General features: G+C 41.9%; 3 protein-coding genes, 1 long non-coding RNA gene and 1 other non-coding gene across 5 annotated transcripts in view; 3 read left to right on the forward strand and 2 right to left on the reverse strand.

Annotated features, from left to right (window-relative positions):
• LOC125963111 (ferritin heavy chain-like) overlaps window positions 1-252 on the forward strand; it is a 686-nt gene extending 434 nt beyond the window's left edge. The window contains exon 1 of the mRNA XM_049704955.1: window positions 1-252. This exon is cut by the window's left edge and continues 434 nt beyond it. Coding sequence (XP_049560912.1) covers window positions 1-252 — 252 coding nt within the window.
• A 59,198-nt stretch (window positions 253-59,450) lies between these two features.
• LANCL3 (LanC like family member 3) lies at window positions 59,451-170,451 on the forward strand. The gene is made up of 5 exons (XM_004281329.3): window positions 59,451-60,333; window positions 143,732-143,855; window positions 144,781-144,978; window positions 152,817-153,024; window positions 159,786-170,451. Exons 1-5 carry the CDS (start codon window positions 59,761-59,763, stop codon window positions 159,943-159,945), a joined length of 1,263 nt encoding a protein of 420 aa, XP_004281377.1. The 5' UTR covers window positions 59,451-59,760; the 3' UTR covers window positions 159,946-170,451.
• On the reverse strand, window positions 74,222-74,294 carry TRNAA-UGC (transfer RNA alanine (anticodon UGC)). Its single transcript has one exon. It is a non-coding gene; the product is annotated as a tRNA-Ala (tRNA).
• On the reverse strand, window positions 111,435-115,699 carry LOC125963069 (uncharacterized). The gene is made up of 3 exons (XR_007474830.1): window positions 115,496-115,699; window positions 114,877-115,088; window positions 111,435-111,545 (listed from the first exon to the last, which is right to left on the reverse strand). It is a non-coding gene; the product is annotated as an uncharacterized LOC125963069 (long non-coding RNA).
• Window positions 170,452-171,607: 1,156 nt separating the features above from the next.
• XK (X-linked Kx blood group antigen, Kell and VPS13A binding protein) lies at window positions 171,608-224,793 on the forward strand. Its single transcript, XM_004281330.3, has 3 exons — window positions 171,608-172,559; window positions 179,560-179,822; window positions 220,745-224,793. The coding sequence occupies exons 1-3, from the start codon at window positions 172,315-172,317 to the stop codon at window positions 221,569-221,571; spliced, it is 1,335 nt and encodes a 444-aa protein (XP_004281378.1). The 5' UTR covers window positions 171,608-172,314; the 3' UTR covers window positions 221,572-224,793.
• The last annotated feature ends 32,575 nt before the right edge of the window (window positions 224,794-257,368 follow it).

Consider the following 257,368-nt stretch of genomic DNA (forward strand, 5'->3'; position numbering starts at 1 on the left):
GCCATGAAGTGCACCTTGTTCCTGGAAAAGTTCATGAACCACAGCCTGCTCCACCTGCACCAGCTGGCCATCGACAAGAGCGACCCCTACCTGCACCACTTCCTGGCAACTCACTACCCCAGCCAGCAGGTGGCGTTCATCAGGGAGCTGGAGGGTCATGTCACCAGCCTGAGCATGATGGGGGCCCCGGACGTCGACCTGGCAGGGTCCCTCTTTGACAAGCTCACCCTGGGCAACAGCGATAAGAACTGAGCGTGGACTGGACTTCCCCAGAGCCAAGGGGTGACCAGAGCGCTGGTCACCGTGCCTGCCATGCACACGGCAATAGTGCCCTGGCAGAAGAAGTTCACTTAAGTTTTTTTCTTCCAGCTTTGCCACTTCTTCCAATAAACTTATTTGGTTCCTAAAGAAATAAAGGTCTCTCCTTGGTTCCTGTGTGCAAATCGCTCACTTTTTAAAACAGGTATCCAGGAGGCTCTCCACCCACCCATGCCCCACCCACATGCCACTCAGGATCTCCACAGAGGGAGGGAGAAGGCATTCCATGGGGCCCTGGAAAGTGCAAAATCCATCTTCCCCTTATAAACAATGTGGGTATATAGGGGTGGTGAGGTGAGGCGCTGCTGAATGCGGGTGCCTGCAAATAGCAGGAGTATAAAAACGCGGTATAAAAATCACAGTAGTGTGGCTTCTGGAGGAAGAATGAAGGGAATGGGGTGGGACAGGGATTAAAATAAAGGGTCCTTAAAACTTTACCTGAAAGCTTCGAGTTTACTAAAATATGTAAATGTTAGTGTCTGTTGATTCTGGGAAGCAAGATGGAGACCCCAGAAGCCAGCTTGGCAGGGTCCCTCTTTGACAAGCTCACCCTGAGCAACAGTGATAATGGTAACTGAGCCTCAGGCTGGCCTGCACACAAACACAGGGGTGACTCCCTCGTCACCATGCTGGACATGCATATTGCCCTTACAACACATGCAAATGTAGGCTTTTTACTGTACTCTTTCTTCCATTGAGGTAACATGTTACCACAAACCCCAAATTACTCAACAGAAGGACTGAAAAATATAAGGTCTCGGCTGAAGGTCACTTTGTGATATTGAATATCATGTAGAATAAAGCTCTGTGAATGTTAAGCCACGTTACTCTGACTCTGGCTGCTGTGAAGAATGTAGAGGATGAGGAGAGTTGAAGCTGAAAGGCCAGTTAAGAGATCACTGTAGCAGGCCCAGAGAGACAATGGTGGCTTGAACTGCGTGTTGGTAGAGGAAATGAAGAGATGCAGACAAATTGCAGATGAACTGGATGAGTCTACAGGATCTGCTTTATGGACCAGAGGTGAGGAATGGGAAAGGACAAAAATAATCTAGGCTCAAGTTTGGATCTGAACACCCTGGCTGCTGGTCGTGCTATTTATTAAGCTGGGCGTATTTGCAGGGGGACTCGAGGAGCTGGGAAGGCATGTCATGTAAAATCTGAGGTGCCTATTAGATACCCAAGTGGAACTGTCATGCAGGTAGCCAGAAAAATGAAACTGGAGCTCAGGGGGGGGTGTCAGGTTTGGAAAAATACATATGGGACATATTAGCCTATATATACATAGATGGGTTGAGGTCACGGAGTAGATAGAAGCTCACCAGAAAGGAAGTAGAGAGATGATGGCACAGGCGGCCCCAAACCCAGAGCAGCCAGCACTCAGAGGATGGGATGAGACACTGGAACACCTAGAGAGCCGCTGGTCCCGCTTGGACCATTGCCTCATTCCAGACTGTGGCCACCTGTGTCTGCTCAGAGTTTATCTCAAAATCAGCCTGTTCTTAATCTCAGTGTGGTTTCTGGTTTCTCCTTTCTAGATGTGGAGAGGTGTTAGCCTATTACCTTGTCTTCTTGACTATAGGTAGAAAGACAATTATTTCCCAGTAAAAGGATTTCCCAAGGAAACGACAGACCTGCTTTTCTATGTTTGGCTTTTGGGTTTTTTTCCGTTCCCCTTTTACAACTCTTCCCCTCTCTCAGTCCATTCTCTATTTGAGCAGATGAAATCTGTTCCCATGTAAACCCTAAGGTTGTCTAGGTCTCAGAAAAAAATACTCAAAACATATAATTTCTTCTGTGTCGTGTATAGTTTACAAGGGTCAGAGTTAGAAATTTTCAGACTTCGTACCCTATATTCAAAGACACATGAGTAGCTTGAGTCATTTCAGAGTTAACTAGATTCCTGTTAACATTTACTGAAATATGAACAAGTGTAGCTAAGGAGTAATTTCTTTCTACATTTCCCTATAACTCTGCTTCAATACTTTCTTAAAAATGAGGATTATGGTCCTTTGAGTTTAGTTTCCAGAAAATGGTGTTGAATGGTATTTCCCCCTTTACTCTTTTTAGTCAAACTTGTTTTTTTCACTCTTTCTCTGTCTGCTTTGAGGTCCCTGCTCTCTCTCTGATACAGTCTCAATACATACCTACATATACGTATACATATATATATATGTGTATATATATATATACATATATATGTGTATATATACATATAAACTGTTCTCCTCCAGATATGAGGAAGCACAGGCTGAGCAGCTGTTCATCAGTGTTTACAGCTATAAATTGACTGAAGATCCTTCTTACTCTCCTGTTTTGGAGAAGCAGTTCGGTGTCTTGGATCCTTCACCACAGGGTGACTCGATTCAAATCCCAGTTTAGCCACTTACGAAATTGGGGGAACTTGGGCATGTTATTTCACTTCTCTGCGCCTCAGTTTCCTCAGATGTAAAACAGGGATAATAAAAGTGTCAACCCCATTGGAGAAAATATTTGCGAATGATGCCACTGACAAGGGCTGAATATTCAAAATATACAAACAGCTCATACAAGTCAGTAACAAAAACAACAAACAACCCTATCAAAAAATGGGCAGAAGACATTTCTCCAAAGAAGACATACAGATGGCCAAGAAGCACATGAAAAGATGCTCAACATCACTAATTCTTAGAGAAATGCAAATCAAAAGGACAATGAGGTCTCACCTCCCACCAGTTAGAATGGGCATCATCAGACAATCTACAAAGAACAAAGGCTGAAGAGGGTGTGGAGAAAAGGGAACACTCCTACACTGTTGGTGGGAATGTACATTGATGCAGCCACTGTGGAGAACAGTCTGGAGGTTTCTTAAACAACGAAAAATAGAGCTACAGCATGATCCAGCAATCCCACTCCTGGGCATATATCTGTACAAAACTATAATTCATAAAGAGACATGCACCTCAGTGTTCATAGCAGCACTATTTAAACAGCCAAGACATGGAAGCAACCTAAGTGGCCATCGACAGATGAGTCGATAAAGAAGATGTGGTATATATATATATACTATGGACTATTACTCAGCCGTAAAAAAGAATGAAATAATGCCAAGTGCAGCAACACGGATGGACCTAGAGATTATCATACTAAGTGAAGTTAAGTCAGACAGAGAAAGACAAATGTCATATGATACCACTTATATATGGAACCTAAAGTATGATACAAATGAACTTATTTACAAAACAAAAACAGACTCACAGACATAGAAAACAAACTTATGGTTACCAAAGGTGAAGGGGGGAGGCAGTATACAATAGGAGTTTGGGATTAGCAGATTCAAGCTACTCTATACAATACAGATAAACAACAACGTCCTCCTGTATAGCACAGGGAACTATATCCCATATCTTGGAATAAACAATAAGAAAAACGGATATATATGTATAACTGAATCACTCTGCTGTACACCAGAAACATATTGTAAATCAACTAAAATTTTTAAAAAGCATCAACCCCATTGGGTGGCTGAGATTAAATGAGTTAATATTTTCTAAATACTTACAACAGTGCCTGGCACATATAGTACATATATTTGTAAGCCACCATTTATCATCATTACCATCATTATCATTCACTTACTTCTAAGTTCATTTGTGGTGTTTATGATTTGTTGATGAAAGGATTTCACATTTATACTTTGCCACTAGGGGGCTCTCTTGCATCTCGACCAACTGTGTCACTCTGCATATCAAGAAGGAGAAATCCTTCCTAGCTGCTTGGCTGCCAGTTGCTGCCAGGCGTCAGGGAGGGCAGATTGCTGTTTTCAGTGCCCCAAACTCAGGCCCAAGCCTGGAGGTGAGTTTTGCTGTGACAACCCTCTGTGGTAATTCCCCATTTGTCTCAATCAGCCTCCCCTTTAAGTCGGCCCCTAGAACAATTGTTTTGCTTATTCTTCCCCGACCCAGGTTGCCTGAGCCTCCCTCCTCTTTCCATCCTGAACTACAGTCCACTCCTCAGAGGTGGGAAAGACTGAAAGGATGAAAAGCTAATCCTGATCCCACCCATCTTCTGGATGTTTGGACCTGAAAAGGAGAGGAATGGGTGGATTGGAAGGGGAGAACGGGCAACAGGGCTACTGATAACATAATAACGGAAATTTATGTCACCACGCACTTGATTTAGCAAAGACGTTCTAAGTTTTGCTGCACCTTAGAGCCACCTGGGAGTTTTTAGAGCTCTCAATGCCCAGGCCACCTCCAGGACCAATTACATCAGTCTCAGGGGCAGGACCACGACATCCCAGGTATTGAGTAGCACACCTTGCTACTCAAAATGTGGTCCCTGGACCGGCAGGTCAGTGTCATCTGACAGCTTGTTAGAAATGCACGATCCCAAGCTCTACCACAGACCTCCCGAATCAGAATCTGCATTTTAACAAGACCCCAGGTGACGAATAATATGCACATTGAATTTTGCGCAGCATTCTTCAGCATCCTATTTGTTACACGTGGCTGCACCTTGGAATCGCCTGGGACGCTGGAAAATAACACTGATGCCTCGATTTAACCAACTCACTCAGCCATACCCTCATGTAAGTACGGGACCAAGCACAACAAAAACATACCAAGCACAATAAAAACCCGAACAACAATGATTGAACCAACAACTATCGATCACACACACATATTTGCATACCGGCTTTTGCGCAATGTGCTGTTTTGTCACAAACTGGTGTTTTTAGAGTACGGCTTGGCAAACTACAGACTGCAAGCCACATCTGGCCCCCAAGGGTTTTGATAAACAAAGTTTTACTGGAACACTGCCGCACCCAATCAATTACCCATTGTCTGTGGCTACATACGCACTAGCACTACAACTGCAGAGTCAGCCATTGCAACAAAGACCGTGTGGCCTGCAAAGCCTAACACGTTACAGGAAATCTTTGCCAAGCCATGTTTTACAGTAATTTGCCGCAAGCCCTGAAGTCATCTCAAGCCATCAAATATTTTGAACTTTTCACCTGTCTTTATGCAGCTCTTTGTCTTTTCCCGTTTCCTTCCATTTCTGGGTCGCTTTCAATGAATATTCTAGAATGGCTTGGATGTTTATAATATTTTATACACATCCCTAACCCTCACACTCCCCAGAATTGTAGTTGTCACCTTCCAGACTGACATCTTTGCGAATTTCAGCAAGTCAACCTGTCAACTTTCTTTGTGTCTTCAGTTTCCTGGGCTCCACATGTGGCTTTGTTAATTAAGGGCCAGCAGTCATCTCTCTTCTGGGAGCATCAGAGTGGGACTAGCCATTTTGATTCTCCATAATCACATATTCCTCACAGAAGCTGTTTAAAGTGTACTCATTTTTAAGTTACTGCAATCCATTCCAATCATTTTTCTTACTGTGAGGCATTTAAGTTTCATTAATATGCAAAGCGACTGCCTTGCCTGAGGAGGAATAGACTCCTTCCCTTTCATCCGTATTTTAACGTTTATTTTTTGGTAACATTTCTTTTGGTTTACAACATGTTATATCTGATATTAACTATGCCACATGCAACGAGGAGATTTATTCTCTTTTTTTTTTCTGTGCGCTAATTCCCTGGGCATGATTGTTTTTTCTCCCCAAAGTTTAATTCTTCTATAAAGTTGATGGAGAAGTAAAAGTTCCACCTTAAAATATGTTTTAGAACCGTAATTCAAGAAACAAACCTAAAAGAAAACATTCTAGGAGGGAGCATTCATGCAGCTTTTGACATTTTTAGCCAAATGGCCCAATTAAAATAGCCAAGAATTTTTAGCCAAATTCTTTCAACAAATTATCCTGGATTCTTGGAAGTTTTCTGCGCTATGCTTGGCACTAGGAATATAATATGACTAGGGCACAGTTCCTGCTCACAAGCGTGGTGGAAAAGAAGCACACACAGAGAGATACCACCCATCTATCTGAGTAAGAGCTAAAAGAGGAGGCTTACAAGGTGCCGTGTGAGTGCAGGAGAGGAAAGGGTAGAGTCTGGATCTTACCTGGGTCGAAGGCAACATCCGCTGTGGAGGTAACACGGAGTCTTCAGAGAGGAACTGGGGTTCTACAAGTGGAGAAGAGTGGAAAGGGTATTTTAGCTATGTTCATTTACTGCAGAGGAGCCAACAGAGTAGGAAAGGTTACAAATTCAGGAGTGGACTGGGATACAGTTAATGAGAGAAGACCCAGAGGAGACAGGGGAGAGGCAGTGGATTTACGTGACACAGGAGGAGGGAGAGATTTTTCCCCTTTAAGGAACTCTCCCAAAACTCCTCTCTCAAAAGTAATCACTGGCTTACTAATTCACATCACAAAAGTCCTTTTCAGCACTTGCTCTGCTTGATCATTCCGCAGTTCTTAACAGTGTCCTTCTTTTCTTACCTTCCTTGTCCTTTCGTGGTTTACCTAAGGTTTATCTATAGAGAACTATATAAAGCGAACCATCCTCCTGCATTCTGCTGTTGGCCTCTTCAACCCTTGTTCAATATATATTTCCCCTCCAATTCAGCCACATTCATGGGCCAATCTTTCTCTCTCTCTCTCTCTCTCTCTCTCTCTCTCTCTCTGCCCCCACTCCCAGACGCTTCCCTTTACTATGACACTTGCACAGCCATCTGTGAAACATCTCCTTCTGGATGTCGCCAGAAAACTCAGATTCCCCAAGTCCCAGATGAACTCACTGCCCCTTCACTAAACTCCCCCTAGATTTGACACACCTTCTGGGAGTGTCACAAGTAAAACATTTCAGAGTCGACCCTAGACTTCTGGTCTTACTCAGTCTGAACATCTCTTTCCTCTCCATTAGCTCTTCTCTTACCTGACACCCCCATCTTTTGCAGGCTCTAATCATCTATGATCTAACAATTTCCATAATCTCTGTACTTGTCAGGGTTCTTGGTGGCAAACTACAAAATGGGACCCTGGCTCATCAAAACAGAAAAGGCATTTTAGAAGGATGTCTGGTAGCCGATGGGGAAGCCCTAGAACTTTGCTCAGAAAATGGGAAGCATCATATGGAGCAGAGCCTTGTTTTCTTTTTTCTTTTTTTTAACATCTGTATTGGACTATAATTGCTTTACGTTGTTGTGTTAATTGCCGCTGCATAACAAAGTGAACCAGCTATACGTATACATATATCCCCATATCCCCTCCCTCTTTTTTTCTTTTTTAACATCTTTATTGGAGTATAATTGCTTTACACAGTGTGTTAGTGTCTGCTTTATAACAAAGTGAATCAGTTATACGTATACATATATCCCCATATCTCTTCCCTCTTGCGTCTCCTTCACTCCCACCCTCTCTATCCCACCCCCATAGGTGGACACAAAGCACGAAGGTGATCTCTCTGTGCTATGCGGCTGCTTCCCACTAGCTACCTATTTTACATTTGGTAGTGTATATATGTCCATGCCACTCTCTCACTTCGTCCCAGCTTGCCCTTCCCCCTCCCCGTGTCCTCAAGTCCATTCTCTACATCTGCGTCTTTATTGCTGTCCTGCCCCTAGGTTCTTCAGAACCATTTTTCTTTTTAAGATTCCATATATATGTGTTAGCATACAGTATTTGTTTTTCTCTTTCTGACTTAGTTCACTCTGTATGACAGACTCTAGGTCCAACCACCTCACTACAAATAACTCAATTTCGTTTCTTTTTATGGCTGAGTAATATTCCATTGTATATATGTGCCACATCTTCTTTATCCATTCATCTGTCGATGGACATTTAGGTTGCTTCCATGTCCTGGCTATTGTAAATAGAGCTGCAATGAATATTGTGGTACATGACTCTTTTTTTTGTTTTTTTTTTTTTGCGGTACATAGGCCTCTCACTGTTGTGGCCTCTCCCGTTGCGGAGCACAGGCTCCGGACGCACAGCCCCAGCTGCCATGGCTCACGGGCCCAGCCGATCTGCGGCATGTGGGATCCTCTGGAACGGGACACGAACCCGTGTCCCCTGCATTGGCAGGCAGACTCTCAACCACTGCGCCACCAGGGAAGCCCGTGACTCTTTCTGAATTATGGTTTTCTCAGGGTATATGCCCAGTAGTGGGATTGCCGGTCATATGGTAGTTCTATTTTTAGTTTTTTAAGGAACCTCCATACTGTTCTCCATAGTGGCTGTACCAATTCACATTCCCACCAACAGAGTAGGAGGGTTCCCTTTTCTCCACACCCTCTCCAGCATTTATTATTGTTGACTTTTGATGATGGCCATTCTGACCCATGTGAGGTGATACCTCGTTGTAGTTCTGATTTGCATTTCTCTAATGATTAGTGATGTTGAGCATCCTTTCATGTGTTTGTTGCCAATCTGGATATCTTCCTTGGAGAAATGTCTAGTTAGGTCTTCTGCCCAGTTTTGGATTGGGTTGTTTTTTTGATATTGAGCTGCATGAGCTGCTTGTATACTTTAGAGATTAACCCATTGTCAGTTGCTTCGTTTGCAAATATTTTCTCCCATTATGAGGGTTGTCTTTTCGTCTTGTTTATGGTTTCCTTTGCTGTGCAAAAGCTTTGAAGTTTCATTAGGTCCCATTTGTTTAGTTTTGCTTTTATTTCCATTTCTCTAGGAGGTGGGTCAAAAAGGATCCTGCTGTGATTTATATCATACAGGGTTCTGCCTATGTTTTCCTCTAGGAGTTTTAGAGTGTCTGGCCTTACATCTAGGTCTTTAATCCATTTGGACTTTATTTTTGTGTATGGTGTTAGGGAGTGTTCTGATTTCATTCTTTTACATGTAGCTGTCCAGTTTTCCCAGCACCACTTATTGAAGAGGCTGTCTTTCCTCCATTTTATATTCTTGCCTTCTTTGTCACAGATTAGTTGACCATAGGTGCATGGGTTTATCTCTGGGCTTTCTATCCTGTTCCACTGATCTATATTTCTGTTTCTGTGCCAGTACCATATTGTCTTGATTACTGTAGCTTTGTAGTATAGTCTGAAGTCAGGGAGTCTGATTCCTCCAGCTCCGTTTTTTTCCCTGAAGACTGCTTTGGCTCTTCGGGGTCTTTTGTGTCTCCATACAGATTTTAAGATTATTTGGTCTAGTTCTGTAAAAAAATGCCACTGGTAATTGGATAGGGATGGCACTGAATCTGTAGATTGCTTTGGGTAATATAGTCATTTTCACAATATTGATTCTTCCGATCCAAGAACATGGTATATCTCTCCATCTGTTTGTGTCATCTTTGATTTCTTTCATCAGTGTCTTATAGTTTGCTGAGTACAGGTCTTTTACCTCCTCTAGGTAGGTTCATTCCTAGGTTTATTCTTTTTGTTGCAATGGTAAATGGGAGTGTTTCCAGCCTTGACATTTTTCACCAAACAGGAAGGGTGCTCAGATGTTGAGCTGTCCAAAGGGATAAACATATCATCTAGTTTTTTCTAACCCTCCTTTTGTAGACGCTATTGGTGCTCTGCCCAGATCAATTTGACCAGCCAGGACAGCCAAACCCCCAGCTGCTTGTGCGTGCTGCAGCTGACAGCTTACGTCTGTGATGTTCTCAGGAGTGCCCCTGGCTAACTGGGACGGCCAATGATAGAGGCAAAAGAACCTGAACACTTGGCCCTGTCTCTGCAGTGAGATTTGTGCTCCAGAATCTTGTGTCTTGTGTCAAGCCAAGGTTAGATTTTGCCTAAGATCACATCCTTGCTTGATTCCTTCTCCTGCCCTATTCGGCTTCCCTTACTTGTGTACAGTTTTCCCCTGAGTATACTCCTTCAATAAACCCCTGTCTCGGGCTCTGTTTCCAGAAAACTCAACCTAAAATCCACCCTTAAACACAGGCAATACAACTCCTACTTCATTTCTTTCAATCACACTTACCACTCTGTATGACAATTTTTTTATACACATGCACATTATACACATTCCTTAATAGGCTATAGAATCCTTGACGGCAGGGAGTATGTGGGGTCTTTTCCCCTCTCCTTAAGCACTAGCATACATGTAATAGGAACTTTAAAAAAAATGGTAAGCTGAACCTAACTGAACATAAAGGCCAGATCACAGTGGTTTAAAAAATGCATAGAAGTGAGAGAGACGAGACAATAAATGTAGTGCTAGGCTATTCTTTCCAATGTCGTTTCTAAATGTCTTTCTAAAGGTCGTGATTGGCGTACCTATTTTATCCCCCTACTAGATTGTGGATGATAGAGCAAAAACAAGTTTTTAGTAATTAGTCTCTGGCCAAAAGGATCTCATAACAAGACATAAAGTTTATGCAATCTGGTTAATTTCCCAAAGGGGTCAGAGATTTATTCTTTCTTTTCTAGTTTCATTATTACCTACTCAGGAAGGGCTCAGGTTTAAAATTTTGTGACTTAGCAATTTGTTCCATTCGAATGTCTGAACATAAGCCTGGATGGCCAGGACGAAGGATTTCACCCACTGTGTTCGCATATTTCCAACCTATATTCCTTATCGCTCACCCGTTATGCACAATTACTTCATATTTGGCATATGATTCCAGTTTTATTACCATGTTGGCTCAAGGGTAGGACTCTGTGTGTGATGGACATGAGACACAGTTTACTGAGCATTTATTATATATAGAATACTGTTTGATCAATTGTTGGGGGTTAGACGGTTGACAAGAAAGAACAGAAAGTGTCTCTATGCAGAAGGAGCTCAAGCTAGCTAGAATCAGGGCATCCACAGCGTAGGATCACATACAGAGGACCTCCATTAACCAGTTTCAAATTGGTTAATAATTAATGCTGAGCCTCTAAGATCCAAGAGGGTATAGCACAATGGGATGATAAGTAAGCACCATGTCAATCAAGAAAGAACGTTTTTTGGAGAGAAATTTTCAAGTGTGCGGATGAACCACATTTGAAAAGACACTTTCTGTATTTGCAAATGAAGCAACTGACAAAAGATTAATCTCCAAAATACACAAGCAGCTCAATATCAAAAACACAAACAACCCAATCCAAAAATGGGTGGAAAACCTAAACAGACATTTCTCCAAAGAAGGCATAGAGATTGTCAGCAAACACATGAAAAGATGCTCAACATCACTAATCATTAGAGAAATGCAAATCAAAATCACAATGAGGTATCACCTCACACCCGTCAGAATGGCCATCACCAAAAAATCTACGAAACAATAAATGCTGGAGAGGGTGTGGAGAAAGGGGAACCCTCCTGCACTGTTGGTGGGAATGAAAATTGATACAGCCACTATGGAGAACAGTATGGAGGTTCCTTAAAAAACTAAAAATAGAACTACCGTATGACCCAGCAATGCCACTACTGGGCATATACCCTGAGAAAACCATAATTCAAAAAGAGATATGGACCACAATGTTCACTGCAGCACTATTTACAATGGCCAGGACATGGAAGCAACCTAAATGTCCATCGACAGATGAATGGATAAAGAAGATGTGGCACATGTATACAATGGAATATTACTCAGCCATAAAAAGAAACGAAATTGAGTTAATTTGTAGTGAGGTGGACGGATCTAGAGTCTGTCATACAGAGTGAAGTAAGTCCGAAAGAGAAAAACAAATACCATATGCTAAAGCATATATATGGAATCTAAAACAACGGTACTGATGAATGTAGTGGCAGGGCAGGAATAAAGATGCAGCCGTAGAGAATGGACTTGAGGACACAGCAGAGGAAGGGGAAGCTGGGACGAAGTGAGAGAATAGCATGGACATATATACACTACCAAATGTAAAATGGATGGCTCGTGGGAAGCTGCTGCATAGCACAGGGAGATCAGCTCGGTGCTTTGTGACCACCTAGAGGGGTGGGATAGGGAGGGTGGGAGGGAGGCTCAAGAAGGAGGGGATATGGGGATATATGTATACATATAGCTGATTCACCCTGTTGTACAGCAGAAACTAACACAACATTGTAAAGCAATTATACTCCAATAAAGATGTGAAAAAATACATAACATAAAAATGGTTTTATCTATGTCTAAAAAAAAAAGTAAAATCAAATCAAAGACACTTTCTCAATATTCCTTTCTAGCCCATGCCCTCCTGCTCATTTTTACTCCAGAATTCTCAAGACATGATTCTGGACATGCTATAACCAAACACTGGGACAAACTGAGAGGGTGGTGATCAGTCTGGATTTCAGGCTGAGCTGCTGCCATTTGGTGAGAAGCCACTGGTCCAAGTTCTGACCCTCGTCTTTACAAATACATGGCTTGCTTTTTCTCAGTGAACCCAAATGTGAACAGTTCTACATGAGGGATCAGCAGGCTTTTTCTCTAAGGCGTAAATATTTTAGAATTTACAGACCTATGGTCTTAGTCACAGCTATCCAACTCTGTTACTGTAGTGTGAACGCCACAAAGAATATGTAAATGAATGGGTGTCGCTGCAGTCCCAATAAAACTTTACTTATAAAACTAGCTGGCTGGTCAGATTTGACACACAGGTTGTAGTTTGCCAATCCCTGTTCTAGAAGATTGACTTACACCAACAGTATTTCCAAGAGTCACTCATCAGCCAGATAAGACTCACATATGACCAGGACAGATTACCTCCCAAGAACGTCCTACCAGGAATTAGCCATTAATGTAACTCTACTACACATCAAAAGGCTGCTTAGTAAGCAGTGGGTCAGGCAAATTTTCTTGGTTTTTGTTCTTCCAGAAGTGACGCTGAGAAAACGGTTTAAATGCCAAGTATTTACTTGGCAGAAAATCCCTGGAAATACCAGTAACAAGTAGAAAAGTAAAAAGCAGGGAAGGGAAGGAAGCCAGTAAAATTTGCATCGATGACAAGGATCACTAAGGGCAACTTCCTGATAGAACAGGCCTCAGATTTATTCTACTCCTGAGGCAAGGGAGTGGGGATATTTATCCAGTAACTCCAGCAGCCATTGGGTGAGGGTTGCTTCTGGGAGGGCAGAGGGCAGACAGGGCTCCAGTGTCCAGAGAGAGGATTCAGGCAAAGAGTGGCAGGTGCTGGCAGCTGGAAGTTGGGCAGCATGGATGGACATGGGAGATGTCAAGGCGATATGAGTGGGGCATCAACAGCATCTGCTACACCTTTTTTCTCCCAAGTGATAGTCACAATAAGGTAATATGAATTAATGAGTAAATTTTCTACTATAGGAATTTTTCTGAATAAGTGGACTGGTCCTGTAGAAACCAACCAACCTTCCTCTCCATGGTGTTGGATGGGTACTAATACATATTTTAAACAGCTAACCTCTTTTCTGAAGTATGCCTCATGAGGCAACCATACTTTATGGAATCCTAACATGGAACATGTTAGAATTGTCATGATGATAGCTTACTTTTCTTGGCTTATATTTTGTTCAATGGGTTCCTTTTTGAGAATTAAGGAAACATGGAGCTTCATACAACTCAACAACAACAAAACAAACAACCCAATCCAAAAATGGGCAGAAGACCTAAGTAGACATTTCTCCAAAGAAGACATACAGATGGCCGAGAGCCTCATGAAAAGCTGCTCAACATCACTAATTGTTAGAGAAATGCAAATCAAAACTACAGTGAGGTACCACCTCACACCAGTCAGAATGGCCATCATTAAAAAGTCTACAAATAACAAATGCTGAAGAGGGTGTGGAGAAAAGGGCACCCTCCTACACTGTTGGTGGGAATGTAAGTTGGTGCAGCCACTATGGAGAACAGTATGGAGGTTCCTCAGAAAACCAAAAATAGAATTACCACATGATCCAGCAATCCCACTCCTGGGCATATATAATCAAAACTATAATGAAAAAAGATACATGCACCCCTATGTTCATAGCAACACTATTTACAATAGCCAAGACATGGAAACAACCTAAATTTCCATCGGCAGACGAATGGATAAAGAAGAGGTGGTCCATATATACAATAGAATACTACTCAGCCATAAAAAAGAATGAAATAATGCCATTTGCAGCGTCATGGATGCAACTAGAGATTATCATACTAAGTGAAGTAAGTCAGGAAGAGAAAGACAAATACCATATGATATCACTTATATGTGGAATCTAAAATATGACACAAAGGAACCTATGTATGAAACAGAAACAGAATCTCGGATGTAGAAAACAGACTCGTGGTTGCCAAGGGGGAGGGGGTGGGGAAGGGATGGAGTGGGAGGCTGGGATTAGCAGATGTAAGCTTTTATATATAGGATGGATAAACAACGAGGTCCTACTGCATAGCACAGAGAACTATATTCAATATCCTATAATAAACCATAATGGAAAAGAATGTAAAGAAAAAGAATATATATGTATATATATATGTGTGTGTATATATGTATATATATATATATATATATATAAAATGTATAGCTGAATCACTTGGCTATACTGCAGAAATTAACACAACACTGTAAATCAACTATACTGCAATTTTAAAATATATATATATGTATATATATAAAATAAAAAGGAAACATGGGGCTTGCTCACCAGAGGTGAGGTCAATATTGTCCCGTTCTTGTTTGGCCTCTGTCTGTGGCAGTTCAGTACACTACGTGCTCTGTGCTGCCATGTTTATTGTAAGAGGAGACCAAAGGCTGGCCTATGGAAGAGGAGAAAGTGGACTAGCGGCGGAAGAAGAAAAGTGGGCAATGAGGCCAGGGGATGAGGACCGGAGAGAATCAGAAGCAGCGGAGTTTGGACAGAAGCAGGGCGAGCAATACTCACTGCAGCCTAGGGGAAAAGGAAGAGATAGAAACAGACCTTTTCTGACTCCTCCAACTGATCTGTTATTAGTCATAACAATAATGGCGGTGAAGGGAGGATTGGAGGGTATTCATTTTCTATATCCAGGATCTGTGCTTTTAGCTTCTCTCCGTTGCTCTTCACCAGAGACTGCATCTTCTTTCCTTTGCTTTGGCTGTTTGGCCTTGTAGTTCCACCCAGAGGGACTGTTTCTGATCACCTGTAACCTGTTCCAGGGGGGACCCAGGAGAAACTCCACGGTAACGGCTGAATGCAACGATAGGAAGGATCACGGCTATCTTCTTTGGCAAGTCACGTCAACCCTTGGGGGTTGACTAACCAGGCAGAGTTACTCTGGAGCAACTATGGAAAACGAAGAGTGTGTCTCTACTCTCTGGGTCCACACCCCGGGTTTTGGAACACAAGCCCATTAGAGAAGGAACTCCACAATTCTGGCATATTCAGGGCAAAAGAATGTTTAAGCTGTTCCGCTGACTTTGTGAACCACTGCCACCCTCCTTGGAAGCCAACCAACAGCAGTATAAGCTGAGCAGTTGAGAGCATAGGTTTGGGCATCACGCAGACCTAAGGTAGACTGTGTCTCAGCTACTCAGTTCTGTTGCGTGGTCTATTCCTCCAGGCATACATGTCAATACCTCATCGAGGATCCTGTGAAGAATCCACTCTCACAAGGGCAGCTGAGGGCAATGTAGCCTTTCTTAAGATTCCACAGTGGAGATCAAGAAGGAATTGATATCATGCTACCCAAAGTAATCAACTTGAATATCTCTGACATTTATCTTCTCCCAAATCCCTTCTTAGCCTTCTTTGATACAATGGTTTTCTCTCTGTCCTTCCTCCATACAGTGCCCAGCGTCATTGGCTCCATTCTTGTCATCCTCACCCCTACTTATTTTCTCTTCCCTCTTGCTACGCAGAGTCCCCTCCAGATCTCTAGCTCGGCAACATAACAAGTTCTCCAGTTAACAGGACCTTTTGAGAAGGCAAATGGGATGACATGGTATTGGTTGCAAGAAGCAGAGGGAATTATTTCTTATGTCTCACGTTTGTGTAAAGGACCTTTCCTTAACTGGTATTTCTTTATGTGTTTCCACTTCATCCCTTGAGAAAGAAACACATGGGAGCAACACAGCTAGCTTCTCTCTGCTCCCTTGTCCATTCCTCTTCAGGGATGAAAGAGTAACTTTTCTAATCAGAGACAGTAGGAAAAGGAACACAGTAGGTCTGTGTGGCAGCCCTGGAGGGGTGCCACTCAGATCCCCCTTCAAGAAAGAACTTGACAGTGAGTTGCAACGAGTGAAGTTAGTTGACAGCCTCCAGATTTTGAAAGCCATGTTCTTCTTGGGCAGCCCCAACCAATGACTGAACGTAGCAGGAGTGCCAAGGCCTGGCATTTCAGCCCAAGGTGGTACCCCTTTAATAGACAGTGCTTGCTGTGGAGCTCCCCAATGGGTTGGCAGACGTCCTGTCAAATGTGCATTGAGATTCCAGGCTCTCCTGCCCAATTGTGCTTTCTCCTTCCTTTATCTTTCAAAACTTTACCTCTCAATAAAATGTTTGCACTCCTGTGTCTCAGAGTGGGCCTCTCAGGAGACCCAACAAACACAGTGTGGCTCTGTAGCTTTACCCCTTCTCTGTCCGTCTGTCTGTCTGTCTGTCTCTCTCTCTCTCCTCTGCCACCCTAAAGATTCACCCTCTCTCACAAACTCCCTGTGGTAAGTTCCCCAGGAATGATTTCCCCTGCAAGTGGGAGGCTGCATTCTCAGACATGCTGTCAGGAAGGGAGGCTCTGGGGGACTCATTATGGCCATATGTTCCGTTTCATTGTACAATTCAATCTTAGAGTGACAAAGCTGATATTTTTCCCGCTTATCTGTTTGATTCTTGTGTCTTATGTCTCAACTGGTTTTTGGCTCAAGAGGGAAACAAACAGCGGATTTATTTATTCCCTCGACTCCAGCATGAATAGAAAAAACAATTCTTACCTGTAATTTGGAATACTTGAATGATTTCCTGGAGGCCGTATGGGGCATTTCTTCTACTCTTTTGTAATGAATTCATTAAAAAAAAAACCTCATCAAAGGCATGGTCTTAAAAGGTGATGAATATTTAGCAGGGTAACAGACGGAACTGAAGACATCCCCAGTTTCCTCACTCTCTTGGAGGGACGATTCTGCAGCATGATCCTCCGTCTCAGAGGGTCCCGCGGAGAACTGAGCTCCATGGCAATAACTCACTTATTAACTCCTCTTTTATTGAATTTCCTCCCTTTCCACTGCTCTTCCCTCTCTCTGCCTCCTGTTTTCACTCCAAAAGTAGACTACTTGCATCCAACACTTTTCTTAGCATATTCTTTGGGTAGAACTCAAACTAAGACACCACCCCGATCCTACCAGACTTTCTTCAGGAAATTAGAAGAATGAGCAAGTTGATGAGAAAACAGGAAGAAGCAGACATGCGGAGTGCAGCCAAATCACAGAAATTGTGGCGCTTCCAGGGAAGGGCCAGAAACTCCTATAGTGACTGTTTCCAGAAAGGCCTTGACGACAGAACCCCTCTCTAGTTCCAGCTCCCATGAGGCTCATTGCCCTGTCTGTGAGTTCGCCTGCTGCTAATTTAAGTATGTTTCTGTTCCTTGCAGGTTAAATAGCTTTGACTCAACTGCAAGGCCACATAAATTCAAGCTTGCTCCAAATATGTCTCTTCAGATCAGGTTATTCTCATGTGCAGTGCAGAAACTGAGGTTGCTAGCAGGTCCCTCATAAATGACAGTCCTTTTTAACCATCACATTCTAAAATGTTGGAGAAGCTCCAGTCTCAACAGCAACTCATTATTAAATCATTTTGAAGTTGGGAAGGTAGGCCTGGAAACATGTCTGCAGAGAGCTGCTTGGTTATTTTGTTTTGATTACTGTTAGTTTCTTTTCTTTCTTTTTTTTTGTGGTACGCGGGCCTCTAACTGTTGCGGCCTCTCCCGTTGCGGAGCACAGGCCCCGGACGCGCAGGCTCAGCGGCCATGGCTCACGGGCCCAGCCGCTCCGCGGCATGTGGGATCCTCCCGGATCGGGGCACGAACCCACGTCCCCTGCATCGGCAGGCGGACTCCCAACCACTGCACCACCAGGGAAGCCCTACTGTTACTTTCTGATCAGCCCCTCAAGAAGGGAGAGTATCCGATTTGAAGGTCCACAGTCCCATATAACATCACCTTTCTTAGACAGCCCAGTGATCACTGACCAAGAATGAATATTTCTTGATAAAATATTCACGTCAAAACCTCTTAAACGTTATTCCAGCTTAGTAAGAGGAAGGGCAGGGCATAGGCGTGGCTAGCAGGTAGGGCCTACATCACAGAGAGGATGCTCCTCTGCGGAAGAGAAATCACAACCGTGTTTGTGAAGATCCCTTTTCTTCAGCTAATTACCTCAGCAGAGGAGAGTGCGAAGGGATTGAGTGGGGAAAGGAGGTCCCTGCAACCACAGGCACAGCTTTGGGAAACACATTCCTTTTGGTCGTTATCATTGCCCATTTCATAAATAAGCCCAAGGAGATAAAGTCAGCCTTGGTAACCAAACATCTCTACAACCAATCAATAAAGGGCTCAGGTGATGCAGACCATATGGTTTCACCCAGCTCGTGTAGTTTTGGATTTTGACCTCATGCTGTGTGAGTTCCCTTCCGCTAAAGAGATATCTATGTAGTGTGGCTTCCTAGGAAAGAGACTCAGCAGGCCCCATCAGGGGTTGCCATGTTAGTGCTGCAGACTGTAGGGTTTGGCAGAAGGAGGCCTGGAGAAACTATACAAGTTGAGACCTTTGGTGAGGTCCCTCGGCTGCAGGGCTAAATCACACCGGCCAGCACTACAAGGAACCATACTTAACCCCAGCTCTTGCCAAGTTTTTATCGAGTCCAGGTCACAGAGGGATTTTAGGGACCTCCTGCTGTGCAAACTTTCTTGATCCTCATGCTGTGCTGAAAATATCCTGCTAAGAAAACTGGAAGACCCCACTTAACCAAGCATCAAAGATGTTATCACCAGCAGCAGATAAACCAACATCGTGTGCCTCCTGATGTGACGCTCGAAGGACACAAAGCTACTTATGTAGCGTTTCTGCCAGAAGAGTACATAAACCAAATCTAATCACGCGGAAACATCAGACAAACCCAAACTGAGAGACTCCTCCACAACAGCCCGCCTATATTCTCTAAGCATATCTGTGTCATGACAGACAGAGGCCAAGAGCCAGTCCACATTAAAGGAGATGAGAGAGACAGGACAGTTAAATGCAATATACATAAACCTGGATTAGATCTAGGGGGAAAAAAGAGAATTGCCAGGAGGGCATCGTCGGGACAACTGGTGAAAATTGAACGTGGACTCTATATGAAAAATAGCATTGTATCAAAGTTAGATTTCCTGAATTTGATACTTATACTATGGTTTTGCAAGAGAACTGCTTGTTCTTAGGTGATATTAGCTATACCCAAGTGCCTCTTCAACTTGAAATAATGAAGTATGTGTGTACACACACACGTACGATGTGGAAAAATGTTAACAACCGACATATCTAGATAAAAGGTAAAGTTAGGGAGTTATGTGTATGATACATGCGATTCTTCTGTAAGTTTTAAGTTATTTCTCAATACAAAATTTTAAAGGCCAACTTTATGAATATTCTTTTATTAAAAATAAATAACATAGAGAAAGGTTTTTTAAATACCTTGATGCCACAGTAAAGTGGAAAGAGAATGGGCCTGAGAAGCCGGAGAATTCATTACTCTGAGCTCCACCGACAAATAACCGAGCATTTTGGTAGAAAGTCACTAAATCGTTCTGAGACTCAGTTTTCTAGAAAATGAAAGAGCTGGTCTAGATATTCTCTAGGATGAGTTCTTGCCCTCACACTTTGCAGGACTCCTCTTTCCACATCTTCCCTCTAACAACACCACGTCAGGAACTCTTTTGCGAGTATATTTATTCTTTATTGATTCCTTTAAGTATAGCAGCCTTCTTCCTGAAAGCAAAGCCACAAACCGGCAACACTGATCGGTTTCAATATAAATGGTCTGCAAATGCAATTTCAGGCATATTTAAATAGAATGCACTCACAGGCAGTATGATTAATTCAGAGGCATTCTTCCCCAGGATTTTGGTATAGGTTCCTTTCATCCATAGACTCAAGAGAACATAACTGAGGTATATAGAGCGTCAGCACATCTGACACATTTTAAGAGGGAAGATACAGTTGGTATCCTAAGTAAATAAAGAAATGACAAAAGAAATGAATAGTCTCATCAACAGATTATGACATTATCTGCTGGCAGTATTAGTCTGACTCCTACTGATGCAATAGAAGCCTGACGGCCAGCTCTAAGAGTAATGAATCGGAGCAAAAACTGATGGCGAAATGTTCTTGGCTTAAACCTGGAGTAACCATCCTGCTGACCTAAGAGAAATCCATGCAGTAAATCGCTTCAGGAGGCATAAGGATCCAGAAAACTCTGCCTGTAAAGGGTAAAGCAGCATTTTCATTTTGAGACCTACTTTTAGGTACTAAATTCAATTTTAGATGGCCTCAGCTTTTTTTTTCCTGTCTCCAAAAGACCCAACTCACAAATTTGTCATGCTTTCAGTTTCGGAAAGCTGGCGATGGTAGTCTTTTCTCAGATGAACTTCAAGGCTTGTTCAGCTTGGTTAGTTAATTACAGTCCATTATGAAAAATACTAGGTCACCTTACTTCCATTTTTTGCAGAAGAGAGCAACGTGTGAATGTTTAGCCCGGTCATTTAGTATTCAGCAACTAACGCTTGCTTGGCGGTGACATTGGTAGAGGTCAACTGCAAAGCACTGAGCAGGCAGGACAGAGTAACATGTCAGGAATGTGACAACTGCATAGTGTTACAGCAGTGTCTTTTCCCTCAACACAAATGCACTGAGCCACTGCCTCACCCCCAATGCTGTCATCTTGGAAAAATGACCTGACTTCTCTGTCCCCAAAATGTTCTATCTGTAAAATGGGGATATGATTCTATTTCTTGAAGATCAAGGACTGCACTCTCTCCTTAGGAGAACAAAGAGGTCCTACTTCAGAAGGAACTTTGAAGCTGGTAATCTAGGACCTTCCTTTGTTCCTTCCCAAAGCTCCACTGAAACAACAGGAAATGGAATTTTTTAAAGATGGAAACCTGAAAGGATAAGTACAATAGAAGATAAGACAACAGTTCCCGAACAAAATTCGGAAACTGGAAAGCAGTAAATGATTTAGAAAACCTGGGAAATCTGAATCCTAAACTGGCAGCAGGGAAAGCTGAGAACCGATCTGATATACCCAGCCAGCACCTTGAAAAGCTTGAGACTGGGGGTGAGGGTGGGCCTAAAAGCAGGAGGATCTGGTGAAATTCTTTCTAGGAAGACTTTAGATTCCAGATCCCCTACTTCACCAGGTGCAGCATCTGATTGCACTGTCTGTACTCTGGCAGTGACTGGGGTTGGTCTTTGGAGAGGATAGGAGACTTCTGGCCTGGAGAACACCAGCTACAGGTGAACTCAGGAGTACCGTATGAAACATAGGGGATTAAGTCAAAAAGTATACACTGAATTTGATACGCTACTTCTCTTAGCCGCCTTCTTCCACTCAGACCCTGTAGCGATGGCAGCCAGACTTGTGCCTCCCAGGCAGGTTACTGGATAATACTTCTTTGTGGATGTAGACATCAGAGGTCCCCCAAGGGAATATGCCAGTCGTGTCACCACGTTACCATGTCACCCACGTTCAACAAGACCCACCTACTCCCATAGAGCTTCCAGTCAGCTTCTAAGTACTTCATTCTCAAGTATGAACTGAAGAGAGCAATCTTCTAAGGAGAGCCTCTAACCTGAAAGACTGAAGCCAAACAGAACAAAATGAAACCTACAAACAGAAAAAGGAGTGTGGTGGGGGAACTGAAATTGCAGGGAGAAGAAAACTTTAAAGAAGAGAATTCCGTTAATATCCCTAAAGAGAAAAGAGAATACTGCATCCGTGAAATAAGAAGAGGGTGCTAGTAAAGGAACATTCAGAGAACAACAACAACAAAAAACAGGTATTATAGAGACGAAAATCATGATAGAGAAATAAAATGTTTGGCGTATAAAGTTGAAGGAATCTTCCATAAAGTAAAGCAAGAAGACAAAGAGATAGTATGGAAAAGATAAGAAAATTAAAGGACCAGTCCAGATGGTCCAACAGCCAATGAATAAGAATCACAGAAAAACAGAACACAGAAAATGGAGAGAAAGAAATTATTAAAGAACTAGTAATAAAATGCCCCACAAGTGAAGGACCAAAGGTTTTAAAGGGCCTATTAAGCACTCAGCAAAATTTATAGAAATAGACCTACACCAACACATATCCTCACGAATGTTCAGAACCTAGGGAAAAGAGAGACGACCCTACTTGCTGCCACAGAGAGGAATAAACTGTTTCTATTCAAAAGGCCAAAGATTAGAATGACTTCAGTCCTCTCAACAACAGCACAGGAGCCAAGAAAGCAATGGGGCGATGTCTTCAAGATTCTGAAGGAAGATGACTCTCAAGCTAGACTTCTATGTAATTACCAATGAAGTTTCAGAGGGCAATGAAAATATTTTTGAACAAGTAAAGTCCCCCCAGATTGGCTTCTTTAAAGCCCCTTCCCAGGAACCTACTAGAGATGAGCTTCATCAAAATGAGGGACTAAATAAAGGAAAAGGGAGGTAAGGAAGCCAGGCAACTGTGGATGCAACTAAAGAAGCCACAGAAATTCACAGGCTGAAGGGTGAGGGGAGATCACAGCATGGCAGCTGTGCCCAGGAGTAGAGACCCAGCAGTCCAGGTTGGAGGTGGTCAGAAGACTTTAGCTTTACTCTTCAAGATGTTGAAATGGAGAGAATACCTGATGTATCAAAATTGTTAAGAGGAGATTTAGACAACTAATGGAGAGTTGGGGGGTTGAATTGGTAATACGAATGTAGAAAATTCAACAAGCAAATAAACATTGGTGATCATCAACTCCAGGTAAAAGAAAAAGTTGTGCAAAAATAGAAAAATAACCATAGTATTGTACGGGGCTCAGCTGTGAATAGAATTTACATAGTCAATGAAAATACAATACTGAACAACTCATACAGCATATAATTATGCTATAACTAGATACAATACTGAACTCATATAGCATATAATTATGCTATAACTAGATACAATACTGAACTCATATAGCATATAATTATGCTATAACTAGATACAATACTGAACTCATATAGCATATAATTATGCTATAACTAGATACAATACTGAACTCATATAGCATATAATTATGCTATAACTAGATGAAGATCTCTATTAGCAATGGGAAGTCTCTTCTCTCTGAAGATCTTCTGTTAGCAATGGGAAGTCAATAGATAAGGCTGAAAACTGAAAACAAGAAAGGGGGAAGCAAGTTATTTAAAGATATCAAACTAATAAGCTAAAATAATTGAAAACTGTTGCCATTGGAAGGGGAAATGCGGAAGTGATTTGACTTTTTATACTCTGTGCAAACAGAGCTTTGCTATAAATAAAAACTCAATTATAAGAAAGACGATATCAATAAGGAAAGCAACAATAATTAAAGCACATCAAATATGTTTAAAATTATGTAAGGAAAACAATTTTTTTTTTTTTTACTTTTATATATGTTGGAAATTTTCTATAGTAAAAGAAAGCTGGTAAGTTTTGAAAGCCGGAAAATAGCCTTTCCTATACACACTGTATGGCAAAGTAACCAAACGGTTGACGGAAGACATTTTCTGTTTCAGAAGTATCCCAGCAAGAAATGAAGAAATGATAGAGTTAGAATATTACCATTTTGTGACTCTAGTGAAATAATGCATCTGCAATGTGATCATCTGTGTCTTCTAACTACACAAAAAGCAAGAAAATATTATGAGCCTCATGATGGAAGTACACAACTCACATATGATGTATTGCCAAAAATTCAAATTAAACAAAACAAACCTTTAGAGAAATTGGAACACTGACTGATGATATGAAAGAATTGTTATTTAATCACGTCAATGATATTGAGATTACTTTTCCTAAGTGTTCTTATGTTTTAGTAGAGGGGTTCTCAAACTTGAATGTACATCAGCAGGATTAATTAAAAAGCAGGAGGTGAATTAAAAAACAGACGGCTGAGGCCCCATCCCCAGAGTTTTTGATTCGGTGGATCTTTGGGAGAGCCTCAGAATTTGCATTTATGACTAGTGCCCAGATGATGCTGAAGCTGCTGATATGGGGACCACAAATTGAGAACCACTGTTTCACAGATACATGGTAAAGTATTTACAGATGTAATTATATAGTGTTTGAGATTTGTTTCAAATAATCTGGGAAGGAGAGAAAGGAGTAGGTAGGGGGTAGTGCACTGTAAATATTAACCATGAGTTGGCAATTGTGGATACTGGAAGATTAAAACATGAAGGTTCATTATACTTTTCTGTTCAGTTTCATTTATGTTGGAAATTTTTAGAGTAAAAGTGTTTTTTTTTTTAAAGGAAGGAAGAAAGAAAGGTAAGAAGACAACCAAAATGAAATAAACTAAATAAGGCAAAATGTTTACAAGGATTTCCTTCGGGTGCTTTCAGATTTTTTAAAGAATGACCATGTACTACATTTAGTATTCAGAAAAATTATTAAAATTTATTCACACCTAAAAAATGTTATTGATCTGACATATTATTAGAATGAATAAAAGAGAGTTCAGCAAGGTTTCTGGATGTATAGGCAATACACAAAAATCAATTGCATTCTTACCCACCAGCAATAAAGAGTTAGAAAAGGTAATTTCCAAGAAGGACGATCAATATTACTATTAAAATATAAAGTTCCTTGGGAGGGATAAATCTACCGGAAGTTGAGTAAAACTTCTATGCCAAAAATTTAAAAACTATTCAAAGATGATAAAGGTCTAAGTAAATGTAGAGATAAATCATATCAATGGATAAGAACACTCAATATTTTAAAGATATCCAGTCCAATATTAATCAATAAATTCTATGCAATTCCAATGAGAATTTCAACCACATTCTCTTGGGACTTTAGAAGCTGATTTTAAAATTAACATGGAAGAACAAAGGACCAAGAATAGCCAGGCTTATTTTGAAAAGAACTAGAGAGAAGACCTTGCTTTGTCAGATATCAAGGCTTATTAGAAAGCTATAGTATCTAATACACAGTGGCATTGGTTCAGAGATAGATAGACAAATGAAACCGAGAAGAAAGAGTTCAGAAACAGACCTGTGTGTCTATAGAAACCTTAGATATGATAGAAGTAGTATTGCAATTCAGTAGGGATAGGATAAATGGCTTAATAAATGGTATGGGGCAATAGGTTAACAACAGATAAAAAATGGAATCTATACCCCATGGCATACACCAAAAACAATTTTGGGAGATTGTGGTATTTAAATGTAAAAAGTAAAACTTTAAAATTTTTAGAAGGAAACTAGAAGATAATAATGTTTTATGATTTGAGGGAAGGGGTTCTTAAACAGACATTAAAAGTATCAACCATCATGGAAAAGATTGATAAGTTGGAAAAGTTTAACTATATTAAAATTAAAAATGCCTATGCATTGAAAGATACCACTAAACAATGACCAGACAAGACACAGATTGTGAGAAGATTTTTATAATTACATATAACTGACAGGATTAGTTATCAGAAGATATAAAAAGCTACTATAAATAAATATGAGAAAGACAGCTCAATCAAAAGTGGGCAAAAGATGTGAACAAGCAATTCATAGACTAGGAAAACTCATTGACCAATGAATAGAGTAATGATGCAATAATGTGGGAGATCATGAGATACCATTTTATACCCATCATACTGACAAAAATTAAAAAGTCTGATAATACCATGGGTTGCTGAGGATGTAAACCACTGCAACCTCTGTTATTGCTTATAAAGATTATAAGTTGCCTCAACCATTTTGTTTAACATTAGGCATTATCTAGTAAAATATATGACTTGCGTATCTTATGACCCAGCAATTCCAATCCTACGTATAGTCCCTAAAGAAACTCTCACACATAGAAATGATTAGACATTTATAGCATTCTTTTAGTAGGAAAAAGAGTGAAACATCTCTAATATTCATCAGTGTAAAATGGATAACTATATTATGGTATAGCATGGTCATACAATGAAATATCAATAGCATACAGCAATGAAAATCAATGGACTAGAACTACATGTATCAACATAGATCTCAAAAACCTATGTTGATCAAAAAAGTAAGGTACAGGGCTTCCCTGGTGGCGCAGTGGTTGAGAGTCCGCCTACCGATACAGGGGACACGGCTTTGTGCCCCGGTCCGGGAGGGTCCGACATGCCGTGGAGCGGCTGGGCCCGTGGGCCATGGCCGCTGGGCTCCGCAATGGGAGAGGCCACAACAGTGAGAGGCCCACGTACCGCAAAAAAAAAAAAAAAAAAAAAAAAAAAAAAAAAAAAGTAAGGTACAGAGGGTATGTACAAAATGATACCATCTGTGTACAGTTTATCAACATGTATATATACATATATAAATTATATATAGGGCATAAAGTATACAAAGATATGAATAAAAAAAAGCAAATTTAGGATTGTGGTAACCTCTAGAGTGGGAGGATACATAGTGTCCAATAAGGATATAGTTTTAATATCATCCAACTAAAAATAATAGTAACAGAATGATTATAATACCATTTTCAAAATCTCACCACTGATTACTTTATGTACATGAAGTATTCAGGGAATTTTAATTAAGTGATAAAGTCACCAAGTTCTAGCCTGAGTAAAATTGTAAAAAGCCATCCCTAGCGCCCTATGAAACTAAACAATGAGAATTACTGTTCAATCATTGCTACAATAAGAAAGATGACGATTCCTCCTTCAGACAACTCAGAGCAAAGCTGATTGCACCTTCTCTGCCAAGGCTATTTCCATCGGTTGGCTTGACCTATTTTAAGTATCTGTCCAGTCTTGAGCAATTTCTGCGTATCTCTTTGGCAGCAATCCCAACATCCAAATTAGCAACTAGATGTGTGCATAACCAAGCAAGATAAGAAATTGCTGTGTGCTAAGCCCCATTTGTCCAAAGGGAAAGTAAAATCCAACCCATTAACAATAACAAAAAGTATCCCTGTATCATAACTTAGTTGTGCTGCCATTTAGAGAGTTATATCATTTTCACATTGAGACTTCACTATAGGTCTGTGCTTTTAGAAATGAGTGTGAAAAACTAAATAAAATAGAAATGAGAGAGTATAACAGGCTAGTAAAACATTTAACTTAGTTATTTAAGTTCTGCTGTGATCTATACTATGATGAACCACTCTGCCAAATAAGGGGAAAGGATATTATGTCCCATACTGACTTACAAAAAGTCATTAAACACTAGAGAAACAATAGTCTATGAATGTAGCCATTAAAATTATATTTTAAGGTACTTTTAATAGAAAATACAGCACTTTCACACTTTAAAACAATCAAGACACCTGTGTAAATGCATAAAATTTATGAAAGGAATATATGAAAATGTTATAGTTCCCTAGGTGTTGGGTTATGGGTTATATTTTTCAAATTTCCTGCCATGAGCACATATTGCTTTTCTAAATGGAAAAATATTTTTACTGAGAATTCAGTATTATAATGTATGTAAGTATTTAAAGGACATACTTTCAATCCTAATTGCTGAGTTATTAATAGAAAGCCTGAATGATTGACTATTGCAATATGAAACTTCATTTGCATGTGCTGGTAATTTTTGTTCTATTATGTTAAGTGTTCTATTCCGACCAGAAGCAATGGTTCTTCCGTTTTCCAAAATCATCTCTTAACAAATGTTTTTCTCCTCTGAATGGTACTTTCTCTACATGCCAGAAGTTCCCCTTAGTCATTTGCCTGTGCATTTATAACTAACTGTGGTGGCTCTCAATTTGTGCTGCTTATTGGAACCGCCTTGGGAATTCTAAAACAATTCTAATGCTCAGGCCACACCCCTGACACATTCAATCAGAATTTATGTGCGTGGAATCCAGGCAGTAGTAGTTTGAAGAGCTTCCCAAGTAATTCCAAGGTACAGCCACTGCTGAGAATTAGTGAACTGGCCTTATTACTCAAAGTATGGTCCATGGACCAGAAGCATTGGCATTACCTAAGAACTTTTTTTTTTTTTTTTTTTTAATTTTTGGCCGCCTTGGGTCTTCGTTGCTGTGCGTGGGCTTTCTCTAGTTGCATCGAGCAGGGGCTACTCTTTGTTGTGGTGCGCAGGCTTCTCACTGCGGTGGCTTCTCTTGTTGAGGAGCACGGGCTTCAGCAGTTGTGGCTACTGGGCTATAGAGCACGGGCTTAGTTGCTCTGCGGCATGTGGGATCTTCCCGGACCAGGGCTCGAGCCCGTGTCCCCTGCATTGGCAGGTGGATTCTTAACCACTGCGCCACCAGGGAAGCCCTAAGAACTTACTAGAATTACAGAATATTTGACCCCAACCCAAACCTACTAAATCAGAATCTGCATTTTAAGAAGAGCCTTAGATTATTTACATGCGTGTTAAAGGTTGAAAGAGGTGTTCTAGAGTCCTCAAATTAGTGACTGAGATTAATAAGAGCAAGGTCATGAGTGTAACCCATGTTCTACTCAGTAGTCTGGCTGTGTTTGAGATAGGTAATCCCTGGCATTTATGTTTAATATTTTCTGATTTTAGGGTCATGTGAGTGGATAGGCTTTTGTGTCCATGGGTAGATGCATGATTGTAATGACTTCCCAAAGGAAAGGATTTTCTGTTCCTTGTCAGGAGAGCCTTATTAAGCCAGTGAAACCGAGCAGGACCATGTGGGGCCCTCCTGGGTCCTAACCCTTTCTGTGTCCCCCATTTCTTGTTTATAGGGAAAAGGCTTCAGCCTCCTAGGCCTTCTCTGAGTTCCAAAGGGCAGATTCAAACAGTTGCTAATCAGGGAAGTAGAGGAATGCAGAAACAAAGGAGGAGCCATCAAGCAGCTATACTGCAGCGATTAAAGCAGGATCCTGGCTCCTGCTCAAGGAATATATCAATACATAATATCTTTGAGTTCTTCTGCTGGAACTAAGCCTCCCACCTAGGAGGAGGATGGCAACTTCAAGGTGGGCGCAAGATTCCTGGAGCACCGCCCCGTTACCTCACTATCAGAAGAAAGTCACACGCCCCGCAGCCCTCACCCCAAATTTTGCCTATAAAAATTTCTACGTCCAAACCATCAGGGAGTTCAGAGGTTTTTCAGCATGAGCCACCCCTTTCCTTGCGTGGCCCTGCCATAAACCTTTCTGTGCTCCAAACTCCAGTGTTTCGGTTTGTTTGGCCTCACTGTGCGTCGGGCACATGGACTTGCGTTCACTGACAACAGGAAATCAATGATTTAATTACTCTGACAACATTTATGAACCTCATCACACAAGACGTTTCACAATCAGATTCTACCTCCTCAGTTACATTCCTGCTGGACCCCAAACTCTTTCACCATGTTGATTTACAGTGCTAGGCACAGAGGAAGCCCTCAATAAACGTGAGCTAGATATTATTGTTATTCCTGCCTTCACGTGGCCAACATCCCTGACTAGAATGTCCACTTCCCTCCTTCCTCTCCTGGTATATGCAAACTTAGCATACAAATACCAACACAGACATCCTGTGTAGCATCCCCCTAACACCTCTAGTAAAGAGACGCTCCTGTGTGTGTGGCCTTCTGCGATTATAATTCATCTGCAGTGAGGCTGTAGCTCCTCGTACCCCCTGTGCTCCTTCAGGGGCGGGACCAGATGTCCTTGAACTCCTAGGGTTCCTAGGCCTGTAACCAAGCAGGACCCCATGCAGGCCTTCCTGGGACAGGCCTTCCCCCATATCCTCTGCTTTAGCTCCTCTCTGAAGTACCTAGATAATAGTATTTCATGCACATTTCCTGAGTTGTTTTGCAGATGTAAAAAAAAAAAAAACAAGCCCTTCTCTCCAACAAATGGAAGATGTTAACTACTTGACAACCAAGAGCACATAGCCCCAGGCCTCCTGGAGCCTAAGGACTGATAATGTTAACCACTGTGACACCACCCTGCTGCCTCACCATCAGCCCGTCAGAGAACTGTGTACAAGCTGATCCCATACCCTGCGACCCTCCCCTCCCTCACCTGGCTTTTAAAAGTGCTCTGCAGAAACCCTTAGGGGATTTCGGGGCTTTCAGGGCAGGAGCCGCCCGGCTCCTGGCATGGCCCTGCAGTAAACCCTTCTCAGATCCAAACTCCGATGTTTCAGTTTGTATGGCTTCACTGTGAGTCGGGCACACGAACTTGTGTTAACAGGCCCTCCACAAATACGTACATAATGAATCAATAATTAAAAGGTAAGAACCATCTTCCCTCACAGAGATTTGCCAAGTGCATGGCAGAGGTTCTATGCAGGCAGAATAGAAAAGCAGTAGAAAGCATCTGGTTTTGAAAATGATAGGCTTATGAGATGTATTTTTTATGAGGTATTTATTGCTTAAAGGAAAAATTTTACACATTGCATTCTTTAAGTCTTGAACAATCAATAGTCTCTTATTTCATGTACAGGGCTTCAAAGGAAGCCTGCAAGTTTTCCAAGGAAAATTTTATGTTATGAGAATTGGAGTTTTACCTGCTCCTTGTCCATTGATTCATTCACTCATTCATTCAACAGTAAGTCATTTTAAATATCTACTCTAAAGCATTATATGTTTTAATTGTCTACAGAAGGGCATCACAATATGAACGTATCACCCCTTAGCAGGATTAAGTATAGTATCATCATATCATAATGTCTTACAATAGCAGATGATGTCTATTTCACAGCTAGGCAAAACATCCCACACTTCCTGTATTAAGGCACAAGGATCCCTTTTTATGGATTTCTGTGTGGCCCTGACTCAACTTTGGTGTGCTTTCAACAGCCAGGCCAATACCTGCAGCTCTTCTTCTGGAAGGAGACTCCCCTCAGGCTACTGGAACTGCTTTGCAATGATTGTGGATGTGGAAGTATGAAAACAATCAAGTTGGCATGATTCTGAAGTGTAACTTACACTCCAGAGTTCCTTCATGAAAACAGGTTGAAGCTACCCTCTATGAAATTTGGCCTAAAATGGAACCCTTACTTGGCTTTCTCGCTTTTCCCTTTCTACTTCTCCCACTCCCATTATTGGAGCCTTCCCCCAGCTCCCCTACTTCATCCCCCACTCCGCCATGGGAACAGGTCCTTAATAAATCACTTGCACGCAAATCCTCTTCTCAGGGTCTGCTTCTGTGAATCATGACCTAAGGCAGTTTTCTTACGCTGTATTCCTATATAAACACACACACACAGAGCTTAATACACTCAGCACTCTTTAGCCTATATTTTATTCTGCCTTTATCAATTAGTCATTTCTATTATTTATGTATCTGTACTTCTCTCTGAGTCCTTGAGAATGTGAAATGCTTTATTCCCTGTGTCCCTTTATCTCTTCCCTCCCTACCCCGACAATACATCACAGACCACCCATACAGAATACGTGCTCACTAATGCTGTTTGTGTTTTTTCAAACCAGACGGGATACACATACATTTCCTAGACATGTACGTGAAGAATAGTCCAAAAAACCTTAAACCATATGTTATTAAAGGATTCTTTTTCTAGGCAGGCAGAACATATATTTTTAAAAGTCTTACGACTTAAAAATAACCAAGTGAATTTTTCTTTAAAATGAATTCATCATCAAAAGGGATTTAAAGTCAGAAATGGTGAAAATAATTACACCACTACAGAATCTGTCTTTTGGACCATTTTATGATTAATTCCTGCTAAAATTACTCAAATATAATCTGACACAAATTTTTCAAAAAGCCATAATTAGAAACGAAAGAGGGGATAAAAGGTTTCGTCTAGTCTCTTTTGCCATCCAATCCAGTCCTACCCAATGCCTTTTCCCTAACACCCTTCAGCTAAGCCCATTTGGGACACTCACATGCAAAATCCTCCCAGCAGGCAAATGAGCTCAGCAACCTGGCTGCCCTGCAAAACACCCCTTCTTGTCATCTCCCAGAAATGACAGTCCCCAGGACGAGGGAAGCGGCCCTTCCTAAGTCTGTTTGCTTTAACTCAGTTACCTATAATGCCTTGGAATGGTCCTTCCATCAAGCAGTTGTACATTAAATTTCAGAAGTTTTCTTATTAGAGAGAAAATTGATCTCCACCTTCAACCAATTTCCATGCAAATTAGGCTTGGCTAAACATGTAGCCTGGAAAAAAAAGCTGTTGCAGAAATTCCGAAAACCTGAAGTATTTTTCATCACTTTGGCACGTGTAATAAAGAAAAGTCATTTTTCCAAGGGCTTCCCCATGGCTGAGTTGCTGCCTCATGCCAGCTCTTTACAAAAGTGCACAATTATTTCAACGGGGCTGTTGTTATTTTAATTCTGTAGTTCTTCATTCATTGTCATGGTTGGCCCTTATTGCCAAAGTACCAGAAAGTGTTGCTGGAGGAGAACATATTTCCTAGCATTAGGGCATGTGGATAGAGGTATGAAATTCTAAGCCAAGGCCAAAAATGACGGTGCCTCTGTGCCAACAAAAGTGTTTCTCAATTTCTTTCAAGGATATCCCATGCTCTTGGAATGGCAGAATTAATATTGTTAAAATGGCCATACTACCCAAAGCAATCTACAGATTTAACGTGATCCCTATCAAGTTACCCATGACCTTTTTCACAGAACTAGAACAGATAATCCTAAAATTCATATGGAACCAGAAAAGACCAAGAATTGCCAAAGCAATCCTGAGGAAACAGAACAAAGCAGGAGGCATAATCCCTTCAGACTTCACACAATACTACAAAGCTACAGTAATCGAAGCAGTGTGGTATTGGCACAAAAACAGACATATGGATCAACGGAACAGAATAGAGCGCCCAGAAGTAAACCCACACACCTATGGTCAATGAATCTTCAACAAAGGAGGCAAGAATATAAAACAGGAAAAAGACAGTCTCTTCAGCAAGTGGTGTTGGGAAAGCGGGACAGCTGTCTGTAAATCCGTGAAGTTAGAACACACTCACACCATGCACAAAAAAAATCTCAAAATGACTTCAAGACTTAAATATAAGACAAGACACCATAAAACTCCTAGAAGAGAACATAGGCAAAACATTCTCTGACATAAATCGTACCAATGTTTTCTTAGGTCAGTCTCCCAAGGCAACGGAAATAAAAACAAAAATAAACAAATGGGACCTAATAAAACCTACAAGCTTTTGCACAGCAAAGGAAACCATAAAAAATACGAAAAGACAACCTGTGGAATGGAAGAAAATGTTGGCAAATGATGCGACCGACAAGGACTTAACTTCCAAAATATACAAACAGCTCATAAAACTCAACATCAACAAAAAAACAAACAACCCAATTGAAAAATGGGCAGCAGACCTAAATAGGCATTTCTCTAAAGAAGACATACAGATGGCCAATAGGCACATGAAAAGATGCTCAACATTGCCAATTATTAGAGAAATGCAAATCAAAACTACAGTGAGGTACCACCTTACACTGATCGGAATGGCCATTATTAAAAAGTCTACAAATAACAAAGGCTGGAGAGGGTGTGGAGAAAAGCAAACCCTCCTACACTGTTCATGGACATGTAAGTTAGTGCATCCACTGCAGAGAACAGTATGGAGGTTCCTCAGAAAACTAAAACTAGAGCTACCATATGATCCAGCAATCCCACTCCTGGGCATATATCTAGACAAAATTATAATTCAAAAAGATACATGCACCCCTATGTTCACAACAGCACTATTCACAATAGCCAAGACATGGAACAACCTAAATGTCCATCGACAGACGAATGGATAAAGAAGATGTGGTATATATATACAATGGAATACTACACAGCCATAAAAAGAATGAAATCATGCCATTTGCAGTAATATGGATGCAACTAGAGATTATCATACTAAGTGAAGTCAGTCAGACAGAGAAAGACAAATACCATACGGTATCACTTATATGGGGAATGTAAAAAAAATGATAAAAATCAACTTATTTACAAAACATAAACAGAGTCACAGACATAGAGAACAGACTTGTGGTTACCAAGGGGGAGGGTGGTAGGGAAAGGATGGACTAGGAGTTTGGAGTGAGTAGATGCAAACTATTACATATAGAGTGGATAAACAACAAGGTCCTACTGTATAGCCTAGGGGACTATATTCGATATCCTGGGATAAACCATAATGGAAAAGAATATTTTAAAAGATTGTATGTATTGGGATATCTGAGTCACTTTGCTGTGCGTCAGAAATTAACACAACACTGTAAATCAGCTATACTTCAATAAAAAATAAATTTTAAAAAAGAACCACCTAAATCAGAATCAGTTGGTAAGGCATATTGAAAATGCAAATTTCCAGGATCCACCTTTTGAATCCTAACTTCTAGAGATAGGGCCCTCCCTTTTATCAAGCTCCACCTGACCAACACTGATTGGCCCAGGAGTGAGCCCATCACTCAGAGCCAATCAGAGCTCTTCCTCAGAATGTTAAATTTATGGCCCCTGGACTAGAAGTTCCATGAGGAGCAGAAGCTGTTTTGTTCTCTGATGTATACCGAGCATTTCAAATACTGTTGCTTACATAGTAGGAGCTTATTAAGAGTCTCAGTTTCCCTTTGATGGTGAACATTGTGAGCTGTGAGGTTGCCATATTCCCCTAAGTTTGGAAGAAGTGTAGAGACAGAATGAGATTGTCCTAGAAATACTCAAGTCCCTAATTCCAGTTGTCCCTGAAGTCTAACTGTCTCCCTGTCCTTCCCCTGGTTTTGTGAGCCAATACATTGCCTGAATTTATCGTCCAAATTTGCTTGATTTGGGTTTCTGTCACTTGCAACCAAAAGTATTCTAAGAAGTACAACCAGGATCTTAGAGTCTATTAATTTCACTTTAATTATTTTTATTATCGGTGGAGTTGGGTCTTCGTTGCTGTGCGCGGGCTTTCTCTAGTTGTGGCCAGCAGGGCCTACTCTTCGTTGCGGTGCGCGGGCTTCTCCTTGCAGTGGCTTCTCTTGTTGCAGAGCACAGGCTCTAGGCGTGCGGGCTTCAGTAGTTATGGTGCATGGGCTCAGTAGTTGTGGCTCACGGGCTCTGAAGCTCAGGCTCAGTAGTTGTGGCACACGGGGTTAGTTGCTCCGCGGCATGTGGGATCTTCCCGGACCAGGGATCAAACCCGTGTCCCCTGCATCGGCAGGCGGATTCATATCCACTGTGCCACCAGGGAAGTCCCTAGAGTCCCTTATTTGTAAATTATTTTATGATATTTTACCACACTTTAGTCTAAAGCAACCTCTGAAATACATTTTAAAAACTGAGATACAAAGAGGTTGAGAAGACTCACCTAAGGTTATATGCTAGTGTGTGGCAAAACCAGGACTAAGATTTGTATTGAAGCTTCCTTCCTGGTGGAAAAGAAGAGATAAAACTTGGGAGAGATTGAGAGCCTTGAATTGTTTTTACCTCTAATGCTTTCCAATTAACTTAATATTATAGCATAACTGGTTCAGTGAAGAGAGAGGGTTTCAGCCACCAGGTACTTTCAGAAATCTCATTCTGCGACACATGAAATGTTGGATAAATTCTTATTTAGCCCCAGTGGAAGTTTCATCTGTCAATGGAGAGTGAGGGTAACAAGGGAACTGTTACTTTTAATTCTAATCACAAGGAAGAATTGGCTGGTGATGGTGGTGCTATAGAAGTGTTAGGAATCTGAAGAATATTGCCTTGTTGTTTTAGAAATTGTCTGACTTAGATGACCCTGGATATATCTGTCTAGATATTTGGTGAGCAGAGATTTCAAAATTTTAACAGAAGAAAAACAGGAATAAACTCTTTTGACAGTTGTGTTCTATGTGTGGGGGTGAAAGACTAAGAGATTGGGATGGATTTTTTGGCCTGGCATCCCTCTTCCTTTGCTGTGGCATCAACAAACACCCTATCATATATATATATACACACACATAAATACATATTATTTGGTCATACATATGACCAAAGTGTGGACAATCAGATTTGTTCTGGAATGTGACCCAAATCAGGCCAAAACCTTGAGAGAAGCACTTCTTTTTTTGGCTGAGCCACACGGCTTGTGGGATCTTAGTTCCCTGACCAGGGATTGAACCTGGGCCCCCTGCAGTGGAAGCATGGAGTCCTAACCACTGGACTGCCAGGGAAGTCCCCAGGAAGCACGTTTATTAGGGCGTTAATTTGGAGCACTTAAGCCTGTCTCCACCATCTGATGGTGGCTATTTTGTCAGTATAAGAAAAGAGCCTGCTTAAGAAGGGATCCAACATGGGGAGTGGAGAGGGTGAGAGAGGGTGAGAGAGGGGGAGAGAGGGGGAGAGAGGGGGAGAGAGGGGGAGGGAGGGGGAGGGAGGGGGAGGGAGGGGGAGGGAGGGGGAGGGAGGGGCAGAGAGAGAGGAGATATCTTAACATCATTATTTTAGCACTTGGTTACAGCCATGCCAGGATATTTTGGTTCTGAGCCTTTTGGCAAGGCCCAGGTAGAAAGGTTGAGCTGAGTTCTGCCTAATTCAGAGGCATCTAAAGAATCCAATGGAGTTGCACAGTGCATTTGCTGAGCAACAAATATTTTAGAAAGACAAAGACACGATGGAGCAACTAACCAAACATGAATACGGAGGAGTAGCATGAAGGTCTAAGGGAGGCATCAGGAAGACACAGAGAGAGTTTAGGTCATTAAGTAACTGTGCAAAAATAAGATACAATCCTTTTTTAAAAATTCTTTTCTCAGCAAGAAGATATAGGAAACTATAGGAGTATGTGTTGGGTCATAACAGATGATAGAAGGAAAGTTAAAACTATTCCACTTCTGTTTCTATTGTTTTTCCATTGAGGACAATTATTCTCAAATTGAAAATGTCAGAACAACAAAGATCAGGAGAAAGTGGAAACCAGGAACACTTACAGAGACTGGAGGTTATTTCAGTCGAAAACAACTTTGGCTGATTTGAACAGAAAAGTGATTTATTAACAGGAAATTGGGTAGCTCATAGAAACTCTGGAAGGGGTGGAAAGCTAGGCTCAGAGACTAAAGACAGGGACACTCACCTAAATGACCCGACAGAACAGCCTACTGAGGACTCAGCTGTCACAATCTCTGGGCAGTGGATACTACAGTTTGTGCCACAGCTACCACAGTATCGGACATTACATGCTGCCACTAGGATCCTGTCTCTGCTGCCCCGAGAACGCTATCTTGACACAACCATACTTTCCACCCAAGATGAATCTCCACAGCTATGGATTTTGTGCATGGCTGACTTCAATCCAAAGTCTGAATGGACTGACAAATGTATCTGAGTAACAGAATGTAGTTATGTACTTACATCCTAGCTGCAAGGGATGCTGGGAAAAATCTGAGTGTGGTATTGTTTTATTCTTATAAGAGGAGGTAGATTCTGCCTCTCACTAAAGCTCACAAAATGTGAATTCCTCAAGCTTTTCATATATAGCTGTTAATGTGTTGAGGTAAATTCCTTGTATACTTACCTTGTTCAGAGTTTTTAATCACGAAAGGGTGTTGTATTCGGTAAAATGCTTTTTCGGCATATGTTGAGGTAACCATGTGATTTCTATCCTTAAGTCTGTTAATGCTGTATCACATTTACGGATTTGGGTATGTTGAACCATCCTTACATCCCAGGGGTAAATACCACCTGATCAGAGTGTGTGATCCTTTTAATGTGCTGTTGAATTCAGTTTGCTAGTATTTTGTTGAGAATTTTTGAATCTATGTTCATCACGGATATTGACCTGTAGTTTTCTTGAACTGTCTTTTTCCGGTTTTGTTAGCAGGGTAATGCTGGTCTCATAAAAAGAGTTTGGAAGTCTCCCCTCCTCTTCAATTTTCTGGAGGCGTTGGAGAAGGATTGGCATTATTTGTTCTTTAAATTGTTTGGCAGAATTCACTCATGAAGCCGTCTGATCCTGGGCTTTTCTTTATTAGGAAGTTTTTGATTACTCATTTAATCTTCTTATAGATGTAGGTTTATTCAGATTTTTTATTTCTTCGTAATTCAGTTTTTTGTAAGTTATATGTTTCTAGGAATTTATCCATTTCTTCCAGGTTATCCAATTTCTTGGTGTATACTTGTTCTCAGTAGTCTCATAACCCATTTTATTTCTGTGGCATTGGTTCTAAGGTCTTCTCTTGAATTTCTGATTTTGAGTCCTCTCTGTTTCTTAGTTTAGCTAAAGGTTTGTCAATTTTGTTGTTCTTTTCAAAAGACCAAACCTTATTTTGTTTTTTCTATTCGTTTTCTATTCTCTGTTTGATTTATTTTTGCTCTAACCTTTATAATTTCCTTCCTTCTGGTATTTTTGGGCTTAGTTTCATAACTAAGCAGGACTCCATGGGGCATTCCTGGGAAAGAACTCCCCATGTCCTCTGCCTGCCTCTTGTTTGTAGAAAAACTTTACCCCCTAGGCCTTCCCCGAATTCCAACAGATAAATTTAATCAGCGGAATAAGAAAGTACAGAAACAAAGGAAAACAAACAAGACAAAATAATAATTTAGCCATTAGACTAAGTCAAGGACCTTTAGTTCCTCCTCAAGGGCTATAGATAATATTCTGAGCCAAATCCTTTGAGCTGTTTTGTTTTTTGTTTTGGGGTTTTTTTTTTTTTGAGGATACGTGGGCCTCTCACTGTTGTGGCCTCTCACTGTGGCACAGACTCCGGACACGCAGGCTCAGCGGCCATGGCTCACGGGCCCAGCCGCTCCGCGGCATGTGGGATCCTCCCGGACCGGGGCACAAACCCGCGTCCCCTGCATCGGCAGGCGGACTCTCAACAACTGTGCCACCACGGAAGCCCTGAGCTGTTTTGAAGATACTGAAACCCCCACCAGGTGGAAGAAGTTTACTATGTGCTGACCACAAGCACATAGACTTTAGACAAGTTGGAACCAGAAGGTTGATGATGTTGACTCCTGATTACCTCACCAACAACCAATCAGAAAAATGTCCACAAACTGATTATACACCCTGAAACTCTCCCCCTTCCTCTTTTTTTAAAACATTATTTCTTTTCGGCTGCATTGGGTCTTCCTTGCTGCACGTGGGCTTTCTGTAGTTGCCGCGAGCAGGGGCTACTCTTTGTTGCGGTGTACGGGCTACTCATTGCAGTGGCTTCTCTTGTTGCAGAGCATGGGCTCTAGGTGTGTGGGCTTCAGTAGTTGTGGCACGTGGGTTCAGTAGTTGTGGCTGGCTGGCTCTAGAGCGCAGGCTCAGTAGTTGTGGCACACAGGCTTAGCTGCTCCGTGGCATGTGGGATCTTCCCCGACCAGGGTTCGAACCCATGTCCCCTACAATTGGCAAGTGGATTCTTAAGCACTGCGCCACCAGGGAAGCCCCTCCACCGTCTTTTAAAACCCCTCCCTGAAGGACTTCAGGGAGTTCAGGCCTTTAAGCATTAGTCACCTTTACTCCTTGCTTGGTGCCCCATAGTAAATGTTGCACTTTCCTTCACCACAACCCGGTGTTAGTAAATTGACTTTACTGCATGTAGGCAAACTGACATTTGTTATTTGTAGACCTTTTGGATGATAGCCATTCTGACAGGTATGAGGTGATACCTCATTGTAGTTTTGATTTGCATTTCTCTAATAATTAGTGATGTTGGGCATCTTTTCAAGTGCCTGTTAGCTGTCTGTATGTCTATTTTGGAAAAATGTTTTTTCTCGTCTTCTGCCCATTTTTTGATTGGGTTGTTTGTTTTTTGATATTGATTTGTATGAGCTATTTATATATTTTGGATATTAACTCCTTGTCAGTTATATCATTTGCAAATATTTTCTCCCATTCCGTGGGTTGTCTTTTCGTTCTGTCAATAGTTCACTGTACAAAAGCTTTGAAGTTTAATTAGGTCCCATTTGTTTATTTTTGCTTTTATTTCTTTTGCCTTAGGAGACAGATCCAAAAAAAAAACTGCTGTGATTTATGTCAAAGAGTGTTCTGCCTATCTTCTCTTCTAGGAGTTTTACAGTTTCAAGTCTTACATTTAGAACTTTAATCCATTTTGAGTTTATTTTTGTATATGATGTGTGGAAATATTCTAATCTCATTATTTTACAGGTAGCTGTCGTTTTTCCCAGCACCACTTGTTGAAAAGACTGTCTTTTCTACATTGTATACTCCTGCCTCCTTTGTCATAGATTAATTGACCATAATGCGCATTTCTGGGCTCTGAATTCTGTTCCATTGATCTATGTGTCTGTTTTTGTGCTAGTACCATAATGTCTTAATTACTGTAGTTTTGTAGTATAGTCTGAAGTCTGGGAGGGACAAATCTAGCTTTGTCCTTTTCTCTCAAGACCGCTTTGGAAATTTGGGGATTTTTGTGGTTCCATATAAATTTGGATTATTTGTTCCAGTTCTGTGAAAAATGTCATCGGTATTTTGATAGGAATTGGATTAAATTCCTATCAAAATAGATTAGATTGCTTTGGGTGGTAATGCCAGTTTAATAATATTAATTCCTCCAATTCAAGAGCTAGAGGTATCTTTCCATTTCTTTTTATCATTGTTAATTTCCTTCAGTAATTTTTTTTTTTTTTTTTTTTTGCCATATGCGGGCCTCTCACTGTTGTGGCCTCTCCCGTTGTGGAGCACAGGCTCCAGACGCGCAGGCTCAGCGGCCATGGGTCAAGGGCCCAGCCGCTCCGTGGCATGTGGGATCTTCCCGGACCGGGGCACGAACCCGTGTCCCCTGCATCGGCAGGCAGACTCTCAACCACTGTGCCACCAGGGAAGCCCCTCCTTCAGTAATGTTTTATAGTTTTCAGAGTATAGGTCTTTCACCACTTTGGTTAAGTTTATTCCTAGGGGTTTTTTTTTGTTTTTTTAGGGGGGGGCCATGCCACATGGCTTGGGGGATCTTAGTTCCCCAACCAGGGATTGAACCCATGCCCCCTACAGTGGTAGTGCGAGTCCTATCCACTGAACTGCCAGGAAATTCCCCCTAGGTATTTTTCCCCCCTGGGTATTTTAGTTTTACTTTTTGATGTGATTTCAAACAGAATTTTTTTTTTTACTTTCTAATAGTTCATTGTTAGTATACAGAAAAATAACATATTTCTGCATATTAATCTTGTATCCTGCAGCTTTGCTGAATTCATTTATTGATTCTAATAGTTTTTGTGTAAAGACTTTAGGGTTTTCTATGTAATGTATCATGTCATTTGCAAATACTGACAGTTTTACCTCTTCCTTTCCAATTTGGATGCCTTTCATTTCTTTTTCTTGTCTGACTATACAGGGAAGTATAACCATCATTTCTTTAAATTAGCTTTCTGCCTCTTTCTCTCTCCTCCTTCTGGGACTCTCATAATGCATATATTGGTCCTCTTTTTGATGTCCCATAATTTCCTTGGGCTTTTGTCACTATTTTTCCATCTTTTGTCTTTTTGTTCCTTTGAGTAGATAAACTCAAATGGCCTTTTCTTCAACTTTGCTGATTCTTTCTTATGCTTGTTCATGTCTGGTTCCTCTAAGGAATTTTTGAATTCAGTTACTGCATTCTCCAGCACCAAAATTTGTTTTTTTCTTTTTTATATTTTCTCTTTGTTGAAATTCTCATTTTGTTCATGAATATTTTTCCTGAGATCCTTGAGCATCTTTATGATAGTTATCTTGAATTCTTTGCCAGGTAATTCATATACCCCTGCTTCTTCAAGGTTGATTTCTGGAGATTTATTTGTTCCTATGACTGGGCCATTTTCCCTTGTTTGTGTTCTTTGCAATGTTGTGTTGGTATCTGCACAACTGAAAAAACAGTCAACTCTCCCAGGCTTTACGGACCGACATCATACAGGGAAAAACTTTCACCAATCAGCCCAGTTAGAGATTCTGGGGGCCTCTCAAACCTTTTCTGTGGATGTCTCTTCTCTAAACTTGGGCATGTAAACCGCTAATTAGAGGGATTTGCTGGTTTCTTTTTTCAGTAGTTTGTAATCTCTTGCTCCCTCTGTTGTCTGTCTGCTGTACTGCGGGCTCTTTGAAGCAGCAGCATGCTGGCCAGCTCTTTTTTTGTTCTCAGCGGGCCCCCAAGCAGTACAGAATGCCAGTTCCTGTTTATGCTCTGAGACAGGTGAGACAGAAGCTAGTCCTTGCATAGCCCCCTGAAAAGCCAGAATGCTGGATGCACACTCCACTCCTGTCCCCTGAGGGAGAGGCCACCAAGCTGTATCAGTCTTTGTCTACTGTGGTTCCCCTGGAGCTCTAGCATGCCATCCAGCTCAGCAACGCCAGGCATCTAGAGTGTGCTAGTTCACATAAGTGTTCCAAGACAGGTGAAACAGAAACCAGTACTTTGGGCAGCCCCCTAAAAGTCAGAACATCGAAAGTAAGGTCTAGTCTTCTCGTTCACTCCCCAGGGAAAAGCCAGGAGCTAGAAGTTTGATCCAAGATTGCATAGCACCATAGCAGGGAAAGAGACTACAGCAAGAGATTGCCACAAATTTTTCTATGGACTTCAGTGTGACCAGCTGCATGCTTGAATCAGTATTTCCTTGGGAGGAAGGAAGCTCTGGGCCTTCTATTCTGCCATATTGCTGACATTACTGTCTATACCTTTGACTTTTTTTTTTCAACAGGAGAGAGAAATAAACTTCTACTATACTTAGAATTTTCTCAAATATATTTTTTCTTTATAAGCAGCTAAATATTATTTGAATGGATGCAGATAGATGCCTGCTTTGGATGGTAGATAAAACTAGATGAAGTCTTAAAACTTTACAAATCTAGGATGATCCAAATGTAAGATTCAAATTATTCTTCTTCTCCCAAATATTTTATGAAAAAGAGGAAATTTTAAGAAATGATGAAAATGAGAACAAACAAAACCTAAAGTCAACAGAAGGAAGGAAATAGCAAAGATCAGCGAGGAAATCAATAAAAAAAGAGATTAAAAAACAATAGAAAATGTTAATAAAACTAAGATCTGGTTCTTTGAAAAAATAAATAAGATTGACAAGCCTCTGGCCAGGCTCACCAAGAAGAAAAGAGAGAGAACCCAAATAAACAAAATAAGAAATGAAAAAGGAGACATAACAACCGATACTACAGAAATACAAAAAACCATAAGGGAATACTATGAACAATTATATGCCAACAAATTTGACAACCTAGAAGAAATGGACAAGTTTCTAGAAACATACCGCCCACCAAAATTGAATCAAAAAGAAACAGAAAGTTTGAACAGACCAATCGCTAGAACTGAAATAGAATTTGTAATTTAAAAACTCCCTACAAAAAAAAGTCCTGGACCAGATGGCTTCACGGGTGAATTCTACTACACATAACTTATACCAATTCTTCTCAAACTCATCCAAACAACTGAAGAGGAGGGAACACTCTCATGGACATTCTATGAAGCCACCATCACCCTGATACCAAAACCAGACAGACACCACCAAAAAAGAAAATTACAGGCCAATATATTTGATGAATATAGATGTGAAAATTCTCAACAAAATATTAGCAAACTGGATCCAACAACCCATAAGAAAGATCACACACCAAGACCAATGGGATTCATCCCAAGTTCACAAGGATGGTTCAACATATGCAAATCGATCAATGTGATACACCACATAAACAAAAGAAAGGACAAAAACCACATGATCATCTCAATAGACCCAGAAAAAGCATTTGAAAAAATTCAATATCCATTCATGATAAACTCTTACCAGAGTGGGTATAGAGGGAACATATATCAAAATAGTAAAAGCTATTTATGACAAATCCACAGCCAATATAATACTCAATGGTGAAAAGTTGAAAGCCTTCCTGCTAAAATCTGGAACAAGACAAGGATTCCCACTCTCACAACTTCTCTTCAACATGGAATTGGAAGTCCTAGCCACAGCAATCAGACAAGGAAAAGAAATAAAAGGTAACCAAATTGGAAGGGAAGAGGTAAAACTGTCATTATATGCAGATGATAAGATACTATACATAGAAAACCCTAAAGACTCCACACAAAAACTACTAGAACTGATAAACAAATTCTGCATGGCAGAAGGATACAAGGTTTACAGAAATTGGCTGCATTTCTTTACACCAACAATGAAATATCAGAAAGGGAATGTAAAAAAACAATACCTTTTAAAATCGCCATCCCAAAAATAAAATACTTAAGAATAAACCTCACCAAGGAGGTGAAAGACTTATATGCTGAGAACTATAAGATATTAATAAAGGAAACTGAAGGTGATTCAAAGAAATGGAAAGATACCCCATGCTCTTGGATTGGGAAAATTAATATTGTTAAAATGGACATACTATCCAAAGCAATCTACAGATTTAATGTGATCCCTATCGAATTACCCATGACCTTTTTCACAGAACTAGAACAAATAATCCTCAAATTTATATGGAACCAGAAAAGACCCAGAATTGCCAAAGCAATCCTGAAGGAAAAGAACAAAGGGGGAGGCATAACCATCCCAGACTTCAGACAATACTACAAAGCTACAGTAATCAAAGCAGCATGATATTGGCACAAAAACAGACATATGGATCAATGGAACAGAATAGAGAGCCCACAAATAAACCCACACACCCATGGTCAATTAATCTTCAACAAAGGAGACAAGAATATACAATGGGTAAAAGACAGTCTCTTCAGCAAGCGGTGTTGGGAAAATTGGACAGCTGCATGTAAATCAATGAAGTTAGAACACGACCTCTTACCATATAGAAAAATAAACTCAAAATGGCTTAAAGACTTAAACTAAGACATGGCACCATAAAACTCCTAGAAGAGAACATAGGCAAAACATTCTCTGACATAAATCATACCAATATTTTCTTTGGTCAGTCTCCCAAGGCAATAGAAATAAAAACAAAAATAAACAAATTAGACTTAACCAAACTTACAAGATTTGCACAGCAAAGCAAACCATAAAAAACACCAAAAGACTACCTATGAAACGGGAGAAAATATTTGCAAACGATGTGACCGACAAGGGCTTAACTTCCAAAATGCACAAACAGCTCACACAACTCAACAACAACAAAACAAACAACCCAATCAAAAAATGGGCAGAATACCTAAATAGACATTTCTCCAAAGAAGAAATACAGATGGCTAATAGGCACATGAAAAGATGCTCAACATCACTAATTATTAGAGAAATGCAAATCAAAACTACAATGAGGTACCACCTCACACCAGTCAGAATGGCCATCATTTAAAAATCTACAAACAACAAATGCTAGAGAGGGAGTGGAGAAAAGGGAACCCTCCTACACTGTTGGTGGGAATGTAAGTTAGTGCAGCCACTGTGGAAAACAGTATGGAGGTTCCTCGGAAAACTGAAAAATAGAATTACTATATGTTCCAGCAATCCCATTCTTGGACATATATCCAGAGAAAACTATAAGTCAAAAAGATACATGCACCCCTATGTTCACAGCAGCACTATTCACAATAGCCAAGACATGGAAACAACCTAAATGTCCATCAACAGATGAATGGATAAAGAAGAGGTGGTACATATATACAGTGGAATACTACTCAGCCATAAAAAAGAAGGAAATCATGCCATTTGCAGCACCATGATGCAACTAGAGATTGCACCAATGCAACTAGAGATTATCATACTAAGTGAAGTAAGTCTGGAAGAGAAAGACAAATACCACATGATATCACTAATATATGTAATCTAAAATATGACACAGATGAACCTATCTATGAAACAGAAACAGGGACATACAGAATAGACTGGTGGTTGCCAAGGGCAAGGGGGGCGAGAGAGGGTTAGATTGGGAGTTTGGGATTAGCAGATGCAAACTGGTATATATAGAATTGATAAACAACAAGGTCCTACTGTATAGCACAGGGAACTATACTCAATATCCTGTGATAAACCATAAGGGAAAAGAATATGAAAAAGAAGTATGACTGAATCACTTTGCTACACAGCAGTAATTAACACAACATTGTAATTCAACTATACTTCAATAAAAAATTTAAACAAAGAAACGATGTAAACGCATAAAAGTGTAGTTCCCAGGGAAGCAATTCCTCCTCTTTGATTTTTTTGTTGTTTTTACCCATAGGAAAATAATGGCTTTCATGCTGTTTTGGTTAATTAGGAAGAACAGGACAGACATCCAGATGTTAATCCCTCCTACTCCACATCTTTCTTTGGTCTGGAAACTAAGTCCGCATCAGAAACCCAAGTCAGCTTGTATTAAAAAAACGGTCTGATTTTATTTATACTTAACCACTTGGTAAATGAAATAAAGCCATTAGAAGAGATAATAGACCTCAGATTTAAAAATAAATGTTGAGACGAGATAAATATCTCTGCTTTTCCATGACATTTATCTGGCAGCAGGAACCTATTAGACTGTCATGATATTCTATTCCACTGACTTATTGCCAGGCTCCCTTTTACAGAAGGCCAATCTTTCAGGTGCCTTTACACTCCTCATTTATATATACTTACCTATTTATCTCTTTTGCATTTGCTAGTACTCGATATCTGAATTCCAATTTTGTACATCTCATGCGAAACTTAAAGTCCAAATGTACGGTGTTCTTGACAGAAAAAAGGCTAACTGTCCCCATCTGAATAAACACCCATTTTACTGAGTAGTGGTGGCCTGAAGGTTCAGTTACGTGGAGGTTCTAATTGTGAATTTCAAGTGACCATGTAGGAGCCACTCTCACCCACACGTTCAATAGAAAGAGAATATTGACGGTCTTCTAGAACATTTAATTGAAAGAGAAAATATAATTAAAGACTGAAAAGACTGATTTCTTTTCTTAACTAAGTTTGTCTTGTACAACTTCCAGCCAATAATAAAAGCAAATTTCTCTATCAATCTTTCCAGAAGCAGCTCAAATAACCCAAAAAACCAAAGATATCTTGCAGGTTTTCTTTTAAAAGTTGTGAGACAGTGATAAAGTAAGGAGAAATGGTGGAAATCTTCCATTGTATTGAAAAGATCGAAAACCACTGAGTCAAATATCCCCCTCATGTAGTGCCCGCCTACCCCTCTTTGCAGACATGCTCACCAGCATGGCTTTATGTCACATGTTTTTACTTTCCTGCCCACTCGTACCACTGTAGAACCAGAAAACCTCGAAAAAGATTTGTATTCTGTCTTATGCATTAGCAACAAAATTTGTCAACTTGAATCTTTATTACCGGCGATCACATCAAAGCTGAAAAACACGGCATAATCTCTCTTTTCACCTTAGAAGTTGAATTTGTCACACTAAAAAAAAACACATTCTTTAAGCTTGTAAATGGAACATGTTTGATTTAGGAATCATTGAGAAAGAGTAAGCAAACCAACCCCCGACCCCTGCCCCATAACTCTCTTCTAAGGAGAACCAATTTAGAACAAGACAAAGATACAAGAGGTTAGGTGGAAAGCAGGCAGTGGGAATTCACTTTTTGAAGCAACCACATGCAGAATAATGATGACTGTGGACAAATGCTAACATGTATTCAGTGTTCGACAACAAGTTATACCCTTTATAAGCTTTATCCTAACCGTTTTGTGAGGCAGATTCTATTATCACTACCAATTTCTAGATGAGAAAACTGAGGTTTAGGAAGGTTAAATAACTTTCCCAAGGTCACACAGTTAGATTTGGCGGAGCAGGAATTTGACATCAGGTCTGAATGCAACACCTCCACTAATTCATTTCTCAAGAGCTGTTCTCAAAAAGCTCTTATTCTCAATCATCTCCTCCAACATGACTTCTACAACTGTTCCAAACATTTTCCCTTGCTCCTCTCCCTACCTCCCCAGCTTCTCTAAACAAATCACGGCAAACTACTTTAAATGATCAAAAACCCGAATCAGTCCAGACCTCTTTCTTTTGCAAATGACAGTCACCCACTTGAGCAAAAGAAAAAAATGTACTGGGCCTTATAACTGAATAGTCCTTCAGATAAGGCCAGGTACAGGCATGCCAACAATGTCATCAGGTCACACTTTTTGTCCTTTACTCAGTTCTGCTTCCCACTGTGTGGCTTTATCCTCGGCTTGGTAGGATGGCCACCAGAAGCAGCAAGTTTAATCCTTTTACTTTAGCAATCCCAGCTTTCCCAATGTTTCTAGCGGAGAAAGCTCAGAATTACTTCTCCTAGAGCAGGCCTGGGATATATGCTTCCCCTTGGGGACATGGAAATCGTTTAGCTCCATTCAAATCACACGTTATGGTAATGGGGGATGGTTGTCTTTCAAAGGAAACTCAAGATATTATTCATAGAATGTAATGGAAGCTGGGTTGGCGAGCACAACAGACCTCGTTCTGACGTCTAGCTGCACGCCTTTTCCCATATTGTCACTATATTATCCCATTTCCAAAGCTTACCTCCATCAGCCTCCTTTAGTCAGGCTTACTGAATTTTGAGTGCATCTTCAGGACTTAAGTGCTGACATTTTATATCTATATATGTCCCATAATAAGACTATAAAGTCATACTCAACAGTTTCAAAACTGTATTCGCCATTGTCCTTCCCCTCCTGCCCCATACCTATTCTACTACCTGTACCCTTTGGCTTGGTGTAGAGCACCTCCATTGGCCCAATTGTCCAGAGCAGAAAACAGCCATAATCTTTGACTCTTATCCTACATTACGCCCACATCTAGTTGGTCATCAAACCCTGTAAATCCTATCTGCATAATATCTCTTGACTCCTTCTAAGTCCCTCCATATTTCCTGCTACACACCTAGCTCAGATTTCCTCATTTCTTGACTCTTCTACTTACCATCCCAATACATCTTACTCCTTTCAAATATATTGTCCAATTTTCCAGAAAAATAATCTTTCTAAATCACAGATATGATCCCATCACTCTCCTCTTTACAACCATTCAGTGACTCCCTGTTGTACGACTGCCAGGGATCTCAGTTTCCTTATTGTTAAAGGAAAGGATTCAATTAATGATCTCTTGGATCCTTCCAGCTCCATAATTCTTTTCATCTTTGCCAACCTAAAGCAGTTATTTTTCTTTGGCCATCTGGCAATGGCTTTTTCTGCCTTTTGGATTATGGGCTAAGACTCAGGTTCTTTCTGGGTATCACTCCTTACTGTACCTCATAGGAACGCTGGGTCAAGCTATCTTGAGAAGTCATCTCACATTGAGAACAGCTGGAAAAGTGTAAGCATGGGTAGTGCAGAGTCAAAATCAATATAAATTATTTGAGACATATCTGATTCTTAACGACCACCACTTACATTCATGAAACTGTCTACAGATTGACTGTCTAAGAGAATAAACTATGTTATATTTCTGACATTGGAACTTCTTCCAACAATGAGAACTATATCGATGCAGAAGTAGAAATATTGGTTTATCATAAGATGAAGAGCAGAAATGTTAATGCATTATTCATTACTACGTTATTATTTGACATCTGTTGAACTATACCACCATAGAGATCTTTAATCACTCCTTTCCTCCTAATATCCTGAATATTGGAGAAAACCTTGGAAATGACTACATGTAGGAAACTGTTATAACTTTCAAGTTAAAAGAATTTATTCTAACCAAATGAACACCTCCATCTCCACTTGCCGATTTAAGGTAACAACACAGATTCATCAATTTAAAATAGAGGCATACAGGGCCTTCCCTCGTGGTCCAATGGTTAAGATTTTGCCTTCCAATGCAGGGGGGGTGGGTTTGATCCCTGGTCGGGGAGCTAAGATCCCACATGCCTCGTGGCCAGAAAACCAAAACATACAATAAAAGCAATATTGCAACAAATTCAATAAAGACTTAAAAAAATAATAGAGGCATAAATTTGCTGTACACCTGAAACCAACAAAACACTGTAAATCAACTATACTCTAACATAAAATAGAAATTAAAAATAAAATAGAGGCATACCTGTTTCAGCACTGCCCCATACAGCAATGATTTACTATAGTACATTCAAATCTTATATACATACACACACATTATAGTACCCATAGAAAAATAGTGAACATATTTTTCTCACGTCCAGTACAGTAGGGTGTGCATTATTACTTGCTCTTGGCCAGTGTGACTGATCAAACTGGGCTGCCCCTCCTTCAGATGGAGCAATGAGCGCCAGTCCACGTACTTATTGCACCTGGTTTCTGATTCTGCCATTACAGTGTGTGATTATGTTTGACTTATAACGGCTAAAAACAGCTTCAAATTGATAATACTGGAGCTACAGAAAAAGAGACAAGAATCAAATCCTATGTTAAAAATGCACGTTTTTATGGCCGCCTGTGCAGAGGAGCACAATCAGGAAACTGGTCAAGAAAGCAGGCAACAAAGCTCAGCCATCAGTCAGGGATCGGTGGAAGTTTGTGATATTATCAAGGGTACCACAGACATCAATAAATATCTACTGAGCAAATACTCTGTGCCAGGCATTAATCTAGATGCTGGGGATAAAGCAGGGAACAAGACAGATGAAAACTCCTGCCCTCATGGGGATGACATTCTAGTGCCGGGAGACAGAGAAGAAAAAACATAAATCAGTAAAAATGTTTGGACACTAAGTAAATACCTTTTAGACACTAATGGTTGGGGGAAGGGTTGTAATTTAAAATAAGAAGTCCGGGGACTTCCCTGGTGGCACAGTGGATAGGAATCTGCCTGCCAATGCAGGGGACACGGGTTTGATCCCTGGTCCGGGAATATTCCACATGTCACAGAGCAACTAAGCCCATGTGCCACAACTACTGAGCCTGCACTCTACAGCCCGTGAACCACAACTACTGAGGCCCACGCACCTAGAACCCGTGCTCCGCAACAAGAGAAGCCACTGCAAGGAGAAGCCCATGCACCGCAAGAAAGATTAGCTCCCACTCACCACAACTAGAGAAAGCCTGTGCACAGCAATGAAGACCCAATACAGACAAAAATAAAAGTTTTTAAAAATGATAATTATCCATTCTGTGTAACAAGTTTTTTTTAAAGAAATAAAATAAGATAAAATAGGAAGTCGGGGAATACTTCATTGAGAGAGATTTGAAGGGGCAAGACATGAGTACATCTTTTGAAGAGTATATCAGGAAGAGAAAACTGCAAAGGAAACTCTCTAACTTAAGGCTATGACTAATACGTTTGAGGAACATCAAGGCAGCCAGTGTGGCTAGAACTGAAAGAGCGAGGGGAAGAGGAAAAAGAGGAGAAGTTGGGGAAGTGATGAGGCCATCCTATGGACTCTGAATTGAGGCCAACCTATGGACTCTGAATTTTACTTTGAGGGACATGTGAAACGTTGATATCATCAGTTACAAGATGATATGGCTTATATCATTCTGGCTGCTACTTTGAAAAGAGCCTATAGAGGATGAAAGAGCAGAAGCAGGAGAAATCTCCAATTAGGTTGCTGAGCTAAAAGATCAGAGATGTGGCACCCGGTTTGGGCTGGGAGGCAGCCCCAAGGCCCCAGCTGGGCTGTCCCAGGCGGCAGCTGTCGGTGTGCCATGGGAGAACTGAGAATGGTAAGGTGGCTGCACCACGCTCCATGGCTCTTAGACGCCAGAAGACGCAGATCTGAACAAACCACTCGACCGGAGGGTGGAGACAAGATGTGGAGTGAGCTCATCCCCCATCATGAAAACACCAATATCACTACTAACTGCTGAACAAGCATTGATTAAAAAAAAAGGCTGAAACCTATCGAAAAAGATATCCTACATCCAAAGACAAAGAATGAGACAGTAGGAGGGGTGCAACCTGATAAAATCAAATCTCATACCTGCTGGGTGGGCAACTCACAAACTGGAAAATAATTATATTGCAGAGTTTCTCCCACAGGAGTAAAAGTTGTGAGCCCCACGTCAGGCTCCCCAGCCTGGGGGTCTGGCATTGGGAGGAGGAGGCCACAGAGCATCTGTCTTTGAAGATAAGTGGGGTTTGATCACAGGAATTCCACAGGACTGGGGGAAACAGAAACTCCACTCTTGGAGGGCACATACAAGGTCTCGTGCGCACCAGGACACAGGGGAAAAAACAGCTGCCTCCTAAGAGCCTGGGCCGGACCTACCTGTTGGTATTGAAAGGTCTCCCGCAGAGGCGGGGGTGGCTGTGGCTCACTGCAGGGGCAAGTAAACTGGCAGCAGCACTTCTGGTGAGTACTCATGAGAGTGAGCCCTCTTAGAGGCCGCCATTTTCTCCCCAAGACCTGGCCCTACCAGACAGCCTGTAGGCTCCAGTGCTGGGACACCTCAGGCCAAACAACCAACAGCTCCACCCATCAGCAGACAGGCTGTTTAAAGTCTTCTGAACAAACAGCTGCCCGATAAACACATCCCCTGACATGGCCCTGCCCATCAGAGGGACAAGACCCAGTTCCACCCACCAGTGGGCAGGAACAGGTCCCTCCCACCAGGAAGCCTACACAAGTCTCTTAGACCAGCCTCACCCACCAGGCGGCAGACAGCAAAAGCAAGATGATTACAATCACAGAAAGTTAGACAAGACGGCAGAAGAATACGTACTAGATGAAGGAACAAGATAAAACCCCAGAAGAACAGCTAAGTGAAGTGGAGAGAGGCAATCTACCTCAAAAAGAACTCAGGGGCTTCCCTGGTGGCGCAGTGGTTGAGAGTCCGCCTGCCGATGCAGGGGACACGGGTTCGTGCCCCGGTCCGGGAAGATCCCACGTGCCACGGAGCGGCTGGGCCCATGAGCCATGGCTGCAGGGCCTGCACGTCTGGAGCCTGTGCTCCACAGCGGGAGAGGCCGCAACAGTGGGAGGCCTGCGTACCGCAAAACAAACAAACAAACAAACAAACAAAAAAAGAACTCAGAGTAATGATAATAAAGATGATCCAAGATCTCGGAAAAAGAATGGAGACACAGACCAAGAAGATACAAGAAATGCTTAAGAAAGAGCTAGAAGATCTAAAGAACAGAGATGAACAATACAATAACTGAAATGAAAAATACACTAGAGGGAATCAATCGCAGAAAAAAATGACGCAGAAGAACGGATAAGTGAGCTGGAAGACAGAATGGTGGAAATCACTGCCACAGAACAGAAGAAAGAAAAAAGAATGAAAAGAAATGAGGACAGTCACAGAGAACTCTGGGACAATATTAAACACACCAACGTTTGCATTATATGGGTCCCAGAAGGAGAAGAGAGAGAGAAAGGACCTGAGAAAATATTTGAAGAGACAATAGCTGAAAAATGCCCTAACCTGGGAAAGGAAACAGTCACTCAAGTCCAGGAAGCCCAGAGACTCCCATACATGGTAACACCAAGCAGGAACATGCTGAGACACATATTAATCAAACTGACAAAAAGTAAATACAAAGAAAAAATATTAAAAGCAACAAGGGGAAAGCAACAAATAACATACAAGGGAATCGCCATAAAGTTATCAGCTGATTTTTCAGCAGAAATTCTGCAGGCCAGTAGGGTGTGGTATGATATATTTAAAGTGATGAAAGGGAAGAACTTACAAGAATACTCTACCCAGCAATGCTCTCATTCAGATATGATGGAGAAATCAAAAGCTTTACAGACAAGCAAAAGCTAACAGAATTCCGCACCACCAGACCAGCTTGCCAACAAATGCTAAAGGAACTTCTCTAGATGGAAAAGAAAAGACCACAGCTAGAAACAAGAAAATTATGAATTGAAAAGCTCAGCAATAAAGGCAAACATAAAGTAAAGGTAGGAAATCATCCACACACAAATATGATATCAAAACCAGGAATCGTGAGAAGAGGAGAGTACAAATGCAGGATACTGGAAATGCATTTGAAATGAAAAGACCAGCAACTTAAAACAATCTTGTTTATTTATAGATTACTATGTCAAAACCTCATGGTAACCACAAACCAAAAATCTACAATAGATACACACACAAAAAAGAAAAAGGAATCCAAACACAACAGTAAAGTTAGTCGTCAAATCACAAGAGAACAAAGATGAAGGGAAGAAAACAAGACCTTGAAAAACAAATCCAAAACAATTAACAAAATGGCGGGAATTCCCTGGTAGTCCAGTGGTTAGGACTCTGCACTTTCACTGCTGAGGGCATAGGTTCGATCCCTGGGCCTTTGCACAGCAAAGGAAACCATAAACAAAATGAAAAGACAGCCCACAGAATAGGAGAAAATATGTGCACCCGATGTGACCAACAAGGGATTCATCTCCAAAATATACAAACAGCTCAGGCAGCTCAATATCAAAAAAATAAACAACCCAATCAAAAAATGGGCAGAAGACCTAAATAGACATTTCTCTAAAGAAGACACACAGATGGCCAAAAAGCACATGAAAAGATGCTCAACATCACAAATTATCAGAGAAATGCAAATCAAAACTACAGTGAGCTATCACCTCACACCAGTCAGAATGTCCATCAACAAAATGTCTACAAACAATAAATGCTAGAGAGGGTGTGGAGGAAAGAGGACCCTCCTACACTGTTGGTGGGAATGTAAACTGGTGCAGTCACCATGGAGAACAGTACAGAGGTTCCTTAAAAAACTAAAAACAGAACTACAATATGATAAAGCAATCCCACTCTTGGGCATATATCCAGAGAAAACCATGGTTCGAAAGGATACATGCACCCCCAATGTTCACTGCAGTGCTGTTTACAATAGCCAAGACGTGGAAGCAACCTAAATGTCCATCGCCAGATGAATGGAAAAAGCAGATGTGGTACAAATATACCATGGAATAGTACTCAGCCATAAAAATGAATGAAATAATGCCATTTGCAGCAACATGGTTTGACCTGGTGATTATCATACTAAGTGAAGTAAGTCAGACAAATATCATATGATATCCCTTATAAGCGGAATCTAAAAAAATGATACAAATGGACTTATTTATAAAATAGAAACAGACTCACAGACCTAAAACACAAACTTACGGTTACCAAAGGGGAAAGGTGGGGGGAGGGATAAATTGGCAGTTTGAGATTGACATATACACACTCCTATATTTAAAATAAATAACCAACAAAGATCTACTGTATAGCACAGTGAATTCTGCTTGATATTCTGTAATAACCTAAATGGGAAAAGAATTTGAAAAAGAATATATATATATATATATATATATATATATATATATGTAACTGAGTCACTTTGCTGTAAACCTGAAACTAATACAATATTGTAAATCAATTATACTCTAATATAAAGTAAACATTTTTTAAAAGTCAGAGATGCATCTCCAAAGAGAATGTGCTATAAGGACTGGACATAGCACTGATTCAGCTATCTAAACCATTCTGAAAATGCACGCTTTGAGCAAAACTTTGGAAAACTTTCTGAAGGTAATTTTAAGATGGTTTATCCCATAAAATGTACTAAACCTTACATGTTGATGTTTGACAGTTATACAACGACTTTTTTTTTCATATTCACCCTTAGATAGCAATGATTTTCGTAAGAGAAGCCCTTTAATTTTAATATGTTTTTCCTGGATAGTTCTGCATAATTTTTACATGATTTCCTTGATGAACCCACTAAAACTATTTTCCACCCATAGTTTTGCAAAATCCGTATACTAAGGAAATACTGAGGAAGAGCTAGGAACTGGGCAATTCAGCAGGATCACAGAAACCACGTGCTGGGAGCTGCCTGTCAGCAAATGCTGCTAGAGATTCTGTAAATATCAGGAAAAATCCTGCAGGTAAGGGCAAAATAAATGGCTTTGGCAAGTTTTGTATAGGCTGCATATTTCTTGTGGGGTCAGTGCTACTTCTAAAGAGTCCAAGTAGACTATTTTGGAACACAACTTTCTGTGTGCCTGCATACTTGCTGTCTCCCTGCCTAGATTCCTCCATAAAAAGCCTCTTGAGTGCACTGTTGATTACAGGGATTTTATGGCATTGGATGATGGGAAGCTAGCAGGATGTTCTAGTTACCACTGCTGAAAAACAAATTATCTTAAAACTTAGTAGCTCAAAACAACTATTTTATTTTGTTCATGATATTGTGGGTCAGGAATTCTGGAAGGGTTTGGGATGGGGTTCTCATGCAGCTGTAGTCATCTGAAGGCTCAACTGGGCTGTATATCCAAGGTGGCTCACTCACATAACTGTCAGTTGATTCTTTCAGCTGGGCTGTTGATCCAAGCACCTACAAATGGCCTCCTCACGTTGTCTGCTCTTCCTCACAAAATGGCAGCCTCTCTTAGATTCTTACAAGGTGGCTCAGTGCTCCAAATATGAGTGTTGCAGCATGTAACCCGGAAGCTGTATCTTTTTTTATGACCTAGCCTTGCATGACATGCAGTGTCATTTTGATCACATTCCATCGGTTACAAGTAAGTCATAAGCCCACTCAGATTCTGGAGTCATAAGCCCACTCAGATTCCCACTCAGATTCTCAGCCCACTCAGGGGGCACATACCTTACCTCCTGATGAGAGGAGTGTCAAGGTCACATTGTAGAGGACCATGTGGCAGAGCAGATATTGTTGGGGCTGTAGTTGGAAAATATAATCTCCCACACAGGGTTAGTTATTAAAAATAGAATGTGTGAAGTCACTGAATTCAAGGTAGAGTATAGAGGTCACCAGACTTCGTGGAGAAACAAAGTAAGGAGGCAGAAACTGCAGAATATTTACATCCTCACATTCAAAAGAGCAAAAGGATCCAAGAAAACAGTGGGAGTTTAATCAAGTCAGGCTAAAGTTTCAATAAAGGCTTCACTGCATGCTACACCCCAGGTGACCTTGCTAACGGTTCTCTTACGGCAATTCATTCATCATTTCACAGACTTTTAGTGAGTGCCTACTCCATGTGCCAGGGACTATTCCAGGCTCTTGGTACACATCAGTAAATTTACGTGGCAAAAAGCCCTACCTTCACGGAGAGTATATTCCAGTGGAGTCATGATATTAAAATCAACAACACTGCTTGCAAATTAAGTAAATGACGATTAGAGGCGAGGCTTCACGTGGTCTGACTAGCTAACTTTGCCCTGAAGAATGTTCTGCGCCGAGAATTTGCCAGGTAACTGTGCAACAAAGTGGCAAGGTCTTTGGGAAAGAAGTTTACAGGTAAAAGGGTTAATTTCTCCTGTGAGTTTAAGAGGGCTTCTAGATACCACTAATTTCTTGCTTCTCCCACCCCAGGCTGTTTCTCATCCATCTTGTGACCTTTGTTCTACTTGTGGGCATCACTGCAGAAAAGAAACCCCTAGGAACCCTAATACTTCACCCCACCCTGTATACACACCCTTTGCCGTGTAGCTTTGGAGTTACATAAAGACACCTTGTATTTCCTGAGGTAATTTGCCAATAGAATAAGGCAGACAAGAGCGTGTCAGCTCTGAGACCAGACCTAAAGAAGTCTTGCATGTTTCCTCTTGTGCTCTGGCCCCTCTGCCATTGCCATGCAGTCATGCCAGCGTTGAACTGCTGCAGGATGAGACATGTGGACCACAGCCCAGTCAACCCAGTCTCCCCAAGCAACAGCCAGCCCACCCCCAGAGCGCAGCCAAGATCCCAGACGCGTGAGCAATAAACTTATTATGATACGCTACAAGATGTTGTGATTGCTTCTTATGCAGCACTTTTTGGCGGGAGGTGGGAGGGGAACACAACTTGGAAAAAAGCAGAGCTCCTTCTCTCGGACACCTGCTTCCATTTTATTTTGAAGGCAATCAGCCCAAGTCCCTTTCATTGCTGCTGCTGCTGCTACCTTGGTGCTGGGCTGTGTGGAAGGATAATCAGAGCCAGAATGAACAGAGTTGCCTCTAGATTCATGACGAGGGTGAGGTGGGGAGGAATAAAGTAGAATAAGGCTTCATTTCTGCTTATGCAGGTTTGCAGTTGATGACTCCTTGCCCAAAGGGGCAAAAATCACTCCTAATGCCTACTACGACTGAGGGATGAGCAAGAAGCCCCAAGGAGAAACAGAACATTCCAGATGCTCCTTTGATACCGTTAGCCCATCACACTCCCTGCCTAAAAGTGGACTTAGCTTTTTATTATTATAATGAAAAATGAACCTGTTTCGGCACGTTACAGGAGAACGGAGGCCATGCCATCCGCTCTATGGATGTGGCAGTCCTGGCGGTCACCTTGGCAAACTGAACTTCTCCAGAATACATCAAGCAAGGACAGAGGGGCAGCCTATTTAATCTCTGCTTCCAAATCATTGCGACAATTAACACTTTTCAGGAAAACAATTACCTCCAAGCAAAACTGGCCTTTCAAGTAAGTGGAGTTGCTGCTCTCCCAACAAAGTGTCAGAAACTTTTCCAGGAGTCACTCATTCTTTTGGGTCTTGCACCGTCCCTATCAAAATGCAAACACCCCTGCGAAAGGTGAGCTCTTTGGCCTTCACTAGTCAACACTTTGGGAAAGGAAGAATTCTTTCAAAACAGCTGACCAAAAGAAAGGCAATTCATGCGTTTAATTGTTCATTTTCTGTCTTTCCCACTGGACTGTAAGCTCCAAGAGGTCTAGGACCATGTCTATTTTGTTTATCCATCTATTTTCAGGGTCCAGGACCCATACAAGACACTCAATACGCCTGCGGCGGGTGCAGACGGGAAGAAACATGGGAAGGAAGGAAAGGAGGGAAGGAAGTAACTAAGGACACACAGAAAAGGGTCAAAACGCCTAATTGAAATTCTCAGCAGCGTTTACCCTTATATTCACTAGTTAATGGCCTCAAGACATTCATGGGGCGCTCACTACGCATGAATGGGGGTCGGGGGCGGTCTCTAGAGTAGGAGAAAGACCCCCATCCCTTACCTTATCCTGGTGTGGGTCTTTGAACTTTTACTCCTGGATAGTCCAAGAAAAACAACACGACGGCCAAGGCCGAGAACAAATTACCCTATGGGGCATTTCACCGTTTTACTGCACGAAACGTGCGTGATGCATTCAAATCCCTCAGCCTTCGGGATGAAACACTCAGAATGAGAAAGCCAAGTTGACCAAGACGAAAAACAAGTTTCAGGAGGGCGCTCAGTTTTTTCCCAGTAGCCTCTACTAGTTGCGTGGCTTCTCGACCTTTACTGTGCATGAGAATCACCTGGGGATCTTGCTAAACATGCTGATTTTGATTCACTAATCAAAGACTGCTGGGGTGAAGTCTGAGCTGCTGCAGTTTTAACATGCTCCCAGGTGATGCTGATCTGCTGACTCGAGGCGGGCCACCCTGGAGTACACGAGGGATTCGAGGTCTTCACCTCCGCCGCCAGGTGTGCGTATACCCAGCCTCAGCGTTCCGGATCGGTGTCCCGCGCGTTCCTGGCCTTCCGCCGAGAGGGGAGGAGCCGGGGGCGGAGCAAGAGGAGTGGCGCGGCCCCCGCGTGGGTCCTGCCGGAGAGCACCTCGGCCCCTAGGAGAGGCGGTCGAGCTGCGGCGGCGCAGGAGGGGGCGGGTTCGGCAAGGGCGCGGCCTCTGTGAGGGGAGCGCGAGACGCGCATACCCCGCGCTCGCCGGGGCCACTCGGGAGCCTCGCGGCGATCCGGTGCCCCACTTGGCAATCCGCTCCGCGCTCCTTCCTCGCGCCCGCCTCCTCTTGTCACCTCCCGTCTCAGCCTCCTCGCTCCATTCCGGCCGCATCCACCGCCATCCGAGTGCCTCAAAGAGCGAGAGGTGGTGCGCGGGACCGCAGGGCGCGCCCTCCGGCAGACCCCAGCCCGGCCTTGGCGGGCACGGGCGGCAGCATGGACACCAAGCGCTGCTTCGCCAACCGCTTCGATGACTACCAGGGCAGCCTGCTGGCGGGCCAGTGCGAGGAGGCGGTGGCGCCCTTGGTCACCGCCACCATCGAGCGCATCCTCCAGGAGCTGCCCCCGCTGGGGGGCGGCGCTGAGGGCCGGGGGGCGGCGGCCGCGGCCAGCAGTTGCCAGGGAGGGCTGTACGGCGGCGTGGCCGGGGTGGCCTACATGCTCTACCACGTCTCTCAGAGCCCGCTCTTCGCCGCGGCCCGGGAGCGCTACTTGCGCTCGGCCAAGCGCCTCATCGACGCGTGCGCCCGCGCCGAGGAGTGGGGCGAGCCGGACGCCGACACCCGCGCCGCCTTCCTTCTCGGGGGCGCGGGTGTGTACGCCGTGGCCACGCTTGTGTACCACGCCCTGGGCCGGTCCGACTACGTGCAGCCGCTGGGCAAGTTCCGGTCTCTGTGCGCCGTCTGCGCGCCGGTTTCCTTCCTCGAGTGCGGCTCCGACGAGCTGTTCGTGGGCCGCGCGGGCTACCTGTGCGCCGCGCTCGTGCTCAAGCAGAAACTCGCCCAGGAGGTAAGAGGCAGCCCCGGCCGCGAGGCGGCGCTCGCCGCCTGCCCGGCCCTGCCCCGCCTCCCTGCCCCGGACTCGCGGCTCCGGGAACAGCGTCCCTGGCTGTTCTCCACCTCTCTTTGTTACTCTTTGTCTGACATTGTCGTTTCTTGAGTCCCTTCAGGTTTATCTCCTGGCCTTTTCCCTCTCCCTCTTCTCCCCCCACCCACGCTCAGTCTCTCGGTTGGGATTCTGAGCCTTCGCGCTTTGCTCGTGTTTTACGGCGGACGCGGCACCTCCCCAAAAGCCTCTTTGCCCAGTCGTTTTCTGGAGGCCCTTTCAAGTGAGATATTTTTTAATCCCAAATGAAAGAGATTTCCTTTCCTTTGACCCTCCTGTCAAAAGCTGAAGCACCCTCGAATGTTAGAGTAGTAGAAAATAATAGAAGTTTGGGGGGCTGATTATGCTATTATTGTTTCCATCATTAAGGTGAAGGTAAGTGGCTTCTGCGACCCCCAGGTCTGTAACCCAGAATAACTGCCCAGCTATAGGTCTGATGTGCTTCCTGTGTTGCTTTCTATTCAGTTCATTTTATGGCTCTCATAAAATGCATATCTGATGGGGTGTCCTCTTTTAAATAAATGTAGACAGAATTTTACCCCATTGGAATCGAATGTGTTTTTGTTTTTTTCATTTTCAAATGCGTCTTTAGGATTGTCAAGACGACAGCATACTTGACAGGGCAGGTTTTCTTAATGAATAGCTTTCCAGTGGCTCCTTGAAGTGAATTGGATTTCACAACTGCATATGGGGTGTGTTTTTTGTTTGTTTCGGATTCACTTTGAATACAGCCTGTGGATATTAGAAGAGAATTTGCCAGTTCCTATAGAGTAGGAAAAAAAATCCTCCAAAGGATCATAGTAACTAGAGCTGAAAGAGAGGTACTTTCATTCATAACCCACTGGAGCCAAATATTGTTCTAGGGAGGAAGTGACACATTTAACTTGGCTCTGTTTGGACGAGAGCGGCGTTTGAAGAAAAATTAAAGGCACACAGTGTTTTTAAAGTGTAATTAACTTAGATAACTTCTACAGAGGCAGGCTTGATTTTTGTTTTAATTTATAGCAGGTTAATTCAAGTGAGAAAAAAGATTACTAAAGACTGCACTGTGCTAGCAGGGAAGCAAAGGGCTGTGTGACAAAGTTGTCTTGAAATAGTTCACTCTGCTTCTGAGTCATTGTTATCTGCTGGCGGTTTCCCAAGGGCCCTTCCAGTTGTATAAAACCTTTGAGAAGGCCACAGGGCGATTTACATATCATTTACATTATATTTGCATCTGCTTCTCAGACCTTGCTGTCTGGCGGCAGGCAATTTTCAAATTGTGCGGGTTCCCCCCCCCCCAGTTGTTTTCCTTAAACTTGCTGCTTTCCCTTTCTTTGCTTTTCTCTGGAATGGAATGGCAGAGTGGGAGACCCATCAGGCTACGCAGGTGGCAACAGATCAGAAGGACTCCTTGCCCCAAGACTGGTGGCCCAGGGCCAGTCTGCAGTGCTGATCCACAAAGACATTTATTAAGACCTCTCTTTTGCCCTGCTGCCAAACCAGATCTCTCTTCTTATACTAATCAAGTTGAGGTGCTCTGGCCTCTGCTCCCAGGACATAGAACAAGCGCTGAGAGTAAAACAAAAAACAAAACAAAACCCATCTCTTAGCCTGAGCAAATCAGCTAGTCTCAGTGCCAGCCTCAGCTGTGGTAACCCCAAAAGTTCAGGCTTGAAAGGCGCAGGGCAGAGGCTAAGCACGCCAGGCTGGAAGCCCTTTGAGGGGAAAATACAAGTTTTCTGCACCATCCCCACCCCCACGTCCTAGCCTGCATATGGCTTTGCCCTCAGTAGATGACCCATAAGCCTTGAGTAAATTGAATTGTGAACTTCTCTCATTTCTCTATAATGTGTCATTCTGTCCTGGGTTTCTTTTCCTCCAATGTCATTTATATTGACTTTCCTCTGGCTCGGTTACCACCCTAGTCTAGCTCGGCCCTACCCTACTAGGCACATCTTTGCCACCTCATAAGTAGCTGAATGAATGAATCACCCTATCCTGGGATTAGTGCAATATATGTACTCTGAGCTGGCTTCTCTCACTCAAGCCGTTCCACGTATCTCTGAGACCCTAGGTTTCTTTAAAACACTTTTCATTATGTCACTACCCTGCTCAACATCCTGCAGTGGCTCCCTATTACCTTTTCTCTAGTGGCTGCTCATCTCACTCGCCGTTAGACCTAAGATCCTTAAAATGGCTGACGAAGCCCCATGTGACCCGGCCCCTGCTTACCTATTCTACTTTTTGCTCACTCGGCTTCAAGCAGACCAGGCTTCTTGCTGTTTCAGGTATTTATTGTCTCAGAGTGTTTGTACTCTCTGTTCCCTCTGCTTGGAATACTCTTCCCCTAGCTATTTTTATGGTTAGCTCCCTGACCTTGTCCAAGTTAGCTCCTCAATGAGGCCTTCCCTATCCACCCTATTTGAAACTGCCACCTGTCCCCTGACTTATGCCCCTTTCTTACTGCATTTTACTTATTTTGTTTATGTCGTTTTTTAAAATAACAGAACATACTTTATTGTTTAAATTTATTTTTGGCTGTGTTGGGTCTTCGTTGTGGTGCGCGGGCTTCTCACTGCGGTGGCTTCTCTTGTTGCAGAGCACAGGCTCTAGGCGCCCAGGCTGCAGTAGTTGTGGCACGTGGACTCAGTAGTTGTGGCTCGCAGACTCTAGAGTGCAGGCTCAGTAGATGTGGCGCACGGGCTTAATTGCTCTGTGGCATGTAGGATCTTCAGGACCGGGGCTCAAACCCGTGTCCCCTGCATTGGCAGGTGGATTTTTAAGCACTGCACCACCAGGGAAGTCCCTGTTTATGTCTTCTTAATTAGAATGTAAGTTCCATAAGAGTAGAGAGTTTTTGTTTGATTTCTGTACTTAAGCATTAAGACAGTGCCTGGTATATATCTGGGTACTCAACTTGCCTTGTTTTGGTGGTGCAAATATTATCTACTCTGTGGCTTGCTACATCACTCAGTTTTAATGGCGTCCCATTTATCAATATCTTCCTTTATGGTGGTGCTTTTGGTGTTAATGTTTAAACAAATCCTTTCCTATTTCAATAAAAACTTTAAAAAAATCCTTTCCTACTGCCAAGATAACAGTAAATATTGGTTGAATGCGTGAATAAATGAATACTAGTTTCGTACAAACTTGACCTCAAATCAAACTTAACCACTAGACCAGTGTTTGTTCAACTTTAACATTATAGGCCTCACCTGCAGATCTTGTTAATAAAATACAGATTCTGATTGAGCAGGGCTGGGATCGGGCCTGAGATGCCGCATTTCTGACAAGTTCCCGGGTGATGCTGATGCTGCTGGTCCAGGGACCACACTTTGACCAGCAAGGCAATACAGTGCTGCATAGATTTCGGCATTATACCAGCCACGTCTATTAAGACACCGTTTTGTGAAGCTTGATATATTTATTTATAAGGTTTTAGTTTAGACTACTGATCACTATATCCTACCATGCTTTCATTATAAGGATCCGCAAGAGGAATTTCTGTCAGGGCTTCGAAACAGGAAGAGTTGAGCTCCTCCTGGAAATGGATTGAATTTTTTAAATCTCCAGGATAAACTGTGTAACTGATTGTGTTTCTCACTTTATGGTGGCTACTAGGAAGCATATGGCAGAATCGTGGTCCAGGTAGCTTATGTACAATACCTTATCACGTGTATTTTTGCATACTAGACTTTGCCCTGGGTTTATCTCATTTTTTTTCGTCTTTCATTTACAGTTTTCTGAATTTTCTTCCTTACATTTGATTTTATTATTTTTGTTTATAAGATTCATACATTAAAGAAAGTGTGTGTATGTAGAGAGAGAGACAGACAGACAGAACGAACCACTCTCTCCAGGTAATATACTTTTGGTTAATTTGGCCCTCCTGGAAATACTCAAGGGAAATAGCTTAGAGGGTTTGTTGGGCAGATAGCCTTGAGCAACACAGCACTAAAGTCTTAAGAAATCACACCATAAATACTTGCATTGGGTCTATTCTGCTTTCCAGATTGGTGGAAATGTTGCAGGGAAAAGGAAGTTAGAAAGTATGCTGGAGGGATTAAGGCGGAGGCCTAGGGACCACAGTTAAAATAATAACTTTTGCCCCCTGGTGACCTTGGACAAATAATTTAACATCTTGGAGCCTTAATTTCCTCGCTTGTAAAATGGATTAATAATAGCTTCCTCCTTCGCTTAGTCTGTCATTCATTCATTCAGTGAATGTCAGGTTTCCACGTGTGCCAGGCACCTTGCTAGATGCCAGGATTGAGCAGTGAACAAAAATCAATATATAGTTATGTTGTCAGAAGGGCTTGGAAGGAGGTAAACAGGAAATAAGTGCAGGTGGGGCGGGAGAGGGGAGGGGTGCCGCCTGGCATACATTAGCGGGGAAGCGTTCTCTGCGGAGGTGATGTCCTAGCTCACCACTGAAGCATGAGAATGAAGTGGCTGCCTTAAGGGCAGGCATTCCAGGCCTTGCTGTTCCTAGGGGACAGCAAGGACAAAGCCCCTGAGGTGGGAAAGTGCTTAGAGAGTTCGAAGAAAAGGAAGGTGGCCTGCCCAGCTGGAGCAGAGTGCGCAAGGGCTAGAGGGCTGGAGACCAGGTAGGAGCTGTGAGCAGGGGAAAAGCAGATCCTGCAGGGCCGGGGCAGTCCAAGTTAGGAGTTCGCACTTGTTTCAGGTTGAAACGGGAATGTCTTCATCTTATTCACCTTTCAAAAGAAGATTTCCCTGGTTTTCTGTGTAGATGATAGGTTGACCAGTATTAAGAAGGGTCACAAGGGGGGCTGATTAGAGGGGGTCTAAACCCCTTTTGTGCCAAGGACTCCTTTGTAAATCTTGTGAAACCTACAGTACCTCTTTTTCAAGGACATTTTTAGATGCATAAAATACACAGGATTACAAAGGAAGCTAATTATATTAACATTCGGTTACCAAAACATTTAAAAAATGTGTGATGCAGTAGCATACGTGCTGCTTGATTAACACATTCAATAAGGTTTTGCAGCGGGGTCTAAGGATGATTGTACACTTGTATCATGAGGGTCAATGATATTTCAAGATATCTTCAACAACTGCAGCGTGACATGAATATATCTGTGATTTCTATAGGTGGCAAAGTCACAAGTACTCCTGGGTGGTTCGTGGTCTGCATTCATAATGAAAGGAAATGTCAAGTTGTTTAAATAAGATTGGAGAAAATATAGATGTGATTTTCTTTTCCCAAAGGGGACTGTTCTGGAAGTTGCTGCAATGACTCACCCTAGATAAAGTGCCTAGTGTAGTGCTTGACACAAAGTACCTGCTTAATGAGATCAATGGTATTTCCCTTTGCACTACTAACAAAAAATCAAAAGTGATTCTGAACATCACATAGAAAATTATACCCAATACAAGGAATCTATCTTACTGCCATGATTAAAGGAAAACACCTTTTGCCAGATTGTTAGTTGTGTCCTTAGCTCATTGCTAAGGCAGGTGGTTGGCAGCTGTCTAAGCGGGGATGCCTTTAGCTGCAAATAATGGAATGTCCAGTGGAAAATGATCTAAATCAGGTAACCGGGCCACACAGCAGGGGGTGAGCGGCGGGCAGATGAGAGAGCGAAGCTTCATCTGCTGCTCTCCATCGCTCACATTACCACCTGAACCATTCCCCCCCTCTCCCCCCCAACCCCCGTCCAAGGAGAAATCGCATTCCACGAAACTGGTCCCTGGCGCCAAAAAGGTTGGGGACTGCTGATCTAAATAATGGGAACAGTATTACCTCACTTGACAAGGAGTGTAGAGCTAGGTCATTCCAGGATTGGTTCAGCAACTCAGGAAAATCATGAGAACCCAAGCCCTTTCTGACCTTTTTCTCTGCTATTCTGGGTGTCTGAGCTGTATCACTCTTCAAAATTGCAAGATGGCTGCTGCCATTCCAAGCATTGTGTTCCCATACAACTGGGTCTGAGGTTTTTTTCTTTGAATTTTTTTTCTTATCGTATGGAACATTCTATCCTTGAAGAATTTCCCTTCTGCCTCATTGCCCAGCAGTTGGTCAACAACCCAGCACTGGCCACTTCTGGTTTCTGGGGATGCCGAAAAGGCTAATATCCTTCATTTCTAACCTCTGACCTCTAGTGGATGCAGGTTCTGACAAGAAGAAAGGGGAGGGCAATGGCTGTTGGGTCGTTACCAAAGTGTCTGCCCTTGGCTCCCTTACCCAGGTCTGTCTCATGACCTCCCACTTGGCTATTGTCAATAATGCTGCAATGAACATGGAGACGCAGATATCTCCTCCAGATCCTGTTTTCATTTCATTTGGATAAATGCCTAGAAGTGGGAATTCTGGATCATATGGTAGTTCTAGTTTTACTTTTTTGAGGAACATCCATACTGTTGTCCGTAGTTGTCGTAGCAACTTACATTCCTGCCAACAGTGTACAACAGTTCTCTTTCTGCATCCTCACCAGTACTTGTTATCTCTTGCCTTTTTGCTGATAGTCATTCTGACAGGTGTGAGGAGATACCTCATCGTGGTTTTGATTTGCATTTCCCTGATAGTGATACTGAACACCTTTTCATCCAACTGCTGGCTGTTTGTATGTCTTCTTTGGAGAGATGTCTGTGCAGTTCCTCTGCCCATTTTTTTAATTGAGTTGTTTGTTTTGCTATAGAGTTGTATGAGTTCTTTATATATTTTGAATATTAACCTCTTATGGTTCACAAATATTTGCTCCTATTCCATAGGTTGCCTTTCCTTTTTGTTAGTAGTTTCTCTTTGCTGTGCAGAAGCTTTTTAGTTTGATGTAGTTCCACTTATTTTTGATTTTGTTGCTTGTGCTCTTGGTGTCATATCCAGAAAATCACGGCCAAGACCAGTGTCAAGGAGCTTTTCCCCTATGTTTTTTCCCAGGAGTTTTACATTTTCAGGTCTTATGTTTAAGCCTTTAATCCATTTCAAGCTAATTTTTGTAAGTGGTGTAAGATAGGGGTCCAGTTTCATTTTTCTGCATGTGGTTATCCAGTTTTCTCAATGCCATTTATTATTGAGACTATCATTTCCCCGTTGAGTATTCTTGGCTCCCATATCAAGTATTAGTTGACCATATATGTGAGGGTTTATTTATGGGCTTTTGATTCTGTTCCATTGGTCTGTGTGTCTGTTTTTATGTCAGTATGATACCATTTTGATTACTATAGCATTGTAATATAGTTTGAAATCAGGAACTATGATGCCTCTAGCCCTGTTCTTTTTTCTCAAGATTGCTTTGGCTATTCGGGGTCTTTTGTGGTTCTGTATGAATTTTAGGACTGTGTTTCTCTTTCTGTGAAAATGCCATTGGAATTTTGATAGCAATTGGATTGAATCTATAGATAGCTTTGGGTAGTATGGACATCTTAATATCATTCCTGATCCACAAACACAGGATCTCTTTCCATTTATTTATCTTTAATTTCTTTCATCCAAGTCTTAACAGTTTTCAGTGTATAGATCTTTCACCTCCTTGGTTAAATTTATTCAGAAGTATTTTATTTTGATGTTATTATTATAATGGGATTTCTTTATTTTTCAGATAGTTTTTTTAGTGTACAGAAGCACAACTGATTTTTGTATGTTGATGCTGTAACCTGCAACTTTACTGAATTCATTTATTCTAGCAGTTTTTTGGTAGACTCTTTAGGACTTTCTATATATATGATTATGATTATATCATCTGCAAACAGACAGTTTTACTTCTTCCTTTCTGATTTGGATACCTTTTATTTCTTTTTATTGCCTAATTGCTCTGGCTAAAACTTCAGTACTGTGTTGAATAAGAGTGAGAGTGGGCAGCCTTGTGTTGTTCCTGATCTTAGAGTAAAAGCTTTCAACCTTTCACCGTTGAGTATGATGTTAGCTGTGGGCTTGTCATATATTGGTATTTATTATGTTGAGGTATATCCTGTCTATACCCAATTTGTTCACTTTTTATCATTAAAAGATGTTGAATTTTGTCAGATTCTTTCTTTATCTGCATCTATTGAGATGATCATTATTTTTATCTTTCATTATATTAATGTGATGTATCACGTTTTTAGAGGAAAACATTTTTTTATTTACTCATTCAGTTACTTATTGAACAGACTATGTGCCATGCAGTGTCCTTTGTACTATGTATTCATTTTTATTTTCATTTTTTCAGCTGTACTGAGGTATAATTGACAAACAGAATTGTAAGATGTTTAAAGTGTACATCATGGTGACTTGATATATGTAAACATTGTAAAAGGATGCTCACCATATAGTTAATTAACACATCCATCACCTCACATATTTGCATTTGTTGAACCATCCTTGCATCCCAAGGATCAATCCTACTTGATCCTTGGGTATGATCCTATTAATGTGCTCCTGAATTCAGTTTGCTAGTATTTTGTTGAGAATTTTTACATCTCTGTTCATCAGGAATATTGGCCTGTAGTATTCTTTTCTTGTAGTGTTCCTATCTGGCTTTAGTATGAGAGTAATGCTGGGCTCATAAAATGAAGTCGGACATGTTCCCTCCTTCTTTTGGAAGAGTTTGAGAAGGACTGACATTAATTTTTCTTTCAATATTTGGTAGTATTCACTAGTGAAACCATCTTGTCCTGGACTTTTCTTTGTTGAGAGGTTTTTGATTACTGATTCAACATCCTTAGTCATTATTGGTCTGTTTAGACTTCTATTTCTTCATGATTCAGTCTTGGTAAGTTGTATGTTTCTAGGAATTTATCCATTTCTTCTAGGTTGTCCAATTTGTTGGCATATAATTGTTTATAGTAGTCTCTTATATTTTGTGTTTCTGTGATATCACTTTTAGTGTCTCTTTAATTTCTGATTTTGGGTCTTCTCTCTCTTTTTGTCTTAGTCTAGCTAAAAGTTTGTCAATTTTGTTTGTCTTTTCAAAGAACCAATTCTTAATTTCATTGATTCTTTTCTCGTATTACTCCTGTTCTCCATTTCATTTATTTTGGCTCTAATGTTTGTTTATAATTTCCTTCCTTCTGCTAACTTTGGGCTTAGTTTTTTTTTTCTTTTTCCGGTTCCTAGAGGTGTAAATGTTAGGTTGTTTGAGAGTTTTTTTCCTGAGTTTTTCTTAAAAATTATTACTGTCATACTCACAAGGTAAACACAAACAATAAGAGGATACAGAAAGATATACAGGCATACCTCAAAGATATTGTGGGTTCAGTTCCAAACCACTGCAATGAAGCAAATGTCTCAATAAAGCAAGTCACATGAAGTTTTTGATTTCCCAGTGCAGGTAATTTATGTTTACTCTTATATTTTAGTCTGTTAAGTGTGCAATAGCATTATGTCTAAAAAAACAGTGTACACACCCTAGTTAAAAAATACTTTATTGCTAAAAAATGCTAACCATCTCAGCCTAACATTAGCGAATCATGATAGTAACATCAGAGATCACAGACCATCATAAAAAATATAATAATAATGAAAAAGTTTGAAATAGGGGGAGAATTACCAAAATGTGACTCAGAGGCACAAAGTGAACAAATGGTGTTGGAAAAATGGCTCTGATACATTTGCTTGACACAGTGCTGCCACAAACCTTCAATTTGTAAAGGAAGAAAAAAAGGCAATGTCTATGAAGCACAATGACGTGCATAAAACAAGGTATGCATGTTTAAAAAAATGTCTTCTTTGAACATTTTTAAAGAAATATTCTGGATATATAAAATACCTATATTTTTATCCATTTATGTGATATTCTGTATGTGTGTGTGTGTGTATGTATGTGAGTGTGTGTGTGTATTGGGTTGGCCAAAAAGTTAGTTTGGGTTTTTCCGTAAGATCTGATGGAAAAACCAAACGAACTTTCTGGCCAACCCAATATATACATACACACACTACAGCTTGTTCTCTTATGTGCCTGTGCATCTTTGCACATTACTGTGTAGAGAGATCTCATTCTTTATACTGGTTTGATTTAATAGCTGTACCATAATTTAACTATTATTGATGGACATTAAGTTGATTCAAACTTTTTTCCTTTTTCGCTATCAAAATTAATGCTGTAAAGTATACACACTACTACATATAATGTGCATATATACGTATACAACATTTACATATACATACATACATATGTCTGTATATGTATCTTTGCCTTTTGTTGCAAGTATATATGTAGGATAAATTTTTAAAACCCAATTGCTGAGTCAAAGTTTATAGATATTTTTCTCTTGATGGAGATTATCAAACTGTTCTCCAAAAAGGTTACATCAGTTTCCATTCCCTCCATGAGTGTTTGGGGGTGCCTGTTTTCCCACATTATTTTCTTTCTTTCTTTTTTTTTTTTACATTTTATAATCTAAACTTTTTTTTGAATATTATTTATTTTTTATGCAGCAGGTTCTTATTATCTATTTTATACATATTAGTGTATACATGTCAATCCCAATCGCCCAATTCATCCCACCCCCACCGCTTTCCCCCCTTGGTGTCCATACATTTGTTCTCTACATCTGTGTCTCTATTTCTGCCTTGCAAACCAGTTCATCTGTGCTGTTTTTCTAGATTCCACATATATGCGTTAATATATGATTTTTTTTTCTCTTTCTGACTTCACTCTGTATGACAGACACTAGGTCCATCCACCTCACTACAAATAACTCAATTTCATTCCTTTTTATGGCTGTGTAATACTCCATTTTATAAATGTGCCACATCTTCTTTGTCCATTTGTCTGTCAGTGGACATTTAGGTTGCTTCCATGTCCTGGCTATTGGAAACAGTGCTGCAGTGAACATTGGGGTGTGTGTGTCTTTTTTTTTTTTTTTTTTTTTGCATTACGCGGGCCTCTCACTATTGTGGCCTCTCCCGTTGCGGAGCACAGGCTCCGGATGCGCAGGCTCAGTGGCCATGGCTCACGGGCCTAGGCACTTCGCGGCATGTGGGATCTTCCCAGACCGGGGCACGAACCCGTGTCCACTGCATCGGCAGGTGGACTCTCAACCACTGCGCCACCAGGGAAGCCCACATGTGTCTTTTTGAATTATGGTTTTCTCTGGGTATATGCCCAGTAGTGGGATTGCTGGATCATATGGTAATTCTATTTTTAGTTTTTTAAGGAACCATCATACTGTTCTCCATAGTGGCTGTATCAACTTACATTCCCACCAACAGTGCAAGAGGGTTCCCTTTTCTCCACACCCTCTCCAGCATTTGTTGTTTGTAGATTTTCTGATGATGCCCATTCTAACTGGTGTGAGGAGATACCTCATTGTAGTTTTCATTTGCATTTCTCTAATAATTAGTGATGTTGAGCAGCTTTTCATCTGCCTGTTGGCCATCTGTATGTCTTCTTTGGAGAAATGTATATTTAGGTCTTCTGCCCATTTTTTGATTGGGTTGTTTGTTTTTTTAATATTGAGCTGCATGAGCTGTTTATATATTTTGGAGATTAATCCTTTGTCCGTTGATTTGTTTGCAAATATTTTCTCCCATTCTGAGGGTTGTCTTTCCATCTTGTTTGTTGTTTCCTTTGCTGTGCAAAAGCTTTTAAGCTTTATTAGGTCCCATTTGTTTATTTTTGTTTTTATTTTCATTACTCTAGGAGGTGGATCAAAAAAGATCTTGCTGTGATTTATGTCAAAGAGTGTTCTTCCTATGTTTTCCTCTAAGAGTTTTATAGTGTCCGGTCTTACATTTAGGTCTTTAATCCATTTTGAGTTTATTTTTGTGTATGGTGTTAGGGAGTGTTCTAATTTCATTCTTTTACATGTAGCTGTCCAGTTTTCCCAGCACCACTTATTGAAGAGACTGTCTTTTCTCCATTGTATATCCTTGCCTCCTTTGTCATAGATTAGTTGACCATAGGTGTGTGGGCTTATCTCTGGGCTTTCTATCCTGTTCCATTGATCTATATTTCTGTTTGGGGGCCAGTACCATATTGTCTTGATGACTAGCTTTGTAGTATAGTCTGAAGTCAGGGAGTCTGATTCCTCCAGCTCCGTTTTTATCCCTCAAGACTGCTTTGGCTATTTGGGGTCTTTTGTGTCTCCATACAAATTTTAAGATTTTTTGTTCTAGTTCTGTAAAAAATGCCCTTGGTAATTTGCTAGGGATTGCATTGAATCTGTAGATTGCTTTGCGTGGTATAGTCATTTTCACAATATTGATTCTTCCAGTCCAAGAACGCGGTATATCTCTCCATTTGTGTCATCTTTGATTTCTTTCATCAGTGTCTTATAGTTTTCTGAATACGGCTCTTTCACCTCCTCAGGTAGGTTTATTCCTAGGTATTTTATTCTTTTTGTTGCAATCCCACATTAGCTTCAGTACTAGGTTTCATGAGACTTTTTAGTATATGACAAACTGATGGGTAAAAAATGAGGATGGAAATTTCTCAGATAGGAAATGTGTCCTCTTTTCGTTCCATTCAGCACTCACTGAACAAAATGCATATGCAAGATTTCACACAGTCTGAATTTGAGTGGTCCCTGGTTTGTAAGCAGCAGTGTGTTGTTCATTGCATAAGTAAACCCTGCAGTTTGGCTTGAAATGACAGCAGGTTGGGGAAACTGGACTTTTGTAAACTGAATCCAGTTCCTAATTGCTCGATTATAGACCTATCAGGGAATGGGGCACTTCTGTGGGCTGCGTCTTAGATCCTTTGTTACTCTTGATCCAGAACCCTGTGATAGCTGAAAGGACATAAGAGCTAGCACTGCTTGATCCCTTGTTGTGCACACTGTTGTAAGCACTTTACAGATATTATGTCATTTAATACTTATGACCTAGGCACCAGTACTATCTCCATCCTCCCCAGTGAGGGAACCGAGGCACAGAGAGGCTGTGGAACTTGTTCCAGGTTACACAGCTAGTCAGCGGCAGAGGGGGGTCCCATCCCCACAGGCTGGTCGCCAAATCTGTGCTTTCAGTGCGCGCTCTTCACACTTTAACGTGCACGCAGATCTCCTGGGGATCCTGGTAAAAATCAGGTTTTGATTCAGCAGGTCTGGGGTGAGGCCCAAGATACTGCATCTCTAGCAAGCTCCCAAGTGACGCTGCTGCTGCTGGTTCATTGAGAAGATTTGAGTAAAAAGCTTGAAGTCACTATTTTTTTTTTCAATTTTATGGGATTGCCTGTCAACAGATTTGACTGATCCCCCCCCCACCCGCCTCCGCCAAACTTCATGATTTTCATCGTTTGTCCTTTGTACTGAAAATGATTTCTTCCACAAATGCCAGAATATCAGCTTTCCAATTCGTGGGTGACGCTGAAGGAAAGAATCCCTGCCTGGCACATCTTCTTGCAGGTTTAAGGACTCTGAGTGACTACATGGATTTCTTTTTTTCTGATAAATATAATTTTGCACTATATACACAAGGATTTTGTTGTTGTTTGTTTTTTACATTTCTTTAAAGGCCCAAATAGACCATGCTCCAGCAGTTTTAAATCCTTTCATAATAAGAGACACTATCATTCCCAGATCAGATCGAAAACATGATGCTCATAGAACTACTCCCATTTTAGAATCATTCAGTTAAATTTACCTGTGTGACATAAATTAAATTGAAGATGCGTAGACTTTTTTCCTTTTTTTTCTTCTGATACAGTAATTTAACACAGAATAATGTGGATTTCCTTGGAGATAACTTGTTTACCCCTTTTAATTAATCTACTAATATACATTCCACTAAAACCTAAACTTATCATTTGTATTGTAATTACTTGGAGAGAGCATGGTTCATAATTTTCTTATTACTGAAGAAGTAAATTGGGGAAATGTGCATAGTAAAAATTATTTTTTTGCTGCACCTCGTGGCACGCGGAACTTCCCCAACCAGGGATTGAACCTGTGCCCCCTGCATTGCAAGTGCAGAGTCTTAACCACTGGACCACCAGGGAAGTCCCAAAATTATTTTAAATGTACTGAATTATTTGTTTTGCCAATAACCTGACCTCCCAGTGTTCCATAAGAAGGTGGTTTTAATGGAATTTCACTATGTTTATTGACGTCTGAATGTGAAAATGATAGATTGTATTAATTTTTTATTAACTTGGCTAATTTCCTCTTTGCTGGTTAATGAGAGATGTTTGTCACTCGACTGGCTCCTACACAACACACAGTGGATTTCCTCCATGTGTGGAGGGGGTCCTTTAATATCCCCATGTGGTGATGGTCTCTTGGTAAACTTGCCATGATGTGTCCAAATAAGCATTTCTCTTCGTGATTCACTTTTACTGATTACTCTCTGAGCTACATTCACTAATTAAGTACAATGCCTTGGACGTTGGATGTTTGGTTTGTCTCAAAAACATGTTCTCATGCGTTATTTATATATATCTAAGTACCTCTTATCTTTTCCTAGTTACTTTCTTTATGGATTTAGCTACTAAGGAAACCTACCAAGTTAACAGACTCATTATTCTTGGGGTGCTAGCCACTTGGACAAATGGAATTTTCAAGAAGTCATTTGATCCATTCGTTCTTTTTTTTTTTTTTTTTTTTTTTTTGCGGTACGCGGGCCTCTCACCGTTGCAGAGCACAGGCTCCGGACGCGCAGGCTCAGCGGCCATGGCTCACGGGCCCAGCCACTCCACGGCATGTGGGATCTTCCCGGACCAGGTCACGAACCCGTGTCCCCTGCATCGGCAGGCGGACTCTCAACCACTGCGCCACCACGGAAGCCCCTGATCCATTCTTTCTTTTAGCAAGCTGAACAAAGAAGTGTTTTGTGTAAGGTCACATTTCCTTTTCTGAATAGCTTTACACATTCAACAACCCAGACAAATGAATGCCTTTGACACGGTGAAGTGTGAGCATTGCCTCCTGGGCCATAAAGAAGCTGTTTCCCAGATGAGAGGCAGTCTTACAGACTTCATGGGTGAGAACATCATCTGAATGAGAGGTGGCAAAACAAATATTGGTCATAGCGTTATGTGAAGTTAGCTGTTACTGTACCCATCTACTGGCTCCATTGCTTTGCATAGAATGGATTCCCCCTGCTCAGTGGTGTATTGAAGTCTGGTGTCCATGGCAACCAAAGCATCACCAATCTCAAAGCAAGTACTATGGGGACCAGCTGAATCTCCACTCCTACAGTGACTTTAGGAGGGAGCCACATTCCTAACAAACTTTCCAGCTATCTAAGGCTGAAGAGAACCAGTGCTCAACCAGAAAGGAGGTATTGTTCTCATGCACATTTCAGTAACATAATTTTGCTATTTAAAATGTTTCCTCTTTCCTTGTAAGACAAAGAGAATTGCGCGTGTATCAGTTGCCGCTGTTGAAATAGGTTAGCGTCTCAATGAAGGTATTAAAAGGTGATGGTTAAGAATAGGGCTTTTGGGACTTCCCTGGTGGTCCAGTGGGTAAGACTCTGCACTCCCAATGCAGGAGGCCTGGGTTCCATCCCTGGTCCGGGAACTAGATCCTGCACACATGCCGCAAATAAGAAGTCCACAGGCAGCAGCTAAGAAGCCCAGGGCCGCATACCGCAACTAAAGATCTGTGTGCTGCAACTGAGACCCAGTGCAGCCGAAATTAAATAAATAAATTAGTATTTTTTTTTAAAAAAGAGATTACTTAAAAAGAACAGGGCTTTCAGTCATATAGCCTTGGGATTGAATCGTGGCTCCATCACAGTAGCTGGTTGACCTCAGCCATGTTACTTAGCATCTTTGAGGCTTGATTTCCTCATCTGCAAAATGTAACACAAGCTATTAAATGCACCCACTTCATAGGTGTGGTATGAAGATCCACTGAGAATGTGTGTGTAACATGCTTAGCAGAGGGTCTGCTAGGCACAGAGTAAAGACTCTGTATAATACAGTCCTTGTTTTATTAGTATTTTGAGTATTATTGTCATTAATGTAAGTGAGACCCTGTGTTAACTAAATAATACAAGTATGCTTTTTGGACATTCAGCCCGTCTAATATTCCCTGTGGTGTTAGTCAGAGCTGCTATGCCCCTGATCACATAAGCAAGGCTTTGAGATCTTCAAACAGAGGCCATAAAGGGCTGGAGGGAAATATCCTCTGCTCTGCCACACAGGAGATTAAGCTGAGCAGCTCACAGAGATTGTGTCAAAGTAAATTGAGTGGCTGGTCATCACGCCCGAAACCCAAAGCACTTTGCTTCCTCCAGGAGGGTGTTCTTTTCTCTTTTTAAAATTTCAGGCTCTTTGAAGACTTAATCTAGGAATTGGCTTTCCTGTGTCTGATTTGTACTTCTCAGAGTAAATCACCTAATTGGCTTTATCGGCAGTAAATTGCTATGCAGGTGATGTTGGAATGTTTGTTTTTTGCTCTCTTCCCCCAGAACCTGAGTGGTAGATTCAAGGACCTCTTTCCTGCTCTTAAGTTCTCTTCTTTGCTTCTAAAGATCATTTGCTTGCATGGCGCTAATTCAGAATTTCAGACAAATTTCAGTAGTTGTGTCTCTGGCGAAATGACAACTTCAAATGAGTTTTCCTCAGCAAATGTTCCCGATCATGTACAGTTGGTAGCTTGTTTCAGAAAAGGATTAATACAATTAAGGATTCTTCCAAGTGTTTCTTCAGCTTCTGGGCCCAGAAATTATGTTTTTCTTGCATTAATGCACTTTTCTATTTGCGTTTCAAGGCTATGTCATATGGACTCACTGTCAATTTTACAAACTTAAATCTATGTTTTACTCTTCAGCTGCTATTCATATTCATTTATGACATGATGATCTTGATATGTATAAACTATACTACTCTATTAGTAGAGGCATCATTGAGTTCTTATCCCTAATCATTGAGGTGTCATGTATAATCATTAGTTCTGCTTACAATCTTCAATACCATACCAAGTGGTTCTAGGTCTGTGGCCTTCATCTCCACGGGGGTCTATTATATCTTTCTCTGACCTGTGGCCTTAGGTCAGTGTTTCGCACACTTGAGGGTGTATTAGAGTCCCTTGGAGGGCTTGTTCCATCCCCAGAGTTTCTGATTCCGTAGGTCTGGAGTCGGGCCTGAGACTTTGCGCTGTTAACAAGTTCCACTGATGCTGCTGCTTGCCTGGAGACTACTTTTTTAGAACCACTGCCTTAGACCATACCCTTAACCTTGGCCGAGCGTGTCTGACATGTGGGAACTGGGTGAAGGCATGTGGTGGTAGTACCACAAACTTATCACCACCACCAGAAAAGAACTCAAAAGACAGGACTCAGATTTTCCTGGTGGTGCAGTGGTTAAGAATCCGCCTGCCAATGCAGGGGACACGGGTTCGAGCCCTGGTCCGGGAAGATCCCACATGCCGCAGAGCAACTAAGCCCGTGCACCACAACTACTGAGCCTGCGCTCTAGAGCCCGCGAGCCACAACTACTGAGCCCGTTCGCCACAACTAGTGAAGCCCGTGCGCCTAGAGCCTGTGCTCCGCAGCAAGAGAAGCCACTGCAATGAGAAGCCCATGCACCACAACGAAGAGTAGCCCCCAGTCGCCGCAATGAAGGCCCAACGCAGCCAAAAATAAAATGTAAATAAATAAATAAATTTATATATATATATATAAAAAGATAGGACTCACTATATTACAGGCACTGTGGTTAACATATTATATCCATTTCAGGGGAGAAAACTGGGACTTAGGTTCAGTAACTTGCCTGTCATCACACAGCTGGTCAAGCAGTTAAAGCCACAGTTTTCAGACTACAGAGCTTCTTTTAGAGATTTAAGTCAGGTTAGATTTCTGCATGTTTTTCTAGTAATGTATACACTGCCAAGAGGAGAGTGAGTTGTACCCCAAGCCACATGGAAGGATAGTTTTAACTTGGCTCTCTGAACCTCAGGGTGTTTCTGAAGTTCAACTTAAGATTGAATAAAAATGGCAGTACAGGAGAGGGCTCTACATTGGTCCCAAAGTTCCAGAAGCCTGTAAGACTCAACTTCAACTTTGTCATTTACAAGTTTGATAGAGTGGTTAGACTCCGGGATCCTTTCCCAAACTCGAGCAGCTAGATGATGGTCTTAGGCCAGGTTCTCCAAAACCTGACTCAGATATGGGCACGCTCCATTAAGGAAGAGTTCTCAGGAGAAACCAGTATGGGAGTGGGGGAAACAGTGAAGGGTCAGAAGCCAAAACAAAGGTGTGATTTTAGGCTAAGCCCCAGCTTTCTGTCTCATTCTGTAGGGGAGCTCCAGAGTGTAAATCACATCTCAGAGTTTGTCCTGACTGGAGGTATCGCTCGCCCACCAGTAATTCACTACAGCTGCGTGTGTGTGGGCGTGATCCTCCAGGTACTTCAAGGCTTCTGGAACCGTGGGGCAAATGTGAAGCCACATGAGTTGCTGGATTTAAGGGGCCCACCAGCATGTTGGATGGAAAAAGAATAAAAAGAGATTCTAAAGGCTTCTAAGAAGAAAAAACTGCGTCCTTAAAAGGATTTGCACTGGACTTTGAATAGCAACTTAAGAAGCTACAGGAGAACGGAGCAAGGCCCCCAAAGTTCACTAAGAAAATTCTCAACTAGAATTCTATAGCAGCCAAAATTATCAAATGTGAGAGTAGAAAAAAATCTTTGCAAGTTCTCAAAAAAACAACATTTTTTTTTCTTTCAAAAGCATGAGGCAGAGGTAATCTAGCTTCACAGAATGTGTTAAAAAAACGTAGGGGCCAGACGTTCCAAATGAACCAGCCACCATGTGGAACACTGCAAGAGCTGGTAAAACATTTTTAAGGAGGGTCCATTGCGATGGGAGAATGAACCAAGAAATAGGAAAATATGAGATCTCAAAACCTGGAGCTCCAATGCAGGTGGGATCAGAAAACTTCGAGAGTGATGGTAAGGGACAGCCCGAGAGGACAGCTCGGTATCAGGCCTTGAAGGCAGCTGGTAAGTACTGAAGCAGAGCTACAGCCTGGATGATGCTAAGAGAAAAAACAAAAAATAGAACAGGCAGCTTACCTGATATGTTTGGCTGTACCTAGGGGAGTTTTGCAAATTTGTTGGAAAGTTTGGGCATGAATTTGGTGTAGACAAAATAGAAAACCGAACAATATTATAAGAAAAGGAAATTGGGCTTCCCTGGTGGCACAGTGGTTAAGAATCTGCCTGCCAACGCAGGGGACATGGGTTTGAGCCCTGGTCCGGGAAGATCCCACATGCCACGGAGCAACTAAGCCCGTGTGCCACAACTACTGAGCCTGTGCTCTAGAGCCCGCGAGCCACAACTACTGAGCCTACGTGCCACAACTACTGAAGCCCGCGTGCCTAGAGCAACAAGAGAAGCCACCGCAATGAGAAGCCCACGCACCGCAACAAAGAGTAGCCCCCGCTCGCCGCAACTAGAGAAAGCCCGTGCAGCAACGAACACCCAATGCAGCCAAAAATAAATAAAAATAAAATAATTTTTTTAAAAAAGGAAATTATTAACTTGTGCGGGGGGCACGGGGAGAAAGGAAATGGTAATCACTGCAAATGGTTTTGTTTAATGGATATTGATTTAACCTCATATTGTTTGGGAAAAAAAGTGATATAACTGTTTTGGGTATTTGGGAAAGGAAATGTATGTGTGGAGAGATTATAAGAGAGCTAAGTCTTCATCTTCCATGTTAGGAGATTAATAGATAACACCTTTGATGGAGAAGTCAAGAAATAGCTGTACAAGCATCTCATCTAGAAATATGAAGATAAGTAGCTAGAAAAAAATGCCCAAAACAATGTTTTCAGTTTTTGCCTTGGAGGAGTCAGAATGTGGATGGGGAGGGGTGGGGCGGGAGCCTGCTATTATTTTAAAGAACTCTTCACTTTTTAAGTTATGCACATGTATTTCTTTGAGAAATATAAATGCCAAGAAAACAAGAACTATTTTTCTTAATCTCACCTGTGCTTTTTAGCTGTGATTTCTCCATATTCTCTTCTTCACATATATCTTATTCCTGCTCGATGATTGTTCTCAGAGAACATCTATGGAATGTTCCTAATAATAGAATTGATGTCACATATAGATAAATTTTGTCAACAGATATTTCCCCATCAAAAATATAGCTGGATATATGTGTTTTATTCTTATAAATAATACTAAATTAGGATTTAGTGATGACATTGTATTAGTTTGAATGGTCGAATAGCTCTGTGTCAATTAAAATCTTCATATGGTTTAATTTAAATAGTTGTGCCTTCCTTAATAAAGTATTGAGTAAAATCATGAGGATCAGAGCTATATTTATTAAGCTGCTACCCAAGAAGAAGGAGAGAGCCCAGTTAAGATAATTAAAAGTGAAAAGATAGATGGTTAGAATACAGTGAAGACTGGTGGAACCACTTACGTAAAGCAGAATAAGAATAATTTTTTTTTTCGAGGCAGTAGCTCTAAGCCGCTCCAGGATTCTAAAATGCTTCCAAGTCATTGCAGCCAGTGGTAACTAATTATTATATAGAACATTAAGTCAGCTAAGTACTTTTTATGTAAGCTGTCCCATTTAATTCTCACAATATCTCTTCGAGTTACATATTATTACTACTACCATCTTCTGAACAGAAAATAGAAAGCATTGCAGAGAGGTTGAGTAACTTTCCCGAGGACGCAGGGTCGAGGAGTAGGATAATAACATTTATTGCCCAAGCAGGATACTTTTGGTAGGAACCAGCCAGTTGAGAATCTAACACAAGAGAGAGAAACCAAGACTTACCTATGGGACTTACGGTCCCCGATTGATAAGGGGTTACATGTAGTCTAGAACTCAAGTTCTTCTGCAAACTCATGCTCTTTCTGCTACCTTGGGCTGGTGGTACCCTTAGTGTTAAATAAAGTTCCCCATTCCCTAAATACACCGATAAATGTTGACTGATAAATGGCAAATTGTTTCTGTTGAGAGAACCCTCGAGGGAGTAGGTGGAGCTTCTGAATCAGTTCTGGGGCTTCAGGACCAAATTAGTTGCTCACTCTCACCCCAGATTCCACATAGTAGCTTGAAAACTCAAAGAGAGGAGGTGTCTGGAAGGCATTCAGTTACAGGTGACAAGTTCCCAAATAGAACATGGTAAAAAAGAAAACTGGGGGTGTGATATTGGAGCCAAGCATGGATGATTAAGTGTGGGGATTGAAAGTGGATGGCAAACTGTGAGAGAAAGGATGCTCAGCAGGAAGTGCCTAACACCACCTGAGTTTCTTTTGTTATTTTCCCTTTTTTAAAAAATTATTTATTTTGGCTGCATTGGGTCTTCGTCACTGGGTCTTCGTTGCTGCGTGTGGCCTTTCTCTAGTTGTGGTGAGCAGGGGCTCCTCTTCGTTGCAGTGCGCGGGCTTCTCATTGCGGTGGCTTCTCTTGTTGCGGAACTCGGGCTCTAGGCGCACGGGCTTCAGTAGTTGTGGCGCGCGGGCTTCAGTAGTTGTGGCGCGCAGGCTCAGTAGTTGTGGTGCACAGGCTCAGTAGTTGTGGTGCACAGGCTTACTTGCTCCGCAGCATGTAGGATCTTTTGTTATTTTTCTCACAAGCCTTTTTTCTCAATCGATCCCTTTCCCCGGCACCTCTGGCTGCCCGTTTTGGATGTACTGTTCAATGCACATATCGTGTTTGTTTCCATCTTACATGTTTCCTAGGGAGCCTTGCCTGCAGCATGACTGGGGCAGCTCTAAGCTCTTCATCTCCACTCTGTTTTTACTACTACTGAGCTGAATAATAGGCAGACTCCCGGCAAACAGAAGATTCTTTTTTTTTTTTTTTAATTTATTTAACATCTTTATTGGAGTATAATTGCTTTACAATGGTGTGTTAGTTTCTGCTGTATAACAAAGTGAATCAGCTATACATATACATATATCCCCATATCTCCTCCCTCTTGCATCTCCCTCCCACCCTCCCTATCCCACCCCTCTAGGTGGTCACAAAGCACCAAGCTGATCTCCCTGTGCTATGTGGCTGCTTCCCACTAGCTATTTTACATTTGGTAGTAAGTATAAGTCCATGCCACTCTCTCATTTAGTCCCAGCTTACCCTTCCGCCTCCCCATGTGCTCAAGTCCATTCTGTAGGTCTGCATCTTTATTCCTGTCCTGCCCCTAGGCTCTTCAGAACCTTTTTTTTTTTTTCAGATTTCATATATATGTGTTAGCATATGGTATTTGTTTTTCTCTTTCTGACTTACTTCACCCTGTATGACAGTCTCTAGGTCCACGCACCTCACTACAAATAACTCAATTTCATTTTTTTTATGGCTGATTAATATTCCATTGTGTATATGTGCCACATCTTCTTTATCCGTTCATCTGTCGATGGACACTTAGGTTGCTTCCATGTCCTGGCTATTGTAAATAGAGCTGTAATGAACATTGTGGTACATAACTCTTTTTGAATTATGGTTTTCTCAGGGTATATGCCCAGTAGTGGGATTGCTGGGTCGTATGGTAGTTCTATTTGTAGTTTTTTAAGGGACCTCCATACTGTTCTCCATAGTGGCTGTATCAATTTACATGCTGGATGCATTTAAATTTTACCTTGTGGGTCCATTACCGGTGCCTAGTAAATCTAGGAGAGTGACTCCAGAGGTTTTTTGTGGGTTCTTTTAGCTTGAGATTCTGTGATTCTTCGAACAAAAATGTATTAAGTATCTTTAGTGTGCCAGGCCCTTTGTTGGCTGCTTTACCTACACTGTTTCCTGTAATCCTCAAAATAAGATGTCCTTACAGATCAGAAGAGTGAGGTCAGGGAGGCTAAGTGACTTGCCCAAGGACACACAGATTGTCAGTGGCAGAGTAAGGGTCAGAACTAGATCTGTAGGACACTATTGGTCTTTTTTTTTTTTTTTTTTTTTATTTTAACATCTTTATTGGAGTATAATTGCTTTACAATGGTATGTTAGTTTCAGCTTCACAACAAAATGAGTCAGTTATATATATACATATATTCCCATATCTCTTCCCGCTTGCGTCTCCCTCCCTCCCACCCTCCCTATCCCACCCCTCCAGGCGGTCACAAAGCACCGAGCTGATCTCCCTGTACTATGCGGCTGCTTCCCACTAGCTGTCTACCTTACGTTTGGTAGTGTATATATGTCCATGCCTCTTTATCGCTTTGTCACCGTTTACCCTTCCCCCTCCCCATAGCCTCAAGTCCATTCTCTAGTAAGTCTGTGTCTTTATTCCTGTTTCACCCCTAGGTTTTTCATGACATTTTTTTTTCTTAAATTCCATATATATGTGTTAGCATACGGTATTTGTCTCTCTCTTTCTGACTTACTTCACTCTGTATGACAGACTCTAGGTCTATCCACCTCATGACAAATAGCTCAATTTCGTCTCTTTTTATGGCTGAGTAATATTCCATTGTATATATGTGCCACATCTTCTTTATCCATTCATCCGATGATGGACACTTAGGTTGTTTCCATCTCTGGGCTATTGTAAATAGAGCTGCAATGAACATTTTGGTACATGACTCTTTTTGAATTATGGTTTTCTCAGGGTATATGCCCAGTAGTGGGATTGCTGGGTCATATGGTAGTTCTATTTGTAGCTTTTTAAGGAACCTCCATACTGTTATCCACAGTGGCTGTATCAATTTACATTCCCACCAACAGTGTAAGAGGGTTCCCTTTTCTCCACACCCTCTCCAGCATTTATTGTTTGTAGATTTTTTGATGATGGCCATTCTGACTGGTGTGAGATGATATCTCATTGTAATTTTGATTTGCATTTCTCTAATGATTAGTGATGTTGAGCATTCTTTCATGTGTTTGTTGGCACTCTGTATATCTTCTTTGGAGAAATGTCTCTTTAGGTCTTCTGCCCATTTTTGGATTGGGTTGTTTGTTTTTTTGTTATTAAGCTGCATGAGCTGCTTATAAATTTTGGAGATTAATCCTTTATCAGTTGCTTCATTTGCAAATATTTTCTCCCATTCTGAGGGTTGTCTTTTGGTCTTCTTTATGGTTTCCTTTGCTGCGCAAAAGCTTTTAAGTTTCATTAGGTCCCATTTGTTTACTTTTGTTTTTATTTCCATTTCCCTAGGAGGTGGGTCAAAAAGGACCTTGCTGTGATTTATGTCATAGAGTGTTCTGCCTATGTTTTCCTCTAAGAGTTGGATAGTTTCTGGCCTTACATTTAGGTCTTTAATCCATTTTGAGCTTATTTTTGTGTATGGTGTTAGGGAGTGATCTAATCTCATACTTTTACATGTAGCTGTCCAGTTTTCCCAGCACCACTTATTGAAGAGGCTGTCCTTTCTCCACTGTACATTTCTGCCTCCTTTGTCAAAGATAAGGTGACCATATGTGCGTGGGTTTATCTCTGGGCTTTCTATCCTGTTCCATTGATCTATATTTCTGTTTTTGTGCCAGTACCATACTGTCTTGATTACTGTAGCTTTGTAGTATAGTCTGAAGTCAGGAAGCCTGATTCCTCCAGTTCCATTTTTCATTCTCAAGATTGCTTTGGCTATTCGGGGTCTTTTGTGTTTCCATACAAATTGTGAAATTTTTTGTTCTAGTTCTGTGAAAAATGCCAGTGGTAGTTTCATAGGGATTGCATTGAATCTGTAGATTGCTTTGGGTAGTAGAGTCATTTTCACAATGTTGATTCTTCCAATCCAAGAACATGGTATATCTCTCCATCTATTTGTATCATCTTTAATTTCTTTCATCAGTGTCTTATAATTTTCTGCATACAGGTCTTTTGTCTCCTTAGGTAGGTTTATTCCTAGATATTTTATTCTTTTTGTTGCAATGGTAAATGGGAGTGTTTTCTTGATTTCACTTTCAGATTTTTCATCCTTAGTGTATAGGAATGCCAGAGATTTCTGTGCATTAATTTTGTATCCTGCTACTTTACCAAATTCATTGATTAGCTCTAGTAGTTTTCTGGTAGCATCTTTAGGATTCTCTATGTATAGTATCATGTCATCTGCAAACAGTGACAGCTTTACTTCTTCTTTTCCGATTTGGATTCCTTTTATTTCCTTTTCTTCTCTGATTGCTGTGGCTAAAACTTCCAAAACTATGTTGAATAAGAGTGGTGAGAGTGGGCAACCTTGTCTTGTTCCTGATCTTAGTGGAAATGCTTTCAGTTTTTCACCATTGAGGACGATGTTGGCTGTGGGTTTGTCATATATGGCCTTTATTATGTTGAGGAAAGTTCCCTCTATGCCTACTTTCTGCAGGGTTTTTATCATAAATTGGTGTTGAATTTTGTCAAAAGCTTTCTCTGCATCTATTGAGATGATCATATGGTTTTTCTCCTTCAATTTGTTAATATGGTGTCTCACGTTGATTGATTTGCGTATATTGAAGAATCCTTGCATTCCTGGAATAAACCCCACTTGATCATGGTGTATGATCCGTTTAATGTGCTGTTGGATTCTGTTTGCTAGTATTTTGTTGAGGATCTTTGCATCTATGTTCATCAGTGATATTGGCCTGTAGTTTTCTTTCTTTGTGACATCCTTGTCTGGTTTTGGTATCAGGGTGATGGTGGCCTCGTAGAATGAGTTGGGGAGTGTTCCTCCCTCTGCTATATTTTGGAAGAGTCTGAGAAGGATAGCTGATAGCTCTTCTCTAAATGTTTGATAGAATTCGCCTGTGAAGCCATCTGGTCCTGGGCTTTTGCTTGTTGGAAGATTTTTAATCACAGTTTCAATTTCAGTGCTTGTGATTGGTCTGTTCATATTTTCTATTTCTTCCTGATTCAGTCTTGGCAGGTTGTGCCTTTCTAAGAATTTGTCCATTTCTTCCAGGTTGTCCATTTTATTGGCATAGAGTTGCTTGTAGTAATCTCTCATGATCTTTTGTATTTCTGCAGTGTCAGTTGTTACTTCTCCTTTTTCATTTCCAATTCTATTGATTTGAGTCTTCTCCCTTTTTTTCTTGATGAGTCTGGCTAATGGTTTATCAATTTTGTTTATCCTTTCAAAGAACCAGCTTTTAGTTTTATTGATCTTTGCTATCGTTTCCTTCATTTCTTTTTCATTTATTTCTGATCTGATTTTTATGATTTCTTTCCTCCTGCTAACTTTGGGGTTTTTTTGTTCTTCTTTCTCTAATTGCTTTAGGTGCAAGGTTAGGTTGTTTATTCGAGATGTTTCCTGTTTCTTAAGGTAAGATTGTATCGCTATAAACTTCCCTCTTAGAACTGCTTTTGCTGCATCCCATAGATTTTGAGTCGTCATGTCTCCATTGTCATTTGTTTCTAGGTATTTTTTGATTTCCTCTTTGATTTCTTCAGTGATCACTTCGTTCTTAAGTAGTGTATTGTTTAGCCTCCATGTGTTTGTATTTTTTACAGATCTTTTCCTGTAATTGATATCTAGCCTCATAGCGTTGTGGTCGGAAAAGATACTTGATACAATTTCAATTTTCTTAAATTTACCAAGGCTTGATTTGTGACCCAAGATATGATCTATCCTGGAGAATGTTCCATGAGCACTTGAGAAAAATGTGTATTCTGTTGTTTTTGGATGGAATGTCCTATAAATATCAATTAACTCCATCTCGTTTAACGTATCATTTAAAGCTTGTGTTTCCTTATTTATTTGCATTTTGGATGATCTGTCCATTGGTGAAAGTGGGGTGTTAAAGTCCCCTACTATGAATGTGTTACTGTCGATTTCCCCTTTTATGTTTGTCAGTATTTGCCTTATGTATTGAGGTGCACCTATGTTGGGTGCATAAATATTTACAATTGTTATATCTTCCTCTTGGATCGATCCCTTGATCATTATGTAGTGTCCTTCTTTGTCTCTTCTAATAGTCTTTGTTTTAAAGTCTATTTTGTCTGATATGAGAATTGCTACTCCAGCTTTCTTTTGGTTTCCATTTGCATGAAATACCTTTTTCCATCCACTTACTTTCAGTCTGTATGTGTCTCTAGGTCTGAAGTGGGTCTCTTGTAGACAGCAAATATATGGGTCTTGTTTTTGTATCCATTCAGCCAATCTGTGTCTTTTGGTGGGAGCATTTAGTCCATTTACATTTAAGGTAATTATCGATATGTGTGTTCCCATTCCCATTTTCTTAATTGTTTTGGGTTCGTTATTGTAGGTCTTTTCCTTCTTTTGTGTTTCTTGCCTAGAGAAGTTCCTTTAGCAGTTGTTGTAGAGCTGGTTTGGTGGTGTTGAACTCTCTCAGCTTTTGCTTGTCTGTAAAGGTTTTAATTTCTCCATCAAATCTGAATGAGATCCTTGCTGGGTAGAGTAATCTTGGTTGCAGGTTTTTCTCCTTCAACACTTTCAATATGTCCTGCCACTCCCTTCTGGCTTGCAGAGTTTCTGCTGAAAGATCAGCTGTTAACCTTATGGGGATTCCCTTGTGTGTTATTTGTTGTTTTTCCCTTGCTGCTTTTAATATGTTTTCTTTGTATTTAACTTTTGACAGTTTGATTAATATGTGTCTTGGCGTATTTCTCCTTGGATTTATCCTGTATGGGACTCTCTGTGCTTCCTGGACTTGATTAACTATTTCCTTTCCCATATTAGGGAAGTTTTCAACTATAATCTCTTCAAATATTTTCTCAGTCCCTTTCTTTTTCTCTTCTTCTTCTGGAACCCCTATAATTCGAATGTTGGTGCGTTTAATGTTGTCCCAGAGGTCTCTGAGACTGTCCTCAGTTCTTTTCATTCTTTTTTCTTTATTCTGCTCTGCAGTAGTTATTTCCACTATTTTATCTTCCAGGTCACTTATCCGTTCTTCTGCCTCAGTTATTCTGCTATTGATCCCATCTAGAGTACTTTTAATTTCATTTATTGTGTTGTTCATTGTTGCTTGTTTCATCTTTAGTTCTTCTAGGTCCTTGTTAACTGATTCTTGCATTTTGTCCATTCTATTGTCCATTCTATCTCCAAGATTTCAGATCAACCTTACTATCATTATTCTGAATTCCTTTTCAGGTAGACTGCCTATTTCCTCTTCATTTGTTAGGTCTGGTGGGTTTTTATCTTGCTCCTTCATCTGCTGTGTGTTTTTCTGTCTTTTCATTTTGCTTATCTTACTGTGTTTGGGGTCTCCTTTTTTGCAGGCTGAAGGTTCGTAGTTCCTGTTGTTTTTTGTGTCAGTCCCCAGTGGCCAAGGTTGGTTCAGTGGGTTGTGTAGGCTTCCTGGTGGAGGGTACTAGTACCTGTGTTCTGGTGGATGAGGCTGGATCTTGTCTTTCTGGTGGGCAGGTCCACGTCTGGTGGTGTGTTTTGGGGTGTCTGTAGACTTATTATGATTTTGGGCAGCCTCTCTGCTAATGGTTGGGGTTGTGTTCCTGTCTTGCTAGTTGTTTGGCATAGGATGTCCAGCACTGTAGCTTGCTGGTCGTTGAGTGAAGCTGGGTGCTGGCGTTGAGATGGAGATCTCTTGGAGATTTTTGCTGTTTGATATTATGTGCAGCTGGGAGGCCTCTTGTGGACCAGTGTCCTGAAGTTGGCTCTCCCACCTCAGAGGCACAGCCCTTACTCCTGGCTGCAGCACCAAGAGCCTTTCATCCACAGGGCTCCTTAATTTGGGATGATTCCTTGTCTATTCAGGTATTCCACAGATGCAGGGTATATCAAGTTGATTGTGGAGCTTTAATCCGCTGCTTCTGAGGTTGCTGGGAGAGATTTCCCTTTCTCTTCTTTGTTCTCACAGTTCCCAGGGGCTCAGCTTTGGATTTGGCCCCGCCTGTGCGTGTAGGTCGCCGGAGGGCGTCTGTTCTTTGCTCAGACAGGATGGGGTTAAAGGAGCCGCTGATTCGGAGGCTCTGGCTCACTCAGGCCGGGGGGTAGGGAGGGTCACGGAGTGTGGGGCGGGCCTGCGGCAGAGGCCGGCGTGACGTTGCAGCCTGAGGCGCGCCGTGCGTTTTCCCGGGGAAGTTGTCCCTGGATCCCGGGACCCTGGCAGTGGCGGGCTGCACAGGCTCCCCGGAAGAGCGTGTGGCTAGTGACCTGTGTTCGCACACAGGCCTCCTGGTGGCGGCAGCAGCGGCCTTAGCGTCTCTTGTCTGTCTCTGGGCTCCGCACTTTTAGCCGCGGCTCGCGCCCGTCCCTGGAGCTCTCTCAAGCAGCACTCTTAATCCCCTCTCCTCGTGCCCCAGGAAACAAAGAGGGACGTAAAAGTCTCTTGCCTCTTCGGCAGGTCCAGACTTTTCCCCGGACTCTCTCCCGGCTAGCCGCGGTGCACTAACGCCCTGCAGGCTGTGTTCACGCAGCCAACCTCAGTCCTCTCCCGGAGCTCCGACCGAAGCCCGAGCCTCAGCTCCCAGTCCCGCCCACCCCGGCGGGCGAGCAGACAAGCCTCTCGGCTGGTGAGTGCCGGTCGGCCCGATCCTCTGCGCTGGAATCTGTCCGCTTTGCCCTCCGCACCCCTGTTGCTGTGCTCTCCTCCGCGGCTCCCAAGCTCCCCCACTCCGCCTCCCGAAGTCTCCACCCGCGAAGGGGCTTCCTAGTGTGTGGACACTTTTCCTCCTTCACAGCTCTCTCCCGCTGGTGCAGGACCCGTCCCTATCCTTTTGTCTCTGTTTAGTTTTTTCTTTTGCCCTAACCAGGTACGTGGGGGGTTCCTTGCCTTTTGGGAGGTCTGAGGTCTTCTGCCAGCGTTCAGTAGGTGCTCCGTAGGAGTTGTTCCACGCGTATATGTATTTCTGGTGTATCCGTGGGGAGGAAGGTGATCTCCGCGTCTTACTCTTCCGCCATCTTCCCGGAAGTCCCAGAAGATTCTTAATACATATTCACGGAAGGAAGGAAGGAATGAAGATGAACTCTTTTTAATTTCATGAAACTAAATAATCCCCTGTATTTGAGGCTCAAGAAGGGACAACCCACATTTTAAAAGGAGCTCCTATTGAAATGTGTTTTAGCTTTTTTGGGTTTGACAGAGCCACGTAGGATGAAATACCTGATGGACAGGATAGTTGATTGGTCGTGAATATTGTCATATTTTCGTTTGCAGTCAGCCTTGTGATAGCCAACAGATGGTAAAATTCTACCACTTTTACATTACAAAATGAGAAGAGTGCCCAGCTTGTGACAGGTCAAAATGATCCACGTACGCATTTCTGTGCTGACACACAGAACTCTCCAATTGTTAACATTTAATAGACTTTTTAGGAAACTCTTAAGTCTGGACTTGTACAGTACGTGACATCTAAAAAGGCTTTTGTTTTTAAAATAATCTGTTACTTTTATATTCATGCGGGTGATAAAAACTTGCGTGTGTTTCTCAACCTTTATCTCTCTCTTTAAAACTTGCATTCACTCTTGATAAATTAACCATTGACAGATGTAGACACATAATCAGCTGTTAGAATTTCTTTTTTGTTTGTTTGGAAGGACTTATGCTTTTCCAGCAAAGGAGAACTGAATGTAGAAAACTATCCCTTTAATTGCATATCAAAATACCGTTCCTCAAACAACTGTTAAAGTAAATATTTATGAATAAGAATACATAGGGGAGTAGAAGAATCAAAGCCAGTTTTCAGTAAGTATACTTTTACTACAGCTAAGAAATGAATAGCTCATCACGTCTGTCGCATAGTGAATAAACAAATACCTGAAGAGATAACTAAATCAGAAATTAGAAGGAAAAATGTACCCTCAGCATTTTTCTACAGCATACTGTGACTTAATAGTTCTCTTCATCTTAGACAGCATGAGCTTTTAATTAGCAGGGCGATACCCTGTATGGCACAGCTATTTCTGATTTATACTATTGAATATTGACCAACACATAACTAACTCCCCATCAGTATTTTTAGCAGTCAGAGAAAAGTCCCCAGTTCTTCTTGGTGCAGGTGACTTCTTAGAGATTCTAACTGAAACTGTGTAAAATGGCTTTTGACATTTAGCTTTCAAGCTTGAGGCATTCTTTTTTCTTTAGGCAAGCCGTGTTCCTGGCCAAATGTGAATCAAAGACAGAACAATACTCTTTTGATTTCTGTTACTGCCTAGTGTTTTGTTTTTTCTAGAGATTTCAGGCCAAAGGTGCTACCTTCTGAGTAGTCTCTTCTCCTGATGTTCTGGCAGTTAAGGTGCTATGATGCTTTCAATGTGTTCGCAATGCCCTCTGAATTTTGATTGCCAGGGATTTCCTTGTTTTGGGCTATCTGCAGTTTCACCATAGTGTGTCTAGAGTAGATTTCATGTTAATAACCCTCCTTGTTATAGGTTGTGCTTCTTATATTTATCGATTTGTGTCTTTAATCAGTTCTGGAAATTTCTCAGTCATTGGCCCTTCAAATATCACCTCTTCATTTTTAACAATTTTACTGAGATATAACAATTCACACATTCGAAGTATACAATTCAATGGTTTTAATGTGTCCATACGGTTGTCCACAATTGATTTTATTTATTTATTTTTTTAACATCTTTATTGGAATATAATTGCTTTACAGTGGTGTGTTAGTTTCTGCTATATAACAAAGTGAATCAGCTATACGTATAACACAGTCAATTTTAGAAGAGTTTCATCACCCCAGAAGGAAACCCTGATGCCGTTAGCAGTCACTCCTGTATTCCACCCAACCCCTCCTCCTAGTCCCACTGCTCTAGGCAACCACTAATCTACTTCTTTGTCTTTATGGATTTGCCTGTTTTGGACATTTCATAGAAATGGAACAATAGCCTATGTGGTCTTTTGTGATCGGCTGCTTTCACTTAGCAAAATGTTTTCAAAGTCCATCCATGTTAGAGCATGTATCAGTACTTCATTCCTTTTTATTACCAAATATATTTAATTGTATGGATATATCACATTTTATTCATCCTGTTCTGTGTTGATGGACATTTGAGTAATTAAAAGTTATTGGCTACTATGAAAAATGCTTCTGTGAACATTCTTGTGTAGGTTTTTGCTGTGGACATCTGTTTGCAATGTTTTCACTTCTCTTGGGTGTATACCTAGGAATGGAATTGCTGGGTCATATGGTAATTTTATGTTTAACATTTTGAGAAACTGTCAGACTGTTTTCCAAAACAGCTGTGCCGTTTTCCATCAACACCAGCAACATACAAGGGTTCTAGTTTCTCCACACCCTCACCAACACTTACTATTATCAGACTTTTTGATTATAGCCATAAGCGGGTGTAAAGTGGTATATAATTGTGCTTTGATATGTATTTTCTTGATGACTAATGATGTTGAACATCTTTTCATGTACTTATTGGCACATCTTTGGAGAAATGTCTTTTTAGATCCTTTGCCCTTAATTAAGTTATTTGTTTTTTATTATTGAGTTGTAAAATTTCTTTATATATTCTGGATACAGATCCCTTATCAGAAATACGATTTACAAATATGTTGTACCATTGTGTGGGTTATCTTTTAACTGTATTGATGGTTTCCTTTGAAGCACACACAAAATTTTAATTTTTATAAAGCCTTATTTATCTACTTTTTCTTTTGCCAGATGTGCTTTTGGCATCACTTCTAAGAAGAGTGACTAAATCAAGTTAGTGATCTTCGCCATTTTTTTTTATATTAGTGCTTCTCTACCCTGGCTGCACATTAGGATCCCCTGAAGAGCTTTAAAAATTCTGAAGCCCAGGCCATGCTCTAGAACAATTAAATCAGAATGTCCTGGGTGGGACCTAGGCATCAATAGTTTTATAGCTCCACAAGTACAGGTAGAGAACCCCTGCTCTACATCCTTCTGAGATCCAGATGCACATATATTCCATCTTTGTATCACTTCATATTGCTTATCCTCTCTTTTATGTTCTCCATTTACTTATTTCTTTGTGCTGCATTCTAGGTAACTTCATTAGATCTATCTTCCAGTTCACCAGTTCTCCCTTGAGCCATGTTTCACCCGCCGTTAAACCCATGTGTTGAGTTTTACATCTATCAACTTTATTTTTCTTTTCTGTAAGTTCCAGCTGAGCTTTTCTCATGGTTTCATATTGCTTGTTAAGTTTTGTGATTTGACCTTTTTTGGGGAACATTGAATGCATTTTTGGGGGGTACTTCATATCTGGTAATGTAAATGTTGGAAGTCCTTGATGGTGTCATTTCCTTGTTTGTGGTTTCTGCATACTGTCACTTATGGGGGCTTGTTTCCTTGGGTCCTTGATCTTCTACCATGCACATATATTTGGTTGATTTTAATATGTGGTGTCTAAATTGAGGATGCTTCTTTGCAGAGATCTGTGTTCGCTGCTTCTGGGATTCAGGAATACTGCCAGCCTGGAACCATTTTAGCCTTTTTCCTTGGTGTCCCCAGCTTGATGCAGGAGAATGCAACATTTGCCCTCAGGGCGACCTTGTCTGGCTTATCACATGTGGTTCTGCTCAAGCTTTTTGTTTCATTTTGCTTTTTCAGGGGGACTTGGGGCTTCCCCTTGCTGTATTTGAGCCTAACTATATACTGGTAAATAAGTCTCATAAAGGATATGCGGTATTTAATCAATTACAAGATTCTGCCAAATTAAGATGCATTTTTTATGTACCAGTAAGAAAAAAAATGGTCCATTAAACTGACATAATACTTCTTATCACTAGCATTTTACACTTATTGAAAGAGCTCATTTAGAGTTATTTAGACAGTGATTTTTTTATCATATATCACTCTTGTGTATACCTAGAAGAAAAATGTAAGCAAAATAAATTGGTTCATGATATTCACAACGCTTTCTTACATTCATACTCCAACAGGCTTTAATTACTTTCTCCTTAGAGTCGCTAGCATCTGTGATTTTTCTGCAAAATATCATCCTCTGTGCTGTGAAAAGCACTGGTGATGCAGCATTTCTTTAAAAAGTGTTCCACTTTGTCTCTGGCATTTTTCCAAGTGCTTGATACCCATTTTGGAGGTTTTGATGCACCGTGCACAGACCAGGAGCGCTAAGTCCTACTGCCTCTGGGCAGATAGTGATTTTGAGATACATTTTAATTACAGCGATATTAAAATTTTTAAAAATGGTGCATCTTAGGATCAATAAAATTATGCAGTTCCTCTGTTATAGGGAAAGACCTTTCTGAGTATCCAGATGAGTGCTACTGAAAGTGTGGCTTGCAGGCCAGTGCCATTCTGCAAATTTGTTCCTGGTCTAAAAGGATATAAGTACAGAAATGGAGAGTTAGGCATTTAGGAACTTTTTTAGTAATTATACCAAGTAATTGTTTTGTCAGTTGGATCTAGTAAAAAAAATTGGGACTCATATTTCATATGTCTTTTCCATTTCATTTTCTGGCAATATATCAGTATGTTATTTTACAGAAACATCAGCCCATGATGTATTAGAAATAAACAAAATTGGTCTTTTCACCAAGGATAGTTAGTAGATAGCCTTGATCTTAATGGGTCTCAAAGTTTAACTTCTGGCAGAATCACCTGGAGGGCTCATGAAACAGGTTTTAGGTGGGTCTGAGATAGAGTGTGAGAATTTGCATTTCTAACAGGTCCCCAGATGCTGCTGATGCTGCTGTCCTAGGGACCACAGTTCCAGAGCCACTGCCCTAGACTCCTGTATTGCTGGAAGCAGAAATCTTATTGCCAAGGATTTCCGGCTTGGTTTGTAGGACAAGAAATCCTGATGCTCTCTTGGAAAGTTCCTGCTTCCAGTGATCACTTTTTTTTTTAATGAATTTAGAATAACTGCTCTAAACTTCAGTTTGTTTCATCTCCATTCCTTGGTACACCGTTCAGAACACCACTGACTTTCAGGGCTGTCACAATCAATGTAGGCTGCAAGGTATATGCGATCCTATTTGGTTAGATGTTCACACTCTCCTTAGAAGAGCAAAATGTGCATTTTATTTTTTCAGTGAATTGATGCCATGGTTGGGTGTAAATAAGCTCCCAGTTCTTTTGATAATGCCATGGACAATCCACTGACAGCATTCTAGGGTCTGGTCAAATAGCACCAATGCCCAAGATAACCCTTTCCAGTGTAAACCAGACCGCACACCAGACTTCTGAGCTATTTGTGTTGCCTTGTTGAGGTGACAGGAGGAAACATCTTCATGAAAAATTGGTATTGCATATCCACTGCATAGTTCCCAGCAACAGCTCTTGTTATCACTGTCATCTTGAAGAATATAAATTAACCTCAGAGACCTTGATAAATGACCCTTTAGGGGAAAATTAATATCTTTAGGTGAGTCAAATATATTAATCATTGGTGGCATGGGCAGAATAAATTTCCTTCTTGCTGCCACGGCAAGTGCTGTAAATCCTTGCAAGGTCCACAGGCAACATTTATGGCCCTCTGAATATTGGGCAATGCCTGCCATTCGCTGGGGTGGGAGTAATTAACATCTCCTGATTTGAGGTGTTATAACATGTTAGGAACATTTTTAGTGTTCTAAACCAGTGCTTCTCAAACTTTAATGTATCTGAATCACCTGGAGAATCTATTAAAGATCTGGGATGGGGCCTAAGATTCTGCATTTCTTAGAAGCCCCTAGGTGATGCCAGTGTTCCACTGAGTGGTCCTTTGCTGAACACTTTTGAACAGTGTGCTTTCATAGAGTACCCCTTCTTGCAAACTAGCAAGTGGGGTACTGGTATAGGTCTTCACCCAGAAGCTCAACCTGGTCACCTAAAGGCATTACCTGCTTCTTTCTGTTCATTTAGTAAAAAACATTCTGCTTACTCCGTGGACAGTATTCACATTAGCAACTACTGCTTTTATGTCTGTGTCCTTTAAGAACTTTTTACCTTGGTCATTAGAAAGGTCAACTTTATTTTCATCAGAAAATACTGTTGGGAGACTTTCTTGTGGTCCAGTGGTTAGGACTCCACGTTTCCACTGCAGGGGGCACGGGTTCAATCCCTAGTCAGGGGACTAAGATCCTGCAAGCAGCGCCGCACAGCCAAAAAAAAAAAATGCTGTTGAGGGAAGAGTTGTCATGAATGTCATATTAAAGGTAATTCCATAGCACTGTAGCAGAAGAAAACCCCAGATCCCGAGGAGAGAGATACAATGCAGACTCTGTGCTGTGCCGTTTAATGATGTCCTCAGAAGGGCACAGCTTTCCTTTGTAAACTTCAGCTTGTGATCAGTGGTGCATGAGACCGAGTATTGCTTTAATAAAATGGTTCCATTGCTTGCTTTGGTCTTGGGTGAAACAGGAGTGATGAGAGATATTATTAGAGCTCGTGTGCGGCCATTGCTTACTGCGAGGCACTCATATGTTTCTATTCCCAAGGAGCAAATTACCATAACCTAACAGGGATTATTTCAAACAACGAAATCGACTCAGATCTGAGGGTGGAAGCTGGATTCCTTTCCTGGCCAGATGTATGACTTACCAGTGCTTTTAGCTGTAGGTGACAGAAAACCTGACTACGGTGGCTTAAACAGATTAGGCTTATTATTCTAACATGTAAAGAGGTCTGGCATTAGATGGCTGCTGGTATTTGTAAAATGAGTTGGTGCTGTCAGGGTCTTTCCCAGGTCATAGTTGCAGAATCTGTGGGGAAGCTCCAGACACCATGATTTATATTCAAGGCAGGAAGCAGAGGGAAGGCTGTACTAAGTATGTCTGAACTGACCAGGGAAGCAAAAGCTGTCCAAGACATCACCAAATTTCTCCTTGTATCTGTTGAGCAGGGCGGTTGCATGGCCACACAAGGGAGACTGGGAAAGCTTTCATTTATCTGGGCCACCTTGAAAACTGCTGGGTTTCTGTTAGGAAGAAAGAAGGGATAAATGGATATTGGGTAAACAACTAACTATACGCCACACCTAAAGTAACTAGAAGTAAAATGTCCCTGCCTCTGTCATTCAACTGTTCTTAGCAGAATCCAATATTCACTACTAGGAGAGAGAGCCAGTGTCTGCTGGGGGTAGGGGGTGGGTTTGGTAGAGTGAAGAAGCAAAGGTCAAACAGCCTTTCAACATCCAAACTCCGTTTCCTCCGAGTGAGATAAATATACATATTGGGTTTTGAAGGCGCAAATTACACCTAAAATCAAAAGGAAAGGTAATAGACATCACACTGTACACACAGAGTAGTTTGGAAATTCAACAACAGAATTTCCAAAGTCATAAATATGGTGGTACCCGTTATCCTGCAATTTTATTAGACAGTTCAGGTATTAAACAGCTTCTGTTGTCAGCTTAATGAATCCCTAAAGATTTTGAAAAAAAACCCTTGTACTATTAATTATAATTAGACTGCCTCTTGGGACACTTCAAGATTCAGTTCTTGATAAGGAGAAGTCGATAAGGTCTTTTGATAAAGAATGAAGCAGCATGGAACACGAACATCTTGGGGGGTATTATATTCCTTTTAGAAATGTCCTTTGGACATTGATTCTTAAATAATGACTATCTTTCCAAGGATGTTGCTGTATATTTTCTGTTGATTTTTAGATGACCTTTTGCATCAATTAGAGTTAATTAGACCTGCATTAGATTAGGGTTTTGCCCACTGTGGAGCTGGGTAACTGCTTTTTTAATTCTTCTTCATTTAACCTTATTAAAATAATTTAGTTGCTAGGAGTTCACTCTTATTTTGAAGATGAAGGAAAATACGGTTTGGTGGGGGAGAGGGTGGTGTATTTCTCCTTCTTGATTAAAAACAGTGCGTGTATATGGTCAAGATCAGGCCTTTCACCTTGGCTTTGTAACATTTTGAAGGTGATTGCCTTGTTTAATCCTCTCTCTCTGTGCTTTCTGCCTCTGAAGTAGCTCATACATTTTTATCTGTAGCCTGGTCACTGGGTGAGAGGGAATGATTTGTGTGGTGCAGGTTTTAGAATTTGGAGGAGAAAGGTGCAATAAAAGACAACTTTTCATTTTGTTTCATTCATCTAAAGGCTATAGAAGTGTTTCACAGATTCCCATAGAAAGTCTGGCAGAAGATGGAAATTGGGAAGAGAGATGGGTGCGCTTCTTTTGCTCTGTCTTGAATCAGGAGATGAGTTCTTACACAGACTTCCCATTCCTGCTTTCCAAAGAGAATGCGGAATAGCTTGTGTCAGGGTCTAAAGGCCCGTTGGGGTCCTGGTGGGATTGTGTGGCAGAGATAAGACAAAGTAGAGTTTTAGGGTTTTCCGTGTGTACCTCCAAGTGGATCGCCTGAACTCACACACCCTGGGAGAGGTGAACGTTGGAGTGCTGTGCTCTGATTTCACATCGGTGCCTCCGCCCTTATTGACAGACCCGTAAGCATGACTCCCTCTTTTGTGTTTGCCTAGAACCTGGAACCTGCTCCTATCATAGCACTTGGCACTTTGTGTCCAGAGCTCTGCCAGGGCAGAGGGCTCTTTGAGGGTAGACCCAAGGCCTCAGACTCCAAAGGGCAAGGAGTGTGTCGGTCTTGCTTCTCACCGTGCGTGGTACCAAGTAAACGGACGCAGGATTGAAGCAGCCCACTGTGACGCTTCGAGTTGAGTTCATCTCTCATCTTATGATCCCCATTTTCAAGGGAGCGTTATGGCTGCTTTCACTGTACTTCTTCGGCTCATGTTGAGAGAGTTCTTGGTGTGACTTCCAAAGGCACTCAACATATCTTGACCTTTTCTTTTCAGAGCACAATGATTAAAAGGGGATACCTGGTGCAGCAGTCAAGCCCCCCCAAAAAAAGTGGGGAGTTGAGGAGAATGAAAAAAGCATGGACGTTGATGGGCATGGATACGTTCAGGTTTTCAATTAACTTGACATGTCGCTGCCCAAGAAGCATACAGTGAAGTGGGCAGCTCTGTTATTCTTGGGAGATGAGAATATTCTCTGAGCTCTACAAAATGAGGCTGTGATATTGAAACGCTGCCAATCTTCCTGCTGGGCAGCTTGCCTGCATTTCACCCAGACCTTGAGTTCTTTCTCAGCTGCTCTGGCGTCTGTGCCCTTCCTGCTGTTCCCCGCTTTGCCAAAGGCCAGCCTCCCTGAGCTGGGAGAGAATCTGCCCTTTGTTGTACTTGAGCAGGGACTGTTTCCAACATTTCAATTGCTCTTCTCCTGGGGAGCGAGAGGGAGAGGGAGAAGCCGTGTGACAATTGTTTGACTCTCAAGCCAAAATGTAAGGGTTTTCCCAAAGCGAAGCATCCCATCTTTAAAGTGAGTGGCCACCCTCCAAGCCCTTCCGGCTTTGAAATGGTTGTCAGACCTGCCTTTGTCCTGAGAGAGCCCGTGAGAGATTCTGCAGTGATTTCAACTTTGAAGCCCCTGTCAGGAGGCATCTGGAGAGCTTTTGCAGAGACATTCAGGCTTGGGCATGTGTCTCAGTTATCTGTTGCTGCCAAAGAACCTTAAAACTTCCTGGCTTCTGTTTTGGTTATGATTTAGTGCTTCCGAGTCCATCTAGTGGTTTGGCTGGTCTGGGTCAGGCTTGGCTGATCGTGGCTGGGCTTGCCCACGTGTCTGCACTGAGCGGAAAGGTCAGCTGGAACTGGTCTGGGGTGACCTCACTCGTATGTCTTTCCATTGGCTAGCTGATGGCTGAGGTGACTGGGGTGACTGAACTCCAAGAGTGAGGATGGAAGTATGCAAGGCCTCTGGAGGCTTTGGTTCGGAACTGCTGCATCACCACTTCCGTGCCTGTTGACTGAAGCAAAGTCACGTGGGCAGTCAGTGTCAAAGGGTAGCCAGCTGGACTCCACCTCTTGATGAGAGGAAGTACAAAGTAAAACTGCAAGGGCCTGGATGCAGAGGGGGAGAGACTTTGGCCAGCCTTGCAGTCTGTCAGTGTGCGATGTCAGAGGCAGCATGAAGTCGTGTGTTGGGTGTGGATGTGTGTTCTCAGGGTTCTAGGCTTTGGGGAGGTGTGAGGAGGCAGGTGTGCTGGAGAGGGGGCGGGGCAGGTGCTGAGGAGCTTTCCACAGCCCCTTGCCTTCAGCATCTCTCATTAGGGCTGCCGTAAACAGTCCCCAACAGCTTCCTTCACCTCGCGGGTATCATAGACCCTTTATCCTCCTGCCCTTCCCAGAAGGCCAGTGCTAGGTATTAAATGTATATAACTACAGAGTGAGGCCAGAACAGTGTGGTGGTGTTCAGTAATGTGCTTTTGCCGTTTGCTGTTCACTTGAAGAGCCGAAAATGGATAGTGATTATTTATCCCAATTATTAAGCAATTACAGTTGACCCTTGAACGGCGTGGGGGTTGGGGGCAGTGAGCTTCTGCGCAGCTGAAACTTGGCATTATAACTTTACAGTCAGCTCTCCATATCCGTAGTTCCATCTCCATGGGGTCAGCCAACCTCGGATCATGTAGTACTGTGGTACGTATTTATTGGGGAAAAATCTGCATATAAGTGGACCTGTGCAGTTCAAACCCATGTTGTTCAAGGGTCAACCCAATATGGTTGCTTTTGCCATAGTTCTTGCCTTAAGATTGAAATACAATGACTCAACACCTGAGATTTTTTTCCCCTCAGACCAACCCAAATATACAGCCTACTTACCAACTATGAAGGTCCATGGTGTACATATTTTTGTGTAGTTACCCCACCCTTGGCTTCATCTTAGTTATCCTGCTTATTTTTATTTCTTGTTATCTTCATGGTGGCCTACAAGGTCCTATATGTTGGGCATCCTCCCTTCCTGGCCTCACCTCTCTGACCTCATCTCCTGCCTATCTCCCCCTGCCTCTCACTGCTGCAGACACACCGGCCTCCTTATACTGTTCCTTAAACACACAGATACCCTCCCACGTTAGGGCCTTTGCATGAGCTGTGCCCTCTGCCTAGAAAACTCTTCCCTCACACATCACTTTGGCTAGTGTCCTCACCTCTTTCAGGTCTTTGATCAGACGGCACCTTTTCTACGAAACATGCCCTGACCCTCCTGTTTAATACAGAATACCGTACCCCTCCCTACAACCTCCCAAACCTCCTTCCCCGCTCTACATTCTCTTCTCTCCGTAATGCTCATCACCTTTTAGTATACTAGATACTCATTTATCATATTAATTGCATGTTTTCTGAACCTCTTCCTCCTGTGTTTTGGGGGTCCCCAGGACCACCCTAGGATTGATGATGCACTCAGAGAACTCAAAGGACTCAGCACACAGTCATAACCATGGTTATGATTTACTACAGCGACAGGACACAAAGCAAAATCAGCGAAGGGAGGAGGTGCCAGGAGTCAAATCTGGGGGAAAACCAGGCACTGGCTTCCAAGGGTCCTCTCCCTGCAGAGTCAAAAAGGACACGCTTCATTCCCCTGGCGGCTAGTTGCGACAACACATGGGAGATGTGGTTTGCCAGGGAAGCCCATTAGAGACTCAGCACCCCGGGTCTTTACTAGGGGCTGGTCATGTAGGCGCCCTCTGCCCAGCATGTATCAAAATTCTAGACTCCCAGAAGGAAAGCAGGTGTTCAGAATAAACTATATTGTTTGCACAAACAGTTGAGGCACACCTTTACTAGTCCTGGGCGTGGTTGTCTAGAAATCCAAGTTCTCAAATGCCAGCCAAGGCCAGCCTTGCAAACAGGCCTCTCTAAGAATGGCAGTCTCGGGCCTGCTGTGATAACTTTTTTCTCCATACCACGCAGGAATCTAAGCTCCTTGAGGACAGAGATCTTTGTTTTGGGCCATCATGCGCCCCCTAGAGCAGTGTCTGACACATAGTAAGTGCTCCAAGAGCTTAACAAATATTTATTGAATGAAGAGGGGGAACACAGGCCCTTGGGTGGACCATTCCCTGTGGCAGAAATACCTCACAAAGGAGGAATAGTCTCCTGATTTACCCCTACGGGGCTTTACCTGAAGCAGCAGGCCCATATACATACGGCTCCCATCCAGACAGCCCCTGTCCAGGGGATCTGAAACCAGCCTGGCCTCCACACCCTCACAAGTCCATTTGTCCAGGAGCAACGTGTTCAGAGTAGTTGCTTGGTGAGGATCCAGGTCTTTTGATCCTGGTTTTCCTCTTCCCATGTTTGTTTTTTGCCATCCCACAGTGCCGAGGGTTGGAATGAAAACTGGCCTAGTTGTGGACCATTTGACTTGACCTGCATCTGGTTGTGACATTTATGCAAGCAATGTCTTAGTTTCTTCTTCTAGTGTTGATTTTTAAAGGCAAAAGGGCCATGTGAAAGGACTTTTCCCTCACACGATACACATTTCCTCCTTCTCTGTTTCCAGATTCTGAACCATGTTTCACTGTGACTCTGTAAGCTCTGTAGTTTTACCTATGATCAGTGACTCTTCAGGGTAAAAACCTCAGTTTTTCATTCTCCATTCCCTCAGTAATTGAAAGATTAAGCTAATTTCAAAACTACTTGTGTCAGGATTTCATCCCATCTGGAAAGTCTGTTTCATAAAAGGCTTGCTTGTCTCATTCTGAAGTTTGACAAATTGATGGAATGAATCATTTGTTGAAATTCAGCAAAGAGCGCCCAGCCCCATATTCTATGTCTCAGCTTAAGATTGGTCTCAGCTCAAAAATACTAAATTGCATTTATCAGCAGGAAAAAAAAAAGAAAGGTTTTTAAAATGCATATCATAGTACCATCTGAGAATATAAATCTCATGTAACATTTGTCATCAAAATTAAGGTTTAATATTATTGCACGAATTTGTTGACCCATCATTCCTACCAATAGAATAGGCTAGGTTGGCATATTGATAACAATTCTAACTAATGCTGAGTCACTTTTGTATAGGGAGAATATTCTTCTGAATGGAAGGAATTATGAATCTACTCTTAAAATATGGGCAAATAAAAAATGGGCAAATAAAAAATAATTGCCCATCAAGATTGCCGGACTGATCAGATGAATTAATATTTCTGGCTGAGAAATGGTAAATTCTGAGGGAGAAAACTGTCAGGGAGCATTCACCAGCGACTTTAACAAATGACTTGGTCTTGACAGAAACATTTTAAATACAGCTTCTAGATGTTTAAAGTATTTAGTCATCTTGACAAGATTGGGTTAGCCTTTCCTGAAACTAAAAAAAAAACAAAACAAAACTGACATGTTAGAAAAAAGGGAATCATATGGCAGGATGTTACAGTACTCGGCCAGTGCTCTTGAGGACAGTGACTTTGTTACTTTCTGGAGCTGGTAAGGACCTAAAAAAATTTCTGATCCATGTCCTTCATTTTTTTTTTTTGCGGTACATGGGCCTCTCACTGTTGTGGCCTCTCCTGTTACGGAGCACAGTCTCCGGACGTGCAGGCCCAGCCGCTCCGCAGCATGTGGGATCCTCCCGGACCGGGGCACGAACCCGTGTCCCCTGCATCGGCAGGCGGACTCTCAACCACTGCGCCACCAGGGAGGCCCCATGTCCTTCATTTTATAGGTGAGAAAACTGAGGTCCAGAGAGGTGCAGTGACTTGATGAGAACCACACAGTAAACTAAAGCAGAGCACAGAACAGAACTCAGGTTCTTTCACTTTCAGATTGCTGTGCCATTCTGATCCAATGATATGGTCTAAGGCAGGGGTCCCCAACCCCCGGGCTGCAGACCGATACCAGTCCGCAGCCTGTTAGGAACGGGGCCGCACAGTAGGAGGGGAGCGGCGGGCGAGCGAGCAAAGCTGCATCTGCCGCTCCCCATCGCTCACATTACCGCCTGAACCACCGCCACCACACCCCTGACCCCATCCGAGGAAAAACTGTCTTCCATGAAACTGGTCCCTGGTGCCTAAAAGGTTGGGGACTGCTGGTCTAAGGCAGGGGTTCTCAAAATCTAGGGGCATCAGAATCACCTGGAGAGCTTGTTAATACACAGCTTCCTGGGTCCTACTTCAGAGTTTGTTTCCATAGGCCTGGGATAGGGACAGGGAATTTGCATTTCTCTCGAGTTCCCAGGTGATGCTCTTGGTCCTGGTCCAGTGACCACACCTGGAGAACCCCTGGGCTAAGGGCTGGAAGGGATAGTGAGGAAACTAAGAATAAATGTGGAATTTTCTGCAGGGGAAGAGGGAATGACTGACCGATTGATTTTAGCTACTCCTGAGTATCTTCATACTCAGAGAATAGAAGGTCTGTTAGTAATTTTACGTTTCCTATTGTACTTGTACTTATTGTTAAATAAGGTTTCTACTATTAGCCCAAGTGGTAAATTTCTTTCCTGACTCAGAATTATGACCCATTGTGGGCCTGGATAATGGGTAAAGGGGACCACAGCAAGTCAGTGCCAAGGAAAAGAAAATCCCTAAGAGGTATTTTAAAATATGGAATAATGGTTGATTGTAGACACCTCTTCAGAATCAAAATCATTACCAGGAAATCATCGAGTTGCCTTTACTCATCTTGAGCATTCCCATTAACATAGGAAAAAAGAGAGCCAGAAATGGTGACTGCAGACAAAAAAATTGGTTAATTGAGTTGACAAAGAGAGTTGAACTTAAAGCAGGAATTTTATCGCTCCAAATTTTGTTTTTCTGGGCCAATTAACAGAAATGTGCTTTACGTTTCCGTTGGTGCTACAGAATGTGAACACTGTCTGATAGTAAGATGATGTCTAAAAACCAAGTTCTCATGGTAGATTCTAAGCACATCTTTTCATTAACATAAAGTTTATCTTTATTTCTTCTTTTTATCTTTTTGTCGGTATTCATTAGCTAGTTAGATTGAAATGGATGCTTTATAATACATTGAGACAAAATCAAAATTGTTGGTCGCAACCTTTCCTCCTGCCTCTTTTCAGAACTCTCCTACCTGCTAAAAAGAAACCCCTATTTGCCTGCTCAGAATCCCTCTAAATTGTCCCCTTCACCTTCCTAGAGTAGGAAGAAACTATTCCTTGCTGGCCTAGAGACTAAATCAAAGTTTTGGGAGAAGGGGAGAGAAGACAGAGTGGAGAAAAAGAACCCAAAAGGATTCTGGGGCTCAACAGGTCATTTGTGTGTAAAAGCTTCCAAAGCAACTGTGAGGGACAAAGGAATTAGTGATTGGGGAAGGGGTTGAGAAAGTGTTATGTGGGTTATGAAGGGATCTCTGTTACTATGTTTTGAAAGACAAAGAAAAGAGCTGCTTTTTCGACGGTCTGTAGCTACTAAAAGAGACACTGATCCAAGGTTAGACCACATGCGTCCTTGGATTTATTAAGTTTACTGAAAGTACCTACGATTCAGTCTTTGCTCTAATAAAATTTGTTTGCAAGAGGGAGTCAAGGGAATCCATGGAAAATTAGGTTTCCAAGGAAACCAGCCTGGATGGGATAAGAGGAACATTATGCCTATCTATCAATTAACGAATATTTACAGTCACATGAGGGCTCTTGCTGTTGGTGAGAAGGCAAACATTCCACACTGCTCCAGCGGAAGTGGTGAAAGATATAGGGGCATGGAGGTACAGGGGAGAACTTGAGACTACAGGCCTCAAAAAGGGGAAAATATACTGTGGTTTCAGAAAAAAAAAAAGGTTCTAGTAAAAACTCTGAGTCACCTTTCCATTCTGGGGGAACTGAGTGTATCAGTTACCTATTGCTGCGTGACAAACTGCCTCAAAACTCAGTAGTTCAAAATAAAAATCTTTTACTTTGCTCAAAAATGTGCAATTTGGATAGGGTTCAGCAGAGAGGGCTTGTTTTTTCTTCTGCTTTTGTCTGCTGGGAGGGCTCAACTTGAGGCTAGAGTAATTATTTTCAAGATGGCTCACTCACATGGGTGGCAAGTTGGTGCTGGTTCTCTACTGAGAGCTCATCTGGACTCGGAGCCTTGGTTTCTCTCCCCATTGGCCTTTCCATGGACTGCTTGGGCTTCCTTACAGTATGGTGGCTGGATTAAGTGAGCATCCTAAGAGAATATGACAAAAGTGCATGGCATTTCATGACCTAGCCTCGGGTGTCATATACTGTCACTTCTGAAGTACTCTGGTCAAAACAAATCACGGTGTCCTTTGAGGCTCAAGGAGAAGGGGAATGGAAAGGCCCTGGAAAAGCATGTGGATGGACATTTTTGGGTGATCTGCCACACAGGGAAACCTAAGGCATGGTCTAGGCTTTGAATTGGTGTTTACAAAAGTCAAACACATGTCTCAGTGCTTCTCACCTTGCTTCTTTTCCTCCTTTTATCCCTGTAGACAGAATGCTTAGCCCTTACTAAAAGTCCAGTCCTAGAAGCAGCAACCCTAATCTTCTCCCATCTTTTTTTAAGAGGACAATTTGGGCCATTTTTAAACATTTCAGGTCACAGAGCTGGGAAGGAGAGAGTCAAAAAGAATTACACAAGAGAAGCGGAAGTTGCAAGTGTTAATCAGCAGCCTTTCCAACCAGCAGTGGCCCTCCCTAACACACTAAGAGATGCACCGATTCTGGAACTTCACCTGTAGCGGGCACTGTGTTAATTGTGTATACTCCTTGTCTTAGTTTGGGTTTCACTAAAGTGCACCCTGGGACAAGGATTTGGGAGCAAGTAGTTTACTCGGGAGATGATCTCAGGAAGCACAGTGAGGGAGTAGAAAGTTGAGGGAGTAGAAAGTAAGGGAGGGAAGGGAGGAAAGCCAACGAAGTGTATGATACTGAGCCGCTTCCCCCGTGGGCTTCTGGGACACAGTCCCATGGGGACTTTTGATAGATGGTGTAGAACACACCCCAGAGCTGTCCCTTAGGAGGAATGAGGAGAGTGGAGTGTTCATCCACCAGTTCCTGTCCCTCGTTTGTTGGGGGCATTAACCCTGACACTTCTAGCCTGCCCCGTGCCCAGACCAAACACACCCACGAAGCCAAAGGACGACTTCGGCAGACAGTACCCATCTTGACATTGTCTCCAGCATGAGACTGTGCTTCAGCCCAAGACAGAAAAGTAAACTGCTGAATGCCGACTAGCTTTCTCTCCCCCTCTTCCCACGCAGCACCCCCAGCCCTTGTGCATCTCCTCTGCTCCACGGCTCTGGTGGTTTCCTTTTTTTTTTTAATTTTTTGTCCCCCATCCCAAACCATGGTTAGAAGGATGCCTTTGCTTACCTATCTCACCATGGTTTATGTCATGTTCCATCCTTCTCATGGAGGCAGGCCTAGTCATCCTCTCATTTTTTAAAAAAATTTTATTGGGGTATAGTTGATTTCCAATGTTGTGTTAGTTTCAGGTGTACAGCAAAGTGAATCAGCTATACATATCCACATATCCACTCTTTTTTAGATTCCTTTCCCATATAGGCCACTACAGAGTATTGAGTAGAGTTCCCTGTGCTATACAGTAGGTCCTTGTTAGTTATCTATTTTATATACAGTAGTGTGTATGTGTCAGTCCCAGTCTGCCAATTTATCCCTCCCTCCCCCCTCCCCCCTCCCCCCCCCACCCCCGTAACCATAAGTTTGTTTTCTACATCTGAGTCATCCTCTCATTTAAAACAAAGAGGACAGGGCCTGTCGCCCGTTCTGATGTGGGAAATGGAAGGGTTCCTTGAATGGCCAGGGTCAAGGTCATAGTAATTATAGCTAGAGGATGAAGGAGTTGAAGAAGACTGATACAGGCCAGTGTTCTTAAAGTGACACTCCTCCAGCACCAATATACCTGGCCTGCTTGGTGTGAATACGTGTCGGGTGGCAGTAGACTGGGGTGCTTCCAAGCTTTGGGTCCAGTTGCCTGAGTTTGAATCCCAGAGTTCCTCACTAGTTGTATGACCCTGGGCAAGTTACCTGAGCCTTCTGTGCCTCATTTTCCTCCTCTATAAAGGGTGTCATATGATTGTTTTGTGCATTAGCTGGGAGAGAACATGAAATGCATATAGAATGATGCCTGGCAATTACTTAGTGCTCAGTGGTGCTTGTTGTTTTTATTATCATTCTTGGCCATATCCCAGACCTAGTGAATCATAATCACCAAAGATAGAGCCTGGAAACCTTCATTTCAAACCAGCCCCTCGTGTGCGATTCATATACATCCTGAAGTTTGAACACCCTTCTCCAGGCTGAGAGACGGAGAGAGCTATCAGGTGATGTCAGGGCAAGATTGATTAGCCCAGGAGCACCTCATTTCCAGCAACTTCAGGAAATGAGGAGTTTCCTGTAAGTCAGTTTCCCAGATGTCTGGAGCTTTTCTCTTGTTTTAAACACCCAGTCATAAAAGTTAAAACTTGATGTATTATTCATCCTGAAGTCTAAATTCTAGTACACGCTTGCACAGAGAATTCTGGAAATAGTAGTGTTGTTAGCAGTATTTTGGGAGGAGACAGTCATGCAGATAGTAAATATTTATAGACGGCCTTGCTGTGTCCCCTTAGTGTGGTAGGTGCTGAGGATACAGTGACAAACAGGACCAAAACCCTGCCTTCAAGATGCTCACCGTCTAGTGAAGGAAAGGCCAGGAAATGGTGCAGCAAGAGGGGTGGTAGGACAGAAGGCGGTTTTGAGCTTTGTCACAGCGATGTCCTAAAGGCTGTGGAAGTGGGAGCGGGGGGTATGTGGCCCTCATGCTGGGCCCTCTGAGTGCTTGGTCCTGCCAGTTGATGCTCCTGCATCCTTCCCTGGCTGTCAGTTGACACTCCTTGCTTCTGTCAATTTGCCTGCCTTCAAATGACATTCCTGTCCTCATCTAACGCACTGCTTCTAATCTGCTGTGGGCTGGAAACTGGATACCCTGAACTGGCTGGAACGTTGTCCTCTCAGAAAGGCCTTCTCTGACCTTGCCGTCTAAAATAGTGTGTCCCCCTCCCCCCATCACGGTCGGCAGCCCCTTACACTGATTGACTTTCCTTCGTGGCATTTGTCACCTCCTGATGACACGTTACATGTATGCATTTGTGTTCGATGGTCTGCCTTCTTCACTAGGATGTAAGTGCCAAAAGGGCAGCTTGGTCCACCTCTGCATCCAGCACCTGGAACATGACCTGGCTCAGAATAGGGTTTTGTTTTTTGTTTTTTGTTTTTAGTACGCGGGCAAAACGCTATTAGCTATCCCTCCTGGTGGCCTTCCCTTCTCTTCCTCTTTTGTCCTTGATTCTTGTTCACTTTCTGCTAATTCCCTCCACTAACTGGGGGTACCTTTGGGCCTCATGTGTGTTATAACAGGGGTTCTCAACCACAGCTGCACATTACAATCACTTGGGGAACCTTGAACGCCACCATGCCTGAGCCCCACTCCAAAGCAATTAAATCAGTGTCTCTGGAGGGGTGGTGGCTGGGTGTCAGTGTGTTAGATACGCTTCCCAGATGATTCTAATAGCCAGCCAAGTTTGAGAACCGTTAGAGGACACATCTTATCGTAGGAAATGGTGCAGATGTGTAGAATCAGCTCAGCCCCTTCCCCCGCATCAGACAGAATCAACTTGTTTCTATAGGACGTACTAGATAGGGCTCGTTTGCATGTTGTCAGCTTTATAAATTGCAGGGAGCAGTTCGTATTAGAACTGCTTAAAAATGAGGAAGTCAAGGAATGTGGCTTTTTCTTCCACCATATTAGTCACCCCGTAGTGTCTAGAGCAGTATTAATTCAAGTTTGGTTCATGTATTACAATTGAGATCCATCATTTAAACTCCAGGCTGTGGCAGAGACGCCTTGAGTACCGTTGGATGGGTACTTCTGAAAGACTGTTACTTGTTTGTTTGTTTGTTTTTTAATTTATTTTATTGACGTATAGTTGATTTACAATGTGTTGATTTCTGCTGTGTGGCAGAGTGATTCACTTATACATAGATACTCATTCTTTTTCATATTCTTTTCTATTATGGTTTATCACAGGATATTGAATAGAGTTCCCTGTGCTATACAGTAGGACCTTGCTGTTTGTCCATCCTACATATACCAGTTTGCATCTGCTAATCCCAAACTCCCAGTCCATCCCTCCCCCACCCCCCTCCGCCTCAGCAACCACCAGTCTGTTCTGTATGTCTGTGAGTCTGTTTCGGACTTGTAGCTAGGTTCATTTGTGTTGTATTTTAGGTTCCACATATAAGTGCTATCATATGTTATTTGTCTGAAAGACTGTTATTTGTGATTATTTTTAAGTGGACACCACATGTAAACAGAATTAGTACCACCAGGTCAGAAGTGTCATGAGGTCAGGGTCTATTTTTTAATCATCTGTTTCCTGACAATACCCAACAGTATTTTGTCCACTGCAGCTAACATTTGTTATTTACTGCACTCGGCGTTTAAAACTGAATTAATCCTCAACTGTAACAACAGCCTTACTGAACACTTATGCACTGTCCCCCTTTTTTTTTTTTTTTTTTTTTTGCGGTACGTGGGCCTCTCACCGCTGTGGCCTCTCCCGTTGCGGAGCACAGGCTCCGGACGCGCAGGCCCAGCGGCCATGGCTCACGGGCCCAGCCGCTCCGCGGCATGTGGGATCTTCCCAGACCGGGGCACGAACCCGTGTCCCCTGCATCGGCAGGCGGACTCTCAACCACTGCGCCACCAGGGAAGCCCCACACTGTCCCCTTTTCTAAGCTCTTTGCATGCATTCATTCATCTACTCTACTCAACAGCCCTATGAGTTGAGTTTTTATTATTATCTCCATCTTATGGGTTAAGAAACTGAGGCACAGATTGGTTCAGTTCCGTACCAAGGGCTCACAGCTGGTAACTGGTAGAGCCAGGATTCAAGAAATTTGGGCTCAGAGGCTGTTTCCTTATCATCTACCTAGTGCTTCTCAAATTTAAACGCATGTAGAAATCACCTGGGGATCTTGTTAAAAATGCAGATTCTGGGGGCTTCCCTGGTGGCGCAGTGGTTGAGAGTCCGCCTGCCGATGCAGGGGACACGGGTTCGTGCCCTGGTCCGGGAAGATCCCACGTGCCGCAGAGCGGCTGGGCCCGTGAGCCATGGCCGCTGAGCCTGCGCGTCCGGAGCCTGTGCTCCGCAACGGGAGAGGCCAGAACAGTGAGAGGCCCACGTACCGGGGGAAGGGAAAAAAAAAAAATGCAGATTCTGGCTCACTAGATCTGGGGTAGGACCCAAGATTTTGCATTTCTAACAAGCTTTCAGGTGGTGTCGATGCTATAGGTTCATAGTCCACGTTTTGAGTAGCAAGGACATGCCCTGTGAGATCGTTTCTACTTCTGTCCCCACTTTCAGGTGAGTACTCTGAGGCTCAGAGAGGAGAGTGGTTTCACCAGCTTCTCACAGAAAATATACAGTGAAGCTATAATTAGAATTCATGCAATGGGGTCTCAAAGGTGGTGTTTTAACCAATATGCTTGGATCCTTGGTATACAGCTATTGAGTGAGTAAGTAAAGGTATAACTTGCACTCAGTAAAATGCACCCATAAGTAAGCATTGGGTGCTAGGTCTAACAGATCACCACTGTGTAGCCAGAGGTTGGAATATAATGAATAGAACCCAGGTAATCACGTATCTTTCGTCGGTACTTTTTACACCTTGGAACTGAATTCACAATCAGCTTTTATCTTGACCGCATTTTCTTCTCATGGCCTAAGCAGGTCCTTGCACCTTTGCTGTTGATAGAACATAAAGAAAACAGCTCAGCAAGTGTTCGTTGGGGTTACCTTTCCGTGTGTCTGTTGCTTTGGAAAAAGTGGCACAGATCTGGCATCCTGCTGACATGAATATTTCTTACTAAACTGAACAGCAGTGTCAGTAGATGTAGAAGCAATATTCATTTGGAAATAATGCCACTATTTAAGCTTTTGTCATCAGCAAAGAGATTGTTTTCCACTTTTTGGAGGAAAGAAAATATTTCCACGAATAGCCTTGACCCCTGCCTGCAATTGCACAGGAGGCCCAGTTCAATTGTGCGGTGGATGAGATTCAAGCTCTCACCAGCCACTCTGTCCTGATAACAGAGATTTACTCCCTGAGGGGCCTCCTGAGAACAAGGCCATCGGAACAAAATAAGAATGAAATTTCATGTTCCTTGCAACAATTCAACAGTTATAGGTTCCGGGAAGAGCTCTCTGTGCACTCCCACCACCCTGGACAATGTTTTCCAGCTAGGTAATGCATCCAGTCAGCCCTGCGTATCCATGGGCTCCATGTCTGCTGATAAGGAGGGCTGACTGTAGGTAAGGGACTTGAGCATCCTCGGATTTTGGTAGCTGTGGGAGGTCCTGGAATCAATTCCCTGTGAATAGCGAGGGATGACTGTATATGCGACAAAGAGGCTTTGCCTGGAAGAAAATTTATTTACTTATTAGGTTATTTTAAGAGGCACTTCTTGGCTCAGAACTGGAGGGAACAAACTGTGTAATAGAAAATATGTGACTTATAAAAAATATGTGATTTCATGCAACAGAAATCAGGGGTGAAATCCTAGCATCTCTACATTGTAATGGGGTCCAGTGTTAAGAAAAGGACTCTTGGCTGTATTTTATTGACTAGAATTCTGAAGCTATTATTCTCTCTGCAGAAATGTCAGTTGAGGTTCTAGTTGTCTCATATTAGTCACTGCTGGGAATGAGAAATTAGACCTGAAGATTAGCGGCTGTATTCACTTCACTCACTCACTCATTCATTCATTCATTCATTTACTCAATAAAAGTTGTTGAGTGCCACTGTGTTAGGTACTCTGAAGGTCCCAAGGAACATAAAACATGGTGCCTGCCCTCAAGGCGTTTACAGAATTACTGAGGATACTGTACAAAAAGGAAAGAGGTTAACAGCAAGAGCTAGTGTGTGACAAGGATAATACAAAAGGTACACAGTGTCACAGAGCAGTGTTTCCTCAAAGAATGGCCCTGGACTGTGCAGCAGCAGCATCTGGGAGCTTGTTTGAGATACAGTTCTTGGGCCCCACCCCAGGCCCACTGAATCAGAACCTCTGTGGTTGGGACCCAGGGATCTGTATTTTAAGCAAGATCCTAAGGTAATTTGTAGGCACATTAAAGTTTTAGAAGCACTGTTTTAGAAGATCAGTTGTAACAGAGGAAGAACACACTAAGGTCTTGTCCTCAAGGGTCTGCAATTTAAAGGAAAGAATGCAATTTGAATATGAATGATCGAATGTGATAAGAAGGAACATTAACAGATGTTACATGACTGTGGGAACAAAGAAGGACGGGAGGTAGCGAAATTTTGCTTGACAGCAGGTGGGGAAATCTGTTTCCTGGAGAGGGCCTTGGAGGATAGGAAATGTCTTGGCTAGGCAGGCCCTGGGCTGTCAGTAACAAAAGCTGATTGAGAGTGAGTTAAGGAAGAGGGGTGGTTCTTTCTTACAGAAGAAGTAGCCTGGAGGTAGGTGGCCTCCAGCGCTGATTCAGGTACCGAAGGATGTCTGCCCTCTTTTTTTTTCCCCTTAGGGTCACAAGATGACTGTGGCAAGCTAGGAATCCCATCTTCACCCTACTGTATTCAAATGCAAGACGCAGAGGGCCATAGGGCCCAAGGATTCTTCTTCTGCTTTCTTATCAAGGAGGCAGCTGTTTCCTAGAGGCCTCCTAGCAAACTCTCCCCTCGCCCCATTGACTAGGACTGGGGCATATGACCACAAGGGGCTGGTCTACCCTCCATGGCTTCTAGGAATCCTAGCCCAATACTTATGTCGAATTGGGCTTGTTTCAAGCAGGGAATAAGTATTTGTAAGTGGCAGAGCTTTGGAGTGATCCACCAACACTGCATGGCACAGGAGGACTTCAGTGGGTGAAATCAGGAGTAAGGGCGTTCCCAGGAGAGGGGGGCATTAACAGAAGCACGGGGAGTGGAGGGTGTGTGAAGAATAGTTACCGGATGAGTTTGAGTGAAGCGTAGGGGTCTACAAAGGAATTTCCAGACATTTATTTTTATTCTGTGGAAGCCCAATTCACAGAGGAGAGGAGAGCATAGCTGCTTTGATCAGAAGTAGGATGGGAGGCCTGGAGCTGGCCTGCTCAGCCTCTGGCCTACCCCAGCCGAAAGAGGGCTGCTGCTGCTTCCCCCCCTCAGTTTTATTGAGATATAATTGACATACAGCACTGTTTGAGGTATCCAGCATAATGATTAGATTTACATATATTGTGAAATGAATACCACCATAGGTTTAGTTAACATCCATCACCTTGTATAGTTACAAAAAAAAAAAATTTGTTTCCTTGTGATGAGAACTTTTGGGATTCTCCTCTCTTAGAAACTTTCAAATATACCATACAGCGGTGTTAACTATAGTCACCGTGTGTTGTACCGAAAGGGCCTCTTGAAGGCCAGACTGAAAAACGAGGCCCTGCTCCTTTGACCCTGCCACGCCCGAGGTTCCATGGGGCCCTCTCCTCGCAGGAGACCATGAGGTACAATTAGCAAGGTCCCTTATCTGGCCTCAAACTGGAACTTCACAGCTATGTATGGGAAATATAATGATCCAGCCTGGGTCCACGTGCTTGTTTTTTTTTTTTTTTTTTGCGGTACGCGGGCCTCTCACTGTTGTGGCCTCTCCCGTTGCGGAGCACAGGCTCCGTACGCGCAGGCTCAGCGGCCATGGCTCACGGGCGCAGCCGCTCCGCGGCACGTGGGATCTTCCCGGACCGGGGCACGAACCCGTGTCCCCTGCATCGGCAGGCAGACTCTCAACCACTGCGCCACCAGGGAAGCCCACACGTGCTTCTTTTTATGGTGGTGGACTTTGAAAATGCCACATGGGGCCCCGCACCTCTCAATCCTCTTCCTGACCCTGAATCACTAAAACAGGAATTGAGGAGAGCCTCGTGAGGAAACGGCCAGAGGAAGGGGAGCTGGGTTCCTTGTGGGAAGGGGCTTGCCTCCTCGCCTCCTGCCCTCACCAGCCTGTATTAGTTTCCCAGGGCTGATATAACAAAATGCCACAAACTTGGTGGCTTAAACCGCAGAAATGTATTGGCTCACCATTCTGGAGGTCAGAAGTCCAAGACCAAGGTGTGGGCAGGATTGGGTCCTTCTGAGGACTGAGAAGGAGTGTCTGTTCCAGGCTTCTCCCCTAGCTCCTGGTGGTTTTCTGGCGGTCTTTGGCGCTCCCTGGCTTGTGGATCTCTGCCCTCATCTTCACCTGGTGTATTCCCTCTGTGCCTTCACGTTGTCTTCCCTGTGTGTGGGTCCATCTGTATGTGAATTTCCACTTTTTAAAAACATTTTATTGGAGTCGACTTGATTTAGAATGTTGTGTTAGTTTCAGGTGTACAGCAACGTGATTCAGTTATACATATACATATACTCATTCAGATTCTTTTCCCATATAGGTTGTTACAGAGCACTGAGTAGAGTTCCCTGTGCTATACAGTAGGTCCTTGTTGGGTATCTATTTTATATATAGTAGTGTGTATATTTTAATCCCAACCTCCTAATTTATCCCTCCCCCCCCCCACATTTCCCCTTGGTAACCATAAGTTTGTTTTTGAAATCTGTGAGTCTGTTTCTGTTTTGTAAATCACTTCATTTATATCATTTTTTAAAATTAGATTCCACATATGAGTGATATCATATATTGGTCTTTCTCTGTCTGACTTACTTTGCTTAGTATGAAAACCTCTAGGTCCATCCATTGTCGCTGCAGTTGGCATTATTTCATTCTTTTTATGGCTGAGTAGTATTCCACTGTGTATATATGCCACATCTTCCTTATCCATTCCTCTGTTCATGGACATTTACGTTGCTTCCATGTCTTGGCTGTTGTGAATAGTGCTTCAATGACGAGTTTCCACTTTTTTATAAGGACACAGTCACATGGGATTAAGGCCCACCATAATGACCTCAACTTAACCATCAATTTCTAAATAAGGTCACACCCACGGGTATTGGAGGTCAGGACTTCAAAATCTCTTTTTTGGAGCAATATAATTTAGTCCATAACACATCCCATATTCCAAACCCCCACTTCCCTTTCTCTGGATCCTTCCCCTCCCACTCTTGTTCCCAGTGGTCACAGTCTAGTCACTTAATTCTTACACCAGTGGAATGTAGTGGGGGAAGGTGGGTGATTTCAAGGAATATTTCAACCTGACTGTTCTGTTTGAAGGGATGATTGTGTAGAATAGTGTATTAAAAGAAACTCTGGGACTAAATTATATACCTATATTCAATCTTGTGCATGGGATCCTAAGTTTGAAGGAAAAAGAATGGAATCAAAAGACTGAATAGGGCTTCCCTGGTGGCACAGTGGTTGAGAGTCCGCCTGCTGATGCAGGGGACGCGGGTTCATGCCCCGGTCCGGGAAGATCCCACATGCCACGGAGCGGCTGGACCCGTGAGCCATGGCCGCTGAGCCTGCGCGTCCAGAGCCTGTGCTCTGCAACGGGAGAGGCCACAGCAGTGAGAGGCCTGCGTACCGCAAAAAAAAAAAAAAAAAAAAAAGACTGAATAATAATTATTATAATTTTACCACAATTATCATTTGTATAGCGCTTTCACGCATTCTCATTCGGAAACACGTTCCTTTTTTTGCCAGTGGTCAAGATCCCTTGTTCCCATCCCCTTTTACCTCATAATAAGTTCTCCTTGAGGATGTTTTCTGACAGGATTGTCTGCAGAAAACCCTTTACTTAGAGATGTAACCGGATCTTCCTAAATTTAGCAGAGTTCATGCCACACTGAGCTGAAACCCAAGTAAGGGAAGATGGAGAGAGAGAGTAAATGAGACACTGAAGAAATGTGAAATAGAATTTACAGAAAAAAAACCCTTTTTTTTTTGGTAAGGGCACTGACAAAGGTGGGGTCAAAATTTGGTTGAGCCAAGTTATTTTTAGGTTATTTGGTCCTAATTTGGCGACATGCTTTATTTTTTAAGCTTGGAAACTTGCTAATTAAATACTAGTTACTAGTGACAAAAATCTGCCCTTGATCAAGGAAGCAAAAAGGGGAAGTTACGACACTAGCTTTGGTCTCTCCACTTTCTTGCGTTTGAGCAGTTGTCAGATGTTACGATCATTTCCTCTTACTCAGTGGAAATTTCCTCTTACCCCATTTTCTCTGCAAATGAAAAACAGCTGCACAGAACCTCCACTCAGCCCTCCCTGTACTCAGAGATTCTTATTCGTGTCATCACGTCTTCTCTCTCCTTTATCCCAGTCCATCAACAAGCTCCATTCATTTCTCCTCATCAGAGCACTTGACGCGTGACGCCAAACCATTGCTTACACTGTCATGCCTACCTAGAATGCTTTTCCCTCTGAATTTTCTGCCAAAATCTCTCCTTTCTTCATTGAATACTTAGCCGAGGAGAGAGTTCTGGAGCACATCTAGGAAGCCATAAAATGGGGAAGCCCCCAGAAAGGCAGGTAAACACATCCTGAGGTGATCACGCAGCTTGGCTTCCTCATCTCTCCCTGTAGCCCTCCTAATCGGTCATGCCTCAAGTGCTCATTGTTATCGACCAGTTGGGGTTTTCCGGATCTCTACTTTCCTAAAACCCAGCTAACTTCTAGGATGAAATGCAGTGTGTTGGAGTCTCCAGAGAAAGAAGGCCCGAGGCGAAAGAGCAGGTGACTCTTGAGGTCTCAGACACGGGAAGACAACTACAGCCAACAGGGCACACTTGTAGGTTTGGGTACCACTTGGCTGCTGAAGGATGAAAGCTCTCCTAAGGAAGAAAAGGAGGCAGATATTCAGACCTGTGATAGAGTCAGTGAATTTCATCTACCCAGTTCCCATCAGGTCCAGGGAAACAGGGACCAGCTCCAGAGTCTGTGTGGTCTTACAGAAGCTGGGGCAAGTTGCAGAGAAGTTCCAAGGACTTAAGTCCAGTGTAGCCTGGATTTGGGTACCACTGGAACACAAACTCTTGCCTGCCCATGCAGTTCTTAATTGCTGGTGGCCCCACGTCCAGAACCAGAGATCCCAGCATGCCTATGGCCATTTTGCATCCAAGTGCCGCAGGGCACTTGAAAATGGGGCCAAGACTGTAGAACTAACCATGAGACTATGGCCAGGACTGAGGAGTTCAGCTATATTCTTCAACACCTTCAGAGCCTTGATAGCAATTGTTGAAAACTGATAAATGAGATCTTGTCTCCAGTACAATCATTTGGATCCTTGGCTGTCCTTTAATGTTGAACCCCACATGCCCGACTTAAAGGAGTGTCCTTGCCAGAGACGCTTGAGATGCCCTTGCCATCACACGAGTTCTTCTAGAGCACTCCTGGAATGACCTAAAAGGGCCGGTGAAGTGGCACCGACCCTTAGCTTGCAACTTCTCAACGCTGATCCCCACAGATCACATCCTAGTTTCTGTCACGTCAGTAGCTCGCCTGTCTCATTTAAATCCAAATGAAGAAAATCTTAATACAATCTTTCATCGTTTCCAGATTGGACCAGGCCGGCTTTGGGTATCTCAGTAACAAGTACCTTTGTCCTTTTCAGTCCATTATTTTGCTCCTGAGGCAGTGTCTACAGCTCTGGTACAGTATTTGTGTAGCCCTGCCCCTTTTGTCCAATTACACGTGCTTTGAGGTCATGCACTGTGTCTTTTTTTAATTTTTCAGACTCTACGCAGAGCTCGACACAGTATTTGCCGGACACAGACATGCTATTGCTTGACATGTAAATTCAAGGTGTTTGGTTGATTCTGAAGAAGATCAGTTATGTAGTCTTTCTCTAGCTGTAGGCATTAAGTTCCATAAAACCCAGAGGCTAAAGGAAATCCTGGTTGAAGGTCATCTTTACGGCAGAGGTAAGGGTGGGTGGATCAGTGGCAACCCATTATCAGATATTTTCACATTCACTGAAACAAAACATTAAAACCGGCATTCTAAATAGGATATTAATAACATTTTATCACCTTCAGTTAATATTTGGTGATTTTTTTTTAATTTTCCTCACCTCGCGTGAGAATTATGTCTTCTCTCCAATTGCAAGAAAATGATTTGCTTTCTTGCAGAAAATATTCGTGTGTGAAAAGCCAGTTTTGGCCTGTGTCTGGTCCTGTGTCCAGCATTTCAGTCCTTCTGATTTTAGGACTTGAACTTGTTGACCTTGAACTTCAAGTGGTCCACCTTAGTGAGCCACCGTATCCCAGGGGTGTGGAGGCCCGTGGAAGCTTGAGATGGAAAAAGCTCTGTTGGGGTGGATCTAGCTCAGCTCCTGCCCCAAGCCCCTTAACTGGTGGGATCCCTTCGCCCCCCACCCCCACAAGCCCAAGCCAGAGCACCTGCCATCAGCTCCTCTCACATGCGTCTCTCTCCGGTGCCCCTAAGGAGAGTTTCCAGTTCTGAGGTCAAGGCTGATCTCATCTTCCTTTGTCTTTCCCAAGACATCATTTCCAGAGCCCCTGCTGCTTCACCATCTGTTTTACCTCCTAATTCTCAGCTCCCTCTTTATTCTAAGAGCCACCCCCCTCCCAGGATGGACCTCCCACATGGCATCTCACCAGTTCTTAGGGTGGTGAAAAGGCGTTAGATTGTATGTATGTGAGAGGGGAACTCAAGTTGGGGAGAAATTTGGGTACTCATCATGGAGAGCTTCCAAAGTTTCCATGTCCATCCTGTAACTCAGGGGTCCCTAACCCCCGGGCCATGGACCCGTACTGGTCCGCAGCCTGTTAGGAACCGGGCCACCCAGCAGGAGGTGAGTAGCGGGCGAGCGAGTGAAGCTCTATCTATATTTACAGCTGCTTCCTGTCGCTCGCATTACCACCTGAGCTCCGCCTCCTGTCAGCCTTATGGTGAGCTGTATAATTATTTCATTATATATTACGATGTGACAATAATAGAAATAAAGTGCACAATAAATGTAATTTGCTTGAATCATCCCAAAACCATTCCACCCCCGCACCCCGGTCTGTGGAAAAATTGTCTTCCACGAAACCGGTCCCTGGTGCCAAAAAGGCTGGGGACTGCGGCTTTAACTCATTTTACAAGCCATAGTTTATAGACCTTGTCCTTGGATCCCTTCCTTTCTCTGGAAGGGGTTCCCCATTGCCTCCCTGCTGTTCCCCAGAGTCGTGATATAATTGGAGGTTGTGCAAAAAGGGGCGCTTTTGGTCAAATATTTTCTTCGCAAACTTTAACCCACTCTTGGAGACCCATACTACACTGAGAAATTCTGCGTTGGGGGAAAAAAACCTCACTTTTTTTTAGCTTAACACTTCTCAACTATTTAACCACAAAGACCAAGACCGTGCCCTCCCCCTCCACCATAGATCATCTATTATCATCGAGTAGGACAGAATTTTGCAAACACTAGGGTAATACATGAGTTGCACACTTCTGCATGGTTTCCAAGCCTCCTGCAAAGTGGACTGAGCTTCTCTACTCAGCCCAAATGTTCTCTGTCTCTCCTTCAGAATGTGATATACTATGCCACCGGGGGCCATTTTCTGCATTTGCTGGCGCTCCACCTCTAGGCCTTTGCTCGTGCCTTTTTACCCACCTGGATCCTTTTACCCTTAGGCACAGCTTATGTTCCAAATCCCGTGTGAAGCCTTCTCCAGCCCTCCAACTGCCAATACGCTTTGTCTCCAGTCCTGCACCAAGTGAAGGCCTAATTCTCTCCCAGCAATGAAACTGTACATTCCCATTAGGCATGACCGTATCACATCCAACTGCACCGTTTCTCCTTCGCTTCTTTTGAGGATGTAAAAAACGCACTAACCACCTCTTCGTTGACTGATGGATAACAAGGTACCATACAAGTGGCACCTTTTGATCTGCAGTTTTGGGAGCATGGAGTGTGGTTTCCTTAACCAGGTACAGTTCAGTTCTTCCCGAGAATGCGGCTACCCTGTATTTACCCCCATGAAAGCCTAGCATACTTATTTCTACTTTATTTTAAGGAGAGAATGAATGTTATGGGGTTTTTTCCCCCTGATTTAACAGCAGTGACGGCTTAGAAATTTCATAATGGCTCAGTGCCTAAGAAACACTTCAATTCTCCCTGGACCAGTCATACCACAGTGGTAACTTGAGGGTCTTGTTCCTTCCACCTCTCTGCAGTAGAAGTTGAGCCATGACGATAATGCAGACATTGTCTTTCATGTGTCCTCAGAGTTATGTAAATGACCCTACCTTCCTTACTGACTGAAAAACTGTCATTAGTTTGCTTTTCAGGTCATTCTCTGTCTACTGAATGAAATTCAATAGTCCTTGGGAATTCAGACTTCTGCAGTCTAATCACTAGATCATTGTTTAAAAAAAAAGCTTATCCTTTTAAATGCATCAGTTTTTCTAGAGTAATAGAAAGGCGGTTAGGTTTTGTTTTGTTTTTCCTGTATACCTTTAGGGACTGTTCAGTTTTTACTTTTATTAACTAGATTTTCATTTTTAAAAGTATTGCATGTACTTGGTAAACACACACATCCAAGTGTACAAAGGGTACACATTGGGCCCTCTGTATCCTCAGGTTTCTCGTCCACAGATTTGCAGATCAGTTGGTTGTACCCGGGGATGGGAAACCCAGGGATACAGAGGAGGGCCGACCGTATTTTTTGTACTACACCATTTTATATAAGGATCTTGAGCATCTGAGGATTTGGGTATCTGCGGGGTCCTGGAACCAGTCCCCTGCAGATACGAGGGACGACTACATAAAATGAAAAGTAAGTCCTTCTCTCACCTCAGATTCTCAGTCTCCAGTTATCCCCATGAGTGAACAGTTTTACCTGTTCCTTGTAAATCTTCCCAGGAATATTTTAACATCTCCACCACACACATGCACGTGTGAGTGGAACATGCTACAAACACTGTTATACACTCTACTTTTTTTTTAATCCAACCAGATAAGTTGGAGAACTTTCCATATCAGCACACATAGATCTACTTTATACCTTTCATTACTGAATAATATTTCATTGAGTGGGTGGTACCACAATTCATTTAACTAGTATCCTGGTAACAGGCATTTTGGTTGTTTGTAGTCTCTTGCCATTGTATATAACACTGCAGTGCATTATACATATATCTTCGTACACCTGGAAACGAATATTTGTTGAAATTGTAAGACAATTTTTGATCAGTGTTGTGAAGTTCCTTCCCAAGTGGCAGCACGTATTTACTTTCCCCCTTAATAGTGTATGAGTGTTTCCAACAAGTTGCCTGTGCTACAAATTTTACTTACCCGTTTCTGCCCCTCTGCTAGGTTAAACATGGTATCTAATTTTAATTTGCATTTCTCTGATTATATGCAAAGATGATCTTTGCATAAGTTTTATTAAGTTTCTTGCATATCATTATATGCAGATTCTTTGTTCATGTCCTTTTCCTTTTTCCTTTGAATTGTTACTCTTTCTCTGACTGGTTTGTGAAATTTTAAGTGTTAATATCGTCTGTCATATATTTTGCCAACATATGTAAAATCATTCCTAATGTGTGTTCTTCTACAACTTTTCTGATTACTTTTTAAATGTTGTCTCAATATTTTATCCATCTGGAAATTATTTTATTATACTAAGTGATTGTAAATTCCATGGGAATAGAGGCCAAGTTTTAAATTAGCCGTTGTATACCTAACATCTCACACATTATTTTAGTACCAGTTGTGGCCAAGATACAATGGGTAGCACATTTCTGGCATTTTCTTTGCTCGTTTTACTAACTTTCTCTCAAAAGATTCTCTGACCTGAAGTTTGGGAGGGATAAGCCATACCATACCACACTTTACCGAAATAGCAGCAGTTGGGCAACAGCGGTGGAGGTGATGGTGATGGTTAAGGAGTCGACCTCCACCCTGACCTCCATCACTTCCTCCTCATGATGGGCCTTGGATAGCACCCAGAAGTGTATCACCCCACATTCAGCACTTTCCTGGCACTCCCATGTGAGATTTGGTCACCTTCAACTGTCTCTGAGTGGAAGAAAACTCACAGTACTGTATACCAGTCAAACTGAGGGCAGTGGGGAGAGGGGGATGTCCTAGAATATTCTTTGGAATGTGCTTTGGCTAAGGTAGCTACATGCACTGCCATGTGCAGACTCCCCTGCGTGGTTACACATCGGAGCTCACCTCTAGCATTAGTTTGGAGTCTGGAATTGATAGCAAGGTGGGGCTGAATGAACTTCAAAACATTGTTACCATTTTAAAATTTCTTACAAACACCCCTAAATCGCAGTGGCTTACAATGACAAACATTTATTTTTCCTCACTCCTGGGGCAGCTCCGTGTGGGTTCAAGTTGGCTCCATGTGTGTCCTCATTCTCCTTGGGCTGTCAGTTACCTGGAGGATGTTCTTCTCATGGCAAGTGCAAAAGGACGGGCCAAGTCACATTACCATATTGAGCTCACCAAGGTCAAGTTGAAGGGATTTCCAAGTAGCTTCTGCCTACCTCTGATAGAACACAATATCGGGAACTGGTGAAGATAATGGACATTGGAGCCTGACAACACTGGGACGGCAGACACTGTTGAATGCCTGCTCAAAAACTATCTCCTCTTCCTTCCATGCTGGTGGACACTAGTTCCCACAGTACGGGCTTATAACGCCAGATACTTTTCTAGCCTCTCTTGCAGCTGTAGGTAGCCGTATTACACAGTTTTGGCCAATGAGACATCAGGAGAACCCTGCTGGGTGCCCCTGGGAAATTATTTTCCTATTTGAGTAATCCACTTAATTTCTCAACTCCTCGACATTATCTGCAAGTTGGGGCTAGATATATTTCACAGTGTTGTTGTATTAGTCCGATTCGCTTTGTAACAAACAATCCCACATCTCGGTAACTTACAATAACTAACATATATTGATTTTTCTTGCTAATGGTCTGCAGGTTATCTGGAGGGGGTGGGGTGGCTCTGCTTCAGGCCATGAGTAGGATTTAGCCCCACTTCATGTGTTTCAGAACAAGACAAACTATGCAAGCATGTTTAAAGCTTCTACTTATGTCACTAACATTCCTCTGACCAAAGCAGTTCACATGGCCAAGACCATCAATAAATAAGGCAGCAAAATATGCTCTGCCCACAATGGGAAGTACTGCAGTTATGTGACAAAGGTGTGGGTGTATAATCCTGTAAGAGTAGAATGAAGATTTAGAATAAGAATCCAACCTCTCGCACTTGCTAGACGTGTGAGCATAAACAAATCACTAGCTTCTTAGAACCTTCGTTTCCTCATCTTCCAGATGGCACAGGGCTCTTTGCTCTGGATTGGTATGAAGATTAAACATAGACCATGTACCGTAGGTGGCCCTCCCCTGCCCCCACAACCAAATTCTGATTGTTCCTTAATGAGTTCCTCCCCCAAGTCAGGTGTGGCGTGTGATTTAATGTTGGCTTCCCCTGAGGTTGATGAGTGGATTGAGCAGTCAACATCAAGGGTCCCTGCGGGAGGAGGCAATCCGTTTATTCACTGAATACCTGGAACCATCATTTCAAGGTCATTGTCATGCTTTCATGCTTCAATAAACCGTAACTTTTTTTTTCTTTTTTTGGCACATGACACTTAATTCAGTCTGACAAGAGCATACAAACACTGGTATTTTAGGATTGATCTTTGGCTGTTTCATAGGCTCCCTCTGCTGGAGTAAAACATCAGGTTTTGTCCTCAAGACTTGAACATCCTTTCCCTTTAATTGAAAGCAAATGTAATCAAAAATTTGCTGCATGGCTAGACTGGCTTTTCACACAGTGTTTCTGCTGCCACGTCCTAAATTTACCTGCCACAGAGCTGTAATACCAACCGGCACTCTTGCCTTTTCAAAACAGAGCCTTACAAAAGAGACTGACTTTAAAGAATTTGCCAGAATTGTGAATTGTTAATAAGAAGCAGGTTCTTGTTTCCTGTGAGTAATGCCCTTGCTACTTCAATTTCTAACCTTCCCAGTTTTAGAACATCTGGGAGTATTATGGGAAGGCTGTGACAAGCCTATTTAGAGGTGCTTGCCAAAAGGAAATTAGCCTGAGTCACCAGGTTTGTTATGTTATGGAGGTAGACTATAATTTTGTGTAGAAAAAGTGAGGATTGCTGCAAAGCCAGCACTGGCCCCTGCCAGGGGCGGGAGCCACCCTTTCTCAGGACACACATGTTTCCAGGGCCATCAAAAGGAGATTTCACGTGAATTTATTTTTTTTTTATAAAGCCACTGTTCACTGCTTAACGTTTATGGAGTTCCACTTTATTTCTGGCTTGGCAGGGTGCCAAATATGTCATCTTCTCCTTTTTCACCTCTCTATCTTTTGGGAGTCACGTTTTGGATTTAAATGACTTAGTAGGGTATTCAGTGAATTCTGAATCAGTAGACTCAAAGAAGCTTCTGTGTGATGGTATTTAGAGCAGAGGGGACTCTTACAGTAATGCTGACTCCAAGGTATGTGTGGTAGCATTGGCACCTCCATTTCTGCCCCAGCCAAAAACAGTCTTCTCCGACAGTTCTGGAACTCCAAGTGTGGTCTGAACCAGCGCCACCGGCATCACCTGTGGACTTGTTAGAAATGCAGAAAATTCAGGCCTCACTCCAGACCTACTGAATCTGACTCTACACGTTCACAAGATCCGCAGGGAATCCAGACGCATGTTTAAATGCGAGAAGCGTTGGTCTGGAGTAAGGGGACTCACACAGTAATGCCAAGCCTGAGGTACGTGAGAGTGCAGGCGCCTCAGAAGCTGCCATGGGCAGGAACACCTTACTCCTGCCCTCATCTGAGGTCTGTGACTAACACCCATGGGTCCAAGGCCAGCTCCACCCATCAGCTTTATAATGCCAGGCAATGAGCCCATAATCCCTGCCCTGCAATCAGTGTTTACGTTCCTTGTTGACCGGCGCTTGCCAACTTTGACCTCGTGGACTCGGACTTCCTGGACCTATACCTGTCTGCTCTCCACCGACTTAGCTGACTCAGATGACTCCCAGAGTCTGTTTAACAGCTGGTCTTCTTTGGCCCAGATGCCTAAGTTCTGGTCCTGTCCAGCTGGGATGTAGCCAGGCCTAAGTGGTGACACACCTTACTGTTGAGACAGTATTAAAAGAGCTTGTGTGTGTTCAGCACACACACAAGCTCTTTTAATACTGTGTGTATAACTTTTAATACTGTGTGTATAACTTAAAAAGTCTCAGCCGGTGGAAATTCAGGTTGAAGTAGCTTAATTCTAAAAGAGTGGAGGTGGGCACCAGTATGGATCAAATATCATGACATCACTTCTGGGGGCTTTCTGCCCCCAATACATAAGTTGAATCTGATCATGAGGAACACTGTACACATCCAGATGGAGGGCATCCTATAAAATAAATTGCCTGTACTCTTCCAAAATGTCAAAGTCAAGAAAGACAAAGGCAGGCTGAAGGTCTGTTCTAGATTAATGAAGTCTAAAGGGAATGACAACTAAATGCAATGTGTGATTCTGGATCGGATCCTGTAACAGAAAACACACACACACACACACACATATATGTATGTGTGTGTGTATATATATATATATATCTTTCAGGGGCATTAGTGGGATTATTGGAAATTTTTAAATATGGACTAGAGATTACATAATAATATTTGTATCAATGTTGAATTTCCTGGTTTTTGATAAATACACTGTAGTTAGGTAAGAGGATGTCCTTGTTTGTAAGAAATATACACTGAAGTATTTGGGGGTAAAGGGGCATCCTGTCTGCAACTTACTCTAAAATTCCCCCTTCGAAAATAAGCAGTGATAAAGCAAATGTGACAAAATGTTAACAAAAGATGACTGTGGGTAAATGGTATATGGAAGATTTTGCATCATTCTTGTAATCCTTTGGAATTCTATACTGAACATTTACAAAAATAAAATTAAAAGGGGGGTTTATTAACGGAATCCTGGGGAACTTCACAGAATTAAATGAAGAGATGTCAGACTCAGGGCAGCATGGGGACCTTGGGAACTTGAAGTGAAGCCACCAGAGCAAACTCTGACCTTGGTAAATTTCTTTAACGAAATGATAGAAACCTGGAAATTTAGAGCAAGAAAGGGCTCTTAAGGTACTTTCATGTCTCCATTTCATGGATGAAAAAACTGAGATCCAGACAGCAAAAGTGATTTGCCCGGGGAATCACAGATGATTACTTCAGTTTCCAACTGTAGAGGTTTAGAATTCCTCTTCATATTGGTTTATAAATGGATCCCCAAAGTTTATTCTTTTCCTTAAACTTTGAAGTTAGGATATGAGTTGATGTAAGAACAAGATTAACATATATAAGTATGCAGTAACATGAATGTAGGTTTTATGAACAAATATCTAAACAAGATTCCCCCCCATGATTAACATGATTCTCCCCCAATTTTGTCATTACATGTATATATGATAAATACAATATTTAAACATAAAAAGCAATGTCGTTGTCTTTGAACACAATTCTATTTGTATGTGAAAATCAGCTAGAATATTTGAATTTCTCCACTCGCCATGTGGGTAGGTACATTCTGTCCTTTCCCATGCTCCTTTTCTCACCTCATAGAATACATTGTCTGTCGGTGGAAAGGTAACGCTAATCGACACTTGATTCTTGGAAATGTCCCTAGTGCTTTGGAGAGACTGTGATTGCCGACCATTTAGAAAGCGTAATATCAGGCATGTAGGGACTCCTAGAAGTCATCTAGTCCCACCCATTCCTTTGAAAGGTGAGCCTGCCTGCGGTTGGCTACTCACTCTCACCTCAACTCCTACACCTGTTTCACACTAAGGAACAGATTTAAAATGGAATAGGATCTATTTGCATATACCGAAATAATTATCTTTGAGATCACTTCTGAAATAGTGTAATTAGAGAAAGCAGAGCTCCTTTAATCATGCTTCCTATAATCCTGTATTGTCTTTTGGTGTCGAAAAGGCATTTGTGTAGCGCTTGGACTGTTAGACTGGGAGCTGATAAACCTGCCTTGACAGCTTTTGAGAGAGAATGCAAATCCTAGCCAAAGGATCCCAGGTGGTGGAGTGCAAAATCGAGTGGCTTAGCGTGTGGTGAGAAGCAGTGAATTTTTTTAAAAGAAGGAATTAAGTGTGCTTTCCATCACCTGTGTTCAGACGTGATCATGAATGGCTAACATAAATTTTTCAGAGAATGTGGATTCCTATAGTTCATTCTGGTGCCAGACACTGCTGCCTGCCAGATATTCATTTTCCACGTTGTCTTTACTAACAAAAGCCTAATCTTGTTTGGCATAGAATGTTCTCGGATAATTATTTGGTTTTCCAACTTCTCTGTCAGGGTGGCTGTGTCAAACAGTACTGGCTAATGACATGTCAATATAAGTCTGCTCGGGAGTTTGGGGAAACCTTTTGCTTTCCTGAGAAAATGGACATGACTGGTGCTGGCTTCCGCATTTCTTCCTGCCTTGAATATAAACATGACGCCTGGAGTTACAGCAGCCATTTTGTGCCTATGGGCCAATATGAGGGAAGGAAGAGAGAATTGTGACATCCTGGCTGTGACATCACAAACCAGTAAACATTATCAGCAGTCAGCCACTTCTAGACTTTCTTTCATGTGAGAAAATAACCTTTTATTTGATTAAGCCACTGGAAGTCGGATTTTCTAGTAGTTTAAGAGTGTAGTAGACCCTTTTAGGGAAGTCTGCCTAGCTCAGAATAATCCCAGTTCTTTGTGAAACACCATCCTCCTCCCTCTCTGGGTGGATCGTTGCACCCATATTGATGCAGTTGGGGTGAATGCACCTGACCGAGGCTGAGCCAATCAGATTCTCTCTCAGGGATTTGAAATTAGGTTTCAGTGGTTCTAGTTGATCCTGAAATGTGACTAAACCTGAGGGACACTATAAGACTTGCAAGCTGGTGTGTATCATGGTGTGCCGGAGGTCACCTTCAGCCATAGAGAAGGAGAGAAGATGGGTCTGTAGAAGGTGAAAGAGAGAGGCAGAGAGCAGTGTCACCAAAAGAGAGAACACTGCCTGGGATATGGCAGCTTTCTGGCTTCCAGTGGGACTCCCTTCTCAGGCCTGGCTGCGCTCAGATCCCTAGCTTCCTTCCAGAGGAAGGCAGCCCTGTGTGATTGGCAGGGTTGTGCCCTGCACAAGGGCACCTGGCCAAAAGGGCGAGGGAAGTGAAATCCAGCCTCAGTGTCCTGGTCACTAAGCCTTGGCCTGGGGCTGCATCAGCCCAGAGGTAATGTGCCACTTCATGCAATTCATCTGCCTGGAAGGGAGACCACCTTTTTTTTTTTAATTTCACACAAGATTTAGGAAGGCCCTTCTTCAGGATACCTAGCAAAGTTGGTGTCTTCTGACCAAAGGACCTTGACATTCAGACAAAATGTGTTAATGAACAGCTAAACCATTTGTTCTATCATTTGATAGATAAGCTGTTCAATACCTTGATTTATTTTGCTTTTTAAAATTGAAGTATAGTTTACATATAGCAAAATGTATGAATCTTAAGTGCATAGTTCAATGATGTCACTGTGACTCATATATTTATTACCCAGATTAAGAAAAAGAACATTTCCATCATCCCAGAAAGTCGCTTTATCCCAGTTAGTACCACTTGCCTCACACACACACACAAAAGATACTGGAGGAGGGACTTCCCTGGTGGTGAAGAGGTTAAGAATCTGCCTGCCAGTGCAGGGGATTCGGGTTCGAGCCCTGGTCCGGGAAGGTCCCACATGCCGCGGAGCAACTAAGCCCGTGCGCCACAAGTACTGAGCCTGCGCTCTAGAGCCTGCGAGCCACAACTACTGAGTCTGTTCACCTAGAGCCCGTGCTCCGCAACAAGAGAAGCCACCACAGCGAGAAGCCCGCGCACCACAATGAAGAGTAGCCCCCGCTCGCCGCAACTAGAGAAAACCCGCGCGCAGCAACAAAGACCCAACACAACCAACAATAATGAATTCTTTTTTTTTTTCTTTGCTGTACGTGGGCCTCTCACTGTTGTGGCCTCTCCCGTTGCGGAGCGCAGGCTCAGCAGCCATGGCTCACAGGCCTAGCCGCTCTGCGGCATGTGGGATCTTCCCGGACCGGGGCACGAGCCCCTGTCCCCTGCATCGGCAGGTGGACTCTCAACCACTGCACCACCAGGGAAGCCCTAAGTAATTAATTTTTTAAAAAAAGATACTGGCGGGCTTCCCTGGTGGCAAAGTGGTTGAGAGTCCGCCTGCTGATTTAGAGGATGCGGGTTCGTGCCCCGGTCCGGGAGGATCCCACATGCCGCGAAGCGGCTGGGCCCGTGAGCCATGGCTGCTGAGCCTGCGCGTCCGGAGCCTGTGCTCCGCAACGGGAGAGGCCACAACAGTGAGAAGCCGTGTACCGCAAAAAAAAAAAAAAAGATACTGGAGTTCACCACTCTTCTGATCTCTATCACCATAGTTTGATTTTGCCTATTCTTGAACTTCATATAAATGGAATCATAGAGCAAGCACTGTTTTGTGCCTGGCTCCTTTAGTTCTGCATGTTCATGAGATCCACTCTCTGTTGTATGTATCAGCAATCTGTTCTCTTTATTGTTGAGTAGTATTCCATTGTGTGAATATTCCAAATTTATTCATTGTCCTGTCGATGGACATTTAGGATGTTTCCAGGTCTCATGAATAAAGCTTATGAATTAAGCTGCTGTGGACATTCTTATACTAGTGGCCCTAGGTACTTCTTTCCTTCGGACGCTGATGTACTGTAGTAGAAGTCCAAATTGTACACCTTTCACAGTAAATCTATTTATCTCACATGCATTTATCACGTGGATCAGTTTTGTCTGGAGTTGTTCCGTCATCGTGTAGTTGGGAGACCTTATTTTGTAAGTGCCTCTTCATAACTAATTATATATTTAATGTATCTCCCCCCTTTACATATTAAACATGGGGCTCCTCTCTCAGTATCACGGAGATACGTGCTTTTGAAAAATTGGTAAATGGTCAGTAGTATTTTGTGTTACAACTAATGAAGCATATTTATAGAGATGGTTCCTGGCATCGAGCTTATAATTAAGTCTAGTCCGTGACCAGGAATAGCAGCAGCACAGCTTACATGAACCACATAAGATTAAGCTGAGTTCCTTGTTCCAACCACCCGTGCTATTTGCAATACTAAATCATGCTGGATTTGCAATGTAAAGCAATGTCTGTGTCCCAGCATCCTGAGTGGAGCTTTTGTTAAAAAAAGATGAGTGTTCAGTCCTACCTCCTATAAAATCTTGGTATAGACTGGGAGCTCTGTTTTTAAACCTTTCCATGTAACTATCTGCTATAGCAACTGGCCAGCTGGCCATTTCTGTCCTATGTACATCCTTACACTTTTGGTGATTACCCTCAGTTGAACATCGGAGCCTGTGAATGGATTTCATCTCCTGTTAAATTTTCCCCAGGCAACCTGAGATGTGGCACACAATTTACTTAACATTGATTTCTTTATGAAGGCAGCCCCATTAAAATAATAACAAATTATGGAAAGTGGCCGCATAAGACATATTGGGGGCAATAAAATACGGAGCACAATATGCATTTATTCAGACTGGAATGTCACCTCCACAATGGCAGAGGTTTTTCTCTCTTTTGTTGACAGACGTTCTCTGAGTGAGCCATAGTAGGGCTTGATTAACATGTACAGGATAAAGCTTATATAAGACAAAGGCCTTAGTTACTAACTTACAAGGTTGTAAATCCTGCTTTGCTTAGTACTGGTTATATAACCCGGTGATTCACCCCAGCCTTTGTAAGGACCAGGAAGAATCCTCCCTAGCTGTGTTCATTCCATAGCAACCACGTGGAACTTGTGGATACTGAAATCTAAGGAAGTGGCTTTGGGGAGTTCGGTGTCCTTAACAGAGCAAAGGTGTCAATTTACTTCACTCTTCTCTCCTCTCTCCTCTTCAGCCACAGAGCCAGCTCCTCCGGAGACCCTCTCTTCTTCTCCTTCCCCTAGGCCTAAAATGAAAATTGAAAGCAGCCACAGAGACTCTTTTGTTCATCCTGGCTGCCTGGTCCCTAATGGGGTGGGGTGGGGGGAGGGTGGGGGGTGGCCACTCCCTTCAGTGTACCTGCATGCCCAGGTCACCTCCAATCTCCTTTTTGGATATGTTGTTTATATAGAACGCGATTCTTTCGGAATCTTATAACCTAGCTCTCCTAAAGACCCCTGGCTACAACTGTTTCCGAAAAGAAACCAGAAAACAAAAAACCAGAATCATTTTCCCTTCGAAGTACCTGAAAGCACGGTGTCACCATAACGAAACTACTTTGGACAGGATCACACGGAGGATTCCCTCCAATGCCTCAATGAACACAAGAGGAGGAAGGAAAGTTCGATACATACTTATAAACCATCATGAACCAGAAAGGTCTCGGGAAGTTACTTGGTCACCTACCTCATTTTACCAATGAAGACTGAAGGCAGAGAGGTTACATCACTTGTTCAGGGCCATATAATGACAAAGTCAGAAATTCCAAATTTCCCAGCCACGGTCACCCAGTCCACCCCCCGCAATAGGTTTAGGTTTTATTTTGCAGAGAAGGTACTATTCAGGGCCTTAGCTTCCTTTAGCCCCAAGGAACACTTTTTTTTTTAATTGGAGTATAGTTGGCGTTACACTGCTGTGTCAGTTTCTGCAGTGCAGCAAAGTGAATCAGCCATACGTATACATATATCCCCTCTTTTATGGATTTCCTTCCCATCTAGGTCACCACAGAGCATTGAGTAGAGTTCCCTGTGCTATACAGTAGGTTCTCATTAGTTATCTATTTTATACATAGTAGTGTATATATGTCAATCCCAATCTCCCATTTCATCCCACCCCCCCGCCAGGAACACATTTATTAAAATGTATTTTAAGGTATTGGGGGAAAAAAAGAAGACAAAAAGATGTAAGCCATTTTAAAGAATCTCCACCACTTGTGACCTTCAGGGCACCCATCAATCCCACAGGCCCATGGAAAAGAAACCCTCCTAGCTTATTTTGTCGAAAATATCTAGGTGAAAGAGTTATTGAGCTTTAAAATGTCGCAAATGGCTCAGATATTGTTCTTCTAGGACCATTTTCATGACTAGCTCTCTCAAGTGACAGGGCAGGTAGTACATAATACTGTCACTTAAGTTGAGGTGACAGTGGTTCCTGGTAAGGAAGAAGATTGCTTCACAGCACTTGTTGCTGAGGCTCCCCCAAGTCTCCTCTCTGTCTCCCCAAATCGACTTTGAGGATGGGAGGATCTACTGTTCTGGGGGCAGATTGGAGAGTGTCCCTTGTCCCTGACCTGGAGCAAGATAAGTGGAAGGAGTAGGAAGGTCACCCAGGGCAATGGCAGCAAGGTGACAGTGTGTTTGCCAGGCTTTGTCTCCGGGCTCTAGGATAGCACTTCACAAGAAAAATCAATGACAACCTTGTGAGTACAGCCAGCACTGAAAACTGCATTTGAATTTGTCCACTCAGGCAGTCAGCCTCACTTTAAAGAGCTCCGGAACTAGAGGTTTCCATGGAAACAGAGAAATATGTGGGCAAAAATTGCTTTACAGGGAAATGAATGCTAGCAGTGCTGTTAGGTTGGCACTTTACAGCTGCCCAGCTGATGTGAGTTTGTAAGTAATCCAATGAACAGTGACTTTAAAAAAGGAAGTACTTTTTCTCTCATAACAAGGGTCTGCAGATAGGTGCTCCTAGTTGTGGTACAGATGCCCAACGATGTCCACAACCCCCAGGATCTTTTTCCTCTATCCTTCTGTGAATGTTAGTGTTTCATCCACAAGCTTATTGCCTCAGGATGTAAAGTGGATGCTACAGCTCCAGGCCTCACATAAACATTCAAGGCACCAAAAAGAGGAAAGGCAGGTAACAGCCAAGTCTGTCCAGTTTATTTCCATTTATCATGAAATCAAAAACTTTCCAAGAAGCTCCCACCTCAGCAGATTTCTCCATTGATCAAAGTGAGGTCACATAGCCAACTCGAGCTTCAAGGAAGGCAAGGGACAATAGGATTGACATGACTGGCTGAAGCTCATATTCACTATCACCTGGAGTTAAACACAATTGTCAGCCTAATAAAACTGAGATCCAGTTAGCAAGGAATAAGGGGAGAACTTTCCAAGTACGAAAGGCATTTACTTGATACCTGACGGTCCACAACTACTCATCTCTATATTCCTGTAGTCTCTAGCCCAGCGTCATGCACGCAGCAAGCACTTGAAAAATGTCCGTTGAACCATGGTTTGAGACTAGTGTAATGACATAACCGTGGCTTAGAGGAGCGTCTGACGTGAAATGGTCAATTACGCATCAGGCCTTAATAACGTAGTCATTCGCTTTGGAGGCGTCGGGAGACAAAGACTCCAGTTAGTCAACTAACCAATGCCAAGAGGCTAAAACAACTTCTAATTTCCTAAGCTTTCTACTAGGAAGAAAGCACATAAGAGAATATGCATCTTTTTTTTTAGTAAGAAGTTACTACTTTTTTTTTTTTTTGGCGTCACGCGGGCCTCTCACTGTCGCGGCCTCTCCCGTTGCGGAGCACAGGCTCCAGACGCGCAGGCTCAGCGGCCACGGCTTGCGGGCCCAGCCGCTCCGCGGCATGTGGGATCTTCCCGGACCGGGGCACGAACCCGTGTCCTCTGCATTGGCAGGCGGACTCTCAACCACTGTGCCACCAGGGAAGCCCTGGAAGAAGTTATGACTTTTTAATTGAAGTATATAGTTGATTTACAATGTGTTAATTTCTGCTGTACAGCAAAGTGATTCAGTTATACATATATATACATTCTTTTTTATATTCTTTTCCATTATGCTTTATTACAGCATATTGAATATAGTTCCCTGTGCTATACAGTATGTCCTTGTTGTTTGTCTGTTTTATATATAGTAATATATATCTGTTAATCCCAAATTCCCAATTTATCCCTCCCCGCTTTTCCCTTTGGTAACCATAAGTTTGTTTTCTATGTCAGTGAGTCTACTTCTGTTTTGTAAATAAGTTCATTTATATAATTTTTTAGATTCCACATATAAGTGATATCATATGATATTTGTCTTTCTCTGTGTGACTTCACTTAGTATGATAATCTCTAGGTCCATCCATGTTGCTGCAAATGGCATTATTTCATTCTTTTTATGGCTTAGTAATATTCCATTGTATATATGTACCACATCTTCTTTATCCATTCATCTGTACCTGGACATTTAGGTTGTTTCCATATCTTGGCTATTGTGAATAGTGCTGCTATGAACATAGGAGTGCATGTATCTTTTTGTATTATAGTTTTGTCTGGATATATGCCCAGGGGTGGGATTGCTGGATCACATGGGAGAATATGCATCTTCATAAAATAAGATGCCTAGAATAGAGGTCAAGTTAAACATGCACTATAATCTCATTGCAAAGGACTTTTTGCCTAGCCTGTAGAAAATGAAACCACTGAAACATACCTTCCCATCCACATCCCAGAATTAATGCCCAAATAAGTATTTATAGATTTGTAAAATGGTTGTCATAAAGTGTTGAATCACAAAATGACAAAATACTGTTGCTGAAAGACACATTAAAGACCACCTCAGCTTAACTCCTTGTTTTTTCAGGTGAGGAAACTGAGGACCAGAGAGGTTACGTGATTGGTTTAAAGTAACAAAGTTAGTGACAGAGACTTGTCTAGAAACCAGGTAAACTTGAGCAGTAGTTTTGAAAGAGCAAAGCAATGTGGTTTGGAGATAGTGGGACAGTGAAACGCCCAAAGTGTGGTGATGAGGAAAGAAAAGTAAATACACAGACTTGAAGAGCCATACGTTAGTAATCTATGACTTACAAGTTACAGTGACTTAGGAATGCAAGCTGACACAAGCTGGTCCTTGGATGGAAGATGGGGTGCGGGAGGTGAGCAACAACAGCAGGGTTATTTTTTGAGGGAGATTCCGAGCACAGACCTGCAAGGCCTGTGGTGCTGAATGGTGGGGTTGAGTCGCTGCTGGACTTGCAACGTCTATCTTAACCCCAGCTTACTGCATCGCGCACGTGCCTCATGGCAGGAATTGTGCTAAGTGTCTTATATGGAATCGTCATAACAATCCAGTGAGATAGGGAGGTCTTATTATCGATACTTTTTACAAATGAGTAAACTGAGGCTTAGAAAATATAAGTAACTTGCCTTAATCCACACTGCTAGAAAGTGGTGAAGCGAAGTTTCTCAGTGATTCTCAAACTTGACCGCACTCTGGAATCACCTGGAGAGTTTTCATAAATACTGATGCCTATGTCCCACACCCTGAGAGGCTGATGTCATCGATTTGGGGTGTGGTCAGAGACTAAATTCATGTTGTTTCTAGCCACCAAGTTTAAGCAGCAATAGAAAGCCAATATAAAAGTTAACAAGAAAGTAAAGTACTTCTTTTTTTTAATTGAAGTATAGTTGTTTTACAATGTTGTGTTAATTTCTGCTGTATAGCAAAGTGATTCAGTTACACGTATATATACATTCTTGGTCATATTCTTTTCCATTATGGTTTATCACAGGATATTGAATACAGTTCCCTGTGCTATATAGCAGGGCCTTGTTGTTTATCCATCCTATACATACTAGTTTGCATCTGCTAATTCCAAATGGGAACTGCTTTTTTAGTAATAGTCTCACCATCACCTGAGGAGGTAGGTGGGGCAAGTCATTGTGATCCCCCTTCTGTAGATAAGGAAACTCAGGCTCTGAGACATTTCGTGTCTTGCAAGAAATAGAACAGGAAATCATCTAGTGACCCTTGATGCAGACTGGGTTACCAGGTACTTGTAATAAATCTTTCAAGCCAGCAGTCAGTCAGCAAGAATGGGGTAAAACCTGTTTTCCTTTTCTAGTTTCCATTGTTTTCTTGGCTTGGGCTTCTTGACGTGAGAAGGGAAAAGAAACAACTTTGAAATGGTATCTGGGACCAAGTGTTTATAAGTGAAATTCTCTGTTGAATCCCTCTAAAAGATTGGAATATAATCATTAAGTAGAGCAACCCCCTTCTGATTCCTCATCGCCCAGCATAATGATGGTCAGGGAGCATCAGGAAAACCAGATGGAAGGGACTTGCTTATTCTGCACCAGCACATGCACCCCATTTGGAGACTAGTTAAGAAAATAAACTTGGCCACATTGGCTAAGAGAGCTCCCCACTGGGTTTTGCAGATTTAGACACACTTTTCCTACGCATGGCCTATTGGAAGAGAATTTCCCATTGTTGCCACTTCTCTTTTCTGGGTAATCTGGTCATTGAAATTATGGTGTGCGGTGTTCTTGCCTGGTGTTCCCTCCTGCTTCCTTGAATGTCTTTGGGAACTTCCTACAGTTCCTTCCAAGTTCTCACCCTTCCCAAGAGAAATCCTCTGCTGCAGCCAGCCTCTGTGCGCCCATAATCCCATCGCTTGCTACTTCAGGTGTGGTCCTGGGACCAGCAGCAGCCTCGCCTGGGAGCTTGTTAGAACTGTATTCTCCTGGCCCCGTCCCTGACCTACTGAATCAGAATCTGCATTTTTAACAAGAGCACCAGGTGATTTGTGTGCACATTGCAGTGTGAGAAGCATTGCCCTAATACACAAGGTTTTCCCCATCAGCCCGCAGCTTAAAATACCCTCTCTCCCTCCCACCCCCCGCCACTTGCACTTATCCACTTCCTCATTGTCCTTCAGAGCTTAAGCTCATGTCCCTCTCCCTCTGTGAAGCCCTTAATATTCACTCCCTCCACCTTACCCCTATAGATCATAACTTTGAGAATTTAAACAAATGCGAAATACTTCATTATTTAAATGATTCACCTCTTAAGTCTATTTGTTAAGATGAGATCATCTCTCAAAGGGCCTGGCACAGGCCTGGCACATAATATGAACTGTCTGATTCATCAAGATCTGTTTCCTATTTGAAAGCCTTCCCTTAGCCCTACTTTATCTCTTTAAGCTTCTTCTGCATCAAAGCAGCTCCCCTGAGTTTTTGTCTTCTCAACACCTGAAGTACCTCTCCACCCACTCCAGAGATTTCCTGAAGGCCTGGCCCTTACCTGTAACCTAGTGGCTTCCAACTGAATCTAAGCCCCAAACAGGCCTCAAAAGTAAAACTCTAACCGTATGTTTATATTGACTTTGTGCCCAAAAAGTTTCCCTAACTTTTAAATTTGGGTAGTGAATTTTTTTAGAAAAATTTACTTTAGGGTGTGGGATGTTTTTCTGCTCCACCATGGTACCCACAGGAAACTCAGGATTGTCTCTGGCTCTCTTGTGGACATGCCATGCAGCGGTATCTCTGTTACTGGCCCCAGACCCTGAGGCAAGAGCCACATCTTTGAGGCTGCCATCTCCCCAATTCCAGGTGGGAGTGGGGGACACACATCCTAACTACCTATAGATCCCCAAACCTTTTCGGGGGATTATAGGATCTCTCCTAATGCTTAGCGCAAGGGAGTGGGGCTAGGAGAGCAGGAACTCCACACTGACTTTCAGTTTGCTGGTTTCGCCTCTTTCCACCTTGAACAGATTTAGCTCCATCCTGACTCTACATATCCTTCAAGTCTGTTGTTTGTATTCTCAACTTCAAGTACTAAAATACCCAGTTTCTACAACTCAACAGCCTTTTTTCCTCAGAGCTATTATCTCCATGGGTCTCAACAAAAGAATGAATATATGTATATGTATAACTGAATCACTTTGCTGTACACCTGAAAGTAACACAACACTGTAAATCAACTAGACTCCAATAAGATTTTTTTTTAAAGTTAACCTAAAAAAAAGTCGTTTTGATGTTCATTGGTCATCAAATGGCTTTTTTCTCTCTCAGGCAGAAGCTTGTGCTACCACCAGAAAGGCAGGGCAAAGGAGTGGATGAAATAAATTGCTGGAGGAAATCACCTAAGTTAATGTCAGATTCTTGCTCTGTTACATATGTGTTTGGCATGATATTGGAGTGACCTTCTGCATTCCATCTGAATGGGCAGTCACATACTTTGGGCATTTTGGACTGCTGCTTGCTAATGCTGGCGGTGGTTGATATCAAGCTAGCAAAGACTGCCACTTCAGAGGGCCTGTGGGCGGGACACTTAACCCTGGAAAGGGGTCTGTGGTGAGGCAGGCTTTCTGTGGCTTGGCCCATTTCATTCATTTCCTTAACAAAGGTCCTCTCTCCTCAGCAGGGAGTTGGTTCCATCAGAGCACAACCTTTAGGCGGGGCCAGGAAACACAGAATGGGCTTTATTACTCTCTCGTCTCTTCATATTCAGAGCCCAGCCCAATGGGACTACTTCACAGCAAACACCTCCGTTCAAGGATCAGCGAAGGGAATCGATTAGACTAATGAAAATATTTACACCAAACCACCAGAGACTTGCTTTGTATTTCTGAGATATCTTAATTTATTTCAATTCAGTGTAAAAACAAATTTTTATTTAAAGAACCAAATCCAAATACCATATGATATCACTTATATGTGGAATCTAGTGAGGTGGATGGACCTAGAGTCTGCCATACAGAGTGAAGTAAGTCAGAAAGAGAAAAACAAATACCGTATGCTAACACATATATATGGAATCTAAAAAAAAAATGGTTCTGATGAACCTAGGGGCAGGACAGGAATAAAGATACAGACGTAGATAAACAACAAGGTCCTACTGTATAGCACAGGGAACTGTATTCAATATCCTGGGATAAACCATAATGGAAAAGAATATTTAAAAAATGAATGTATATATGTGTATAACTGAGTCACTTTGCTATACAGCTGAAATTAACACAACATTGTCAATCAACTATACTTTAATTTAAAAAATTTTTTTTTAAAAAGAACCAAATCCATCCAAGACATCAACACATGCATAGCCTTATGTGCTACAGATACAGGAGAGGGAATTTGGGTTTGTCCCGATAAAGGCCTAATGCACAGGGAGCCGCTCTCTGCCATCCCCAGTTACTTTTTTTCCCCAGTGGAAATGCCATTTCCTCATTCCCAAGGCCTCAGAGTGTTTCAGCAGCACGGAGGCCGTCTTCTCGGAAGTGTGTGCGCTTGTGTGTTCCTCTGTGCTGGGAGTGCGGCCTGGAGGGATGTCTGAGAGGGCAGACAAATGGGAGAACACGAAGCAGCCCCTGCCCCGTGTCTCATCTCCTTTCTTCCTAACGTACTGTGTGTTGGGCGGGGACCAGTACCCTCTTCTTCAGTGCTCTCCTCTGCACACTTTCATGTACACTGTTTTTCCCCTTTTTATTTGCTGATCAATAAAGCCAAGGGTAGGTCTTGTCTGTTCCCAGCGATAAAGAACTGCACGCATAACTAGTCTTTATCCGGCCCGACAAGCGCCGTTTCTCTTTGTTTTTCACAGTGTTTCTGCGAGATAAGAGGAAACCACCCAGACATGATGCATGACCGGGGAAGTTTTGAAATATTTTATAAACTCATTCTCTATTCTGAGCTGTGGATCAGGGATGGAAAGAAAGAGGGCACCGCATAGAACCAAAGTTGATTTTCCTTTTCTGGGTTAAAAACAAGCAGGTGGGGCGGGGAGAGAACGGAGACATGAATAAATGTTCAGCTGAGGAAAGAATAAGCCAGTTTTCAATTATCAGCACAGAAGTCAAATAGGGAGAATTCTAGTCATTCAAATGAGTACGTACCCTGAAAATCCAGTGGCCTTTTCCTATCACAAAAACTGCCTCTGTCACATGGATTCAAGACCAATAGTGGCATACAGGACCTCAGTTCAGGTGAAGAGCCAGATATATTCCCAGGAAATTATGGGATGCGACCAGCATAGACTCCTCTTAAGTTCATGCCCTTTGAGGTTCTTGGCAGGTTTCTGAGAGTAAGCCAGGATGGAGGGGTCGATATGAGGCTGATGATGCAAGATATTACATAGAGTAAGACTAAATGTGAGGTCAGTTGGTGCTGATAAAGGTACAGAGAGAGTAAGATGTTGTCAGTGGCAAATGAAATTTTGGTAACAATTCGAACGGATGCAGAGGAGGAAATCATTTAGGAGAAATGTGCCGTCCATCTAAGGAAAGACCCGAGGCTGAGCCCTGAAATGACGGTGGGAAGACGTGGGAAGATAGGGTCTTTAGGATTTCTAGGCAGAAAGGAGGAGTAAACCCAAGAGGCAAAGATAGGTACCTAATAAAAGGGAAACTTAAGTTGGAACCCATGACGTAATTGTTTCTGAGCAACCAGATGGAAAATGAGGAGATGATGTCTTAGTGAAGCTGATGTGTTAAATATTCTGCATTACTGTTTCTTTCCACCCCTGCCTGGGTTCATGAACTTTTTTTTTTAATTAAAAAAATTTTTTTAATTGAAGTATAGTTGATTTACAGTATTTCAAGTGTACAGCAAAGTGGGTCAGTTACATATATATATGTGTATATATATATATATATATACACATATATATATATTCCTTTTCAGATTCTTTTCCCTTATAGGTTATTACAAGATATTGAATATATTTCCCTGTGCTATACAGTAGGTCTTTGTTGTTTATCTATTTTATATATAGTAATGTATATCTGTTAATGCCAAATTCCCAATTTAATCGCTCCCCCCCCTTTCCCCTTTGGTAACCACAAGTTTTTTTCTATGTCAGTGAGTCTATTTCTCTTTTGTAAATAAGCTCATTTATATCATTTTTTTAGATTCCACATATAAGTCATATCATATGATATTTGTCTTTCTCTGTCTGACTTACTTCACTGAGTGTGATAATCTCTAGGTCCATCCATGTTGCTGCAAATGGCATTATTTCATTCTTTTTTATGGGTGACTAATATTCCATTGCGTATATGTGCCACATCTTCTTTATTCATTCATCTGTCAATGGACACTTATGTTGCTTCCATGTCCTGGCTATTGTAAATATAGCTGCAGTGAACATTGTGGTACATGTCTTTTTTTTTTTTTTTTTTTTTTGCGGTACACGGGCCTCTCACTGCTGCGGCCTCTCCCGCCGCGGAGCACAGGCCCCGGACGCGCAGGCCCAGCAGCCACGGCCCACAGGCCCAGCCGCCCCGTGGCACGCGGGATCCTCCCAGACCGGGGCACGAACCCGCATCCCCCGCATCGGCAGGCGGACTCCCAACCACTGCGCCACCAGGGAAGCCCCATGTCTCTTTTTGAATTATGGTTTTCTCTGGGTATATACCCAGTAGTGGGATTGCTGGGTCATATGGTAGTTCTGCTTTTAGTTTTTTAAGGAACCTCCGTACTGTTCTCCATAGTGGCGGTACCAATTTACATTCCCACCAGCAGTGCAAGAGGGTTCCCTTTTCTCCACACCCTCTCCAGCATTTATTATTCGTAGACTTTTTGATGATGGCCATTCTGACTGGTGTGAGGTGGGCTCATGAACTTTAATCACTCTATTGTAGACTTTTGTCTATGTCTATCTCCAGTGCTGGATAGTAAGTTCCTTGTAGGAAAAAAAAAATGTGTCCTAGGCTTTCTAGAGTTTCCCCCACAATACCTACTAGAGGGCCTCACTGGAATAGTAGCTCAGTAATGTTAACTGGCAGAATTAATTAATGAACAGCTTCCTCTTCTTTATGTGATTATTTTTCCAAATTAAATGCTGGATTTGAAGGGGCCACAACCTGGATTATATTTTGCCCTTCTAATGTTGCGTAAATCAGAGGAGCAAGTTATGACTTAAGAAATCATTAGTTATTTCAAAAGGAATGGGTGAGTCTAATGGCAGATATCAGGTAGGAAAATTTGATGTGTGAGTCTTCGGAGAAAGGCCAAAATCCAGTAGATTGTTCCTTGAGCCCAGATTCATCCAGTCAGGCCAAGGCTGAACTTCAGGTGATTTCTTCTTCCTTTGGTTACTCTGGCTGGTACTTTTCCTGTGTAGGTCTGCCTTTTTGGAAGGTTGGCTTCATGAGAGTAAAGGTCTTGTCTTGTTGTTCACTGTTGTGTCTCCAGCATCTAGAACAGTCTTTCCTGCTTATAGTAAGGGCTTAAGAAATAATTGTGGAAGGAAGGGGAAGAGGGAGGGAGGGGTGAATAAAGAAAAGAGGAGAGGGGGGCTCTGCTTTTCATGGCAGTCCACCTGGCACTTACTCGCTCATCAGTTACCAAAGGCCCCCTCGGGCTCAGAGTCAGGAACCAAGGATACCAAAATGATGAGACATCACAGTCTTTGCATCTGATCATCCAGTAGAGAGAGACAGAACGCAACAGGTGACGAGTGCTGTGCCAAAGGGAGCATCCAGTGTGCCCCGAGGTAGACTGGCAGACAGAGAACATTGCAAACGTGAGCAGCACCCTAATAAATGCAGTGATGCTGTGTAGGCTTGAGAACATTTTAACCTGTATAGCCCTAAAACTTACGGTACCTAGATTGAATAAAATATGGGAGACGGCCTTTTAGCCATTGTCTATTCAGCATGATTTTGATAGTAAAAGTTCCTTTGCCTTGGTCCTTATTGGACTTAGGTTTCCTTCATGGACTGCAAAAGGCTCCAGCGGGTCTGTCATGCAGCAGCTTGTCATAGAATTGTGGCTTTATGAGCACAATCGAAATGACACAAACTGAAGGCCCTTTGTCTGAGCCAGACCCGTGCCATACATCAGAAGTAACAGCTTTGCCAAGCATGGTCGCTTAGGACCAGTCTTTGTTCTTTCCTGAGCAACTTCTTGTTCCTGTGACAAGGATTAATGATATAACAGCTGTTAGGTGGTCTCTGCCATTTATAAAAACCTATAGCAGTAAAGGTGTGTGTTTCCCATCAGAACTGCAAATTTTCTGAAGAGGGGAGATAAACTTGACAACGAAGAGAGAATCAGTGGTTTTAAAAAAAAGGTACGGTGGGCTGAGCTTATTTACAAATAGGAAAAGGACTGGGGGGGATATGCTGATGGACTTTTTAAGCAAGAAAATCCAGTGTCTGAGGAATAATGATGATCCTGACTTGACTTCTGCCTCTTTTCCTTACTCAGGTGCTGACCCCAGCACAGATCAAATCAATTTGCCAGGCGATCCTGGACTCCGGGAAGCAATATGCCATGAAAAAGAGGAAACCATTCCCACTGATGTATTCTTACTATGGAACCGAATACTTGGGTGAGTGAGGGTGTTGGCAAAGGCCTGGAGGAGAAAGGCAGTCTCTAACAGCAGCATTGGCTAAAGACTGGAAGATTTTGTTTTTGACATAGGTCATCACTATTGCTTTCACTGGGAACCCTTTGAAAGGCCATTTAAAAACAAATATTGACGGATACTACAAAGCACAATTTCATATTTGTTTTCAGAGTCTACCTGTCAGAAGTGGAGCTATTTGGGTGGGAGGGAGACACAAGAGGGAGGGGATATGGGGATATATGTATACATATAGCTGATTCGCTTTGTTATACAGCAGAAACTGACATGACATTGTAAAGCAATTATACTCCGATAAAGATGTTAAAACAAAAAAGAAAAAAAAGGAAAAAAAAGAAATGGAGCTATTTTAACAATGACTTTCACTAAAGACTCAAATCCTTTATTCTTGATTGTGAATTCACTGGCCTAATTTTGCTGAAAATTAACAGCTTATATGCTCACTGCCAATAGTACCTCTGCACAGGGAAGCAGGATTCAGCCGCTGACAGTTTCAAGTTTTTAGTATTAGTGGATCAATAACAGACTACTGAATCACAATGACTACATTTGAGATATGAGGCTTGTAAAATGAAAGTTAGTTACTACCCCTTTGAATCCTTCAGTGGTTCCCCATCACTCCTTGCAAGCATGACTTGCAAGCCCCTTTGCAGATCGCCTGCCTCCCTCTCCAAACTCAAGCTTTATCTCTCCCTTCCCTGGTTCACATTTATAAAGTCTCCAGCAGGCAAAGTGTTCTCATACCTTTGTAACCTTTGTGCCTGTTCCTTTTGCCTAGAATGCCTGGCTTTCCCCAACCCCTTCATCAATCTGTAATACTTACGCCCAGACTTCAAACTGGTTTTCCTCCCAATTATGTGAATTAATGATGCTTTGCTTGTCTGTATAGGAGCAGCTCATGGCCTGTCGTCCATCCTCCAGATGCTTCTTTCTTACCATGAGCACCTTAAGCCCTCAGATCAGGAGCTGGTGTGGCAGAGCGTGGACTTCCTTATGGAGCAGGAGCAAAACTGCAACTGGCCACCTGAGCTCGGCGAGGCCATCGAGAGGGAGAACGAGCTGGTGCACTGGTGCCACGGCGCCCCAGGTCTCACTCATGTTATTATCTGATAGCATTGCCTTTCATTGGGCTTAGCCAAAGACGGGTGCCTTTTCTGAGAAGTGAGGGTATTTCTTATCTTATGCCATTACCGTGGGAGATGAAAAGGTCAAGATTGAACTTTTCAAAGCCAAGAAAGTCTCCATCAGCAAAGGATGTCCAGAAATGATCCTGTGTTTAAAAAATATATGATCTTTATCTACAATATTTGTATACAAATTAAACTAGTGCTGTCCAACAAAATATAATACGAGCCACATATGAAATTAACTTTCTAGTAGCCCTGTTTAAAACATAGAAAGAAACAGGTGAAATGAATTTTAATAATAGATCTACCCCAATATACGCCAAATATTATTTCAACATGCAACAAATTTAAAAATCGAGTGACTTCATATTTTTTAAATATCCAGTCTTTGAAATCCCGTGTCTCTGTTATACTTACATCCCATCCTGATACAGACTAGCCACGTTGCAAGCGCTCAGTAAGTTCATGGGACAGTGTAGATCTGGAACCTGGCAGTTCAAAACGTGGTCCCTGGACTAGTGGCACGGGAGTTTGTTAGACATCCAGAATCTCAGGCCCCACCCCAGCCCCACTGAATCCGAATCTGCACTTCAACAAGATCCCTAGGTGATTTGTATGCACATTAAGGTTGAAGATGGACTATTCTGTAATTCTTCTCCAAATGACGGTTTCCATTATCACCTAATGAAAAGTCTAGAGAAATGAGAAGCCATTTGCAGTGAACTCTCTGGAATCGAGCCTGGAAACTTATCAGACCCCATCTTTTCCTTTTTTTTTTTCCCAATCCCATTACACTGCTAATTAGGCCTTAGAGAAGGGGCAATTCAAAAAAGACAGTGCATTTTGGTCGATTGGCCAGAGGAGAGACTTAAAATACCAAAATAACACACACATTTTTTTAATAAATTTATTTTATTTATTTATTTTGGGCTGTGTTGAGTCTTCATTGCTGTGCATGGACTTTCTCTAGTTGCGGTGAGTGGGGACCACTCCTTGCTGCAATGCACAGGCCTCTCACTGCGGTGGCCTCCCTCGTTGCGGAGCACGGGCTCCAGGCGCGCGGGCCTCAGCAGCTGTGGCACACAGGCTCAGTTGCTCCGCAGCATGTGGGATGCTCCCAGACCAGGGCTCGAACCCGTGTCCCCTGCATTGGCAGGCGGATTCCCAACCACTGCGCCACCAGGGAAGCCCAACACACACATTTTTGATTAGGAGTGTTATTTAATTTTCAAGGCTATGCTTCAGTGCCATGAGTACAGCTTTAAAATATATTTGATTTCTCTTTCATTTGTTACCTGATTTTTATTACTTCCTTTCCCCTCCTTACCTAATTCATGTTCTTTAATCCAACTGGAATTTCATTTTTTCTTCAGTACAGTTTGAGGTGACGAATAATAGAAGTGTTAGTCCTTCTATTTTTATTTTCTCTGCCTTCCATTTTTACTTAAGGAAGGACTTCAAAGGCTCCCGTGTGTGCTTGTACCAGCGCCAGGGCATTGTGCATTATGTCCAGGCTAATTCCCACCAGTGATCATTTGAGCCCACCTTTTTCTTGCTTTGAACTTTCTGAAGAAAAACAGCCGTTATTTACCATTCTGGAAATGATATCTCTTCATGTTACGCTCAACACTCCCATTTCCTATTCCCTTTCATCATTTTCAGTGAAGGCCTTTGGGTATCCTCCAAGCACCCCAGGATCCTTGAATTTTGGAGATGTTCCAAATTAAATACAGCATATTTTGAAAGGATTCAATGTATAGTAAAAGCCCTGTGAAGAGTGGGAAGATAATTTACTAAAGTGAGTGGCTGGGTCACTTAATTGATGTGGGGTTCTTGAAGGGCGGTTATTCCATTCTCTCTGTACATCACATCCCATCTGTCTTTGTAAATCATGGACCATAACAGTACGGCATAGTATTCATCACCTTGGGGACTTTATTTATCCTGATTTATCATTCATGTTCAGTATCTTGGTTAGATTAAACGCAGGTTGCAGGGCAAAATCATTCAATCCTCATATTCACTGGACTGCCAAAAATAAACGAATTCACAAATGAATAAAGAACCAAATGGAGCCCATTATGTCTGCCAGCCCGCACTTCCATCTCAAGGGTATTGGTCTTCCTTTTAAGAGATGTGCTAAAAATAGCATCAGGAGTGATTATAAATCTGGTAAGTGCAGGTTAAAGACCATGAAGATGCCTCTTAAGTTGGCAACAGTAAGCTCTCCAAAAATTCTAAAACAAGAGATGACCTAGAAAAATAATTCTCACTTATGTGAGAAGATTTTTTGAGAGTAGATTTATGAACAGTGCAGATGGTTTGGGGCGGCAGACTGATTCTGTGATTAAAAACCTGCCAGAAATAATCCACAGTGTGGAACTTCATCAATGATACCTTATCTTCATCAATGATACTATAATTGTTTCCTATTGACTTTCCTTCAACCCACCTCTACAGGTGACAGCCTTAGTTATCATTTATGCACTGTGAATATACTTCTGGACTCTTAAGTTAATAACTCCAGGTTCTAATTATAGTTCAGACACTAACCAGCTAAGTAACCTTGAGAAAACCACTTTGTTTCTTTTGTGCCTTTGTTCATCTGTGGAAGGAGTGCATTGAGGTGGAGCAGTGAAACTCAGTCTTTTTTTCACCACAGACCCCTTTAATCCTGTGGACCCTTACCGTTCGTGAGGGATATGGCCCAAAAGATTTGCAGACACCCACGTTTATAAATACCCAGCGCGGCATAGAGTTTTTCTCACTAAATACAACGAAGTATAGCAGGCAGATTCACCTGACCCCTTCCTAGCCTTAAAGATTCTGTAATACAGGACAAAAGTCATTTACAAAATCATTAAAACAAATGCTGTGGCTAAAAGAAACTCTAGATCGCATTATGTTACATCATCTGTGGTCACACTGACAGCGCATTTCCTTTACTCTGGGTGAAACACAGGTGTAGCTATATTTTTTTAAATCATTTCATGAGGGCTCCTGGGTAAGTGACTTTGAATAGAGAACAGTAAGTACTTGTACAGTGCAGGTGTCTTTGGTCACTAAGCTTTGTAGTGCACACCGTACAATGCGTGCTTCAGTGAAATTCCGGATCCCAGAATGGACCTGTGCGCTGATTCTCTAGGATGTTGAAACGAAACGTGCCAAGTCTGGCTATCACGAGGCTCTGCTGGGTCACATGTTTCCAAGATTTAGCCTCTCAAACCATACTTCTTAAGTAATAATTCATTTTCCCATTTGTATTTGACAAAGACATATATCATTGCTGCCTCCGGGTTTCATGTCAATGCACAATAATCAGTGTTCCCAGGATGAAATGACACCGTTCCCAGCAAATGCAAAGAAATCCAACGTCCTTTCCTTTTAGGTTAAGCCACCTTATTGTGGATTTCATTAGGTTAGGTAAGGAGACAATAGGTGTAGAAGTTTTTCAAGGTCCTGTCCATGTACCATTCCATGATCCAGGCTGCAGGAAGAGGCCCTTTGTCTCTGGCCAGAGCCATAGGATCAATACCCATTAAGCTGCCTGGGGCTAATGGCCTGGTTTAGCAATTAGACCATCTCAACCCGTCTTCCTTCCACATCTTCCATCTCCGCTTCAGCGTCGGCCTGCGCTGGGGTGAGAAGTGGGACATTATAGGGTCAGCAGACATTTGTGGAGTCCTTGCCATGTGTCAAACACCATGCCACAGATTGGGGAGCAAAAATGAACAAGACAGAGTACCTGCCCTTGGGTAGCTGGCACAATACTAGGGGCGGCAGCCATGAAAACAAGTAATTTCAACAGACTTACAGACATAGAAAACAAACTAGTGGGTACCAGTGGGGAGAAGGAAGGGAGGAGGGGCAAGATGGGGGTAGGAGATTAAGAAATACACATTACTATGTATAAAATAGATAAGCAACAAGGATATATTGTATCGCACAGGGAATTATAGTCATCTTGTAATAACTTTTAATGGAGTTTAGTCTGTAAAAAAACTGAATCACTATCCGGTACACCTGAAATGAATATAATATTACAAATCAACTATACTTCAATTTAAAAATTATTTATATTAAAAAACAGGTAATTTTAATATGATACTGTGTGAGTGCTAAGGCTTGTATAAGGAGTGATGGGAGCTCAAAGGAGGGATTTCTGGTCCTCCTCCAGGTTCCGGGAAGGCTTCCTGGAGGAGGTGATGCCTGAGATAAGTTAGACTAAGAAAGGTGGGAAGTTTGTTCCAAGAAAAGTCAGTCAGAGGCATGGAACCACATGGTAAAGGAAGGGGAACTGTGGGGTGGTTTGGTTTCACTGAAGTAAACGCTTCATGGAGGGCATGGGGGAGAAGTGGCAGGAGGACAGAGTAGGAGCTGGGTGGCAAAGGGCTCTCTGTGTCTCACCTGGAGAGTAGCTTCACCTGGATTCTGGGTGGTGGTGGGGAAGCTAAGAAGCACAGATGAGGCAGCCAATCATTGGCCAAAATCTTCTGGGGGAGGTGCATAGCATAGCCACCCCTTTGGCTGAGGCCGTATCTCCCAAGAAGAGGGCAGCAGTGAGCTTTGTCAGCAGTCAACTCACAGCAGCTGGGGGATGGGGCACCTGCCAGTAAAGTAAAGGGATCTGATAGAGCACCAAGGGCTCTGGTTCACCTGGCCTGTTCCTCCTTCTCCTTTGGTACCCAGGTTAGATGGTGTCATTTCACCAGTGGGCCTTTCCTACCTCCAAGTGTCGGTTAGGAGCCTTCCTCTGTGCTTCCTCAACGCCTCTCTGTCCCCTCACGTAGCCTAATGAGTGCCCCAGTTAGGTTGTAAAGACTAATGAAGGCAGGGGCTTTTATTTATTTTTTAAACCATCTGCTTCTCTTTTTTTATATAAATTTATTTATTCATTTATTTAATTTTTGGCTGCGTTGGGTCTTCGTTGCTGCACGCGGGCTTTCTCTAGTTGTGGTGAGCGGGGTCTACTTTTTGTTGCGGTGCGCGGGCTTCTTATTGCAGTGGCTTCTCTTGCTGCGGAGCACAGGCTCTAGGTGCACGGGCTTCCGTAGTTGTGGCTCATGGGCTCTAGAGTGTAGGCTTCAGCAGTTGTGGCTCGCAGGCTCTAGAGCGCAGGCTCAGTAGTTGTGGCACACGGGCTTAGTTGCTCCACAGCATGTGGGATCTTCCCGGACCAGGGCTCAAACCCGTGTCCCCTGCATTGGCAGGAAGATTCTTAACCACTGCGCCACCAGGGAAGCCCTGGCAGAGGCTTTTAAAAAACTTAGTACCTACTACTGTCCTGGTATATAGTAGGTGCTCAATTAATATCTAAACAGCCATCCATCCTGTGAGCTGTCTCTTTCATTAGCCTCTTTGCCATCTTTCTGCTGACACGATCAGCTCATAGCTACCCTATTGCCCTTCTTTCAGTCTTGGTTGACCCCACAGTGGGGCATTTTGTCTATAATACTAATCGCATCATTAAAAATATAAACCAACCAATTCACAACAAAACAGTCCCACTGGTTCCCTACTGCCCACGAATACAGTCCAAGCTGCCCATCTGGACTTGTAAAATCATCCAATATGCGAGCCCAATCTACCCTTCCAGCCCATGGTCCTGTTGCTTAGAACATTGCCCCACTGGTCTTCATGTGACTTGTTTATTGTGGCTTAGAAACTTTGCACTTGCTGATTTGATGCCTGGAATGCTCTCTCTCCATCTCCTCAGGCCTGCAATTTCCTATGCATCCTACACAGTCCTGAAGAAAGCCTTACTTCCATCAAAGCTTCCCCTGACTGTCTCCCTCAGGGAGCTTCCACTTTTCCGATCCCTCTAGTATTATTTTCAGGGCCATTCATTTTATGTCCCCACAGCATCATGAACTACATGTCTTATTATGTATCAGTCAAAAGTACATAATTTTCTCTCCCTTTCTAGGCAGTGCCTTCCTGAAGGGCAGGAATCGTGTTTAGCATTTATTTTATATCACCCAGGGCCAGAACTGGTGACATAATTTGGGGGACCCAGTACAAAATAAACATGCAGACCCCTTTTTAAAAAATGATTAAGAATTTCAAGATGGAAACAACAGAGCATTCAATCCAGGGTGGGGCCCTTCTGGAGGCCCTTTGTGAGGCTGTACAGGTCACATGCCCATGAAGCTGGCCCTGCCTAGGGCTGTGCCTACAGCAGATCATCAATGAGCACTTTCAAATGAATGGATACAGTGAGTGAATGAATGTGTAATTAACTAAGTTCAATTCTTTTAAAAATCATTCTTTGTGGGAATGACACTTTCTTCCTAAAACTGAAGGAGGACAGTGCTATAGGTGACCATTGTCAGTGGTTGACTGGAAAGCACTGGCTGAGGAGAGCCCGTTGTTATGTGTTCTTCATAGGGAGTGTTAAAGGATACATTTTTTTTTTTTTTTTTTTTTCTGTACGCGGGCTTCTCACTGTTGTGGCCTCTCCCGTTGCGGAGCACAGGCTCCGGACGCGCAGGCTCAGTGGCCATGGCTCATGGGCCCAGCCGCTCCGCGGCATGTGGGATCTTCCCGGACCGGGGCACGAACCCGTGTCCCCTGCATCGGCAGGCGGACTCTCAACCACTGCGCCACCACGGAAGCCCAGGATACATTTTTAAAAGAGAATAAAATCATGACTCTCATACAAACATAAATATATGTCAACAATTTTAACTCATAAATTAATGAGGGAACCACATAGGTATTACAACTGGTTCAAAGGAAAATCCAAAGAGTGGACATATTTCTAGGCTATTAGGAACGCTGACATGAATTTACTTAATAGATGCAGAAACTAGCTGCTTCCACGAAGACTGAGGGAAGTCAATGCAGCATCTACCGTACAGAATGTGAGTTTCCAGAGACAGGTATTATTTACATTACTGTCAGTTTTCTACAAGGTAATTTCTGTCTTTACACAGTTGGAAAATAGGCTAGTCAAAGACAAAGGCAGAGGTAACCTTGATGGATGAGCTAGTCAAATTATCTACTAAATTCCAGTCTTTCCCACTTTCTATACAGAAGGGTAGGCGAGGCAGGAGAGAGAGTGAGCTTCTGTTACTAATCTCCTCTCTGAATATGAGCACCTGGAATGTGGAGGAAATTGTTTCTATTAATAGCTGTCACTTCTCTTGTTTCCATTCCTGCCTGTGTAATTGAGATCGCCTTGGCCGAGGAGTTTTGAAAGAACATGTCTTTCCTTGGAACAATCAAGTGGGGAGGGCCTCGCTTCACAGCTGAAGCCAGAGTCTTGGCCAGGTCACTTGGGATCATTGTTGTTTTTGGAAGGACTCCCAGTTTGGCTCTTAAGAAAGGATGTGTAGTTAGAAGTACTTTAACATTAGGAATTCTGAACATCCGTGGGGGGATGGGCAAACTGTGTAAACATTTAGCCATTCCAAATAGCCACATATGCATAATGCTCACCAGGGTGTGTGTCATCAAATATTAACCCATTTGTAAATTATGGATTTTATCAATCTAGATACTTGTTGCTCTTTCTCTCAGGGCCAGTATCACCATACAATTCAAACAACTTAAACTAAATCTCACAGGTAAAATAAGACTCCCTTGGAGAAGATCCTATAGCCTTGCTACTCAAAATGTGGTCCCCGGAAGGGCTGTCATTAGAAATGCAGTATCTCTGGGCCCACTTTAGACCTACTAGATTAGAGTGGGTATTTTACCAATACATTGGTGGTTTGTGAGCCTCTGAGTTTGAGAAGTTCCTCTCTATAGTATTAAGCCCTGAAAATCACCTCTAATGTCTTTGATGTTTTCACAGGAATTGCCTATCTGTTTGCAAAAGCTTATCTGGTTTCCAAGAAACCACAGTACCTGGACACATGTATCCGGTGTGGGGAACTCACGTGGCAGAAGGGCCTGCTAAAGAAGGGGCCAGGGATTTGCCACGGGGTAGCTGGCAGTGCCTATGTCTTTCTGCTGCTATACCGGCTCACGGGAAACTCTAAATACATCTACCGAGCCCAAAGGTCAGCCTTTCTTTGCATGTTTTTTTTCCTCCAAATGTTAATACAATTAATGTTCGGAACAGGTAATAGAGTCACATAGTTTTAAAGTGTAAAAAGAAATACTTCCACTGTGCACTATAGCAAGTTAGTTCACTTCCCAGGAGACAGTTACCAGTCTCTTAGTTATCTTCTCAGGGATATACATATCTGTATATATACACAAGTAGATAGGCATATATGTAATATTTTGTCCCTCTTTTTTGTTACAAATGGTAGCACTTTGCTATCTTAACGATCACTCTAAATCAGTAAATAAAGGACTTTTCATTTTTATTGCTGCATAGTATTACATCTTCTGAATGAGCCATAGTTTATTTAACCAGTCCCATATGGAGGGCAATTTGGATTCTTTCCAATATTTTGCATTACCTGTGATGCTATGATGAAAAACCTTGTACATATATCATTTTGTTCACGTATGGGTACATCTGTAAGTAAATCCCTAGAAGTGGAATTACTGGGCCAAAGGATATGTATTTTTGTGATTTTTTTTATTGTGGTGAGAACACTTAATATGAGATCTATTCTCTTAGCATATTTTAAAATGTACAGTAATATCTTGTTAGCTACAGGCACAAGGTTGGACAGCAGATCTCTAGAACTTATTCACCTTCAGTAACAAACTTTATACCCATTGAGCAAAAACTTCCCATTTCCCCTCCCCCACCCCAGCCTTTGGCAGCCCTCATTGTATTCTCTGCTTCTATGAGCTTGACTGACTTGTACATTCCTCATGTAAGTGTTATCATGGAGTATTTGTCTTTTTGCGACTGGCTTATTTCACTTAGCATAATGGCCTCATTTATCACTTAGAACAGTGCCTGGCACATAGTAACTGTAATGTAAGTGTTCACTGTTATTATCACTAACAATTTGAGTTATATCATTCTAGACATTTCTCTATGCATGAATGTATGTTCCTATATATATATATATATATGTATGTATGTATTATATGTACATATTAATAAGATCCAACAATTATGTATGTGTAACAGTACTATACATAATGTTTGCAGTTTATAATTTTAAATAAACAATTTTTAAGGGACATCCTTTATTTCAGTTTGTATAGATCTATCTCATTGTTTTAATGACTATATAGTTATTTATTATAGTTGTACCATGATTAATTTAACCAATCTTTAAGTAATGGACACTTGGTGTATGTGCAATCTTTACTAATACAAACAAAATTGTCCCAAATATCCAATACATACCTTTCTGTGCACTATGAGAAAAATTTTAAATTGAAGTCGTTAAATCCAGAGGTATTTTAAACTGTCTTTGTCTTTTGCCCATTTTTTCCTATTGTGCTGCTTATTTTGAGGACTGTAACTCTTTGTCAATATATGCTGTAAATATTTTTCTACTTTGCCATTTTTCTTTCAACTTATTTCATGGTCTTTTGCCAGACAAAAATTTTAAGTATTTTTCTTTATAAAGTTGTCAACTTTAAAGATTTCTGGACTTTGTGTTATAGTTAAAAAGACCTTTCCCTGGGCTTCCCTGGTGGCGCAGTGGTTGAGAGTCCGCCTGCCGATGCGGGGGACGCGGGTTCGTGCCCCGGTCCGGGAGGATCCCGCGTGCCGCGGAGCGGCTGGGTCCGTGAGCCATGGCCGCTGAGCCTGCGCGTCTGGAGCCTGTGCTCCGCAACGGGAGAGGCCAGAGCGGTGGGAGGCCCGCGTACCGCAAAAAAAAAAAAAAAAAAAAAAAAGACCTTTCCCGTTCTAAGATTATAAACATATTAATTTACATTGACTTTTAATACTTTTTATGATTTTATTTTCATTTTTAAAATAAACTTGTACCCCTTCACCAATTTAGAAGTTACTTTAACTTTTAAATCATTGATTAGTTTAGAGCTTACTTTTTAAAATAGTGTCAGATGGATATCTATCTTTGTGTTTTTTAATGAAAAAACAAAACTTTCCCATAACATCTTTTGGCCAATAACCCCAATCATCTAAAATTCCAGTTTTATCATAAACTGAATTTATATAAATGTGTGGGTTTGCTTCTGGACTTTCTATATTTCATTATTCATTTATTTCTAGTTTTTCTTAGCTGTTCTCTCTCATTTATTCTTCCAGTTGTATTTTAGAGTCAATTTTTCAAAAATTAAAAAATCCTATGGACATTTGATTGGAATTTCAATGAATTTATATGTTACTTAGTGAGAATTCACATTTTTAGAATATTGAGTTTTTCCATCCAAGAGTATCGTATGTTTTCCCTTTATTTAAGTTTGTAAAAATGTCATTTGGTAAAGTTTTGATCTTATGAAGAAGGACTTGTATGTTTCTTGTTAATTTTATTACTATGTATTTTATGTTTCCAGGATTGTGAGTGGAATTTTTTCCTCCCTTATGTTTTCAGGTCATTTATTACTGGCATTTATGAAGACTTAAAAAAACGTACATATTATTGCAGTTTAGCAATCTAAGACACCCTTCTCTCATATAAATCTGCATTTATCTTACAAACATCTTAGTTTTGATAAATATCAAAATGATATATCTGGCCACCTTACTGAACTCCATTAATCTTTCTATTAGATTCCATTGGGTTTTCTAAGTAGGCACACATATTATCTGCAAATAATTATAAGTTTGTTACTTCCATTCTCAACTATATACTCTTTTTTTTTTCATTTCCTATCGCATGGGTCAGAATCTCCATAACAATGTTCAATAAAAATAAGGATAATAAACATCCTTGCCTTTACGCTTATTTCATTAAGAGTGAGTCTGTTTCACCGTGATCTTTTTTTTTTTTTTTCTTTTTTTTGCGGTACGCGGGCCTCTCACTGCTGTGGCCTGTCCCGTTGCGGAGCACAGGCTCCGGACACGCAGGCTCTGGACGCGCCGGCTCAGCGGCCATGGCTCACGGGCCCAGCCGCTCTGCGGCATGTGGGATCTTCCCGGACCAGGGCACGAACCCGTGTCCCCTGCATCGGCAGGCGGACTCTCAACCACTGCACCACCAGGGAAGCCCTCACCGTGATCTTTTAAATTTGCTTCTTATAATGTGTATCATGTCGGATTATGACACTCCTCTGTTCAGGATAATCTGATGGCTTCCCACATGAATCAGAGTAAAAGCCAAAGTCTGTTCTCTGAACAAAAAGCCCTCCAGGATCTTGCCTCCCATTACGTCTCTGATATCATGCCCTACTTGTCTTGCTCCTGGTTCTTTGCACCACAGTGGCTTCCTTGTTACTCTGTTAAGATGCCAGGTACAATGTACCTCAAGGCCTTTGAAGTTTTTGTCTCCTTCACCTGTGATGTTCACTTTCTATGTATATGTCCCAGTTCTCTCACTTCATTCAGACCATCACGCAAAAGTCATTTTGTCAGAGAGGTCTTCCCAAGGCAATTTTTCTAATATTCGATCTTTAAAAAAAACCATAAACTACCCTTTATGATATTTGCATGTATGCACAGAAGGAAAAATACTAACATATGTGAGTCCCCCATTTGTAGCTCCATTGTTTTAGAAGTCTGTTATTATATTTTGATTAATGGCTCCCTAATCTGTTTAGGTTGCAACCTGACCATTTATTTCCCAAATATAGGGAAAAAAAGTCCTTTGGGATCTTACTTAGGCTAATGTGATATCACCTTTGGAATAAATTTCATCAGGGTTGTCATTCTCTAGAAAGCCTATTAAAAAGAATCCGAACAACCCCTCTATTTTTCTGGGACACTGGTCCTAGTTTACAGAGTCTTAATTATAAGTCTGGGATTACAGGGCCCTTCAGACAACTTAAATTTCTCACTTACAGGTAAAGACTGAAAATGTGCAGGTAATATCTGAATATTGTTTGGGCATTGCATTTAATTGTTTAGTGTACTGAAATTTCCACTTCATCATAACTCAAAGTTAAATATGGTGTGGTCCAAATTGGGGAGACATCTTTTGGCCGTTCCTAAAACAGTAAAGTCAAACAATATGTACCTTCCTGGAATAAACATTACTTGGTCATCGCCTACTACTCTTTTAACACAGAGTTGGAATTTATCGTTCCAGAAAAATATTTGACCACCTTTTCAGTTTCCTCTATGATTATTTAATTATTCAGGTTTTCTTCCTCTTTTTGAATTATTTTTGGTAGTGAATAAACTACTATAAAAGCATCTAGTTCATATGTATTTTCGAATGTTTGACATAAAGTTCTAACAGTATAGTTCCATGATATTTAAAATTTCCCATGTCTGTGATTACATGCCATTTCACATTCCTAATGGTTTTCCTTTTTGGCCAGACACACCAGCATTTTGTCTATGTTGCTTACCCTTTCAAGGAACTGGCTTTTGGTTTTTATTAATTATTTTTGTTTTTCTCTTTTGTTTCCTAATTCATTGTTTTCTGCCTTTATTTTTGATTTTCCAGTGTTCCTTCCCTTTATTTTGTTATTTTCTACAGTTTTTAAAAAGTGCTTAATTAGAATACCTTCCATCTTTATAACATCAACAACAACAACAACTCAGATCAATGAATTTTCCTCTGAGTTCAGTTTTGGTCATAGTCAATAGGTTTTGATATGTAATGTTATCAGTGTCTATAATTCTTTTTAGTTCCATAATTACCATTCTGACTTCTATTTTGACAGAGTTTTTTAGAAAAATGAATTTGTTTGTTTGAATTTTTCACCATTGGGTAGTTTTTGGAAACAATCATTTTCACTTTAGTATGATAACATGCTGTGTAGGTCAGAATACAATGAAACTGCTACTCTCACACATTGCTGGTACTCTTGTAAATTGCTATATATCATTTAGAAGTTATTTTGAAAAGCACAAAAAATGTTTATCATATTTTAAATAAAAAAATATAGGATACTAAATATTATAGACTATGATTTCAATAATGCAATAAATAAATCTAACCCTAGGGGGGAAAAAGGTCAGAGGAGGGAGCAAAATTAACTGTGGATTTCTCTTAAAATGTGGTGGGATGGTTCTCTCTATTTTACAAATATTCTGCTATACTATGTTTTTGTGAAAAAATTCTGTTTACCGTGTATCGAATGCTTGCTCTTTGCTCAGAGCCCTAATATATGACACCTTTGATCTTTACAGATAATCTTATGCAATTCTGCAACTTCACCGTTTTAAAGTCAGATCAAACTTGAAATTATCAGTTGCATATTGCAACCCCAAAGCCCTTCCTCTTCCTGCTACACCAGGGCTTCGCAATCTAAGATTGGTGAATTTACTTGAGAAAAGTATTACGTTTCAAGCTGAAATGTAGCATTTCTTTCAATTCTGAATTCGCAGTAGCTGTGACTCTGTCACCAATAGATGTCGTAGATATTCTCATGTTATTAGTCTTGTTGCAGATATTGTGAAATATATTTTACTCCCATCACTACTTAGAAATGTCAGCAGTTACTAGACCCACTACTAGATCTTGTTATTTATTGTGTTAATAAAGAATCCATATATCACTGTATCACAAATTCGGTTGAAAAATTTTTGCTAACCATGCTTTAATATAATTAATTTCCTTGGGAATCCTGTGTATTTTTCTTTACATATTTGAAGACTTTTTTTTTTTCTGAGAAGGAGTCCAGGCTGCCAAATGATCCACAGCACTGAAACAGTTAAGACTCCTTGAAACTATACCACGAAGTTTCAGTGCGTAATTACAAATTTTGAATTAACTCTTAAGATGCGTCATTATTCTACTGTTTAAAATTTTGACTTCCATTAAAAATTGTTGCATATTCAGGAAAACAGTTGAGAGAAAAATTGTCCCAGACAGAATTGCAGTGTGTTTCCTGTTGATTTATTTTAAGCTACCATCAATTCAAATAGCCCTAAAAAGATCAAACAAGTAATTACTCTTCATAGGACCCCCTGTGTAGTAGCAATAATCTAAATTTATGGCAGAATCAGCTGTCAGGCCTTTTCAACCTGTGAGCTCTTGCCTCTGAATTGGTGATTATGTTTGTTGTTGATGGGAATGGGTAGAGCAAGTCTGTAAAGAGGTGACAGCACTTTAAAACCTGTAAGCTACTAAAAATGTTACTCATTATAAATGATTTGAATAGGCTTTGTGGCAAATACAGGTAAAAGAAGAAAAGATCTCCCATAGAGAATTTGGAGGTCAGTGATTTATTTTTAAGGCAGGTGTCCTAAAAATAATCTATCTTGTAGCTGAGTTTGCTGTTTGATGTCATGATTATAAAATGTTGCTTGCCTTTTCCCATTCATCTCATTCTTTTGTTTGCCCAAAGCACAGATTGTATAAAATCTTGCCCATTTATTTTTAGTCTCTGCTCTCTGTCACATATAAATGAAACCTAGCTCAGAAATGATATGCCTGCAGAAACACAGCATATTTACTTTTTTTAAAGGCAGAGACCTATATCAGCTTGCTTCTCTTCAAGATAAATAAAAGTATGGCTATTTATCTGTCTTTTTTACTTTTAATTATCGGATGACAGAAGGAATGAAATCCTCAGAAACTGCTTTGCTTTGCAAATGCTGAAAGTAGTTGAATTTGCTTGCCAACATGATCTATTGTGAAACATACACAATGGCATAATGGCTTCTCCGTTTTTTAACAGGGAAGGCTTCCTTAAGATATTATACACATCTGGAAAGAGAATGATGCTAAAACTTGAACTTAGCGGAGAGGAGGAAGAAGCAACCCAGGGCCAATAATGTGGAAACACTCATGTGAAAACTGTTCATATTTTCTCCTTCTCTTAGGTTTGCTGAATTTTTATTTACCGAGGAATTCAAGGCTGGTTCCCGGGTCCTTGAAAGTATATACAGCTTGTATGAAGGCTTCTCCGGGACGGTGTGCTTTCTGATCGATCTGCTGCAGCCCAACCAGGCTGAGTTCCCTCTCTTCAGCGTCTTTGTTTAGAAGGCTCCGTGTCCCACCGTGGCCCTGCAAGAAGGTTCCTAAGATTTCCTGAGCTTACTACCTGAGGCAGTTTCCACATAAGCCACATTCAATGGTATCACAACCATGAGCCTTAACATTGCTGTCGGAAGGGAGGGAGCAAGCAGGTGAAGGCAACGTGATACCTGATTGAAGGGAGAACAGCGTGAGAACCTGCAAACATAAAGACACCACAACTCTTCTAAAACCCCTAGAGATGGAATAGTTCAGGGAATAGATGTGAGACCAGAGATCAGAGGAAAAAGGGAAAGAGAAATCATCTGTCTTTCACTTGCGGGATAGAAAACAAAATTGAAATGTGGACTACGGCAATGAAATGCCAAAAATACCTTTGCAATTGGAGAGAGAATTTGACCATTTGTGGGTGCCCTCCACCCCTAAATTCAGAAATAGAAACGATCAGAAAACTAAAGTAATTGCCCAGCTAAAACTGCTAGGAGGGACGTGTCAGGTTGCCGAAGGACAAAAAGGGAAACTCTTGGTTGTCCTTTGCCTTTACTTATTGAAATTCATGATTTTTAATGAATGGAGAAATTTGCGTATGAATCGATTTTTTATCACTACCCTGGGCACTTTAAAGAGGTCATATCATAACTTAGTTTAAACCCCCAAATTCCAAGTTCCCTTAGGTCTTAGAGCGTCTCTCTTCCTGGGTTCCTTTTTCTTTCCGAAAGCTCAATTAGAATAGCAAAATTCACAGGCTAGCAAATACCGTAGCAAGTGTTATACTGTCAAGTGTTTTTCTCAATTTGAAGCATAAGCTGTGTACTGTCTATTGTGAGTAATTTTTTAAATGCTTATGTAATCCCTATGAAGCTATTAGCTGAACTGTAAAATATACTCATGGAAAAAATCACTCATCTCAAAGATCAGGGTAACCACTATGAAGGTGGGTCATTTCCGCCTTGGATGGAATACTGTGTCCCCTGGGACAGGCACACAGTGGCCTAGAAAGGGACCAGTGATTATGAAAAGAACACCGCTCAATTTTATACTGTAAGATTAAGAGATGCGTGAACTCCCTGGCTGATCACCTTACCCTCCAAGACACAGGCTCCACTAGAATTTGTCTACAATACCCAGTGAGCCAAGTTGTCATATTAAATTCAGCCCTGCCATAAACACATAGAAGCTGTAAAACTACTTCAAGTAAATAGTGTTTCCAGAACGTTGTGGGAGCATCTGTCACTTCAATACTCAGAACATGAGTTTATCCATTTTCTAGAATTTGGTCAGTGTCAATTACATATATCAGAGTGAGGAGGAAATTGCATACTGTATAAGATTTAACAATTATTTAAATAGTCATTAAATATTTGGATATACGTGATAGATGTAGAATATGTATCATTAAGTGCTTAGGTTTACATCAGGATGTATATATCTCTAGATATGTATCTAGATAGATAGATAGATAGATACCTAAGCGCTTATTCAGTTCAGTAGTTCCTAACTTCTTGATTCATAGGTGAACTTTGGGAGGAGTTGGGGAATATTTTGTTGCCTAAAAATGTGTGTGTGTGTGTGTGTGTGTGTGTGTGTGCACGCGCATACACGCGCGCTCTTTTTTTTCTGGGAAGAGGATCTCTAGCATTCACAAGATTCTCAAAGAATCTGGGGCTGAAGAAAGGTAAGAACTGTCTGGATATTTTCTGACTTTCTTTATGTTTGCACTCATCAGAACAAACTAGGACAAAGTGGTTTTGAAAAGCATGTATGTTTGTAGCTCATTGTTTCATTTTCACATCCTCAGATATAAGTATATAAAATTGGCCTCAATTGTTCATCTTTGAACATACTCAGATTGGGGCAATAGCAGCTTTCAGGTGACTCCCAAAGTTGGGTTCTACAAGTTCTTTCATGAATGGTCAAGGACCTCTCAGAAAGCCTTAAGACAAAATGCCTTCTACAAAGTAGTCTCCTTTTGAAATGATGGTGGTAGCTGCTTTCCACCATCTGGATTTAAATTCATTTCATCTGACCCCTATAGGCTGACGGTAATAAGCATTCAATATACAGGGCTTTATAGAACGCATGCGTTTTTCATCGTCCAGCAACCCTTCAAGGTGATTTACGTAATTGATCCAAAGTCTCACAGTTAGGAAGGGGCAGAATGAGGATTCAGACCCAGGGTTTCACTTCCCACGTGTATGTATTTGGTATTCTAGACTAGAATCTGGGGATACAGCAGTGAACAAAATACCCTAGGAAGTTAGCTTCTGTTTCTGTTTGCTGATCCTTCCACCATTCATCCTTAAGACCTAAGCACTAAGAAGTGATAATCTAGCTCAACATACCAGTTTCATCTCTAGGAACTTCAGAAAAACGGGACTCATTTCTGCTCACCTGCCCTTCTAAGGTCCAGTATGGTAACTATGATGTTGTTGTGCTAATCGTTGTGGAAAGGCAACCATTTTGTCAAATCCAAGAAAAGGCCATGTTTGTGTCTTTATGAATTGACACCTCAGTAAATTAGAAACAAGGGTAAGCTTGTTTAGCACTTAAACATGTTGATCGTTTTTATTTTCCTGAGAGTAGAATTACAAGTTTGGGTAGGTCTTCTTCTATCTTGTTTTCCCAAGAAGTGGGGAAAAGACCCTTTAGTGTTGCTGTAGAAAAGTGTGGCATGTCACTTCTTGCTTAATTAACCAACCTGTTCCGTTCAATGTATTATCCTTTTTTGAATAGCGCTGAAGTGTGTTGCCTCTTGAAGGCTATGAGGGTATTTTCACCACCACTAGTATAACTTTAATGTTATTTACTATATGTGATACGAACAATTATAAACCTGAAGGTAACAGTGGAAATTTGAGGATAGATTGAAAGACTCTCTCAACAATGGGGGAGACTGCCTTATACTTGGAGAACAGGAAGTTTTGGAAAATATTACAACTCCGTGTATTTTGTTTCATTAACAAAATTATGTATCTTCTCTTTCATGTACCCCCCCCATGTATCTTTATTTTGCCATTTCAGTCATCAGATTTTACTTTTTTATTCCATTTGTAACCTGGTAACTGAGAACAGAGGTTTGAGAGCATATATTCCCCTGTGCTTCTTTAGGTAATTGACTACACTATTAAGATAATTGTATTCACTTTCTGATAACTCTGAGAAACAGAGTCATTTTCTTGGCCTGTGCTAAATTGGAACTTTTCCATGGCAATTTGTATCTTTAACTTTCTTTGACACACTTAAGGTTTTAATCAAGACAGTGTTCAAGTTGTTTCCATTTCTGTAGAGAGCAAATCTCAATAATTTCAATGCAACAAACGTAAGTTTGTGATTTATAGCCATGTTCAGGGAACACATGATTAAAAGAAAAAATATTAGTAATGCAAAGAGCCCTGTTTTGGAAATCTCAAATCCTTGCTCGGTGACCTCCATGGGCAGCTATAATCATCATCATCATCACCATCACCCTCTCCACCTCACAGGGTAGTCAGTGATAAAATGGATATAAGAGAGTTTTATAATAGGCAGGTCCTTTATATGTTTAAAAGGAAGGCTATATTTTAAGTACCTATTACGTGCATACACAACCATGCTCAATTATGACTTCAAGTAGGCATTTCAGCCAAATGGAATCTCCCTGTCTGGATGCAGAGCTTGGAGTCTGGATCACTTGATGGGTAAAAACAAAGTATGTTCTTTATATTCTAGAACCAATCCTGACTATAGCATTTGTGCTTCAGAAAGTTCTGATTCACTGGGGCTGAGTAAAAAGAATAGGCTGGTTCGCTGGGGAGCTCCTTTTAATGGAAATACTTATTTTGCTCACTGGAAACAAAGGATTACAGTGCCAGTAACTTGAGAAAAGGAGCTGCAGGCCAGGTCTGCAGAGAAAACATGAACTGGGAAATAAAGTAATTTGGGGTTGAGTTTGGTCTGCACTTTAATTCAGGCCTCAGAACTGCATGACATAGAGCAATAGAAATATACTCTCCACGGCATATAAGGCCTTCCTTTGGGGACGTGGAAGGAAACACTGTCCCAAATCGACAGAAAAATGACGAAGCCTCATATTCGCCAAGGCCAGGTGATTTTGGTATAAACTTGGCAAGGAAAGCAAATGAGAAGGCAGGCAAGGGGGTGGGTGGAGGAAAGCTTGCCTCAGCCCAGCATCTCAGCGTGAGTTGTGGAGGCATGTTTAATGCTGCTAAAAACCAGTCATCTTCTATACTACAAAGCTACAGTAATCAAGACAGTATGGTACTGGCACAAAAACAGAAATATAGATCAATGGAACAGGATAGAAAGCCCAGAGATAAACCCACGCACATATGGTCACCTTATCTTTGATAAAGGAGGCAAGAATATACAGTGGAGAAAAGACAGCCTCTTCAATAAGTGGTGCTGGGAAAACTAGACAGGTACATGTAAAAGTATGAAATTAGAACACTCCCTAACACCATACACAAAAATAAGCTCAAAATGGATTAAAGACCTAAATGTAAGGCCAGACACTATCAAACTCTTAGAGGAAAACATAGGCACAACACTCCATGACATAAATCACAGCAAGATCCTTTTTGACCCACCTCCTAGAGAAATGGAAATAAAAACAAAAATAAACAAATGGGACCTAATGAAACGTCAAAGCTTTTGCACAGCAAAGGAAACCATAAACAAGAGCAAAAGACAACCCTCAGAATGGGAGAAAATATTTGCAAATGAAGCAACTGACAAAGGATTAATTTCCAAATTTTACAAGCAGCTCATGCAGCTCAATAACAAAAAAACAAACGACCCAATCCAAAAATGGGCAGAAGACCTAAATAGACATTTCTCCAAAGAAGATAAACAGACTGCCAACAAACACGTGGAAGAATGCTCAACATCATTCATCATTAGAGAAATGCAAATCAAAACTACAATGACATATCATCTCACACCAGTCAGAATGGGATCATCAAAAAATCTAGAAACAATAAATGCTGGAGAAGGTGTGGAGAAAAGGAACACTCTTGCACTGTTGGTGGGAATGTAAATTGATACAACCACTGTGGAGAACAGTATGGAGGTTCCTTAAAAAACTACAAATAGAACTACCATACGACCCAGCAATCCCACTACTGGGCATATACCCTGAGAAAACCATAATTCAAAAAGAGTCATGTACCACAGTGTTCATTGCAGCTCTATTTACAATAGCCAGGACATGGAAGCAACCTAAGTGTCCATCGACAGATGAATGGATAAAGAAGATGTGGCACATATATACAATGGAATATTAGCCATAAAAAGAAACGGAATTGAGTTATTTGTAGTGAGGTGGTTGGACCTAGAGTCTGTCATACAGAGTGAAGTAAGTCAGAAAGAGAAAAATACCGTATGCTAACACATATATATGGAATCTAAGAAAAAAAAAAAGAAAAGAAAAGGTCATGAAGAACCTAGGGGTAAAATGGGAATAAAGACACAGACCTACTAGAGAATGGACTTGAGGATATGGGGAGGGGGAAGGGTAAGCTGGGACGAAGTGAGAGAGTGGCATGGACATATACACACTACCAAACGTAAAATAGATAGCTAGTGGGAAGCAGCCACATAGCACAGGTCATATCAGCTTGGTGCTTTGTGACCACCTAGAGAGGTGGGATAGGGAGGGTGGGGGGGAGGGAGACACAAGAGGGAAGAGATATGGGAACATATGTATGTGTATAACTGATTCACTTTGTTATACAGCAGAAACTAACACGCCATTGTAAAGCAATTATACTCCAATAAAGATGTTAAAAAAAAAAGTCATCTTAGTCATGGGTTTTATTGCTTCCTGGGGCCACTAATCCCAAACCACCCCTGATTCAGCAACTTCTTGTCCTTCTCCTCTTAAATAGTAGGTTCTGATTTTTTTTTTCTGTGTCTGCTTAATCATGTGACCTCCTGTCACCTGGGAGGGCAGGCTTTCTCCTTATCTCTTCCATCCATGTCAGTTGGTAGCTAAGAGCTCCAGGCTCAGGAAGGCTGGACTCCCCTCTGGGTGGAAGGGCCGATCTCAAGGTCAGCAGCAGAAGGAGTTGGACCCATTCTGCAGTCAGATCACAGGTCCAAGACAGGCTAGCCGGGGTGCAGCTGTTCAGGAGAGGAGAACAGCGGCTGTGTTTATCCTGCTTCTCCTCCATAAAGAAACCTGGTCATTTTATTTGTACTGCTGTGGGGAAAATAAAAAAAAAATTGATGCTACATTAAATATCTGGGCCTCCTGCATTATCATAAATCTCATACTGAGGGAGGGTGCCCTCTCTCTCCTTGTTTCTTTAATTGCAAGTGGTAATGAATTGAGACCTGATGGATGGTGCCTGTGGGGTGGAAAATATATTTGTTTTTATTTTCTCAATGAAGCTTGTCATTTCCACGTGGACTTCTCCACAAATGGCAAAGTCCCTTATCTGCAGAATTTCCTGCACCTCTTTTGCGTTTGTGTACCCGTTACCCCCCTGAACCGAATTTGAAAAAATAATTTAAAATGAAAACCAAATCATCCATATTTTTATTCTTTGCCATAAATAATGGGGTGGGGGTTGGTGAATAGCATGATTAAAAGAGCAGATGACCCTTTCTTTCCTTGCCTTTCTCCTCCACACACAATATCCAGGAAGGAGAGGGAGAGAGGGAAAAAGATACACAAGCCTTGACTGCCAAAGACCGTGAAAACACAGTCTGCAAGGACTTCCTGTTTGTTTCCTGTTTGGGTTTTTTTTTTTTTGTCCCTATTGGAAATAGTTTGTGTGTGTGTCTGTGTGAGTGTGAAAGAGAGAGAGAGGGAGGGAGAGAGACTGACTGAGAGTCAGAATCATATATGAAATAAAGCCCCATATTTAGCTCGGAGATGTATCTGAATGAACAGATATATGCAAGCGTAAACATGAATGAGGGGCTCTTCATTGTGTGTTAACTGCTCTCTAAAAAATTACCACGTATTTAATGAGGGCTCTAGTTATACTTCGAGTTGTCTATCTTAAGCATTCACTTTCATTAAAACTTCTGCTGCCAGGTTAAAGCTATTAGTAGCCATCTTGTAGAAGAGAACAGATGTGAGTTTCACAAATAGAGCCGCAAATGTGAGCCACAGATGTAGTTTTAAAATTTTCTAGCAGCCACATTAAAAGTGCAAAAAAAGTGAAATTAACTTTAATGATGTGACTCTTGATTTAACTCAGTCTATCCAAAATATTATCATTTCAACATGTAATCAATATAAAGTTATTAATGAGATATTTGACAGTTTTGGGTACTGACTCTTCAAAATCTGGTGTATATTTTACACTTACTACACACCTCCAATCAGACTAGCCACACTTCAAGTGCTCGAGAACCACATGTGGGTTGGCTGTTGCGTTGGACAGCAGGGCTAGCATCCCTCTGCCGCTTCACAGTATTGAGAAGGTCCACCTACAGCGTATGTGTATTTTCGTTGTTACAAGAGAAAATGGAAACCAAACGCTACATGTTACTTGAGTACTGCGGTGTTTCCCCAAGTGTAGGACACTAGGATCAAGAGCGGCCCTGTGGAAAAATAGATTCGGTGATGAAATAAGTTAGGAAGGTTCTATTCTAGTACCCCCTTTTGGAGATTTACATGGTGTGCTAACATAGCACAGACTCTGAGAAAACTCTCTTGGGTAAAGGAGCCTATTGGAAGTTGGCTTCTGTGTCTGTAAGGTTCCACCTCCTGAGTGTGACTGTTACCCAGCTACCACTATAACAACATGGTTAGTCTGGCATGGTACATTTATGGTATGCTTATAATATTTTTTTTCCTCCCGAGGTGTTCTAACACCCCTTGCCTCCCCCGCGCTTACCCTGCCAGGCCCATGAAAGATACCAGAACAATGGTTCTGTCCCTGAGTATTTATCCCTATTAATTATCTTGCCCTCACAAAAACCTGAGGTCATTCTTTACTACACTTTTGGGAACAAGAATTCTGGAAATTGCCACAAGTGTCTCTGCGTAAGGAAAACTGTGTCTTCCCTTCCTCCAGCCTTTTCAGAGCCTATCTCTACTTATTCTTTGTATTCAGAATCACCCGAGAGCCAAGATATGTCTTCTTGATCTAGAACCACCTACTAAATTGAAACCGGCAGATGGCTGTAATGTCTTGTATGTGGACACAGATTTTCAGAAAGTACCCAAATACACACCTTCCTCTCATTCTTTCAGAAATGATGAGCACTCTACAAAGATGAGGGGAGAAACATCTGAATGTGTATCTGTGTAAACACGGAATAGTTTCATAAGTAGAGTAATACCGTTCCTGCTAATGCTTTTTTAAAAAATATTTTGTGTGTGGTGTTAATTTACATGCTTTAATGTGTACTGTTATTGTAAAGTGTGTAAAGTAGTTGTGATAGCAATCAGTTTGAAGAAGATATACACTATACTTGACAACTGTCAATCTTTAGCAAATGATCTCTTTGCCTTTGTTTTAGTGGGACCTCTGACGCTGCCCCCGTAAGTTTTGTTTTACGATCTGTACTTAAGTGGCAATTACCAGTTAAATAACTTCTATCGCTGAATTTGGTCCAAGTTGACTGTAGTAATGCTTATATGTGGATGTATTTAAATAAGATTGATTTAAGTGATCTGTTTTGTCTCTGTTTTTTAGCACTTTAGTATTTCAACATTAGAGATGTCTTCTGAAGACTCTAGTAGCAGTAGAATCCCTTCGCCCTTGAAAACGCAAATTATACCATGAGTTTCATATAGGCTTTCCAGAAGTAGGAGTGGAACATTCTAAGTGCAAAAGTTTGGCTTTAGAATCTGTCTGATTAGGAGGGGCAGCCCATTCCCTAGAAAGGTAACAGCCTTCCCAACTTTGAACGTCTCGGGGAGCTCTACTTGGAAAAGAAGTCTGAATTTTAATCTCATGGATTTAATGGCGCTAAATTAACACAAATTTTTTAAATGGATTTTGTAGAATCCAACTATTAGGGGAAATCATTTAGCTAAGCCATATACTGGGGAATAGCCAAACACCACGTGCTAGTTTTGGAATGTGCATTTCCCAAGTGAATAGAATTTACTTCACCAAAAAGATTTTTTTGCATAATTCACAATACTTACAGAAATATGATTGTATCACTGGAGAAAAAAAAAAGCTCACCTCTCTAATGATACATTTCACATTCACTAGCAAACTAGTGTAATTCCTTAATTATTTGGGGGGATGCAAAAAAATAATCTGTCCATAGAATATAACTGCTTATTCCTAACTGTATTTAGAAATGAATATATACTATTATTTAAAGTACTATTGAATTTTGAAGAACTGCTCAATAAATTCGTATTATTAATAAAATTGTATCTTTACATTTGCCTCAGCACAAATGCAGTTAAAAACATAAATTTATTTTAAAATACACCAAATAATACAGATTAGTTATCATGACTTTAAAATTCTAATTTCCAATAGCATTAAATCCCACACCAGTTATGTGTTGTATATAACTAAAATGTTGAAAGTCTTGCACACAAAATGAGAGGCTTCTTCAAAAATGCCTTTTTTGCCAAAAACAGGTTCTACGACCTATCGCTAATTATTATATTTCTTTAGGGGTACTTTGAAGCGCTTTCAAAGACGTATCTGTAGCAGTTAGATCTAAATTTAGAGCAGAACATTCTGTCAGATACTTTGCCATATCACAAAATGTTGTAGTACTGTATTTTATAATAAAACCAAATTCTCAAGTATTCTGATATATTACATATTATTATACCAAAAAACCACTTTCTAGCTGTCTGTTATTGTGTATATAATATTTTAAGAAAATAATGTGTATTTCAGTCCAAGCAAGAAAGTATAATGCAATACGTGACATTCAGTTGATCTTTAGTCAAAATCCATTTAGGTATTTGACAGGGAAACTAGCAATCCTAAGCTTGAATGTATACATTATTCTCAAGAACAAAATGGCAAACGAGAATACATAAAGACATAGTCACTGGGGCAAGTTAGCTGGTGTGCAGATTGAAAAGGATCAACTTGCCAATGCTCGTCAGAGTTTTTGTTATTGATTGTTCCTGGAAGGGGAACTGCTACAGTCAGTTGATGTTGCCTCCCCTTAGGTAGGGGACTTGCTCACAGTGCATGGTATAGTGAAATCTCTTTGGAAGCAGGGTTGAGTCAGAAGCTTAGAGATGCACCTCACTGTCTTTAAAACTGCTGTTACAATGTTCTGAACACTGTGATCTTTCCAAATGTGTTTTCTATATTTGTTTTGTACTGTAGAAAATAATACGCCAGAAACTGGACTCTGTAGTGTTTCAAGCAACGTTATTTATTGGCTTATTGCCCCCCACATATTTATGTAGTTTACTTAATAATATAAAACCTGTGATAATCCTTTGCCTTAAAAATAAAATCTAATGCTAAATATTGAGTGTGTTCTAATAATTTTAAGCTACAAATTAATTTTTCCTTTAACACTTAAGACAGTGTCAAATAAAATATTACACGAATACTCTGTGGAGCGTTGCTGCCTATTCTGTTCTTGTGACAGTGTGTGTATCTTGATCCAGGACATGATGACCTGCTGGGTTCTATAAATAGATATTAGTAATCCTTTTAGAGAATGGGCCTGGCACTTAGCTGTGAGCTAAATACCTCTCCTTAACTCTTATAAATAGATTTTCCCATGCCACAGAAGAATGAAGAAAAACAGCCCTTCATGTGCTCTCTCTCTACAATTTTTGTCTTGATTCCTACTGAATCTTCACATTTTATTTGTGTTGCCATCATATTCCTAAATAGAAAAATGCCAGAGATGCCTGAAGATGGATGAAATCACCTAATTTCAGCCAGGAAAGGTATCTTGCAATTATTCAAGTCTAGTTTCTTATGGAACAGTTAGAACCCGAGTTGTAGAGAGGTTTAGTGACTGCTCAAGCTCTGAGCGACAACGGTGGGCTGACCCCATCCTGATGTCCAGAAGATTGTCACAGTTCCAAAAAGTGAAAAGGAACTGTGTTAGTCTTGGGGCTCGCACACAGCAGCAAGTAGAGGGAGATATGGCATGGGCTAGAAAACCGTTTCCTTATTAGGTCCTGGTCTTCGCCTGGCTGATTTAATCAGTTACAGGGGAATATATATATATATATATATATATATATATATATATATATATATATATTTTTAACTTATTTATTTATTTTTATTTTTGGCTGTGTTGGGTCTTCGTTTCTGTGCGAGGGCTTTCTCTAGTTGCGGCGAGCGGGGGCCACTCTTCATCGCGGTGCGCGGGCCGCTCTCTATCGCAGCCTCTCTTGTTGCAGAGCACAGGCTCCAGACGCGCAGGCTCAGTAGTTGTGGCTCACGGGCTTAGTTGCTCTGCAGCATGTGGGATCTTCCCAGACCAGGGCTCGAACCCATGTCCCCTGCATTGGCAGGCAGATTCTCAACCACTGCGCCACCAGGGAAGCCCACAGAGGAACATATATATATATATATATATATATATATATATATATATATATATATATGTATATGTATATTTTTTTGCGGTACGCGGGCCTCTCACTGCTGTGGCCTCTCCCGTTGCGGAGCACAGGCTCCGGACGCGCAGGCTCAGCAGCCATGGCCCACGGCACTCTCAACCAACTGCGCCACCAGGGAAGCCCCGAGGAATATATTTTGAAGGCAGTTTTTCTGGGAAAGAGAGCGTTGGCTCTTAGGGATCATCACTGATGCTCTTTCACCTTGGAAGCAATGCTTCAGACTTGGCCCAGTGAAAAGGTACATCCTGGGTGCTTGTACTTTGAAAAGCATCTGTGTGGTCTGCTTATTTTTAAGTGACCGGAAACGCTGGTTCTTTGAGGAATTAGGCGTTATTTAGGTCCAGAAAATAGAGACTGGGCTGGAAAGGCATCCTGACCCCGATTCCGGGCCCCATGGGCTGCGGGTTTTCGAAGGGATGTGACGGTTTCCCACGCGAGCGCCGACCAAAGGGCTCTAGGACCCAGCGGCTGCGCGCGGGGCCGGCGGGGCCCGCCGCCTCCTGTGGGGCTCGGCGCGGGCTATAGCTGGGCGCAGGTTCGCGGCCTGCCTACGGTTCGTCACCGCAGAGACGCGGCAGGCACTGAGGCGCGCGGGCGGCGCACGGTGCGCGTGGGCGTGTCCCGACCCGGCCGCGCGCCCCGCCCCAGCCCCGCGGGTTTGCTTGACCCCAGGCCCAGCTCCAGGGCCCGGGTCTCGCGCCCTTGGCGGGCAACGCGAAGCGCGGGAGCAGTTGGGGCCGGGCATGCCGGGAGCCCCCGGGACAGCCGCCGCCGCCACTGCTACCGATACCGCCACCGCGTCTGTCGCCGGTGCGCGCCGCTGACGCGCGGAGATGAAATTCCCGGGCTCGGTGCTGGCGTCCGTGTTCCTGTTCGTGGCCGAGACGACGGCGGCGCTGTACCTGAGCAGCACCTACCGCTCGGGCGGGGACGGCATGTGGCAGGCGCTGACGCTGCTCTTCTCACTGCTGCCCTGCGCCCTTGTGCAGCTCACGCTCCTCTTCGTGCACCGCGACTTCAGCCGTGACCGGCCGCTCGTGCTGCTGCTGCACCTGCTACAGCTCGGGCCACTCTTCAGGTGCGTGCGGGACCCCCGGCGGCGGGGTCGGGCCTCCCGGGGGAGGGGACAGGTGGCCGGCGTCGCGGACCGGGCCCACGCCGGCCCCTCGGCTCCTGAGCTCCACCGTTGCTGTCACAGGAATGCGACAGGAACCTGGGAGAGTGGGAATGGAGCCGGGGCGTACCGCCTTCCTGTTAGGGGCGAGCGTAGGAAATTGCTGATAGTCAACTGAATTTGACGAACAGAAAGGTCAGTTTTATACACTTCGACCTCATAAAAGACATGCTTTCCCTGAGATCAGGTGAGATCTGGCAGGATGAGTTTGTGTCATGACGGGCCCTTAGGAAGTGGGTTCTAAATGGCCGTTAGAGTAGAAGTGTATACAGCTGATTGAATTTAAATTGATCAAACACGTGGAGTGTGCCAGGCACTGTTCTGCACTTTTTACAAATATTAACTTACGTAATTCTCATACATGACATACATGACTCTAGAAATCCACGCATCTTTCTTTTCTCTCGGATGTGTAACACACGGGGTTGTAGAAATGTCTTCGAGGCCCTGCCTAACTTCTAAACGCAGTCAGTGAAGTTGGAACACAAGTGTCATGAAGACCCCAACACTTGCTGGGCATTGAGAAAAACTGTTAGTGACATTTCTGGAAATTAAACTGTATTAACACAAAGCAAGTAGAAAAAGAAATCCCTGGTAATGAAGTAGAGTTTGGCTTATCTAAGGACCATGAAGAGAGTTTTAAATGTGTTGTTTTGATATCTTTCATCTCTGTAGGAAAAGCAAAACAAAGGGTTTCTATCTGGATTAGAAACAAATTTATAATACTGAACTTTAGATGTAGGTGGTAGAAGAATTGGAAGAGGTGGAAAGGCCAGAGACGCAAGAGTAGTAATTTCTGGATGATGGAGTTATGGGTGATTTTCATTTTCTCCTGAAAAATATAGAAAAGTGCATCATTTACTCTTTTATTATACTTTTCTACATGTTTCAGTTTTTACAGTAAAAATATTTTAACTTTATTAAAGAAAGAAAGTTTGGTGCTTTGGAGAGATAACTTCTCAACTATAAATAAAGTTTCAATACCATAAAGAGACCTATTTCCAGAAAATTCTGAACGGGTCAATGTCTTTTTGGGGGAAAAGCAAAATAAAACATAAAAAACAAAGGAATAAACAACCCGCTTCCGTTAACAAGGGCGCTTTCATTCTAATGCAGCTGATTTCTTTCAAGAAGATATTGGACCCACGCTGAGATACGCAAACTGTGGTTCCAAGCCTCTTAGCTTCCAGATGAAAAGAAAAGCAACTTGATGTTGTGTATTAGTGACTTAATATCTTATTGCAAGTTCTTCCTGCTGACTGTTTGCTTCTATTCTAACTCTAAGACATCAGCTTCACATAAAGATCAAAATTATTTCCCCCAAACAAAGGAGAGTCTCTCTTCCCTTCTTATCGATTGAACTTAGTAATATTTTAAAACTGTTTTGGGATAATTTAGCTCTGTTTAATTTGGGGTGGGTACTAACTAACCAAACTCATGTTCTTTTTAGGTGAGATGATGTTTTTGAGTTCACTCAGTTCAGCTGCATTACATTACACTGTAATAATTATGGGCTAAAGACCGCAAACTAGGCCCCGCTCCTTCTTCAGGGAGGCATTGGGAGAGCACCATATTTCATTTATATCAGTCTTATATTTAAAACTGTAGTTGCAATTTGAAGGGTTGTTTCCTCATTAAGCCTAGGTTGGAACAATACAAACATTGAATAATGTCTTGAATTTATTTTTTTCTATTTTAAGGACAATCTTACTGTGAATGATAATAGATACTCTGGAAAACCAGAGTGGGGAAAAGCACCTCTTAACAACAGCAAAATTTGTTTATCATTCTTTTACAGTTACGTTAACTTTTTAAATTAACTGGGAGAAGGAGTAAATATAAATGAGTTACAGGTTCTAGGAATTTTCCCCCATTCTTCTTCACTGCTATAATGAGGAAAAATGGTACATAAAAATCTGGCTTTATAAAGTAAAAGCTAAGAAGTTCTAGTAATTTTTTTATTCAAGTATAGTTGATACACAATATTATATAAGTTACAGGTGGACAATATATAGTGATTCACAATTTTAAAGGTTATACTCCAATTATAGTTATTATAAAATATAGGCTATATTGCCCATGTTGTACAATATATCCTTATAGCTTATTTTATACCTAATAGTTTGTACCCCTTAATCTCCTACCCCTATATTGGCCCTCCCCCTTCCCTCTCCCCACTGGCAACCACTAGTTTGTTCTCTATATCTGTGAGTCTAGTATTTTTTATAGAACATTGCAAGATGATTCACCATTGTACTTCTCTCTTTAGTAAACTTTCAAAAGACTTTAAAATAATAATGGCCTAAGTTTGAAGAGTTTTCTTGTTGCTTGCAAAGTGCTTTTACATACAGTATTTAATTCCATCCACTGTAAAACCTTGTGAGCTAACTGTCATTATCTTTTTTTTACAGTTGAGAATTGAGGCTCAGTGAGATTATGCAAGTGGCTTTTCTTTCTTTTTAACCAGTTTGGTTCTTGTGTAGCTTCTCAGAGCATGTGTGTCATAGGAAGATAACGTGGCGTATAGGAAATCATAATCAGTATTTCTTTTGAAAACGTGTTTTTATTAACTACCTTAGAGGGTCTCTGGTACCACAGATTATTTGTGCTGACACCAACATGCATGGTTTCAGCTAAGGAATAAACTCTTTCCACTATGGCGCTTGAAAATGGGATAAAGTGGAAAAAAAATAGATCAACCTGCTGATTACCTACATTAGGAATCAGCAAACTATGCCCCACAGGTGAAATCCCCCTATGGCCTGTTTTTGTAAATAAAGTTTTATTGGCACACAGCCACGCTCATTCATTTCTGTGTAGTCTGTGGCTGCCTTTGCACTACAGTGGCAGAGTTGAGTAGTTGCGATAGAGACCAGGGCCTGCAAAGCCTAAAATATTTACTCTTTGTAAATACAGAAAATGTTTGCCAAACCTTGGTCTACACAATACTGAAAAACTACCTTGAATGATTTTGATGAAAATACTTAATTTATGGCTACATTTAGACAACTTCTCAAGTAAAACAAAACAAAACAAAACAAAACTCGTTTGGAGTAATTGTATGAGTCTTGCAGAATTCCAAGAAGAATAGTAGAGTGTGTTTCTTATCAGCTTTCTTAACCAGTAGTGGCAAATAGCAGAAGTCTTAGGGCCTTTCACAAGTTTATTAAACACCTACTACATGTGAAACTCTGTGCTAAGATTTTTATTAGTTGGGAAGAACAGTGGATTGCAAGGGGGTACGCCTGGGTTTCAGGGCCAGCTCTGTGATTAGCTCCTTCTGGGACCTTCTTTCATTTCCATTGGTAGACTGCAAATGCTTTCCATTAAACACAGCCCCTCCTCAGCATCCAGAGAATTGCTTTTTCCTCTGAACCTTCATTTTATTCATTCAGCTCTTAACATGTGCTGGTGTTTCACTTGTTTGTTTGTTTTAGTATTTAAAAATTCTGAGCTTGGGCTTCCCTGGTGGTACAGTGGTTGAGAGTACGCCTGCCGATGCAGGGGACACGGGTTCGTGCCCCGGTCCGGGAAGATCCCACATGCCGCGGAGCGGCTGGGCCCATGAGCCATGGCCGCGGAGCCTGTTGCTACGCAACGGGAGAGGCCACAACAGTGAGAGGCCCGCATACCGCAAAAAAAAAAAAAAAATTCTGAGCTTGATTTTATTATTCAAGTAAAATATATTTGTTGTTGAAACAACAGAAGGGCAGAAAACAGATAAGCACAACTAAAAAAATTTTAAAGTTCTAATCCAGCTAACTAAAGAAAACAATTCTTAATGTTTTGTTGTATATCCTTACTAATATTTTTACAGTGGTAAGCTGGTAAACCGTAAACTGTCTGGGGGTGGCAGGGCGGGAGTGGAAGCCCTGATTTGTAGTATTTGCTGATTTCTGTGATTTAAGTATTTCCATTATGGCCTATTTCAAGTTATGAAGTTGTTTAAGAACTGGCTCACAAAATTCCTAACTATTGGGCTTCCCTGGTGGGATGGTGGTTAAGAATCTGCCTGCCAGTGCAGGGGACGTGGGTTCAATCCCTGGTCTGGGAAGATCCCACATGCTGCAGAGCAAGTAAGCCCATGTGCCACAACTACTGAGCCTGTGCTCTAGAACCTGTGAGCCACAGCTACTGAGCTTGTGTGCTCTAGGGCCTGCGTACCACAACTACTGAGCCCACATGCTGCAACTACTAAAGCCCGTGTGCCTAGAGCCCATGCTCTGCAACAAGAGAAGCCACCACAATGATAAGCCCGTGCACTGCAACGAAGAGTAGCCCCTGCTTGCTGCAACTAGAGAAAGCCCGTGTGCAGCAACACAGACCCAATGCAGCCAAAAAAAAAAAAAAAAAAAAATTCCGAACTACTTAATTGTCTCATGAGTCAGTATGAGCCAGCTCAGGCACTTTACTATTTACGTGTATAGGTGTGTATGTGTGTGTGATTTGTGTGTATGTATATATATGTAATTTTCTTTTTATTAAAAATGGAATTTTCTATATATATTCCATTGTAATTTACTCCTTTTGCTTACCAAATATAGGAAACATTTTTATATATCAGTATATGTATGTGTATACTGTCAATTTTAAGGACTGGATAATATTTCATTGAATACATATATTAGGATTTATTTAATCATTGTTTTATTTGAGGACCTTTAGAGTATTTCCAGAATTTTGCTATTACAAATAATGGTATGATTCAAATTTTTGCAGTAGGCTTTCTTTCTAAGTGAGGAAATATATGAGAAATATCTTATAAACTGAAAGTGCTATATAAATATTAGTTGTATTAATTATTTATTATCCTTATTATGTATAGGTCCCATATTCTTGCTTAGATTGTGAGCACCTCTGAATGAGGCGGGGTATCCAGCTATCTTTGCATTCCCCACAGCACTTAGCAGAGTGCATCTGCATTCATCACATATTTGAGAATAAAGAAGATGGTCAGTTTATTCTGTCTTCTAGTCCTTGTTGTGGTCAGTGGTCCAACAGTGTAAAGTTGCTAGGCCTCAAGCAGTCCTCAGTCATAGATTTGAGTTTTTCCTCAGAACAAATTCAGTTGGATAAGCTGGACTTGAACTCAAAACCTTGAACTTCATTGTTTTCAGCTGAACAAGCTGGTCCACACTGTTTTACATATTTTCATGTAATAAAGTGTCCATGACCCCAGTGGACAAAATGTAGCAGATAATTGCCTGTCACTCTCCCTCCCCTTCCCCCCATACTACTACGTACCTTTTTTTCTCTCAGGAACAAACGAACAAGGATAATAATCACAAAATATATCCAGTTTGTATTCACTAAAGAAGTTCCTGCATTTCGTTTCTTACATCAGGTTTTATTCTTTCAAATTATGCGTGTATTCTTGTTGCCCTGGTTGCCTCGAGGTGAGAGAACAAAGTTAACAATACTCAATAAAATAAACGAAGCCATAAAATCTTCTGGCAGCATTATAAGGTTGTTATAAAAATGCACGTTTGGGGAAAAAAATGTCCTTTAACAATTTTTAAACCTAAGGCCATGAACGTTTTTCTTATTCCTAGGAAAAAAATACTTTTCCCCAACATTTTGTTATGAAAATTTACAAACATACAGAAGACAACTTGAAAGAATTGTACGGTGAACACCCAAGTACTTGTCACCTAGATTCTACAGTTAATGTTTTATTTCACACATCTGTCCATTCCTATATCAATCCCTCAATCCATTTGTGAGTGTGTGTGTATAAATCGTATACGTCAGTACTCTTCCTCTCTTTGATACCCATATCATTACCTAAAGAGGGAAATCCAATTTTAAAAGCCAGGTACTCTATCAGTCTAGAAAGGTGACTGCTTAAGGCTCCATCCCTAGGGCAGGCTTGAAACTCCATAGATAAGACAGAGCTGGCAGGCTTCCAGGCATGGTTGACTTTAGTCATGTCCCGTAAAAGCTTAAGAGAGCAGAGATGGTAATGTGGTCTTCCAGGGGAATTCTAGATGGGAAACTACTGGGGGATCTTCCAACCATAGCTGCTGTTTTTTTTAAATATATATAAATTTATTTATTTTATTTTATTTATTTTTGGCCGCGTTGGGTCTTCGTTGCTGCCCGTGGGCTTTTCTCCAGTTGCAGCGAGCGGTGGCATCTCTTGTTGTGGAGCACGGGCTCTAGGTGCGTGGGCTCAGCAGTTGTGGCTCAAGGGCTCTAGAGCGCAGGCTCAGTAGTTGTGGCGCACAGGTTTAGTTCCTCCGTGGCCTGTGGGATCTTCCCGGACCAGGGCTTGAACCTGTGTCCCCTGCATTGGCAGGCAGATTCTTAACCACTGCGCCACCAGGGAAGTCCCATAGCTGCTGTTTTAACTGAGGTGATTTGGGACATCTATTAGATGTGAAAAATATATATGTGCATATATATATATCTATATATATACACAAATATATGTGTGTGTGTATATACATGCATACACACATACCCATATACTGTATTATCTCCATAACAGTGCAGCAAAGTAGGTTTTATCTCTGCTTTGTAATTGAGGGAAAGGGCTTGGGTTAAACGACGTGTCCAGGGCTGCACAGCTAATATGTGTCAGGAAGGGAAATGGAATGTTTTTCTGTGGCTCTGGAGCCTGAACCACTTCCTATTCCATTCTCTACTTGGTTTCCTTGCCTCAGTGGCCTTCGGTATCACCTCTGAATTTGGTTCACACTCAGGCCAGTTGGCCTGGTGGAGGGCCTCAAGAGGACTGCATGCTCAGAACTGGTCCTTAGAGAGGATGATTTTAGAGGAGAGGCTACGGTTCAGAGTAACCAAGTCAAGGCTTTGAGAATCAGGCTAAGTGAAAGCAGGGTAACTGAGAAAAGACAGAATCCTGTCTGCCTCTGATTATCATGACTTGCTGGTTTGTTTCCAGGTGTTTTGAAGTCTTCTGCATCTATTGTCAGTCAAACCACATTGAAGAACCTTATGTCAGCATCACCAAGAAGCGACAGATGCCAAAAAATGGCCTCTCAGAGGAAATTGAGAAGGAAGTGGGCCAGGCAGAGGGCAAGCTATTCACCCACCGATCTGCATTCAGCCGGGCATCAGTGATCCAGGCTTTCCTGGGCTCAGCCCCTCAACTGACCCTGCAGCTGTATATAACCGCCCTGCAGCAGGATGTCACTATCGGAAGATGTATGTATATTTTTTAATTTCTATTTGCATTTGGGAATCAAAGTGGAGAGCGAAACATAAGGTTTATCTTGTTTTTGGCGAAGTTCGTTTATATGTGCATCCAATCCTAAGTCTGTGTTCCGGTTACTAAGCTCAAAACATAGTGAATTAAAATAATAACGACGTTTATTTTGCTTATGAATCTGCCCTTTAGGCAGGGCTCACCTATGCTCCACTGTGTATTAGCCGGGGTAGATCAAAGATGTAGAGTTAGAATCCATTGAGGACTCATTCACTCGCATTTCTTATGGTCGATGCTGGCTGTTGCTCGGGGCTTCAGATCTTCCCCACTTCATCTCTCCATGTAGGTTAGTTTGGGCTTCCTCACAGCATGGTGGCTGCTTTCAAGGGCAAGTATCCGAAGAGTGAGAGAGGGCCAGGTGGTAGAGTATCCCTTTTGTGATCCAGCATTGGAAGTCATGCAGCATCACTTCTGTATTTTCTTTGTTGAAGCAGTCAGGAATCCTGTAGAGGTTCAAGGGAAAGGGAGGAAAGGAATCTCTGACTTTTGTTGGGGAATGGCAGAGTTCTAGAAGTTCACTGCTGTGACCATTTTGGAAAATACAACTTGCCGTAGGCTGAAAATATAGCCGCCAGAGGCTGGGCCTCTTTGGTTTTTGCCTCTGTCATTCAGTGATAGTTGTAAACCAGCTGATACACAGTTGGTTGTAACAGCTTTTTTGTGGTGAATGAGGGAATCAAGAGCACTGTCCTGTTTTCTTGAAGTTCTAATAGGTATCTCAGCTTTAAAATGAACACAGTTCTCTAACCTTTGGGCTATTCTCGCATCATCAAATTGAGGGCAGGTTTTGATTAAGCCAAATTTTAAAGAAAAAACCTGTACATGCATTGGACACAAGTGAAAAACCTTCATATGAAAAGAGGAAAGAATCCTTCACAAATATTAATATTATTAGTAAATGAAAACCAGATATTCTGGTAAGTTTTGCTATATAGATAAACAAAAGTGAGTTAAAAGCCTTAGGCTGAAAAAATACATATTTAAGACAGCACTGAAACTGGAATCTTTTAAAATAAATCACTCATTAATCTCACTTCCCTCAGTATTATCCTCTTTCTGCCTATAATCTAGGCTGGATGGTAAAATGACTTTAATTTATGGCTGGGTCACAGGATATTTGCATGTTACGACTGTATCCCTTATCCAGGTTACCTCAGAGTGACTGTAATTCTTAAGATACATCAGGACTTTAGGTTGAGATCTTGGACCTTGGTGGATTAACATTTATGTGAAAATGCCTCCCACAGCCCCAGGTAGACAGTAGGTGCTCAATAAATGTAGCAGCATCCTTGTTCTCTAAGGACTTATAACTAGAATGGGCATTGACCAAGGTGAGTCCTCTGCATGCCACTATACCCTTTTCCCAGTTCATTATTTTTCTATGTGGCAGGAACACAGCAAGAGACCAGATGTGGTGATAACCTATTTGATTTTTACAAGTAGATTCAATTTTTTTCTCAAGTTATTGAAAATGAAGATTGTCTTTTAGTTCAGAAGTTGGCAAACAGCAGCCCATGGGTGTAATCAGGCACTGCTTGTTTTTGTAAATAAAATTTTATTGGAATGCAGTCACACCCTTTCATTTACCTGTTCTCTATGTCTGCTTTGTTTGTTTGTTTGTTTTTTTAGCAGAGTTGAGTCGTTGAATAGTTGCAACACAGAAAGCATGGTCCACAAAGCATAAAGTATTTACTGTCTGGCTCTCTACAGAAAGTTTGCCAACCCTAGTTACAGTTTTTCAGACAGAATTCTATTCAGGAAAATGAAATGTCTATCTCATAAAATATGAGATATCTCATAAAATGTCAGTGTCACAAAGAATATCTGTGACATGCCCCCCAAGAACTTGGAATAAGTCCTCTGAGAATTAAATGATCAATCAAATATATAGAGAGAAAGGAAGTGGGTATGGTCCTCTTAAAAATGTAGATGACTGCCAGTTGTGTAGGTTTTGACTAACCCTAATCACTGCCTTAACATAGCTGAGGAAGGGATCCCTCACCCGGAAGGGGAAAGGCAGTTGTAATTGGAGGACAGGCTGGGGTGTGTCACAGAGGCAAACATTGGCAATATCTGTCATATGATTAGGAATGCATTTGGTGCAAGGAATAAACACTTGACTACAAGGTTAAACAACCCATTATTTTGCTTATCTAAGATGAAGTTGGAGTTAGGCCGTTGCTGGCATTATATCAGCTGCTCTCAATGGTAGAGTTGATGTTCCTGAAGTTCCACTGGTCTTTCTTTTGGGTTGCTACTGCATAGAATCCATTGTAGCTGCATTCAAGGTAGAAAGAGGGATGAAGGCAGAAGGGCGAGTGTCTTTCTTCCTTTATCAGTAAGGAAAAGCTTTCCTAGAAACCTCCCTAATAGACTTTATTTAGGTCTCATTGACCAGGACTGGTCACATGGTCACCTCGGTGCAAGAAATGCTAGGAAAGCTGGGCATAGAAATGATTGCCACCAGTGGCTTACAGCAGCATTCCTTCAACTTTGCTGACGTTGATTAGAGTCACGGGAGGCGGGGGGAGGCCTGTTAAAAATCTGCAGATAACCTGGAAATTGTGATTTGCTGGGTGTGGAATGGGAGCCCACGGTATGTCTCTTGATTTTTTCTCTTTTGTTTTTTTCTTTTTTTTTGTTTTTTTGCGGTACGCGGGCCTCTCACCGCCGCGGCCTCTCCCGTCGCGGAGCACAGGCTCCGGACGCGCAGGCGCAGCGGCCATGGCTCACGGGCCCAGCCGCTCCGCAGTATGTGGGATCTTCCCGGACCGGGGCACGAACCCGCGTCCCCTGCATCGGCAGGCGGACTCCCAACCACTGCGCCACCAGAGAAGCCCTCTCTTTTGTTTTTTAAATAAATGCTCCAGGTAATTTTTATCTTCAGCAAAGTTTGGGAACGCTGGACTAGACTAGTCATAACCTGCCCAGGGTTGGGCCCCTTGCCACCCACAAGGAAATTATGTTTTCTTAAACTATAAGAGGAGGAATGGATATTGAGTGGGCAGCTAACAGTATCTGCCACACCTTGTGTCCAGACCGATAGAAATGTCCATTCTTGACAGGAGAGGGACATGAAGTCCATCAGAACCTGACCCCATTCAACTTTCAAAGTCTATATAACCCCTTCTCTCTGATTCTATGCTCACTGAGCAAACATTGATGAATTTGGCCTTGGCAGAGCTTAAAGGGGAGGTGGAGCTGGCCACGTGGTCCACTGGAGAGGTTTTTGTTAATTGCAGTATAATGCATATAACATAAAATTCACCATTTTAAGAGTACAATTCAGTAGATTTTAGGATATTCACAGTGTTGTGTAACCATCACCACTATCTAATTTTAGAATATTTTCCTTACGTAGAAAAGAAATCCCATACCCGTTAGCAGTCACTCCTCATTTCCCCTCCCCAGACCCTGGCTATCACTAACCTACTTTCTGTCTCTATGGATTTTCCTATTGTACATATTTCATATAAATGAAATCATACATTATTGGAGAGTTTTTTTCCCATAGTCAGTGAATAATGGACACTGTCTATGAGCCTCAGTCTTTGCGTGAGACTAGTCAGCTCTCAGGGGCTTGATCAAGTCTCTGGACCTTGGAAGATAGGTTGGTCTGAGGCCCAGGTGAGTGCACCAAGGTTACTGTGCTCTGTGAAGGCCCCCGCGTCCTGCCATTTGGCCTGCCTGGATCTCAAAGTGCCCTTGTCTCTTCCAGTCAAGGTGGTCCTGTTGGTAGTAATGATGACTGTTTCTCAGATCCTTGCTTTGTGCTAGGCACTGTGATTGGCATGATTGTGTTTCATGTTCACAGCATCCCTGTGAGATAGATCTGATTACCTCCATCTTATTAAAGTTGGAAATTGTACTCATTGTCTACCAGAGGAGGCAGGATTTGGGGTTAGATTTATGTGAATTCATTCATGAAGTCAATGAATATGTATTGAAAACGTCCTGTGTTCCTGACCTTGTGCTGGGCTATGAGGGTAAAGTGGTGAACAGGGTAGACCGGCACATATCCTTTTGGAACATGATAGAGAAACATGAAACAGATAGTCATATACTTATTTTATTTCAGGTCAGTCCTGCAAAGTGAAAGTCCTGTGTAAGGGTCTATTGGGGGAATCTAACCAAGTCTGGGAGATGAGGGAAAATTTTCCAGAGGAACTTAAGTTGAAACCAAAATCTGGTAGATGAGGAGAAGTCAAATGAAGGAAAAGCAAGAAAGGGCATCCCAGCATTTCACACTTTATCCCAGAGGCAAGAGGAAGCCATTGATGATTTTTAAACAACACAGTATCATGATCAGATTTAGTTTTAGAAGCTGATTACTCTGGAAAATGGATTGGAAGGGGTGAGGGGAGAAACAAGGAGGCCAGGAAGTGGGCTGCTACAGTGGTCAAGTTGAGAATGATAATGGCTTGGGCTGGAACAGGAGAAATGGGTTATTGGAGCCATATTAATGATGTAGAAGTGGAACAAGGTGATGATTGATTGAATGGGAAGGTGAGGCAGAGAGAGATGTCAAAAATGGTTCCCAGGTTCCTGACATATATTATTTCGTTATATCCTGCCTCATTACAAAACAAGGACTTGAGACAGGGCTTTTTAGCTAGTTCTGTGATACCCTCTGTGGAAGATACCCTTCTGTCCTCTCTTGTGGACACTGGTAAATTAAATAGTAATATTATATAAACCTACCATCTGCAATTCAAGCAGTTCTTGTGATTACTAAATATTACTGGACTTATTTTTGAATGTATCCCATTGTAAACACAATTATAAATCTCATTCTCAGATGAAACACCTAACCTATGATCATTTATTTGAGAGAGGAACAGAGTTAGCAGTGGCTGAATACATGTTTTAAGATGTATAAGTATATAAATTCTGTCCCAAGTGATAGACTCAAAAGTACACACAATTCTTATAAACACTCTACGTGCTGTGTTAGGTTAAAAAAGGAGTTGTCACATCAAGTGAAGAATAAATCTAATTGCTCTCCTAGCCATGTCAACATCTGGCATTTTCTCCTGTTCATCATATGCTGAAGGGCCACCGTCTGCTGCCTCTTGGCCTGTCATAAAGGACTGATCAGAGGCTGCGCAGCTGGCTTGAACTGTGGCATCAGTGGACCTGGGTTCACCATCCCAGTTCCCCACTTTCTGGCTACATGATCTTGGACATTCATCTATTTCCTGTGGGCAGCAGCTTCCTCACCTGTAAAACGGGGATAATCAGCGTTCCTCCATCTTGGGATTTTCCCAAAGACTAAGTCACCGTGTGCCTGTAAACCGCGGCTTAACACAGAGCCTGGCACAGGGCACGCCCTTAACAGATGGCTGCCTGTGTCTCCCTCCCCGTGTACCAGATGCTCAGACAGGTTTCCCCAAGGTGCCGCCAGGCCTGGTTCTCCCGTGACTGCTGGATGCTTGGGCCTCTGGCTGTGAAAACCCCGGCCTGCCAAAGCTCGAAGCTCGTGGGGGGACAAGAGTGAGAGTGCCTCCCGTGCAGGGGGAAAGCCAGGGCTGCATCCGGGAACCAGACAGCCCTCGCCCTGTCTGCTCCCCTCTGCCCGGTGACTCACCATCTCCGCTTCCTTGTATCATCTAATAAAGCTTGGAGCTGACTGAGCCTTTGCCAACTTCACAGCATTATCTAGAGTAACAGTGTCGGGTGTGCTTAGAGCTCAGTGGAGTAGGTGCTTGTTTAATCCAGGAAACTTTTCTTGACACCTGGTGCTCATTCAGCCAAACATTTACAGAAGCCTCATTGCCAAGATGTCCACCGCACAAATTTGTGATTCGTTAGAAGAGCCGTGAAGGCCTCCTGGCCTCCGCCAAGCCCCCCTCTTGCTCTTCTGCTCACGTGAGTGGCTAGCAGGCCTCTCCCCAGCGACTGCAGGTGGAGAGTCACCTTCAGCTGGTCACATCATGGCACCAACAGTGCCACCCCGTCCCTGAAGTGGAGCCTCTTGGTGTCCAGGGCATGGTTCCTCATCTTCCAGTGACCTTCAGCCAACAGGGAGATGCCTCCAGGGTGGGTGGTGCCAGGGAATCGATCATGATACTCAAATCCTGCCATGTTGGTTAAATAGCATTTGATTAGGAAAAGCTGTTTACTTTGGCTTCTGGCCGTGGCTTGTTTTAGCACAAAGCATAGTCTCCTGGATGCCTGACCAGAAGTCACAGAACTAGAAAAAAAATTTCACAATTTGTACGGAAACACAAAAGACCCCAAATAGCCAAAGCAATCTTGAGAACGAAAAACGGAGCTGGAGGAATCAGACTCCCTGACTTCAGACTATACTACAAAGCTACAGTAATCAAGACAGTATGGTACTGGCACAAAAACAGAAAGATAGATCAATGGAACAGGATAGAAAGCCCAGAGATAAACCCACGCACATATGGTCACCTTATCTTTGATAAAGGAGGCAGGAATGTACAGTAGAGGAAGGACAGCCTCTTCAATAAGTGGTGCTGGGAAAACTGGACAGGTACATGTAAAAGTATGAGATTAGATCACTCCCTAACACCATACACAAAAATAAGCTCAAAATGGATTAAAGACGTAAATGTAAGGCCAGAAACTATCAAACTCTTAGAGGAAAAGATAGGCAGAACACTCTATGACATAAATCACAGCAAGATCCTTTTTGACCCACCTCCTAGAGAAATGGAAATAAAAACAAAAATAAACAAATGGGACCTAATGAAACTTCAAAGCTTTTGCACAGCAAAGGAAACCATAAACAAGAGCAAAAGACAACCCTCAGAATGGGAGAAAATATTTGCAACTGACAAAGGATTAATCTCCAAAATTTATAAGCAGCTCATGCAGCTCAATAACAAAAAAACAAACAACCCAATCCAAAAATGGCAGAAGACCTAAATACACATTTCTCCAAAGAAGATATCCAGATTGCCAACAAACACGTGAAAGAATGCTCAACATCATTAATCATTAGAGAAATGCAACTCAAAACTACAATGAGATATCATCTCACACCAGTCAGAATGGCCATCATCAAAAAATCTAGAAACAGTAAATGCTGGAGAGGGTGTGGAGAAAAGGGAACCCTCTTGCACTGCTGGTGGGAATATGAATTGGTACAGCCATTATGGAGAACAGTATGGAGGTTCCTTAAAAAACTACAAATAGAACTCCCATATGACCCAGCAATCCCACTACTGGACCTATACCCTGAGAAAACCATAATTCAAAAAGAGTCATGTACCAAAATGTTCATTGCAGCTCTATTTACAATAGCCCAGAGATGGAAATAACCTAAGTGTCCATCATCGGATGAATGGATAAAGAAGATGTGGCACATATATACAATGGAATATTACTCAGCCATAAAAAGAAATGAAATTGAGCTATTTGTAATGAGATGGATAGACCTAGAGTCTGTCATACAGAGTGAAGTAAGTCAGAAAGAGAAAGACAAATACCATATGTTAACACATATATATGGAATTTAAGAAAAAAAAATGTCATGAGGAACCTAGGGGTAAGACAGGAATAAAGACACAGACCTACTAGAGAATGGACTTGAGGATATGGGGAGAGGGAAGGGTAAGCTGTGACAAAGCGAGAGAGAGGCATGGACATGTATACCCTACCAAACGTAAGGTAGATAGCTAGTAGGAAGCAGCCGCATAGCACAGGGAGATCAGCTTGGTGCTTTGTGACTGCCTGGAGGGGTGGAATAGGGAGGGTGGGAGGGAGGGAGATGCAAGAGGGAAGAGATATGGGAACATATGTATATGTATAACTGATTTACTTTGCTATAAAGCAGAAAGTAACACACTATTGCAAAGCAATTATACTCCAATAAAGATGTGGGAAAAAAAAAAAAGTCACACCAGAGGAATTCCTTAAGGGCCAGAGAAGTCATAGTAGGTGGGTAAGCCACATCAGATTAGCAGGTGTGTGTGCTCGGGGGTCCCCTTACAGTCCATGCCGTAGTCAGCAGTAGTGGTCCCCGGGACACCTGCAGGGAGCCAGGCTTCCTGAGCTCTTTTACACTCTCTGTTTGATGTCCGAGTTTGGAGGTTGAGCTTTACTGACCTCGTGTTGGCAAACCTTCTGCAGAGTCACCTGGACATGGGAGAATCAGGCAGAGTTATACCACCATCCCTTTAAGAATCGTGCTTCAGCTGTGCCTGTGGCTTTAACAGGAGACATGGGGCCCCCCGGCCAGCACGTCATCAGTCTAACGGCGCCCCCTGCCAAATCCCCTCCTACACGGGACCGGGAATCGTCCACGCAGGGGAGGAAGGCAGACAGAGGGTGAGAACCACTGCCCCTGGGAAAGCATGAGGCACCCAAGTTTAGGCTTTTTGTACGTTTTGAACAGGTGGGAAGGGGGATGGTGAAGAAGGATTTATTCTAACGTGAGCCCTACAGAGAGAACACCAGTGATGACCAGTGCCCTGTTGGGAGTGGGAAAACTAAAACTGGCGTGAGTAGGGACAGATGCTGGGGAGGGTGTGGCTGCCAAACGAGGTCTGTGATCAAAAGCAGTGTCAGGGCCGGCCAGGGTCAGACACCAGACACAGGTCAACACACGGGAAAACATCACGTGTGGGACGGCATGAGCCCCCGAGTCGAGCCTGGAAAGATCTTGGAGAGTAACGTCGGTTTGCTGTTGGCATGAACACGAGGCCTGGGACCTAGGCTGGCCTCCCACTGAAGACAACCTCTGAGAAGAGAGGTGTTTTGAAGGCCCAGGCTCCCCTGGTCCCTGAGTCTGACAGGTCCTGCAGTCATGTGGCTCTGACTCTTTAGAACAGGACTTTGGGGCCCCAAATTAGAATTTTAAAATGAGGGACCTTCTAGTAACCTCTAATACATCCTTTCCTAAAGCATAAACTGCACAGTGGCAGCTTACAGACCTAATCTGGATGGCATTTGTTAGTCCTACACAGACGTCTTGAAAGAAAATTCATAAGCTGCTGACATTTAAAATCACAGACTTTTTCCCTGAATATCTGGATTTCTGGCTTCTCTCGTGAAATCAAAATGTCTGGGTGTCCCTGTGGTTGCAGTGAACTGGAGATACGAGATGCTCTCCCATTAAGGTCAGGCCTCTGGTCTGCCACTTGTCTCTTTTGGATTTCATGTCTCACCCACTTCACTCACTTCTAGTAACTGTCTGGCCACTACAGAGACTTGAACTTGTTACTCACACCACAGATTAATTCTCAGTTCACAGTATTCAGAAGGATCAATTTTCTCATTTGATGATGTATTATAGTACAGGGCTTCTCAAACTGCCTTTAGTGTAGGGCCAGTATTATCTGTTCTTCTTGTTCTAATTCCTTATGAACTGATAGGAGGTCCTATTATGCATGACTGATATACAGCTCACATTTGACTCATCACTGGAGTACCACATCTCCAGGACTGGTTTAGACCCTATTCACTGGATGAGCCCACTCCCTTAAATATTGGGGTGAAGCCAGATTGCTGTGTTCCTAAATGCTGACTCTCAATTTCCATTTTTGGAGCTGGCCAGTAACAAACAGTTCCTTGACCAGTACCAGTCTGCAATCCACAGTTCAAACAGATTGAGATGATGAATTTATTTTATTTTATTCTTTTAGGGGTATGGTTTTAAATCTAAGGAACTTCATTTTGTATCGTTTAGTATTTCTCTACAGTTCTTCGTGAACACGGAAGATTGGTTTCTCTGATATTTAGGGTTGTAGAATCGCGGTGGGGAAAATCTGTCTAAACTTCTGTTAAAGCAAAATCTACTAAAGGAAACCAATTTGCAGCAGGGAGACAGGTTAGATAATGCGGCTGTGAGATACTTGGGTTCTGAGATGTAGGATGAGAAGAATTCACCAACTGGACTGTGGAAGAGAGTCTTCATGGCACAAAAGTGCAAAATAGTGAAAGAAGATGGGGGGAAACTGTGTTCTGGTCTCCCGTAAGTGTAGTTTACTTGGGGCACGTCAGCTTCCATGGCTATAAGATGAGGAGGTTGGACTGAATTATCTCAAAGATCTGCTCGAGGTGTACAGTTGCCAGTCTGTGATCTTTTCCTAAGGAAAGTTCTCTACTGAAAGTGGGGCACAGAGGACAGGGATTGGTTTTAGGGTCTCCATTTTACAGCTGAGGCCACTTTGGCCCAGAGATGCCGATCAGCTCTCCCAAGGTCACGTGGCAAGTGGGTCCGCAGTAGGGACGAGAGCCCAGCCCTGCTGCCTGTTGTTGAGCCTCCTCTGCTGTATCCTGAGAAATGGGTGGTCTTGACATAGAAAGGGTTTAATGGTCTCCCCTGGGGAAAAGAAGCCAAACGCTTCAGTGTAGAGGTGTCAAGGTGTCTTGGGTTTCTAGGAAAACATTCTCACCAATTCACTCTCAAGAACTTCCACTTGTGTTTTATTTGGAGGCCAGACAGATTAGGATCAAAGGGCTGATTTTATAGTACAGGTCTTCAGACTTTGTATACCTAGGCCTTGTTCCATTGGACAGTGTGAGAGCCGTGTGATGAATCCGTTTCCTTCTCAATTAAGGTGTTCTTGAAATTCTGACTCTGTCCACTGACGTGGTCTCAAAGGGGATTATGTGATGACGTCAGAAGCCTGTGCTCAACAGCCTTTTCTTGAAGTACCAGAGTTACTGTCCTTTTCCACAGAGTTCTGAGACCATCCTGCTTTGTTGAAGACAAGATTTCTGTCCTGTAGCTGATTGTAGGGCCTTCAGGGTAGCCTCAGAGTTAGTAAAAATGTATCTGGAGATGGCAGAGACTTTAAATGTCTGGGGGTCACTTATGACTTTTGATAATTTTCACAGGTGAAAAGTCTGGTATGAATGCATAATGAAAATGGTACAGTTGAAGAGGAAAATTTTTGTAACATGCAAAATAGGATAATAAAGCCAATCCAAAAAAAAGAGGTATGGGGAAAATATCTATAAATGTAATGATTAAGCCTGTCTTCAATGAAGTCTAGAGTAGATTTTAAACATCTTTATGTTAATAAAACTCCATAGAAGGGTTTGATGTGCCTCCTCATTTTAAAAGCACTGGTCTAGGGCTTCCCTGGTGGCACAGTGGTTGAGGGTCCATCTGCAAATGCAGGGGACACGGGTTCGTGCCCCGGTCCGGGAAGATCCCACATGCCGCGGAGCGGCTGGGCCCGTGAGCCATGGCTGCTGAGCCTGCGCGTCCGGAGCCTGTGCTCCGCAATGGGAGAGGCCACAACAGTGAGAGGCCCGTGTATAGAAAAAAAAATAATAATAAAAAAAAATAATAAAAAAAATATATATAAAAGCACTGGTGTAGAAATTGTTAGTAAAATTTAAGAAGAAAGGTGTGCCCGACTATTTTTTTAATTTACTTAAATATGACCAAAACCACTATAATTTTGTTACCTAACACCGTCAGGGAAGGCACCAGCAGGGCTCTGATAATTAGCAACATATAATGGACAGTAAGGGTGCTGACAAATATCCAAGAACTTCACTTACAACATAAAACTTCTGAAATATTGATATTAATAATATTTCCCTATTCACATTTAATCTAGGGAAGGCTAATACCTCTTTTGATTTGACTTTTTTTCATGCAACTAATCAATACTAACATAGGAAATGAAGCGAATTATTTCTAACACCTCTCTTTTTATAAGGTGAAAGAACAAATCTTTTTTACTTTCTAGGGGCCTCTGGGAAATCTCAGACAGTTTTAAATCCAAAAGATGTTGTGAAGTTTCATTTCACTTTTCATTTTGGATTCAGTGTTGGAAGGCAAAATTGAAAAATTTCCAGGAGGTTTGAGAATTAAGATAAGATCGTGGATATCTGAGTACATGAATGATTATAGCTTGGTTATTTATTAAATAAAGTGACAATATAGCATTTAATTAAATACAAAAAAATCATTAGCACAATGGTAAATGCAGAACTTCTATTGTTTCTTTTACTTTAAAGAGAATAATCAAGGGCATGATAAAGTCATAGCAAAGCGTTATTGTGGTGAGATATCGAATCTCTGCTATTTGGACAGATTACGTAGAAGGTGAGGTGGACGGCTGGTTAATGACCCCAAAGATATTTAGTTTCTAATCCCCAGAACCTGTGAACTTTATATGGGCAAAAGGACTATCCAGATAAAGAGATTGACGTGAAGAGTATTGTAGATTAGCCAGGTGGGCCCTTAATGTAATGACAAGTGTCCTTAGAGAGGCAGGAGGTGATTTGATTACAGAATGAGATGATAATGTGAGGACTGGAGCGAATTGCTACACTGCTGGCTTTGAAGATGAAGGAAGGAGCCACTAGCCAAGGAATGCAAGGTATACAGCTCTAGAAGCTGGAAAGTCAAGGAAATGGATTCTTCTCTAGGGCCTCTGGAGGGAGCATGGCCTTATTGACACCTTGATTTTAACCCAGAGAAACTGAGTTGAGACTTCTGGCCTCCAGAACTGTAAAAGAATAAATGTGTGTTGTTTAAAGCCATCAAGTTTGTGGTAATTTGTTACAGCAGCCATAGGAAACTAATACAGGTGCAGAGTAACCTCTTATTAGGAGCAGACCAATACTCCAAAAAACTTTCTCATTTTCACAGAGAGCAAATAAATTCTAGGTTTGCTTCAATGTAATATTTCATTTTAAAGGACCCACAATCTCTTTTTGACAATCTTACAAGTAAACCCATCAAAACTGAGGCAGATTTGGCAAACCTTTAACACAGATAGGTATTACTTTTCAGATTCTCTTTCCACAGACTTACAGCTTTCTGTGTTCATTCAGGTTTTTTTCTTCACCATTCTTCCTCTTTTCCATTCTGGAACAAGTCATTTTACTTCAGGACAGAAACATTCCCTTTTTTGCCCCTAATTTTAAAAGTGTCTCATTATCTTCAGACTCCTAGTAGAGACTCATTCTTGTAGAGTCTCATTTACATAAATTAATTATAACTTTTAAGCACTCACTTGTATTTCATGGAGCAAACTAGGGGGTTGATCGCTGTAAATTTCTGTCATTTTAGTAGAACTCATGAATACATTCAACCCAGCTTTATTCAGCCACGCAATTCCTTTCTATAGTTTCACATCATGGCAGAAATGAACATATTCATTTACAAACCCAAAGATATAGCCTCTTTGTAGAATATATAAATAAGAAGCAAAAGTATATAAACTCAAATTATACTTAGTAATCAATGTTTTAGTATCCTTTCTTAGACATTTTCTAGGCATCCATTGAATTTCTATAAATTATCTCATAATATCAGTCCAGAGACTTCAGCTATCTAAAGATTTTGGAAATGCTCTTCAAGGGGACGTACTACAAAATCTCATTACTGTGGAAAATACTGGTTTGTCAGAACAATGACTCGATTTGCTTAAACATAAATTGACTTTTTTTCATAATCTTAGACCTTCAGTAGGAGTAATTCTAGCTCATTTGATCATAAACCTATACAAATTTAAGAAAAATGTACCCAAGAGGCTTAAAAATGTATGCTTGTATTATACTTAACACTGATGAATCAGAGAGGACCTAGTTGTCATTAAACCCAAAATATTATACTAGTCGTCATTGTCAAAGATTTACATAAATTATGTAAATTTGAACTATTAAAGTATTCTAAAATCTAGCACATTTAAAATACTAGTAGTTCAATTTTTTTTTAATTTATTTTCTTATTAGTCATCCATTTTATACACATCAGTGTATACATGTCAATCCCAATCTCCCAATGCATCCCACCACCACCACCACCACCACCACCACCCCACTGCCACTTTCCACCCTTGGTGTCCATACGTTTGTTCTCTGCATCTGTGTCTATTTCTGCCCTGCAAACTGGTTCATCTGTACCATTTTTCTAGGTTCCACATCTATGAGTTAAGATACGATACTTGTTTTTCTCTTTCTGACTTACTTCACTCTATATGACAGTCTCTAGATGCATCCACGTTCAATGTTTGTATTTTAGGAAATTTTAGTTATATTCAATTTATATAAGCAATTGTTTATTTAGATATGCCAATCAGAACAGAGGTCCTTTAAATTAAGAGACTTTATAATCTAATGTATTAATACTATCCAAAGGTAGGAAAATGTTACATACTCACACAAAGATGAAGAAATTTCTGAATGACAGACACATAGACATACAGCCACAGAGAAATAGCTTCAGTTCTACAATTTCAGTCACAGATCAAGAGTAAACACAAACAGAAAATCTCCCCAGTCCAGATTTCAAAGAGCTGTTTTCTTCCCAAAGGGCATGAAATTTTAAATTGATATGAACTAACAAATGGACTGACAAATAAATCTGACAAACAGATTCTCTGTTGCCTCACACCTAGCAGGGACCTGAATCGTATGGACCTGAATCTCTCTAAACCATGAACCCATTTAGAGAGGGCTCCAGATGGTCAGACCCTCAAACCAAATCCCCATCCATTTCTGCCAACGATGTGGAATAACTTAATGGCCATAAATGAAAGAAAACAAAACCGAAACACGACATTAGTAGAGAGGCAATTTAAAGTTAGAGGAACACAGAGTCAACACAGTTCTGTCCGTGCTCTCGCTTCACCCAGGAGAGCCAAGAAAAGACACGACTGGGCTTTAACTGCATACAAGGCACACTTCTCCGTGAACGGTGTTTACCTGGCTCTGACAGGTGAATCTATTGGGTATCTCATTGTGAGCTCCAGAGCGGTTAAAAGATATTTTTCAAAAAGGATGAAATCTTGTCGCTCATATAGATATGGACACATTAAAGATTTTATTACTCAAGAGGGAATGGACAGATGCTAAAACCAGTTCAAAAGGGAACAAAGGAATGTTGAGTAGGAATATTGAAAAAAGTGTAATTGGAAATAAGACTGGTTTTATTACATTGTAAGAGGGAAGGCAATTGAACCTCTACTGGATAATGCATTTTGCATGTGTATCTGTGACCTGACAGCCTGGATCTTGGAGCTGGCAAGCAACAAGGCCCATGACCACCACAGGAGGTGGTCTCCCTCCTGTGGTGGTCCAGTATATATGGTCCTTTGTGGATCCCCAGTGGGAATGAGGCCCATTTGCCACAGTGGTAACCAGCTTTAATAGTGTATGTAGTATTTATGAGCCTGGCTTCCTTCCCTCCTTCACTCTGTTTCCTAGGCTCCCCTCCCAGATGAACTGCCTGCATCCAAATGTTTGTCTCAGGCTCTGCCATTAGTGTAGTCATCTGAGTGGAGGTGGTCATTTGAGTCACAGCAGGCCCAGCACGTGCAGCTGTGGAAAAGGCAGCTAAGTTCCTCCAGGGTACACGTTGTGATGGAGGCTGCAAAAGAATAGAGGAGCAAGAATAGAGAGGTTTGCGTAACAGATTGAATGAAGTTGGGCACCAAGGATTCTTAGCTGGATGAGGGAAAATAGAGGGTTCGTTTGATTTGAGGGCTTGATAAGGATATTAAAAAATTATGGTAGTTCTTAGACAAGTGAGTTGAATGTGTAGAAGTTGGTAGTTGGCATAGGGTGTTTCAATTAGTGCTTTCAGACGTGCTTCTTGCATCTTGGATTTCTAGGAAAGCACTCTTAAAAACTCATCCCTACTATTTCATTTCTCCTGTATTTGAGGGAAGGCTGAATAGGTTAGGAGTCAGAAGTCTAAATTTATAATACAGTTCTTTTAACTTTGGTAACATGACACAATTGCCTTCTTTTACTCAGTTTACTGCTCCAAGATATACCTTGGCCAGACACATTGTTTACCTTCAGAAAAAAACATTTAATGTGCTGCCTGTTTCCAGAACCAATTGCAGTTTATGAACTAATCTAAAGATAATAGCTTTAGGGCTTCCCTGGTGGCACAGTGGTTAAGAATCTGCCTGCCAATTCAGGGGACACGGGTTCTAGCCCTGGTCTGGGAAGATCCCACATGCCGCAGAGTAGTTAAGCCCGTGCACCACAACTACTAAGCCTGTGCTCTAGAGCCCACGAGCCACACTGCTGAGCCCTCAAGCCACAACTACTGAGCCCACAAGCCACAACTACTGAAGTCCGCACGCCTAGAGCCCGTGCTCTGCAACAAGAGAAGCCACCACAATGAGAAGCCCACACACCGCAACGAAGACTAGCCCCCGCTCGCTGCAACTAGAGAAAGCCCACGTGCAGCAATGAAGACCCAATGCAGCCAAAAATAAATAAATTTTTTTAATTAAAAAATAATAGCTTTAATTCATACATTCTCAGAGGCCCATTGAGAGAGAAGTTGAAGGATAGCTCTGTGTGTGTGTGTGTGTGTGTGTGTGTGTGTGTACACGTGCACAAGCATGTGTGTTGCTCTACATGTTATAAGCTTATAAACTTCTGCCACAACATCTCAGTTTTTTGCATGTGTGTACACATATGCAGAAACATACACAAAATATAAAACTTCAAAAATAGTCAGAAACGAAATGTCAATTAGTTGTTGTCTTAGGATACAGAGGTTATGGGTTATTTTTTTCTGCTTTCCATTTATCTGTGTTTTTCATGTTTCCACAATGAATGTTTGTTAGTTTTTGTTGGGGGCAGGGAGGATGGTCAGGCATGAGCTACTGGGGCTAGCCGAGGGTCTCTGTCTTACTGATTTCTGCATGCTTAGTTTGACACATACAGGTTCTCAATGTATGGTCAGTGAATGGTGAAAAATAACAAGCAGGGCAATTATATTGATCTCGTTTTTATAGATGAAAAAACAGGGTATCATTTAAGATATCACAGTTGCAAGTGATAGAAGACCCAACTAAAAGGGACTTAAAAAAATGATTGCCTTGTATAATAAATTCAGAGGCAGAGTGAACCCACGATCGGCTCATTTATCAGCACAGCAGTATCATCAAGGACCTAGGCATTTTCTATCTTTGTGTCTTTCTCCCCTCATGATTGCAAGAAGACTGTGTATCTTTTATATATTGCTGCATAACAAACCACCAGAAACCTTGGTGCCTTAAATTAAAAATAGTCATTTCTTTTGCCCACAGATTTGTAATTTGGACAAGTCTTGTCAGGGTCAGCTTACCTCTGCTCCATGTGGCATCAGCTGGAGCATCTTGACTGGGGGCTGGAGAATCTATTGATACTTCCAAGATGGCTTACTCACATGGCTGACAGTTTGGTACTGTGTTTCCTCCTGGTTGCTTAGCTGGTTCTTTTCTATGTGGGCCTCTCCTTAGTTTCCTCATAGCATGGCAGCTAGGTCTTAAGAGTAAGTGTCCCAAGAGAGATGAAGTGGAAGTTTTGTTTCTTAATAACGTTGGCCCAGAAACTTGCAGTTGTTTTTGCCATATTCTATCATTCAAGCAGTCAAAAGAGCTCAGATTCAAGAAGAGGAGACATAACTCTACTTCTTGATGGGAGGAATAGTAAAGAATTTGGGGAGCCATGTTTTAAAATACCTACAGGTCTTTATAGGCCTAGACATCATATGCAGGTATGACCAAGTCAGGAAGAAGAGGGAGGTTTCTTCCTGTATACTTCTTCTTAGTGGGGATGAATACCTTTTCCTTCAGCATAATTCTACTCAGGTTCCATTGGCCAGACATGGGTCACAGGTGCATGCTAAACTGATCCCCAGACACAGGGATAGAAAGTAGAATGCAGAGGCCTCTAAGGTATAGATAGGGCCCAGAATGGATAGATCGACTTCATCCAATTAACCCAGTGAATACACCATGCAAGTATCATTTTTTCTATTTGTGACACACAAAAAAATAGGAGACTGGTCTTACACAAATCTTGATTTACTCCAGGGGCTGAACCTTGTATCATCTTTTTTTTGAACACATGGGAGGGTTAGCATGTAATCACAATTAGAGTTCTGCCTTCAAGGGAGAGTGGAAAAAGGATACCAATTAAGTGGAAGGCCCATAGTATCTGCAATACCAAGGTTCAAGAAGTTTAAGGGCCCAACTTAAAGCTGAGACCCAAACCCAGGTTTTTGGATGCTTGACCCACAGCTAGTTCTTTTAACCAACACTGCTTTGCACAGGGTTGTAGAATGTTAAGAGGTAGAAGGGATCTAAGAGGTCATCATGTCTGACTTTGCACTCTCTGTAGAAATCCCTTCCTTAGTGTCCCTCAAAGTTGGTCCACCAGCCTCTCTCTTCTTGATTATGTTCAATAGTAGAGCTCTCAGTACTCAAAATGCACTGTTCCATTGACAAAACACTCTTGTTAGAATGTTCTTCCTTGTATAGTAAGTTAAATGAGACTTTTCCACCAAAAAATGATATCAGTCCTAGGTGCTGGATACACCACATTCAGAAAAAAATGCCACTAAGAATTGGCCAGATTCCTTTTTTCAGGATTTTCCAAGAGTGACAAACCAGCCCTACCAGGGTCAACCCCCTGCATCCCCACTCTCAGATTCTATAAGGAAATACCTGGGGGAAGGGGTGAGAGAATAGGGGTTTCTGTAATATGCTATCTATGGTAGAGGCCACTCCCTGCCCTCCTAGAAGCCACCTAAAGTGAGATTCCAAGATGGAGGATGCTCACCACATGGGTAGCCAAGCACTTGGCTCCCCGCCTTCTAAGCTGGGAGCCCTCAGGTCCAACCCACGGCTGGTTCCCTCAGAAATAGCTTGTTGTGGGTACCCTGGAGTTTAGGAGCATTCATGATCATAGAGATTGAGGCCTGCTTCTCATTTGTAGGTTTCTGAAGGAGGGAGACTTGAGTGACTAGCCTGGGTGAGGAGAGACTATGGTGCCATGTGCCTGGAAAGGGGACGAGAAGTCTCCACTGTATCAGCTAGCTATTGTGAGTAACAAACTACCCAAGACTTAGTGGTTTAAACAATAAGCATTTATTGTTGCTCAATAGTCTACAGGTCAACTGGGCAGTTCTGGTCTGGGTCCGGCTAGGCTGATCTTGACTGAGCTTACCTATGAGTTCACACTCAGCCTGTGGGTCAGTTGGGAATAACTGGTCTAGGATGGCTGCACTTGGAATGGCTCTCTTCCAAGTGATTACTTCCTGTGCAGGCTGGCCTGGTGGTGGCAGGGCTCTGAGAGAGTCAAAGCGTGCAATGCAAAGCCTCTTGTGGTCTAGGCTCAGAATTGGGACACTGTCACTTCTTCCACATTCTATTTCCACAAAGCACAGTTGAGAGGAGATTGGGGGAGAAAATTAAATCCCTTTCGTGATAGTACCCCACCAAGGTGACACTACTAAGTAGAGCATTTTCACTTATATTATATGGAAATTAGCCTCCTTTAGTCTTCAACCTGTTGGTTAGACCTGATTTTTCCCTGCTAAAGCACCACTAACACAACTACTTCCCCTTACCATATGGCAGATCTCCAAATATGCACATATTCACAACTGTCCTGTCTTCTTTTTCTTTTCCGATCTCCAGACCCTCCAGTCATTTCTCTAATGGCATGCTTGGTAGCCACCAAGGTCGCTGTACTTGAGATACAATCTGACTTGTCACTTTTTTCTTAACACGTGGCATTCATAATTGCATGTGACATTGCAGACTTATTTTGATAAGCTTATAGCAGTGGGACTATGTTTTATTTTATTTTATTTTTGCTTTAATCTGAACTCTGTGATTTTATTTATGTGCCCAAATGTAGCTTTTGGAAGAACTGAATCACACAGTTGGTTTATATTGATCGATGGTCCTATAAATTCTCCCAGTTCTTTTTTCATACTGAGAGCAGCTAAATCAAGATTTACCCATCCTGTACCTGCTCAGTATAGTTTTACATATATAAAGGTAGGGCTTGATATTTTTTCTTGTTATATTTCCTTTTCTTGGATTCAAGCCCAGGATATCAGCCTGTTCAGATAATTTTGAATCATGATTCTCTTGTCTTCCTAGTTTTATGCCAACTATAAGTTTATGTCTTCATGCAGTAGTTAACAAGAAAGTGAGACTAGGACAGCCCCAAAACCACAGCCCTGCGGACGCCTTGACAATTGCCCTTCAGCCTGAAAGGACGTAGTGAAGCGTATGAGAGCAGATTGCACATCCAGTTGCAAATGCATCTCCACTGCACTCATATTAGCGTATGCATTTTCTCTGACTCATTCACAAGGACATCATGAGAGGGCTTTTTTTGGTTTATTGGGCTTTTTCTGGAGGCCTTGCTGAAACCACACACGATATCTATAATATCTCCTCACTTATTAACTGCAGATGTTTTCTTTGTACATTAATGAAATGTTAAAGCATGTAGACAGGAATGAAGAATAATATAACAAACACCCATATACCTACTTGCTTGCTTTATTGAATATTCACATGACATGTTTGCTTCAGAATTATCTTTTTTTTTCTTTAAGAAACAAAACATTACTAGTACAGCTGGGCCAACCCGTGACCCTTCCTTGTCATGATTTCAGAGTTTATCATTCTCATGCATGATTTATAACTTAACTACATATGCACCGTCTCTATGAGTAATATATATTGGTTTCGTAGGTCTTAAACTTGCTCATACTGCAGCTATCATTATGTAATTTGCATTTTTTGCTCAACATATTTTAAGAACTATACATGCTGATGAATGTAGTGCTAGTTCATTCTTTTTGTGGCTAAGTATTCTATTGCAGGCAACAATTTTCTAAAAGGGATTGATAAAAAATATTTTCGATTTTGCAGGCCGTCTATGGTCTGTGTCACAGTCTTCTTTGTTTTTGTTTTTACAACCCTTTAACAATGTGTAAAACACTGTTAGCTCTTGGGCTGTACAAAAATAGGTCTTAGTTTGCCAACCCCTGTTCTACCATCTGACTCTAACACTATTTCTCCATCCTCCTTTTGATTTATATGGCTTTTTACGTCTCAGGTTCTCCTTTTATAAAGCAGAATGATTGTCTTGCCTGCTTCCTCAGGAGGGTAGGAAGATAAGGCAGATGATGGATATGAAAGTGCTTTGAAATGTTTTTTTTTTAAAGGCTGTTTTATTCCTTCCCTCTCTTCTCACTTCCCTTTTCTTTCTTTTTCCTTCCTCCTCCTTCCTTTTTGCTGGCCTAGGTAGGCTCTCAATTGAATTTCCATGAAGAAATATGGGAGCTCATTGAGAAATCTAGGTGGCAGAGACACACGGGAAGACACTATCAGGCAATGGGGGATTGGGGAGGCCTGAGCCCAAAGTGTATAATGTTACGTTCTTGCTGGCAGTTTCTCTGCAGCTCTGGGGCATCCGTGGCTGGGAAATTCAGGACGCACTCTCATTCTAGGCAGCCTATTAGTGGAACACAGCTGTTACTTTGTTTAAATGTGCTGGACTAAGGTCTGGGCAGATGGCCTGTTCTGCCCAGCAGTGTGACCAGTCTCACCTCACAGACCTTTTGCCTCTTCATCTATCACAACTGCATCTGTCAACACGGGTTTCACAGGATTGTTGTGAAAATTAAACATGATGAGCTAAAAATGTTGGTATGTGGTGCAGACCCTTGGTGAAATGCTCATTAGAGGTTAATTTACTATATTACTTATGGAGGTTAATTACTATAATTTATTGTTTACTTACAGAGGGTCCCCTTTGAGGGTCCCTGCACTAGACAGCAAGTCCACAAGGAGTATGTGCCTACTTTTCTCTTTTTTTGTATAGCACTGGTAACTTGAATGGATTTTAATGAAACTTGTAACCTTACAAAAGGTGAGTAAGGTGAGCTTGGATTAGGTGTTTCAGCACCTTCTCTGGTCTTGATGCAAAGCAGTGATGAATTAATTTTTCTTTGTAGGAAAGTTTTGCTAATAATTTAATTTCTTTAATGGCTAGACAGCTGTTCAGATTTTTAACCTCATCTTGTGTCACTTTTGGTAAGTTTTATTTTCCTACCAATTTCTCCATTTCACCTAAGTTACTGAATTTATTGGCAACAGTTGTTTAGTAATATTCCCTTATATAATTTAATGTCTAGGACTGTAATGCTATTCCCTCATTTGTGGAATTCATAATTCATTCTGTGTCTTTTGTTTCTTGATTAGTCCATCTAGGAGTTTATCAGTTTTGTTGATCTTTTCAAAGAATCAACCTTCGTATGTCTACTTTTAAAACTATCCCAAAATGGGAACTTTAATTTGAGAAAAATATGCATAAATAATAGCATCCCTCATACCATACTACAAACACCTTTTTTAATGCCTTAAACACATGGTTAATAGTACCTAGCCTGGTGTCAGGCATGTGGACATACTAAAGGCTTTTTTAAAAAGTTGAACCGAATTCACATTTTCATTTCTCAGATGTGACGTACTCGATCCTTCCACATCCTCTGCAGTTAAAGATCGCCTTACCCTTAGGTTGGCTAAGGGCTGCAGATTTGCCCATGGACAAGGGGAACACATGGAAAGGGTCAGACTGGCTCTCACAGCTATATTATGATATGGGTAGTAGTCATTGGTGTTGCTGGCCTTTCATTATTAAGGCTGATTCTGCAGTTTTTTCGCATTTAAGAGCCTGAGAAAGAAGATTTAGATAGCCAACCTTTATATTTCCAGAGATAAGTAGTTTTTAATGCTTGCTTCAGGTCGGAAGCTATTTCTGGTATTTCTAATTGTGCCTCAAGAGACCAAAAAGTAATTTGGGCTCAGTGGGTAGAATGAAATTGAATTTTCTCTAGGGAAGATAATGTTAAACATAAATTGAAAGCATCTTATAACAAGGTTATTACAATGGTATATGTTCACTATGTTGAGGAAAAAGTAAGACAATAAAATTCATGACTTTAGACCTTCTGAGAATTGGCTACTTAAGGACATGCAGTTGTTATCATTTGCTTCTGTAAACATTTTCTGAGTTGTTCTTTTGTATGTGGACCAGGATCCAAATGACAAGGTTAATTAAAGGAAGTGTGTGTGTGTGTGTGTGTGTGTGTGTGTGTGTGTGTAAAGTGATGAATACCTAGAAAGAATCTAGAAAACTTGCTTATTAGTCTTTGATTTCAAAGTTTTCTTATTCATCTTTAAGCCTTTTAGAAGTACATTTGAATTATTTTAGTGAATGCTTAGTAAAAAGGATGATAATACGTTGAGCAGAGAGTTGGTTATCCAATTTCTTCTCTTTCAAAGTAAGTGACTGGCAGAACAAATGTGTCAAATGTGCCATGAAACTCAGTTAAACAATCCAAAGGGAATGGAGATTTCTGGGCATTTGATTTTCTGGTAAACATAGGCCATCCAGAAGTATATTTTGCTTGTGTGTTTTTCAGCCTTATATTTGTTATCTGTATACCTTTCTTTGGAGAAGAGCCCATAAATATTAGAAACATTCTTCAATGATTGAGGTGCACCATTTGGAACATGTTTGTAGCATATAGTTTGGTAAATGAGGAAGCTGTGTAACACTGGCTTGAATACAATGTTTTTTAAAATTTAATAATAACTCCTTGTTATCAATTAACTTATTCAACAATATCTATTGAAGACCCACTGTGTGCCAGGCCCTGTACTTGGTACCAGGCATCAGTGAATAAAACAAAATTTCTGTTTGTATTGAGCTTGTATTCTGTTAGGGATATGAATATTTCTCTTTTACCTAAAAGTAGAGCATTGGTTAATTGGAAATTTGGTTAAATATGGGCAAATTGAAGTTTGTGATTATTTTAAATTTTAGTTTCTAGATGTGGCACATATATACAATGGAATATTACTCAGCCATAAAAAGAAACGAAATTGAGTTATTTGTAGTGAGGTGGATGGACCTAGAGTCTGTCATACAGAGTGAAGTAAGTCAGAAAGAGAAAAACAAATACCCTATGGTAACACATATATATGGAATCTAAGAGAAAAAAAAAAAGGTCATGAAGAACCTAGGGGCAAGATGGGAATAAAGACACAGACCTAGGAGAGAATGGACTTGAGGATATGGGGAGGGGGAAGGGTAAGCTGTGACAAAGTGAGAGAGTGGCATGGACATATATACACTACCAAACGTAAGGTAGATAGCTAGTGGGAAGCAGCCGCATAGCACAGGGAGATCAGCTCGGTTCTTTGTGACCACCTAGAGGGGTGGGATAGGGAGGGTGGGAGGGAGGGAGACGCAAGAGGGTAGAGATATGGGAACATATGTATATGTGGAGCTGATTCATTTTGTTATAACACACCATTGTAAAGCAATTATACTCCAGTAAAGATGTTTAAAAAAAGAAATAAATAAAATAAAATAAATTTCAGTTTCTAAAAATTTTACTTGCATGTGTCCAAAATCATCAAACTGTACACATTAAATATGTACAGTTATTTGTATGTAAATTATAGCTCAATTAAGCAGTAAAATAATTTACTGTAGTTTGTTTTCTTCTTACCCTAAGGTTGATTTAGGTATATTGTGTTGACTGCTCCAGTATGAAAGTTTCTCAGACTTCTACTCCTTGTTAGATGTCTGTGATTTGGATCCCACACTGCTCTCATCTACCTGTATACCCAGATGAATTTATTTGACTCTTACAAATCCAAGAACGATGTGATATATATATATATATATATATATATATATATATATAGTTGAATATTAACTGTTTATTTAATTTTTTCTATACCAAAGAGCATTTTCAGCTATACTCAGTATAGTATACATAACTGCTATAGCAGTCTAAACAATGGTCTATATGATTGTGTAATGGTGGATGTCAGTGTGTAAGACAATATGAAGCGTGCAAGACTTGTGGGTGAGTTCATATCCATGGCTCCGAAACCGAACTCACCCCCAAATGCACTGGGGAAAAATGCTTCTGTATACCACCAACACTTTTCATTCAGGCTTGGCTTTTGCCTGGTTATAGGCTCCGATTTTCTTTTCTGGAATCTGTGGCCACAAGCCAGTGGAAGTTACTTAATGCTATTCAGTGGGGAGACACACACTCCTCCCCACCCTGCATGTAAGTGCCTTGTCAAGGCTGTGCTTGGGTTCACTGGAGCCTAGCAGTGCTGCTTATGTAGCTTCTCACGTTTACTTCTAGAGCGCATGTTTGAAGAATCTAGCATAGGACCTTCTGATTCCTCACTCATGTCTGTAAAGTAAGTAGGTCCTGGTGGTGCAGCTTAGAATCGGGCGTGTTGAACAGGTACAGTCATACACAGGAGAACTGAGGTCTTCTTTGCAAGTTCCAAGCCATTTATTTATCCATTTTTAAAATTATTTATTTCCTACATTTTTTTAAGTTTTCATGTTGCATATAGCTATGAACGCATATAAAACAAGACTATTAAATAAGAATAGAATAAAGCATTTGAAAAGAGGGAAGGGAAGATAGATTTGGGGAAAAAATTATACTAGAAAAGATTAGTGGAGGTAAGGATGTGTGTGCAAATGTTTGTGAGTGTCTATGGTTCAAGTGTTGGCGAAGGCAGAAAATACAAGAGATTATTTCAGTTGTGGAGGCTCAAGTGGCTGTGCCTGATTATCTACAGAGTTCACTGTACATGAGTGACTGTGTTTTGAGAAGGTTTGCTCTGCCTTGCCAGAGGTAAGAATCTGCAGCAGAATGCAGAACTGTTGCCTTGGGGTTCTGAGTGGTCCTGCTAACTATTTTGCTGTTAGAAAACCTGATAGAGGGTCCCGCACATGGGTCAGGTACTAACTTCCTTTGTTTGGCTATGGAGGACAAGGGTGTTCCTTTCTCTAGCTCAACTCACTGATGCCTCTTCTCTCTGCCTGAGGCAGGATGATAAGAACATTGGGAGGGCAGATAGGGGAGCCTGCCCCTCTTCTTTCTGATCATCGGTTGTGCCTTGGGAGGTGATTCCCAGAAACCAGCTTAATGCAGTGAGGCTTACCAACTCCTAGGTACCTAGACAGCATGATTTCAAGAAGTTTTTATATATAGACTACGCATATAATAGAAAATAGATACTAAATTTGGGCTCAGGTGGAGTAAAGAAGAATTGGGCAACTCCCCAAAATACTCTAGGCAGGGGGTAGGGGGAGATTCTCCAGACTCCTTGAGGCCCTGGACAGATTCAAGGGTAGCAGGCTCCTGCTCCTTGCCTCCCATTGATAAAAGAGGTAAAAAGTAGAGCTAAGACCCCTGCTAGGGGACAGGAATAAAGACGCAGACGTAGAGAATGGACTTGAGGACACGGGGAGGGGGAAGGGTAAGCTGGGACGAAGTGAGAGAGTGGCATGGACTTATATCTACTACCAGACGTAAAACAGATAGCTAGTGGAAAGTAGCTGCATAGCACAGGGAGATCAGCTCGGTGCTTTGTGACCACCTAGAGAGGTGGGATAGGAAGGATGGGAGGGAGACGCAAGAGGGAGGGGATATGGGGATATATGTATATGTATAGCTGATTCACTTTGTTATAAAGCAGAAACTAGCACACCACTGTAAAGCAATTATACTCCAATAAAGATGTTTAAAAAAAAAAGACCACTGCTAGGGAAATAGGCCTCATTATATTTAATATTTATTTAGCCAGAATTGCCTATTGGTTAAGACCAAGACTCTAGAGCAAGACTGCTTAGGTATGAATTCCAACTCTGCTAGCTGAGTGATTTCTGGGAAATTAGTTAGCATCTTTGTGTTTCTATTTTCTCATCTGCATAATGAGGATAATTACAGTATCTACTTTATAGAATTGTTAGGATTAAGTGATTAGTACCTGTAACGTGCTTACAATAGTCCCTGGCATGAGAAGACTACAGTAATTTTTTTCAGCGTAAGAGAGATGAGCCAGAAGAGATTTTATCACCCAGTTTCCTTAGGTAAGAAATTGAAATGTGTCTGGGAGAAAAATAGCAAAAATCGTTCGGGCTCTTTAGGGATTGTAAACAGTAATAATCACATCACATGTACTGTGATTGACATGCCATAATAATTTGTTCTGACAATTCTGAATACTAAACAGGATATAACTATGTATTGAAAGGAAAGTCCTCAATTTCTGACTAAACATCTGGTAAACTGGCACATGTTCAAGAGGCCTTTTGGTAACAGTAAGGTCTTAGTTGCTAGAAGTTTAAGATGTGTTTTACAGTATTAGGATGTCATCCTGGTTACATCTGTAGAACCAGTTTTGCTATAGTGATTCAAGTAGGTGTTTATAGTATGTTTTGTTTTCTCCATGGCATTTTGCCAGGGTAGGGAAGGAAACTATTCCTGAAATAACTTCATTACAATAATGAAAGTGTAGTCTTTTGCCTTTAAAAAAATTCAATTTAATACAAATATATTGAGTTGCCTAGTAAGTATAGTAGTAATGCACCTATATGTTTTTAGAATTTTTTTTAATTATTTATTTTTGGCTGTGTTGGGTCTTCGTTGCTGTGCATGGGCTTTCTGTAGTTGTGGTGAGCGGGGGCTACCCTTCATTGCAGTGCGCGGGCTTCTCACTGTGGTGGCTTCTCTTGTTGCAGAGCACGGGCTGTAGGCGCACAGGCTCAGTAGTTGTGGCTCGCAGGCTCTAGAGTGCAGGATCAGTAGTTGTGGTGCATGGGCTTAGTTGCTCCGCGGCATGTGGGATCTTCCCGGACCAGGGCTCGAACCCATGCCCCTGCATTGGCAGGCGGATTCCCTGGCAGTCCAGTGGTTAAGACTCTGTGCTTCCACTGCAGGGGGTGCGAGTTCAATCCCCAGTTGGGGAACTAAGATCCCACATGCCATGGAGCGCAGCCAAAAAAAAAAAAGTCTACAAGCAGTAAATGCTGGAGAGGGTGTGGAGAAAAGGGAACCCTCCTACAGAGTTGGTGGGAATGTAAATTGGTGCAGCCACTATGGAAAACAGTATGGAGGTTCCTTACAAAACTGAAAATAGAGCTGTCATGTGATCTAGCGATCCCAATCCTGGGCATACATCCAGAGAAAACTATAATTTGAAAAGATACATGCACCCCAAGTGTTCATCGCATCACTGTTTACAGTAGCCAAGACATGAAAACAACCTAAATCTCCGTCGACAGATGAATGGATAAAGAACACGTGGTACATGTATACAATGGAATATTAGCCATAAAAAGAATGAAATAATACCATTTGCAGCAACATGGATGGACCTAGAGATCATCATACTAAGTGAAGGAAGCCAGACAGAGAAAGACAAATACCATATGATATCACTTATACGTGGAATCTTTAAATATTATACAGATGAGCTTATTTACAAAACAGAAACAGACTCACAGACTTAGAAACTAAATATATGGTTACCAAAGGGGAAAGGTGGGGGGAGGGATAAATTAGGAAGTTGGGGTTAACATATACACGCTACTATGTATAAGACAGATAATCAACAAGGACCTACTGTGTAGCACAGGGAATTCTACTCAGTACTCTGTAATAACCTACATGGCAAAAGAATGTGAAAAAGAATAGATGTATGTACATGTATAACTGATTCACTTTGCTGTACACCTGAAACTAACTCAACATTGCAAATCAACTATTCTCCAATCAAAATTAAATTTAAAAAAGAAAGCTGACTTCTAACATCACAGATTAATTTTTCCTGGTTTTTAAAAAGTTGATATAAATGGAATCAGAGGTCTAGCTTCCTTCATTGAACATTATATTTGTGAGAGTTATCCATGTTGTGACTTGTAGCAGAACTTTGTTCTTTAGCATTGCTGTGTAATGTAATATTCCATTGTATGAATATACCACAATGAATTGACACATTCTTCTCTTGATTAATATTTAGGTTTTTTCCAGATTGGGATTAAAAATAATGCTGCTGAAAATATCCTCGTACGTGCCTTTTAGTATACGTATATATATACAGTTCTGTTACACCTATACTCGGGTAGAATTGCTGGTCACAGGAAATGCCTATGTTTAGCTTTAGTAGAAACTGCAAAAGTCATTATACCACTTTACACTCCCACAAGCAGTGTATAAGAGTTCCAGTTGCCCCACATCCTTGCCAACACTTGCTGTTACTTTCAGTATTACAGTGGCTGTGTGTAGTAGTGTCTCATTTTAGTTTGAATTTGCGTTTCCTGATGGCTAATGAGCTTGACTTCCTTTTCGTGTTTTTAGTGACCATTTTGGGGTGTGTGTGTGTGTGTGTGTGTGTGTGTGTGTGTGTGTGTGTGTGTGTCAAGTGACCATGCAAGTCTTTTGGCTGATTATAAAAATTGAGTTGTATTTATCCTTTTGGTCCCTGTTCAGACCTTCCTGTATCTCCATGCTTCCATGTGGGAGCATTTTCATTGGGTCTGAAATGCTACCTTTAGTATTTTCTTTAGAGTAGATCTACTAGTGAAAAATACCCTCATTTTTGTTTTGTCATAAAATGTCTTTCTTTTACCTTCATCTTTGTGTTTGGAGGACTAGGTTAGTGGTTACTTTCCTCCCACTTTGAGGTTACCATCCCTTTGTCTTCTGGCTTCCATTATTTCTGTTGAGATACCAGCTGTTCTTGTTCTTGTTGCTCCTTTGAAATTCATCTGATTTTTGGTTGTTCGTTTGTTTCTAACTGCTTTTTAAGGTTTTCACTTTGACTTTGATGTTCAGCAGTTTTAACATGCTTAGTTGAGGTTTTCTTCGTATTTATCCTACTTGGGCTTTAGTTTGATATTTTAGCAGTTTGGGAAAATTCTTAGACTTTATCACTTTAAGTATTGGTTCCGACCCATTCTTTTTCTTCTCTTCTCTCTCTCTCCAACATTTTCACTTTGCCGTAAGTCTCTCATGCTTTTTTGTTTCTCCATTTTCTTCTGACTTGCCTTCTGCTTAGTACTAATAATCTTTATAGCAATTTCTATTCTATTAAACCCATCTGTTGATTTCTTAATGGCCCTTATTGTATTTTTCAGTTCTGGAATTTTCATTTGAGTTTTTAGAATAGTTTCCAGTCTCTGATAAATTCTCTATCTTGTCATAATTTCTTAAACATATTAATTATGAATATTTTTAACATCTTTATTGGAGTATAATTGCTCTACAATGGTGTGTTAGTTTCTGCTTTATAACGAAGTGAATCAGCTATACATACACACACATCCCCATATCTCCTCCCTCTTGTGTCTCCCTCCCACCCTCCCTATCCCACCCCTCTAGGTGGTCACGAAGCACCGAGCTGATCTCCCTGTGCTATGCAGCTGCTTCCCACTAGCTATTTTACGTTTGGTAGTGTATATATGTCCATGCCACTCTCTCACTTTGTCCCAGCTTACCCTTCCCCCTCCCTGTGTCCTCAAGTCCATTCTCTACACCTGCATCTTTATTCCTGCCCTGCCACTAGGTTCATCAGTACTGTTTTTTTAGATTCCATATATATGCTTTAGCATACGGTATTTGTTTTTCTCTTTCTGACTTACTTCACTCTGTATAACGGACTCTAGGTCCATCCACCTCACTGCAAATAACTCAATTTCATTTCTCTTTATGGCTGAGTAATATCCCAGTGGATATATGTGCCACATCTTCTTTATCCATTCATCTGTCGATGGACACTAAGGTTGTTTCCATGTCCTGGCTATTATAAATAGAGCTGCAGTGGACATTGTGGTACATGACTCTTTTTGAATTATGGTTTCCTCAGGGTAATTATGAATATTTTTAAGTCCATGTGAGATAATTACAATATCTCTATTTCCTATGGATATATTTTAATTCTTGGATTTAGATTATTTTTTTGTTTTTGTTGTTGGCTTGCCATGTTATTTTTAATTAAATGTCAGATGCTTATATTAAAAAAAAAAGAGGGCTTCCCTGGTGGTGCAGTGGTTGAGGGTCCACCTGCCCATGCAGGGGACACGGCTTCGTGCCCTGGTCCAGGAAGATCCCACATGCCATGGAGCGGCTGGGCCCGTGAGCCATGGCCGCTGAGCCTGCACGTCCTGAGCCTGTGCTCCGCAACAGGAGAGGCCACAACAGTGAGAGGCCCGCGTACAGCAAAAAAAAAAAAAAGAGAGATACTTTGAGTCTCTGGATGAGTTCTCTTTCTCCAGGAAGATTTTACTTTTGTTTATGGCAGGTAATTGGGTTAGATATAGATTGAATTGATCCAGTCATAACTTGAGTTGGTTGAAATGTGTACTTCAGCCTTTATGAGGGATTATCTATTTCTGGTCACCCTTACTCCCAGTGTCTAGTCTTCGGGGTTCCCACCAGAAAGCTTTGGCTGTCTCCAGGACCATTATAGGGCCACAATATCAATATTTGCTCCCACACCCACCAGATTTGAGAGACTGCTGAAAGCTGTGTTCATGTTCCATAATACTGTACCCAGTATCATATGGGCATATGTCTCAAGGGGAAGAGCAGCTTCAGAATTTTCTCTTAGGACTTTTCTTCTCTTTAAGATCTTGGCCCGAAAGTACTGACTGCTTTCTTTGGTAGATCTCTGATGCCTTTAAACAGGTGTTTGTCCAGTTGCTCTTGGCAGAAATATTGAACCAAAACAAACTAATCTGCCATTGTCAGCATGGAAATCCTCTTTTTTGCTTTTTAATGCCTTTTTAAGGGAAGTTAAAAAGCACGAGAAATCAGAATTGTTCTCTCTTTTTCATTTTAAATGCTCATTGACACCTGAGGGTGAAGCTAATATATTGTCCTTAAATAAGTCTATGCAAATCTGGCCTTTGAATTCTGGTAGAGTTTTTGGGATACATATGAGAAAGTGTGAAATCTATTATGAGTTTGTTCTATAGTTAAGAACCAAAGCAACTAAGGAAGATGTACAAATGGCCAATAAGCACATGAAAAGATGCTCTACATCATTAGTCATCATGAAAACGCAAATCAAAATCACAAAGGTGTACCACTTCACACCCACTGGGATGACTAGAATCAAAAGGTTATAATAAAAATTGAACTTAATGATAATAACAAACATTGGTGAGCGTGTGGAGAAATTGGAACTTTCATACACTGCTGGTGGGAATGTAAAATGGTGCAATCACTTTGGAATACAGTCTGGCAGTTCCTCAAATAATTAAACACAAAGTTACCATATGACCCAGCAACTCTACTCCTATAGACCCAAGAGAAATAAAAATATATTCATAGGAACTTCCCTGGTGGTGCAGTGGTTAAGAATCCACCTGCCAATGCAGGAGACACGGGTTTGAGCCCTAGTCTGGGAAGATCCCACATGCTGCAGAGCAACTAAGCCCATGTGCCACAGCTACTGAGCCTGCACTGTACAGCCCGTGAGACACAACTACTGAAGCTCACGTGCCTAGAGCCCGTGCTCTGCAACAAGAGAAGCCACTGCAATGAGAAGCCCACGCACCACAACCAAGAGTAGCCCCTGCTCGCCACAGCTAGAGAAAGCCCATGTGCAGCAACGAAGACCCAATGCAGCCAAATTAAAAAAAAAAAAAAATCACACACAAAGGTTTGTAGAAGCACTATTCACAATAGCCAGAAGGTGGAAACAACCCAAATTTTCATCAGCTGATGGATGGATAAGCAAAATGTAGTATATCCATACAATGGAATATTATTTGACCATGAAATGAAATGAAGGACTGATGCATGCTACAAGATAGATGAGTGTTGAAAATGTTATGCTAAGTGAAAGAAACCAGTCACAAAAGACCACACATTATATGGTTTCATTCATACAGAAGTCCAGGATAGGGAAATCTATAGAGACAGAAAGTAGTTAGTGGTTGCTTAGGACTGGGTGGGGGAGGGGGGTAGAGGAATGAGAGCTAAAGTGTACAGGGTTTCTTTTTGAAGTGATGAAAACGTACTAAATGTGACTCTGGTGATGAAACGTACTAAAAGTAGATACACATATCTGCGAATCTGCTTTTAGAGAAACATTGAAAATATTTTCTCCTATTCTGAGGTTTGTCTTTTCATCTTGTTTATGGTGTCCTTTGTTGTGCAAAAGCTTTTAAGTTTCATTAGGTCCCATTTGTTTATTTTTGTTTTTATTTCCATTTCTGTAGGAGGCTGGTCAAAAAGGATCTTGCTGTGATTTATGTCATAGAGTGTTCTGCCTAGGTTTTCCTCTAAGAGTTTTATAGTGTCTGGCCTTGCATTTAGGTCTTCAGTCCATTTTGAGTTCATTTTTGTGTATGGTGTTAGGGAGTGTTCTAATTTCATTCTTTTACATGTAGCTGTCCAGTTTTCCCAGCACCACTTATTGAAGAGACTGTCTTTTCTCCATTGTATTTTCTTGCCTCCTTAGGGAACTCTACTCACTGCTCTATGGTGACCTAAACGGGAAGGAAATCCAAAAAAGAGGGGATATATGTATATGTGTAGCTGATTCACTTTGCTGTACTGGAGAAACTAACACAACATTGTAAAGCAACTATACTCCAACTAAAAAAGAAAGAGTTTAGAGACAAACAGTTCTCAATTTGAATCCAAGCATGACCACTTACTAGCTGTATGACATTGGGAAAGCTATTTAACCTCATCTTTCTCATCTGGAAAATGGGTATAAACTAGAACCAACTGATAAGGATTAAATGTGATCACATATGTAAAGTGCGTGGTGTTGGGGACATCATAATTATTCAGTAATAACTGTGATAATAAAATTATTGTTAACAAAAAAGAAACATTGAATTGTACACTTTAAATTGTGAATTGTATGGTATGCGAATTATGTCTCAATAAAGCTGTTACAATAAAGGACCAAAGCAATATTTATGATAGCAACTGGGGAGAGAAGGTGACAGATGTGGATACAAGCTCATGGTGTTGACGATCTCTCTCATTTTCACTCTCTTCATTAACAGTTTGCTGACGCAGACGTACAGAATGGACTTGAGGACATGGGGAGGGGGAAGGGTAAGCTGGGACGAAGTGAGAGAGTGGCATGGACATATATACACTACCAAGTGTAAAATAGATAGCTAGTGGGAAGCAGCCACATAGCACAGGGAGATCAGCTCGGTGCTTTGTGACCACCTAGAGGGGTGGGATAGGGAGGGTGGGAAGAAGACGCAAGAGGGAGGGGATATGGGGATATATGTATACGTATAGCTGATTCACTTTGTTATAAAGCAGAAATTAACACACCACTGTAAAGCAATTATACTCCAATAAAGATGTTAAAAAAAAAAGTTTGCTGACCAGTTGTCAGGGCCTGGGGTGGAATTAAAGCAGAACCCTGGGTCCTGTAATACATGGTCAAAGGTAACTCAAGTAAGAGTAAGTCATGGAATCCAGCAAGAGCAGTGATCTGGATAACTGACCAGGAAGATAACACTGCTGAGATAATCCAGACTTGTCTTAATCCTGGCTGGGCCGGACATCCTGAAGCAGGACTTACCTTCCTTAGTTATTCCCGTGGTCAGAAAGTACTGCACTGTTCCTGAATCTCCCTGCTTTGCAAGCCTCTCATATACCTAGAAGAGGTTTTTTTAGAGTGTAAACTTAAATCTCAAAGACCTTTTCTAATTTGGAGCCTATTTCTCTGGAAGTGCTGGAAACACGTGCAACTTCTTGATTGAGAAAGGCACATAAAGCAGATGCATTTGCATAGGAAGCCCATGACCCCAGAAGTCACCATCTGGGAAGGGGCTTTGAGAGTTCTCATGGCTCACTTCAGTCGTGTCTCTGAGAGATTTGGAGCTTCAATTACTCATTCAGTGGTTAAAAAAAAAAAGGGCAGGTCACAGATTGTACAATTTTTATTTCACTTATTCAACAGACATATCAGTTACCAACTTTGTGCCAGTCACTGTGCTAGGTGCTGTAATAAAAATCTGTATGAAACAGTAGCTGCCTCTAGGAGATTGCACTAAACCAAAGGTACCAAGTGAGGAAAGAGACGTATGCATTAAGTGACTGTGAGTTCCCAATAGAGTGGCAGTTAACTGAGCTTAGAAGAGTCTTGGAAGCATTTAGCACAACTGAATAAATATAGTTGAATAAAGGCCGAGAAAAGGCATCATTGAGGCGGTAACACTTTAACTGAACCTTGAAGAACAAGTAGGGTTTATCCAGGCAGACGAAGAGGAGAGGAAGGCTGGTGGCAGAGAAACAAATGAGTTAGGACCCTGTGGTAAGAGCCATTATGAGAGTTAACAAGGGACACAGCCAGAAAGGGAGGAAGAAATGAACTTAGAGCAGTACTTCTCAGACTTTAATGGTCATACATTAAAGCCTGAGAAAAACGGAAAATCGTGTTAAAATAGAGATTCTGACTCAGAATTTCAGGGTCTAAGCTAGAGCACTTCATTGACCCCGAGTCAATGTCAGTGCTTCTGATCCATGAGCCACACTGAGTAACAAGAGCTTAGAGATCTCTTTGAGTGGGATGGGAGAGGAAAGTGAAAAGTCCTAATTAACATGTAAATTTCTGGATAGAATGATCTGGAGTGATGGTGTTGTGAGCTGCTAGAGGGAATGTAAGAGGAGATTTTCAAGGAAATATAAGTTTTGTTTTGTGTTTTGTTTTGTTTTGAGGCACCTATAAAGATATCTCGGAAGAGAAATCTGGTAGGAAGGAGAAAAATAAGACCATGGTTCCTGAGTAGAAGAGAAAGATGTGCCTATGAATGAAATTGAGAAGGGACTGCAAGAAAAGTGAGAGGATGATTAGGAGAAAATGATATGATCACTTCCACAGAAGAAGTTTCAAGAAAGTGGGAATGAACAATGTCAAATGTTGCAGAGAGATGAGGAAGGAGCAAGACTAGAATCCAGACTGCAAGGAGTTGAGGATTGGAAAACGAGTGTTTCGATTAGTGGTAAGAGGGTTGAGGAAAAGTGTGAAAGAGAGTGTGGCAGTAGACAGAAAGGAGTGTAGGGTAAAGGGAAGGGTCCTCCCTCACCCTTTTTTTCCTTCCTCTTTCCTTTCTCCTTCCCCCTTCCCTCCCTCCCTCCCTCTCTCCCCTCCCTCCTTCCTTCCTTCCCTCCCTCCTTTCTTCCTTTTAGCATTATTATATCAATAGAAATTTTCCTACATACAAAACATTGAGAGGCTATTATAATGAATGCTAGGATAAGCCACAGAGAAAGTGCTTGCCTTGTCCTACAAACAGAATTCCCCTCCGAAGAGGAATCCTGAGCAATAAAATGTTCTCCACCACTTAACACAAAGATTAAGGTCTTGATGTCAAGTCAGGAAATTAGCAAGTTCATTCCTAATAGCAATTATTTTCTCTGTGAAATAGGAAGAGTTCCTTTGGAAGGAGTTCGTTTGGCTGGAATTACATGGGAAGAAACTTTGTAAGTGTGGCAGGGGTTTGGAATATTGCCAAAGCCTTCCTTTCAGCTTTACCCAAAGTGATGTCTTACCTTCTAACAAAAGATAAAAACAGCAAAATGCCCTCCGACCTCGCCCCTCCACTCCACACACTCACATAGGAAATGAGAATATGAAAAGTAGCAGGATACAAAATTAATGCACAGAAATCTCTTGGGTTCCTATACACTAATGATGAAAAATCTGAAAGGGAAATTAAGGAAACACTCGCGTTTACCATTGCAACAAAAAGAAAAAAATACCTAGAAATAGGGCTTCCCTGGTGGCGCAGTGGTTGAGAGTCCTCCTGCCAATGCAGGGGACACGGGTTCGTGCCCTGGTCCAGGAAGATCCCACATGCCGCGGAGCGGCTGGGCCCGTGAGCCATGGCCGCTGAGCCTGCGCGTCTGGAGCCTGTGCTCCACTACGTGAGAGGCCATAACAGTGAGAGGCCCGCGTACTGCCAAAAAAAAAAAAACCTAGGAATAAACCTACCTAGGGAGATAAAGACCTGCATGCAGAAAACTATAAGACATTGATGAAAGAAATTAAAGATGATACAAACAGATGGAGAGATATACCATGTTCTTGGACTGAAAGAATCAACATTGTGAAAATGACTGTACTACCCAAAGCAATCTACAGGTTCAGTGCAATCCCTATCAAACTACCAATGGTATTTTTCACAGAACTAGGACAAAAAATTTCACAATTTGTATGGAAACACAAAAGACCCCGAATAGCCAAAGCAATCTTGAGAAAGAAAAACGGAGCTGGAGGAATCAGGCTCTCTGACTTCAGACTGTATTACAAAGCTATAGTAATCAAGACAGTATGGTACTGGCACAAAAACAGAAATATAGATTAATGAAACAGGATAGAAAGCCCAGAGATAAAGCCACACACATATGGTCAACTTATCTTTGATGAAGGAGGCAAGAATACACAATGGAGGAAAAACAGCCTCTTCAATAAGTGGTGCTGGGAAAACTGGACAGCTACATGTAAAAGAATGAAATTAGAACACTTCCAAACACCATACACAAAAATAAACTCAAAATGGATTAAAGACCTAAATGTAAGGCCAGACACTATAAAACTTGTAGAGGAAAACCTAGTCAGAACACTCTATGACATAAATCACAGCAAGATCCTTTTTGACCCACCTCCTAGAAAAGTGGAATAAAAACAAAAATAAATGGGACCTAATGAAACTTAAAAGCTTTTGCACAGCAAAGGAAACCATAAACAAGATGAAAAGACAACCCTCAGAATGGGAGAAAATATTTGCAAACGAAGCAACTGACAGAGGATTAATCTCCAAAATATACAAGCAGCTCATGCAGCTCAATATCAAAAAAACAAACAACCCAATCCAAAAATGGGCAGAAGACCTAAATAGACATTTGTCCAAAGAAGATATACAGATTGCCAACAAACACATGAAAGGATGCTCAACATCTCTAATCATTAGAGAAATGCAAATCAAAACTACAATGAGACATCATCTCACACCAATGAGAATGGCCATCATCAAAAAATCTACAAACAATAAATGCTGGAGAGGGTGTGGAGAAAAGGGAACCCTCTTGCACTGTTGGTGGGAATGTAAATTGATACAGCCACTATGGAGAACAGTATGGAGGTCCCTTAAAAAACTAAATATAGAACTACCATATGACCCAGCAATCCCACTACTGGGCATATACCCTGAGAAAACCATAATTCAAAAAGAGTCATGTACCACAATGTTCATTGCAGCACTATTTACAATTGCCAGGACATGGAAGCAACCTGAAGTCCAGCGACAGATGAATGGATAAAGATGTGGCACATATATACAATGGAATATTACTCAGCCATAAAAAGAAACAAAATTGACTTATTTGTAGTGAGTTGGATGGAACTAGAGTCTGTCATACAGAGTGATGTAAGTCAAAAAGAGAAAAACCAATACTGTATGCTAACACATATATATGGAATCTAAAAAAAAATGGTTCTGATGAATCTAGGGACAGGACAGGAATAAAGACACAGACATAGAGAATGGACTTGAGGACACGGGGAGGGGGAAGGGTAAGCTGTGACAAAGTGAGTGAGTGGCATGGACATATATACACTACCAAATGTAAAATAGATAGCTAGTGGGAAGCAGCCGCATAGCACAGGGAGATCAGTTCGGTGCTTTGTGACCACCTAGAGGGGTGGGACAGGGAGGGTGGGAGGGAGACGCAAGAGAGAGGAGATATGGGGATGTGTGTATATGTATAGTTGATTCACTTTGTTAGAAAACAGAAAGTAACACACCATTGTAAAGCAATTATACCCCAATAAAGATGTTTAGAAAAAAAGATTATTGGGGGCTGTTAGACTTCTATGACATGCCACTTAAAAGGTCAGGACCACCAACGGATTCCCTGTTGTGTGGACTCTGGGAAGAGAAGGTTGGGAAATGATGTCAGGAACTTTTCTCCATTTAAGTCTGAATAAGTAGATATTTGCACAAATATCATCCTAGCTATTCATTAGATAACAGCTTAACTCTAGAGGTAGAAATATACATTCGAAGCATTTTGTTCAAGTTTCTTGTCTCCCAAGTATCTCTCTCTTCCTGGCCCCTTTCTTGGGGAGCAGGGAGCACCAAACACTGGTAATGATCATTGAAGTTAGTGATTTCACAGTCATTTCTTTGCATTCTCAGAAGGCCTTAGCAGTTAATTCCTACTAAGCAGCAATTGGGTAATAATTGGCTAACTCTCTTGACAGAGAAAAAAACGTAATTTGGAAATAATTGACCTAACGAGAAAAATGGATTGATGGTTAAAAAATTGTTTGGGTCATTGCATTGTTAAAAGTAATAAGTAACTTGGAGATGAAGTACCGTAAATTTAACAGTGTAAATACTGCATGTGTATGAATACATAATTTATATGGTAATTTACGCTTAGCTCATATTCTACATTTGAAGTTATTTTTCTTGTAGTAGAAAAAACAGAAGGACTAAAAGGAAAGGATCCAATACTAGATTCTTAAGGTTTGTAGAAATGTGTAATACATATAAAAGTATATCACCTGGGATAAACCGTAATGGAAAAGAATATAAAAAAGAATGTGTATGTATAACTGAGTCACTTTGCTGTACAGCAGAAATTAACAGAACATTGTAAATCAACTGTATTTCAATAAAAACAGTGTATCAGCAATATGTACTGCTTTATAATGCTCCATTGAACTAGCCTCTCAGAAAAAATAACTCAGTCCAATTACTTCCCAGGCTACTCCTGTGATAGTATTTCTGTCTTTTAAATTTGATTAGTACATGGCAGTCTTTCCAGAGAATGATATCGATGATTTAAATCAGTGCCAAAAGGCTATGAGAGGAGTTGATGCTTTGAGTAAAACTGAGCTTCTCCCAGGCAACTAACTACCCAAGCTTCCGAGTTTTTATGCCCATCAAATGTAGATGTCTTCCATTGATTCAGAACTTAAATAAGAAAATGAACCCTTTATTCCCATGCATTTTAAATTATAAGTAAAAACAATTTTGTTATATGTATGTTGGAGGTAGGCATGGAAGGTATTATCTCAATTTTATGGGCAAGAAAACAGAACCCAGCCAGACTCTCGGTTCCTCCCTGCTCCAATATTTGGAGGTCGTGGCAGCCTGCAGTAAGTGATTGTATTTCAGATTTGACCACACAGTCTGTGCTCATGGGTTGGCAGTACATTTTTTAGATAATAGAACTCACAGCCAGCAGTGTCATGCTCTGAAACATAGTACCATGCTCCATTCAAATGAGCCACATCTTGTCCCCTAACACTGCTGCTCGGTATAAACCGGGTAAACCCATTAGCCGTCAGTCATTTGAAGAAATAAACAGCTAGAGTTGAGACCCCTTGAAACATTAAGGCCTTTTAGACCAAGACAGATTGACTCAGTAACAGTGAGGTTCTCATTTCTTCAGCACTGTATGGAATTTAAGAATATAACTGAAGAGCAAAGAAAAGTGAGCAATCTGTAGTCAGTATATAAATTTAAAAGGTCCTGCAGATAGAGAGGAACTCATGAACAATTTATTATTGAGTGCTTTCTGTTTCAGTTTCTACACTGGTATATGTTGAGGGTATCAAGAAGAAATATCAGACATGGTCACTCGTGACTCCTCAGGAGCTTGTAAGCTGATTGAGGAAACAAAACGCACCGTGTAAAGGACTCCACATATTCAGACAGAGCAGATGGGGTCTGAAAGGTGTTTTAGTTTCAGTTGACCCTGAAGCAGACCCTGAGACAAGCACTTGAGTGCATGTCTGTCTGGAGGAAGGTATAAGAAGCGTGGGAGAAGGGAAGTGAGACAGGGAAGGCGGCCAATAAAGGTGACAACGTTACTAGACAACAGTCACCGTGGGTGACTAGAAAGTAATCTTATGAGGAAACACCGGTAAACAGTATAGAACACACACCTCCGAGTTACTGTACCCAAACGGTAGGGGAACTGGGCTCGTTATATTCCAGCTCTTCTCAGGGCTAGGATTGGGGTGTTGAAGGGCTCTCCCAGGGGTGTTAATTCCTGGGCACTTCAGCCTGCCCAGCACCTGGGCACAGCAGGCTTCTGCAGCCCTGGGAAAAGCCCTCAGGTGCAGTGAGCAGACGCTGATAGCTGGAAGCCAGCCCGTGCACATGAAACAGAGGGGTCCAAGGAATATGGGTAGAGGACTGCCAGCAGCCACCACAGTAGGATTCTTGGTGTAGGTGAGACTTGAGAGCGCTCTTTCTCTTCTCTCCTCAGGTCTCTTCATGGTCCTCTCCCTATTGTCCATCGTGTATGGAGCCTTGCGCTGTAACATCCTCGCCATCAAGATCAAATACGATGAATATGATGTCAAAGTGAAGCCCCTGGCCTATGTCTGTATCTTCCTCTGGAGGAGCTTTGAGATTGCCACTCGAGTCATTGTCCTGGTCCTCTTTACCTCTGTCCTGAAGACCTGGGTGGTGATAGACATACTCCTCAACTTCCTCAGCTTCCTCTTCTACCCCTGGATCCTCTTCTGGTGCAGTGGCTCCCCCTTCCCTGAGAACATCGAGAAGGCCCTCAGTCGGGTGGGCACCACCATCGTGCTGTGCTTCCTCACCTTACTTTACGCCGGGATCAACATGTTCTGCTGGTCAGCGGTACAGCTGAAAATCAACAACCCCGACCTCATCAGCAAGTCCCAGAACTGGTACCAGCTGCTGGTGTACTACATGTTGAGATTCATCGAGAACGCCTTCCTCCTCCTCATGTGGTATCTTTACAAGACTGACATCTACATGTATGTGTGCGCACCCCTGCTGATCCTGCAGCTGCTCATTGGGTACTGCACGGCCATTCTATTCATGATCGTGTTCTATCAATTCTTCCACCCTTGCAAAAAGCTCTTTTCCTCTAGTGTTTCTGAAAGCTTTCAGGAGTGGCTAAAGTGTGCTTGCTGTGACTGCAGGCGGCAGAAATCCTCTGAGTCTGCAGAAAAGACGGATCTAAGGTCATCCGCAGACAGAGAGGAAACCCCTTCTAGCAGTAAAATAAGTTCTATGCCCAGCCAGATCTTGAATGCCGATGAGCTCTTTTCTGCTTAATGGGACCTGAGTCTCTTGAGGCACAGATGTATTGTTTGCTGGGTTGATCCCTGTTCTTCATACAAGTGATGGGCCCTGCACAGTTAACAAAGCAGGAAGTTATCTCTCAACTCCTTGTGAGTCTCTCCCCTTCGGAGAGCTCTCGGGTGGGCATGTGGGAACCATGGAGAGAAGCCAGGGAAACCCCTGAGCGTTGCAGGGGCAGCCTAAGGCACCACCATTCACAGTTGACCATGTTCTCCCAGACGTTACTGGCCTTTTCATTGACAAAGTACCCATGATATCTGAGTTGGGCTGGTTAGATCCATCAGGTAGAATGAGGGCAGGGGCTTACTTGTTTTCTAGTTTTCTGGACTGCTGGTCTAGGTAGCCTAATGTTTTATTATCCCTGAACGTAGTTTTCACCCAAGAGTTATCTGATGACCACAGATGGTTACTGGGGTTTTGCCATCAGCCACAACAGTCCTGTCAGAGTTTTCAGAGAGGGCTGTTCAAGTTTGGTTTTTGAATAGACAGATGTTCCATTTTCATCTCATCAGGGCTCTTTGTACACAACCAACTGTAGCAGCCTTGGAGACTTTATTCTCAAGGATCCATGGATTCAAAATTGAATTCTAAATTTGGTTATGGAAGCCCTAGAATTTTAGAAAAGTTGTGTTCCTTCAATATGTTGAAGAAATTCTGGATCAAGAGGGTTGTTAAAATATCAAAGTGTTTGTAGGCTTTTATAAGCAGAGTTCTTACCTTCTTGTGATAGTTTAAGATGAATCTGCTAGAAGGTAGGCTTAACCTCATCAAGGTTGAGTCCTGTCTTACAGTTCTGGGAAATTTCTAGTAGAATTTGCTAGGATTTGCCTTCTTAGGAAAGAAGAAAATAAAACCCATAGTCTTTACTCCACCTCTTCCTTGCCTGTCAGGAAAGTTTTAGACAAGAGTTACCTTGGTTAACCTAAGTTCTTCTAGAAAACACAGAAATTTCTCACCTAGCATATGTATATAGGCCATTTTAATTTTCATTATTTGAAGGAAAAGGGTTCCCCACCTTCAGTTAGATGTTGACTTCAGAAACTTTTAAATTTTGCAAACAGCTAACATGACCAGAAGATTTTTATCTTTAACTGAATGCATTTTGATTTGGTATGATTATGAGTTAATTTGAATAAGAACTTCAATTTTATCCTCCTACACTTTCCTATCTTCAGTATAATTTCTCCTTTGATCTGGAACCATATTTCTTTCATAAAAGGATTTGTAGAATATCCTCAGTTGTCTTGGAAAAATGCCTAGATCTAGTACCATTATTTCTACCATAAAAACCTTGATGATGAAACACCTGGGAGCAGGTGACGTCACTGACGAGGCTGGACATTGCAGGTCGATCAGGGTTGACAGTCTTAGGACTCATAATGGCTGAACTTTCTGACCCATCGAGTTTCTAACAGCTAGTTTGTCAGGGGACAGGTTAAAATGGTGAGTTTGAGTAGGAGTTGTGGCCAGAATTAGCCAGGGATGGAGAGACTGGTACTTCCCCAGCCTTGGTTTGGAAGCCTGTCTCAAGAACCACTACAAAATCTGGGCCTTCAAATACATTTAAAATCATTTTAAGGTAGAATGTAGGTAAGCATATTGAGTGACCCCAAACCAAACTGACAGTGATGGTCTGTCACACTCCTAAAGCCCAATTATAAGCCACATTTAAAAGGATAAAGAGGTTTGGTAACTAAATTGGACATTTTGTCATCTTTAACTCTTGATATGCAGATACCCCTGCTTTGGGGCCATATACGTCTAGTCACTTTGGGGAAGAGAAGCCACTGCTTTTTTTCTTCATGGCCACAATTTAAGTCATAGTGAACTGAGAAATCTTGTTTTTAAATTATTTGTATTATACCTCTGAAATGGCAAAATTATAGCTCAGACTGCACAACTAGGTTGCCCTAAAGACAAACAAACCAGCAAATTTCCTCCTATCTTGAGAGTTAAAATGTCTTTTTCAGTAATAATTCCAATTTTTAAAACTCTCCGTGCTTTGTCTAATTAATTACATACCATAACTTGTCGCAACAGATACTCCAACTGATTCATTATCATTTGGCTGGATGGAGGTGAAGTATTTCCTCGAAATATATTGAAATAAGAGCATCAAATATGTTTAGACTTTCTTCATTACTGGAGACAGTGCAGTGTAGAGGTTGACATCTCCCTGTCCAACCCTGCAAGTTAGTTAATTGTTCTATGCCTCAGTTTCCTCACCCACAAAATTTGCATGATATACTTGCCCAGACTACCTCACAAGGTTGTCAGAAGAACAAATTAAATAATAGGTGTGAAAATGCTTTGAAAATATTTTTGAAGTGCCATGCATGTTTAAAGGAGTTGTTTTTATAGTTATTCAAATTCATAGCAGGTTTTTTTTTTTTTTTTTTTTTTTTACCGTTAGAGAAGAAACAAGTAGCATCATTCACATGAGTGTCTTAAGTGAATATGTCGGCCTTTGGCCTTACAGAAGGGCAAGTGTAAATGGCCTTTACTCTTGGAGAGAACTCAACAGTTGCCCTTTCTCTTACCATCATTTGCTTATAAAAATTAGCACCCAGGGCTTCCCTGGTGGCACAGTGGTTGAGAGTCCGCCTGCCGATGCAGGGGACACGGGTTCGTGCGCCGGTCCGGGAAGATCCCACATGCCGCGGAGCGGCTGGGCCCGTGAGCCATGGCCGCTGAGCCTGCGCGTCCAGAGCCTGTGCTCCACAACAGGAGAGGCCACAACAGTGAGAGGCCCATGTATCGCAAAAAAAAAAAAAATTAGCACCCAAACATATGGTACTTGGAGGAAAAAGACCCACTGAAATCTGAGAAATTGCTTTTGATAACAAATGAGCTTATCATTTTTGTATGTCATCTTTCATAAAGGATATAGCAGCCTCTTTTGTTAATTTTTCTTTACAATTTGAATGCCTGATCCCGCTAGACTTTAATTGAATGTGGGTATAATTTTTTCTGCCTTGTAAATGGGAAAAATAAACTTTAAAATTGATTGTCAAATACAGCATTTTCATGGAAACCTCCTTAGAACATTAGTGCTATGGGTTATGACTGTATGTGTCAGTACTCCTCAGCCAGTACATTGCGGATGTGAGTTTTGCAGGCTGCTTCTCTGCAGCCATTCACTCTAATAAATATTGTTTATGTTTCTTCATATAATAAATTAATTTTTCCATTTCTCCTTGCTTTTCATTCCTTATACAGTCCTTTCATGGCTTTTTGACTTCAGGGACTATTTTAGAAACAAATTTGAAAATGGTTTTGTTGTGATTAATTATGATTTTGTAACCTCACCTGAAAATTTTGTTTGGTAAGCATTTACTCCATTTGTTAAAGCTGCACTGCTCAATACTAAAATTCTGCTCCAACATAAGTGGTATACTGATCCAGAAACATAAAATATCAAATGAGCGACTTGATATTAACATAAATGAATAGTCAAATTGTAAATGGCGATCTGTGGTTGGAAAAAATATCAGGTTTTTTCTGCATGTCCAAAGGCCTTATTTTTTCTATTGAGGTATAATTGACATATAACATTATATTAGTTTCAGATATACAACATAATGATTCAATATTTGTATACACTGCAAAATGATAACTGCAATAATTCTATTTACCATTCCATCACCATGCTGTTTATTACATCCTATGACTTGTTTATTTTATAACTGGAAGTTTGTGCCTCTTGATCCCCTCCACCAGTTTCGCCCACCCCCCTAACTCCCCTCCCCTCTGGCAATCGCCAGTCTGTTCTCTGTATCTATGAGGGGTTTTTTTTGTTTAAGAAAGACAAATACCATATTATTTCACTTACATGTGGAATCTAAAAAACAATCAGTTATTTAAGGGGTTATTTCGGAGCATGAGATAGACAAGGATTGTTGCAATAATTTCCTTTCCTCTGAAGGTGACCTTGCAATTTGGAAAGACTTGGCTATAGGAGAAATGTTTTGAAAGAGATCTCTTGGTATTAAATCAACCCCTTGAGAAAACTGAAGGTCAACAAGTGTAGTGTTTAAGTAGGTCAATGTAAAATTACTTCATTTGGTGTTTGTAAATGTTTTATTTTGAAATAACTTCAAGCTAATAGAAGAGCCTTAGGAATAGTGCAAAGAATTCATTTATCCTTCAATCAATTTCACCTATTAATATTTTGTCATGTTTGCTTTATAATTCTTACTTTCCTTCTTTTGACCCTTTATTCCTAAATACTTCAGTGTGTATTCTCTTATGCTCTGAACAAAGGCATTCTCTTACACAGCCACAGAATGATGATCTAATTCTGGAAATTCAACATGGATACAATACTAGTATCTAATCTAGAGTTCATATTCCATTTAACAATTGTACCCATTACTTCATTTGTTTTCACAAAGCTTCCCTAACAATGTGAATCTACTCAGCCCTCTTTTATGGGTTCTCTTTATTTAAAGGTATGAGTAAATTTTAACTTCCCTATGAATGCTCTGAAAACTATAGCAGACTTTGAAAATCTATTTGAAGAAAACATGCATGTTATCAGTACTAATGGCTTAAAAGCATAAATTTGGGATGTTTACTGGCAAACTGTGGGTAATTCTTTTTCATGAATCTCCATTTTAACCACCAAGTGTTGACTGCTTAATATATGGACCTGTAGCTCACACCCTGCCCCTGCCCCACTGTGATAGTTCATTTTACAGTGTTCAGGCCCAAGTTTGTAAAGATTTGGAAGGGGATGAAGGAAGTACAGTATATATTATTCCTCCATGACCATATTTCTCCGGGTGCCCCCGTCCAGGAGACTGTATTCTCTATGAACATCTTTGCAGCTGGGAAAGGGCTCAGAAATACCAACTCTACACTATATGAGTGATGTTTTGAGCCTCTTCTCTTTTTCAAAAAAGGCACTTCATATCAGAAGAGATTTCTACAGAGCTGAGAATTCAGAAACATCTCTGATCCCTTCTTTCCCAGCGCACAAGATACCCTATCAGACTAGGTCCCTAACCTGCTAAGAAGGTGTGTCCGCTGCAGAAGCCTGCCTGAGGGGATGCCTCACGCCTCCCCGTCACCCTCTCTGTGTGGTTGTTTCTCTGGAAATTGTCAGGCCAAGGACGTATAACACAGTGCAGGTTTAAGCAGGGTTTGGTACCCAGAGCATCTTTGAGGAGTATACAGCAGGATGCAGCAGCAGCATCTCTTGGCAGCAGGTTATCAGAAAACTTCTCACCCAGACTCCCCTGTGTGAGGTTTCAGCACTTGCCTCCTGCCAAGGAGAGATTCATCCAGAGAGATTTTGAGATTCTGCCTGTGCTTTTGCTCCCTCCCTGCCTCCCATCCTGAATTAATTCTCTCTCTCCGAATGATGAGTTCCTGATTGAAGCCTGATTAGCCCGTTTCCTAGAGCCCTGGGAATATCATCCTCCGTAGATATCTGCATTATGCATACTGGTTTAATTTCTTATCAGTCGGCTTCCTATTTTAATTACCTAAATTCGACAGTTAATGAGTCAGGTTCTCAGGAGCGATAGCACTCAAGAAACAAAACAGGATTTAGAAATTCTCTTTTGGAGTGGTGCTTCAGGATCGTCCCCACCACCACCCCAGTGCAGAGGAGACTGCTTCCCTGGTGTCGCCTTCTCCTGACAAGGTGACCTTCTTGAGTGGAGTGGCAGAATTTTTTAGAACAACGATGCCCAGCTGTAGAGCTGCAGACCTCCAAGAACTGCAGAGGCACTGTGTTCCTCTCCACTAACTAGGGATGTTTGACACTATCCAGAGATGTCTGGCACACATTTGTACAATTGTCTTTCACACCCATGGGTATGCTGTTGTGAGTGATAGAACAGGACTGATTAAAAGTGTCACTGTATTTAAAGTAACTTCGTCATCACCCCTCCAGTCCCTACCATGAACAGGTGTTAAAAATTCAACCACCATCATGTGGGAAGTCACCTTAAAAGACGTCCTTTGTAATTGAAAATGTTGGGAATTATTTTCTTTTAATTTTTATTGGCGTATAGTTGATTTATAATGCTGTGTTAGTTTCAGGTGTACAGCAAAGTGAATCTCTTATACATATGCATATATCCACTCTTTTTGAGATTCCTTTCCCATATAGGCCATTACAGAGTATTGAGTAGAGTTCCCTGTGCTATACAGTAGGTCCTTATTAGTTATCTATTTTATATATACTAGTGTGTATGTGTCAATCTCAATCTCCAAATTTATCCCTTCCTGTTCGGGATTATTACCCTAGAAAGTTTTTTCACTGACAGAATATTTTCTCAAGTGTACTTACAGTCTACTCTTTTCCTTTTATTTTTAAATGTATTTTTTAAATTTTATTTTATTTTTATACAGCAGATTTTTTTAACATCTTTATTGGAGTATAATTGCTTTACAATGGTGTGTTAGTTTCTGCTTTATAACAAAGTGAATCAGTTATACATATACATATGTTCCCATATCTCTTCCCTCTTGCGTCTCCCTCCCTCTTAGCCTCCCTATCCCACCCCTCTAGGTGGTCACAAAGCACTGAGCTAATCTCCCTGTGCTATGCGGCTGCTTCCCACTAGCTAGCTATTTTACGTTTGGTAGTGTATATATGTCCATGCCACTCTCTCACTTCGTCCCAGCTTACCCTTCCTCCTCCCGTGTCCTCAAGTCCATTCTCTAGTAGGTCTGCATCTTTATTCCCATCTTGTCCCTAGGTTCTCCATGACTTTTTTTTTTTTAGATTCCATATATAAGTGTTTAGCATACGGTATTTGTTTTTCTCTTTCTGATTTACTTCACTCTGTATGACAGACTCTAGGTCCATCCACCTCACTACAAATAACTCCATTTCGTTCCTTTTTATGGCTGAGTAATATTCCATTGTATATATGTGCCACATCTTCTTTATCCATTCATCTGTTGCTTCCATGTCCTGGCTATTGTAAATAGAGCTGCAATGAACATTGTGGTACATGACTCTTTTTTTTTTTTTTTTTTTTTTTTTTTTTTGGCTGCGTTGGGTCTTTGTTGCTGTGCGCAGAGCTTTCTCTAGTTGCGGCGAGTGGGGGCTACTCTTGGTTGCGGTGCGCGGGCTTCTCATTGTGGTGGCTTCTCTTGTTGTGGAGCACGGGCTCTAGGCGCGCAGGCTTCAATAGTTGTGGCACGTGGGCTCAGTAGTTGTGGCGCTCAGGCTCTAGAGCACAGGCTCAGTAGTTGTGCCACACGGGCTTAGTTGCTCCGCAGCATGTGGGATCTTCCCGGACCAGGGCTCGAACCCGTGTCCCCTGCATTGGCAGGCGGACTCCCAACCATTGCGCCACCAGGGAAGCCCCTACATGACTCTTTTTGAATTATGGTTTTCTCAGGGTATATGCCCAGGAGTGGGATTGCTGGGTCATATGGTAGTTCTATTTGTAGTTTTTTAAGGAACCTCCATACTGTTCTCCATAGTGGCTGTACCAATTTACATTCCCACCAACAGTGCAAGAGTGTTCCCTTTTCTCCACACCCTCTCCAGCATTTATTGTTTGTAGACTTTTTGATGATGGCCATTCTGACTGGTGTGGGATGATGTCTCATTGTAGTTTTGATTTGCATTTCTCTAATGATTAATGATGTTGAGGATTCTTTCATGTGTTTGTTGGCAATCTGCATATCTTCTTTGGAGAAATGTCTATTTAGGTCTTCTGCCCATTTGGGGATTGGGTTGTTTGTTCTTTTGATACTGAGCTGCATGAGCTGCTTGTAAATTTTGGAGATTAATCCTTTGTCAGTTTCTTCATTTGCAAATTTTTTCTCCCATTCTGAGGGTTGTCTTTTCGTCTTGTTTATGGTTTCCTTTGCTGTGCAAAAGCTTTTAAGTTTCATTAGGTCCCATTTGTTTATTTTTGTTTTTCTTTCCATTTCTCTAGGAGGTGGGTCAAAAAGGATCTTGCTATGATTTATGTCATAGAGTGTTCTGACTAGGTTTTCCTCTAAGAGTTTGATAGTGTCTGGCCTTACATTTAGGTCTTTAATCCATTTTGAGTTTATTTTTGTGTATGGTGTTAGGGAGTGTTCTAATCTCATACTTTTACATGTAGCTGTCCAGTTTTCCCAGCACCACTTATTGAAGAGGCTGTCTTTTCTCCACTGTATATTCTTGCCTCCTTTATCAAAGATAAGGTGACCATAAGTGCGTGGGTATATCTCTGGGCTTTCTATCCTGTTCCATTGATCTATGTTTCTGTTTTTGTGCTAAATATATTTTTATTTTTTTAATTTTAAAATTTTATTTATTTTTGGCTTCTCCATTGTGCTGTGGAGACTTCTCACTGCGGTGGCTTCTCTTGTTGTGGAGCATGGGCTCTAGGCATGTGGGCTTCAGTAGTTGTGGCTCGTGGGCTCAGTAGTTGTGGCTCATGGGCCCTAGAGCTCAGGCTCAGTATTTGTGGCGCACGGGCTTAGTCGCTCCACAGCATGTGGGATCTTCCCGGACCAGGGTTGGAACCTGTGTTCCCTGCATTGGCAGGCGGATTCTTAACCACTGCGCCACCAGGGAAGCCATATTCTTTTCCTTTTGAAATGAGGTTTGTTCACACACAAATCGTTTGGCACCTCTCATTTCCAGCTTGAGTCAAGAGATGAGAAACTCTTTTTACTTTAAAAATGTAATGTGAATTGGTGAGTGTTCTACCTTCAGAAAGTCAATTATGTCATTAAGGTGAAATGCTTTTACAATTTCCAAGCACTAAAAAATGTATATTAATATCATGATAGGGCTTCCCTGGTGGTGCAGTGGTTGAGAGTCCACCTGCCGATGCAGGGGACACGGGTTCGTGCCCCGGTCCGGGAAGATCCCACATGCTGCAGAGCGGCTGGGCCCGTGAGCCATGGCCGCTGAGCCTGCGCATCCAGAGCCTGTGCTCCGCAACGGGAGAGGCCACAACATGAGAGGCTGGCGTACCGCAAAAAACAAAACAAAACAAAAAAATCATGATAACTGTCAAAATAATGAAATGATTTCTCGACATTCTTCAGTTTACCTCCCGATTCACCTCTTTGGCCTTATCAGAAATTCTATCAAGGTGCTTTCAGCTACAATTTGTAGAACACCTGCTTAGAAGTGGCTTAAACAATAGGATTTTGTTATCTGACCTAGCAAATTTTGTTGCTTCATCTTCACATTTGTCTCTTTATGATTGCAAGATGACAGTCTGGGCTCCAGGCGTCACATTTACACAACTGAATCCAAAATAAGAAAAAAGGATTTCCCTTTGGGTATCTCTGTACTTTCAGGAGGAAAATCTCTTCCTAGAAGCCACCAGCCCCCTCCAGCAGAATTCCCCAAATTTCTTATTGGCTGGAGTTGTCACATCCTTACCTCTAAAACTGTCTCTGGCAAGGAGAATGACATTGTCATGGTTTCCTTTGACTACACAGCATTCACCCCTTGGGGCTGGCAAAGGGGCCACCATCCTTTAGCTTATGGGAGGAAGAACACCCACAAAAATAGGGTTCTGCAGACAAAAATGAGTGGGGAAACAGCCATTTGCTGGGCAACCTGACATTTCACTGTCATTTTTAAAAAATAAAGGTTCAGTTAAGATGATGATTTGGGGAAGAATATGAAAGCTCTGATTTGAAACATGAGCAGGTGTGTTTGCCTGGTGAAGGCAGTGGAAAGAATATTCCTGGTAAAGGGGACACCATGTGCAAAAGCCCAGAATTAGTAAAAAGGACATTTATAATCAGGGAACAGCTCGTAGGTCAGTGTTGCTGGAACATGGGAGAGAGGGGAGGTTGGATCAGGGGCCACACCATGAGAGGGAGAACAGAATGATAGTGTTGACACAAGCTAGGTACTCTGCTAAGCGTCGTATCCACATGACCACTTTGATTCCTCTCAACGATCCTATGTGACTGTTACTGCAATGATTTCCATTTTACAGAAAAGGAAGCCGAGACTAGTGAGATAAAGGAACTTTCCTGTGGTTGCACAGTAAGTGGTATGGTTAGGATTCAAGCTCAACAGTGTCTGGTGTCAACGCTCAAGCATTTAATCACTAGGCTCTCCTGACTCCTAAACGTTACCCAAACTGCAGTTGTGGTTAAGTCTGGCAGATGCTGGAGACCGAGGGAAGAAGCAAGCCTGGTGGCATTTCCCGGGGTACCCTGGAATGAAGGGGCAGAGTACGTATAAGGCAGCCCTTACTCAGTAGGGAGGAGTTGTCTCTGCTGGGGCCTCAGCAGCGGGGCTGAGGCAGCGTGTCCCCCATAGCTCCCAGCACTGGAGCCCTGCTCCGAAGAGCGATAACGGGGCCACTGGGCTGAAACCATGAGGGTCCCAGAGGAAAGAACTCTGGGTTGAAGTCCTGTTCTGCTACAACAACATTTCTGCTCAGGGCCACTGTCCTCTTTTCCCAGAAAAACTGATAGAACTTCTCAAGGCCAGCTAGTGAGGCACAGCACAGGTGAGCCTAAAACCTGGTTTATCAAGTCATTTTTTTGTTCTTTGGAACCAAAGAAGTTAACACTGCTTAAGTAGATAAATGAGAAAAAAATATTTTCTTCAAACTGATGTTTAGGAGGGAGACTATTAAGTGCTTACATTGTAGAGGAAGAGTTTGGTTAAGGGGTCATAGTGACATTTGACGGTGTCAGGCCAGGGCCCAAGAAAGACTTCAGTCCTGACCCAGACCATTCACCTCTTTCTTCAAAGTCCCCAAGGACAGTGTTTCCTGAGAGAAAGAAGCAAGAGCTTTTATTATCTCCCCCCAGCCTGACGTAGCTGGTCTGACACATCTAGAAGAACCCTTCTCTCCACAGCAGACTGCGAGACCTACCCCATGGATTTTGTGTTACTGCCAATACTCAACTCTTGGAACTACAGGACAAATGGGAGGGAAATCACCACCTGTGCCAGAGGGTACATCTTTCACCTGTAAAGGGCTTAATTAAGTGGATGAATCCTGGCCCTGCAATCTGACCAGTCAGCTCTGGGCATCTTAAAGTAGAGACAAGGTCCCAAGAGTTGTGAAAGGAGGCAGAGTGGTATTCTTCAGCCACCAGGGTCATAACCTCTCTCCCAGTACCGTGAGTTACAGGAAAAGAAAAGAGATCCCAATTCCCCTGCCTGAATGTTGACCTCAATTTTTCTGGTCTTAGAACTTCTTGGACTTGCTTTACATTAACCTCCCAGACTGAATTCATTCTCTACTTTCTCTGAAGAGATGATTCTGAAGGAAAGAGATAAGTAAGGTTTCTATTAGGTCCCAAAGAACTCCTCAGGTAAGGCAGGACCCCGTAACCTGACAGGGCTACCTGGGATTACAGGAGGAAACAAATATTACATTCTCAGGGCCGTGATATCATCGAGGTATTTCCACAGGGAAATAAATTTTATGCTAAAATGTCATCTCCTTGGATAGCATTCTGATTCAGCATCTAATACTCGTGAATGCCACGATTTCTAAACCAGTGTGGCAGCCATTACCCACGTGTGATCCCTGAGCACTTGAAATGTTCCTAGTCTGAGTTGAAATGTGTTGTAAATGTAAAACACACGTCAGATTTCCAAGACTTAGTACCAAAAACATAGAACTTTTTTATTAATAATGTTTATGTTTGACATGTTACAATGATAATATTTTGGATATATTGGGCTAAATATGGGATTTATTAAAATTAGGTTCACCCCATCTAGTTACTTCTTTAATGTGGCTATTAGGAAATTTAAAATGTCAAATGCGGTTGGCATTTGTGGTTTGTGTCCTGTTGGACGGTGCTGCTCTAGACGTTTGGAAAGCTGGATGCCTTGAAGACTTGCTTTTCTGTGAAGAATGCTAAGTGCATCACAAAAATGTCAGGTCAGCCAGGTCTCATTCTTGGGTATCATTTTCCTCCCCTCATGCCAGGAAAATTGTATTTGCAGTAAGAACAGGTAGTCCTCACTCTATTATTTCTGTGTTCAAACAGAGCGTCCTGAACAATGGGGCCCATGTTTTCCTGTATAGTGGTTCTCGGCCTAGGCTGCCCATTAGAATCACCTGAGGGCTTTAGAAAATTCTGAAGCCAGGCTACACCCCAGACTACTTAAGAGGTAAAGTGTGGGAGTGTGACCTGGGCATCAGGGTTTTTCTAAAGTTCCACCAGATGATTACACTGCAGCTGGGCTCTCTAGCATTCCAGAAATCTTGCTGTATAAGAAAGGCAGGTGTCTGGGGCTTAACAGCAGATGAATATTTCATCAGATATATGTGTCGAAAGGTAACAGAATCACTCATTTCCTCACACTTAGCCAAGTAAAATGGAGCTTCTTTATATTCTAGAATGGACTACCCATCCCCATTTGGTGCACACACACCGAAAAACCCCAAACAAAACAAAACTTTGCTAAGCCGGTTGTCTCCATCTGGGCTAAATTGAATAGTCTCTTTGGAATAACTGGACATCTTAGACTTAAAATGCTCTGTCTTTCATTTTTTTAAATTTTTTAACCTTTATTTTATTGAAGTATAGTTGTTTTACAATGTTGTGTTCATTTCTGATGTAGGGCAAAGTGATTCAGTTATACATATACATATATACTCTTTTTCATATTCTTCTCCATTATGGTTTCTTACAGGATATTGAACACAGTTCCCTGTGCTATACAGTGGGACCTTGTTGTTTATTTTATATATAGTGGTTTGTATCTGCTAATCCCAAACTCCTAATTTATCCCTCCTCCACCCCCCTTCCACCTTGGGAACCACAAGTCTGTTCTCTATGTCTGTGAGTCTGTTTCTGTTTCGTAGATAAGTTCATTTGTGTCACATTTTTGATTCCACATATAAGTGATATCATGTGATATTTGTCTTTCTCTGTCTGACTTAACTTCACCTAGTATGATAATGTCTAGGTCCGTCCATGTTGCTGCAAATGGCATTATTTCCTTCTTTTTCATGGCTGAGTGGTATTCCATTGTATATACGTACCACATCTTTTTTTTTAATTTTAATTTTATTTTTTTAATACAGCAGGTTCTTATTAGTTATCTATTTTATACAATTAGTGTATATATGTCAATCCCAATCTCCCAATTCATCCCACCACCACCACTCCCCCCCACTTTCCCCCCTTGGTGTCCGTACGTTTGCTCTCTACATCTGTGTCTCTATTTCTGCCTTGCAAACCAGTTAATCTGTACCATTTTTCTAGATTCCACATATATTAGTTAACATATGATATTTGTTTTTCTCTTTCTGACTTATGACAGTCTCTAGGTCCATCCGTGTCTCTACAAATGACCCAATTTTGTTCCTTTTTATGGCTGAGTAATTGTCCATTGTATATGTGTACCACATCTTCTTTATCCATTCCTCTGTCGATGGACATTTAGGATGCTTCCATGTCTTGACTATTGTAAACAGTGCTGGTATGAACATTGGAGTGCGTGTATCTTTTCAAATTAGAGTTTTCTCCAGATGTATGCGCAGGAGTGGGATTGCAGGATCATATATGGTGGTTCTATTTTTAGGTTTTAAAGGAACCTCCATACTGTTCTTCATAGTGGCTGTATCAATTTACATTCCCACCAACGGTGTAGAAGGGTTCCTTTTCTCCACACCCTCTCCAGCCTTTATTGTTTGTAGACTTTTTAATGATGGCCATTCTGACTGGTGTGAGGTGCTACCTCATTGTGGTTTTGATTTGCATTTCTCTAATAATTAGCGATGTTGAGCATCTTTTCTTGTGCCTATTGGCCGTCTGTATGTCTTCTTTGGAGAAATGTCTATTTAGGTCTTCTGCCCATACATAAAACACTCTGTCTTTCAGGATGCCTTCCCTGCCCTCCTCCTTTACTAAGATGGTGGTACTCCTGTGTGTGGGAGAGACACTGTGTGCAACCGACCTCATGGCAGAGGGGCACCTGAACCTTCTGGCCTGAGGCTGGTCCTGGGGCCAGGTCAGGCCAGTGTTAGCTCACACGCGGGCCCTACACTTTCTGCTGGGCTCTGCTGCCCACGTGTGAAGCTGGTGAGACCCATCCTCTGCTGCCTTCCTTGGCCTTCCTCTGCTCACCGCGAGCTACAGACCCCAGAGCCAGCACCATTCCCTCCTCCAGGGCCTGCGACCTGGCTGCTCCACAGAGGGTACGTTGAAGGCTTTCGGCCTCAGCCTCACATCCCACCTCCCCGGCAAGGCAGGGCTTCTGGATCCCTAAGGCCACACCGGAGGGCAAGTCCCTGCCCTCTGTCTGACCTCGCCTCCTCCTTGGTAACTCGTGATTAGGTTGGGCCTTGGACAAGTATCCCTCAGAGAGTCACCAATGCGGAGAAGCACAAGCAAGCCGCTAATCTCTCAACTGATTCCATATGTCCCTTCGCAGGCTGAGGATGAGGGGTACGCCCTCTTCCCACAGCTCCCCCTGCGGGCCCGCCACCCACTTCCTCTCCCTCACGGCCCACTTTTCTCTGGAACAGCAAGTCTGTTCTAGGTGACCCAGGCTGAAATAGTGTCCTTTCTGCTCTGCCAGAGGCCTCAGCCCTCTAGGATTTGCTTTTGATGTGCTCAGTGAGAACCAAAGAACTTGGAGAATGGTTCTCAGAATGAAGCCTGGCTTTCAACATCATGGCTACAACTCAAAAAACTCTTCTTTTTGCCAACCTCCAATGGCAACACTACCTTCCTCTCTTAGGTGCTAGCCTCAGTCACACCCCTCCATTCCTCCGTCGCAGGCCAACGCTGCCTCAGCGTGACTAGGGACAGGGTCAGCCACATGGAAGTGCAAAAAAAGCCCACTAATGTGCATTTTAAGGTATGGTTATTACTCTCACTATAATTATATAGGAGCAGTTTATTGAGGACCAGGTCCTGTTCTGTGTGCTTTACATGAATTAAGTCATCTTAATCCTGATCACCACCTGATAAGCAAACAGGCATGGAGAGGTTAAGTAACTTGCCCAAAGTCACACAGCTGTCAAGATCAACTAGGGATTTGAATGTAGACTGGCTCCAGAGTCTATATCCTTAACTTCTCTCCCTTCATGAGGCCCCTTACCCTCTGCATGCTCCCCACTTCTCTTCTTGAGAGACACAGAGATGAAGAGCTCCCAGAAAACATGCTTTGGACATGAGAGGCCCAGGATATCTCATTACCAAAATGCTTTTTGGAAGGAGCTGGAATACAATATTTAAAAAGTAAATATATGTGCAGGAAGACAATTCAGTTGGGTTTATTATCCATCATTAAAACTCTCCCTCCCAGCAGTATATAATCTGTCTCTGCGGAGTCCAAGTCCTTGCTTCAGGCGCTGTTGAATTCCAGACACCTCCATTAACCTAGTTTGGCTTATTATAAAATGTTTCCACCCTCACTCCTTAGCCTCGCTCATGACTGCCTCCTAATTCCTTCTGTTCATCAACTATACTAGGCCCTGCACAATTGACAACATGTTCTGATGAGATTATATATTGTTTCCTGATTGTGTCCTACATGTGTATTTTATTTCCCCAACTTGGGGAAACAGTAGGGAGCACAGAGAAGGGGCTCAGTACATATTTGTATATTGATTCACTTAGGAAAAAATAAATTATCTCTACTTGCTTACCCTTCAAATCTTTGGAACTTAAATTCAATCTCTGGCTTCCTTTGTATTTCAAATATATGCACTGCGCTCTGTGCTAAACTGCCTGGGTTGAGATTTTAGTACTGCCAGTTCCTTGCTGAGTGGCTTTGGGCTAGATGCATTCGCCCTCCATGCCTCATTTTCCACAAATGGAAAATGGGGATATAACTGCACTATCTCATAAGGTTGGCATGAGGAGTAAATGAGATAATACGCATTGAACAATTAGACTAGCTCCTGGCACGTCGTAAACGTTCAATAAATGTCAGCTATAAAAAAATGGGTGCGGGCTTCCCTGGTGGTGCAGTGGTTGAGAGTCCGCCTGCCGATGCAGGGGACACGGGTTCGTGCCCCGGTCCGGGAAGATCCCACATGCCGCAGAGCGGCTGGGCCCGTGAGCCATGGCCGCTGAGCCTGCGTGTCCGGAGCCTGTGCTCCGCAACGGGAGAGGCCACGACAGTGAGAGGCCCGTGTACCGCCAAAAAAAAAAAAAAAAAAAATGGGTGCATGTTCCTCATTTACCTTACAGTCTCACTTATGCTGCCCTCTAGTTGTAGCACACATTTACATGCAAGTGACAAAACACAATATTTTAAAGAATTTAAATTTCCTATCCGTTCACCCATTTCCTCACACTTTTTTTTTTTTTTTTTTTTTTTTTTAGCGGTGTGTGGGTCTCGCACTGTTGTGGTCTCTTCCGTTGCGGAGCACAGGCTCAGCGGCCATGGCTCACAGGCTCAGCCGCTCCGCAATATGTGGGATGTTTGCGGACCGGGGAACGAACCCGCGTCCGTTGCATCAGCAGGTAGACTCTCAACCACTGCGCCACTAAGGAAGCCCGGGGAACCTTCCTCACTTTTTTCAAATACTGTGTGTGATTTTCAAAGGAACCCCCTCGACGGTCACATTGTCCTGGCCACCAGGTGGCAGTGTTGTTCAGTCAGGTACAGATTATTGGCAGTTGCCTTACGCTGGGACCTGGCATGAGTTTAGGACACTGTTTCAGAAGTTAACACATGTTCTAATTTTCTCCCTCCTGTTTACTTTCCTTGTCCTGTGGCTGGCTGTTTCTTTCCTCCTTCTTCTTTTCCTCTCTGCTGTTTGACCCACCTCCATTATACATTTGACGGCCTCCTCAGATACGCACCTTGCAGACTGTGGCCTGGCAGAAATATGGTTGAGGCTTCCATACCACCCAGCAAGGTTTTGACCAGAAATAATGTTTTTTTAAAGAGCCACCTTGAACATCCTGGAAGATTAAAGGTTTAATCACTAAATAGTAAATCACTAAAGGGGCAAGAAAGGCAAGTGCCCCCCTGGTCTCCCCACTCCAGTCTCTCCCCTCCTCTGCACTCCAAGCCCACGTCCGGGCCACGGTGACCAATCCTGACGTTCGGTGGCCACCCTGACACTCTCCATGGCTTCAGAGTCCTTCCCAGCACCGTTCTCCTTGAAGAGCAAGCCAAACCCATGTTTGCTGTCTCAGGTAGAGCAAGCTTCTGGGTTCGAGTGTAGTGTGTGTGCAGTTCCCAGGCCCTACACCTGCATTTAGCTGCTTCCCAGAGCCACTGCCTAGGCCTCTGCACCATTTCCCCCACCCCATATGACGACAACAGCAAGGTGTTAATAACATGGGCCTCCCATGTTCAAAGCATGTTTTCTGGGAGCTCTTCATCTTTGTGTCTCTCAAGAAGAGAAGTGGGGAGCGTGCAGAGGGTAAGGGGCCTCATGAAGGGAGGGAAGAGGTTAAGGACATAGACTCTGGAGCCGGTCTACATTCAAATCCCTAGTTGATCTTGACAGCTGTGTGACTTTGGGCAAGTTACTTAACCTCTCTGTGCCTGTTTGCTTATCAGGTGGTGATCAGGATTAAGATGACTTAATTCATGTAAAGCACACAGAACAGGACCTGGTCCTCAATAAACTGCTCCTATATAATTATAGTAAGAGTAATGACCATACCTTAAAATGCACATTAGTGGGCTTTTTTTTCCATGTGGCTGACCCTGTCCCTAGTCACTCTGAGGCAGCATTGGCCTGCGACGGGGGAATGGAGGGGTGTGTTAATAACAGCAGCCACCTCCAGTGAGCCTGTTCCGTGTGCTCAGTGGTTCACAGGCATCATCGCATTTCATCTTCAGAACAGGGCTGAGCTGTAGCGGTTACACTGGTGGATGCCATGGCTGAGGTTAAACAATTGGTCAAAGTCACGCAGCCCCGAAGTGGAAGAGCTGGGGTTGAGTCCAGGCCACTGACTTGAAAACCCTCGCTCTTACCCGCCCCCCCACTCGCTGGAGGTCCCCCAGGACATCACATGTTCTTGCTTCAGCAGCTAAAAGTGGAACAAGGCCACCACCCTCACGCCTACCCCACACCCACAATTCCCAGATTGCCTTCCCCTCATCACCCACAGCTCATGACTCTGCAGAAAAATCAGCCCTGGCAACTTGACCTGCCCTCTGGAAAGGCTGTGGTCCTTCACTCAGGGATCCCGGCTCCAGATGTGAGGCCCAAATGGGCAGGGCAGCCCCATGGCAGTGGTAGTTGGCCACATCGTGAGGGAGCTGACTCTCACCGTCTGCAGTGCTGAAGGAGGCCCGTGAACTTGGGAAGGAGGGGGACACAAAGGGAGGCCTACGAGGAGGCCTGTCCTCTGATTCAGAGCTAAGGTTTGGCTCCTCGGGGTCACCAGGAATTCCTCCACACCCTACGGAGGGGCCAGCTCCTGAATGGAGGAATTCTCCTCCGACATAAGGGAAGGGGCCAGCGCCTCCATAGCCTGGGTGGGATGCGTTGACAAACCATTTCTGGGCCATGAGGCTTCCTACAAAGCCAGGCCGAAATTCTTTCTGAGAACGCTGGTGACAGAGTCCACATTCCTGCTGCTGTAGTTGGGTGCTGCGTTCCCATCCCCGTGCTGGTGAAGAGAGGAAGGAGCAGGTTGCCGTGACAGTTTTGGTTCACTGCATGGGTGATTTTGTTGGCCTGAAAAATGGGTAGTCATGGAAACCATGGAAGGCCTGCTCTGGAAGGGCCCTACTAGCCTTGTGTTGCCGTCCGTGTCTTATGTAACGCGGCTTCCAGAATTCTTCCGCCTGTAGGTATAAACCATTAATGCATCCCCAAATCAATTTTGGGTCACAACCAGATTTTTTTTAAAAAAAAGAAATAGACTAGAATTGAATACAAGGGAAAATATCAGAGTGCCTTTCATATGTCAAGTCAGTTATTCTCTGGGGGCATTTTTGTTTCAGTTCTATACGTTTTGAGTGTAGTGACTCGCCGTATAAAACAGACTCTTGTTGTAGCTGAGGTCCCAAATGCTTGTAAACTGCTGCTAACCTGAGTCTCATCTTGACAGAAGGGAAAAGATTGCTTCTTTTTTTTCGGAGGAGAAAAACATTTCTAGTAGTCCAAAACTGGACACAACCCAAATGGTCATCAAAGGTAGAAGAGCTAAATAACGTGTGGCATAATTATGCAATGGGAATATTATGTATACGGGAAAGAAAGTGAATGAACTATAGCTATAAACAATAACATGGATGAAACATATTGACATCATGTTGAACATAAAAAGCAAGATGAGAAAGAGTACATAATTTATGATTCAGCTTACGTAAAATTTTTAAAAGGCAAAACTAAACTCTGCGGTTTACAGATACATCCATAGGTGGTAAAATTATTAAAAAGTGATCATTACATCATGTCAGGCAAATGGTTACCCCAGAAGCGAAGGGACACCAGGTGGGGGAAACCAGAGGACTGACCATGTTGTTTCTTAGCCCTGCTGGTGCTTACATGGGAATGCACTTTAACATTGTTAGTTAAATTATATGTTTATGTTATATGCATTTCTAGGTATTCATCTTTCATAGTTTAAAAAAAATTGTAAAAGTACAGTGATCAAATTTTTACCTTTCAATCTATGTTTTTATTAGTTGCTAGTTTTATGACTTGCCGGAAAACATCTCGTCAGTGAAACATTCACAGAAGTAATTATAAATTCAATTATGTCAGAGCCTACTAGTTCTAGACCGGCACTGGACAATAGAAATTTCAGTGATAGTGAAAGTGTTGTACATCTGTGCTGTCCAGTACGGAAGCTACTAGCCACATGTGGCGATTGAACACTTGAGATACAGCTAGTGTAGCTGAGATATTAAATTTCAAATTTTATTTAAATTAAATTATTTAAATCTAAAACGCCACATGTGGCTAGTAGCTACCATATTGGACAATACTGGTCTAGACCCACTTGCTTGGTATAATCAAATGTAATAATGCTTTGTTTTCAGATCAACCTAAATTTGAATCCTACCTCTGTTACTACCACCGTAAGAATTCAGGTGGAATACTTGGTTTTTCTAATCCTCACCACACTCATCTGTAGAATGGGGATGAGAAGAGATACTTCTTAATCTTGATATGAAGACTGTATTAAATTAATGAATACAGACCACCTATCACAGACCCTGCCAGTGGTTGATGTCAAGAAATGTTGGTTTCCTTCCCATACCTATGTGGCCATCCTGAAATTGTGTGATCTCCAAATAAGGACTGGATGAGAGAATTCAGATAATTTAGTGTAATTTACACTGCATCTTTATCATCAATTCCAAGGATGTATCTTCAGGGCAGCAACACCATCACTGCAGCTCTTTAGCAGAGCTTCTTCCATAGCTCAAACTCCAAAGAAACATTTATGTCCATGTTTCCAAGAAGAAACACATATCCAAATACCAGCTCAGCCCTTAGATATAGAAAAAGACCACCTACCCACATCAAGGTTTTTTTTGGTTTTATCCTGATTTGTTTCTTTGATTCAACAAGTTTATACTTTTATCCTTAGGGAGCAGGATGCGTTATTTATTTCTCCCCTCAGTGAGTAATTCTTTCTTTTTTGTTTCTTTTTTTTTTTTTTTTGCAGTGCTGTGCGGCTTGCAGGATGTTAGTTCCCCAACCGGGGCTTGAACCCGGGCCCCTCGGCAGTGAAATCACAGTGTCCTTACCACTGGACTGCCAGGGAATTCCCAGTAATTCTTTTTTTATTGAAGTATAGTGTTTTTTGGTTTTCTGTGTTTTTTTTTTTTCCTTTTTTGGCCACACAGTGCAGCTTGCAGGATCCTAGTTCCCCAACCAGGGATCAGCCCAGGCCCTTGGCAGTGAGAGTGCAGAGTCCTAACCGTTGGACCACCAGGGAATTCCCAGAAGTATAGTTGATTTACAATGTTGTGTTAGTTTCTGGTGTACAACAAAGGGATTCAGTTGTGTGTATATATGTATATTCCTTTTCAAGTTATTTTCCATTATGGTTTATTACAGGATATTGAATATAGTTCCCTGTGCTATAGAGTAGGACCTTGCTCCTTATCTATTTTATACATAGTAGTTTGTACCTGCTGATCCCAAGCTCCTAATTTATCCCTCCCCTACCTCCTTTCCCCTTCGGTAACTATAAGATTGTTTTCTAGGTCTGTGAGTCTGTTTCTGTTTTGTAGATATGTTCATTTGTATCATATTTTAGGTTCCACATATAAGTGATATCATATGGTATTTGTCTTTCTCTTTCTGACTTACTTCACCTAGTATGATAAAGTATAGGTCCATCCATGTGGCTGCAAATGGCATTATTTCATTCTTTTTACAGCTGAGTAATATTCCATTGTATATATGTGCCACATCTTTATCCATTCATCTGTTGATGGACACTTAGGTTGCTTCCATGTCCTGGCTATTGTAAATAGTGCTGCAATGAACATTGTGGTACATGACTCTTTTTGAATTATGGTTTTCTCAGGGTATATGCCCAGTAGTGGGATTTCTGGGTCGTATGGTAGTTCTATTTGTAGTTTTTTAAGGAACCTCCATACTGTTCTCCATAGTGGCTGAACCAATTCACATTCCAACCAGCAGTGTGAGAGGGTTCCCTTTTCTCCACACCTTCTCCAGCATTTGTTATTTGTAGACTTTTTCATGATAGCCATTCTGACCTGTGTGAGGTGATACCTCATTGCAGTTTTGATTTGCATCTCAGTGAGTAGTTCTTCAGCGATTTTCCCTTTTGGTATATTATTATATAATATTATCCTATCTTATTAAAACTTAACTTATATTCTCTCAACATTTTTTACTTCTGTGCTTCTAATGTGTCTTACTCTATGACCAGAAACCTTGACAAATCTGCACTGTTTTAAGAATGGAATTCTCATTTACAAATGATATGGGCTGAATTATGTCCCCCTCCCCTCCAAATTCATGTGTTGAAGTCCTATCCCCCAGAACCTCAGAATTTGACTGTTTTGGGAGATGGGGTCTTTAAAGAGGCAATTAAGTTAAAATGAGGCCCTGACAGTGGACTGTAATCCAATATGGTTGATTTCTTTATAAGAAGAGATTAGGACACAGACAAGACACAGAGGAAAGACCATGTGAAGGCAGAGGAAAAGACAGCCATCTACAAACCAAGGAGAAAGGCTTCAGAATGAAACCAGCCCTGCTAAAACTTTGATCTTGGACTTACAGCCTCTAGAACTGTGAGACAATAAATTCCTGTTTTTTAAATCACCCAGTCTGTAGTACTTCATGATGGCAGCCCGAGCAAATTTATGCAACTTTCCTCCCATGAGGCTTCTCACTTTATATATACCTGGCCAGATATTTTTTGTAGTTTTCTTTTTTTTTAATGTTTTAATATTTTAAAAATTTTATTGAAGTATAGTTGATTTACAATGTTGTATTAATTTCTGCTGTACAGGAAAAATTATACATATATATATTCTTTTTCATATTCTATTCCATTATGATTTATCACAGGATATTGAGTATAGTTCCCTGTGCTATACAGTAGGACCTTGCTGTTTATCCATTCTATATATAATAGTTTGCATCTACTAACCCCAAACCCCCACTCCATCCCTCCCTCACCCCTCCTCCCCCTTGGCAACCACAAGTCTGTTCTCTATGTCTGTGAGTCTGTTTCTGTTTCGTAGATAAGTTCATTTGTGTCATAATTTAGATTCCACATGTAAGTGTTATCGTATGTTATGTCTTTCTCTTTCTGACTTACTTCACTGAGTATGATAATCTCTAGGTCCATCCATATTACTGCAAATGGCATTATTTCATTCTTTTTATGGCTGTGTAGTATTCCATTGTATATATGTACCACCTCTTCCTTATCCATTCATCTGTCGATGGACATTTAGGTTGTTTCCATGTCTTGGCTATTGTGAATAGTGCTGCTGTGAACATAGGGGTGCATGTATCTTTTCGAATTAGAGTTTTGTCTGGGGATATGCTCAGGAGTGGGCTTGTTGGATCATACCGGCCAGATATGTTTTATCAGCTACCCCAACTAAATTGCTGCAGTTTACATTAAAATCTTCTCGTGGTTTAAGGTGATTGCACACTTCTGTGTGAGCCAAGAATGTGAGGCAAGTCTTTGAAAGGGTAGCACAATTGATCTAAGATTACACCATAGATATGCTATCTCCAAAACAACGGAAGTCAGGATTCCCCTTCACTCTTGACCAGTCCAACCGCACCTAGAACATTTTCCTCTTGTTTGGACCACATTTTAAAAGGGAGGTAGGGCTTCCCTGGTGGAACAGTGGTTAAGAACCTGCCTGCCAATGCAGGGGACACAGGTACGAGCCCTGGTCCGGGAAGATCCCACATGCTGTGGAGCAACTAAGCCTGTGCACCACAACTACTGAGCCTGCGCTCTAGGGCCCGTGAGCCACAACTACTGAGCCCATGTGACACAACTACTGAAGCCCGTGCACCTAGAGCCCGTGCTCAACAACAAGAGAAGCCACCACAATGAGAAGCCCACGCACCGTAACGAAGAGTAGCCCCCACTCACCACAACTAGAGAAAGCCCGTGCGCAGCAACGAAGACCCAGTGCAACCAAAAATAAATAATAAATAATTTAAAATTTAAAACATTAAAAGAGAGGTAGAACTCATGCATCATGCGGCCACCGTGTGTCAAGCACTGTGCTATGTGCATTGTGTACCCTTCATCTTCCCACCAGCCCAATGAGATAGGTATGAATACCTCTCTTCCATTATACAGATAAGGAAACTGAGACTAAGAGAGGTTAAGTAGATTGCCCAAGGTCATATAGCTGGTAAGTGGAAGGTCAGGATTTAAACAATTTTTATGTAATTTTATTAAACCCCTTTGCAACGAGAGGAGGGCCTTCCTTCTGGGTAACTTGAGGGGCTCCAGAACCTTGCCTCACTCTTCCTTTGCCTTCTCATTCAGAAATCTTCCCCCTCCACTTCAGCCACCCACCGCCAAGGCCACACTCTAAACCGCATCATCTCTCGGAAGTGCATCACGTTTAAAATCTCCATCGCAGATGTGCCCCCTCGGAACACCACCTCCTCTCTGTCCCTCATTCATTCACACCCAAGATGACTGCCCTGCAACCTCATCAAGACCTTTGGTTTCTTCTCGACCCTTTGGCTCTGCTTCCCTCTTGTGTTCCCTTCTTGGTGCTACGCCCGTCGTAGACTCCACCATCCGTCACTTCCGCCGTTCTCCTGCACGTGTACTGCATCCCCTCACACACTGTCCTCCTGTGCCCTCTGCCAGCAAAACCCAAGACGATCACCTGCACTGCCTTCTTCCTCTATACCTGCACACGAGTTGGTAAGGAGAGCGGGGACAGTGACCCACAGCTTCAGACCACTATCGGCTTATGAGCACGGACTCAACTGGGTTCTCAGGTCTCTGGAAGCCATTTGGGCTTCTGTAGTCAAGCCCCACTTAGGAACAGCAGACACAAAACCTGAAAAGTTTCTTCATTGTCCTGAAACACCCACCTACCACTTCATTTTCAACAAAAGACCTTTTCTGCTCTTTCACAAACAAAATGAAAACCACAGAGAGGAAGTCCCTCAGCTTCCTGCCACCGCCCTGCAGACGCTCCTGCATCTGCGCTCTCCGTCCCTCCTTTTACAAGACAAGGGCTGCTCCCATTTCCCTGCTGCCGTGGGCCCAGGTGCCTGGCTCTATCAGAGAACCCCCGTGTTTAGCTTCTTTCTTTGTCCTGGCTCCTTCTTCACAACACTCACAAGCTCTTATTCAAAAACGAATCGAAACCAGCTCCACGTGGTATCCACATGTCTTCTCGATTCCAGCCAGGCTCTCTCTTCGCCATCACAGGCAGCATTTTGAGGTGACGCCACCCCTCACCCCAACCCGTTAACATCTAGCTCCCATCCTTGCTGTCCACAGAGACCTCTCACCGAGTTCACTCATAGTAGCTTCCTCATTGCCGAATCCAGGTCACTTATTAGTCTGCATCACACTTGCAGCAGATGACTGGTGCCTGGGACTCCAGTGGCTGCCGAGGCCCATCGTTGCAGGTGTGGCCTCTCTTCTCCGCCTGCCTTTCCTCTTCTCCATTTCAGTCTCCTCATCTTCTGCTCTCCTTCGAACCGAGGTCTCCAAGAAGCATCTGTCGAGGGGCTTCCTCCTTTCTTACCGCTGCCCTCTCCCGTGACCTTTTGTAACTTTCTACTTTAACTTCTACTGCTGACGCGTACACCTCTGTCTCCAGCCAGACCACGGTCATGAACTCCAACTGCACATCCGACTAGCCAGCCAGCACGTCTCCTCGGAGACCTCGTCTCCCCTTCCCCCGCCACCGAAACTCAGGCCCGTGCAAAGCTGAATTCCTTACCTCTTCGCACAATGGTTGTTCCTCCGGCACTTTTCTTCAGGGGATGGCGTCACCATTGAGCAGCTGCCCAAGCCAGAAACCTGGGGTCAACCTTCCTGTCCCTCAGTCTCATGCAACTAACTCCTCAGGCAACAAATGCTGGCAGTGCGAATTCTGAATCCTTCCATTTCTCTCCCTTGCTGTCCTTTCTAGTCTAGTCTAGTCTAATTCACATCACTACCATCTCTCACAGCGGTGGAATAGTGTATATTTGCTGTACTGTTGGAGAATATTCAATTCCGCTGTAAAAGACAAGAAAACAAATGGGACGCATGGAACTCTTCAGATGGGTTAGACATAGATAAGTGTCTTAGTCTGCTCAGGCTGCCATAACAAAATACCATAGGCTGGGTGGCTCAAACAACAGAAATTTATTTTCTCACAGTTCTGGAGACTGGAAGTGCCAGGACGGTCAAGTTCGTGTAAGGCCTCTCTTTCTGGTTTGTAGATGGCTGTGTTTCTGTTGCGTCCTCACCTGACTTTTCCTCAGTGTATGTGCATGGAGAAAGAGAGAGATATCTCTCTCTCTTCCTCTTCTTATGACACCAGTCCTATCAGATTAGACACCCCACCTTTATGATCTCATTTAACCTTAATTTTCTCCTAAAAGCCCTATCTCCAAATACACTCACATTGGAAGTTACAGCTTCAGCCTAGGAATTTTGGTGGGGGACACAATTCAGTTCATAGCAGTAAGTGAGTTATTAACCTAGAAGACATGTGAGATAAATAAAGCAAGTAAGGCACATTTGTGTACCTATAGGTAGAAAAGGATGGAAGGACCAAGGAAACACTAATACTCTCTCTCTGTATGATAAATAAACATGAGGTCCATGAGGCAGACTATTTTTATGTCGATATTATGCAACACTACAAACTTCTGGAGTCTTAATTCAGCCACGCCTTGGTGACACCCATCGTGGCCCCATGTGTCCTCTTCCTAAGAAATACGAATAAACCCTTACTTCAGCAAACTTATTGACAGGCTACAGCTGTGGCCAGCTGTGCTAGTCTCTGCATCTCTCAGAGGAAGTATGTGCCTTCGGTCCCAGGCCCCTTCTGTCTGTAGACCCCTGGCTCAAACCTCAGCTCTGGTGCTTGTAACCACACCGTCGGCAGGGAAGGCTGATGCAGCAGAGACAGAGAGAGGGCGGATGTTCGTCCACTGCGCGTTCCTGGATTCAGGAAGTGTAGTACTTCTGCTTGTTTAGACCCTGTATTCAGTGTCCCCATCTCTTTCCCCTTGCCATTTGCTGTGCGTTCTAAGGTTTATTGATTAAGTGAGTCAAGCTTTTTCATGTGGTCAGGAGGTCTTTCTTTTCTGTGACCTCTTATATAGCTTGCCTGGTAGTGTGCTTGGAGGCCACCATTGCATCACGATGGACAGAATCCTACATGACAGGTAGAACGCATGAATGGCCTCAATCCTTCAGCCCTCCCTATATGCACACCCTTTGTTATGTGACTTTACAGCTCCTCCCATCGAGGGGTGAAATGTATTTGCTCCCCTTTGAAATTGAGCTCAGCCAGGTGGTGTGCTTTGCCCCATGGGATGTTAGCAGGCATGACGCTAGCAGAGGCTTGAAAGAGAGCCTGTCTGTTTGGGCTTGCTCTCCTGCACCCCTTCCGTCCATAGGAGAAGGATGTGCCCAGGTTTGCCCACCGTTCCCAGGAGGAGGATAAAAAACCCAGTCTAGATCAGCTGACTCCTAACTTGCCCAGCGTAGATAAGTCATCTATCAACTGATCCACATACTCACTGAAATAATATTGGATGTTATTTTAAGCCACAATAAAGATGTCAAAAAAAAAAAGACTACTTATCACCTCCATCACCATACATAATTACCATTTATTTTTTTTTAGCATCTTTATTGGAGTATAATTGCTTTATAGTGGTGTGTTAGTTTCTGTTTATAACAAAGTGAATCAGCTGTACATATACATATATCCCCATATCTCCTCCCTCTTGCGTCTCCCTTCCTCCCACCCTCCCTATCCCACCCCTCTACGTGGTCACAAAGCACCGAGCTGATCTCCCTGTGCTATGCGGCTGCTTCCCACTAGCTAGCTATTTTACGTTTGGTAGTGTATATATGTCCATGCCACTCTCTCACTTCGTCCCAGCTTACCCTTCCCCCTCCCCGTGTCCTCAAGTCCATTCTCTACGTCTGCGTCTTTATTCCTGTCCTGCCCCTAGGTTCTTCAGAACCTTTTTTTTTTTTAGATTCCATATATATGTGTTAGCATACGGTATTTATTTTTCTCTTTCTGACTTCACTCTGTATGACAGTCTCTAGGTCCGTCCACCTCACTACAAACCATTTCTTTTCTGTGGTGAGAACATTCAAGATCTACTCTGTTAGCAACTTTCAAGTATATGATACAGTATTGCTAACTATAGTTACCATGCTATACATTAGATCCTCAGAACTGATTCATCTTATAAGTGGAAGTTTGTACCCCTTGACCACCAACTCATATATATAGCTCACATTTTCTTTTTTTAAAATAAATTTATTTATTTTATTTATTTATTTTCAGCTGCACGCGGGCTTTCTCTAGTTGCAGTGAGTGAGGGCTACTCTTCATTGCAATGTGCGGGCTTCTCATTGCGGTGGCTTCTCTTGTTGCAGAGCACGGGCTCTAGGCGCGCGGGCTTCAGTAGTTGTGTCACATGGGCTCAGTAGTTGTGGCACGTGGGCTTAGTTGCTCCAGGCATGTGGGATCTTCCCGGACCAGGGCTCGAACCCGTGTCCCCTGCACTGGCAGGCGGATTCTTAACCACTGCGCCACCAGGGAAGCCTGCTCGCATTTTCTTTATCCATTCATCTGAGCCATACTTTCTTGTTTCTTTATGTGCCTTGTAATATTTTGTGGAAAACTGCACATTCTGAATCTTATCATGTAGTAACTTAGATTCTTTGTTCTACCTCCGGGATTTGTTGTTGCTTGCCTTGGGTCGTAGTTGTTTGTTTAGTGACTTTTCTAAAATACTTTTGTAAAGACTGTCTTCTTTGCAATGAGTGGTGTATGAGGTCTCTGTTCCTTTAGCTCAGTGGTCAGCTAGTCATTTGACAGAGATTTCCTTAAATGCCTTGATTGAAATTTTAAAAAAAGAAAGAAAGAAAGAAAGAAAAATGTACTTTCCAGGTCCTTGAAGACTGGCTCCCTGTTGGCGCAATCCTTCCCACCTTAGTCATACCATTTACAACTCTGCCTTAACCTTCACTTCCTACTTACTCCAAGCATAAAGATGAGCTAGATGTGGAAATTTATGGTTTTCTCAGGTCTCTTTTGAGCATGCATCCTGCTCTGGACATGTGTGTGGCCTTCTAGTTTCCCCAGTCTACAAGGCAGCTTGTCAAAACCCTTATTGCCCAAAGAATCTCATGCCTAGCTTTTCCTGCCAGGCTGTCAGTGTTTCTATCATTTGCCCCAATTGTTATATTTTGCCCCAAGTGGTACTGGCTTTCCTTTCAATGCTTTTGAGGGAGGACCTTTGCATGGCCCCTTCTCCACCCTGAGAGAGCTCTGACTTAGGGGAAACAAAATCAAGCACCCTGTGCCTGTCCTTCAGGGAACCCCCAGACCGATCAAAACAGACAAACGCAGCTCCTTGGGATTAAGGTCTGCTCTAGTTCCTCTGCAGCCAGGTGCCCACAATGGGAATTCAGGCTGCCGTCTTCAAAGTCAACTGCCACCCTGCAGAGAGGGATGGGACCAAGGTAAGTTAAAGTGCCACAAAGTTCTCCTACTGTGTTCTCATGGCCTTTCTCTTAGTTAAGCATTCACTTGTTGCTGTAAACATTTCATTATCGTCCAGCGTTCTGATGAGGCTTCTGACAGTCTTTCCCCCAGTTTTTCAATGATTCTGGGCATGGACAACCTCCTGGACTTCCTTACTCTGCCTGTATTTATCTGCTTAGGCTGCCACAACAATATACCACAGACTGGGTGACTTCAATAACTGAAAAATGTTTTTCACAATTCTGGAGGCTAGAAGTCTAAGATCAAGGTGCCGTCAGGGTTGGTTTCTGGTGAAGCCTCTCTTCCTGCTTTCTCACTGTATGCTTACATGGTCTCTTCTCTGTGCACACAGAGAAAAAGAGACAGGCCTCTGGTGTCTCTTCCTCTCCTTATAAGGACACCAGTCCGATCAGATTAGGGTCCCACCCTTGTGACCTCATGTAACCTTAATTACCTCCTAAAGGCCCTGTGTCCAAATACAGTCACATTGAGGGTTAGGGATTCAACAGATGAATTTTATTTCATTTTATTTTATTATTATTATTTTTTATACACTACCAAATGTAAAATACTAGCTAGTGGGAGGCAGCCGCATAGCACAGGGAGATCAGCTCGGTGCTTTGTGACCACCTAGAGGGGTGGGATAGGGAGGGTGGGAGGGAGACGCAAGAGGGAGGGGATATGGGGATATATGTATACGTATAGCTGATTCACTTTGTTATAAAGCAGAAACTAGCACACCATTGTAAAGCCATTATATTCCAATAAAGCTGTTAAAAAAAAACACAGATGAATTTTAGAGTGACACAATTCAGTCTATAACGTCACCACTTTCACTGACGTCATCCCTGACTTTATTTTTATTATTACTTTTTCAATAAAAGAAAAAGCTTTCCCGTAATGCTTTATCTTCCATCCTCCTGGAAGATTTTTTTAAAAGGCTACTTGCAAGGAAGTTTGGGAACTTCGGGAGACCTAGTATTTGTTTTTTTCATCCTCTATATTGGGAGGCAGTAGACGAGAAGGGAGTTAAGAAAATCTTTAGAGTAATGAAAAACAGTGCCTGCTGTGCTGGTATTTAACAGGCTAAACCATCCTGGGGAAATGTGAAGTGGATAGAGCTAGAGAGTACCTCACTTTGACTCTGGGCTTGCATGGCTCATGGTGCCTCTTTGATTTCAGCTATTTCATTAATGACAGCAATTTTATACAGTTACCTAAGACCCAAGCATTGTTCATCATTGCACCATATTGCTAGATATTTTATGAGAGTTTTAGCATCTATAGTCACATATTGTTATATTTCCACGGACACTATCCGTTTTTATGGGCATGTTTTATTTTTAAGCCCAGTCAGTACATTTAAAACTGAATCACACTGACAGGACTGATATTCATCCAATGATATGTGTATAGATATAGACGTTTAAATTTCCAAGGCAACTGAATAAATTTTAAGTGTCATCCATAGTCATCAAATCTTTTTTTAAAATCATGGTTTCATTTCCAGCAAAATGTTTGCCTTTGTTCAAAATCATTAATCCATTGAGTCCAGGGAAGTTTAATAAGGGAAATGGATGTGGTCTCTGAATTATAGAACAGTCTGGGCTGTGTCTGACTATCTTCACTTCTTTGAACTGACAGCAATATTCACATTTTTAGCCTGTAGTTTCAAGTTCATTGTGTGCAGATGTCTTCTCGCATCAGTGAGAAAATAAAACCTTATGATTCATTTGAACTCTTGCCGGTTGAGTTTCTTAGACTTTTTCAATTCCCGAGATCTCAGTCTCAAGAAAGCAGTTCAGTAAATCTCACAAGTGACCACAAATTAATAATCTCACTGCATTAAAATAAAATAAGTATTCATTATCTATCTTATTATTGTCCCTAAACTAGCAAAGTTTGAAAGTACACACAGAGGAAAATTCTCATTCTTGATCCACCTCATCTGCCATGGACGACTCTGCCTAACAAAATCATTATTCTCCTGATGCTTTTTTTGCAGTAGAAGGTAGGCACACCAACTCTTCCTTTGGACTAGAGTAAACCACTGAAATATATTTTTTAACCATTTACTGTATGCAACCCATATGTGGCAATTGAACTCTGCTTTCCTATATATGATGAAGTTCCCCAGAGTTCTGCAGTCTGCTTCCCTTTAATATCCAAATCACTACAATTCAAACGCCAGAGAACACCTAGAAGTCCAATGTCTCTTCCCAGATATTTCCAGGGATTCTCAGACTGTTGGTATCCTCCTGATGTCTCCTGCTGTTCCTCTGGGTCACCTCTGATCAGCTCATCATTTTTCTCTCCTTGCTGCCTCAGGCCCTTCTAGTCTATTTCACCCTCCGGCCAGCTTCCGCCTTATCCCTCAAGATGACCATTAATGCAAGGCTGATGCTGTGTTGTGCTGGTCAGTCAGCTTTAGTGAAGACATAGAAACAACATAAAGGAACTACAATGTAGGAAAGGGAAAACCAACAATCGTTAGTGTGTGGCCCTGTTCTCTCAGATCATCACCACGAACAGGAAAGTCCCTGATTGCCCATGTCCTCTCTTGGGCCAGACATTCTGTCCTATTCTGGGGCCACTTCTATCCTCCATGACGCTCTCTTTCACAGTCTCCAGTGCGAGCCTCACATCAGGTAACACTGTAAGTTTCTCCACCCGAGGACATCATCCTTTCCTTTTATTGTGCTGAGTAGCTTAGCTTTTCTCTGACTCCACCTCTAACCCCTAGACCAGGCAGTGCCTTTGAATCGCCAAAAAGCCCATCAAAGTGCCTTCCCCAACAAAAGAGCAGTATCCCCCCAAAACTAATGCTCCCCAGCTGCCAGAGCAATCTGTACACTGAAGACAGCTTCTAATATGTCAGATTTTTTAACTGCTTTATTTTAAAATAATTTCAAGCGTGCAGAAGAGTTATCAGGATAGGACGAAGAAATCCAGTGTGCTCCTGACCCAGATTTATCAACTCTTACCATTTGTCAGATTTCCATGATCATTCTCCCTCCATATTATTTTTTTTGAACCATTTGAAAATAAATTGCCTACACTTACTCTTAAATATTTCTGTGTGTATTTCCTAAGAGCAAGGTCATCACCAGCAATGTGACAAACTGACATCATGTGCCTCCTGATGTGATGCCCTGAGAAGGACACACACCACTTCTAGCATATTCCTGTCCCAAAGGCATAACCGAGTCTAGTCATGAATACAACACACACCTCAAATGAGGGACATTCTATAAAATAACCAGTCTATATTCTTCAAGCCTGCCACAATCAGGCAAAAAAAAAAAGATAAGGGCTGAGGAACTGGTCCAGATTAAAGGAGACCAGAGATACATGAGAAGTGGATTCCATGCATGATCTTAGACTGGATTCTAGAGCACAAAAACAACAACCACCACAAAAAAAATCACAAAAAGGGCATTATTAAGATAGTCAGTAAACTCTGACTATGAACTGTAGATTAGACAATAATATTGTATTTGTGTTATAGCTCCTAATTTTGATAATTGTACTGTGGCTATATATGTGACTACACGTGTTTACATGAAACATCTTCAACTTCTCCTTAGCAAGCAGTCAGACACTATTGGTTTTCTTAGGCTAGATATCATTTGCTGAAACAATCAAGGGAGCTAGACCTCAGGATCGTGTGAAAGGAACATGCCTTTTCTCTTGGAGAGAATCCTATTACAATGCCGGCATTCCTACAAGAACCGACACTCGACTCTTTCACGTGGCCAACACTTAAGTGACTGGTTAACACCTTCACCAGGATGAGCCCTGGCTAACTGCCCAAAGTGGGGCTATGAGAGCTCAGATACATCCTGGGGCAAGGAAAAGTGATAGTGGAGACACAGAGACAGAGCTTTCATGCTTCAGGTCAAGGTGAAATATGCAGAAACTGGTTATAGGGACCTAACACTTGTGGCTCAGCAAACTTCAGGCTTCTTGGGCCGAGCTGGTTCTGCACACCAATGGTTACTGCAGGAAGCTGTCGGCAACACATAGGCTGTCAGAAGGAGGCTGAAAATCAAGGGCTATTCTGATCAGTCCTGTGGGGAAGAGCTATAATATGTGTCGCCAACCGACAGCAGGATAGCAGAGTTCAATCCAGGGGTCTTGGGACAGCAGCTGATGCTCATAAAATGACTTCATTATTGACAATGAAGCCCTAGCTTTACAAAATGATTCTGGTGGCTCGAATAAGCAGTGATACATCAGACTGCACAGATTCGAATCTCAGCTCTGGTGTCAGGCAGCCATGTGATTCTGGGCAAGCTACTTTCTGTCCTTGCAGCTCTTCTCTCTGGTCTGTGAAGTGTATGAGTTTTCTATGGCTGCTGTAACAAATTACCACAAATGACCAGCTTAAAACAGCACAAACTTACTTTTTTACAGTTCTGGAGGTCAAGGTCTGGAATCACTTTCACCAGGCTGAAATCAAGGTGTCAGGAGATCTACATTCCTTCCGGAGGCTCCAGAAGAGAAGCCACTTCCTTGCCTCTTACAGATTCTAGAGCTGCATTTCTCGCACTCCTTGGCTCATGGCTCTTCCTCCTTCATCTTCAAAGTCAGCAGCATAGCATCTTCTTTCTTGTCTGAATTCTGCTTCATCCCTCACATCCTCTCTCAATGCTTCTGAACCTCCTGCCTCCTTCTAATAAGGACCCCTGTGATTACACTGGCCCCCCCGGAATCATTCATGATAATCTCCCCATCTCAAAATCTTTAACTTAATCATGTCTGCAAAGTCCTTCTAACCATGTAAAGTAACATATTCATAGGTTCTGGGAATCAGTACCTAGACATCTCTGGGTGGGGGGTGCAATATTCATCCTACTTCAAATACATATGGTAATTTTGCACACCTTATAGTGTAGTCATGAAAAGTAAATGAGATAAAGCACATAAGGCACTGGGCGTGTGTAAAATGCTTTACAAATGTTGGCTGTTGTTAAGACCAAGATAAGTCTGTAAAAATAGATTCTTTTTCAAGAGAAAATAATTTACACAGGAAGCATACTGGAAAGTTTTAAATTCAAATCAATGATTAGTAGGAGAAAATATGTAAGCTTTCCTCATTTTCTTCCTTATTCTCATGAATAAATGTATGCAAATCACATTTAACCTAAAGAGCTAAATTTTAAATCCTCACCACCAGACATTTTCACTTTCCAATAAATACAATACCAGGTAAAACCATGTTCTTAATGCCTTTAATCACCTACATCAGAAAATTGCCCCTTCCTCCCTGACCGTCTCTTCTTTCACTTTGTTTTTTTCTCCTTCAAACAGGAAATAGAACGTCTGGATCCCATTCCAGCTGCCTTATTCAACTTCCACTAACCTTTGAGACCATGGCTATGGAATTAAAGTGGGTTTCATTACACCATGCTTTAGTAGGAACCCTTCTAGATATAAGTGGTAGAAAGCCAACTCAAAGTTTTTTTACAGCAGGAAATGGTAGTGGTGCCTACAGGATTGCGGAGGCCTTTCTTGTGACCACACGATAATTCAACTTCTCCTTCTGCCCGCTCCTGTTTTCTTATCTTTCCTTCCTTTCCACGGGTGTGTACCTCCAAGGACACTCTCAGATAGAACTTCTGAACACTAATCTCCACCTCAGAGTATACTTCCAGGGAACCCAATCTGTAAGAATAACTGAGATGTCCAAGTGTCTCAGGTAGATCAGACCCAAGAATGCAAACCTTGTCATTGTATTTGTCTCAAAACCTCTCAATCCTTCCCCAGCTACTGATCTGATTTTGTGTTGGCGTAATTCTTATGCAGCTTCTTAGCGCAAGGTAATAGAGATGGTCTATGGCAGCAGCAGGCATGCATCACCCACTCTCTTCCATAGTCCCTAACAACTCCCTCCTCATGCAAATAAAACTCTCATTGGCCTCGTTTGGGTCAAATGCCCACCCCTGGGACAATCACTGTATCAAGGGAGATGAAGTCCTCTCATTTGTCATCCTTAAGCAAGGAAACTGGGGCCACATAACTCATGGATGCACAGAGAGTGGAATCATGGCAGTTCTGAAAAGAATAGCATGCACAGTAGCGATAAAAGGAACACAAATCCATTTTTCATCATCACCAGGAACAAAATTCATCAGGCATCTTGGTGTGGCAACACACCTCCCTTTCTTCAGCATTCCATACATCCTTCTTGGAAGAAATTAAGAGTCTACTTATTTACTTTGACAAATCAAGAGGGAATTATTGTCACGATGCAAAATCAGGGGGTTTCCTAGAGACTTGGGACTGCTTCTCTCTTTTTTCCCTCTGCAAGAGGCGTCTAGGATTTCAATCACAAGCCTGATGGTGTTGGTCATTACTGCCTGCTGGAAGGGGTGAATACTTCCTTACATTCATCACAGTCTAACTTGACATTAACAGTTTAGGAGGCAGTGGAAGCCGAAGTGACTGGGAGAAGATAGACGGTTAGCTAATGCAGAGGTTCAATTTTCTTCATTCTTGGTGTCCAGTCCATACCGGTCAACCAGTACCTGTTGCTCCTTTATCAAACCCTCCGCTTGTCTTTTCAAGAGCAGAGGACATTGAAATTCACTGGAACAGTGTTCTCAAAAGGGAAGTTACTTTCCATAAAAGAAAGATTTTACTCTTCATTGCAACTGAGCTCTCTTCCTCCAGCTGTGAAACTGATTGAAG

Source organism: Orcinus orca, chromosome X, assembly GCF_937001465.1.
Source record: "Orcinus orca chromosome X, mOrcOrc1.1, whole genome shotgun sequence".
Classification (NCBI taxonomy): Eukaryota; Metazoa; Chordata; class Mammalia; order Artiodactyla; family Delphinidae; genus Orcinus; species Orcinus orca.

Coding starts and splice junctions, on each gene's coding strand:
- LANCL3 (XM_004281329.3), top strand. CDS start 59,761: ATGGACACCAAGCGCTGCTTCGCCAACCGCTTCGATGACTACCAGGGC. Junction 60,334..143,731: donor AGCAGAAACTCGCCCAGGAG/GTAAGAGGCAGC, acceptor TTCCTTACTCAG/GTGCTGACCCCAGCACAGAT. Junction 143,856..144,780: donor CTATGGAACCGAATACTTGG/GTGAGTGAGGGT, acceptor TTGTCTGTATAG/GAGCAGCTCATGGCCTGTCG.
- XK (XM_004281330.3), top strand. CDS start 172,315: ATGAAATTCCCGGGCTCGGTGCTGGCGTCCGTGTTCCTGTTCGTGGCC. Junction 172,560..179,559: donor CAGCTCGGGCCACTCTTCAG/GTGCGTGCGGGA, acceptor GTTTGTTTCCAG/GTGTTTTGAAGTCTTCTGCA. Junction 179,823..220,744: donor GGATGTCACTATCGGAAGAT/GTATGTATATTT, acceptor TTCTCTCCTCAG/GTCTCTTCATGGTCCTCTCC.